This window comes from Amblyomma mixtum, chromosome 1 (assembly GCF_055824585.1).
Source record: "Amblyomma mixtum isolate Tamu chromosome 1, ASM5582458v1, whole genome shotgun sequence".
Taxonomy (NCBI): Eukaryota; Metazoa; Arthropoda; class Arachnida; order Ixodida; family Ixodidae; genus Amblyomma; species Amblyomma mixtum.
In genome coordinates this window covers 256,451,654-256,678,792 of record NC_143012.1, presented here as the reverse complement: position 1 = coordinate 256,678,792, position 227,139 = coordinate 256,451,654, and the positions used below count along the sequence as shown (strand labels likewise).

The window sequence follows — 227,139 nt, the reverse complement described above, 5'->3', positions numbered from 1 at the left end:
AAAAGGTGCCTGTGTGCTGTCGGATGTCAGCACACATTAAAGATCCCCAGGTGGTAGAAATTATAACGATCCCGAAGTGGTAGAAATTATTCTAGAAATTATTCCGCACCTCTTTCTTCCTTTCTTCCCTCACTCCCACCTTTATCCATTCCCTTGTGGCACCGTTCAGATGTCCCTGGAGATATGTGAGACAGATACTGCACCATTTCCTTTCCTCAAAAACCAATTTTGAATTTTTTCTTCAACTCCTTGCCTTTAAAAGCTGTACTGGTCCCGCCAGGCAGCGTCGACTGTCATAAGTGCACAACAGAGTGCGCTGCTAGAGCGCTCTTATAGACACGTGTGTGGACTACTGTGCAACCTTGATTCAAGGGCTGCACAAGTTTACTCATGGTAGACGCACATGTTGCTGAAACATAGGATTATATGAGATCATACACGTACAGTTAATGAACTATAATGTGAAAATCAAACAGTGGAGCTCCTTGCAAAGACATGTACGAGGTCTGTTAGAAAAGTATCCAACCTTTGGCCAAAGAAAAAAAACTGGCATAACTGGAGCGTTCGAAACCTAATAATCTTCAAAGTGGTCTCCTTGGGACTCTACACACTTCTCCCAGTGGTGCTGCCATTGCTGGAAGTATTCTGTAAAGGCCCCTTTCGGAATGGAGTTTAGCTCAGCTGTCATTGCAGCCATAATGTACTCTCTTGTCTGAAATCGCGCTCCTTTCAATGGCCTCTTGATTTTGGGAAACAGCCGTAAGTCGCAGGGGGCCATATCAGGAGAGTAAGGAGTCTGTTGAACTAAAGACGTCTGGTTTTTTGCCAAAAAAGTCTGAATCAAGTGCGAGGAATGTGCAGGAGCATTGTCGTGATGGATGCGCCAATTTCCTGTTGACCTCAACTCCGGTCTCTTGCGCCTCGCAGCACCGCGTAGGCGACGGGGACATCCCTGCAGTACTCTTTTGTCATTGTTTGACCCTGTGGGGTGCGTACTCATGGTATTCCACGCAGAGGGAGTCAACGAAAGCAGTCAGCATCACTTTGACATTGCTGCGCACTTGGCGGACCTTCTTTGGACTTGGTGATGTGGAATGCTTCCACTGTGACGACTGAAATTGGGTTTCCATGTCGTACCCGTACACCCAAGACTAGACACCAGTGATTATGGTGTTGATGAAGTCGGGGTCACTGTTTGTGGAATCCAGCATGTCCTGTGAGACTTCAACACGAAGCTGCTTTTGCTCCACCATGAGCAGCTTCGGCACGAATTTCGCCGCCACTCTCTCCATGGCCAAATCATAGGTGATAATGGAATGTGCAAAAAAATTGCTATGTCCACCTCTTCCGCAATTTCTCGGATAGTCACATGACGGTCCCGCATAAGCACAGCGTTCACTTCGGCAATGACCTGCTCATTTTGGCATGTTGATGGCTGACCGGAGCGTGGCTCTCTCTCCACCGATGTGCGGCCGTCTTTAAACCAGTTGTACCACTGCTTAATCTGTGTGCTGCTCCTAGCATCGTCACCGAAATCCGTCTGAATATTCTGAATGGTTTCCACTTGGATGTCGCCCAGTTTCTGTCAAAATTTGGTGCAGTAGCGCTGCTCCTGTCGCTCCGCCATTTTCCTTGCAATAAAAAACCGACGAGAACACTGCGCAATGCCTCACTCAAACGCTCCGTCCCAGCGACTGACGCTATCAAAAAGCGGGAAAAAATTTGTGCATGCGCACGAAGGTTCAAGGTCGGCTGATGCAAGCGCGCTTGTTTCATATCCATCAGGTGTTCGCAAAAAAAAATTAAAGTCGGATACTTTTCTAACAGACCTCGTATTAGGTATGAGGCTGCTTTTTGAAAAAGGAGTCAATTTCTTAAATTTTGTTTTTTCAAAATATCCATTCATTCCAGAAAAAAAAAAGTTTAGCGTTCCAAGCACGGGAAAACGATGTTTGGAACACAATGCTTTCACTGTAACATTGGTTGGTTATGTCATCCTACTGAAGTTTGGTTTGTGTGATGGCGTGTCATTTCAACAATGGCAACAGAAAGGATGCTAGACATACTGAAGCATTCTGGGATCAAACCTGTTCTACATATGCTGTCAGCTTGCCTAGCAGGTGAGCAACAACGTATCTCAACATCCTTCAGTCAGTCTGCTGATGCCGGATAAGTTGAGAGGAAATAAAAGTGAGCTGCCACATTACCAAAAGCAAGTAAAAGCAAAACTGGGGAGGAGCTGTGCTAAACCCTCCTAGACATTGCTTAATGGCGTTTGTAGTTATTCAGAGTCGTTTTTGTAGTTTTAATCTAAACTTGCTTTTTCGCCATTCCTTCTTATGCTCACGTGCCTAACTTTATTCCAGTAAAAGAATTTGAAATGAAACCTAACAGACTTGTTTATTATGTACCTGGCTGTACAATGAACCACAATAACTGAAATCGTGCTATGCATTGTTTTTGGTCATTCCAGTATTGTATAATAAAATTATTTTGGTTCACTGCACAGCTCAAGTCGATGTATATAACTGCAAAAAAAAAAAAAAAAAGTTGCCTTGATACCAAATTAATGGTGTGCACCAAGATATGCGAGACAGATACTGCGCCATTTCTTTTCCTCAACAACCAACCAACCAAATTAAAGGCAACACTGCTACGTCATATGCATATCTAAAATACACAACTTTTATTTAACAGAAAAGAGGTTGTCTTCTCTGCTATGACTGAAATGGTCCACTAGGTAGTCGGTAGTCGTATTTCTGAGACGATGTCCATGGCCCATTCCACCAGGCCTTGCTGTGCTTTAACTTGGAGTTGGCATTACCAGGAATCCGGGTCCGGGGCTGGTGTGAGCTTTTTTGGGGAAGGCATTGCCCGACATCCCCACATAATGTGATTTTGAGCAGCAACCTCGCTACAATTTGGACATAGAGGACTGCAGTCCCTTCTAGTGATTAGTGAAAGCCTGTGAAGGCTTAAGATTGATCAGGTCTGAAGGCTCTTCAGCATAGTGGCCTGTGTTCTACTTAGCTCCTTAATCGGGAAGTGTAAATTCTGTTTTCCTTGTACAGCTGCGTGATTTCATGGTATAAGCTTGCAGTATCTTCTAATTTCGAGCATCTCTGATTTTGGTGCACCCGGTTGATTAGACCTCGGGCCACCCTAGCCGCTGCTTCATTTCCTTTGTTTCTGGCATGTGCCGGAACCCAAAGGATCCTATCTAATGCTTTCCCTGTAACTAATAATTGTGCTCATCTTTTTAACATTTTGATTGGGTTAAAGCAGTGCATTTTTTTTTTTTACTACTAATTTACTGTTTGTATCCGCTCTTAAACATTTTTTCCCAGACAGTGGCGTGCTCTGAACTGAAAATATTTTCAGAAATGCCTTACAGTCACTCACATGTCTATTGTGGCTTTTGGTCTCTTTCCTCAATAGGTATACTCTTTTGCAGTATCCACTACATCGTCGCGCACAGCAACCCACATTACACTGCCGCTCTTACCCTGCTGGAACATTGCATGTGCAAACCTATTAGGTCACACTTTTGTGCCGCTGAGCAAGTTCACATTAACCAGTGTGCTTATGTTTAAGAAAGAAACCATGTTAACATTTTTTTGCACAGCTGCCTGCAAAAAACTCGACCACATGCAATGATGATGAAAGTATTTATTGAAGTACATTTAGAGGGTGGGGAAGAGGAGGGGGGTGGTGTCCTTAGTCTGGGACTCCACTGGGAAATGCTGCTGCCTCTGGACGTTGACGTCCTTCATCCAAGCTAGACAGTGCTGCCTCCCACCCTTCCCGCATAGGCAGAGTGATAATATCAATGACTGTTTCTTGGCACACCCATACCATATGGTACAGACCTGCTTTCTTCCCGCAAAATGTGTATTTTGATTTATCGAACCCGGGTTTATGGTTGTGGAAGGGCTGTGGAATGTATGTCTGTTTTCTACAGGGGTAATCGTTTTTGCCAAGGTTTTTGGTAGGCGGTGGAAATGTGTGCTGCTCTAATCTGAGGTGATGTAGTATCTCCTTGTATGCTGTGACTGAATCAAACTGATCCCATTCCGAGGTACAGTCTTTGTCAAAAGTAACCAGGCTCCATGGTTTGCTTCTCATTTGTATAGTAGAGCCCTCATGGCTTCCCTAAAGATCAAAAAGTTATTTGAAGGTGAGAATAGGGGTTCTTCTTACCATAAAGCCGCCGCGGTGGCTCAGTGGTTATGGTGCTCGGCTGCTGTTCCGAAAGACGCAGCTTCGATCCCGGCCGCGGCGGTTGAATTTCTTTGGAGGAGAAATTCGAGGCCCGTGTACTGTGCGATGTCAGTGCACATTAAAGAAACCCAGGTGGTCGAAATTTCCGGAGCCCTCCACTACAGCGTCTCTCATAGCCTTAGTCGCTTTGGGACGTTAAACCCCATAAACCAACCAACCAGAGATTTAGAGCTTCAGGGCTACCATAATAGCTTTAATATACGACTGAGAAGAAAAACGTGCAGCCTGGTTACTTTTGACAAAGACTGTACATCTTTAGAGGTCCCAGGGGCAAAAAGCTTGGGCTGAGTTGTGTGCAAACTTGTTCCCCTGAATATATCCTGGTGGCCAGGTATCCACACCAACTGTTCTGTGTCAGAATAGGCTTGTCTGGTTTGGAGGATCAAGGTCACAAGCAGGGTAATACTACCCTTAATGAAGTTTTTGAGTCTGTGAGTATGTATTGTGAGGTGGGGTGTATAGCTACGAAAGCAATAGCCACCTCTTCTGTTGTGTCATGGCTAACTACTGCAAGTCCATCGACCATCTGCCGTTTGTGGACAACCGCTGCTGTGGCTAGTACACCTATGGGAGCCGCAGCATGGACGTAGAATACGCCTTCTCGCATGCCGTATTGTTCCTGGATTGCATTTTCTCTTGAATGTCTTCATGCCTGGTAATGGGTCGAGTGCATGCTTCTTGAAAAGAAAGTAGCCTTGAAGCATCCAGGCGTTTCGGATAGTTTGTTTAGTAAGAAGTTTGAGGGGGCATTCAATACTGAGATTACTGAGGACCCTTCTTCCTGTTTGTGTGGTTGCCAGTCAGACCACTTGAGCCCTGAGGTGTGCCTCGACGAGCTCTTTGATGGTGTTGTGGACCCTCAAGTGGAGAAGTCGCACTGTTGATGCTAATAGCGGGAGTCCCACAGCGCTTTTTTGGGCCATTTTGTTTATGGTGTCGAGATGCTTTATATCAGGTTTCTCGAGGCAAAGGTATGGTACCACATATAGTACAATATGGCTGATGACAGATGCGTGTATAAGGCAAAGGGTGTCATTTTCCTTCATACTTTGTTCTTAGCTGTGATTCAGGCAATCATCCAGGCAACTTGCTCATCTACGTCACGAAGCTTTTGTAGTGCGAGTGAATTATTTCCCCTATTGTTGATGCGAAGCCCCAGAATTTTGAATGTTTCTCCCTCATGTATTGGGGCGTTACTAATCTGGATTTCTATGATGATTTGGTTCTTACATTGTCAAATGGTAAGAAGCTCTGATTTTTCTTGGGAACATGCGAGTCCGCAGTCTTGTGCATAGGTTTGGATAGTCATTGCCGCTTCCTGGAGGGAATCTTCCATTGTACCGATGTTGCCCATCGTGGTCCATATTGTAATGTCACCTGCATACAATCCTCGACTGATGCCAAGGATTTGATTCAGTTGGGAGGGGAGATTAATCATAGCTATGTTAAAAAGAAGGGAGAAAGAGCACCGCTCCTTGCAGGGTCCCTCTTGTTTCCATCTTCACTTGATGAGTGTGCTGTATTCCGATGTTGATTCATACTTCCTATTTAGTGAGAAACTGCAGACGTGAGCATATGTCCAAGACCCACAGTTAATGACTTCGAGATTCTCCAGTATTGTGGAGCGTTTAAGGTTGTGAAGTGCTCCTTTTAGGTCTAATGCCAGAATAGCTGCGTTGCTATTTTTCCGTGGTGGATCGACCACTTGTTCCTTGAGTTGGAGGAGGATGTCCTGCGCTGACAGACGAGCCCGAAAACCAAACATGGTGTGTGGTAGGAGCCCATTGACTCCTAGAGTTTGATAGGCGGTTGTGAATCACCTTTTCCACGAGTTTTCCAGCACACGATCTAAGCAATACTGGGCACAGGTTGGCTATGTTGACCTTTTTGCCTGGTTTTTAAATCAATCGTATCCAAACTGTCAGCTTGTCGATAACCCATGTTAACAGAGCTTGCTTCAAAGGGAGAGCATTGTGTTAAATCTTTTACAGTACCTCGCGCACCCTTTTTACCAGCACACTACATAAGGAATGTGCAAGCACAAAAGGTGAAAAAGGGTAGCTCAGTGAATGGTGCTGATATAGACTGAGCTTTCATACATGATGTACCTTGCGGGAACATAGTTCCTGTGACTGTTGACAAAACAGGGATCCAAATGAGTCCCGTGTTCAAGGTGGGCAGGTGACCTTGTGCAAACTTGTGCGCAGTGCGATAAACGGTGAGCATCATGAATGGAAATTTACAAGGGCTGCCATGACAGTTCTGAGACCATGTTATGATTCACTATTTCAGTTGCAAGAAAGGCAGTTTATTTATACAATTACACAGCTTGCTGGCACACAAATGTGCTGACAGTCTAACACACGGGCATAGAATGTTTTCTATATTTGAAGTCACATACATCTATTCAGATCTTTGAACCTTGGATTGGTCACGTCTTGCTTTCAGCATTTAATTAATTTTTCTAAACAATATGTACAAGTTGGCTCCTCAAGACAACACTCTGAAGCTTGTTCCACTTCCTCCCAATGCGACTTTTACAGTGACAGGAGAGAAGCGTGTCAGCTGGACAAATCCACGGCTACTTCCATTCACTGTGGCCAGTGCTGCACAATTGGTAGAACTGGATTTGGAGTAATTATGGCAGACATTGGCTGTTAAATAATTTTTTTGTGTGAGGCTCACTGGTTTGTTGTGCTACCACACTCTTGTCTTAGCTTGGTCAAAAGCTGTTTTGGCACAGGTCTTGCAAAATTATCCACAGAAATACTTGCTTGGTGCTACCTGTAGCAGTACTCCCCGTTTGGCACAACACTTCCATCACTGAAAATTTGGATAACAAGATGCTAACTACCAACACTATTGTTGTATCCATTGGTTTGTTTCGGTTTTGATTTGATGGATTGGCTATTTGCTTGTTTATGTGTACTTGGGGATTGGCTATTAGTGTCACGTGCTTTTCATCTATAAATACTTGTGCGCGTCGAAAATAAATTTAAGTCTTTGGTCACAGTTCGCGTGAAGCTGTGGTCTCTTCACACGGCCACATCGGCTGCAACTATGTGGAACAATTAGTATTTATAAGTACAGACATACAGGCACCACATTAGCATAAATTTGGCACATGGAAAAATTGAAAAGCAAGCTCCACTACACAGTAATCTATTCCACTCTCTCAAAACAAAATAAAACAGATGGAATGCGTAGTATTCCCTCCTGTCAAAATGGTAACTACTGCTAGAGTTCTGTAAATATGCTACAGTTCCACGATTGAGTGCCTTTGGAAAGGTACGAATACAACCCAGTTTTTTTTCAGACCAGCACCAGTACATAGTTATAATGTGCATGATTATCAATAACTGCACGGATGTGTTGTTAAAAGCTGTGCAGTTGTGTTTACATTGTTGTTAAACCTCAAGTAACTATGTTACGTACTGTAAGCACTTAGGTTCACTGTCGTGATAGTTACCGTCCCGGTAAACCTCTTCCTCTAGCCTTATCGTCACGAAGTGAATGAGGATTTATTGCTGCATGATTATTGTTTTGTCTCTCTGGACTGCACTCTTGCTGCACCAAAATAAAATGTGGCGTGTACTTGTGTGCTTACAAGCCCATATCACAAAGCAGTAAGTGATCCTGAAGGGTACATGACAAGCAATTTAACTATAAACAAAGTTTATTATTTTACACAGAACTCTTGATAGGGAGACAATTAGGTGATGCTCAGTTACCATACGCCATGACTGTCAGTAGCCTTTTCTTCCTCTGAACCTCTGCCTGTTGTCCAGCTGGGAAAGAAGAAAAAAAAAAAGACGTAAATTGTTTATGGGGTTTTAAAGTCCTGGAGCGACACATGAGCTATGAGGGATGCCGTACTGGAGGGCTCCGAATTAATTTAGGACACCCGTCGTTATTTAACCTACACTGAGATCGCACAGCACACGGGCGTCTTTTGCGTTTCGATACAGAAAAAATCGAAGTAAGGCAGCACAGCTTAACGAAGTGCCTACAGTTCAGTAAAAACGGCGAAAAAAAATGGCAATTTCTGCAAAAGCCTACCATAGAACGCTTGCACTCGAAGAAGAGAGTTTTCAGATTGTGACACTCAGGGGGAATAGACGGATGATTTGCACGCAAGCAAGCCCTCGGTGTCAAATTCTCCTGAAATAAAAAGAACAAAACATTAACACGACAGAAGGGAAGCCCAGTAAGTGTAATGAAATCCAGCGCCAAATTGTAACTTGCCTTTTTAACACAATCAGTTGCTAACAAACAGCGCTTCAAGTCATCTTTAACACCTTCGCACGCCCTGTGAGGCGCTAAAGCGCTGTCTTCTTCTGTGTACACCGGCATCACTCCAATTTTTTTTCGCTTCAGCACGCACTACACAGCCCCACTGCTCATTTCGCCACCAAAACTTCCAAAACCGCCACTTCTTGCGACTGCCAAAGCGGCTCTGACTGGCTCTGAACGGACTTCGGCTGGCGGACATAAGCAAATCCGCTAAAACAGGCAACTTGTCATCATCAGCACCTTACTGCTGCATTTTGGTATTTTGGGGTGATCCACAGGTGATCCATGCCATGTGCGAACCCGCTGCCGGCATGACAGGGAACAGTGCTTGCAGCCGTAACGAAACTACCTTTATCTGTTGCTTTGATGGTTGTTCTGCGAGCTTTCCGAATGGGAAGAAATTAAAATGGCACATGCGAGTTCACTGCGGAGATGTGAGTACCTGACAGACAGCGAAGCACGCTCCAACAGTGCATGTAATGTGCTTGGTCGGTGCAGCTTCTGTCGCAATTTCGGCGTCTTTCGCCGTGATTTTTGTGCAGTACCAAGAAAATTGCTTCTAAACTAAGCGATGAAACTACCGTTTGACCCGGTTTATTTCGTCGATTCACGCTTTGCCTGTCACGTGTGTTGAGCGTTCGAAATTTCGTCAGTTCAGGTATCAATCATGATGGAAACAAAGAGTTGCAGTCTGATCGAGTCAAAGATTGCTGGATCCGTGTTCACATACCCCACCGCTTGTCATGCTTGAAACGATCAGTGACTGGATATTTCTGTGAACATTAAGGTGTGCGAAAAATACACGAAGGCTACTGTGCCGGCCGCCGACATTCATTTTACACACCGTCATAGTTCACGTGCCTTTCTTGCTTTTTAATGGGCGTAAGGTGCTCATACTGTTCGCACCAGACTGTCACACTCAAGTTTGAATTGAATGATAGCCTTCTGAAAGTGAGTAGCTTCAGATGTGGCTGGGAAACGTACTGCGTGCCATTTACTTTTGACTCGACTGGTAGGTCAAGCTAGGGGGAGGCCAGGCAAGGAGGCTTTCTTTTTTCTTTTTTTACTTTCCTTTTCCTTGGAAGCCACCGCGGTGGTTCAGTGGCTATGGTTGCTCAGCTGCTGACATGAAAGACGCGGGGAATTCGGTCCCGGCCGCGGCGGCCGTATTTCGATGGCGGCGAAATGCTAGAGGTCCGTGTACGGTGCGATGTTGGTCGAAATTATCCTGCGCCCCCAACTGCGGTGTCGCTCATAGCCTTAGTTGCCATCCATGTTAGTTGCTTTGGGCGCACGCTAAACTTCATAACACCAAACCGTCTTTTCCTCGAATTATTTTTCAGCGACCCTTCAAGTGCGCACACCCAGGCTGCAGCAAAGAGTACACTAGACAGTTTCACCTCACACGACATGTAAAAAAATCGCACGAAGCCAAGAATGACCAAGGCAAATCTTTCAAGTGAGTTTCCAACCCACATCTCTTCACTCAAGGTGTTACAGTGCAAGAATTTCACATCCGTGCGCAGATGTACGCAAGAAAACTGTGGCAAGATTTTGTCTTCGGAAAATGCTTTTTACAAGCACATTAAATATTCCCACGGAAAGCGCAAATTTCAGGCAAGTGACATAATGAAAACTACTGGTCATTATTTGGTTGTGATGCCTGTGTGGTTTTGGCACTGAATAGTCTTTTTTTTTTAACAGTTCTTGTCACTTGTAAACTGCTTCTTTGCATTTGTAAGGATGCATTGTTAATTGCAATTCTTTCCTTCCTTTAGTGTGAGCATTGTCCGAAAGCATTCATAAAGCATCAGCATCTCAAAGTGCACAGTTATGAGCACACCAAGGTGCTGCCTTATCCGTGAGTACCATTTGTGTTTCCGCCTTTGCGACACTTGTGTTCCTGCTTCAGTTCCCCACAGCGCACACAAAAGACATTGATGGAAAGAAACACCACAAAGTGCTGTGGTGCGGACACTGCAGCCTGTGTAGAAATTCAGCTATATTGTTGCTTGTCTGCCAGTGCTACTTGTGCAGTGTGTGGCTGTTTATATTGTCTCTCCCAAATACTGCTATTAATTTGTTGTGCCAAGCTGTCGCGTCAAGTTTGTGCATTTTACCCTGGCCACATATTTCTTGTGGGAGTAGTAGTAGGGGTGTGCGACTGTTAAAAAATTTTTAATAGTGAATCATATCTTTCTAATATTCGATTCGTCGAATGGGGAAAGCTTGAAGGCTGGCCCTCTGACATTATCGGGGTAGGGTACGCGCAGTGAGGTGTGTCCCCCTTATCAGTTGCGAACTACTGCAACAGCAATTTTTAAAAAATTTTAATTATAGGGTCCACGCAGAGCTTTCAAAATTGACTCTAATATTCACATAGACCACCTTCACACATCTTTTGCACTATAATATGCCCATCGAAATCATTTCAGGGTCCCTTTAAAGGGATGCCAGTTCATGGGTATTCTCTAGCACAAATTTTTAAAATTTATTCTGTGGAAACTGCATTATCTGTAGTCAAAATTTAAATTTCAGTGTCTTTGCGTGTTTGCCTCTCCTCTAGTCATAGTTTTTGCTATTCTCGTGCTGATCCCGAGCATTGCATGAAAAAGCCCTGTGAGAACACTTAATCCCCATGAATAAAGTGCTGAAGGGCTTCTCTAAGTTACAGCTCACATTTGAGAGAATGCGTCGAGCATGCTAGCGTTTTCGTCTCACGCGATGTGTGGCGCTTCTTTGTAGTTGTCCAGAGCCAGGATGCAACAGGGCGTTCCTGCTGCCTAGCAAGCTCAAGGCCCACCAGAACACACATAAGGGTAAGAGCAGAGCTCCACGTGCAGCTGCAAGGACCAGCAGTGCAGATTCCATCGACCTTTATGGTGTTCGAACTGTCCTTAACCTTTAATACAGTTTTGTTTCTCATATAAGACGGGTTTCTCAGAACTTATATTATAGTTGTGCAGTCAGTACAGGAAGCTGGACAAGATGGCATGCTAGCATGTGTCCTGTAAGGCGAAAGCCTTTAATGCCTCATCGTTGTAGACAGAAGGCTGTCAGCAGAGGTGTCGTGCTTTTGATGGCCACCCTGATAGAGAATTACTGCCCCATTTCCTTTCCTCAAAAAGCTTTGCATTCAAAGGGTGGTGGTTCCATGGACTCCCTGGCAGTGCTACAACATGCTGTCGCGTTCCGCTCCTAAAGGCAATGTTTAAGCGTCATTAATTAGAATTTAATTAGTATTTATTCATTAATCAGTAATTATCAATTGATTAGTAATTTGTCATTACTTAGTAATTGGTCATTCATTGTGTGTGACGTCATCCAGTGGGGACATCACCAGTGTCCGAAGAGGCAGTCGAAGTGGTGCCTCTATGCACTTTAGACAGTCAAAGTGCCCCCTGAATTTTTTTTTTCTTTTTTTTTTCTTCATCCTTGTGTGAAGCACTAGCATTTTGCAACAGAAAACTTTGTCCTTTTGTATCTTTTCCGGAGCCTCTCCCGCATGCTCAACCTGCAGCCTGTGCTGCATGAACTCCTTATTATCAGTGACATGTGGATTATTGTCCTCTCTTCAACAGCCTGCTCTCTACACCCACAAGATGCTTAAGTCTACTCCATTCCGAATTCATGTGCCGTTGCCCATGTAGCATTCAGTTTGGCTGGTTGGTTTATAGCGTTTCAAAACATACTTTAAATGCACTTAAAGCAGGACAGAGATATAAAGATGGAAGAGGTGCTATGTGTCAGCTGAGTTTTGTTTGCTGGAAGCATACAGTTACAGCAAAAAATTAGGGGGTCACTTAAGCTTTGCCTTTAAGGGTGCGATGTGACAGTGTTAATGGCTCCCTTCAGTGGTTTCTCTTCACACACAGTCACTGTTTTTTGTTCACATTCACACATTTATTCAAATTATCGCAATACAGTTTCCACCTTCTTGTCTTTGAACTCTTCCACACTGCTGTTTATGCACATAATGTTACTCTAATTAGTATCTCACTAATTAGCACATATCTAGTTCACTCCACTCATTATCACATTACTGAGCTTCATATTAAGCCAACACCACACACTATCACACCCTTCCCTTTGTACCTCAGCCAAGTCAATGTGCCTGCGTGGCCTGGTCAGTAGTGTACCTGGCTGGTGACCCAAGGGTCATGGGTTCGAATTCCAACTTAATTAACTGTATGGAAATTTTTCTTTATGTAAACTTTACTTGATGACTCAACTTTATAAAGCTAAGTCGTTTGAGTTGTTTGAGAAATGCACTCACATTACAAGTTCTCTTCTCAAGTATTTTCATTTCAGACATCCATGCGTGACATCATTCGCGACGTGGGTTTCTCAACACAACAATGCCGCCGGAATGACACCGGGTTTTCCGCTGAACAGGGGCCTTAACACTGTCACATTAAGACGCACATAAGCAGGTGCATACACACAAGCCAGTGGCATGCTGTTGCTTGTAAATTGAAATTCTTTATCTCATAGTCCAAGGGAAGAGCTGCTGACATATCTAGTCAGTTTTTCTTTTTGGTCAGGAAGCCCTGAGAAAACTTCCTAGCCTCCTGCAACACAAATCAGAATGATGCTCTATATTACCAGGAAAAATTGGTTTCTTTAGGTAAAGAGAAGCTTTTTGTGGCATAGTGGCGGACGTCAGAAAACAGGCGATTCACGTTAACTAGTAAAGTGATTAACTAAATTTGAATGGTTAATTTTTAACTGTTACTGATAGGGACCAGATAGCAATTAGAGATTTGTAGTCGGCCGTTAGTAATAACCATATTGGTTTTTAGAATTTAAGAAATGTGATTGCATTCGCCGCTGTAGCTCTGCAAATTTGGGTTATTTCTCATGCCATTCAGAAAACTCGCACCTGCAGAGAGCGCACAGTAACATCCATCAGATTGTGTCACTTCATGGCGCCACATGACGGTCTCTGCCCTGACCGCACTGGAGCAACGAAGTGGCGGGGAGCACCGCAGCACGGGCAGGGCAGCGATTGTCACGACGTACTTTTACTGTCTTCAGTGGGAGTCATTCTTGGCATTCTTGGTGCCGTAATGCTGAAGCGACTGTTGGTGATTTAATGGTGCCACAACTAACTCTTCAAGCAGCTCCCATTCAGGTGCAGTCTTGATGTGTCTTTCAGGCAGGAAGGCATGGCTTTTCTGCTTCATTTTTTGCTTAGAAAAAGCGGGAGCCACACAGGAGGTTCCACAGTTGGCTTCACATTGAATTGGCACAATGGACTAGTCTTGCTACAGGTTTCACTGCGCTACCACTGGCATAGGATGCTGTTGTGGTATGAACTATGGTTGAAAAATGCAGAATCCTGAGGTGGAACTGGCTTCATGGCAGGGATAGTTGGTTTATGTGAAACTACAAATACATTCAGACAAATTCAGGATTTCGCCTGAAGGAATTATATGTAAGGCCAGTTTCGCTGATTTCATTGCTACAGAATAATGCATATAAAATTTATGCTGTTTACTTGTTGAGGCGCAGCCTTTTCAGACCAGCCGTCACGGTGGCTCAGTGCTTATGGTGCTTGGCTGCTGATACAAAAGATGCGGGTTCAATCCTGACCGCGGTCGCATTTCAGTGGAGGCAGAATGCTAGAGGCCCTTGTACTGTGCGATGTCGGTGCACGTTGAAGACCCCCAGGTGGTCGAAATTATCTGGAGCCCTCCACTATGGATTCCATCATAGCCTGAGTTGCTTTGGAACATTGAACCCTATAAGCCAAACCTTTTCAGACTATGTGGCACAGACTGTGCCAGGACGATCACTGACTAGTGAAACGCTCGATTGTAAACTACATGCTGTGGCTTGATTCGGTATTTGTCTGAAAGTCACCACATTGCTGGCATACTGGCATAGACTTCCATAAAAGTAATGCGCATCTACCGCCTGTTCCGTATTTATCTGTCCGTGTTAGAAAAAATTCTCCTGCGCAAACTACTGGACTATATGGGCTCAAACGCCGACTACAAGGTAGCTTGTGATGGTCTTCGTCTTTCGATATGAAATTTAACATCTAAACTTGCCTGCATTTTCAGGTATCGGCGAAAAACTGCATTCGGCTGCGGCAGAACTTTTCGTCCAGGCGAGCAAAGAAGCCACTTTGACAGGCTGCGCCATCTGGCGAGCGGTGAGGCAACCGATGCACAGCTTGGGGCGGGAATGCGCACCTCGCGCGGTTTCTTCGGATGTGCGTGTCGTCTGCTCCTTGAAATTAACACCGCTTACCAGATGGCGCAGTCTGTCACCCTGGCTTTTTTGCTCGCCTGGACGATAAGTTCTGCCGCAGCTGAATGCAGTTTTTCGCCGATTCCTGAAAATGCAGGCAATTTTAGATGTTAAATTACTTATCGAAAGACGAAGACCATCATAAAGTACCTTGTAGTCAGCGTTTTGAGCCCATATAGTTCAGTGGATTGCGCAGCGGAATTTTTCATAACAGGGACAGATAAATATGGAACACGCGGTATGGTCGTCGTGTTGAAATTTATCTGTTACTTCTGTAAAAAAGAAAGTAAGTTTCTGGCACTACAAATATAACCACTCCCCTCAAGTAACTAAGTAGACGTTTAGGCCGCTGTTCCGAGATGGTTATATTGAGTGTTGCTGGACTGCATATTTGGACAGTACGAATATTGTTGTGTCTGTTCTGGCAATTCAGAATGGATGCTGCAGTCCTTGCTCTGGCATGTTTTTTCCCCAGGTTACCCCTGTGGTACAGAAGGCTGCGAAGCAGTATTCACGAAATGGACACTTCTGCAGAAGCACAGAAAAGTGGAGCACCAAAGGCGTAAGTATTTTTCTGTTGGATCTTGCGTATCATTGCGCACAACTGTAGGAACCATTCTCTGCAGTTGGTGCAACGAGCCAACCAAAACCACGCTCATCGTCAGTCTGGGAGAATGATGTAGCAGTGTTGTTTGCTTGAGGACTGTTGTTCATGGCTCATTTTTAGACCATGTGGTGAGGAGATAATCGTTTGCTAATTGCGTGCATTATCTGCACCCCTGGGCTCATTTTCTTGTACCGTCCAAACTATGAAACTGTTATTGCGACATAATGTGTTGCAACTTCAGGCATGATGTGGGCCACTTCTTCGTGCTGACCCATCCTAGGTGCCTTCTTCATGCCTGGGGATGACAGCAGAAGTAGTAGGGAATTAAGAGGCTCTGAAGAGTCAGCAATGGATCAATTGGATGCGTTGCACATTGTTGTGAAGTTCAGAGTTCAGAAGTTGCCTCCGGGGCATGGATTGCAGCATAGCCCCATCAATACACTTGTCACTTCCAAACTTGGTGCTTAAATGTTAAAACTAGTTTCAGCTGTTGTTGAATAGTTAAAGGTCTCAGTGGTAGTCTTAAACAGTGAAAGATTGACTTTTCCATTCCTTTCACTCATCTGACATGACACTGCCCATTGCAGCGATGCGCGTTGTGTATGGGCACTACACAGCGTATAATTAGGTAGCTTCCATCACTTCCTGCCATTATGCCTTTGGAGGTATGCGCAAGATTATGCACTCATTTCAATTCCCTCTTGGCCTTTGGTTTGCCTAGAGCACTGTGCAGATGCTCGCAAGCAACTGGTTGCCAGGCACAGGCAGCCCCAGATCTTGAGTGAGTGGTGTGCCAATGACTGTCGTAAACCTTTTGCCTGACAGATTTCTCTGGTGACAATAGTGAAAGGCAAGATGCACATGTGCACAACAATGATTGTGTCTTGGAGCAGCATATATTTGCGCCTTCGCACATTTGAGCCCCATTCTATGGCCTAAGCCCTGTATCTGTGTCTGCTTCTGCAGGTAATAAGTATGTCTTCTTTGCAAAGACTGGTACAGCAGAAACATCACGCACTGGCGCATGTGTGTGTTTTTTTCTCGTGAACATTGTTTCCTGCTGCGCCAATCTTCGCAAGGCATGTCTGACCAACTTGTCCAAACGTTTACATTTCTTAATAGTAGGTGTCACTTCACAGGCAAAGGGGGGACCCTGGTCTTTGAAAAAAAATTTTTATTAATGAAGTCACAGTTATGAAATTTCAAGGCCGCATGTAGTTTTGTGCGCTGATTCTGGATATGTAATTTAATTTCGTGTAAAACAATTCTTTGAGCACTTGTGCAATTTTTATGAAAGTATTTTGGGAAAAGCTTTGCAGAAAATTTGCTGCAGGAAACTCGCTGAAATGCATGCCATTAAGTTCTCTTGACACCAAGGAATGCAATAAGGGCAAAATTATCATCCTGGCTATCATAGAACTTGAGTTATAGGGTTTTGAAGTTGTCGCTTCAGAAATGAGAAGAAAAGTGTGTATTCCTGTTTCTGAAGTGGCTGCTTCAGTACCCTGTAACTCAAGTTCTATGATAGCCAGGATGATAATTTTACCCTTATTGCATTCCTTGGTGTCAAGAGAGCCCAATGGCATGCATTTCAGCGAGTTTCCTGCAGCAAATTTTCTTATATGCTCTCTCCAAAAGACTTGCATAAAAATTGCACAAGTGCTCAAGGAATTGTTTTACACGAAATTAAATGACATATCTAAAATCAGCACACAAAAATACATGTGGCCTGAAAATTTCATTACTATATCTAGATTAATAAAAATTTTTTTCAAGACCAGGGTCACCCCTTAATAGTAGGTGTCACTTCACAGGCACACTGCTTGCTTTTCCTGCTGCTGCATTGCAAGATTTGAGAGTGCAGTCATTTGTGTCGGCTGAGCTTGCAGCCAGTGTAGTGTCAGTTATCTTCAGCGGGAAGTGCTCATGGTTACGACTTGATGCCTGCAGAGTTTCCTTGCATCACATGCGGGCGAGTCTTCTTCTCCAAGTGGAACCTGACCACGCATGCAGAGACACACAGCAGTGAGCGGGAGAGCTTCTGCTGCCCTCACGAAGGCTGCGGCCGCTTCTACTACCAGGAGAAGAACCTCCGGCAGCACATTCTTAGCGCTCACGAGAATAAGCGCTTCTCCTGCAATGCCCAGGGATGCACCAGGACCTTTTTCTCCAAGGTGACCCAGGCTTGCTAGACATACCATAGAAGCAAACACTTTTGGAAACATACGGGAGAGAGAGAGAGAAAATTTTATTGTCGGAAAAGAAGGGTTCCTGGATGCTTAGCAGAAGGGCCAGGTGGCCGTTAGCCGATAGCTGGCGGCGACCTCTTCGGCGCGCTCGATGGCTCCTGCCTAGACGGCAGGGTCTGAGCTGTGCAGCACTTCTTCCCAGGCGTCTGGTGAGGGAGCTTCTATAAGAGCTTCCAGAGGAGGATCCTCTGGGCAGAAAACGTGGGGAAGGGAGGGGGCAATGGGGAAAGACAGCAACCTAATACAACGGTGCCTGGGTGCCTGCAACCTCTGCATGTTGCAAGCTGTGATCTGTCTACTTATGTATGGGAGCAGTTGCCTGCCTTTGCATTTGTGGGTGCACTTGTGTGTGCATTTTTATAATCCAGTCGCGGCTGTGTTCGCTACTAGTGCTGACCACTTGGTGGATGTGAGGCATTCTGTTGTCCCAAAAGTTCACAGCATGGCACACATTCGAAGCTTAGAGCAGGCAGGAGACCTCTTATGCCACCAGTGGCATCGAGACAATGTGTGGCCTGAAGCCCTTGCTTTGCTTTAAGCAAACAAGGGAAGAGGAATGAGGGGCTCGTTATAAATATGACAGAAGCCAACAGCCACAGAAACCAAGGGGCACAGGGGATTCATTTATTTTTTTAAATTAATTTATTTATTTTGTGGTGTTGATCAATTTAGAATATTTAGAATTCTAAATTGATCAACACCACAAAATAAATAAATTAATTTAAAAAAAAATAAATAAATCCCCTGTGCCCCTTGGTTTCTGTGGCTGTTGGCTTCTGTCATTGCTTTGCTTTAGGCAGACAAGAGCAGGTGAGGGTCCTGTAAAATGAGTGTACACTTGGACACCTTGGATAAAGGACAGAAGGGAGAAAAGAAAACATACAAGTTAAGGGGGGATGTGGCTTTCAGCGAAATTTGTAAAAATTTCTTGTTGTATTTACGTGAAATTTTTTGAGCTTACTGGAAATATCTTTATCACTACTCTCACAAAATCTCACCGTTACCTTTCCAGAAAATGGTCAAGACAGTCTTTTTTTTTTTTTTGCAATGCACAAATTTTATACCCCTGTCACACGGGCTTTTCGAAGGCCCTCGAACCGATAGTCTATCGACTCAAAGGCGATCGAGCGCTGCTACACAGCCAGTTTGAATGGCCATCGAGTCAATAGTCTATTGAGTCAACGGAGCAGCCCGGAACTCTATTGAGATTTCGAGGGCCTTCGAGCGTAGCCCAAGGTTGCTAGCATTGCTTCGTACGCCACCAATGCGCACTTTCGTGCTCGATACATAAGCGTGAACAAACATTGTTCTCTCAAACTTTAATGCAAGCAGTAAACTATTAGTCTGCGCAATAATTTAAAAATTGTATCGGTCTGGTTTAAAGCACATTATTTTTATTCTCTCCATCGCAGAAGCCGATCGGTTTAAAACGATTCCCGCGTGCGGCGACAAAACATAGCGGCGCCCTTCAAAGCCGGACCTCTTGCTTCGGATTGGATTCACGTTGTTGCTGCCTTTTTCAGTCCGTTCACTGGTCATAAATGGGGCACCGGTCTTTCGCATCGTCTCACCTTGCCTATAAGAAATCATATAATTGATAAATTTGCTTTATTTTTTATTTAGAATGACGATTCTGCCACTGCTAGGCTTAAGAGGAGAGTCAGTTTGTTGACAGTAATTGTTCCCATCCTGACAACCAGATGGCGCCACTATAGGCTGAGTTTATTTTTGCGTCTGTGCTAGCATACACTGAACTAAAAGTGGGAATGCGCCTGCGTTTAGCGTACATAAGCATGCATACGCTTCTGGTACGTAGACAGCGTAAATTTACGCTCTTTTCTCACTGTTTCTGTGGTTTCTGTGTACGCCGCGAGCAGCGACGTGGTGTGTGATAGCGAGAAACAGCACTGGCACAGCTGTTCCACCTCGCCCGGGCGTCAACAGATGAGAACAGGTCCTAGTTTTTGGGGCGAGCGAATCCGCTTCGCTCGCCGGATTTTTGGACAAGTGTGAACGCACCTTATGATGGCAAGAAAAGTGTATTTCAGCATCTAGTTAGGTTTCATAAAATATTTTTGTTATTTGCGCGAAACCGAATGTAGCGATTGTGGCACCACACTAGCTTGGCGTAAGATGCGAGAACCATTTCAATGGCCATTGAGATTTGCCGTGTAGCAGCACCACGACTCTCTCGAAAATCTTGAAGGCCCTCGACTCAGTGGCCATTGAAACTGGCCGTGTGACAGGGGTATTAGTTTTAAATTCTTGCAATGCAGTATCTGTTGACGTACCTAGAGTAAGAAGAGTTTCATACAAAAAATTTTAAATACACAGATTTGAAAAAGAAAAGATTGTCTTGACCTGCAGTGTGGTTCTAGGAGTGCAACAAAACAAACAGAGTCAAAATAGATAAAACAGTTGTGAACAAATCTGCTCCGCAGAAAACCTTGACGGACTAAAACGCCTGTTATTCGAGCATTTCCCCACAATGCAGAGCTGGCGCGGTTCACTAAATTTTAATTTTAGGGTACTTCCCGGTCGATTTCGGCAATTCAGCTTTGGAATAGCATAAAAAAAACAAGGCAAACAAGGGGATACAGTTTTCAAAAACTTATTTTTTGGCCATTTTTTTTTATTCTACGTCACCCCCCCCTTTTGTTTTTCTAAATTCAGACAGAGTGGCTAGCATTGTTAGGTACGAAGATTGTAGATGGCAGGGCAGCCAAAGACTTCTGCAAAACTTATCCTAAATAAGGACCAAGGGGAGGTACCGGCTTCATGATTGTGAAAGAGTACTAGATGTTTGACATCCGTTAAATGAATGATAAGGTTGCATAATTTGAAAGAGTCATCCCATTTGTTGTAGGTGCTGACATGTTCAGGCAAGAAGAGCTAATCAATCACACTGAGGTTGCCAGTTACACTGAAGATGGAAGAGTCATGCTGTTATAGGCCACTGGAACAAAGGATAGCTTAAGGGAGTCAAGGGAAGGTGCCTAGGTGGGGTGGTATTGTAATGCGTGGCGGACGCTGGGTGCCAGGTTGAGGATGGATGGGCTAGCATGTACACAAATCATAGAATCATTCAGTCGGACTGCTTGTTGACACAGTGCTGCAGCAATGGATCCCAGCTGGTCTCTTTTTAAGCATGGCTTACATAAACACAAACCCATGCCCCCATGTTCTTATCTGCTCCTAAAGACCATAGCTTATGAGGTGCCATGTAGCATGCTGACCAAGGAGTGTAATTATGCATTTTTGTTTTTTCTAGCAATCATTGAAGAAACACAAAATGTGCCATGACCCAAATAAGCCGCTGCCCCAAAAGGTGCGTATGTGTCCTCCATGTGTGTACATGCATGTGATTTGTCTAACGTTTGTGCTACTGCTTCTTACAGGTAGGCCTAGCTTGCACTTGGTTCTGGTTGTCCCTATTAAAATATATGCAAAGTGCAGAATTTCTCTGAGTAGGCAGCTGCTGCATTAGTTTAAGCAAATTCATCGCATTCAAAAGAAAGTAATCAGAATCTAGAGACTAATGGAAGCAGAATTTTTATTTAGGTCTCCGACTAAAAAATCATGCAAAACTGCAAAGCTTGAGAACCTTAAAATCTCCCTGCTACAATATGAAAATTTGATTACACTGGTATGAGTAATTAACAAATGAAACAGATACCCTTAACTACTTTGCAAGTGAATTCATAGGTGTTTGCAGAAGTCTTGAGCACAAAAATAGTGGCACAACATAATATAATTCAAGATGCAGTATTGTTTATGGTAACTGCAGCAACAGGTGCCACTTATAAAATTTTGGTATCTGTTTTTGTATCAAATCTGCACTGTTGGAAGGAGCAAGTTTAGGAATTCCAAGTTTGTAGCTTTCTGAAAACTCTTGTATATGCAGTGGAATCTTATTAATTTGAACTCACTTATTCGAACTTCCTGTTTATTCAAACTGATGCTTTGGCCCCATCATCTTTGTTAAAAAAGCTCTGTTTTATTGTAACTGACTTTAACTGAATTAAACAAACTTTTGATCCCCTTCGAGCTATTGAGAATTGACTGTAACTACTTAAAATAGGAATGAAAAATAACAGTAATAAAATGAAATTCTACTTTTATCAATCTGTAGAGATTATACTATCGACAATCTGTTTAACCCATCTGTGAGGGCACTTGAAAATGGAGATGTTATTTCTTCACCTCATACCAGTATTTCATGCCCAGAACTGCAAGAGTTGCATAAGCAAAGTAAAAATCTTATGCGCACTGGAATATAAGGCCTAGGTAATGCAGTTTATTGCTGTACAGTACACGGTGAAGTTAACTAACAAAAGATGCCCCTACCCACCTTCAGGAGCTGTAAAACAAATGTTTAGTGTTAGGCACAGTTACAAATTGACATACTCAGCATGAAATAGCCAGTGGGTTTCTTTGAAGGTTTGTTGTCCACCATTGTAGAAAAATTTTACCTTGAATAATTAAAAGAAAGAAACAAGATATCAAATACATGGGCTTCTATGGGATCTTCCAAGGGGAATGGCTATTCCTTTGTTATGTCTGTTATCTAGTTATAAACTATTTTGTTATAACGAGGTTCCAATGTATGTACAAGGCTACCCACTCAGAGGCACTGTCTTTCATAAGGCTCACCATATGCCTGATGTCATGAAATGCCTGACGGCACAGTTCGTGTTTCATTACTGCCCCGCCGCTTTAGGGTTAGCACAAATACAGCAGCACATCTGTAATATATGTTCACAGAGGCTTATTTCACATCTAATGCGAGAAAACTTACCAGGCGCTTGCTGTTGCTGCGAGTCAAATGTGAAGGCCCCCTCCCTCCCAGCAGTTCCACTGCAGGTTCGATTCATCTGTGTGCAACTTTTAAAAACCACTAGAGTGTCTGCACATTCCTTTCGTGTAAGTAGAGATAGAGAACAGTCCTGAAACCTTTTAGCAGGAGGCTTCCAAGCAAGGCGACTTATTTTTTTTTTTTGTACTCATGGTTTTATAGTCACAGCAGTGTTTCCAGTAGCCACACTGGTAAAAACACATTTTGTTATAGAAAGTTTAAATGGGTTTTGTCCACTGCAGAGGCCACACAAAGCCTCAACCAAGGGCCGCAGGAAGAACTTCCCCACCAAGAGCGCAGCGGCAGTCCTATCGGGCCATACACCGTCAGCAGAGAGCGAGAGAAGGCTTCTCTCCGGCGACACATGCCCACTGCTAGCCACGTCTGATTTAACGCAGTGCGACGCTGGGGCCCACGAGGCTGTGCGTAGCCCTGGAAGCTGCATAGAGCACAGCTCCAGTGTGCAGTGTCCAGAAGAACATGCTTCGCACATCAGCACATCCAGACAGCAGCCAGCTGCATGCGAGAATTCATCACTGATGGCAGTGCCACACGAAATGCAAGATGATAGATGTCTTGTGAAAGAAACTGTGCAAGTGCCTCCTCACTTAGAAGCAGCACCACTGGTGGCAGCTGGCACAAGTGACAGCAGCTTGGCGCATGAGAACTCGGTTCATGTGTGCAGTGAGGTTGCTAGTGGGTCTGAAATTGTACGCGAGACTTGTTTCGTTCTGCCAGCTGTGGCAGTACAGCATGTAACTGCATAATGGAGATGAAAAACTGTATTTCATAGAATGGGCAGTGCATTATTTGTGCCTTCAGTACCTGACGGTTTGGAACAAAAGAAAGATATAGCCGTCGACAAGGCTCCTAGTTTTCCGCGATTCCACGAAAAATCGAGGATTTTAGGATTTTTCGCAGAATGGTGGGTCAACAGTCACATTATATTTTTTTCTTACGATATTGTGTTTTGTGGATATCAGCAGGAATGATAGAATGATAAAAATTTAATAAATATATTTGGCTGAATTCTCTTGAAAGGGAGACCCTTGTAAGGAGCGAAGTTTGGCTGATGCCTCGACATGCTCACTCCACCATCAGCTCAAGGAAGCTAGCTCGTCCAGTGTTGCTGCTTTGGCAATAACGCACTCACAAGCTTCTGTGGAAAAATTCAGATACTGGCACATGCCAAAAACAGTATTACAATATTGTTGTGAATATAATGCCAGTTTTTTTTTTCCTTAGATCATCTACTTTGTACAGCACGTCACTCTGCATTTGGAACCAAACTACGAATATCACGTTTTTTTTTTCCGCTGTTTGCGATACCCACGTGAGCTCACTCACCAGGCTCGTGACCTGTGAGGGAAAGCCAACTTCTCGAAGACCATTTATTATCGCAGCAAAGCACTTAGCATGCAGTGGCAAGACACATGCTTTAGATGTTAAGAGAGCGATTACAGAGGCTAGTTGGTGGTTCATTGTGTGGGAACCACGCTGGACTTAGGCAAGAGACATTGCAAGTACGAAGTGCGTCGCCTGTTGTCGTCCTTGCAGTGTCTCTTGTCCAAGTCCAGCGTGGTTCCCACACAGTGAACCACGGCTGCAGATGTGGAAAGAATGTGGCACAGGCCATTGCAAAAGAAATATAAATGGTTGTACACGGTACCACAATTGTTTGCTGGCTATGAATATTACGTCCACTTGGCTTTTTTTGAATATTTTACCTCATGGTGGCAACAAGCAGACTCAAGAACAATGTGATGATCCTTAATCCGTGGCAGTGTTATGTGCATTTGTTATTTGCTACGTAGCCTGAATCTGCACATCGTGCATTTACAGGTTTGGTCCCCAGCCATGGCAGTTAGGTTTTGATGAAAGAGAAGCGTAAAAATGCTTGAGTACTGAAATGTTCGATGAACTGAGAGAAGCTCGAGTGCTTGAAATAAATCCAGAGCCTCTTAAGACCGTGGCCCATCTCTTCACTTAGCATGTGACCTGCGGTGACTTGAAAAATCTGCAGGTTATGTGCAAATGCTCCACTTGCACAGTTCAAATTTGACAGCAGCGAACATCACAGACCTGTGCTTTGCTATTTTACTTCATCATGCATATGTCAGGACTGTTGATCTGGCGCATGGTGTACTGTACCAAAAGACATGCAGGGACACTGTCACTCTTCCGAGGCTTCCTGCTTGGAAGGCTGGGACTTCTCAGAGTTCTTCTTCTCTGCAACTGGCATGATCACAAACTTTAGGACTCCGTTTGTGATTCTTTTCTGCAGGAACCTTGCTTCGCCAGCTAAGAAACTCTCAAATTTTTGATAGATGATTTCCTGAAAAGAAAGGCTGCATTGAAGTGGAGTCCATTGACTGACGGAAGGAACGCAAAGGCTGGCAATGGGGGCACGAAGCAAGTACTATTTACAAACACTGCAAGTTTCTGCTACTGTTTGTGGCTGCATAGAAAAATAATGTAGACAACTATCGTGTGCTGTCAACTCTGCCAATTTCAAGTTTGATTTGGTTTCAGGGCCAAAGTGACTCAGGCTATGGAGGGCTCCGAATAATTTCGACCACCTGGGTTTCTTTAACGTGCACTGACATCGCACAGCACACGGGCCTCTAGAATTTCTCCTCCACTGAAATGCGACCGCCGCGGCCAGGATCAAACCTGCATTTTTTGGGTTGGCAGCCAAGCACTGTAACTACTGAGCCAACTCGGCGGCTCATCAAAAGCTTACATTATATAATAAGGTTTTTTACATCAACATTTTTCCTAACATTCCCTAATTCTAGAGGCTCGTGTACTGTGCGATGTCAGTGCATGTTAAAGAACCCCAGGTGGCAAAGAAATTTAAGGCACCTAAAAAGAAACTGAAATTTCTTGGTTCATTTTTTTTTATATATCAAGAAATAACTTAATTCAAGAACATTTATCAGAGGGATAAAGGTGCTTCTGTAGCAAATCTACCTGTATCGTGCATGCCTTGGGAAGTGAGTTCTCTTGCCCTAGGTACAGGTGTAAGCAACATGAAAGGGAAAATAGTTTGCATTTGAGACCCAAATTTGTTCTTATTCCACAAAATTTGCACACCTTCGTGTGTTCGATCCCGGCCACAGAGGTTGAATTTTGATGGAGGCGAAATTCTAGATGCTCATGCACTGTGCGATGTCAGTGCACGTTATCCCAGGTGATCAAAATTTCCGGAGCCTTTCACAACAGCATCCCTCACAGCCCAAGTCGCTTTAGGACGTTAAACCCCCATAAAAAAAAAAAATCACACCATGCTGGTTGGTTGGCTTATGAGGTTTAACGTCCCAAAGCATCTAAGGCTATGAGAGACGCCGTAGTGGAGGGCTCCGGAAATTTCGACCACCTGGGGTTCTTTAACGTGCACTGACATCGCACAGTACACGGGCCTCGAATTTCTCCTCCAAAGAAATTCAACCGCCGCGGCCGGGATCGAACCCGCGTCTTTCGGGTCAGTAGCCGAGCACCATAACCACTGAGCCACCGCGGCGGCAAGCTCCCTTCCGAGTTGTCTCAGCCTCTGCGAACTGAACAAGCCCAAAAATTGCAACGTTTTGATGGCTCACCAACTGCTTTGTTGATTCTGGGGTGCCAGTTACGCCCACACGAATCTCGCACTTCTTATCGAGCCACTTCTTGATGCTCTTGAGTTTGGTGTTCAGGTCATTCTCGGTGATCTTGCTGCTTGCAATCACATTCTTCACAAGGTGCTGTTTTCCAGCGGCTGGAGCACTTTTCGCTTCCGCACCATTTGCTATCCTTCCCTCATGTTCAAGCATCTGCTGGGATGTCATGATCTGGTATACTTTCCTCTTTTTGGCCTCAGCATGCCTGCCATCTTCTAACTGGACCAAGCTATAAATGGACAAAAAAATTGTTTTGCAGTCATCAGGAGCTTTAGCAATGTAATAAATGTAGTGTCTGTGGACTTTTTTTTTTTTTATGGGGCTGTTGGGCACTGGAATGTCATAGCTTTCCTTCAAGGATGTCGGTGGAGGCAAGGAAGGTGTCTACAGGCGCCAGTGGCCTTCGTTTTCATTATGTCCAGATGTGCAATATAAGCTGGTTGCTCTGTGGTTTTGCAAGGCTGCCCCAAACAGCACTTGCTGCATGAAACATAGGGTTGTGTCATCCATGTACTTGGTTGCACGTCTTACAGTAAGTCAAGCTGCTCTCTGAATGCACAACCTGCATCTTCAAGCATTTTTGCACTAGCATACTTGCCTTCCAACAAGCCATTCAGGCGGCAACGGGTGAACCATGCTTGCACAAGAAATGCTCATTACGCAACACAGCGTGAAAAGGCTTTCTTCTGCCACATTGCATGCAGTAGCTGCATTGCTAAGTCTAGCACAGTTTCTATTATACAATCAATTTCTGCACCTCACTGCTGTCAATTGACCGAGGTCGCACAACAATTTCTCGATTATAGTGTTTCAACTCGGGCACGCTAAAAATATTTCAGCAATTGGCGCACTCGTAAGTAGCAACAATTCCTAACGCGGGTTCGATCCCGGCCGCGGCGGCTAGAATTTCTTTGGAGGAGAAATTCTAGAGGCCCGTGTACTGTGCGATGTCAGTGCACGTTAAAGAACCCCAGGTGGTCCAAATTTCCGGAGCCCTCCACTACGGCGTCTCTCATAGCCTTAGTCGCTTTGAGACGTTAAACCCCATGAACCAAACCAAACCAAACCTAAATGGTATTAACTATGTAAACTATGTTACCTGCCGAAAAGATTCATGCCGGTGCGCGCCTCGTTCGGGCGTGTGCGGTAGTAGGCCACAGCCGTGGTCGGCGGACTTTTCGCGGCAGGGATGCGGTGACCGGATAAGTGTGAAGCCGATCAGCAACTAATATCACGCTGCGACACAGCATTGTTTGCAGTGTCTTGAAACGCCGCTTGAACCAACCGCAGTTACTATGTCCTACTGCTGCTTATGAACGTAAAGAAGTTGCTGTTTAAATGCGCGAGCCTAGTCCACATACACGAACTGAGCCATGTCCTCTGTGTTCAGCCCTGCCACTCATACCAGCAATGTAAAATAACACTCACTAGCAGTCGTGCTTCTTCGCAAATGCGAGTGCTTCATCTTTTGTCTTAGTTCCGAGAACTTTACCATCCGTGTTTACCAGCAACACAAACTCAGTTTTTTGTTTTTCTGACTTCGTCGCACCTTGGCAGTATTCACGTATGAACACAAGGCTACCAGCGGGAACTTTCTCGAGGTGTCGGTGTGGGGCATTGCCAGAAGACTTTGGTAAGAAAATTGGCTGCGCAGCACAGGTACTTCGTGCAGTTTGCAGAGCAAAGCATGTGCGCAGCCGCACAAGTAGACACCTTGCCAAGGACATTACCAGTCTGACATCACCAACCAAACACCATCCAACACCATCCAAACTCAACTGAACCAACTTAACGAACTCTGAACAGTCTGAACTCCGAACAAGTTTGCTCTCGTTACGTTGCACTGAACTCACTGCACCGCACATACCGCGTGCGCCAAATTTCGCTCGCTGTTTGGCCGTTTTGGCCGTTGAGGGCGCTCATATCGCATGTAATTTCTGCAACGTTTTTAATATCAAATGCTCAGAAGTGAAAAATATTCTTTTAAGAAATGTAAACGTTTTTAAAGCATAGCCGTCAATTTTTTCTTTCTTTGCATGTGAAGTTGTTGCACGTTGTGTACCTGCAGCGCATTGTCGCTCATGCAGCAGCATTCCTTCCTCCATGTGCAGCAGCCTTTGTTGCCTTGTCCACCATTTTGGAGGAAGGAAAATTTGTCTACCATACTATAGCCATACCTTTTCCGTCATCGGTAGGGATCATGGAGGAAAAAAAACTCCATGGTAGGGATGACGTGCGGTGGTAAGACACCGCCCAGGGAGGTGAGATCATCATCAGCTTCGCAACGTCCGCTGCAGGACAAAGGCCGCTTCCAGGCCAGCTGCTTCCACCTTAGCTCATCCTGCCATCTGACTCTGAATCCCAGCTAGCTGCATGCGCTATCCCTTTTCGTTAGCCCTGTTTTAACTTTCCTCTTACGTAAGAAGTTATATAAGCGCCTCGATATAAGCGAGGTGCTTCGAGGCACCTCTCGGACGCTGCCCGTAGCCGTAGCCGATCGGGCCCGCAAACATGGTAGAGCTCGCGCTTCGGGTCACTGCCCGACAAATTATAAGGCCCCTAGCACGCCTTAGCAGCTGCTTCCACCTTAGCACATCCGACCATCTGACACTCGACGCCCCAGCTCGCTGCATGCGCTATATATCCGTTTTCGATTGCCTTAACCCCAGCAAACCAAAAACCTCTCAGAGACGTCTAGCTAGACGTCTGTGAGAGGTTTTTGGTTTGCTGGGACGTACGAATTTACAGGTACAGATAAAATATGTCTTTGCCGCGGAGCAAGCTGTTGCAGCTTCCCTCAACAATAAAATCAGACGGATTGCAATTTACTGTCCTCTCACGTACATTTCTTTTTTTGGTTTCTGGGGGAAAAATGGCGCTGTACGTATTCGATGGACACCCGAACCGCACCGTAAATGAAGGGAGCAATGGGAGTGAAAGAAGAAAGAGAAAAAGAGGAGGTGCCGTAGTGGAGGGCTCCGGAATAATTTCGACTACCTGAGGATCTTTTCACTGACATCGCACAGCACACGGGCACCATTGCGTTTCGCCTCCACGAAACGCGGCCGCCGCGGCCGAGTTCGAGGAACTCCGGCTCAGTAGCCGAGCGCGACACGAACGCTTCGAGACGCCTCTCAGACGCTGCTTAATTGTAGCACGGCCCGCAAACGTATGGTAGAGCACGCGCGCGCTGTGGACCCTCAGGTCGCTGCCTGGAAGCATCCTCAAGTCTGATCCCCAGACATTTCACAGACCAAAACTAAGACGTCTTTTGCTAGACCATGCTGCGTATTGCAACTCCTTAATTCAAACCCTATTTTCACAACCAGCCGAAAAAAATAGGACAGCCAGTTGGATTCACGAACCCACTTGGTTCCGATTGTGTATTTGATGGGCTCCCGAATGAAGCGGTAGGTCCCCAAGCAAGCCGCGGTGCCATCGGTGATGGCGCTCGGCTGCTGACCCGAAGACGCGCGTTCGATCCCGGCCGCGGCGTTCGAATTTTGATGAAGGCGAAATTGTAGAGGCCCGTGTAATGTGCGATGTCAGTGCACGTTAAAGGTAGGCTTTTTAGCACTGTAGTGAATTAAGACGACGAAGGAGCTATTATAACGCAGTTTTTTCATGTCTTGCGTGACCATACTTTGATGACACAATCATTGTTCGGCTTTGAAACAAAAACCGAAACAGCACGAGAAAGAAATTCTATTACAGATTATTTAGCGGTTTACCACGCGGTAGTGCATGTATAATTCCTTACGCATCATTACAAAGAAGAAAACATGCACCCAAAAGTGTCTGTGTCCTTGAAGAGGTGACACAAAACCAGAGTGTTGCATGTGCACTAAAAATATACCTTTTTAGTGCGAAAGCACTACTTCAAAGCTGAAAAACCCGGCGAATGTGTGAAGCCTCAACCTTTTACTTTTTGGAGACCTCCCCTATGGAAACTTCCCAGCTGGAAGCAACTAGTTGTGGCTACCTTAGTTCGATTCGTGTTTTTTTTTTTTTTTTCTGGGACACGAAGAAGTTCGTGCACAAGTACAGCCGGCCAAATCTTTAGCTGGCGTGCGCGACGGCCGCTTTTTCTGCGCTTTGAGCAAACTTGGGGAAAGCTCAATATTAAGCAGGAGTCTATATTAAGCATGCATCTGCTTAAATCTAGTGTCTTAGCAAGTTTGCGCTGTGCTGCAGGAGCACGGAAAACGCGGCCATCACGCGCACGCCATGCTAAAGATTTGGCCGGCTGTACGTCGTGGTTTCTTCCTCTACAAGTCCCTTCGCGTGTTATTAAACAAAATTCCCCGTCGTGTGTAAAAAAAAAGGAAAAAAACACCAGGAAAACAGGGGTGTGTCCCACGTACCCGAGAATGTGTATCGGGAACCGATCACTGCTGTACGTGATGCAATGGGTAGCCGGCGATGCTTGGCTTGTCGGGGATGCTTGGAAAATTGGTGTTTGCGCATACCAGCGTAGCTTGATGAGTGCGCGCGGCTTAATTCGTAGGTGGAAAGAATGGGCGTGGGGGACCTGTAGGCACCTGTGGCCGTGCCGTGAAGAAAGGCATGAAAGAAGAGCATGGGATGAGATGAAAAAGGGAAAGATTTTTCTTTTTAAACTCACAACGCACGCTATATCGCTGAATTTCGCGATAATCCCGTAAAACGTCAATTTTTCGCATATAACTTCTTGCGAGTTACAGGGCAGGTACATGTGATAAAGGAAGTTGACGTTGCATGCTTTCGAGCTGACATCCTGTGTGCAGCTGCGGTTTGGAAACAGTGGGGTGAACTTTGTTGATGAAAGCGGGTTTAAGTGGCTGAAAGAGTATATTATATGCCGCAGTGGTCCTCTCAATCATACGGGGTAAAAATGATTATAATTATTGTTAGAATTAAATTATATCTGTTAATCATGTCAAACGACCGACAACAGCCTGCAGAGAAGCGAAATCGAAACTGCACGCGCTTGCGCTTGCCCATGATGCATTTCAGCTGCTTTCGACAAAAAGTCAACAAAAGCGCAAAAGCGGCGAGTGGAGCCAAGGCCAAGCCAGCCAAGCTGCCCCGCCGTAACAGTCATGGCGGAACACAAGGCGGCGAAGGCGGCCGACGACGCTTCAGCGGAGGAACTATCTTGGAGCGGGCTTTTGTCGGAGGTCTTCCTTAGTCCACTGAACGTGGTCCTCGCCTCAATATGCATTTATCTCATATACAAGATATTCTTCAGCAGACAGCACAGCCGAAGCACCGACGTAAAGCGTGAGCCCGAGCTTCCTCCTATGAAGAGGCGGGACATGACTCCCGAGGAAATTCGTAAATACGACGGCACGGGTGAAGACGGCAGGGTCCTTGTGGCCGTGAATGGAAAGGTTTTCGACGTCACAAGAGGACGGAACTTTTATGGACCAGGTAAGCGGTGTTTTTGCCTGGGTCAGGACACGTTGGCAGCTGCCCCTCAACTATGTTTTCCGATGCGCATGAGCTTCGCGATGAAGCGGCGTCGTGCTTATTTTTGCTGTGCGCGTGCGATGGGATTTCCGATTATGATTCAGGAACTTGAGGTAAAGGAAACGTGTGTAAAACTGCGTTTTCGTTCGACTGACCGAGCTAGGCACGCCGCCTCACCGTTTTTAAATGGGCATTGTCTCTTCAAGGAAATGAGAAGACCAGTGAAGAGGACGTTGACAATAGGCTCGAGGGGCAAAACTTGGCTCTTGGACTTTTTCCATCACATTTTGTAACTTGACGTCGGCCTTGTTGCACAAAGAACGTGTGGTAAGGGTTGCAAGAAGTAAAAACAAAGCGCCGATACTGTTCAGGTTTTTAACCTTTGATATCAGCGGTTGGGCGTGCCATCGAACTTTGCGTCTGGCACTACGCTGAGCAGCAAATCAGTTTTTGCAGCAGTGTTTGTCGGTCGCGACGTTATCGTAAGAAGGCCTTTGGAACGTCTGTCAAGTAGCGATTGCGCCGTACTATGACGGAATTCTCGAATTTGCAGTGCGCCAAATTGACAGCGTGGTTTTATATCCACAGCTACTCGCAGTTTGTCAGTGGTCTGTTAAAACAAGGTTTACCGGTCTGTTACAAGAAGTTATTCATTCGCATGCGTGGTGCAATTTAGCAGAACATTGCGGTTTTTTTTTTACTTTTGCATAATCCTTGCGCAGACACGCTGCTAGCTTCAAGGCCTTTAGGGACGAATTTGTAGTTCAGGATGGGGTTGCGTGTGCGTACAGATCTGCAGAGAAAGGCAGAAAATGTTCTGTTTTATGCTGTGTCTTGGTTTTCTAAACATTTTGTCTCAATTTGACATGGACTTGCCCACGCAAGCTACTTTGCACAGGAAATCGATGTTTGTGAAATATTAGTGCCAGTTCCTGCCAGTCAGCTTGGAAGAGCCTTGCATACATAGCAGAAATTGTATATGCCAACACTAAACAGCGGGTAAACAGCACACAAAAGTTTTTTCTCAAGACATTCCTTTTTTTTTTGTCTTTGGCCTGTTGAGCGGTTACCTTCATTTGCTTAACGGCGCTGGCTTCATTTTTGTGAAGTGGCCAGAAGAGCAGTTGCTTAAGCTGGGAATTTTGTTGGAACAGAATCACTTTTTACTGTGCCTCGTTGTGGATTTTTCATTGTTAGGAATAAGAGCCACTACTGACTTCATGAATCAAATGCATTTTCCAAGTTTAATTTCTGATGGGGGCATTAATGGCTTGAGAACCTGCAGGATTGTGTTAAAATGGCTACGTGCTGGTGAACACTCTCAATGTTATGTCACACGCAACATAAATATCTCTGAAAGCAGAAGATTGGACAGCCACCACCTAGCTGGTAGAGCAGCGGACGCGAAATTCGGAGTTCGTGGGTTTGGATCCCATTGATGGGATGTGGTTGTTTTTCTTCTGCCTTATAATCAGTTTTCTTTTAGTAGTAAAATAATGACAATGTTATTATCCCATTGATTAAGGCCACAAATTATAAAATCGGATATAACTTTTTCTATGTTACTTGGTTTTGACTGTTTGCTTCCTACAGATGTACGTCATAATGAGCCACTCATTTCCCCTCTGTTGTCCACTCAACAGGTGCATTACAGGTGTCGTGTGTTGAGGTAAAAGGTGGTTTGTATAACAGTTTAAGCGTTAGGCCTCTTGCTGACCACATTAGAACTTACTAGCAGTACTGTGAGGACAGGTACAGTCAGCAAGCATTATCATTGGTCATTTTGTTATGTCGATACAGCCATCATGCGTCAAATACAGGGTTGAAAGTACTTTTCTGTTTTTACATTTAAAACTTTCACATTTCAGAAATTTGCCTAATTAGCACATTCATGTTATTTAAAGGGACCGAACACTGAATTTTAAGGACTTAATTTTTTTCGGCACAATAGAAAAATTGCTGTCTAAGGTACTAGATTCTGCAACGGTTTTGCTGGAAATGGAATTCTTGAAATTTTTACCAAGAATTTTTATATCTGTGCGTGCACCCGTTTTTATGTATCCTGATGCTGGAAACCATGATTAGCAAGTGTGATGGCAATTGCACGTCAGCGAAAATGCTGTACGAAAAACTAATAAACCTCACCCGCCAGACAGTATTAAGATATTTTTATTAAGAGCAGCGTCCATTTTAGTTTCCACACCCAAAGCTGTTGCAGCGCACCTTGCCTCGTCGACGAAAGTTTTTGTAGACCATGGTTGCTGCTCCATCCAAGAAATTCAAAAAACTGCGTCGCCATCTAGTTACAAAAGCTAAAAGCGCATGGTCGATGATGCGAAGGGAACGTTGCTTTTCATTGAAGGGTGCACTGTAGAGAGTGTAAACTAGAACAAAACATGACAAACACTCCTGAGATATAAAAAAAAAAGCTCTGTGCACTTAAAACAGATGAGCAATAGTAGTTTACTGAGATGTGGTCACGTGGTGAGCTACACTGATAATGGCCGGTTTCGCTGCAAGATGGCTTTAGGTGCAATTTTCAGTGCCAAACTAAAATTATAAATCCTCGTTTCTTTGGTATTGCAGTGTTCGATTCTTGCAATATGAGGTGCAATCTTTTCTGCCATAACCTCTTGACACTTTTTGGTCAGTGGGTATTCCCTTTAAGAGCTTAAAAATGAAAGAGTGCCTGACAAGTGCCTGTTTAGTATGTAAGGGGTGGGTTGTGGTGTGAAAAATCTGCAGTCATGTCCTTGAATGCTGGGCAAGACTATTGTAGGAATGCATGTGGCTTTCCTCTTCCTGTAACCTCTTGCTTCCCTCAGTGCTAAGTGAGTGCCAGTGTGCTACTGCACCCTTCCTCACTTCGCAACCTTTGAGATGGCAGACATTATTCTTGCACTTCTGTTTTCCTCAAGTGCTTCAACTCTTTGTATTCCCCGTACCCAGCAGCTGCGAACAGCTTTAATCTTTCGTCAGCGGCCACTGTCTCATTCCCCCAAGGCTACCCTCTCATGCCGATTCTCGCCTCTTTCTGCATCATAGTCTTGACCACTGAGCAGCCACGCACCACTGCGTACATCCTCTCTCCTGGCAGTCATTTAGAATTGCAACACTAAATGCAGCAAAGTGAGGAAAGGTGTGCTTGATGTGATGGTTCTTCTTGTTGGACCACCAACAAAAGGCCATATATTATTTTGTTTAGGATGCCTTCTTTGTTGATTTCTTCCTCTTATTCTGACAATAACACCTCGATACTGTGGATAACTTGTCCTCTTAACTATGTGGCTGTGTGTACAGTGTGCACCATAAGTGGGCATGTACACAGTGTGTGATTATTCATTCTTGATGCTGTTTTCTGTTGATCAACATACGGCTACAAAAATTGTGCTCAGACAGAAAACTGCGCATGACAAATATTGAGAAATTTTAAATTAGATTAAATGGATTCGTGTTTAAAGTGTGTACTTTAAGGGCATACGCACACTGACAGTCTTGTGCCGATGGTGAAAACAAAATGTGTATCTCAGCTGTTACACCAAAAACAAAACCTTCATCTGGGCTAGCTTCTTTCTGTTTGGTCACTTGCCTAACTATAGTTGAGCCTGCCTGTGCCACTTTTCCGCAGTGTCTAAAGAATTGAATAATCAGTATTTGTGCATGAGAGTAGTTGATAATTATTTTTTGTTAGCAAAAGTGATGAGAAGTGCAGTCCTTGGTTAAGTCATGGCCACTTTGGCCTTCTTTGTTTGGCAGTTTCCTTCTAAACTGGCACGAGATTTGGATAATTTTACTATACATTCTTTCGGCGTACTAATTTCAATTGCACGAGTAAAATCAGCCGGAGGTGAGCAAACCCTGAGACTAAGCAAGATAGGAGCTGGGCTCTCAACCATGTATATTCAATAAATGCAAAGTGCTTTCAGTCCTGCGAACAAATTGCGTACAAAGTGCGGCATTTCATATTCTGGGTATTTAATTTTATGTCTACTGCTCAACAGGTACTTTCTTTGTGTGCTGCCTTCTCGTGTGCCTGACGATGTGTGCGTTCATATTCTAGGCGGTCCGTACCATGCCTTCGCGGGCCACGATGCTTCGCGCGGTCTGGCCACATTCTCCGTGGAGCGGCCAAAGGAGGGCTACGACGACCTTTCCGACCTGAACCCCATGGAAATGGAGAGCGTGCGCGAGTGGGAGATGCAGTTCACAGGCAAGCTGCTGTTGTTATATCCTTGTTGTGCTCGGGGGCTTGAGCACAAGGGGGCAGATTGGGCCCACGCATGGTGCGGAAACTGGAGTGCGTAAGCAGTGTAAGCACAGGTGCTGAAGAGCGCAACTGGGGCAGCTGCATTTACAGTGCTGTTTCCATGTGCAAGGAAGTGCTTTATAACCTAAACATTTGTCTGCAATATGGCAATCACAGGTGAAGGTGCCTGTCATTCTTGTTACCCAAGGTCTTTTATTTTACTGGCTTTAGCATACAAACTATGTATTCATTTTCAGCTGCGCTAAATTGTAATTTCTACAGTCTGGCTATCTGGCTCGTATGTGCAGGTTTGTTTTTCTGGTCGATCAGAGTTGGGCTGATTTACCCACTCCAGACCAACCTGTGGAATTTGCCACAAGCTCTTACATTTGGTGCTTATTACTCTGTCATGTGACCGTCATCAGATCTTGATGTGTCATCAACTTGCAGGAAAAGTTGGCCTGCATGCGGGCTGGAACTTGTTGAAAGGGTAGACATACAAGATTTACTGTCACTTCCATAGTGGCACAGCCACTGCAAGTGCAACGTTGTGCAGTCATGCAGTGGTTACAGTGGCCCATGACCATGGGGACAAACAAATGGCGCATGCCAACACCGATGGTGCTCATGTGATGACTGAAAAAAATCACAAGTGCCTCAAGCTAGGCTAAAGAACGGTGCTCAGGGCTAAAGAACGGTGCTCAGAGGATGTGATAAAGTGCTCCTGCAGAATATTCTTTGCAAGCTGGAGTTTTAGAGTCAAACTCTAGAGGTGTGCTTGCGTGTGTCGACTTCTCAGGTCCAGAGGAGGGGCGCACTGTTCCGGGTGCACCCATGTAGATTTGGGTGTGGCCATAGCAGCTGTTTAGATAAGAGCCTTCATTTGAGGCGTGCAGTGCGTGAAAATTGTGCTATTCATGTGTTCTTGCAGAGAAGTACCACTATGTGGGGCGTCTGCTGAAGCCTGGCGAGGAACCAACTGACTACTCGGACGAAGAGGAGCCATCTGCAACAGAACCAGCCACCAAGAAAGATGGCGATCCATCCGCCGCTGCCTCTGGGGGCGATGCCAAGGCACACGCAGACTGAGGGGGTCATGTGCTGCTGCCTCTGTCGCTGCCCAACTGCCATGGGAACATGTTTTCATTTTTCACCTCTTTGTTTGCCTCTTCGACACGTCTGCGTGTGTGTGCTTGTGTGCGTGTGGCCAAAGTATCTTGCAGCGTGCTTAAAATGGAGTCATGCTGCCTGACACTGGGATGGCAGGAAATGCACTTGGTGTTTGCTTTGTTTTAGTATCGCACAGTCATTGGGGGATCGGTGTCACGGCATTACTGCATGGGCCAGGGCATTTGCTCAAGCGTTCAGCATTTGTCAAGCACAAGTTGAGAAAAATGTATCGAGACGTGCAAATCTGTTGCATGCTTGGCTTAAGATGGCATTCCCTAAATTCAGCCAGGCTCATTCAGTTGCCTTGTATTGCTGCTACTGTTTGAATTGCAGAGGATTGTGTGTTGCTTTCTCAGTGGTGACCATTTACAGATGGAATTGGAAGTTTATGGACCATTGTGGAAAAACAATTCCATCGTAGCCCAGGCCTTAAATCGAGCTGCAGCACCCGCACGTTGCAGTGGGGTCAGTGCAGTATGTGCATGCAGGCCACGAGGAACTTCTGGCCCTGTGGGTACCTTGATAGCACTGTGACATCATCGTTCTGTGCTCTCCCCCTCCGCCGCCTCCCACCAGTATTTCATCAGGCCAAAACCTGTCGTAATGGGCTGCCGGATGGATCTCAGCGCACTGAGAGTGTGTAGGTAGAGGCTGTGTCTTTTAGCTGCCATGCATCCCTCTAACTGCACCTCAGGGAACTGTGCCAGTTTTTGTGAGCTCTCATCGGCATTTTTTTGGCGCAGGGGTGTAGTTATTGACAGTGTGTGATGGAGTGGCACACAGTGGCATGCTAAGTGGAGTGCAGGTGTGTGGTGACGGTGTTGGAGATCCCAGCCTTGTATAGCAGGGAAACCTGCAAGGTAGCCACAGCCTGTCACCACTTTGCATTTTTCGTAGTACAGGGCAGTACGTGAAGTGCACCCACATGGCTTGGCTGGTGCGAACAAAGCGCAGCATTTAATGTTGCTGTGCATCTGTGGCCTCTACTTCTGTGCTGTGACACCTGGGGCGTCCACAGTGTCAATACTTGCCAGCTTGTTGGTGTGGCACATTTTCAGACCTCACTGCAATTTTTTTTTTTTAAACGAATACCCTTATTTGTTTCCAAGCTGATCCTATAAAAGCTGCATGCCAGAGGAACTTATGCTGGGATCCTGCTGTAAATGGCAAGTTTGGTTCAGTCGTTCACACAGCATGGCAGCTTTCTTTGTTTTTTGGTCCTTGCACTGTGCTGTACCAGTGCAGCCCTGCTTCAACTTTGCTTGAGTGCCCTGAAATGTCAAGTTTTGCATATGGAGAGTGAGAACTGCTTTGTTTTGTCTTTTCGTCTTCCTCTTTCCACGCACAGACTTGTACATAAATCTGTTTCTTGTGGGCATGTCCTCAGTTTCAGATCTTCTCTCCCTTTAGATGACAGTGGGCACACCTGTGGTCACTGTGTGCAGTCTGTATAGAGAAGTTACTTGTGTGCATGGTGGGTGTCTGTGTGATTAAAGATATGGGATATTCAGCTTTGTGTTTTTCTTTTGTGCTCCGTCTTCAGTATGCAACGGCTCCGAGTGTTTAGCCAACTAGCCTATTGTACCACTTCACTCTCTGGTGACCTTGTGCACATTTGCTCATTTCAAATTCATCTTAGCAAAGCTGTCACGCCCGATAATATGCCTTTCAATGGGACGTCTCCCCGAAGCCAAATGAAACAGTGTGCAGAATGCAACTGGTAAACAGGGCCATTGCATGTTCTGGTGAAGCTGACATATGCTTCTGTTCAGCACTTTTTAGACTCAAGTTAAAACAGTGGTACTAAGCAAGGTGAAATGAGTCTCTGATAGTTTTAAGCATTCGCAAGCTGTTGCACTGAATGAAGGGAAAAGCTGCATTGCTCTGGCAGTATGTATACGTTGGATTAGCACACCCATAGAAAGGTGCAGCACCATTTTGGATCACAGAACTAGTCTGTGCCATAGTAGGCATATGTACCAGCCATCACAGTTACACATAGTTTTGCATGTTGGGCTTGAAAAGAGCATGGAGTCTGGCACATTAGCATATTAGATGCAAATGTAAGAAGGCAAGACTGGAGGTAGTGCAGCAACTGTTAGAATGTTGGGCTTACTCTTGATGACATGGCTCACAGACACTACTTAGCTAGCCACAACATGGGTAGGCCAAAGGTACAGTACTATGTATGCAATTCTAAAAGCACTGATTGGAGGCCTTGCACAGAAGGGAGGATTCTGACCAAAGTTCACTTTGGGTGCACCTTCAGCAGTTACCAGGAACGCCTGTAGGTGAACCTGTGGCAACAAGGCTCTTTTGGCACAGAGTTATTCTTGCTAGCTGACACATCACCTGAACAAGTGTTTCACTTCCTGGCTCATTCAATAAGGCTGTTCAGCAAGTGTTCTTTTTTTTTTCTTTGTTTGGCCATTGCAGGGAGCCTTTCGATACTACCGAGCCATCTGTGAGAAATATGTTGCGACATCTGTAATGGCAGCACATTTCATCAATGTTGCTGAGAATTTTTTCTCCACGTGCGGCTACGAAGCCGCTGTATTTATACCTAACTTTGGATAAAGGGGCAGGCTCAATTTTTACATTGGGGCGAGGTATTGTAAGCCTGTATTTTGTAATCAAGCTCTTACTGATTTCCATCACACACTACAAAGTAAATGCAAGTAACAGTATGGGCATTTTAGCTTGAATTTATTGGCATGCTCACTCGTTTCCCTCCAAACTCCTAAGAAACTACAGCTTTGACTTTTTCTATAATGTGCCTAGAGATGTTTATGAGCAAAGTAGCATTGACCTGCTTTTGTAATAAGTTGTGAGCAATTTGAGAGTGAACAAAGTTTGAGCATTCATTTACTGATTACTTCATGATTATGTGTGGCGGCCATATTTTTTTCTGTTTTCTAACTAGTTTTCCTCTTGGTGTATATTATCCAAAAGTCGTTCTCAAATTTAGTGGAGAAATAACCAGATAATTTGCAATCTGTGCAAAAACTTTGTTCCCTCTCATGTTACTCACGACTGTACTTGAGATTTGAACAACTTGTACAGCACAAAATGCCTGCATGTCTCCAATTACTGCCCAGGCAGTTTCAAGTGCAGTTGTGATGTTTACTGCAACATGTCTCCAATCAGAGCCCTGGCAGTGGCAAGTACAGTTGGGAGGTTTACTGCCCAGAGCAGCTTTTTCATGAAAGCACTGTTCATGAATTCTCTGCAAGTTGCATGTAACTTCAGTGAAAATGAGGCAGCACTGCCCATTTGCATGATTGCTAGAGCACAAGGTGATTAATGCATCAGCGATGGTGAGTGCACTTAAAGTTGTTCTACACTTCTCTGGACATAAATGCCTTTCAGAGTAGAAAATGGGAGGGCTGCCGCCCCAGCTCAGCTTACAGGTAGACCAATACATGTGACATGGAAGTCGTTTCAGCTCCACTCAGCGGCATGTCTTTTCTTCTACTTTGCCTAATTACCTACTGCTTTTAAAAGCACATAAGTTCTGTTCTATGGCTGTAAAGAAGAGCAATGTAGATTTCTCAGAAAAAAAATTCGTCCTGGCCTAGGAATGCACTTAGGTGGATGCTACTGAATTACTCCCTAAAATGGTCTTGTGCACTTAAACAGATTTCCCTAATTTCTTTGGATCAGATTACCTCCTATATGAAATTCTTTCTCATTTACTTTCCCTCCTTCCCAAAAAAATACCCTATGATTTCCCTGTTTTCAGTGGTTGTTAGCTTCTTCCTATACCACCCTAACAGGCACCTTTATCTCCTATACTGCCTGCTTGCAGCATGGAAAGTGTGTCAGTTCTGGTAGTCTTGATGCTACAGCTTTGGCTGCGTTCCACGTTACAGTTGTGGTGCATTGAGGATATGTTATGCCCAGCACTACAGTTGGGTGTGGCAATGATAAGTACTCTTGAGGTTTGGCTACACAACCAAACAAATGTTTCCCCACCGCAGAAGGGATCAAGACAACTGCCAACATAACTCAGTTGGCAGAGCACTGCTTGCCACATGCCTGAGTCTCGGGTACATCTTCCACCTACAACACATTGTCTTATCATCTCATATCTAAAGTGAAGCCAAAAAGAAGCTCTGTACACTTTCCCTGGTTTCAGTGACCGTTAGCACCTTTCCTATACCTTCTTAACAAACCCTTGATCTCTTTAATTTTAATGTCTGCTCATTGCTCAATCGGCAAACTTTAAGACATAGTTCTTGTAGCAGGGCATTCAACACTGTTCAGGAGTTATCTTCAAGCTAATAAATTCATTTGCACTGATCAGTGTTCTTTCACTCAGTAATAGAATTCAGTACAACACTTGCTAGCACATCATCGACTAAATATGCTTAACAACCAGTGTACCACAAGGAGGTTTTCCCCGAGGTTTTCGCCATATGTGCTGTATATTGCGCGCCAGTGTAATCTACCACTAAGCAACTCCAAACGATTTCTGTAGAGCAGAATTATGAAAAAACTCTCTCACTCTAATGTATGCTCATACTAAAGAAAATATTTCCTTGTACACCTACAAGTATCTTCTTTTATATGCAGGATCCAGTTGACTCAAACTCCAGGTGGACAGAAAATTTCAATAGAATGGACTTTGAGCGAAAGGGAGCCACTCACTGTGGTTGGCTTTCTCCACAAGTAGGCACACGTTAAACACACGAAGCACATGAAAGCATAAGCTTGCATTGCTGCTGCACTTACTTTACACTGCGAGCTAAAGTAAATAAATTCACTTTAGAAGAAATTCAGTTGAGCCAAATTCTCTGATAAGTTAACCAGTTGTGGGAATTTTGTTTTTGTGCACTACAGACATGATAAAAAAAATAGCCTTGTTTACACAAACCAACTTGTGAGCACTCGTTACGAGCTCTAGCAGTGCCTCACTGACTAGTGCCTCACAGCAACGTGTGGTCAATAGCTTCTGGTGGCAGTGTTGCGCTGTGCGAGTAAATAAAATGCTGCAAAAAGAGTGATAGCATGGAAGAAAAACTGAGAGCATAATAGATGTATGCATACTAGCCTGCACGCTTGCATGTGGCACGAAATTGAGCTTCAACAGAAAGTCATGCTTCTGAAGAAACACAGCAGTTGTAAATATAGGTGCAAAAATCTTCCAAAAACATTGGAACACATGCTCTGCCACATGACAAATGAGTGGCTGCAATTAAAAACCCACAATAATTCAATGGGTGACAAGAAGTCTTGAGTGCAAGATTGCTGGAAATATTTTTTGAATTGCTTAAATGTTTTCTTGCAAACCCTTCCTCAATACCTATATATTCCCTCATACAAACCAATATTCCTACCATTTCTGCTAAGCTCAACAAATTTAGAAGGCCCAGTTGTGTTCAGCCTAAAGGTAGGCTACTGTAGTGGTTAATGCTAGTTTAACTCTTATAGTCAGCTTCAAAAACATGGAACTGAAAAACATGTCGGAGGCACATGGAGAGGCCAACATCATGAGCTAGGAAAAATGGCATCAACCTTTGATGTGGTGTTTGTACTCTGATGACTAAAAGAATTGCAGCCCTGACTGTTTCGTCACTTATGTGAGCAATAAACGGCACCTCGCCTCTGCTTACACAAATCACAAAGAGCACATGATAGCACAACTGGTTTTGATATGATTCCTCAGCTAAAACACCTTCAAGTCTAAAGACAAAAAAAAAGCTCTGCCAAAAGTTTGATCTCGGCGGGCATGTTGGATGATCTACCTCTTTTCTTTTTTTGTCACACTTGTGCTCCTGCTTCAGGTATATATGAGATGCACTGTGTTTTCCATCACGGTGCATCCACTTTTGCATCAGGACCTTGTCCCCTCAAGTGCATGCCACTGTCAAAAGTACTTGCAGCGAGTCATATACCAGGTGGGCGTCACTGGTATTGCTGGTAGTGTTCCACCGAGTGCATCCGCCAGCTGTACGTATACTGCCGGCAGTTAATTATTTTCAGTGTTTATGTGGCAGCTCACAGGTACACTTTGCAGAGGATAAGCTAGGCGCCCTGGTGGCTAGCAACACATCAAAGCAGCTTTCAATTGTAAACCTTTTTTTTTATAAACAGCAGCTTGCTTGGAGTAGCAACTACCCTGTGGCTGAACGAGTTCAAAATAGTGTGGTTTTTTACCAGTAGAATATGCACGATTTCGATGAAACTTGGGTTATGGTTTGTACTTGTAGTATGCAGGGCATGTAGTCTTTAAACACACAGCCCAAGGGGTTTGCTTCCATGCTGTGTAGTGGGACTCTTTAACACATCTGGCAGTCCTAAGCTTGGGAGGGTTGAGGACATAAGGTCCCCCTGCCTTCATGAGATTAGGGTCCTTGGAGTATGCAAGAGGAGCCGCACTATAGGGCTCAGAAGCAGATCCCTTGGGCTGAATACTTTTGACAAAGACTGTACCTTGACTTGACCCAGACCACTCCAAGCAAATCATTGTATTATGGCATCATCACACTCCAATCGCACCCTCTCTCTCCTTTTACTTTCCCTTTCCCAGGGTGGAGTAGCAGGCTTTCCAGGCATAGGAGGCTACACCTTTCATTAAATTACCTTCTCTCTCTCTGTGCTTTGACTTCTCTCTTGTGTCTTTCACACACTTCACTCCTTTCCTCACAGCTTAGTTCCCATGTTCATTCAGGGCGATAGTTACAGTACTTTTCTTTTCCTTACAACCTCCACCCCCAACCATAAACTGGCATCAAGCAAGCCAGAATTACTGAAATCCCATCGTAACTTTACTTCAAATATGCATATGGAATATGCTGTGTTACCTGCATATGAGGCTATTAACGCTTGACATAACTTTAACTATGTGGAATCCTGTTGACTCTTGGAAAAAAAAGGACTAGCACCAAAGGGCGCTGCCTTCCCATCATTCCAGGCGTCACTAATTTCAAGATCAGCTTTCAAGAAGCCTGGACTTGTAGCAAGGACAAAGGTATGTTCCAAAAGATGTTTTCCTTCTTTACTGGTATTCCACCTACTTTATTACTCTACTACTTCTTGCAATGCCTTTGGGGCCTGAAATTATGCTGCCATGTCAGCGAACCCCAGTCGTGGCACAAGGGTTTCAGCACCTGTCTTGTGTGCGGGAGTTGCTTGGTTCAACACAATGGTTTTCCAATCGCTATAAGCTTTCCCCTGTCCTGGTGCTTGGCTTCTCAGTGGCAAAATGCTTGGAAAAAAATTGGAGGGGACACCTGAGCTCCACCTTAAGGGTATGACGTGACATCGTAATCGCTTATTTCCCTTATATGTTAAATTGGTCATTCGCTACATTCATAGATCTCTGGGAGTCCTCATACTAATCATGGCGTAGAGGTGCAGTGGTTAAGTGATGCACCACTGCCCTACGATGGCAGGTGCTGTCATTGGTGGGCCTTGTGCTATCCAGGTTGCTCTTCCTGAGCGACCAATCATCAAATTTAACTGCCACCTCCCATAGTGGGCAGTTTGTTCTGTATCCATAGGCAGGTTGCGATGACGCCGCAATGTCATGTGACCGTGCTGACCCGCCTGTCTCCGAGGTTGCTTCTCTGAGGATTTTTCATTGATGTTTTGCTCAAGGTCAACGCCAACGCTGAATTTTATGACACAAACTCCGCAACGCTATTATGTTAAAACGAGTTTTTGACCCCAACCCATGCAGACAAAGAAGCATGTTAGTTATGGCGCTCTTTGCTGAAACTGTCCTAGCTCCAAAATCAAAGCTGCAAACAAGCTAGTGTGGAACAGTAGCTCAGTGGCTGTAGCATTCTGATGCTGAGCGTAACTGTGTATGTTAGCCTTCTGGCTACAGTGACTGCATTAGAATGAAGGCGAAGTAGACAACCGAATACTAGAAGTGGCACTATACTTGGTGATAGCTTTCCTTCATAATGGAAAGAAGCCTACAGGTTCAGAGCTGGGCTGCAGGATGGTCATTTGGCACACTGCTCATTGCATGTAGGCTTTACTGCTGGTGTAACTGGCGTCATCTGTGGAACCTTCATGTAACCTGATATGGCAAAAAAAAAATATGTTGTAATAAAAAAAGTTTTTGTTGCGACTCTCTTATGTTGAAGATGTACATTTATGTCATAAATATGCATTTAATGATTATTACTATTATTATGATTATTATTTAATGATTATTAAGTACTATGCTTTAACAGGAAACTAACTGCAGCCAGGGGCTATATTCTGCTGCTTAGCAAAAGGGGGTGTGTCTTGGCTCAGTAGTTTCGCTCTACTGCCAAGAAAAGTTGTTGCATATTATAAGGTGTGTGGACCACACCAGGTGGAGGACTAACGGGGGGGGGGGGGGGGTGCAGTGGACATGCTACGCTTATCACTTGAGCTTTCGTGTGAGAAATGCTGCAGGTGCACATTAAAACATACTTGCCTTTCAACTCATCGCAAACTACACGGAATGCACAGCTCGCATATATGCGACAGACTGCATTAGGAAACAGCATGGGAGGGGCTGTCACCAAGTAGAGCAGAAGTGCAACTCGGCAAGTACTGCACCTTGAAACTTATACCGTAGTGGAAGGCTTCAGGTTTATTTCATCCATTCAGCGAGGCCACTCTTGCATTTTGCACCCATCAGAATAGTGCAGCCACCGCCAAGATTTGATCCTGTAAATTTTGGCTCAGCAGCCAAATGGCAAAGCCTCGTGGGTCTGTGTTGAAAAGGTTTGGTTTGGTTTGGTTTATTAGGGTTTAACGTCCCAAAGCGACTCAGGCCATGGGGGACGCCGTAGTGAAGGGCTCCGGAGATTTCAACCACTGGGGGTTCTTTAACTTGTACTGACATCGCACAGTACACGAGCCTCTAGAACTTCGCCTCCATCGAAATTTGGCCGCCGTGGCCGGGATCAAATCCGCGTCTTTCGGGTCAGCAGCTGAGCGCCGTAACCACTGAGCCACCGCGGCGGGTGTGTTGAAAAAGGTTCAGCACAAGAAGACATGGGAGGTGAGTGCTACCCTGAGCAAGTTCAGGGTTCCTTAGTTAGGAGTTAAAGTTAAGGAAATACTATACCCAAGAAGAAGACTCATGTGCAGTGTGTGCAAGAATATTTGCTTCTCTGCTTCTTGCAGAATTAAGGCTGTAAATATATTCATTTAGCAGGTTTTTCACGTACTGAATTATGTCACACGGCACAGTGTGATCTCTATATTGAAGTAGGGCATAAAGCTGGCAGGTGCTGAATGCAAGGGCCAGGCACTGGGCCACTGCACTGGGTGCCGCTGACCAAAGCTCAGTGATGCCTCATAACACGCCTCAGTGTAATTTCCATAACCGACCACGCATTGCTTCATGCAGAGAAGAGTCATGTGAATGCTGGAACAGTGAGCAAAACAGAAGGAACAGAAGTCATGGTAAACTGAGCATGAGTGTATTTACAAAGCAGGCCAATATTGTGATGGGAGACCAGCGTGGACACCAGTCAGCTTTGGCTTGCTCGGATGAGGACAGTGGGGTTTTTGCCAGACTGCACCTTAGCCTCAAGGGCCCTCTGGCGCTTTTTGGCTTCAAGATTTCTCAGCAACTTCTCCCGCAGCAGCTGCTCCTGGTGCAGCAGGTGCTCGCGCAGGTTGTCTTCCTCCGCCTTGCAGCTCTTCTTCTTCTCCTCTTCTTCCTGCAACTTCTGTGCCTGGAAAACAAGGTCAAAGTATCATGACAGGGACTCTGAGGGCTACCGCTCCGCTGGAGAGGGGGAATCCAACTACACCATTCCAATGCGACACACGATGCACAAAAAAGCTACCTGAATAGATTGATGCTTCTAAAAAAGCCTCTGTCTAGCATGCTCATGACCCACCGTAGTGCCACGTCTCTTGTATTTTCAATTTGTTTCGCTTCCCAGACTATCGACACTTGTTTCCACAGATCACACACCAGCATGCACCCTATGAAGAAATGGCTGGTAGTTTAGCACTGCTAAGCACGAAATGGTGTGCGAAAGCATGGTTTTTTGCAGGCGGACACTGCCGCCACTGACCCAGTGAGCCAGCTACTCAGAGGCTTCACAGACACTGCTGAACCCCAGGGAGTGCAGCTAGAAGTGCTTTCGAACTAAAAACCATTGTTACTGCCATGTAGTATAAAGTGGGATTGAGGTGTCCACTGACTCAGGGAAGCAGTTATGCACCTTTCCATTAAACAAAATCAAGAGAGTCTAAACCTTCCACTTGTTTCCAGAAAAGGAAAGGCACATAACTGCCTCAATTTGTAGGTTGACACCACTACCTCCTCACAGCGCAACTGAGGTATGCATTGACCCACTGAGCCAGCTACTCAGAGGCTTCACACAGACACTGCTGAACCCCAGGGAGTGCAGCTAGAAGTGCTTTCGAACTAAAAACCATTGTTACTGCCATGTAGTATAAAGTGGGATTGAGGTGTCCACTGACTCAGGGAAGCAGTTATGCACCTTTCCATTAAACAAAATCAAGAGAGTCTAAACCTTCCACTTGTTTCCAGAAAAGGAAAGGCACATAACTGCCTCACTTTGTAGGTTGACACCACTACCTCCTCACAGCGCAACTGAGGTATGCACTGACCCACTGAGCCAGCTACTCAGAGGCTTCACACAGACACTGCTGAACCCCAGGAAGTGCAGCTAGAAGTGCTTTCGCACTGAAAACCATTGTTAGTGTCATGTAGTATAAAGTGCGATTGAGGTGTCCACTGACTCAGGGAAGCAGTTATGCACCTTTCCTTTAAACAAAATCAAGAGAGTCTAAACCTTCCACTTGTTTCCAGAAAAGGAAAGGCACATAACTGCCTCAATTTGTAGGTTGACACCACTACCTCCTCACAGCGCAACTGAGGTATGCATTGACCCACTGAGCCAGCTACTCAGAGGCTTCACACAGACACTGCTGAACCCCGGAAAGTGCAGCTAGAGGTGCTTTCGCACTAAAAACCATGGTTACGCCAACTGCGCAGAGTGATACCCGAGAAGATATGATATCCCAGCACAACAGTACCTCATTGTCCATTATCAGCAGCTCATACGCAGTAAAAACAAAACAAATATGAGAGGTATCCTGATAGGTGAGCATGTTATCCATGTTAAAGGGACACTGCAAACAACTCCATCCAACTATTCCTTTCAGTAAAAAGTGATTTCTCAGCTCTTTCTAGATATATCGATATCTGGCAGTAAAACACAAATTTATCGCAGAGAAAATTACACTTAAAAATCTTCCCGCCAAAAATCTTCCCGCCAGCCGATACAAACTCGCGACATCCTTACTGAAAAGGACGGGTTGCCATCATTTTGAAGCAGATGGCAGTGTAGCGCAGCTGCTAGGATCCGCGCCCAAAACTCGGTGTCAATGCAAGCATTTTACTAGCGAAATCGGCTGGTGACAGAGACACCTGTGTTCCATTTTTTTTCTTTTTTCTCTCTTATAATAGCTCTGTTTTCACTGACAGTGGTCTATTTCTGATGAGAATGTAGTACCCTATTGATACAGGTCAACTTAAATCTGTCCTCAGTGTCCCTTTAAGTTGCGTGCAACAAACGTAAGTGCAGTACAGGAGCCACTGATACCCCAGTCTCGACTTATGTCTTCAATGTGTTAGATCTGCAACGCAACATTTGTCAATAAATTAATAAACAAAATACCTAGAAGAAGCGGGCAGCAAGTTGGGGGGAAGGCGAGAGGTGACAGCGGAGGCCCTTCACCTGTGCCAAAAATATAACAAGCAGCCAGTGCATGCAGCTGTTGGGCGAGGCAATGGTGCCCTGTACAGCTCACGAATAGGCTGGACGACTAGGCTTAGCATCAGCAGAATGCGCTGGTGGTGGCGATGTAAAATGCAGGCAAGATTACCCTTGCAGCATTATGCCGAAATTACTCCAGCTATGTCTTACAGTCAAAAAAGCAGTGCACCTCCTACCACTGCACTCCAGAAAGTCATAATCCTCCAAAAGCTTCACAAGCAGCTAGCTGCTGCACAAATTTCAAACTGCGGACCTGAAGGTCCATGAGTTATTGAATTGCTGGCAGTCTAGGCAATAGTTAGCAGTATGGTCATACTGCTATGCACCTAGGACAACAGCTACTCGCTTACCCGAGCAAGATCAAAAAGTTCATGAAGCAAATGAGTTGCCTGCAGCTTGCGTGTGGCCTCTGCGGCATGCTCCTGCTGTCTTGCTTGAGACTCTGCTACCTGCCGCTGATGCTCAGCTATGCGTCGCTGCTCTTCAAGGCGTTCCTGTTCAGCAATACGTTCCTGTTCAGCAATACGTTCCTGTTCAGCAATTCGTTGTAGTTCTTCAAGACGCTGCTGTTCAGCAAGATGTTTCTGCTCAGCAAGTTTCTGTTGTTCAGCAATGTACTTCTGTTCAGCAAGTCGTTGCTGCTCTGCAGCACACTGTTCTTGTGCAAGGCACTTTTGTTCAGCAATATGCTGTTGGTCTGCAAGGCGCTGTTTTGCAGTGACACGTCTTTGTTCCTCTGACCGCTTTGTGGAACCATCTTGAACATCTGAGGAAAGAGCTTCCTCTCTTTTCCTGCGCTTGCGCTTGGCCTTTTTCCTGTCACTGCTCCGCTTGCGGTTACCCTCGCGGTGCCATCTAAGCTGGGCTTTCTCTTTCTTCCGCTTCCTGTCTTCCTCTTCCTCCTTCTTTCGCTTCCTACCTTCCTCTTCTTCTTTCTTCCGCTTCCTGTCTTCCTCTTCCTCCTTCTTTCGCTTCCTACCTTCCTCTTCTTCCTTCTTTCGTTTCCTGTCTTCCTCTTCCTCCTTCTTTCGCTTCTTACCTTCCTCTTCTTCCTTCTTTCGCTTCCTGTCTTCCTCTTCCTCCTTCTTTCGCTTCCTGTCTTCCTCTTCTTCCTTCTTTCGTTTCCTGTCTTCCTCTTCCTCCCGCTTTCGTTTCCTGTCTTCCTCTTCCTCCCAGTTTTGCTTCCTGTCCTCTTCTTCCTCCCTCTTCCGCTTCCTGCCTTCCTCTCCCTCCATCTTTAGCTTGTCTTCCTCTTCCTCATTCTTTCGTAGCTCCTCTTCCCTTTTCCTCCTTGCTGCTTCCTCCTCCCACCGTTTTCTCAGCTCTTCCTGGTACCTGGGCACAAGCGGAAATTGCAAATCAGAGAAAAGTCAAGAGGACTACTATAAAAATAATAACATTACGACTTGTTCTGCCCACAAAGCCTTGAATAGGCTTATCAAAGTAACAAAGCAGCCCAACACCTTAGCATGACTGCATGCTGGTTAGCGTGTACTTGTCCCTCCATTCTGACAGCTCAACAGATTAAGAGCAGGCTGTGAACATTTTGCAAGCAGCAGAGCTGCAAATAAACTTGACGCAAATAAACTTGCTAGTACCCAAACCCACCTCCCTATTTTACATGCACAGTGAAATGAGTGCCAGTGCTAAAGTAGTAGTAGCTAGACCAAGAACAGCAATAAATCAACATAAATCCTTGCTCTTTGTTAGACCTAACATATCTCAAAGTCAAGCTAGACAACAGCCATTGCTTGTTAAGCTGTGTCAGGTTACCAAGCAGCACAATTACTTCAAGATTTACCAAGTTGAAGACACATCAGTGAAGCAATAAGGTGAAACTGCTTTCTCCAGAACAAAATGCCAGCCCATTGCCTGCTAATGTTCTGGCCTATGTCGCGATTGGCAAGATGTTAGGGTTCCTCACAGGCACCTCTTCATGGCTTCGTCCTCCTCCTTTCTTTTTTTAGCCTCCTCCTCTTCCTCGCGCCTTTTGCGCTCTTCGCGCCGACGCTGCCTCTCTTCACGTCTGCGTTCCCTTTGCTCCTCTTCCTCCCGCTGACGCCGCCTGCAACAAACAGCACCACTGGGACTGTGTGCAGACAAAGTAACAGCCCGGCCAGTTCCCTAAATTGCACCCAGTGAGCAGTATGGAGTCAAATGCTTGCCCCAAAGCAGCGGCGGCTGTCTTGCCACACCATATCTTGCCCCCATGTCGTGACACAGACCCAAATGCATGCTGCCAGTTTCAGCCCTTAAGCCGAGCAAGCTGGATTTGGTCGGTACGTCTCTTCTTCCCTACACCCAACTCCTTACTTGAAGGAAAAAAGAAGTGCACACCTATGTTGCACAATAAAATCTGTCCTCATTACACGGCGTGCAGGTTGATTATGGCAAGCAAAACTGACCGATTTGCTCAAGCTTTTAGCCAGAATTCTGATCCATCTGCTCAAAAGAAAGGTGCATGGTTTTGCAGGCCTTCTCCATGTAGCCATGGCACAAGCTGACTCGCAGCGTCAGACTACAGCAGCATGTTTCAGTAGGTCTGTCGTTCACAATGAATGGTGCATATATATTCCTATCCCATTAACCTACCAACTTTTGCAACATTTGTTAGGACTAGTTTTCAACATTTAATATTCAGGCCGATATTGCAGCCGACTTCCTGCATAACATGGTTTTACTTCAAAAAGTAGGCCTCAAGCAGCGAACAGTGACTAAGATGGAAGCACACAATGTGCACAGCTCAGGCAGTGTTAGCATCTACAATAATGGCCACTGTCACTGTCTCCTTGAAGGTGATCACTTTAGGCTTGAAGGGGTGGACACACCAAATTTTTCTTTTCTTTTTTCTTTGGAATGATTCCTGAATTATTAGTGAACATGGAATGCCATGTGGAATTCACCCACACCACAGTAAGTCACTCATAATTAATTCTCATGTAGTTTCAGTTTCAATTTCAGCAGCAAAACGGTGGTTTCGATGTCACAAGTAGGCATGAGATAACATGAGGCATACAAACCAGCAATATATTTGCTGCTTTGTTGTTTGAACCCACTCCATCTTTTATGATAACGCGGCCCAGAAGCCAAAAGGACAGCAAGTGGACAAAGAATTATTACAATGAAGTTTTCGTACGCCTCATGTGATCTCATATACCTACTTGCGACATCACAAGCACCACTTGACTGCAAAGACAAAAACCAAAACGAAATGCAAGAAGAAATTCAATTATGAATTATTTACTGGGTGTAAGCGCATTTCACGTGGTGATCCATGTTTACTAATGTCTTAAGCAAAATCGACAGTAAAAAATTTACCTAGTGTCTCTACCCCTTAAACTGAATGGGATTAACATGGTTTACCTAAGCTTATTTTTGATGAGGAGGTAGAAAAAAAACTGATACTATGGTTACCTAAGTGTAATGAGAGATCCAGTGACAGCTCTTAAGGAATTTATATTATATGATATGTTGAGGAAGAGAATATGAGAGCAACTTCATATCTGTATAGCTCTAGAGTGCTTTATTTAGTTTTTCACACATACTCATTTTCTGACTAGCTCTCCCCTCCAGTCCACCACTCTAGGCATGCGGCGCCACCGATGACGCTCTCCTTGGGCAGTGTATTTCGCAGCAGCTGCCACGGATCGTGCTATGTTCCTCTGTTCTCACCACTCTCTCCCTCCTCCTTCCATGGTAACTAGCCTCTGGTCACGTATTCCTACAGTATCGCCATACCATCTTCCTTCCATGGTACACCATCCTCCTCCTGCTTCCAGGGTAACTACCCTCCACGTAGTTCCCGTGGCAACCACTCTCTGCTTGCGCCTTATGCTCTCGCGATACCTTCCTCCTTCTATGGTAATCGGACCCTGGTTAAGCTCTCTCTGGTAATCGGCCTCTGGTACCCTCCTCCTTCCACGGTACCCAACCTGTGGTGAGTGATTCTTCCTCCTTCCACAGTAACCACCTTGTGGACGAATCCCGCGTTAACCATTCTCCGGTTATGCCTTCACACACTCTCATTATACCCTCCTCCTTTCATGGTAATCCTTCTTTCCAGGGTAACTACCCACCAATTCGTGCCTGTGGCAGCCATCTGCTGGTTGCGCCTTCTTACGCTTTTGCCATATCCTCCTCCTTCCACAGTAACCACCTTCTGGTTGAGGGGCTTCTCCATACTCACCACACCATCCTTTTTCCATGGTAACCATGTTCTTGACGGTTCCCGTGGTAACACACCTCCAGGTACGCCTTCCTATGCTCTAGCCATATCTTCTTCCTTCCAAGGTAACTACCCTCCGGGTGCTTCCTGCAGCAACTATCCACCCATTGCGCCTTCTTGCGCTCTCATCATGTTCTCCTCCTTCCACAGTAACCATCCTACGGTTGGGGATTCCTTTGCTCTAGCCACACCCTCCTCCTTTCACAGTAAACACCCTCTGGTTATGCCTTCCTACGCAATTAGCGTACCATTCTCCTTCCACTATAACCTTCTTCATCCTTCCACGGCAATCACCCTCCTGGTGATTCCTGTTGCAACCACCCACCGGCTCGCCTTTTTACACTCTCACCATACTCTCCTCCTTCCACAGCAACCACCTTCCGGACAGTTCCGTGGTGACTAACCTGTGATTATGCCTTCCAACGCTCTTGCCATACCCTCCTCCTTCAATGGTAACTTTTCTCCTCCTTGCAGGGTAACTACCCTCCCATTGGTTCCTGTGGCAACCACACACAGGATGCACCTTTTTACACTCTTCCTCTCATGGTAACTATCCTCTAGTTGGGGATTTTTCTGCTCTCGCCATACCCTCCTAGTCCATCCAAGGTAACCACCCTCTGGATTGTTCCCAATGGTAACCACTGACCGGTTACGCATTCCCCTGCTCACGTCATATTTTCCTCCTTCTTCAGTAACCCGCTACTCCCGAGTGGTTCCCATGGTGACATACTCACTGGTTACGCCGACAACTACAACATACTAATACTAGTACGACATAAAACCCAGGAAAGGGTGCTTAACAGATGTCCCTATAAAATGCATCAGTGTAGTTTGCCTTTCAGTTCCTCTGTCCTGTGGATCATCAGGAAGGCAACAAGGAGGAACTAGCCTCTTTTTAATCAGCATGATAGTGGATGCATTTGCACTCCTCCCGACTGTGCTTCCCGAGGCTAACATTCGGCTGTAAGGACGTTTCGCTCACATTTGGTCAGCCCATGAAGCCCCGCTGTCTCACACATTAGACTGATTCAGCCAGAAGAGTCACACACTACCAAATAACAGCCATGCTCACCTTTCTGCCTCCCGCATTCGTTCTTCTTCCAGGCGTTCGCGTAGAACACGCTCTTCTCGCTCCTTTTCCAGTGCTTCCAGTTTAAGCCTCTCCTGCTGCCGCCTCTGGATGCTCTCATCACTCAGGTGCCTCGACCTGTCAAAGTCCACCTGCACCAACAGCAGCAATACTAACTCGCTCACCCTACACTCAAATTGTAGCCTAAGTTTTGCCTACTTGGTTGTAAACCTTTCATCAAGCAATGGAAATTGAAACAGGCTACATCCAATACCCACTTACTGATGTACTAATAGTCACCATCAGGGGCGATGCACTTCTGCTTTGGTCTCTCTGCATGCCCTCGCAGAAGAGCAAGGGTGTCTGTAGACATCCACAGTGCACTGCACCAGTGAACTCTTTTTCAAATATGAAGCACTCACAATTCGGGAGTTCCTCTCTCGTGAAAAGCAGGCACCAGTGTGATGGTGCAAAGTCCAAGTTGTAATGTGGCTGATGCATAAAAAATGCCCTCATTCTTCTACATGACAGCATGCAGAGACCAGTGCATCGGCGGTGCAGTGTATCACCGCTGTACTGCACCAAAGGGTATGTACTCTTGGGGAAGAGGGCGCTACGAACTGTAACAACATTCTGTCACTCAACAGAAATGATTGGCCTCCTGCTGGAAATGGTTGGCTTCCTTTGTATGCATCAACAGAAACCTCACAGACCGCAAGACAAAACTTGAACAACCCTCGAATGTACCATCAGCATCAAATGATACACAAATAGGAAAACACCAAACTATTAGATTTTGGAAAGGAAATACACGCAACGTCCATTAACACGTCTAAAGAGCAGACTCTGCTACTTCAGGTTGAAAATCAACTGTATTAGTATTGAGTCTACCTAAATTAAAATGTCCACATTTTTCTGTCCACATTTAAGTTACCTTGCTTACATTTTGCTAGGTGCCAATATTGTCTTCAAGTCATACACCCTTCAGCACAACATCACTAATAAACAGCGGACTGATAGCAACCTCAGTACATTTGTTGTAGTACGTCCTCCCTTACTTAGACAACCACCAGGCAGCAGAGTTCTTATTCAATCTCAGAACCTAACTGGATCCAGATTATGCATCACATGTGCGGCCATTCTCTGCGCCTGTTTGTTCCATCTTTACTTAACCACCCTTTTGCACCCCGCTCAGAGTGAGGCTGCTATTCACACTGCAAGCGCTTTGCAACATAAAATGACTTGAGATGGCATTCCATATGCCTGTCCTGCTCATTTGTTTTTTTACGTCCTTGCCTTGTGTTGCACTCTTGTTTTACCAATTGCAATGAACCAACCATCTTGAAAGTGTGCTTTGCTGGAATCGCTCAGTACCTAGAGAACAATTGCAAAAAGAATTCACTCAAAAGCAGGTTATTTGCTGATTTGTTGTTACTTAAGGGGGGACCCTGGTCTTGGAAAAAAAATTTTTATTAATGAAGTCACAGTTATGAAATTTCCAGTAGTTTTGTGCGCTGATTCTAGGTATGTCATTTAATTTCGTGTAAAACAATTCCTTGAGCACTTGTGCAATTTTTATGCAAGTATATTGGGAAAAGTTTTGCAGAAAATTTGCTGCTAGAAACTTGATGAAATGTATGCCATTGGGTTCTCTTGACACCAAGGAATACAATAAGGGTAAAATTATCATCCTGGCCATCATAGAACTTGAGCTATAGAGTTTTGAAGTTGTCTCTTCAGAAATGAGAAGAAAAGTGTGTATTCCTGTTTCTAAAGTGGCAGCTTCAGTACCCTATAGCTCAAGTTCTATGGTAGCCAGGATGATAATTTTACCCTTATTGCATTCTTTGGTGTCAAGAGAGCCCAATGGCATGCATTTCAGCGAGTTTCCTGCAGCAAATTTTCTTATATGCTCTCTCCAAAAGACTTGCATAAAAATTGCACAAGTGCTCAAGGAATTGTTTTACACGAAATTAAATGACATATCTAAAACCAGGACACAAAAATACATGTGGCCTGAAATTTTCATTACTATATCTAGATTAATAAAATTTTCTTTTCAAGACCAGGGTCCCCCCTTAAAGGGGCACCGCGATGATTTCCTCGGTACCAGTTAATATCATTAAATAGATTCATCGTGCTTTCCAGAGACCAGAGCAAAAAGAATTATTGAAATCGGAGCATGCAAACGAAAGTTATTCCACTCTGAAAATTCGAAATGAAAAGCTCAGACGAAAACGCACTTCACTCGCCCATTTCACTCACCCAGTACCGAGATTGGGCGCTACCAATCAGAACCGCGCCTGGCGCACACGCAGCGGAAGCGTGCATGCAGTTGTTGCTTTGTCCGGGCTGTAGACATCCGCTCATTTTGACGGCGTCTTCCCCGCGCGTACGCGACGCCGTACTCAGGGCAGGGGTGAAAAACAACAAAGGAAGCTCCCGAAGTTTCTTTTTTAGTCGGACTGGAAGGCGGTGGGCAGTAGCCCTCCTCCCCCCCAAACTCGACTCCGGTCTCCTGTCCGGCCTTTCTTGTCGACTGGCTTTTTTTTTCGCTGCCGTCTTGGTATGGTCACGGCCGGTCTCGACGCGCTCGCTTTCTGGTTTGAGCCAAGGTTTTTTGAACAGCGCTGGCCGCCACGAAGGTTTGAAGCGGAATGGAAAGTGTCGCCCCTAGCTGTATTCTTGTTAGTTTTCATTCACTTTCCCTGCTTCTTTCCAGTTTTTGTGGCATGCGAAAAGCTTTCAGTACTCAGAGACATAATATTTTGGATTCATTTCGCAAGTATAAAGGAACAATATGCAAACTGGACGCCCAACCAATGAGAAAGGCAGCGCCCTATCTGGATGCCGCCTCATTTCCGCTGCCGCAAATGGCCGCCGCGTTGCGACACCATAGGCTCGAAAGAAGCATTTCTAGCGAAGATTAAAATATCAAATATTATGATTTCGGTGATCTCATTGCGCGTTCGGGACTCACAATGTCCCTTACTCTGCATACAAAGAATAAAGACCCCATGCTTTATCTACGTCGCAGGGCACCTTTAAAGGGACACAGAGAAGAAATTGAAGTTGGCTTATATCGACAGAATACCAGCTCTTGATTACAAAAACACCACTCATACTGACAACAAAGCTCTTGTAACGTAGAAAAGAGCAAGAACCAAAATACAGGTATCGCCGCCACAGGCCAAACTCGCAAGTACAAACGTTATGACGTCATAGGACAAGACAGTGTTGCTAGAAACAATGCTTCGAGTAACAATGGGACACGAGAAGCTATGAATCACTGAGGCGCAGCCAATGCATGCGCAAATCTCCTTGACGTCGCCAGATGGCGCCACGTAACCGGCAGCTACGCACGCGCCTGAAGCATCGGGACCAATTAGCGCCTGCTCACCGGCGGTAGGCGGGCTCCCGGTATTCCGCTAACGGTAACAAGGTATACGGTATGCGAGAACTTCGTTGAAGACTTTGAGAACGGGATCCATCGTAACGCTGCCAAAACGCCGGTGCAAATGTAAACGAAGCGACGGTAGCGACGGCCGCAATAGCCGATAGATGCCTTCAACGTGCGGCCGGCGGTAGCTTTCTTTTCGGCTGCTGCTAGGCCGCTCTGCTGGCCGTCAGAAATCACGGAGTCAGCGTTACGTTATGTGCACGTCATGTTTCACGTCACTTAGTCCTGTGTCGTCATAAGAGAGACCCAAGTTTGAATCAGAGCGGCGGGAAAAACTTTTCAACTTCGAATCCAAATTTCTTAGAAATAAATGCATCTTTTGCTGCTGGCCAAGTGGCAACAAAGCCATGAAATGCCGAACTATCAAATTTTGCTATAAAAAAATATTAATAGAGCTCTCGTCACTGTCCCTTTAAAGATGCCGTGAAGAGGAATCTGAACTCGTCTTTTTGCCGCGGGAACTCAATCTACACATTCCGAGCATTCTTAGGAACTTCGATTTATTGCCCCGTGTGGCCGATTTCTCTAATTAAATCGAATAAATGTCCGGCTCCCACCTTTTCTTTTTTTTTAATTCTCCCCCGTACGGTGGGCGGAGTCGACCAACGCGTGGAGTGCCTTTCACCCAGTCCCGTGGCGGCTTGCCGCTCTGCCATCGGCGGAGTAATGCGTAGTAGTCCGTAGAAGCAAATAGTCCGCGCATATTTTTATTTCTGCAGGCTTATTTTGCGGCTATATTATCTGCGAATAAAACTATTTATTAACGGAAACCTAAAAAACAAAATAAAGCGAAAGCAAAGCCTACACAAAGCTGGCTGAAAGGCACTCCACGTGTTGGTCGACTACGCCCACTGTACGGGGAGAATTCAAAAAATAAAGGTGGGAGCCGGACATTAATTCGATTTAATTAGAGAAATCGGCCACACAGGGCAATAAGTCGAGGTTTCTAAGAATGCTTCGAACGTGTAGATGGAGTTCCCGCGGCAAAAAGACGAGTTCAGATTCCTCTTCAGTGCACCTATAATATACTCAGTTCAGTTCAGAAAAGTGTGCTTAGTGTAATGAGGTCTTTACTGCATATCTCGCTGTACAGTACCGTAATGAAAGTAATGCAGAAAAAATGGGGAGTGCTGTTGGCTCCCACATATGGTTCTTCAGCCATTTCTAGTAATGGTACGTGTGAAGTTATCTTGAAGTTACATAATATATTTTTATTAAGATGCTTGAAAACGGAGGTGTACCAGAAAGACCGAATGCCTGTCTTCTCCTTGTTCCTTTTATTTCCGCCAACCGCAGCTCAGGTGCTTCATGCTTTGATAGCAGATGCCGTGGCTATAAACATCTTATCCTGCTTTCAATAAAACATTAACAATAATTATTATACCATGGAGGCCTAGTGTAGGCTGTTTGCTATGCCAAAGTGGAGGGCTTTGGATTAAGAAAAAAAGAGAACAAATGCTTACTACCATCTTATCCACAAGAGAACAACGGTGGCAATAAAACTAGAAATCTGCTTTTTTTTTTAGGGGAGGGGGAGCATATCTTGTTCCATTAGGCCTATTTCTATTTCTCAGTGACATGGAGAAAACTAAGTGGAGGTGGTGTGCATGAATGACTGCAGGTTATGCCAGGTGACACATGCACTCATTTATGGCAACAGACGACCACCACCATGCAGTAAGATGAGCCAGCCACAAGAGCACAGCGGTGTATATGCCAGCTATGACCAGTATTGAGAAAAATTGAAGGGCAGTCAACACCCCCGTACCACTAGCCCATGCAGCGCAGTACGCACTTTGATGTTGGCTGTGAAGGCACGTCCCTCAGGTGTCTTGAGCATAAGCTTCATGCCACGTAGTGAGTCCATGGCTTTGACAAAGCCCATGTACTCCATGTACTGGACGTACACATCAAAGGTCAACTCCTGGCTGAATGAGAAGGTCGAGATGCGTCCCACTGCAGCCTCCGCATCCTTCTGATACGGATCGAGCAGAGGAATGTCCAGACGCCGAACTGGCCCGGGTCCACCGAACGCCTGTCGCACCAGCTGCTCACTTGGCCGATCAGCATCGCGTCGCTTGTCAGCAAACCACTTACACGGCAGACCCTGCACAAAGGTATTCAGATTCTGAAAACACCTTCAAGGCACCTGAACATTTGAATACAAACTGAAGAGGAATGCAATGACCACTGCCTGCAGTACAAAAACACACTCCATGATAGCTATAAAGCACCATGAGAAAGCATGACATGAAAGATAGCAAATTAAGGAACGAAACAGCGCAACTAAAACGAAGGACCACAAAAAAAGAGATATATGAACACGCGCTGACTTACAACTGACTGTTTTAATCAGAAAACCACATATAAATAATCTCTAATCGCTACGTCACGGCCTCACGTCATCATCACAAACTACAAACCTAAAGAGCAAGGAATATAACAATTGCTGAAACGCAAGCACCTACAGGCCCCCACGTTGTTCCAACAGACATATTAAGTTAGTAGTTTGTGATGATGACATGAGGCCGTGACGCAGCGATTAGAGACTATTTATATGTGGTTTTCAGATTAAAACAGTCAGTTGTAAGTCAGCCCGTGTTCATGTATCTCTTTTTCTGGTCCTTCGTTCTAGTTGCGCTGTTTTGTTCCTTAAGATGCAATACCAACTTACCCACTATGCTATGTTGCTACAAGATAGCAAATATAGTGAAATGACAAAAGCATGAAAATATGAAACCATTCAAATGTGACACACTACGCAATGCACCTAGACCTTCTGATGAAAGTGCAGCAGAAGACATAACGAAGCTGCGCAATGTCTGGCTGAATTTTCATCACAAAATCGTTTCCATCACTACGATATCTCGATAGCACCTTAATAATGAAAGATGTGCCAACGACTGAGTGAACCATACGGAACCTAACAGTTTCACTCAGGTTGCTGTACATGCAGATCGAGTAGCTGCTATTCACTACATAGCTCAATACGCTTACCACATATGCATGCACACAATCCATCATTCCATAGGTTACATCAATACTCGCCATTGCATCCTTAGTACCCATTTCATGGCCGCATTTTATCTTCATTTTTTTTTGTTTTACCTCTTCCACGCTGCTCTCCTTCTGTCTTTATCTCCCAAATTCCCCTCCCTACGCAGAGTAGCATGCCAGCGATATTGAAACGCCGGCTAAATTCTCTGCATTTAATTAAAGAGTCTCTCTCTCTCTCTCTGCACACAATGTGCATTCTAGAGGCCCGTGTACTGTGCGATGTCAGTGCACGTTAAAGAACCCCAGGTGGTCGAAATTTCCGGAGCCCTCCACTACGGCGTCTCTCTTAGCCTTAGTCGCTTTGGGACGTTAAACCCCATAAACCAAACCAAACAATGTGTATTCATTGAAATTGACGAGCCCAGCGTAACACATGGGTGCATGCAAAACCACCAATAAAATTGTCTGAAGTGAACACCAGTGCGTTCCCCTTTCTGTCACGATTTTGAACACGTCGCATGGGTTCAAGCTGCGTTCAAAGCGCTTCCAAGCGTCGCCGAGAGGACCGTTGTCGTTCGAGCACCGAGGACGCCAGGAAAGCGACAGAGGCAGCATTGAAACGTCTCGAAGCAACCACGAAAGCCTGGTACATACAAGTACAAACAAGAAATAAATGCAATCGTTACAACACCGTGCATAGCCTTACCTGCACGTAGATCGTGTCCGGTCGCTCACCGGGTTTCATCTCGTCCATACCCTTGGCATCGCGAAAATACGAGTCCCAGTCGTGTCGCGTTGGGAACGGAACCTTAGCTTCGGCCGCACGTACGCGCAAGTTCTCGGGAAACCCGCTCAGCTTGACTGTGCTGTTTTCTAGCCGAGCGACGACCGCCTTTAGAGCACTGCGGTTTTCCACTTCGCCTTCGAAGCGGATGAACTCAAGAGTCGTTTTACTGATTTTTAACGTTGTGAACTCGTCGGGCTTTATGGCTTGTCGCAATTTCTCCATCACCTCCCAGCTTGAAATGCTCCGTCCCGGCGTCTTCATTTGTGGCAGCTGTATGCTGACGTTTAAGCGGGCGATTGTTTTGAGGTAAAGTCCAAGAGAAGGGCACATTTCCACGGCGTCCGAAGTGTCCCGGCACGTCTGAATTGAGGACATCCTTGCAGAGATCCCAACTCATCTATAATATTTTCCGAAGCTAAAAGCAAGAAGGAATGGGAACACGTTCACTGGCTGCAAGGCGTTCGCCGTAGCCAGCCAAGAAGTGCTAATAACATCAATTAAAAAAATCGCCTGATGGCACCAAGATACTAAGTGTCTACAGAGGGCTCAATGCTTATCTAAAACTGCTCATGTTTACACACTCTTCAGCCCCGTAGCTTGTACGTTCGTGTTCCTAATATCTCCAGTGAGAAGCAAAACTAGCAGAACGTTCTACAACCAGCCAATGGGAAAGCCGCCATATTAGATGTAAACTACAAACAACGTTGCTTGGTCACTCAACATCAAGCCGCTAAATGTCGACGATGACCTAGCACGTTGTACAACGAATAAAATATCAGGCTCGAGTTTCTGTTTTGCGTGGAAAACACCTTTGAAACAATGTCCGCAGAATAAACCAAACCAGTGAGCCGGTGGTGAGGAGGTCGTACGGGTTGTGCTATGGTGCTAACCAACGGGTTACCAACGTTTGATAAAGTTGGTACTAACAAAGGAGGTCATACTTATAAGTATAAAATAAGTATACTAAAAGTAAAATAAGTACTTATAAGTATAAGTACTTATAAGTATAAGTACTTATAAGTATAAGTGCTTCCGGCTGACGAAGTTCCGGTACTGTCGGCGCCTCATTTGAAGTTGTGCAGCTGCAGAGATCGCGTTTGGGACCTTTCTTTTCCTATCTCTTGAAATGTCGGGCGGATATGTCAGGCAACTTGACTGTGAAGTGCCGAGTTGCTACTGAGACTGCAGACGCGTCCGAAAGCTCCCAGTGCGCCATAGGAGCAAGGTGAACCAGAAACACGAGCAGCGGGGATAAAAAGTGCCTAAGATTGCAGCCAGCACTGATTTCCCTTCACACCTCCTAGGGATGGGGAAGGGGGGAAGGTGTATACACCCTCTTGTTTTTATGAAGGCACCCCCTTCTTCTTCTTCTTCTTCACCATATGAAAATGGCACATACCCACGCGGGGGGATTGGTCAAGGTGCGGTGGTGAATGCCAGGGAGGTATGAGTGCGGGAAAAAAGCTAAGTAAAATAGTAGAATGTTTGAAATCAGAAAATATGTATGAATTGTTAATTCTCAGTGAATTATTTTTTAACTCAAGGCGGCGAATTTTTGTCGTCTTCGTCATGAGTGTTGGAGTCATAAACGTTGCTATAGTCTTACGCGACACATCAACGCACAAATAAAAAAAAACAGAAAATGAGTGCCGTTTCTTCTGTACCCCCCACCATAGCAATTTAGACACCTCTACTAATTTAAATTCCTTGGGAAACCCCTGCCATCCAGTGATGTAGAAAGGGCTGCTGTAGCCTCGTGGGCAAGAGTCGCTTGGCAAGCAGTGGTAGCGCGGTGTCAGGTCAGCTTTTTGATTTTGAATCCGCACTGGATTCGATGATAATAATGTCGTCACCGTAATTAAGCGAAACTGTAGCACTTACACAAACCCTCTCAAGAATGCTCAGGAAAACCAATCACCATCCAGTCTACCTGCATCACTCAGTCCCCAGCACACTGTGGCATTCTGCACAACACAAAGGTATACGAAGCGACCCGCGAAGATCTCGGGCTCCAAAATTTCAGAAAGTTTTTTTTTTACACAAAATCCTACTCATACCTAATGGCGAATAAATACGCTTATGAAAAATGAGATTGGCTCTATAACTATGTCATTACTGTGCCTTTCTCCATTCTTGAAGCACACTGTTGAGAACGGGGCCACAAGCCCACCGCTGGAACCAGTGTTAAAGATGGGGCTTCTATCCCACCGCTGGAACCAGAGTTGAAGACGGAGGGGTCCTGGAGATGACTAACTCGTTTAGCCTCGCAGGTACCGGCTCCGAATGACGATGTCGGACTGCGATATCGAGGAAACTGTACAGAAGGGTTTATTCTACATATTTACAGATGAGAATCGACTCGAATGCAATGCGAATGCAATGCTCCGATCACACAACAACATCCCGTTAAATACGGTTCGCGTTCCCTAGATCCCTGACTGGGGAACTTGGTTCGAATAACGTTGTCCAATCGGATGGGCCATTGATGACGCTGGCGGTACCACCCACGGCACGGGGCGGTGCTGAAGCTCTCGCTCTCTCACAGCTCGGGGGATGAGAAGGGGAAGACAGTCATCAAACACAGATGCGTCACCTTGACCACTGCCGCAAGTATTCTGTGCGTTGCCTCCGTGGGAAAGCAGAATCCCGCAGTCTTCTCGCAGGTGGTTGAACCTTCTCGAACTCCCCCGCCGGATGGCCGAAGCACGAGACTCCTTCGACACAGCGTCTTTCAATTAGCAGCCTCGCTCAGCGTGACCTTGCGTAGCATCATCCAGTCCGGTGACCCGAAGGCCGACTCGGCCAACGTATACCGCTGCTTCCGCCGTGCTTCATGTGCATCTCTGCTTCCAGCGTTGCTGTTGCTGTCGCAAGTTCTCGCCGCATCTTTGCCTAACGACGACACTCGTCTGACAGTAATTTCTCCCAGGCCCGTGGTAGACAGCGTCCTTCGATCGGTTAGGTGATTTGGAGAGCAACAGCCCCGGCCGTCGTCGTCTATGCTTCTGCCGCCGGCGCCAGGCCTCGTCATATCCCTTGCTTTGCGATGAGACACACCCGGCTCTCAGGACCACGTTGTCCACTCTTAACAACACCTAAAAATATAGACTTCCGCATAGAAAATTCTTCCCCATCTGAAATTTGTCAACTATCGTTTCTGACTTTACTCCGCGTTCATAGAAACCTTCCAAGCAATTAGTCTCCACTGCTACAACTGTGGCTCAGTTTAAACAACGCAACAAATTGCACTCAACTCAGTGTTCAGCTCATTCAGACGAGCAATAATTGGCACTCACACAAGTGCCATTATCGATTAACTGTGTTGTCGGTCGCTCAGCTTGGCCGTCTCTCCCCGGTACCATGCACTGAAAATTTTATTCGTCTCTCTTAGTCCCTTAGAGAATCAGCAAACTTTAAAACATTCTTGCATATTTCTCCTTGAACCAGTGGTTTCTCCAGCAGTAGACTTCTTCCTGTTTGCATACAGTCTGACGTCAGCGGGGCACGTGGGGGAGGGTGCGTGCTGAAAGAAAACAGCCTTGGTTGGCAAAAGCGGCCTTTACAGTCCAATATAATCTCCCTCTCTTAGAGTTACTCCGTTACCATTAACAACCATCGGTTATCTCCTTTTTTGATCTGCAATCTCTGGCACTTCGGCGTAAAATTTCACAGCTCCATTACACTGTGGAATGACCTACCCGATTTTATTTTTTTATTTATTTCATACTGCAGATCATCTTACAGATCCGAGCAGAACAAGATAACACAGATACACGGGTAACAAGTAAAATAAAAAGAAAAACTAAAAATAGAAAGGCATGCAGGATGACTATGCGCTTACATTTTATCATGTCAGAGAATTCCACTCACTGATGGTACGCGGAAAAAAGGAAAATTTAAATGTGTCAGTTCTAGCAAAGTACGGGGTAAGTGAACCGGGATGATGGTGACGTGTGATGCGTGTAGCTAAAAACGATAAATAGGGTGCAGGATCAAGAGCTAGTTTGTTATTTATGAGCAAGGAAAGAAATTCTCGTCGAATATTTTTTCTTCTTACCTCAAGAGGTTGGATACGGTTAGATTTCATTAGCTCAGACGGAGAATCAAAAGGTGAAAATTTAGAATAAATAAATCTTATGGCTTTTCTTTGGATACTTTCAATTTTCTTAATATTGGTATTAGTATAAGGATCCCACACCACGCATGCATATTCAAGCTTAGGCCTGATTAGTGAGTTAAACGCGAGAAGTTTAACCTGAGGGGGAGCTTTGGAAAGTTTATTTCTTAAAAAATAGAGTTTGCGAAAGGCGGACGAACAGATATTTTCCACGTGTGAATTCCAGGACAGATTGTTAGTTAATGTCACACCCAGGTATTCAAAACTGGAAACTTCCTGTAGTGGTGTTTGTCCGAGATGATACCTGTGCTCAAAAATAATTTTTTTACGAGTCACGCGAAGGAAGTTTGTTTTTTCTTTGTTTAAAGCCATGTCCCATTTCTGGCACCATGTAAGGATGTTAGTTAGAGAAGTGTTTAGGTCAATCTGGTGATTTGAACATGTAATATCTCTGTACAGCAAGCAGTCATCCGCAAACAATCGAATCTCAACGCCCGGAACAGTTGTCTCGACGATGTCATTAACATATAGTAAGAACAATAAAGGTCCAAGTACACTCCCCTGAGGCACTCCAGAAGTGACTGAAAGAGCGCCTGATTCCTCTCCATCAATCGAGACATACTGCTTACGGTTAGTTAAATAGTTTGAAATCCAGGTAACTAATATCTCAGGAAGGCCAATAGATTTAAGCTTTAGAATTAATTTATCATGAGGAACTTTGTCAAAAGCCTTGCTAAAATCTAAAAATATTAGGTCAACTTGGCCATTACTGTCTAAGGTCAATGCAATCGAGTGAACAATTGTTACTAATTGGGTTACTGTTGAATATCCTTTACGAAAACCATGATGACATTTGGATAAAATGGAGTGCCGATTTAGGAATTCATTTATGCGATCAGCAATGACGTGTTCAATTAATTTACAGCAAGATGAAATAAGGGAGATTGGGCGGTAGTTTGACAGCATTAAACGATCTCCTTTCTTAGGTACAGGGATGATTCGGGCGGTCTTCCAGTCAACAGGCAATTTCGCAGTTCGCAAGGATGCTTGAAACAGTACATACAAAAACTTTGCAACTGATTCGGCCTATCTTCGCAGAAAAATGTTAGGAATTTTATCAGGGCCACATGCTTTTTTAGTTTTCAAGCTCAGTAGCATAGAAAATATCCCAGCATAAGAAACAAAATTGACTTCGGTGTCATGAAACTGTGCGCCTATTGGGGTACATGAACTGGAATTCGAAAACACGCTTTGAAAATATATATTAAAAGGCTGCGCAATGGCTCTCTGGTCTGTGATTATGGAACTGTTGACTGATATCTGTGACACAACAGCCTTTTTTCCGGTTATGTAATTCCAGAACTTTTCTGGTGCGTTCTTTATAAAGTTTGGTAGAGACGTACTGAAATAGTAATTTTTGGAATCGCGGACTGACTGTGAAAGATTCTCCTGCAGTTTCTTGATTATGCCAGGTTGCACTCGCTGCTTTTTTAATCGTTTTATTTTGCGCTTCTGGTGTATGATGTCACGCGTCATCCATGGAGTCTGTTTGTTAACTTTCTTACGTTTGCTCGGCACAAAGTTATAGTTATTGAAATAAAACCCAATAAATTCAGGCAGTTATTAGCAGCACATTTCAAGGGCTGAGTTATTTTGTCGTGTTTTTGAGTGTGTGCATGTGTTTTTTTTTCTTATCTCTCTCCAAGTTGTTCTTGAGCTGCTGTGTCTTTCTTATGTTAATACTTTTGGTAATGTTGATAATGTTAATGTTGACCATGAACCCTGTACTTTGTATTTCTTGTTGATGTTACCGACCACTTACTATGAAACGACTGTCCCCCCCCCCCCCCCCCCCCCCCCCCCCCTTATGCAATGCCCTAAGCCAAGGGCCCTTAAGGGTAAATAAATGATGATGATGATGACCTGCTATGCGGAGCATCGCGGAGTTTTCCGGCGACGTCTGTTTTCTTCCAGGAATTGTACATTAACTATATTAAATAAGGCCCAACTACATGGTATTCCAGTGCCAGGACCTATTAGCGATTCGCAACTGGAAAAAACGGTTTCAAATGACAGGCAAACGTGCACCTCGGATATATTTTCGTGTACCTAGTTGGAATAAACCTGGCACTAAAATTCTATCAACCACTTGAAAAGTATAGGACCTCGCTGTGGAAAGGTATATGTTGGCTCTGCTACCCTTCTACGCTTGCCCTCTCTTTACTCCGTTACCCTTAAAGTGCAGCTGCAGCACTTTTTTGAGAATTTTGCGATATACAAGGATTCAAATCTATGTAGGCTCTAGGTAAAGCATGCCAAGTGTTTTTGCACTAGCATTTAAAATAGTGACGTAATCGACGATTGAATTTTGCGCTTCTCCTCAATGCACCGGAGGAGTGCAGGGAAACTTAGCGTGACGTCACGGAAGGTATGCTTTCAAATTACCGCTGTTGTCCGCCACACCCTGCCCTAACGCTTTAGACGCTGCCAAACAACTCTCGGCAGGGTTCGCCTTCGGTGTCGTTGGTTTTTTTCTTTCATAGCAGGCGTTTGTGCGTTGGAAATGTACCGATACCTTCGATGACGTCATCACGCGCCCCCCACTTGGCGTTGTGCGCTGCGGAGAAGCTTGAAGGGCGTCCAGATTTTAATCAGCAATTACTTCGCTATTTCAAGTGCTAGCCCAAAAAGACTTCGCATGCTTTACCTGCAAGTTTCACACATTCGACCCTCTTAAACTCGTTGATTTCTAAAACCTACGCAGTTTCCCTTCAACGACCATTGGACATCTCCTTTTTTGTCCCCTTGCCTACTCAGATATCTCTCGCTGCGCTGTCCCCAACTTGATTTCAAGCCTTATCATTAGCATTCATATGCCCCTGCCCCATAGGAGAGTACTGGCTGGATAGAACTACGTAATTTGAATGCAAAAATTTTGAATATAGGAAAATTGTAAGGCACTGTTATGGGAGTATTGAAGGTAATGGTCCATTCTTCTGATGTGTGGCAAAATCTTTCTTTTAAAGTTTTCCCATCACTCGCAATGAGTAGTTAAGACTGCCATAAAAAACCAATGGCGAACGGTTTTGACGATAGAAAAAAACGTTCATAGCAAAAAAAAAAAAAATGCGAGCCTACCGACGGGAGATTACGGATATATTGCTTGCTATAGTGAAACCATACAATATATGAAAAAAAATTGCCTTCAAATACCTTTTCCCGTTCAAAATGATTTTGTCGAGAATTGTGCATTTGAGGGTTACTGGCAAGATGCTATTCATGACCTCAGAGAATTTGCAAATGCGCTCCAACCAACCCTGTTAGCTTTATCACTGTCGTGGTCCGGATTTGCGTTCACTACCTGCCATAAGGACACGGCAAGCGCTGTTAGAACCAGTCGTAAAGAAACTGACAACTGTCTTCCATTACTTCAGTCAAAGTTGGCTCCAAAGTTAAAACAGAATGCAGTGCAGAATGGAAAGGGCTTGCTGGCATGCTGCGGATGATAATTCTCAACGTCGTGAATAACAAAAATGGCTGAGGCTTAACTTGGTTAAGCCTGGAGAATGCGAAGCATCATCGTGTCGCGTAATTTGGAGGCGCACAACCACAGCGACGGCGCGAGGTGGGCCCCCGTTTCTCCACTGTCGTGACGTCATCGTGTCACGTGGTGTGACGTCATGTATCACGTGATTTGGAGGCGCACAACCACAGCGACGGCGCGAGGTGGGCCCCCGTTTCTCTACTATCGTGACGTCATCGTGTCACGTGGTGTGACGTCATGTATCACGTGATTTGGAGGCGCATAACCACGGTGAAGGGCTGAAGTGGTAGCTAAAGTAGTATGCTTCGCATAAAAGTTATTTATGTGGTTCGCAAAGCTCGATCGTTCCCGAGACAGAGGACGCGGATGACTTGGTCAGTAAATATTGTCGAGCTAGTTGTTTTATAATTGTGCTTTTGCACATGCAATCCACACAAGCGCTGGTTTTCAGCTCTAGTTCATGAGGGAACACAAGGCAGATTTAAGCGTTACCATCAAAGCAGGGGCAATCTTATTTTGTGTCCCGTTATGTGACAGTTATGTGGCAATCTCATCATGTGACTGGATTTTCGGTGCTCCATTGAGGGTGCTTAAGTTCGCCTTGTCTTCCTTCATGAGATAACGTTGAAGGTCTGCGATTTTGTGTGTGGTACGTGCTACTTCACTTTTTTAACGCCTTTACATGCAGTAGAAACGAAACGCAGCGCTCCTCCAGTATGGCTGTGGTTCAGAAAAGACAGAAGGATAATACTTACTGTAAGAACGGGCACGGGAGCTGATGTCATTCCAGTATGCGCTCAAGGGCGTCCGCAGAATTTTTTGCAGGGGGGGGGCCCGTTGGTGCCCCGGGGGGGGGGGGGGGGGGGTATGTTCGTAGCAAGAAGGCGCTATTTGCGGAGTAAATTTATTTATTTATATATAAATAAAAATTAAACAAAATGCACACATGAAAGAAAAATTACAAACAGCAAATTAAAGCGCGGCTAGGAGATGTACATTGGAGTTTATCAACGAAGAAACAACTAAAATTAATAAAAAATGCAAAAAGATGCTATATCACTTCGTGGAGAAGAGTGCTCAGTCTTCCTGCATACGGGTTCTCGACTCACCCGGATTGATGACCAGCACACAGCACAATATGTTCGCAAACACGCAACTACAGTCACTCAGTCAGTCTTCCTTGAACAGCAACTGTAGGCGCCTCGGATTTTTTCTGGGCGAATTGCGTAATTACACGTGTGATAAATTCACTTCTGTGCTTCATTACACGCTCTCGGTGCACACTCATCATACACATTGATTGGAAAAACTGTTGAACGCGTAGGTTGAAAACAAAAGATGACTATATATACAACGAAAACTTATTTACAAGATAAATGCACGCTCGCAACTTCATACACCTCGCTCCATCTTGCTTGCGCATCCGCACAGTCGAGCAACCCCACACACACTGCTCGCCGCTCGTCGTTTTCTCGTCCGCTGTCTTGGTTGTTCTCAGCTTCGCTGACAACCGGCCACTAAAAACACCCAAGCACAAACACAGAGGCGCGCACACGTGCGAGGGCTTACTTGCCGCAGTATCCCCGAATGCGCACTTTGGGGGTGAAAGGAACGCCGCGCAACTTCCGAGGGGAAGGGACACTCGCCACTCCGGTCGGAAAATTTGTTTTTGTGTTTTTATGGGGTTCAGAGCCCCAAAACGACTCAGGCTATGAGGGATGGAGTAGTACAGAGTTCCGGGTAATGTCGACCACCTGGGTCTCTTTACCATGCACTGACACGCACAGTACATGGGCGCTGTTGTGATTTGAGGCCCAGCCAGAGGTGACAGGCGAGCCAGGCAGGCGCCATCGGGCTGCGTTGACCAAAGGCGCTGGTTTTCACAGAAGACGCAAAGAACGCTGGTGTGGGGGCGCCTCGGGAGACTGCGTCGCCGTGAACAAAAGCAGCTAATCCCCTTTGCCGGAGATTCTGAAAGCGGCGCTTCTACCGAACTGCGCTACACGTGGATCGGAGGAGACAGCGATCGGCGGCGGCGCCAACTCATCGCCCGCTTGCCCCTGAGCAGCCCGACAAAGCGGGGGTGGACACGGCTGATTTGTCCTTCCCTCCTTAAGAATTCATCGGTGACCGGCGTAACGACATAGGCGAAAACAAGATGCCCCGTGCACTGTCTGCCTCCGTGTCGCTATCTCTCTAGAGATCAAAGAAACAGACACCCATCTCAAGGCGGCTCGAAACACATGCTCGCCGGTGCCGCTGTATGTCTGGAACAGGTCGCCCTTCAGTAGAGCTAACGATGGCGTGGTTTGAAAACGGCGGAACGACGCACGCCCGGACGCGGCATTTCGCAGATGTGACCATGCGGGGCTGCTTTTACCCTTTTGACTGAGCGCACCACCGCCCCTGGTGTGCGGCCATCACTCACGGTTCGAGTGAGTGATTTTCCAGGGGGGTGCAACCGCCCCCCCTTGCCCCCCCCTCCGGACGCCCATGTATGCGCTCGTGAACAGTGGATCAAACTCCCGTGGCGCAGAATAGAGAAAACCACTTTATTGTAAGCGCAGTATACGCGCTGAACAAGTCGCTCGCTTGTCGGATCAACGCCGGCTGATCGTCCCGTTGGGCCGACGCCAGCCAGGCACGCCAGGAGGATGGGGAGGGGTGAGGACAAAGGGGGGGGGGGGGGGGGGGGCTGAATAGCGGTAGGGCAGTAGAAAGAGCAGCATTCAAAATTAGCGTATAAGGAAGGAAAGTTGGGATCTGTGGAGTCTAACATTTCGTACGCTGCAACACTGACCGCAAAGCAATGGTTGCGGCATTACAGTGCAGTTAATGGCTGGTTGTCGCAATAATACCTTTTTCCTCACTCTGTGCTTTTTCGTACTTTTGGTCGTTCTTTTATCCAACACGACTCTTTTCGAACGTTCTCAGTAGCAGTTCTTTTTCTTTTTGTGGGGTTTCCTGTCCGACCTATTCGCTCTATGTGTATTGTATTTATTTTGTGCTTTTGGTATACTCGCATGCGTATACTTTAGCATGCATTTTTTGATGTACTTTTATTTTTATTTTACAGTCTCCATTCTCGCTTATTTTCGCCATGTATCACTGTATATACTCCCTTGTATAGTGTCCTCTGGGTTGGGCACGTGAATGAATACATTGTGCCGGAATAGAAGACGACGAAGTGGCCAGTGGCGCGGGAGAGAGAAATCGTGCCAGGCCCGCCGATATTAAATCATGCCTTTGCCGTCTGTTATGCACTGTATTCATCGGCTTGCCATCACGTAACAATGTCAATAAATTAACTAGTCGTTTTAATAGGAGTGATGCCAGTTTTGTGGTTACAGTTCCCTCAACAGGTTCCAGTTGTACTATGGGAAGATGACACAGCGGGTTGAGTTTTGTGGTTACAGTTCCCTCGTCAGGCACATTCGTAACCGTGGCGTCATTTTTTCTTCTCTCTTACTCCTTCCTATATCGTGCTTTCCACGTCTACAGTGAACCACTGTTGAGGGCGGCTGCTGTTCCCGCCTGCATGCTTGTCGCCTTTAAGCCTCTCTTGGGCGCTCTTTCTGCCCCTACCACGCATTGACATCCGCTTTAGAAGAGATGGTGACATTCACGGACACTGCGTGTCGTGGTCTCCGCGCTGTAAGCGACGAATAATAGGTTCCCTGCTTTTGTCCGGCGGAGTTCAATGACTGAATGAACAAAAAGACAAAAAAGCATTCTTAATTCTAACCCGCTACTTTTGGCTATCTCGCCAAACAATGTGAAACGGAATACAAGAGACCTCGCAACACACACACACACAATCCAATCATGAGCTCTAATGTTCACGCTGGCAAAACACGCTAGCAAAGGTTTCAATTTGCCGGAGTTCCGGGCGAAGCCAGAGTTTGTCCTGCGTGCTTCTTCTTCTTCTTGTCCCTGTCTTTTTATTGCGCTTTTCTAAGTTCAACATGTATTACCAACTCGCCCAACTTTCTGCATTGCTTGAAGCCAGAGTATTCCGACACGCGCTGTAAGCTGCCAGCCTTGGCTGCCGCGCGATTCGCCCTCGCTTTTCCTGCACCAACGAGTTCTCCCGTTTGTGCGAGCGACGCCCGAGGGCCAACTGCGCCGCGCGTTCGTCGGCGGCCTCCAAAGGAAACGCTCGCTCGCACGACTGTGAGAAAAGATAGCATTTATTTCCGCAGTTCTCCAGACGGCAGACGCCGCCTGGGTATACACAGCTGCGTGGATATGCCAAAGATACACAGAAATGCAGCTCTTGTTGTTGGTCACGTGGAAATGCAGAAAAAACTGTCCACTCGTTCCAGCGACACGGCGTCACAGCACTGGCGCTGGATGGCTGCGACGTTCCCGTTGCCGAAGAGAGGAAAATACGAGTACAGCTCTCCAATTTTTTAGTAATATCAGGAACGTCGACCAGACAGGACTGCAGTGGAGAAAGAGGCGAGATTGTGCGCATGCGCACAGAGCGCTTGCGAGTTGCCGCTGCTTCCGCGTCGTCTGCTCGGCTGAACACCCTCTTCGCGCATGCGCATACTCTCGTCTGTTTGCAGTCCTGCACAGGACGCCGAACGACCGTCTGGTCGACACTCCCGTGATATTATTAAAAAGTGGAGAGCAGTACCTCGCGTGTTTTCAGAATCTCTCTCCCCCCTCCATCTTTTTATTCCAGCTCACGCGTAATGCCCGAGCTTGGCTTTGTCGGCCGTTCACGACAATCAGCGCCACGGTACGCGCGTGGTCCCTGACCTGACGACACCAGCAGCAGAGTGCTGGAAGACGCTTCGGAATGTCTGTGACATGCCGCATTATAACTGGCTACTCTGCTCATGGGAGGGCTCTGCTACGCTACAGAAGATCGCGCGCTGCTGCCATTAACGCTTGCAGGACAGCATTTTGTGGGGAAGTTCTTTTTTTTTTCCGCCTTTAGCCATCTTCAGCGGCGCCACACGCACGCGAGAACTACCGCACACACGCAAGTTTGAACAAATACTGAAAAGAGAAATGACGTTCATGATGCGCACACTTTAATGTGGCATGAGCACAACGCGAATGCACATATAATCCAGAGGTGGATTCATGGGACACGCTTGGAGGGAGTGAAGGGGGCGGGGGGGTCTTTTTTGAACCACGTATTTCTTGGACTTTCTTCACCAAAAGTGGGATTAAGCGCGGTTTTCGAATAAAAAAATTCTCGATTTGAAAGAAAGAGTGGTCCCCCCCCCCCCCCCCCCCCCCCCCCGCCCTCCCCATTTCCTCCTACTCCTACAACAGTGAGGCCCTTTTAACAGCATCCTGAAGTAATCGGGATTGTTCTTCGAAGGTGAGAACGGCAATATGCGCAAGGCTCGTTGCAAGAAGCAAAACAAAACAAAAACAAAATTAACAAGGGTTAAGTGATGCCGCTGATTAGACTAAGGTTATATGACATTTTGTAGCCACGTGAAGCCACAATGAATGTTGAGCACATCATTAAAACAAGACATCCACGTATATACAGGACTGAAGAGCGAAAACAAAAGACACGCAACGTCCGAACGTATCTACATCGACAACTGTCAAGGAGGTGGTGACAAATTTAGCAAGTTTTCCGCTGTTCGGATGGAAAATCAATTTATAATACCTAGCCGTACTTTTGAAGCAAGTTTGTATCAGCGTAATAAGGTTACTCATCGGCATCCACCCAAGTACAGCCAATGGCTACAAAGGAAAACTATACAGTTTTCTCAGAAACTTTGTAATTAAAGAAAAATTTGTCCTGGTCGGGTGTTCGAACCCGAGACCAACGACATTTGACCAACACTGTTCCCACTTCGAGTTATTGATCAATTCTTTTTTTTTTAACTTATTGTAGAGCTTCGACCTTACAGTTATTGATCAGTTCGCGCTCGCCTTACCACAGGCTTGCCGTCCTGGTTAGCTCAGTTGGTAGGGCGACGACTTCTCCGGTGAAGCTGGGGTTCCGGGTTCGAACCCCGGTCTAGGAGGAATTTTTCTTTAACTACGAATTCTGAGAAAGCTGTATAGCTTTCCTTTGTAGCCGTATGGCTGCGCTTGGGTGGATGCCATTGAGTAATTACTCCCTTACTACAAATCTACTTCACCTGGGGGATGCCGTCTGTATTAGCGCCATGGATTTTAGGAAAAAAAAAAAGAACGAAAGAAACCAGCGGAGGTTATTTGTCGTCTCGTCCGAAAAGCGAGACGCTCGGATCGGAGGCGAGAAGCCTTCCCTCGCGACCGGACAGAGTCGAGACAGCGACGGCCAGATGTGGTCAGAGAAGCGCCGCATGCATCGAGTCGAGGCGACCTCGGGTTGCTGGTCCCATGCGTTTTGCCACGACGACACAATCTGGGCGCGATGGCATCGCCCGAGGTACTCGCTCAGTCGGAGGCGCCCGGTGATTTGAGCGGGTGTCGTCGTTCCAAAAGAGAACTCTCCGGGACAGAGAGAGGTCTGTACAACGCGATCCTCTCCCCAGGGTCTGCGGGGCCGTCCGTCCGCCCACTTCGACGAGACGCCCTCCCTGAAGTGAAACAGGCGTGAATCGTTGGTCCCAAGGCGCCGGGCCCCGCCACGATATGAGTCGCGCCGAGGCGTGGTCGAGCCTCTTCGTTTGGGCAGCAAGTGGGGCCAGTGCACATGGCGGAGTCGCTGGGTGTCTTTCCAGGTATGCGTACGCTCTGTAGCAACCCTGAAGGTTTGCAGCCCGAAGGGCACCGTGCAAAGCCGCTTCCACACGTGCGAACCCAAAAGGAAAATAATCTTTCGGATAGACTCGTCGTGAACGGCGCCATGATCTAAGTATCTCCTCACTGTTAAGCAGCTCAATTGGTCTTCGTAGCTGACAGTAAATGCTGGAATTAAGAGAGCAACTAGCAAAGTAGCACCAGTGTAATCGAAATCTCGCCGTATCCCTGGCACCCCGCGGTCATCAGTCGGGGAGGAGGGAAAGCGTCTTGATTCGCTCCCTTGCATATATACCAGCTGAACGAGACCCAATATCGCGAAGCCTTCGCAAGAAAACGTTCGACACGGGCGTGTTTGCATTTGCGAGCGAAGAAAGAGACCAGGCGTACCCTCGAAATGCGAGCGGGAATTGCGCCGAGAAAAACAAAACGAAAAAAAAAATATCGAGCCTGTCATGTAGTCGTTGCTATCGCAAGTATAGAGCGCGAGGCGCGACCCGCGTTCTTCGGGCACATGAATCGAGGCGAGTGCGGGGACGTGTCTGACCCGTTGGCACGGCGCGGGAACGACCTTGTAAAGGGATCATTTCCACCTTGGCTCCTTAGGTTTGTGCATAGGCGACAGTATATTTGGTCCACGCAGAGCGCAGGCACGCGGCGAGGACAAAGCCCTGTGGAAAATGCGTGCCCACGACGACACAATCTGGATTGAGAGAAAGGGAGATTGAGAGAAAGGGAAACTGTGTAGGGGACGAGAGTACCGCGCGCGTGTAACAGTGAGCGCGAAGCTCGGGTGTTTTGTAACGTACGCTTCCCTGAAAGGAGCTGCGCTCTACCTCTTCTGTCGAAATACCTGTTCAAAAAAAAAAAAAAAAGAACACAAAGAAACGGGCAGCACTGTGAATTTGAGATTCTTCGTGTGCCTAAAAGCAGGTTCACATGCAAACACGTTACGCAGAGCGCGCTCGCCTGGGTGAAATCTTAATAAAGAACCGGGTGACTGCTGCTCGTGCCCCGCTGCTTTAATCTTGTCACAACGCAGGTAGCACCGAACATTAGAATAGTGTTATAAAAATGTTATTCCAGTTGCCGGAAAGTTATGTGTTGCATTGAAACGTTACATTAATGTTAGAAATCAACAAATAATGTTACGTGTTATATCGAGAACATTAATATTTAAAGCAAACATTATTATAATACTGATTTTGAGGTGTCATTACAATTTTAGAAATGAACAAATAAGGTTATATGTTGTATCATAACCATTACTTTAAGTTCGAAATAAGCATTGTGTAATCTTGTGGTCGAAATTTCCGGAGCCCTTCACTACGGCGTCTCTCATAGCCTTAGTCGCTTTGGACGTTAAACCCCATAAACCAAACCAACCAAACCAAACGTTAACATAATGACTGAACAGTGACCAAACAACATTATAAATATATTTCATGCTACCACGGCACCCATGGTTATGGCGCTGGGCTGCTGACCCGAAAGACGCGGGTTCGATGCGAGCGGCGGCGGTCGAATTTCGATGGAGGCACAATTTTAGAGGCCCGTGTACTGTGCGATGTCTGTGCACGTTACAGAACCCCAGGTGGTCGAAATTTCCGGAGCCCTCCACTACCGCGTCACTCATAGCCTGAGTCGCTTTGGGAAGTTAAACCCCATAAACCTAAACAAATTTCAAGCACTGGGTCCCCTAACTTGTCCTAGCTCTTCTTATTGTAAAGATGTTTTTAAACTAGCAGTATTTTGCAACTAAAACTATTAAATTGTGCCTGACATATATAGACTGCATGCATAGCCGCATTATAATGCTAGAAAACTTTGCTTTTTATCCATTCGCCACTATCATCAAAGGGACACCCCTCACTAACGGGTATAGAGTCGAACCCCGTTATAACGAAATGGTTTGTCATGAAATATTGGATATAACGAAGGAATGACGATTCCACTTAGATGCTCGGTCAACACAGGCTGTAACGAAGCCATCGCTATAACGAAGTAATCACCGGGCCCCTTCAACGTCGTTACAAGCATATAACTGAATAAGCTTGACTCCATGGTATCCGTTAGTAAGCGTCGTACCTTCACAACTAGCAGGCTGCGTGCTTGTGCAGGGTTGCGTTACCATTTTAGACAGGGCTACATCTGTACAGTTTAAAATGTTTAATTAATGTTGCAGAAATTTTATTCTACCATTTATTTGTAACATAAAAGAAACGTAAAAAAAAAGAACGTTAAGAATATTGAAATAACGCTTGGCCAAAAAAAACATTGTAAAAAGTAACATTATAGCAATGCTTCATCGCTACCTGGGAAACGGGGAGTGAGGATCGAGGGCTATACGTCAGCACTCACTGCCTTTTCCGGATGCGCTGTTCGTGAGCAGAAAAAATCTTTTCATGACTGCTAAGCCTGCAGCTTCACTTCGATGCCGCATGCTCGACTAATCGGGGAGCAGCAGTTTTCTTGAAACATAACGCATATTTCGCGCGTTTCATGAACCCGAGCATGTCAACGCAGTTCTTGTAACATCACCATTTCCAGCTCTGAAGCAGCAATATACAAGTTTAGCGTTTTATCTTCGTTTTACCGACAGTCAGTGACGCCGTGATTGAGCGACGCGCAGCGCGGCGAAGTAAGTATGAAAGGTGTCCGATCGGTTTTTTTTCGTGCGAGCTTTTTGAAAATGGGCATTACGAAATAACAGGATGAACTTGATCGATCAGATGATAGACTATACTACCGGGACCCATACGACAACACTGAGTGAAGATATACAACTTGACAATGTGCGAGGTTGGAGGGTGTTAGTTTGTTAGACCCAGTTCCTCACCACCGCACGTTTGCTGAGAGTTCGTGCGGCTATTATCAATACAAGAAAATCAAAAAGGGCGTGAGCAAGCTCGTTCTTGGCATTCGCGGCCGCTTGACGATTTTGCGCGGAAGGGTCAAGCTGCCCGGATAAGCAGCAGAGATATATGGTCCTAACAGAAGCACGGGCTGCGAGCGAGCTTCCTTCGAGGTGTCCTCGGCCACGCGGGGAGAAGTGTACTGTCAGCGACCTCTCCGAGGGCGAAAAAACTCTCCGCGCATGCAGTGTGCCCGGCTGAGAGAGTCGAGCCACGCTCGTCATCGTCACGGCAGCGGGATCAGTCGCTCGTGCGCTCCAGCGAGATCCCCTCATTCGAGCGCCTTTGCCGAGAGATTTAGCACAGCGTGTACCACGGCCGCCAGCCGCCAATGCACATGCACAGGTGACGCCGTCTGAGCATGCGCAGTGGCGAGTCGCGGTACGCGGTGGCGGTACATGCTACGATAAAATTCTACCGTCAACGCTATGACAAAAGTCTACCGTCAACGCTTACTGCGGCCACCAATCAGCATGCTCATTGGAGGCCACGCAGGTGCCTGCACCTGCACCGTCGGCGTCCTCTGCGCGTACGAATTGGCGGCCGCGGTAAGCGGTGGCGGTAGACAGTATACCCTATGCTAAATGTCGCTAACAAGGAAATACGCAGCACCCCCCTCCTTGGTGTCACGGCAAAAAGTTGATTGCGTAGTGGTAGTACAGTTGCGAGCTTGGGGTCATATATAGTACGACGATACCAAGCCTTCTCATTATTGCTCAAGTTCTCTCCCCGCGTTGGTGCTATTCGCATCCGTATCTTATGCGCGCTGCGACGAAGCTCTGTTAGAGATTGTTAATGTACGGCTATGAGCGAGAAAAGGGCAATTTAATTTGAGGTTGCAGTCCGCACACTGTGTTGCATTCTATGCCGCAAAGCCTCAAAATTTAACAAACGTGTTTAGCCCGCCCACTGTGTACCGAAATTTACGGCGTTCTACCGGCCGCGACACCGAATATGCGAGGGCGATACCTTTGCGCCAGTGGAAGGATATGGACGCGGTTTGCGTATATGTTTGCGCCGCGAAGCATTCTCCGTTACGCTTTTGCTTCTCTGCGCCCGATTTTTTTTTTTTTTACGCAAACGCGTTCATTGTCGGGCTCCGGCAAGAATCCGCCCCCTGCACGCGCTTTGCGGAAGCGCTTCGGCGACGCGCAAGTAAGCGACTTGACAAGGGTCGAATGGGGGCACCTCCACTGCGAGGACGCCGCCCAAAGCGCCACGTTAGCGAAGAGAATAAATCTGATTGTTTAACAAGACGGAGAAATGCATCCAGTGAGTCAAAGTAATACCAGAGTCCTCAATACTAAATAACTCGAGGCAGGCTGTTAAGCGAACAAAGCAACTCGGACGCCTCGATGGGCTAGAGCAGGCGCGAGTATCAAGACACCCTAGAAGCAACGCTTTCCTCGCGCCATCTGGCGACATGTTTATGGGACCCGTTTCATTCCGAAATCCCTTTGTGTGCTCGCTGTGAGCAAGATGGACGCCCTGTTGCGTGTTTGGCAGGCAGTCGCTTGACAAATGCTCTCTATCGCGGACTTCTTAACTGGTAAAAGATACTTTTATACAGCGTATACTATCCTACCATCGCCGCGGCTCCTAGCCGCCAAAGACCACACAAAGATGGCTCCAGGTGCCTATCCCAGGACCGCAGGCGCCATCTGCGCACGCGTATTGGTTGCTGGAGGCCATGGTGACGGTAAGACTGCACCACTGTGCTAAAACTCTCTAATATGAAAGATGTCTGCGAGGTGTTTTGAGTAGCTACCCATCGCACTCTGACGCTTGGCAAGTTGGGAAGCAAGTTTGCGTCGCGTTTCACAGAGAACCTTTCTATTCATGAAAGAGGGTGATATGACGCAGGAGTTTTCAAATAACGATAACAATAATGGCGGCGATGATGGTGATTGTGGTCAGTGGTTATTTCGTCACCCAGAAACGACATCATGGTCCTTATGCTGCACGCTTATAAAAACACAAGCATGAAGCCGTGAAGGAGAAGACACGACAGAGGCCCCGTAATTGCAGCCGCAATCACTGCGCTCTGCCCGCTTCGGGCCAACTGCCTGTCGGCATGACCCGCGGCATGTCGCAGGCACTCCTATTAAAGCCCCCAAAGCTCTTCTCTGCAATTAATCACTGCTACGATCGCGCGTTTCTTCTCCCCGATTGTCCCTTACTTTAAGAGCGCTGGCACTCTATAGCGCGTTTCGTGCTTTGAGAGAGCGACTTCTCTCCTTCAGGGGCCATCGCGGAAGCTTGCTTGAGCCGCGTGCATGCTTAATATTCAGCGCGGACGGTCTGGCAGCCCCGGAAGCGCTCTCGCAGCACCACGTCGTTTGGCGTCGCAGCCGAGGCTCCACTGCCGTTGCACTTTCCCAGTCCGGCGACAAACGTAGCAGAACACGAACCAAATAAAGAAACTTGCTTCCCGGCAGCGTCAGCTTCCCCAGCAGATGGCGCACTAACCCTCTATGTCGCCCCGCACGCCTCAGCGTCCCGGAGAGTTCCCTGGTCGGCCAACGATGCAACGCACAACCCCGGGGAGGGTTGTCGGTTTTATGGATCCTCGAAGACCTCTTCCCAGGGGCAATTTGCTGCGACTGCAGCCGACGGCCGTTGGCCCAGGGATTCCTCATGTCGCAATTCACCAGCGCGACGGCGAGAACGTATGGCGCTTCGTGGAGGGTGCGTAGCAGTCACGTGGCTGCTCCTTTTTCCGTTCCTCGCCAGTCAAGCGCCGACGAGTCCGAAGAAGTGGCGACAGCGCAGTGCTGCGTGGCTCTAGTGACCCGCAGCGCACGCAACGCGCCACTTTTCTCAGCCGATCACAGCAGTTTGGGCATAGCTTGCTACGCAAGCCCACGTCAGACAGCGTCCAGCGGAAGGCGAACCATTCGGTGTGCCGATGGTCGGCGGGCCCTTGCTCATAGCGCCGTGGACTGGGTGCTGGCCTGGTGCTCGATCTGCAGCACCATGGATTTGATGTCCTCGGCGCTCTTGACGCGCCTGGAGAGGGGCACCAGGATCTGGCTGCCCACGAACACCGAGTTGTGGCGCAGCCGCTGCAGCCGCTGCAGCGCGGCCGCCCCGCCGCCGTTGGCGTTCGACGACAGGCGGCGCAGCTCACGCTCCAGCACCGCGCTCTTCACCTGCGCACAGACGCCGCCACGCCGGTCTCCTGGAGAGTGGCCACCTACGTAAGCTTCGCGCTAGGTTTGCATGCAATTCGCCCGTCTGCTACAGGGGAACCCACCGCGTGCACATGTATCCTCAATACCGTTTCCGTCTGTTCAGTCGGCAGTAAACAACCATTGAAGGAGAGAGAAGCCAACAGCCACAGAAACCAAGGAGCACAGGGGATTTCTTTTTAATTTTTTTTGTGGTGTTGATCAATTAGTAAGAATATTACTGAATATGTTGTCGCTTAAAGCGAATTGATTAGAAAAGCAGAAGAAGAAAAAAAGGTCGTGGGTTCGGATCCCACCGGCATCATGTGGTTGTTTTTTCTTCTGCTTTTCTAATCAATTCGCTTTAAGCGACAACATATTCAGTAATATTCTTACTTGGTCAACACCACAAAAAAAAAAAGAAAAAGAAAAAAAATCCCCTGTGCTCCTTGGTTTCTGTGGCTGTTGGCTTCTCTCATACTTATAACGAGCCCCTAATTCCCCTTCCCTTGTTAACCATTGAAGGAGGTGGTTGAGAACGGTGAAACGACTCACTGACACGCATAAGCGCACTTGCAACACGTTCAGTTTTTGGATATGACGGTCGTTTTCGAGAGCTGATCACATAATTTTTAGGGCTTTCAAGAACGACTTGATGAGCGAACCACGCGCACAAGCGAACATTCTCCAAGACAGTAAGAAGCTACTGGCCGAAACGCCAGATACCAACGGGCGACTGTGCATCTTTGAGCTGTTCTACCGGCCGCTCAGCCTCCGAGGGTGTCCCCCCAGCAGCGGCGCATGCATGTACCTGCAGCACGGGCGGCGAGGGCGGCTCCTGTTCCTGGTACTGTGGCTGGTAGGGCTCCAACATGCGGATCTTGCCCCACTTGTTGAAGAACAGCAGGATGACGGCCAGCCACACGCTGAGCACCAGCACCACGATCACGATCTCTTCGTCGCGCACCACGGGCCGCGTCGCCGTCGCCACCGCCGGCACTCCGCGGCCGCCCGTCGACGCCGCGCCGACGCCGCTGCTGTTGCTGCCATTGACCGCTGCGCCGTCATCAGTCGGCACATGAGCCTCGCCAAGGTCACCTGGGCAGTGCTTGTGCTCACCACAGCCCAATGGGGGCGCAGAGTGTACGCGAATATCGCATCCACAGCTGCGCTGTTTTTGTACCGGCCAAAAGGAGAAGGTGACACGGCAAGAGAAACACGAGGCTGAATTAAATTCTGGCAGTAAACAGCCATTGTGTGAGGTGGTTGAGAACGGCGGGGCGACTAGCTGGGCACTCATAAGTGACTGAAGACATATATTTTGTCGCCGTTCAAAATGCCATTATGGACACGCTCCTGCTGCTCTCTAACGCCGGTATCTAACAGCAAAGGTTGTGCGCTATGAACACGAGCATTTCGGTAAGAGATGCGGAGTAGGCATTGGTTCACGAGCTACACGGTACCTGCGCTACCTATTCCTGGCATCAGGGGCTTACCTGGGAATCAAAATTATGGGGGTGTGTAAGTTCTTAGGAGGGAGGGAGTTAAAGGGTAGAGGAGTCATTTTTTTAAAGAATTATTGTGTCGATGATGTTTTGCGTAGGGCTAGCAACGTTTATGATTGCAACACATATGACAAAGATTGTAAACAATCAGTTCATTTTACACAAACACTAAAGTCGCACCTATGAAGTATATTACATTGTATTTTCTTCCCTCGACTGTCCCTTTAATCCTCCTGCACTCTAAACTGTAGCAGGTTATCTGCTCAGCTCGTCACGTCCCTTTCCGAAGACTATCTCTTCCACTCGAGTTGAATCATAGGCCCTGGGCCTTAGATAAGCAGCTGAGGAGACACACTGACCGGCGGCGCTTCCGGGCGCCACGAAGCGCACCAGGCCGACGGGCGCGTCCGTGTGGTTGGCCCGCGTGGCGGCGCCCGGCGAGGCGAACACGCGCACCAGGTACTCCGCCTCGGGCTCCAGACGCTCCAGCAGCACGCTCCGCTGGTCGCCAGAGGCCAGCGCCACGCGGGCCGCCGCCGCCGACCTGCAGAGGCAGCACTCTTCAAGCACGGCTCCTATGCATAGAAACGCGTGGTGGCGCCGCTGCAGCCGCATAGCTGACTGCCGCAGGCAGGGGACAAAAGACTTCAGGACGCGCGACATGCTGCCATGTTTGTTAGCCATCACCACTAGCACACATCACAGCACCGAGTCCGACTTTCACGTCGACAAGTGTGGTCTGCAACCAGCCGGTAACACATTTTCACACCGCACTCGTGGCTGCGAGAGCCAGCCTACAGTGGAGACGTAGTGGGACACTTTAGCATGCATCTACGTCGGACGACACACAGGAGTGTTTTGCACTTCGCCCCCGTAGAAATGCTTCCGCCAGGGCGGGGATTCAATCTGGCGACCTCATGATCATGAGCAGAACGCCGGAGCATAACTAAGCCATCGCGGCGATTAGTCTTTCCATTTTCAAAGCGCCACATCATAAAAACGACACTATGGACTGCGCTATCGTCACTATAGCTTCGCTTACAAACATGACATCGCCGGCACTGAGCGGACTGAAGGACTTATTTATTTATTTATTTACATTTCTGCAGCGCCATGAAGGCATAATTGCAGGGGGGAATACACACATAAACAATCAATTGTACAGTATGTGCCAACCTTTTGTGCAGGATAGGAAAGAATGAATGGCAGAGAATGAAAAAAAGCGTCAACAGAGCATTCACATCAGTCAATTTGTCGGGAAAGGACAAGAAGAGGAAAAGCAGGAAAACAGCAGGTGAACATGCGTGCACATCACAATTCCGACAACAGTGCTCGGAACTTTGCCTCGGACTGGCATTCAACAATACTATGAGGCAGCTTATTCTATTCACTGATGGCGTGAGGAAAAAAAGAGTGTTTGAACACGTTAGTACGGAATTTTATTTCACGCCTTTTCGAGTCGTGGTCACGCCTTCTGGATGCATGACGCCGGACTATCGCGAAAGCGCCACTTTCAGAGGGACGACATTTCACTGTTAAGCAGCATAAACAATCGATGATGGTAATGGTTTCAGTTTTAAAGCACCAGGGCAGATTGGCCAAAGGTCGCCGTGGCCAACGCATTTGGTCTGTGCGAGGTAAGGTTGAAGACCCAATTTATAAAGCATACTAAAATATGTTGCGCGAGTTGGTTTTAAATTTCCATAATAATACAGTGCATTTGATGGAACAGAGAACACATACAACAGAGCGCTGCGTGCTCTGCATGACCACACAGAAAGGACCAACAACACACGCAGAAGAGCCTTTTGTACTAGAAACAAAGTTCCACAATAGCATATGTTTGGCGAGTTGGTCATGCAGAGCACGCAGCGCTTTGTTGTGTCTGTCTTCTCTGTTCCGTCAAATGCGCTGCAGATATGGAATTTATAAGGCATTTCATCCCATACGCGCCGAGAACCGGTCTAAAAGGAAGCTCGTATCGACTGAAGAAACGATGCATATCCGGCGGCACTGGGAATTGATTTCTGCACCTCTTGCACACATGATACCTGCTCTTTTTTGTTGTGTTCGTTGCATACTGGTGTGGTTTTTGTCACTTGCTCTACTTAATTTGGAAAAAGTTCGCGCTTTTCATTGCTTTTTCTTGTTCTGCATGATATGCAGCGGTGTTTTTTTCTCTATAAATATTAGTTTTCTTTATTCAAGAGGCCTAGATGCGCTTACGCCAATGGTTGCTCCTAACTCTGTACGCCATCAGCCATGCGCAAAAAATCGTGGACACGTCAGGTCCGTTTTAAAAGATTTTTTCCTGAGTCCTCTGCACCTTTACACATAATGCTGGAATAGAAAAGTTAATCAATTAATTAACCAATTAAACAGTTGACTGATTAATTGACTGACTGATCGATCGATCGATCACTCGCTCGATCTCGTACAACGTCAAGTCACAGGTGACACAGCCAAGTTGTTTCACGACTTGGCATAGTTTGAGGCGCAGTCGTATGTCAGGGTCCACGGAACGTAGACACGAGATGGTGATCTCTCGCGCACTAAGCATTCGAAGCTTCCCCATTACGTCCACTCTCGATATTGCGGTCAGTACACCAACGTTATCTTTGTGGGCAGATCAGACGGGCTCTGCCGTGAGACACTTTCCTGCGGTGACACAGTGTCCTGCATGGTGGCCATTGGTAGATTATATCGTGTACTTTAATGACGGCACATGGAGATAGGGCGCCTTGGGGTACCCGTGACCCGTTGTTCTTAGGGTTGGCGGCGAAGAACCGCTTGTAGGTCTTGGAGGGACGCTTTGTAGCCTGAGAAAGACCACAGCTTAAGGCTTTTTTGGCCAATACACTCAATGGGGGCACGAAGGGAAGCAAGTTACTTACCCATCTAAGAAATCTAGTAAGATGTTTCGGTGCAGGATTACATTCAACGCCTACATTTTCGCCTCACTGCGTCTGCAAATTTTATTGCCACAGCGTTAAGGCTCCCGTCTAGCTCAAAACCCGGCTTTGTTCCTGTGGAGTTGTTGCGTCGAGAAGCCTCCGTCATGTGTGACGTCACGCAAAAATGTCTGGAATGAAAATACCTGAAAAGAGGACTTCCAATGTGAATTAAAGGTCGGCGCATGTCTAAAATTACTTAGCTTTATTAAGTAATTAATTTTACGTAAACAAAATTTTCATAGTTCTTAACAGGGATTCCAACCCACGACCTTTGGGTCGCCAGCCAGCCAGGCACGTTACCGACTAGGCCACGTAGGCCCGTTCACTTGGCTGAGGTACAAGGGGGGTGATGTGTGCGTGTGTTGGCTTGATTTGAAGCTTAGTAATGTGGTAATTAGTGGAGTGGACTAGAGACGCGATAATTATGATATACTAATTAAAAAATATTATGTACGTAAACTGCAATGTGCAATAGTTGAAAGACAAGAATGTTTGGTTTGGTTTTATGGGGTTTAACGTCCCAAAGCGACTAAGGCTATGAGAGACACCGTAGTGGAGGGCTCCGGAAATTTAGACCACCTGGGGTTCTTTAACGTGCACTGACATCGCACAGTACACGGGCCGCTAGAATTTCTCCTCCAAAGAAATTCAACCGTCGCGGCCGGGATCGAACCCGCGTCTTTCGGGTCAGCAGCCGAGCACCATAACCACTGAGCCACCGCGGCGGGGCGGAAGACAAGAATGTGTAAACTGTGTTGTGATAACTGTGATAAATACGTGAATTTGAGCAAAGAGAACTGTGACGGTTTTGAGCTGAAGTGCTCCCGTAATTTTCGTCCGTCCGTCCGCAACGCTACAGAAAACTCCCGAAAAAAAAAATATGCATCTAAAATAATTTATTCATCAATGAGTTTCGCACCCTCGCACTTGAGGTAAGTAACCGGAAACTTAATGTGGAGCTGTAATCATCTTAAGTTCATAGTAAACAGCGCAGTTACAGAATACCAACTAGCCCAGCAACTAACTCTACTAATCAACTTATCTATCGCCGCAATGCATCTGCGCACGTTACCTGCGGAATCCTTTTAAATAGACTGCAGGAATGCGAGACAGCCGCCGTAGTAGCTCAGTTGGTACAGCGCTGAACGCCCCACGCCGAAGGCCGCGGGTTCGGATCCCGAACGTGGTTGATGTTTTTGCAAAATTCAATTCCATCAAAATTATTAGAATTTATTTTTTCACTCTAATCAGCATCACCACAAAAACTGCAGTCTATCTCGTTGTCGAGAGCGGCGCGAGCGTGAAATGCACCGCAGAAAAAGCTTAATACCCCTGGCGGCTCCCTCAAGAAAACGCTAGCTTTCGGAATGGAGCGCGCTCTTTCGTTTGTTCGACGCGCTCAGCAGCAGGGATGTTGGTATGGGAATCGTGCGTAGCACTCGTTCGAGCCCTCGCAACGATCGATTTACGGTACCTGACTGTTAAGCGGCACTAATTACTCTTCTCTCACTAATGCGCCGTGCCTGCTGGCTGTTTACCCCCAATCTGGGGCGCGCACAAACACAACTCTCGCGTCGCAAACCCCATCTCTCTCACCCTTCCATCGCTGCGCGCGTCGTCCCGGCACCGAAGCTTCCGAACCATGTGGAGAAGGAATCGCAGCTGCTGTTAACCCGGCTACGATTTGGACGGAAAGTTTAGCAATGTTTGGTCTCAGGCTCGGCGTCATGTCCGATTTTGTGTTCGCAGCGGTTCTAGGACGATGTGCTCCTGAATCTGCCGAGAACAGAAGTTAAAAACAAGTCATGCTTTCCTTACTTTCCTTCGTTTCTATAGCGTTGAAGCAGCGGCTAAGCTTCGAACACTTGAGCGGGATATCACGCTTACCCCATAGAGTTCGGTCCTATTTGCGTACTTACATCTATAGACCCTAGACCCTGACCTGTAGCTTCTTAACACGACATGGAGCAAATTTGCTGTGCCGACTGTGGCTTGGCGTTGCGTCGAACAAATACGGTAAAACCAAGCTGCAACGAAAGGGTCTATAAAGAAACACTGGACATAACAAAGGGATTGCTATTCCATTTGGAAGCTCCATTAGAAGACCATTTATCTGATAGCTCGATCTCAAGGAGTAAAATTTTCCTTCGACGGGGCTAACGACCCCAAGTGACCTTCAATGACCATTTCGCGCTGTGTGTATCACTTTGTAACAGTGAATGGCTATGCATGACAGTTCCCTAGCCATTCGCCGCCGCGGTGGCTCAGTGGTTATGGTGCTCGGCTGCTGACCCGGAAGACGCGGGTTCGATCCCGGCCGCGGCGGTTGAATTTCTTTGGAGGAGAAATTCTAGATGCCCGTGTACTGTGCGATGTCAGTGCACGTTAAAGAACCCCAGGTGGTCGAAATTTCCGCAGCCCTCCACTACGGCGTCTCTCATAGCCTTAGTCGCTTTGGGACGTTAAAACCCATAAACCAAACCAAACCATTCGATGCGGCAAACTTAAATTACAGCGCACAGCTGACTTTATCGAGCACCGCTCAAAACACGTGGGAATCTCTTCCGGCAACAAGGAGGCCCGTACGGAGCGTGACTTCTACGTGACAAAATTCTGACACCGGCACGCCCATCTTCGGCGAAAATAGAGCGCGCGGACCGCATAACAATGTAACACAGCACAGTGCGCACGGCCTGTTGCGCCTAGACAGAGTTGCGAAAGTCACTGGAGTACCCCGTTCTCCAACTTCCTCGCCGTGCATGGCTTACTGCGAGCGCGCTGTTGTACTTAGGTGTCGTGTGCAGCTTTGCTTCGGTTTTCGCAGTATGGTCACGTGGTTTGACTGTTCGGCAGTGCGTCTCGTAGGCTTGATGGTATCGACGCGCCGCCGGTTTTGCAAGGTCAAGATTAGTGACAGGGGTGAAAAAAAAAAAGTTCAAGGCGATTTTCGTGGATCAGAATGCGGGCATGATCAAAGCGATGACATCGGATACAAAGTCAGGTATAGCGAAGGTCTCTGACGTAGCTCCAAGGACACTGTTTACAATCTCCGACAACAAAGATTCAGTTACCGACGCCGTAGCCCCGCACTGTGAAAGGAACGAGAAAAAACGCTGAGATCGTTTGCCTGCGAGGCAGTTGAGGGAGCCTTGTTGAAATTATGAAAGTTGCTTTTTCGGTAGCCTTAGGTGGTTCGTACCCATTCTCCACTAGACACTGCTGTCATGAGGTGAAGTTTTATAGGCAGCGCGCTCATGATGAGTCATGCGGGGAAGCAAGAAAAAGAGGCACTCGCGACGGAACTGCCGCCGCGCGGGACTGGCACCGTGGCCCGTATCGTCTTCAGCGCCGAGAAAACGGGGCTAACTATTCTAATTAAGTCTCCACCCTGTCCTCTACGACGTTATTTGTCCAAAGCTCGTTTCTAGGCGTCCTGTAAAAAAAAAAAAAAAAAAAAAAAACTTGCGCGTGTTCTTGAGGCTTACATGTTCGGTTGGTGCACTTTAATTCGACCACGTCGGGGACGCTCGGTGGGAGTGTTGAAGCCTCCTTCAACGAAGATCGGCGGAAAACAAACGCTGGCTATCTTGTCTTACCTCTGCACGGTGCCGGGAGCCCAGTGACATGCCAAAGGTTAGGCCAAGGTTCCCTACGGCTGTAACGAGTCTCCGGCTATAACGAATAAATGGCGGGCCCCCTTCGATTTTGTTATAAGGAGGTTCGACAGTACCCTTTCCTTATCTGTATGGTTGATAGCCCTGCTTTCTCTACCTGCAGGTTTGACGCGACAGTTGAACACTTCCTCTTTGTAGTGCTGAAAGTCAGTCGCTTTGCTATGTGATGGACTATGTTGATCTCTGCCCGTTTACGGAGATGACTCTAGAATGGCGGCCGCAGCGATCGCCGGCTGTGACCCCATCTTCCAGGCACACTTCTGCTTCTTCAGGGCATCTTGCCTGCTAAGATTTTGCCGTACGCAAAGCCTTTACCTCTTTTCTACGCTTAGCTCTGTTCTCTCATTTTCTCTTTATATTTCCCTTACCCTTCTCGTCAGTGCAGCGGTACACTTTTTCCTCCAGTACCTCCTCGCGGAACCTCCTTCTTTCCTTCTCTCTCAATGACTGCTGGCTTCTTTCGTATACCTATCCTAAAGAGCCCCTCACATCCCTACCCTTGTCTGCTTAAAGCCTGCGATAGTGTTTGCGCTGTCTTTGAGTAGATTGGCGCGATCGCAAGGCTACAGTAGGGAACACTGTGCTCCAACAAACCCTACTTATAAAGATGACTGAAGAGATCTTAGAATTGGCGAGTGTTGTATTGTGGTTCATGTGTTTTCTGTATTTGTTTCAGTTCTTGTTTCGGTTTTGTGGGTTGTCTTGGACTCTGTCTTGTGACGTCACTTTATGTATATATAGGCTGTCTCCGTTCAATAAAGCGTTTTGGTCTTTCTTGGTCATGGGACAGCAGCACGGACTCGGCTCTCGTTACTAAGACGGCCAACACCACAGCGCGAGCTTAAAGGGATCGAATGTGTGAAATTTTCAAGAATGCGAAGTCTTTTTTTGCTATAGCATTGCAAAAGGCGACGTGGTCGCCGAATAATCCGGCGTAGGCGTTCAGGCTTCTTCGCAGCGCACAGCTCTGGGCAGGAGCAGCAACGATGACGTCATTTACGGCAGCGATATGTTTACTGCGAAGAAACGGTCGCTTCAAGGAAGAAAACCAACGACACCGAAGGTACAGCCCACGAAGCGTTCTTTCGCGGCATCGGACGACGCACGGCAGCACGAGGGTGAAGACAGCGGAAACCTGAAATTTCGGCAACAGTGACGTCATCACGAGTTTCTCCGCACTTCTGCGACGCAAGAGGAGAAGCCTGAACACCGTCACTGTTTTAATCAGCATTTACGTCACCGTTTTAAATGCCAGCTCAAAACTACTTGGCATGCTTCACCTAGAAGCTTCATACATTCGAATCCTTGAATCGTCTTGAAGATGAATTCGCAAAAGCACATTTCAGCTTCCTTAAAGACAGAAGCACAGTGCGATAGCAGAAGGTAAACAAGCCGCTGCTTTCCACAACACCAGCAGCCACTCGGTGGCAGTATTCAGTGACATACCGGTGGATGAAATTTAAAAAAGAAAACGTATGAAGCGTAACCGTATGATACAGCATGGTATATGGGATTTACTGTCCAGGGGGAGGAGGAAGAGGAGGAGGAAAGGCGGGGAGGTTAACCAGTAGATGAAACCGGTTTGCTACCCTGCACTGGGAAAAGCGATACACTGGCTATTAGGAAGGCAGTAGGGAAGGGCCCCGGATTAATTCCAACTATCTGGGGTTCTTTAACGGCGCACTGAAATCTCACAACACAAGGGCGCCTTTTACGTTCCACCTCCATCTTACACTAAGCCAACGGGGCGAGATGCATAGCCATATTCTTCAAAGGAGGAGACCTAGTCTTCTCCATGAAATTGCCTCTAAAAAATTGCGAGGACACTTTTGCAACTAAAGTGTTGAGAGACGAAAGCCGAGGACACTATGCCGTGACGACTTCCGGTGGATGTGACGCCCCACCGTTCCCATGGCTATATTGATACCCAAATTATACATATTTCGGGGATCGTAAGTGTTCATAACGCTTAATTACACATTTTCAAATCTAATTTGACACAAATCCGACGTTTTTCCGACCATTCTGTGACAATTTTCACTATGCCGTGACGACTTTCGGTGGATGTGACGTCACACCGTTCCCGTGGCTATATCGACGTCCGCGCTATTTCGACGCAATTTCGAGATTTTTGCCTATAATTAACTAATATATCTACAGCCATCAAACTTGGCTTCTAGGTTAATTTTTTCATCGTCTATCTGAAGCAACTATTGCTTTTCTTTTATCTTTTTTAGTTCTCGAGTTAAACGCATATGACACGCTTTGTTAACGGACGACAGTATGAGCCATTAAAGGCTTTCGCCTTAAAAAAAGTTTTTCGATCCCGGCCGCGGTGGCTAGAATTTCTTTGGAGGAGAAATTCTAGAGGCCCGTGTACTGTGCGATGTCAGTGCACGTTAAAGAACCCCAGGTGGTCAAAATTTCCGGAGCCCCTCACTACGGCGTCTCTCATAGCCTTAGTCGCTTTGGGACGTTAAACCCACAAAATCACAATCACAAAAAAAGTTTTTGTCAAGTGCCCGCGGCACTATACGGCGAGCGGGAAGCAGGCGAATTAAGCGCAACGACGAAGATGCAGTTGTACGTGCGCGTTGTCTACAAAGTGCCCGTCTCTGACAAATGCGCCGGAGGCTGCGGCGTGGGCTCCGGATCCGCTCGGTTGTTCTCACCTATATAGGCTCGCTGGATGCGAGCTGCCTAATTGGCTCGGGCCTAAAGCGGGCCGCCCTGAATATTTTATATACGGGGGGGAGGAGTCTCCAGGCAGTACTCCGGCTGAGCGCGAGAGAAAAAACGGGCGCTGCGGTCGTTAGAGCTGCGCGCCTCCTGGCGCCGAGCCTGCAAACTTCGGCGAACCTTGAAAACAGAGCCGTGACAGTGGGATCCCGTTTACAGCTCTCCCTTCGCGTCTTGGTTCCGCGTTGCTTAATGTTCCGCGATGGTAGTACGTGCAGTTTATCTGGATTTGAAAACTGGGCGGAGAGCCATCCGCAGTAAGCTCCACCTAATGGCCCGCCCGCCATCACGGCTAAACTGCCGGCGACTTCAAGAAACGTGCGCAGCAAGAACTCGCCGCGTTCTTTCCTTTTTGCTGCTCGGTTATTGGTTAGCGAGCCGTTTTCCGGGCTTTATTTGAGTCTGATAGCGCGCTCGCTGTGAATTGAGCGCCTGAAGGATATTGTTTCCCACATAGGTACGCGAAAAAGACGCTTTTGCTTAGCCCAAAAGAAAAAAAAGAGACCGAGATGGCGCCCAAAGAATGAAGGGTATTTTAACAGCATAGAAGGGATCACTTGATTTCTCATTCAAGAGCAAAATTTTTTAGTTTTGCATTAACCTTGAAAGGGCAAAGACAAATGATGTGTCTGGTTGCGGTGCATGTATGTGAAGCACTGCAATGAACGAAACTGCTCCGGACATGTTCTAAAGGCAACGCTCTGCCAGGCGGTCGTTTTATGCATTACAAACACAAACACGCCTATTCGGGAGTAAGAAAATTGCGAGGACACTTTGGTAACTAAAGTGTTGAGAGGCGAAAGCCGAGGACACTATGCCGTGACGACTTCCGGTAGATATGACGTCACACCGTTCCCGTGGCTATATCGACGTCCGCGCTACTTCGACGCAATTTCGACATTTTTGCTTGTAACTAATTAACCTACAGTCATCAAACTTGGCTTCTAGGTTCATTTTTTCGTCCTCTATTTGAAGCAACCATTGGCTTTCTTCTGTCTTTTTTTAGTGCCCGAGTTAAACCCGTGTGACACGCTTTGTTAACGGACGAGAGTAAGAGCCATTAAGGGCTTTTTCCTTAAAAACACCTGGCGAGGGCTTGTCGTCCTGGACGAAGACGTTCAAATGCAAGCACCAACGTTTCTGTAATTCAGCAAAAACATAACCTCTCCGGTCGGTAAACAAAAGAACATGGAAGACAACTCAAAACTGACATACATATAAATGAAGCAAAAAGGGAAGACCACGACTGTAAGAAGGCGAGCGCTGCGTGAACATAATTTTAAAACTTATTTCGGGTGTTATTTTCAAGTGCTAAATCTGGAACCCCGCGGAAGGTGTTTAATTAATTCGACATCTGATAAGTGAGCTTTAGAGAACCGTATTTTTGTGCGGGCTTAAGAACTTCCTAACTGTGGCTCCAGAAATTGTAAGCTTAGCGCGAAAGAGGTATTGCCCCTCAAAATCATGCGTATTTGTTGCAACCAGATTTTTAATATACGTAGCTATAGTTCTTCTTCAAAGGCCATACCGGAAACCAGGGTTTGACGTGGACTTACTAAAAGGAAGGTTAGCTGTCATTAATTAGACTGCGACCCAACTCTGCGCGGCTTGAGAGCTCTTCTCTTCGCGCCCTCGTTCGAGCCTAAAACTCCTCGCAAAAAAAAGAAAAGAAAAGAAAACAACCTCACGCTTGAGGTTGCCGACCACGCACAAGACGTTCTCGTGAAGAGTTCTTCTGGGCCGTTACATCGGAAAAAACCCTTTCCTATGCCGTCGGACATTGTGGACAGCCTGTTGCCCGCCTACGACAAGAGTAATTTAATTAAGCTGCTCCACTCCCCAATAGGTTTTCAGTCGGGAGACTCCGAGAGAGAATCTCAGAAATGGCAGTGAGCATCCCCAACGGCCACCATCCCCTGCTGCATGTTGGTCAGGGTGATGTCTGGAGCGCGGGAAGCAGACGCTTTCGACTATGCACCACTGTGCTGACGCGGTCCACGTCGGCCCTTGGGCGGGTACAGTCATTACTTTCAGAAAATAAACAAGACGAGGTTGCAACGACGAAAATGCGCGTTTCGAGCGGTTTTACGCAACGTACTCAACAATCATCGCGGTTGACGGGGGCTCGTTCAGAACTGTGCAGGGAAGCAGTCCTTAAAATGCACTGGCTTTGGATTGGCTTTGGCTCTGAGGAAGGGAAAGAGCTCAGTAGCTGTCTCACTTCTCGATGGTCATCTCAACCGCGCCGTGAAGGAAGGGAGGAAGGAGGTAGAGAGATAGAAATGCCGTTGTGGAGAGCACCGGAGTAATGTTGCGACCACCTGTTCTTTAACATGCACCTTGGCGAAACGTGGCCGCCGTGGCAGGTATTGAACCTGCGTCTGCGGGCTCAGCAGTCGAGGGCATTGACAACTGAGCCATCGCGGTGGTCTGTCACGCTCCTGAGGCCCCTTCAGAGTATGCGCTTGGCAAGCCGGGCTGAGCACCTTGTCCAAGTTGAAGAGCCCAGTGAGACAACTTGCTGACGTACCGCGGCTGTACCTTGGCCTGGCAGTTCAATCTGCAAACTCCTGAGCTGGAATTAACGCGGCGAGGAGGGTGCCGTGCACATATCCTCTCCTTCCCACGCGTCGCCTATCGTCTCGGGCTGCAGGCAACTCGGGGAGGGGAAGCACTGCTGCCGACTGGACGCTCCTCTGCACATAACGACTGAGAATGGCCCGCCCGGAAGGCCAGGTGAGCGAGACTGCCCATCCTATTCCAGGATGTGTTTAATCTCACGTGCGTTCTGCACGAACGGCTTGAGAGTGACAGTGACCCCAGACAGTCGTATCCAGACACTGAAGCCACTCAGTTCGATTGGCGTCCGCAAACAGTCCAGTGCGCTTCGAAGCCGGGGCTTAAATGTTCAAGGAAGCCGGCCTGGCCGTCCCATTACGCTCATCATATCCGTCTCAAACATGCACGCACCGAACCTGGCACATGAGCGCGGAGATTGGGTGGAGTCTGCGGAATACAATGCGCGCGACGTATCGATCCGATCCGTGGCACTGTTTGCCCGCAGAGTTGCCGGTCACGTTTGCATTCAACCCGCGGCCTGTGCGTGGCGTCTGGAAATACAGCGCGCGCTCAGTAATGATTTGCTCGGCCAGTCTATCCGGGGCAAGCTAGACTCCTCCCACGGTCGCCATTGCTCACAAGTCCATCAAGCTGGATTCGACGGCTCCCTTCTCCTAACAGACGCCCTTACGTGGGGGCAGAATTCCAACGAGTGAAAAAGAGTCCATACTTCCTACTTATCTATCACGTGTTATCTGAGCCCAGCGAGGCTAGCATTGAACTGGTGATCTGCAACGCTGCTACTCCGGACAGTGTCACTAGGGCATCTGACTACCCCAAGGAAACGGAATGTCAGATTTGCAATGAGCCGCTTTATTGTTCGCTGTGTTGGTTCCTCGATTTGACGACATATGGCGCCAGCAGCGGTGGTTGGGCGGCTATGTAGCTCCACTGTGCTGTCTGAAGTTTTCCTCTGACATGGTAAGCGCTTATAGGAGTCACTGGAAGAGTGACTCTAATGCCCATTGGTGGCAGCCGAGACCTATACGGAGAGCAAGCGCCCATTTTCCACACAGAACGTGTCGCGCGCAGCTCACACACTAGGCGGGAGGCGTGGAAAGTGAGTGCCTGGAGGAGAGTGTCGGTCGGTTATGTCGGTAAAAATGGGGTGGAGCGCATATGGCAGGTTCTCTCAAATCATGAATGGCAGTTTACCAATGTCCCTCAAGAGAAAAGTATAAAACAGCTGTATCGTACCGGCACTCACCTACGGGGCAGAAACGTAGCGATAAGGGTTCAGCTTATCTCAAGGACAACGAAGCGAGCTATGGAAAGAAAAATGATGGGTGTAATGTTAAGAGATCGGAGGAGGGCGGAGTGGGTGAGGGAACAAACGCGGGTTAATGACATCCTAGTCGAAATCAAGGGGAAGAAATGGGCTTGGGCAGGGCATGTAATGCGAAGGCAAGACAACCGCTGGTCCTTAAGGTATCCAGAAAAGGGTTGCAGCGCCGAAACAGACAACACACAGAGAGCTAGACGGGAAAGGCGCAACTTCCAACTGTTTTATTCACCTCGAATGCGAATGAATATAAGGCAAACAATCAAGAGGGATAGCAAGAACCACACATGCGCGGGAGGGTTGTACAAAAAATGAAAAAAGATAAGATTGCGTTAGTACCCCATCAGTTACCATATATAAAAATGAAACTGCTTTTTTAGATACACGGGGGTGAGATACCTGTGTGACTCACTTACCTTTTTTCGTTTTTTGTACAACCCTCGCGCGCATTTGTGGTTCTTGCTATCCTTCTTGATTGTTTGCCTTATATTCATTCGTACTCGCGGTGAATAAAACGGTTGGAAGTTGCGCCTGTCCCGTCTAGCTTTCTGTGTGTTGTCTGTTTCGTTGCTACAACTCTTTTCTGGAAACGTGCACCAACTAGCCCCCCAACAAGTATCACTCAGTCCTTAAGGTAACGGAGAGGATTCCAGAAGAAGGCAAACGTAGCAGGGTGCGTTAGAAAGTTAGGTGGGCGGATGAGATTAAGAAGTTTGCGGGTATAGGGGGGCCGCAACTGGCGAAGGACAAGGTTAATTGGAAAGACGTGGGAGAGGCCTTTGCCTTGCAGTGGGCGTAGTCAGGCTGATGAAGGTGATTGTGATGATTGGGCACGATTAAAGCTCTCCCCGTTGCGGAGAATTCGGTCTGTTAAAATACTCTCTGCTGGCCAAAACCAGTCTGCTCTTTCGTAAGGCATGCAGAAAGGAAAGAATTCAGGAGAGGCTTTTACGTCACTTTTTTTTTTTATGAAACAGGCGGCCGAGAGCGACTAGCGCCTCCGTTGCATAGCAACGCACAAGCATAATTCGGGCACGCTTTTTGCAATGCACCTCGTTTCCTTCCGCCGTGCCTTAACGGCAAATAGAGTAGCGGTGGGCCGTAACGTACACTCATTTCTAAATATTAGCAGGCGTCTTCAGCGAACAAGCCTAAACATTAAGGTAATGGCTGCACCCTGTCTGCCCCTCAGGGTATACGCATGTCTGAATGCAACTGCAGCGACAACACGAGCTGCGAGTATACGCGTAATTATCTGTTCTGTCAGCGAGAGATCTCGCGTGTCTTCGACAGCGGTCTTGTTTTGGTGGTTTTTTCATTTTTTCACTGCGCCCTTGTTTGCGCGCCGAGTGCATCCGCCCCCATTGCCTACTGATGGCCTTGTCCCCGCGTTCGGGCCGTGGAGGCTTAAGCAGGCGAGCTGCGCTGCTCTGGGATAAGCGTGATATGTGGGCTCACGTCTTCTGTCGGACGATATCGATGTCGTTGGGAGCGAGCGAAGGCGTTGTTTTCTGTACTTTTGTACGCTTCGACGCAGCTCCGTTTCATTTAGTCCTGCTCTTAGCCTTCAGTGCTCTGAGCCCAGTACTCGTATTTCACGATCGGACCTGATCCGTTCTTAAAGCACGACATTCCGGCTACATTCTACGCCGGAGAACGGCGATTTGTAGTCGTGTTTTCACTGATGTTTCGCGACGTCTTTGGCAGGCAAAGAAGCGGTCTGGTGGGGGAAAGGGCCTTATCTCTAAACAGGGTTGGTGAGAGGCATTCGAAACCTGGACTTAAGCCTCAGACCATTGGTGATATGTTCCTGTACTGGTCTTTCTCTCCTTTCTTTCGCTCCCTATTTCAGTTTCCTAATTGCGAGGTTAACGGGTTCTTTCAAGAAACCCGTGTGCTGTGCAATGTCAGTGCCCGTTAAAGATCCCCATCTGGTGGAAATCATTCCGGAGACCTCCACTACGGCACCTCTTTCTTCTTTCACTACCACCTTCCTCCCTTCCCTCACGGCGTGGTTGAGGTGTCTACCGAGTAGAGAGACAGTTACTGCGCCACTTTCTTTCCTCAAAAGCGATTTTAGTTTCTCATCCAGAGCCTTTTCACCTTTCTCTTCCTTTCTTCGTACCGTCCTAAGCCTCGCTGCTTAGGCAAGAAAGCTAGATTATTAACAGACGACTATTGAAGATGCTACGAGACGTTTTGGATGACCCGTCGTCTCTAGAAGAGCGTAATGAGCGACTGTGTGACGGCACACTAGCGTGCGATCAACTGATGAGCCGCGGGGGTATTTAAGCGGGTGCTATCGTGGCGCCGAATTAAGGGATCGCGTGAGCTGTGTGTTGAGGGGCTCAAAGGCCAGTCTACCGTTTTTGTGCACCTGTGCTTATCCTGTTCATGTTCGGCACTGCAGTGACTGGGTTAGCGACATCGGCGCCTCCGGCGTGGTGTTGGGTCCGAGTGAACGGAGATGCGAAGTTGCAGTAAGACCGAGAGTTTTAGATACAATAGGCTTACATCTTGCGGGTTGTCGACAAGAGAGAGCTGATAGATGGTGGTGCTATGTATAAGTGAAGTAAAAGTGCCCTAGGTTTCCCCACAGTGTCCCTATGCTAACTCGTCACATTATGTAGCCGTGGAAGAGGATCAGGAGGACCGCACACGATCAAAGGGCAGCTTGGCGCGGGACTGTGTACGAGCCGCGCAAGAGGCGCTGCTCTCCGGAGGTTGGATCCGAGCTACTGGAAACAGACCGTGGTTGCGGTCGCGTTCTTTCCGCCGCTGGGAAGATGGCCCGGGAGTCACGTCTTGGCCGTGGCGCGAACAAAACGGAGCAGAGCAGCCGGAACGCACGGTGCAAACAAAGCTTTTGTGCGGCCGTCGCTCACTGCTCAGTATCTCTTGCTGGTCGAGATCGCGAAGAAGCCATTAAGCCACGAAACGTAGACTGGAGTGGATTCGTCAATGCATGAAGTCGGGCTAGTTGGTTTTGCATTCGCTGTGCAAAAGCTGCGTACTGAGGCCTTGTGCGAAACACACTGGGCCATAAGTCTAGTCGAATTGGCTGCCCGCACACAGCAGCACCCGAGCGGATGCCGAAGATGGTAAAACCAGACAATTAACGTCCCTTATACAGCTGGCGCTGGCGTTGGTGCGCTCCTCGAAAAGAGCGCCCTCCGTATCCAACGGCCCGGCCTGCACCGGACGTGACTGGGGAATACCGGTTAAGGCGAGCGCAAAGGGTCGGCTGGCAGGCTATTCGTTATCATTACCGCGAGTCTGCAGGGCTTGTCTGCTATCGGACAAAGCAGTCACCCACATACTGTAAAAACAAAGATCGCAGACGATCGCCTAAAATGCGCTGCGACTGATAGCGCAGTTGTGCCCGGACATGCAGCCTTGATGAACGCTTTTAATGCGAGACCATTAGGAGGATGGCATGATGGCGGAAACTGTTCGGCGTCGGCGTCTTCGTGAAGCTTTCACCTAACAACCGTGGAAGGTAGCGTTTAGGTGGAGCTTTCGCACTACACTCGTACCCTCCTATAATACGGGCTATAATAGAACACCGGCTATAATAAAACACCTGTAATGAAATCGTGGCTGTAATGAAAGACGTCTAAAATACAACACCAGCGACAGCAACTTATTAAGGACACTGCAGTGACAGGTGGTATTGATCGAGTTTAGTAATGACCTCAGCACAGTGAAGTCACAAGTGGCGGTATAGTGGTCGTAGTAGTACCATTCGTTCTCCGGCCTGCAAAACGATAGCACAAAAGAAGAGAAGGCAGAGAAGAGGGCTCGTGCATTTTCTCCGCATCTATCCAATTGATAGTCCCTCAATTTTTTCGAGACGCTTTTGACACCGTTCTCGTGCCGCCGCCTCACTGAGCCTCTTCTGCTCGGCGCGCCGCCCTCTTGCGCGGCGTTTGGACATCTAGCGAGTATACTGAGAGTTGACTGAGATCCCGTCGCGGGGGCCGCGCATACATCGTGCCTAGACGCACGCGCGCAACCTTATAGCTGCACCGACTGAAAGAAGGTCGTAGCGTTCCTGCAGTGTATACGGGAACACTACAAAATCGACCATGCCGCTACCGCCAGCCGCCGTCAGCGCGTGCGCAGGTGGACAAGAGGACCAGGTGAACCTGCACCTGATTCGCACCTATATCCCGTCAAGGCCGCCTGCCCATGCGTTCGTAGCGACTGGTGACAGCGGCATACGGTAACAACGTCCTGCACTTTTACAAATATTTCTTTAGACAGTCTACAGACTGTCCATAGAGTTTTCTCTATAAAGTCTATAGACATTCTATGCACAAATCGTATAAACTAATCTAAGGCAGTACAAATCCTGTGGGCAGTCTATAGAAAATCTATAGATTTATGGCCATACACTTTTAGCAGGCTTTTTTCGCATAGGCTGTCTGTGGACTATGAATTGACAAAGGTAAATATGTATAGGAAGGCAATGTAGTCTATAGACAGTCTATCGACAGTCTATAGACCATTGTTATAAGGGCAACTATCTATTTGCTGGGTAGGGGCAGGTGCTGCTGGTGTCAGGTGGGGGTAATATTGGAGACCGAACCGGGAGTGTTTCTCCCTACCGTGATGATGATAGCAGGTTGTATTGTATGTAACCCGGGAGACAGCCCGAGAGTGGCCATCGGGGGCACCCACCTGTCGTGGACGCCCTGGTAGAAGACGCGGAAGTGCAGCCCCTCCTCCTCCTTCTCCTCCTGGTGCTGTCGGTAGCGCCAGCGGACGAGCACGGCGGGCGGGCTCCAGCGCACCAGCACGGCGCTCACGGGGGGCTCCTCCGCCGCCGCCGCCGCGCCGCTCGTCGTCAGGGCGGCTGCGTACACGGAAACACGGAACACGCTCAGGCACGTCCGCACAGGTAACAACGCCAGTTAGGTCCCAGACACGTTCTCGCTTTCATTACGACTCATAATAATCATCATCATCATCAGCCTGACTACGCCCACTGCAGGACAAAGGCCTCTCCCATGTCCCTCCAACTAACCCTGTCCATCGCCAGTTGCGGCCACCATATCCCCGCAAACTTCTTAATCTCATCCGCCCACCTAACTTCCTGTCTTCTCTTGGAATCCACTCCGTTACCCTTAAGGACCAGCGGTTGTCTTGCCTTCGCATTACATGTCGTGCCCAAGCCCACTTCTTCTTCTTCTTGATTTCAACTAGGATGTCGTCAACCCGCGTTTGTTCTCTCACCCACTCCGCCTGCTTCCGATCTCTTAACGTTACACCTATCATTTTTCTTTCCATAGCTCGCTGCGTTGTCCTTAACTTAAGCTGAACCGTTTTTGCTAGCCTCCACGTTTCTGCCCCATAGGTGAGTACCAGTAAGATACATCTGTTGTATACTTTTCCCTTGGCAAACTGCCATTCATGATCTTAGAGAACCTGCCATAGGCGCTCCACCCCATTGTTAGAAAAAAGAGCCTTCCCTCTCCACCGTAGGAGCAGTGCATTAACCCTTGGTCAGGGCTGGGAAAATCAAGAAGAAGCAGCGTTTCTGCTCGGTCGATCACCACGTGTCGGTGAGTCTGTTCCGAAACAGCCCAGCAACAGGGAGAACAGTCGTAGTTAACATGAAGACAAACTGTTGGCGGTCAAGAAGCTATGTGCAACGTGTCTAGAACCTTGCGTTCGGAACCTCCAACGGTGCCGTACTCGGAACGAGCGAGTCGACGTAGCTTTGTCACTCTGTCCATTAACGGCGGAATGTCAACATCTGTTTCGCGAACGCGACAGAGCGTAGCGCTGGGTGGACGCGTAAGGAGGGCGGTGCCAGACTGCTCTCCGCGCCGAGGATCCGAAGGGTGCCCGCTGCACAAAGCTTCTTAGAGTTACCTAAAAAAGAGAGAGAGAGAGAGAGAGGCACCACTATCTACGCGAGTTTCTTAAAGAGCACTTCAATCACCGCGGGATTGCCGGTAAGTGTGAACTGGGAGCATTTTGATTGGCTAGTGTTTGGCCGAAAGCGCGGTTTCGGAGTCTCTAAAACATCGCTGCCTCGCGATGCTCCCAACTGTGCGCAGAATATTTTACCTTAGTGGCTGTTTTCCCGTTATTAAACAAATTTATTTCGAATGAAATTAGGAGCGTGCGAAAATTAGCGGAGCATTTTTAGGAGCTTGACCTCGAGAAAGATCAGCGCTTCCATCCAGTACGTAGCGAAGTGAGATTCCACGTTCGCACTTATTTCCTGCGGTGGAGGAACGTCCGCTGCATCCCGTTTTCACCCGGGAAATTTTCCAGAAACTCTCTCTACAGGTCACAGAGGCGCCACTGCAGAAGCCAGGCCCGTGAACACGGGAACACCGTCGGCGTGTAGCGGAGGGATTGCCGTCGCAGGAATGCAGTCGTGGGCGCCCGACGTTCCTCGACGGTAGCGGTCGCATTTGGCGCCCTCGGCTTCGCCCGGCGTTTTACGTGCTTCATCTTTTCGAGCCGCGTGGAGCTGTTGACGGCGTGCTTTCTGCAGTTGCCCCCTGTCTTTCTCTCTAGCTGCCTAGTCTGCGGTCGCTGCCATGGTCTGAAACCGCTACATGGTCTGCGGACGCCGCGCTAGTCCTAGCTCGTGGCACGGGGCGAATAACGGCAGTGAGGTGCGGAGAGCAGCTTGTATACTGACCATACGCGGCGCATTCTTGGACCGTCGAGAATGCTTGTACAAAAGAGAGAAGCATAACTGGCGGCTCACTGCGTCAGCGGGCGTTGAAATCAGTTTGGGTAGAATATTGCCGCGAAGCTGTGCATGTTTTTGAGAGCGATGAGCGTTCTCGCCCTGACGACCGCGAGCCGGGTGCACTTACTGGTATCGCCGCCGTCGAGCTTTCTTTTATCTCTGTGCGATCACAAACTCGTCCAATAAACGGTACGAGTTCAGCGCCAGTCTTCTTGTCTGTGGCCTGCTATATTGTCCGTGGGAGGAGGCGCCAGCAAGTGATAATATTTTCGAACTTTAAGCATTGATTGCCCTCAACAAACACTGCACAAATTTATATATATATATTTTTAGGTACAGCTGGGAAGGGGGAGGGGAGCAGATAACAAAATTGCAAATGCTGCCTATAAGCTTCAGTTTCATGGTAATACAGCAGCCATCTTGGTGCCGGTTAGAATCCCGTCATCTTAAAAGGCTGATGCTGCCAGATTAGTACGCCACCCATTTGGTGCGCGTCACAGCGGCAGGCTATCGAGAGGCGTTACCGTAATGGCTGCTTGGATTAGCGTGGACGAGGAGAGGGTGCGCATGGCAGTGCAGCCGCCGGTTTCGCTCAAGAGTCAGTATCTATCATAGAGTTTCTTACTATTACCTAGAGGGAAAGCTGGCGGCGCTGCACTTCAGCCACCATGGACGCCCAAAGCATCATGGGGCGGTGAGCTACTTGTTGCGAGACAGTCGTAGTTTTTCGGGAACATGGAGTGGCACTACTAAAATTTTTCATTCCGAAAACGCTGTTCGTGTGTGCGCAGACGACTTTCGCGCGAACGCAGTGGGCAAAACCCATAGTAGTGAAAACGCGACGACACACGACGCCAATAAAAGGTTTCACTTTTCCGAAATGCCATTAAAAAACCTCTTATAGTATTTAAGCGACAACATCTTTTTTGAAAACATATTTACTTTTAAAAGTGCGCCTGTTAAGTACGAAATATTAGTTTCTATAGTGTTCATTACTAGGCCAATAGGAGAGCGAGTCGTCTCTAATTTTGGGCAAACTTTGCACTTAAATGCTTTTCTGCTCGTTTGTTGCAATCATTAGACAAGATATTGAATATTAGGACGTTTGTAGTTATCAAACAGCTTTATTTTTCTATTATATTTTGGCCAAAAGCTGCAGTTCCGCAACAAGTAGCTCACCGCCCCATGATGCTTTGAGCGCCCATGGTGGCTGAAGTGGTCTCGAGGGGTCTCCATGCAAACTCCCATAGACGGGCTGCCAGCTTTCCCTCTAGGTAATAGTAAGAAACTCTATGAGTATCTATGGTCAGTATGCACCGGAACGGCCATTGACGCAAGGGTGCGCGCACGCGTTTTCTGTGCCGGTATTTATGACTTTGCTCTGCATGCTGCAGCGCAGGCATCGCCGCCACACGCAGTTCGCTATAGAGATAAAAGAGTGCATTGATAAGAGGAGGTAGCGCGGAAGTGTAGATGAACGTTTCCGTTTTTATGGGGGGGTCGATATTAGAGAGGGTTATTATGGCTACAAAATCAGCTAGAGCACTGCTCGCGAGAGGCCGGAGGTCGTGGGTTCGGATCCCGCTGTTGAAATATGGTTGTATTTTCGTGTCCTTTCTGTAAAGTTAGTCCCTATCACTCACTGCGGAAGCTTTTCCCGAACTAATCAACACCACCATGAAAAGGCGGTTGCCGCTTGTGCTCTGTGTTTACATAAAGAATATCTGCTGGGTGTGTTTTTGTAGTCTATAGAGATTTTTCATTGAAAAGTTGTCAAGATACGGCAGTGCGGTCTGTGCAGGTGGATTGCATGGCAAGGCGAACAGAATGTCCGTTGTGAAGTGCAGTTAAAATGCGAATAGATAACTTTTTTAACTAATTAACTTTATGAAATGTTTGTTCTTTGGCACCAAATTGCGTAGTTGGAGGCCGTCAACATGAAAGGCGAAGCCAATTTATAAAATTTCTTAATCGACATGCAAGTTAGAGATATGGAACGCGGAATTACGCGCTCAAAACGAGTCGATACCGAAACCCACGCACGACGGGTGCCCGGAATTGTGTTGCTCACTTTGAGCGGTAGGGACGCGTTTAAAGGCGCGAAAACGAAGCAGAGTCCCTTCCCTTCGTGGAGCCGGAGCCTCAGGGCCTCGGGGAGACAAAGCCGTTAGAAAAGTGCCCCGACATTCTTGAGTATGAGCGCCGCGTGCCTGACTTATAGCTTTCTTTGTATGGTGCTTCCAATACGGCCACTTGACACAGCTTGGTATGCAGACGCACGCTAGGTGTGAATTCTGCGGCATTGCCGCCAGTCACGGCTGCGACTCGCTTGCCGCTTCACGGAGTCAGCGGCACCGTGCCGATGCATCTTTCTCGCTACGCTGCCACGCTGAGCACTGCGTCAGTTTCGTAATTTGTTGCCGAAAAGCCGAAACACGCGGAGCGGAGATTTTTTTGGTGTCCAGTTTGAGTGTATAACCACTGTATATCGCCGCGCTCGGAGCGTCACCTCGCTTTCTCCCTCCAGCGGTGCACAAAGCAAAGACGTTTAGTGTGAGGCGCCCTATAGGATGACCAAGTACGCCTGCGTTGTTTGTCCACATGGTTTTTCCGCCTTTAACTTAACACCGCCCCTCCGGTGTGAAGTGGGGCTATACTACTTCCGGCGCATGCCTAGCGTCGGTCTTGGTACCGGAAGATGTTGGAGAGGTTTTTATCATATATTTTCTAAATATCACCTGGATCGAAAGCTGGCGCCACCATCTATGCGAGTTTCTCAAAGAGCTCACTTCATCCACCGTGGTGATGCCGGGAAGGCGAAGTTTCATGTTTGGCTTGGATAGTGTTGGGCCGAAAGCGTGGATTGTACCTCGAAATTCCGCCGCGGTGGCTCAGTGGTTACGGCGCTCGGCTGCTGACCCGAAAGACGCGGGTTCGATCCCGGACGCGGCGGCCGAATTTCGATGAAGGCGAAATTCTAGAGGCCCGTGTACTGTGCGATGTCAGAGCACGTTAAAGAACCCCAGGTGGTCGAAATTTCCGGAGCCCTTCACTACGGCGTCCGTCATAGCGTGAGTTGCTTCGGGACGTTAAACCCAAATAAACCATAAACCAGTACCTCGAAATTGGTAGCTGCGCCGCGATGCTCTCATCGGTGTGCAGATTAAGTGATTTCGATACTGCATTTTTCACTTCTTTAACAGGCTTAACGCAAGTGAAAGTTCGGTGTGAGGCTGGTATGAAAACTTTCACAGCATTTCTTCGAGGTCTGCCTCGAGAAGAGTCGCATTTTTAAGGCTGAATCCAAGCTTTATGCCCAGCAATAGCCAAGTCAAGCAAGAAACCTCATCTTCTCGGCATCCCTGCCCCTCTCCATGGTGGATGAAGTGAAGTGTAGTGCCGCCAGCTTTCCTTCTAGTTACGTAAGAAACTGTTTGGTTTTTATCACTTGATCTCACCCTCACTTATTGCTGCTCATGCACAGTGTTGCTATAGCGACGGGGACGCGGCTAGGCGTGTCGTCTGCTTCCCACGGCGCAGCGTCTACACAACCATGCGCGGTGCTAGAGTGCGCTGCAGGTTCAAATCGCGTGCTTGAGCACGCTACTTGAGCAGCGCTGGGAGAGAAGGCCGAGAGAGTGGGGTCATCGGCTTCCACGGCGGCGCTAAAATGCACTTAGGTGGTAAGCGTTGCCGGATCGCTTGGATGGCTTTGCAAACATAACAGCAGCGACGAAAGTCTACACAGAGTCCTCCCCGCTTCTTGTCGCCTCGGCGCGAGCATTGTTCTGCTTTCATTTGCATTTCTTTGCGAATGGCAAGCACTCCGCCACCCCCTTCCAGCACTATGCGCTAGTAGTGGGGGTTTATCGAAAGTAACATACAAAAATTAAAAGGACGCGTATTCTTCACCTTAAGAGCATACGTGATAGAGCCTTCTCCCACTTTGTCTCTTTTTTTTTTAATTCATTTTCTTTCTCACTTCTCACCCATTACAAATCCACAATCACATTATCAATTACGGTAAACGATTACAATCACAATTACTGATCACATTACCGATTACAAATCGCCAATCACAATTATCTATTACCAATCCTCAATCATTACCTAGGTTACACTCGACGAGAAACTACACTGCTACGTACACATATGCACCGTTTGTTTCAGTACAGTGAAGCACCACAAGACCTCCTTTTCGTTGTGCGCAATTTCTGACGTCTGATTAGCATATTTATATTTGGTTTTATTTTTTTTTAATTGCTAGAGCATCAGTACAGCCGCGGCCGAATTTCGATGGAGGCGAACTTCCAGAGACCTGTGCACTGTGCGATGTCAGTGAACGTTAAAGAACCCCAGGTGGCAGAAATTTCCGGAACTCCGCACTACGGCGCCCCTTTACTCACAATAATGGCACCCAGTTCCGTCATGCTGAAGGGGGGAGGGAGGGGGGGGGGGCGTAGATTTTCTTTATAGTTCTTTTCTCCTTCGAACGACAAAGAAAATTTGCCAGCACAGACAAGTCGACATAACATTGTGACAACCCTAATAAAACATGCTGCTTGTAAAGTTTGTGCGCTGCTTCGCGAAGACCGGAGCTCAATAAGAGGTGTCCACGAAGGGAGACGACGTGACGTGCACTTGTTACCGCGAGTCGTGGTAATGCGAAAAGGAACGCTTTACTAGCAGGCACTCGGTGTTTACATCCTTACTCTCAGCAAGAAGAAACCTGTTGATTCTGTATTCATCTTTCTGTGCACGCACAGTTTCGTTAACGTCCCCGAAAGTTCGACGCAGACACAGAGGTATGCACTTGAATACTAAAGGTGTACAAGCCTTCCCTTAAGGTATTCTTCTTCTTGCTGCACTGTTTGTTACCAAATGTATGTCCTCCCACTCCCCTCTGCAATCTTGAATAAACAGTGCGAACGACGACAAGCACACGAGACAATGAAACGGATGACACAGCGCTGTGTCGTCCGTTTCCTTGTCTCTTGTGCTTGTCGTTGTTCGCGCTGTTTATTCAAGATGCTTATCCAACTAGCCCGCCAAAACGTGTTAACACCCTCTGCAATGACTTCGGGCCTTGATCGTATAAATGAATGAATGAATGAATGAATGAATGAATGAATGAATGAATGAATGAATGAATGAATGAATTGCTGGTTTGCGAACGCTCGTTTCCTGGCAGTATTCCTCTAGCTGCTGACCAATTTACGATTTGGTCACGGCGACACGAGGTACTGCACGTGCTTCCCGCAACGGCTTGTTTTTACGGCGACGGCGTGCTACGAGTGCAGATGCCAGGACAATAAGCATGCTTGCGCATGTTCGTTTCGGCTTTACTGACTCAGTCGCAGCGTTTGATGGCTTCTCACAGAGGGAGCCACCGCGACGGGCAGTGTTCATTGCTTCTTTCGATTCGAGAGGGTGATCATAGCGTCCTGTTTGTATTGATTTGATGATTCAGTTCCGACGCAGTATCAGGCATGGCCATCGACGATGCAGCAGGACTCGCAGGACTTGCAGGACTTGCCGCGTCACATATATGCGGGAGCTAGATGGACTTAGTTATTGAAAAACTACCGTTCTCGTAACGTACGCGTAGTATTAGTGCACGGTTTAATACCTGAAGTGATTGCTGTTCCTTTATTGACAACCTCAGTATTAGCCGTGACAGCATGACCACTTCTGCGATGGAAATTGAACTCGCATATACTACGAACGCGTGAAGCAAAGGATAATGAGTGTAATTTCGCTGGATCGAAAAGTTTTATAAGCTGCCACCGTCCATCAGACATGACAGTAATTAAATTGGTGTAATATAATTATAGCAAATTACTTCGCATTGACTTGCAACATAATGAATTACTCTTAGAAAGTAATTTCGCAGCAAAAACAATTATTGACTTTCGAAACTACTTTAATAAAAAAGAGGATAATTACTCTTTGCGTCAGCAAGGCTTTAGCCTCATATGCCAAATAGAGCGCTTCGAAATCGGGAACTGCACCCTGAAAGCCTGGGCTAGTGTAAAGGACCGACATGGAGACTGCTAGTGTCCTCTGTTGTCTGACCACTGCCCTGCTGGAAAGCATGGGCTAGGCCGGAGTCCATCTGTCGCGAGTATTTCACAAGTAGCAAGATCCAAGAATCTGTTGGGACTGCCGAAGGGTCAGAACGCGCACTTCGGAATTCAGGACAAGTGAGGAGCCTACGCAGCGTAGGCTAAGAGCAAATCGGTGCACGCTTACACGTCTGGTCACGAGACGGGGAAAAGAGGACAGGCAGAAGCGCGAATGGAGCGAACGTTCCACACAGAGCGGAACCTGCCAAAATGAACTCGTATAGTACCACCGAATCAATAAACAACGTGCTTCAGAGGCTTCAAACGCTGCAGACAGCTTCAGGCTGGAAGGCGTTGGGTTCGCCGCTCTCGTGTTTGTCTTGAGCGCAGTGAAGGCGACGAGTGTTTGACCTAGTTTGACGTGCTTCTCCTTTCCTTGTTTTGTTTGCATTGCCTTATAGTTTTAAAGGCCGGAGCTATAGAAACAAAAGAGGGGGCTGGGATGGAGTTCGGCGGGAAGACCAAAGAACGGGCGTGTCGCGTTCTTGAGAGAGAATTTGGTGCTTCACACTTTTTTTTTTGGGGAGAGAGTTACATAAACAGACTGAGTTGAACACGTCGTGGCGGAAAATTCTTCGGACCAACCAATTTTGGAATTTTCTGTAATCATCAACGTACCAGGCCACCACATCGCTTGCCGCTGACTCTAGATACGCCAAAATTTTTGACGCCCATTTTGACTCTGCGTTCCTCCTGTGGAGCAATAAATTAAGAATTATGAAATGCTGGTAAAGGCTCAGACCAATGCGCTTCTTTGTATGCACGAAAATCTGGAAATAATTTAAAAGTAATTGCATTACTTTTCGAAAGAAATTGCAAATACATTACTTTTTGTTGCCAGTAATTCGTAAAGTAATGCAATTGTATTGTGCATTTATTACGAAGGCAATAATTTATGCTATTTAATTACTTTCCAAAAGTTATTTTGCAATGTGTGCTGTGAACTGAGGGCGAGCGCCTCAACACAGCGCATAACGACCTCACAGCATTATCTTTAGGCAGTATCATTGGAAAGTCTACAGATATTCTATCCGCTGTCTATTGAAATTTATGCAAAAGCGTGCAGCAGACGACTTCTCACGGCAGATATCGCTTTATGATGACATTGATGATCTAGGCAGTCGGACCAGCAAGCCCTTTGTAGAGGAAAAAAGAATAATTTTAATATTACTTGCCACAAAGAAGGACCTCAAATTATGAGGAATACACGCGGAGAATGCACTGCAAATGGAATTTTGCGTTTCGGGTGTCATGCATCACTCTAACCAGAAGGGAGTAAAAAGGGAGTAAGCTCCTTTTTCTCCCACATAGGTGTATTCATGTTCAGAGTGTGGCTCCCACACTCATAATACGAATATGCCTACATGGGAGTAAAAAGGGAATAAGCTCCCTTTTTTTTCTCCCACATAGGTGTATTCATGTTCAGAGTGTGGCTCCCACACTCATAATACGAATATGCCTACATGGGAGTAAAAAGGGAATAAGCTCCCTTTTTTTTCTCCCACATAGGTGTATTCATGTTCAGAGTGTGGCTCCCACACTCATAATACGAATATGCCTACATGGGAGTAAAAAGGGAATAAGCTCCCTTTTTTTTCTCCCACATAGGTGTATTCATGTTCAGAGTGTGGCTCCCACACTCATAATACGAATATGCCTACATGGGAGTAAAAAGGGAATAAGCTCCCTTTTTTTTCTCCCACATAGGTGTATTCATGTTCAGAGTGTGGCTCCCACACTCATAATACGAATATGCCTACATGGGAGTAAAAAGGGAATAAGCTCCCTTTTTTTTCTCCCACATAGGTGTATTCATGTTCAGAGTGTGGCTCCCACACTCATAATACGAATACGCCTACATGGGAGTAAAAAGGGAATAACCTCCCTTTTTTCTCCCACATAGGTGTATTCATGTTCAGAGTGTGGCTCCCACACTCATAATACGAATACGCCTACATGGGAGTAAAAAGGGAATAAGCTCCCTTTTTTTTCTCCCACATAGGTGTATTCATGTTCAGAGTGTGGCTCCCACACTCATAATACGAATATGCCTACATGGGAGTAAAAAGGGAATAAGCTCCCTTTTTTTTCTCCCACATAGGTGTATTCATGTTCAGAGTGTGGCTCCCACACTCATAATACGAATACGCCTACATGGGAGTAAAAAGGGAATAAGCTCCCTTTTTTCTCCCACATAGGTGTATTCATGTTCAGAGTGTGGCTCCCACACTCATAATACGAATATGCCTACATGGGAGTAAAAAGGGAATAACCTCCCTTTTTTCTCCCACATAGGTGTATTCATGTTCAGAGTGTGGCTCCCACACTCATAATACGAATATGCCTACATGGGAGTAAAAAGGGAATAAGCTCCCTTTTTTTTCTCCCACATAGGTGTATTCATGTTCAGAGTGTGGCTCCCACACTCATAATACGAATATGCCTACATGGGAGTAAAAAGGGAATAAGCTCCCTTTTTTTTCTCCCACATAGGTGTATTCATGTTCAGAGTGTGGCTCCCACACTCATAATACGAATATGCCTACATGGGAGTAAAAAGGGAATAAGCTCCCTTTTTTTCTCCCACATAGGTGTATTCATGTTCAGAGTGTGGCTCCCACACTCATAATACGAATACGCCTACATGGGAGTAAAAAGGGAATAACCTCCCTTTTTTCTCCCACATAGGTGCATTCATGTTCAGAGTGTGGCTCCCACACTCATAATACGAATACGCCTACATGGGAATAAAAAGGGAATAAGCTCCCTTTTTTTCTCCCACATAGGTGTATTGATGTTCGGAGTGTGGCACCCACACTCATAATACGAATACGCCTACATGGGAGTAAAAAAGGAATAAGCTCCCTTTTTTCTCCCACATAGGTGTATTCATGTTCAGAGTGTGGCACCCACACTCATAATACGAATACGCCTACATGGGAGTAAAAAAGGAATAAGCTCCCTTTTTTCTCCCACATAGGTGTATTGATGTTCGGAGTGTGGCTCCCACACTCATAATACGAATACGCCTACATGGGAGTAAAAAAGGAATAAGCTCCCTTTTTTCTCCCACATAGGTGTATTGATGTTCGGAGTGTGGCACCCACACTCATAATACGAATACGCCTACATGGGAGTAAAAAGGGAATAACCTCCCTTTTTTCTCCCACATAGGTGTATTGATGTTCGGAGTGTGGCACCCACACTCATAATACGAATACGCCTACATGGGAGTAAAAAGGGAATAACCTCCCTTTTTTCTCCCACATAGGTGTATTCATGTTCAGAGTGTGGCTCCCACACTCATAATACGAATACGAGTACATGGGAGTAAAAAGGGAATAAGCTCCCTTTTTTTCTCCCACATAGGTGTATTCATGTTCAGAGTGTGGCTCCCACACTCATAATACGAATACGCCTACATGGGAGTAAAACGGGAGTAAAATGTCCTCTAGCGCACTTCCTTTTATAAAAGGAAGTGCGCTACACTCTGAACATGAATACACCTATGTGGGAGAAAAAAGGGAGCTTACTCTCTTTTTACTCCCTTCTGGTTAGAGTGCAGGATAGACTCTGCGGTACCGAGTCCTCGGAGCTCCCCGTCACGTGGCCTTCGCCGGAAGTCAGCGGACAGGGCCGCAGGCCAGTTCGCCGAAGGGTCTTCGGCTCTCCCTCTGTCCCTGGAGAGCTTCATTTTTCTGTCCCGCGCAATTTTTCCTTCTGCGTTTCTCAACCTGTGTCGGGCTGTGCGCCATGAAAAGACGCGGCCCTCGAGTGGAATTTCGAGATCGCCTCGTTGAGCACGGCAGGTAAAGAGATCGGCCGGAGCTGTGGCGTGCCTAAGTCGGAGAAAGAGCTCGGCTCTCGTGAGCCGCGGCCGTCCTTCATTCCGTTGCGCTCTGACAAGCCGAAGAAAGGCCGCACTATTCGGGCTGCCCTTCAACAAATATGAAAAGCGCCAGCCGTCTGCTGCCTCCTCGACGCAGAAAAGATGGGAATGCTGAGAAGCCATGAAACCGAGACGCAATCGCTCTTCTCTTCTTCTTTCTCGCCCTCGCCGACACGGGCACCAGACGGGCTCGATGTGGTTCTCTTCGCTTTCTTTGCACGATGTTGAAACTCGGTACCGAGCGAAAAAGAAAAGGTTAAAGGGAAGTCTTCGAGATTGTATCACATGCAGCGTCGAAATTGGCCCATAACACGAGCCATGCTCGAATTTGCCCGTTTTTTTTGTGTGTGTAAGTTTGCATGTAGCGCCGCCAGAGTACGCGGATCACTGGCTATGACGTTCAGATGCTGAACACGAAGACGCGGAATCAGATCCCAGCCGCGGCGACCGCATTTCCAGGCAGACGATATCCGAAAACGCCTGTCTACTGGTATTTTAGTGCTCGGTAAATTTAGAACACGAGGTGGTCGAATGAATGCGCATCTCTTACCCGCTGTCGTGGCAGTGACGTTAGGCAGCTGAGCCCAAAGTAGCGGGATAAAATCCTGGCCGCGGGGGCCGCATACGCGAAATGCAAAAAACTCGCAGGGACATCTAATTCCGTTATGTGTAGGCAATGTGATAGCATTAGCAGCTGTTGATGCCTTTACCAGAAGCGACGTCACTGCTGGTCTGGTGACGTCACTTCCTCCTCCAACCAATGGGCGAATCTCAACATCATAGCGTTAACGCTCCTGCTTTCCACCTGCCATCTAGGTCACGTGACGGTTCGACGTCATCGAAACATGCCCAGCGTGGCAGGTGGCAGCTTTCTAACCGGACTATGCGTGAACTGCCCACCGTAGGAGGCGGAGTTAAACTACGACGTACCTCATCTGTTACTGAATTGCCCAGAGCATGAAAGTTTCAGGACCCGACTGAAGAGATCCTTGCCAGCCTTGATAAAAGGCCTTTGAGTCTTCAAAAGGTATTAATTAGGTCCATGGCTGACGCATGCGCTACAGAAACGGGCGACCATAGAGCCGAAATCTTTCCTTCGAGGACAGTGGAATCCTCGGGAGGTACTGGATATTGCTTGAGTAATTCTCTGATTGTTCGTCTCGGCACCTGCTCTGCGGTGTCCTGGCGATCATTTTATATGTCCTTCTATCATGCATCTGATGCATCTGATATTGTTATTGTTGCTGCTCATTGTTCCTCTATCATTTCTTGGATGTGTCGTTTTTATACCATTTACGATGACTGGGAGGCATCATTGCTTATAGTATGTCTTCATTTTATGTCATCAGGTAATATCATTGTTTATAGTATATTTTTATATTTTATGCTAGAATTTCTGATGTATCCACTGTATTATTTGTATTGGGAATTGTGTGTGTCGTGGTCGTGTTTTGTACAGAGTCATGTCGCTAGTTCCAGTATTTTTCTTGCATTATGTGAAAAGGAGTATCCTGCGCCACAATCAGGCATCAGTATCTCCTTTTATTTATCTTATTCATACTGTTAACCCTGTGTATGAGGGTCATTACAGAGAGGGAAACATATACAGATACAAGTGCAATTCTCTTCGCTAAGAAACACTCAAATACACAGAATTACAGATTTGCACAGCAATCTTCCAGGAAAGTGTTCACACCTATCACAAATTTGTCTACATCTGTTTGGTCCACAACGTCACTTGGTAGTTGATTCCAAATTTCTACAGCATCGGGAAAAAAGGAGTAGCGTTAGACATCAGTTCGTGTAATAATAGGTTGTAATACCTTACTGTGATTTTTCCGTGGGCAACGCTTCAGGGGAGGTGTAACATAGTGTTGTTTATTAACTTTGACTTTATCATTCATTATCAGAAAAATTGTCTACTATTGTATATTTTTATATTGTATATTTCATTATTTCATTATTGTATATTTCAATAAAGTAAAAGAGCATTGGTCACGAGAGGTTGCTCGGGAAGAGCAACTTGGGTCTTACAAGCCGCCACTGCTGGCAGCACCTGCCATCGCAGGTGCAGTGGCGCATCGCTTAACCGCTCCACCACCGCGCCAGGAGTGGTATGATGACTCCCTGCGATCTATGAATGTAAAGAATGACCAATCCCACCAATATGGGCATTAATTCCTTCGCGGTATCACGCCATACCCTTAAGGCCGAGCTTAAGTGTCCAGTCCAGTTTTTTTTCTTTGTGACCGATTACGCATTTTGGCCTCATGGAGCTTCGAAACGTATCTCATTGAAACGCCGATGCCGCGCGGGAGAACCCCAGGTGGTCTAGATTACTATTGTGAGACATTCCAGCGGCTAAAAAGACAGGGACAAAGATAGACGCATTGATCACATTCGCCGTTGCTCTCACAAACCAGCATGCAAGGCGTTTTTAGAAAGAACAAGTGTGATGCGTAAGTTTAAGACTCAAAAGAGCCGAGAAATTTTTGAAGCGTTCAGCATTACCAATGATAAAGAAAACTGCGTCAGCAGCCCTTCTGTTGCGCTACGCAAAAAAGAAATAGATTACCTGAAGGAAAACGGGTTGATTCAGCCAGGTAGGCGATAAATAGAAGGTGCGCCGATGTGGCAAACATGAGGGGCATGGCACAGGTGCCTTCTGCGTTTTTTTTGGATTATGGGTTTATCTTGTCACGGATTACTTTTCTTTGTGCCCCGTTTTGTATATTATAGCTGTTTGTGAAATAAACCTCAGCTGAAGTCCGGCGTTCGTCCTGTCTCGTCTACCTTTGTCCCTGTCTTTCTAGCCGTTGGAATGTCTCACAATAGTACTAGAAACCAACTAGCCCAACTTTCTACGCTTAATGACATACGGTCTAGATTAATCCGGAGCTTCCTACTACGGCGTCTCTCGTAGCCTCATGTGTCGCTTCGGGATGTTAAACCACACATGCCACCATGCAGTGTCATGGTCTACTGCAGAAACGATAACTATGCGAAAACAAATAGCCCATGAGAATACGATTGGGTACGTAATGGCCTCCAGTTTCATCACCTTCTCAAACTCTTCGCCTCGACCCCGGAGCAGAAACTGGGCCTGTCTACTGATCGTGCATAGCTACTCATTACGACCTTGCATTTTCCCCAACTGTCGTTTCTGTAGCGCTGCCGAGGTTCTTCGTAGTATTAGGCCGCATTGTCTTCTTACGAACTCATTATTTGCAGAGCGCATCTTCCTATTCATAAATGATGATGCAAGGAAAGAAAAAAGCATTTGTGGGGCGCTAAAAGTTCGCTGAAAGCGCGGACGGAAGTTGAGAGTATTTTAATAATACTAGTACTGCGAGACTCCTTCGTAACGATCGTGAAAACAATACAGACTGCGGGAAAAAGAACAAAAGAGATTGCGAAGGTGGTAATGCGCCACTGAAGAGTTTTGACCTGCGCGCCATAACAAGAATAAAACAAACACGCCGACCCTCCGAGGTCCTAAAAGGCTGAGGCCAGAAATAGAGTTCCTTTGTCGTTCAGGGGCGCAATCTCGGGAAACTGCACTGGAACTCCGGGAAGTTTTTTTTTCTTTTTGTCTAAACTTACTTCCAGCCGTTCGCACCTGGAGCAGCCATGCACTTGTCTTTCTTTAAAGTGTTCTGCACCATTAAAGGCTGGGTGCGAAGCGGGGGCCCGTGAACGGTCGCCTTGAAGGCAATCCGGTGAAAGCGGAACAGTGGCAGCTGCTGGAACTGCCACTTCGCGTTTACGATCTTTCCTAAGCAGCTTAGCGGATACGAGAATAGCGAGAAAGCGCTTCGATAAAGAAATGGGCAGAGTGTCACGGCAAAAGCTGCGTCATGGTCATAGGAACAGTATAACAAAACCTCTTATGCAAGCTGGTAGCTGAGTTCGACCTTAGCGCCGGTCCTCAAGTAATGTTAAATGGCGTGTGTCCAGCGACCCTCGCAGTAGGGCTCGTCGGGCAGTGGTTCTGGAAACATTTTACGGGTCTATATTTCCCCGGAGAATAGCGATTTTGTTTCCTCTCTCCCTCTTTCACTCCAACTCTCTACTTGTTGACGTAGCTTTTCCCGCATTCTTTCTCACTGCATATTTTCCCCAGCAAGCGCTTTAGAGCGTTACACCTAAAGTGTTAAAACGGGTAAGGAATGTGCATAAGCGAATCACTTCCGCTTCATCTGCCGCCGTTGTGGAATTATCCCTGTAGGGACGGAAGGAGTGGTATGAGGATTGCCAAGGATCTATGAATGTAACGTAGAGAATGGCCATTTTATCATACAAGTATATGGGCATTCACTCATTAACGGTTTGGTTTGGTTTATGGGGTTTAACGTCCCAAAGCGGCTGAGGCTATGAGAGACGCCGTAGTGGAGGGCTCCGGAAATTTCGACCACCTGGGGTTCTTTAACGTGCACTGACATCGCACAGTACACGGGACTCTAGAATTTCTCCTCCAAAGAAATTCAACCGCCGCGGCCGGGATCGAACCCGCGTCTTTCGGGTCAGCAGCCGAGCACCGTAACCACTGAGCCACCGCGGCGGCCCACTCATTAACGCTATCGCTTCATGCCCTTACGCTTAAGTGTCTCCTCAAGTTTTTTTTTTCTTCTACCCATTTCTTGCTAGGATACGAGGAACTACGAGCGTAAATACGTTCGGTCCGTCTCTGTTTTGTTCCTGATGTACCCGTTCCGAGCCTTTCGCGAGCAAACGCCGACGAATATATGCCCGGAGTAGTCAACAGCCACATTTAGCGGACCAGCCCAGAGTCAGCACAGCCGCACGCTCGCGTGTCTGGTGGCTCGAGTGTGGCCCTCGTGTTCCAGACTCGCAGCCCCATCCATCTTCCGCCGGTCTTCCTGACAACTCAACAGGGCCTTGAGCTGTCCCTCTGTGTGCGCTCACGTCAGTGCGGGCGCTCTCCAGTCCTGATCTGCTTGCTTCGCTGTGGTTTTGACAGTCGGCCGCTTCCCCGAGCGCTTTCCTTGTCCGCTTTCAGAGAACTGAAAACGTGGAAGCAATTTGCCGCTCCATCGCATTACGGCCGCCTCGCCCGGGCCTTAAAGTAATTCGAAGGAGGGACGTCTTCGCTTGAGCTTCGTTGTTCTTGGCTGTTTGAATGCGCAGAATTTTTATTTTTCCTGCAGTTGTTTCGGTTTCAATCCTTCCTCTTCAGTGAGCGTATGTGCGAGAGCTTTTAGCAGCGCGTTTATCTCCGATATTCCTTGGCTGACACCGTTGGGCGTCGACCAGGGGGAGCTTATTTACTTTTCTTCCGATAAGTGGAGCCGTGGGTGGCGTGTCCTTCTTATAATGCGGTGTTTCCTTTCTATACTTATGTTCGCACGGCTGCTCCCGATAAGCGATAAGGCGGGATTTAATCTTGAAGCTCTCTAAGGATGACAGGGATTACTTTCGATCAAGAATTGGTTCTATTTCTCTTATTGTAAGAATCTATACGGTCCCGATATATTTGCTCGTTTTCCCAGCTGGAGGCTCTACTTTGCAAAAAAAGAAAAAAAAAATGAAGGGCAGGGATTTGCATGATTGGCCTTATTTTCGCGCCTCGTTATCTCCAAAAGTTTTCTCGTAAAAAAAAAGAAAAAGAATCAGCGGACTTTCGACGACAGAAAATCACCTCCAGACTTCGCCGTTTTCTCGTCGCGCATTGATTTACTACTTAGCGCTTCTTTTACTTATTTTCTGCATACTTATCTTGCATACTTATTTTGCGCTCAGACTGCGTGGGAATTACAGAGGGAAGAAGGTCAGTACAGAAATACAATAAAAGCGGAGGGATAAATAGAGCATCAGTAATCAGCCCTAATACCGTTTGCGCGGCTGTTTTAAAATACATGAGCAAGGATTGTAAAAATAATCAAGTTTTAAAAGCGCTTAGATCACTAGCAGGCTGACTAAAACGACGCGAGGAAAAAGCATTAGATACACACACATTCATGAATAATGAGGGAATGCATGCGCAAGACAAGGGAATAGACGGCTTTGCGCAAGACATATAATATGTACACTGCACATAATGAATACATGACAATACTTAACTACGTACAAACTAAACAGTGGCGGCTGCAGCTCTGCAGAAATTAGATTTAGTTTCAAAGCCAGCGACAAGCCCGGGTATATGTGCGTCCACTCTCGTGAAGTCCGCGACGGAAGATTGAAAACAAGCTTCACCTTCGCACTGTTTTCAGACTTTGTGTTGATGGTCGATGCGCGACAAAACATACGAAGGCTCATGTATTACACTATTGAGCAGGTTAGAACTGAAACACAGTTTGTGGAATAAGGACAGACTAGAAAGTTCACGCCTGAATGAAAGAGGAGACTTTTTCACTGAACCTACCCTGGTATGCGGAAGTAATTATGAATAATGAAGCGCGTGAGTTACTGTAAAGAAGTGCGATGGTTTTTAGGAAACCAGAACATGATTCTCACGTTAAATCGAAATATTCTAATTTATTACTAACAAGTGTTTTTTTCGTAGTAATTTTACTGGCACCGGAGCTGAATAAAAACTACTAGAAAGGCAGGTTATCGCATGGTTGGAATTGTTAACTACATCAGTGATATGCGGTGTCTATCTAAGAGAACTGTCTATGTATTTCGAAAGCATCGGTAGGATATTACTAATTCACGAGGTCTTCCATAAACACAGTAGAGGGATCAGCTTAAGTAGTTCCAGTTAGAAGCAAAGCTTTGCATTTGGTCGTATATTTGTTCAGTTCTATTGTTAATATGCGACATCACTTTGAAGTAGCAGGCAAATCCTTTTGCAGCCCTTTGATGAAATTATCACTGTTCAGTTTCTTAAAACCAAAGCAATCATCAAAGAAATCAATTTTACTAGATGCACGATTCAGCAAATAACTAATGTTAATAAAATATGGAGCGTGTACGCTCGAACGAAGAGGACTGAAGTCAAGAGTCGTGGTCGTTGACTGTAACAAACTGAGGACGCCTAAAGAGAAAATGCTCGATTCAAGTTTAGAGATGATGGGTCAGATCTAGAGGTCTCAGTTTATTAAGCAAATCATAGATATCTGATTGGACTCATGGGGAAAATCTCAGAACATTCAGCCTTCGCGTGATCGGCGATATAAAATGAGGCGTAGCTTGTGACTAAAGGAGTAGTGGTTCTCAGGAATATATTTTTCGTAACCGTGCTAGGAAAATTAATTAAATGGACGTGTTAGTTTCGAAATAGGTGACTAGAAATTAAAAAAAAATGACCAGTAACTATGCAAGCAACGTGGCTCCGAGATAGTGGCGAGTTTCGCATTACCCGGATTGGGCACTTTAATAAACCAAGGTGGCTTTTATTGCGAAAGCAATACTACTTCCACTTTCACGCCTTTGCCGTGCCGCGGCGGTGACCACCATTGACCTTCATTTGACCTTGATTGCATTAGATTGGATTACATTAGATTGCGTTGCACTGGACTGGACTGGATTGGATTGGAATAGATTAGATTAGATTAGATTACATTGGATTGGATTGGATAAAAGTGGATTGGATGGGAGTGGACTGAATTGGATTGGATTAGTTGAATTCGATTGGTTGAATAGGATTGGATTGTATAACCGATGCATCACCACAAGTCTAACCACAAGCACCACCACCAGCTACACTACCAGCTGTACCATGGCGTAGGTATGGATATTGCTTTCGCAATTACCGGGCTTAACCAAGCTAAGCCACAGCGAATTTTTTAAAGGAGGACTACGTATGTGATCAGCCTAGGCACGCGCGCTTTTATTTTCAATCTTGGAGTGCCTCTGGCTCGTACTTTATGCCATCTTAGTCGAGCATAATCCCGAAACCGAGCTGAAGTTGAAGACGAAACTGGAGACGAAGCTAACACGAATTTTCGTTCGAAGTATTGCCATACACCAGAAAAAAAGAAAACCGGTTTTCGAGTTAGAATAACACCTGCTTAGACGCGGCACTAGTAGCGCGGAGTACTGCTTAAAGGTGCACTGAAGAGGATTCTGAACTTGTGTTTTTGCCGCGGGAACTCGATCTACACGTTCCTAGCATTCTTAGAAACGGCGACTTATTGCCCTGTGTGGCCGATTTCCCTAATTAAATCGAATTAACGTCCGGCTCCCGCCTTTATTCTTTTAATTCTCCCTCGTACGGTGGGTGGAGTCGACCAACGCATGGAATGCCTTTCAGCCAGCTCCGTGGAGGCTTTGCTTTCGTTTTATTTTGTTTTTTAGGTTTCCATGAATAAATAGTTTCATTCGCAGATAATATAGCCGCCAAATAAGCCCGCAGAAATAAAAATACGCGCGGACTATTTGCTACTACGGACTACTACGTATTACTCCGCCGATGGCAGAGCGGCAAGCCGCCACGGGACTGGCTGAAAGGCACTCCACGCGTTCGTCCACTCCGCCCACCGTACGAGGGAGAATTCAAAAAAAAAAAAAAAAAGGTGGGAGCCAGGCGTTAATTCAATTTAATTAAGGAAATCGGCCACACAGGGCAATAAATCGAAGTTCCTAAGAATGCTCGGAACGTGTAGATTGGGTTCCCGCGGCAAAATGACAAGTTCAGATTCCTCTTCAGTGCACCTTTAAAGGCTGGGCTCCAGATCCTTTACATCAATACGCCTATATGGGAGTAAAAAGAGAGCAAGGTGTAATTTAGCGCACCCACTTTTATAAAAGGATGTGTGCTAGAGGAGAGCTTACTCCCATTTTACTCCTCACTATTTAGAGTTCATGTACGCGAAATCTCGCGTGAAGGCCCAGCGACCGCGGCAAGCGTTGAGCATCACCATTTCGCGAAGCGTATTAAGGCGAAAGCCTTCAATGCCTCTTCATTGTCGACAGAAGGTTGTCAGCAGGGGTGTCACGCTTTTCGATTGGTCGAAATGGTTATGACGTCAGAGTGCGTGGATTCGAAGTAATGAGGTCACCCACGAATGCCTGACGCCCCCTTTCGGAGCACACGACAACTAATAAAATAGTTGTCGTCCGCTCCAACAGGGGGCAGAAGGCGTCCGTGGGTGACCATATTACATACCCTATTACTGCGAACAGAGCCACGGATACAACCGAACTCGTCGAAGCAGAGAGAGAGAGTCGTGCTAAAGAAGCAGTCAAAGTCGGCAGTCAAAGTGTGTAGTCGAAGTGTGTAGCCAAATAAAGCACTAGTACTGCAAAAACAGTCTCGCAGTCAATGCAATTTTTTTGTTGCCCATATTGTTGCTTCGTCTTTCTACCCGCAGAAAATTTCGTTCGTCTCCCAGAAGTCCCCCGCGATTAGCCATTCAGACTTGCTGTGGCAGTTTCTAGTTTCTCACATTGCGCCTCCCCCGAGATCAGTCTACGCCGCACCAAGCGCGTCCGGTTCGTTGTCGCCGCTTCCGCTGCACTGCCACCGCAATGAAAATATTTACCCTGCCGAAGCTATGAGGAAGACCCGCAAAATTTAAATAATGAGAACAATATTCTTGGCGATGACGGAGGGCTAACAATATTTGGGGCGGGCTACGAACGTGCGCACTGCGGGATGAGATGCGTGCCAGGTGGAGCAAGGGTGCTATAGATCCCCACTCCAGCGGCGCTTCAGCGGTAGGGACACAATCACTCGCGGCGCATACTCTCACTTACATCGTTTGCTCACTTACGCGGAGGTCGTGGTGACAGGTTATGGGAGTGTTTACCAATGCAGAGTGTGTAGGCATCGAACGAAACACTTCTCCGCAGGTGCACGTCGTGTAGTATGTTTCCATAAATTTCTCTAGGTTCCCTCTCGTTTCCCTACTGAACTACTGACCGAACGGCGATTGTTTTCGCCGCGCAGCCTTGTCGCATCGCTGTTATTTTTTACGCGTAATCCAGACTCCATCACAGTCTTGTACACGTTACAGAAAACAAGTAATCAATTACAACCGCGATTACGTACTCTGAGATGTAACTGATTTCAGTGCTAAACGGCCCATGAAAAGTAAATGAATAATTACAGAAGAGAAATTGGTTAATATCACGTTACTTTCTATCTATCTTTTATTAGCACTGCGCTAATACACATGGATGAGATTGATTTAGTGCAGCTTGTTCGATATGTATTCTGCCGCAGTGCATACGCTGGTAATGTCACCTGCAGTTGTTTTTCCAAGTTTTCCTCGGCATTTTCTTCCACGTATCCTCGTGAACACATCAGTAGCGACACAGAAGAGTATCTCGATGTGTACGCGTCAGAGGGAAGTTCAGTGCTTTTAACATACGAAGACCGTGCGCACCATCTCGAACTTAAGGAAAGCGTAGCACTTCGCTGTTGTTCGTGCTGCGAGGGGTCAAAGCCCAAGCTCACTTCACTAACCATGACATTCCGTTGCGTTGTCGTGGGGAAATGCGAAATATGGAGCGAGAAACGCAGGGATAGTCAAATTCAGGCTGACTGGGCTTGCATGTACGCCGGGCATTCTCTCGCGCGCCACTTCTGCGCAGCTCGATAGTTGTCTCTCTAACGGATGGGGAATCCATGCCACACCAGTGTTTGCCACCGAGTTCAGGTTTTCCAAGTTATACCACTGTTGAAATTAGTTTTTTTTGGGGGGAAAAATTGTAACAGAATACAAATCGATTCCTGGAAGAAAAAATAACTTCATTACCAGAGCGTTACAGCTTACAAAAAGTACACAACGCATTTAAAAATATGAAGAAAGTGTTAATTTGATTCAAATAATCAATTCCTTGTAACGCGTAACGCGCAAGTCAGCTCCACAAACACTTCGGAGGCGTACGCGCCACGCGTCTATGCGCGATACAGTCTGCGCATACGCGCCGCTTGAGACGTGAGCGGGCGCGAGTGCGGTGCCCAGATACGTATCTGCTAGAAGGAAGTTCGGCTTCCGTAAGTTCCTGAACAAGTTATCAAGCTCCCTGCCTACTCTTTCCTTCACGGCGTGAAATTTTCTAAGCAAACGTGTTAGCACAAGAGGGGTAGAGAGACGGCACCAGGCACACAGAGGTGCGTGCACCTTTTGCCCGGCACAGGTTGGCGCTAGGCACTGGGCGCGGCGCGTACACGTCGCACGCGCACACACACACACACACACACACACACACACACACACACACACACACACACACACACACACACACACACACACACACACACACACACACACACACACACACACACACACACACACACGCACACACGCACACACGCACACACATACATACGCACACACACACGCACACATACACACACACACGCGCGCACGCACGCACACACGCGCGTGGGCCAAGTGCGGGGAGGTCATTTTTAACGTGCAATGTCCTCTACTTGCACATTAATTTTGTTCTAGGTCCGTCATGGTGGTGCTACGAACGCTGTCATGCCTCCCCCCAACCCTTCCTTTAATATTTCGAAGTCTCCGTTCATGTGGCCGCCGCGGTGGCTCAGTGGCTATGGTGCTCGGCTGCTGGCCCGAAAGACGTGGGTTCGATCCCGGCCGCGGCGGCTGAATTTCTTTGGAGGAGAAATTCGAGGCCCGTGTACTGTGCGATGTTAGTGCACGTTAAAGAACCCCAGGTAGTCGAAATTTCCGGAGCCCTCCACTACGGCGTCTCTCATAGCCTTAGTCGCTTTGGGACGTTAAACCCCCATACCTCGGCACCAATAAAGGTGGCTCAATCACACTCACACTGACGGCCACTCGCACTCACATCCACTCATTCATACTCACACTCATGTCCACTCACACTCACAACCACTCACATTCCCACTCATGGCCACTCACACTCACCACCACTCACTCTCGCACTCACACTCATGAACACTCACACACACAACCACTCACTCACACTAGCACTCATGTCCACTCACACTCACAACCACTCACTCGCACTCACACTCATGACCACTCACACTCACAACCACTCACTCGCACTCACACTCATGTCCACTCCCACTCACGACCACTCACTCACAGTCACACCCGCACTCATAACCACTCCCACTCACAACCACTCACTCACACTCATGACCACTCGCACTGACAACCACTCACTCACACTCATTTCCACTCACACTCATGACCGCTCACTCTCATTCAAGTTCATTCAATCTTTCCTTCATTGCTAACAACGGAGGGGATGAGAGATTTATTGCCGCGGCCGATTGCCCTCGTTGCTCCCCTAGCATAGCCTGAGTCGCAAAGATGGGGCGGCGAGCAGCCCAGGCTTTGTCGGGCTATTGGCCAACAGTATCGATGCTCTAAGGAAGTGGTCACTCATCACGCATATTCCATGCACCGAATGCTACGCACGTGTGCTCGTGGGCTTGCTGCTGAGGCGGTGAGTGCCTGTTCAGCGTCAGCTAAGACGCTTAGACAATAAATCTACTCCACCTTGGGGGATTCCCCTGAACATCTGACCAATTTCAAAATATACAAGATATTATTCAGCAGTAGTTTTTATTTTAATGTGTAACATCGGCAGAGCAATATACGGAATAGAGAGGATAAGGCGCTGGTTTCTTCACACTCAAAATATGAACAAAGGGAGGGGAAAGCGTCAGGGTGCTTGCCAGCATTTCCACAAAAGGTCTCGTCTTCACCCAGACGAAGACAGCCCTCTTGTTGAAACGTTTGCAAGCACATTGAGGCTTTCCCCTCCCTTGTTCACCTCGTGAGTACCTGCAGAGGAAGGCAGTCACTGCGTCGCGAAAGCATCAATGTAACATCGCGCTTCCAGAGTAATTTCCATTCTCTCTAGACCCCAGAAAATGTGACAGATTTGTTTTTTGTTACTCTCACTGCAAAAAAGAACCTGAAAGCTTGCCTCAAAATGACCCGGCAAAGTAAACAGTTCTTTGAACGCAACATGATGGGTCTTCGGCCACTAAAAAACCTGATTGGTCATAGCACTGCACTGTAAACAATGACGGAACAGGTCCGACGGAGTAAATGTATGGCGCAGACTTGGCGATTAGGGTGCTTAGATGATTGGGGGGGGGGGGGGGGGGGGGCGCTCCCCCCTTTCTTGTGCGCGCGGCGATGACGGTATCTAAGTAACAATAATGAGTTTGCCTTGACAATAGTCTCGGATGATGTCTAATTACCACTATTTTGACTTCCTTGACAATGACGTTCCGTGACTCTGCATGAACACATTGGAGTCAAGTGGCGACTGTGAATACTTTTTGCTTCATGGAAAATGGAGCGTGTTTTTAAAATGATCGAGTATTTTCCTCAGGGAAAGGAAAATGGCTGGAATGGGCCGCAAGTAGAGGATTTCTTCGCGTAATAAACAATGCACAAGTAATACTTTTGTTTGGGCGAGTTGGTTCATCTTTGAAAGGGTACTTACTTGGGCGACGACGGGACACAACAAAGGTGTATGTTCCTTTGTTGGGTCCCGTATTCTTCACGCAAGTACGTATTCGTTCAAACAATGCTCAGCACCGTGAACTTCACTATCAACATGGGGACGAAACAATCATTTCTCGCGCAAATTAAAAATAAAATATTACCATTTTGTATATCTCCTTGGGCGTCAAAGGCATCACCATGTCTGATGCCATGCATAAAAAAATAAAAACCACATGCTTGATCTGCGATGCTGGGCGCCTTCAGGTGCATGATAGAAACATACCGAAAAGCGCACTTGGTTTTCGCGTCGTTTTCGGGCGTGAGCTGAGCTTGTGCAGTTCAATAGCGGCGCCAAGTAGGTCAGATTTTCGCGTGGGTCCGGCCCAATCAACAAATTACGGGCAGAGCAGAGTTGAAGGGAGCGTGGCAATATTTTCCTGTCTACCTGTCTATATTTTCAGGACTGGGAATGAGAAATTCGATAAAGAATCTCAAAAAAAATCGTAGCAGCTCATTACATCCGCGAAGGGTCTGCGCCCGTGCCAATGGTGAACTAAAAATGCAACGAAATATTGCCGTTTCCGTGCCAGCGGAATCCTCTGCTTCAGTTGTCGAATGACACCGGCATGATGCCTTATACTGCCTCGGGCGTCCTCAGTAGTGAAAATTGACTTCCCTCAGCTATCAACAATATGAAGATAGCTAAGCGGTCGTCGCGAAACATACGTGGCCGCCTTCGCTGTCGCGTCCACTCACCACTCACATCCACTCACGTCCACTCACTGCCACTCACGTCCACTCACAGCCACTCATTGCCACTCATGTCTACTCACGTCCACTCACTGCCACTCACGTCCACTCACAGCCACTCATTGCCACTCATGTCCACTCACATTACTCATCAACCATGTCCACTCGCCACTCACCTCTACTCATGCTCGCATCCACTCACTCACACTCACACTCATCTCACTTACACTCACATCCACTCACTCACACTCACACTCATAGCAACCTATGCTAACATCCACTCCCTCGCACTCACACTCATGACCACCGTCACTCATATCCACTCACTCGCACTCACACTCACGTGCACTCACAACCACTCACTCGCATTCACACTCACGTGCACTCACAACCACACTCACATCCACTCACTCACACTCACGTCCACTCACACTCACGACCACTCACTCACACTCACACTCACAGACGTGAGTGTGAGTGAGGCGATATGAGTGCACTCATGAGTGAGTGTGCCGACCTATGTAAACCCCATAAACCAACCAACCAATCCGTTCATGTGCCTTTTCCTCATAACTGCCGTATTTGCAGTGCGGCATGCTTTACAGAGCGATGAAGTGAGGGAATGAAAAGAGGAAATGCAGAGGGGGAAAAGAGGGTGTGTAAAGGGAACAACATACATCTTAGTGGTACACGTGACAGCGTACGCTAACTGTAGCGAGTTTACCAGCCTGTGAAACTGGGCTCTCATCTGGTTTCAGCATTACACTGATGGACGCGAAACGCAAAATGCATTCGTCTGCTGTGCGATGTCAGTGCACACTGAGATCTCCATGTGGCCGAAGTTATTCCGAAGCCATCCACAACGGCACCACTTTTTCGTTTTCTTCTTTCGCTGCCACCTTCCTCTCTTCTCTTACGGCGCGGTTGAGGTGTCCGCTGAGAAGTGAGGCAGTTACTGCGCTATTTAGTTTCCTAAAAAAACAGTATTAGACATCTTTAGTGTACCGTGTTAACAGACACCCTTAGCATACTGTGTACCGTGATAACGTTACCGTTACCGGAGTACCGGGAGCCCGCACACCGGCGGTGAGCGCGCGCTGATTGGTCCCGATGCTGCGGGCGAGCGGCTAGTGCCGGGTGCCTGGCGCCATCTGGCGCCGTCGAGATGATTTGCGCATGAGCATTGGCTGCAGGCGGGTAACACGCTACACGGTATGCTAAAGGTGTTTAACATTATCTTTACCGGAGTGGTGGGAGCCCGCGAGCCGTCATTGCTCATGCGCAGGCCGCCTTGAGGGTGCCAGATGGCGCCAGGTGCCCGGCAGCTGCGTGGATGCCGGCCGCGATCAGGTGGGCGGGATCCCGGTACTCCAGTAACAGTAGCACGGCACTCGATATGCTAAAGGGGTCTATTAGTTTATAAATTTATGGCTTCGTAAAAAAGCTATTCTCTAGCAGTATGTACGAAGAGAGACTGCTAAAAACAAGAGATGTTCGCTCGCAGAAATGTCGTTTTGCAAACCCAAAGTAGAAAAAGGGCGGCCATTACCAAGCGCCACAAATGACGTGCTAACGGGAGCACTGGGGACCAGGCAACCTCATAGTTCCGGCGTTTAGGCAGCTCCGCGAAAAGTGGCCCGCGAACTAGCACCATTCTTTGCTTCGCGAAATCTGCTGTCGTCCTTCTGTCATAGGCGAGAGACGGCGCTGAAAGTGCTGCTTTTGTTAAAACTTTTGCGGCTGGAATCGTCACAAGTGATGCGCACTTTCGAATAAATGTGACCAAACAAGGAAAGGCCTTCACCAGAACGTCACGTGAAAGAAAATAGATCATAAAAGCTCGCTGTTTGCGTAGTTCGGAAAAAAATGGGATGTGCGCGTTATACAGCAGCGTTTAAGCGTGGTAATATATTCTGAAATTTCAAAAAATTTCACCGCAGTGCCAAACCTAGGACTGTCAAACCACATTTTAGCCTCCGCCCTTTTACTTCACGCTGTCCGTCGCGCGTTCACTTCATATGGGGCCTCCTTGAGGAAGGCTGTCAGTTTCCGGATCTACGTCATGCCGATGAAAATGATGGCGGCAGCACAAGAAACGAGGAACTCTAGCACGAAAAGTAACAAAGGGAAAGAGTATTACTATGAAATCAGACAAGAACAAAAACCCTGTGTACTAATACCTGAAGCGGTCATGCTTCTTCCTATTCCCCGTTCTTTAATCTCATAAAGCACAACTGCCCCGTGTACAATGCTCTGGCACTCATTATAGGCTGCGTCAATGTGCGGAATTTTCATTGCTCGGCTGCCTATCCGTAATAGAATTTCCCCTATTTACGCAATCTCATTACATTAATCTGTGAATCTAGATCGATTTGATATTAACTTAGTGTTTCCAGAGCGAGCTTTTGCTTGCGATGAGAGGTGCACACAGTTAAAAAAAAGGATCTTGTGACGTCTGGTACCCAAAGCCAACTCGCGTTTAATTAATCCGGCAACTGGAAGAAGGTACTGCAAGAAAATGGATGGTTGCAAGTGCTGCGTAAAGAGAAAAAAGATATACTTCCGGCCCCATGTCTTCGGGGAAAACTTCAGAACAATGAGAGACTGTAGTTGTCCTGGATTTTTAGTATCAGGCTCATTTTATCCCGAGTCGTCTGCATTTTGGTACCCTCCTACGCTATTATGCTTAGATCGCTTGCAGAGACTTTTCCAACCCTCAGCTCCCATAGTTTCAAGCTATCTTTTACACTCTTCGTTGACGTTTACTGAAGCGCGAGTCACAAAAGCATATACCAAGCGCTTTCCGGACGGGCGCAGCTTAATATCAAGTGACACCCCTTCCTTCGTTCCACTTGGTTTTCGCGCGCATATTCGCAGCTTTTCCCTCTGTTTTTCGGCTCTTTCCCGCGCATTCCTCTCGAGCGAGGCGCGCCAGCCGTGGCCTGCTCGCAAATATTTGCGGCTCCGGGGCGACCGAGGGGGGCGCCTCCGTGACGGGATGCAATCTGCGCTTCTCTCGCATCTGCATAATCGGCGCAGGCGGAGGAGTTGGCGCTTCTTTCCCCGGGACACGTCCGTCGCCAGGCGCCATTTTACAACCCACCCGGTCGCTCCGGGCGCCATTAGAAGCGCTGCGAATGGCCAGGTAATTAGACGCGCCCAACCGAGGGCCTCGCTCCAGAAGATCTTGCCTTGCAGCTATACGTCTAGCGATGACAAGGTTGGGGGACGGTGTGCTTTTGCGTTTCGAGAAGCAAAAAGCGGACGGGGTGCTCCGGTCTCTCACGGAACGCGCCTAGTTACGATAAGGAATTTTACTTCGGGAACGCGAGTCACTCAGGATTGGGTTGCTTTCATAGCGAGCCCAAACTTGATGAAGCGGCACTTACGGCCCTGCTCGCATGTGAAGGCTGACCCGTCGAAAAGCGGGAAACTGCTATGAGAGCTTTTCTCAAAGCTGACAGTAAGGGAGCGTGGCGAAAAAGGCTATCACAGCCTTCAATTAGTGACTGCAGATAGTATGTGGAGGCTCGTTAGAGAGCCTCCGACTTGTCTATGCGGGAAGCCGAAAAAAAAAATGGCAGTGGTTTAGCTCTCGTTAAACCTGGAGGATTGCGAAAACAACGATGAGAGATAGAGAGAGGCGATGGAGAGCGTGCGGCAGCGGCGGCGGCCCCGGCACGCTAGCTATGCGCCGTGTGACGTCACTGCTCCTCGCGCATGCGCAGTATGACCTTTCGTCAGCTCCGCGAAATGGCTCGGCGACTCGCGTAGTGTTGCTTTCGCAACAAAAGGCGACGGAGATAAAAAGGCAACTATGTCAGATGTGGCCGACCAACTTGAACTCAGCGAAGGAAAGGCGACAGGGAAAGAGGGGCGCCAGTTTGTCACCGTTGCAGTTTCCGCGAAAAAAAAAAAACCTGTTGACGGAGCGCGAACACTACAATGCATTACCCTATTCACGGAGCTTCCAGAAGTTAATTTTTCTGCATTTTCAGGCTATGACTAGGCAAGTTCCCCGCTTCGTAAAAAACGCGCCTCTGAATGCTAAAAGCGTGATTTCCAAAAGTGCATTTCATCTCAGACGTTTGAATCGAAGGTTTCTGTTCTCATTATGTTATAGATCGGTATGTCATGATGTCGCTGAAGAATGCATGCAGGCTGACCATAGGACAATCAGTGAACTCCGCAAGCACAGTGGTGTTGTTTATAGGTATCGTTATTTCTACCTGCACCACTGGTCGCCTTACGAAGTGAAAACAACGAAAATTGGTTTTGAGGGAAGCAAAGGGCTCAGTAAATGTGCCATTTCTTGCTGGACACCTCACCGCAGCTTGAGGGAAAGAAGAAATAGCTTTTGTAGTGGAGGGCTCCGGAATAATTTTTACCACACCAGGATCTCTAACGTTCGCTCACATCGCACAATAGACGGGAACCTGTTGAGGTTCGCCTCCATCGAAACGCGGCTGCCGCGAACGGTATTGTATCCTGGCTCCCCGGCTCAGTGGCCGAGCACCGTAAAATATTCGCTTTGAGGAAATAAAATGCACATTTAACTGTCTCACTTCTGGATGGATCCTCAACCGTGCCATGAGAGAAAGGAGGCAGATGGGGGAGGAAGAAGAAAGAGAGAAAGAGGCACTGTGGCCGAGAGCTTCGTAATAATTTCTACCTCCAGGGGATCGTTAACGTGCAGATGCCTCGATGTATCACACCCTGCACTGATATCGCCAGCTCGCAGGCGCCTTTAGGTTTCACCTCCAACTAAACGTGGCCACCAGCGTCATAATCACTGAGCCACCACGCCGCGTTCACACATACACGCACACACGCTGTCATCTCTCAACAAGGGGAGACAACCGCGTTTTACGTGCAACTATATAAACTTATATAGTTGGTGCTTCTCGATGTCTGCCATTTCGTGTTCATGCACACGTGCAAAGGACACATGACGATATCAGAGAGCGCACCCATGCCGCTGCCATCAGTCCACTCATTCATTCATTCTAGCTCAAAAGCCACCATGAAGAGTGTTGCAATGACGAGGGGAGAATAACCCGTTCTGCGGCTATTCCTCGCTGTAAACAGCAACCACTTTAGCAGGTGGCGCTCGAGAACAATTTAGTTGACATCCTGAATAAGGGGAGACGAATACATACAAAGCAAATGAACTCAGTTTTTAATGCGAGAACATTACTAGTCCTATTGCCAGAGTCCTATTGTGTGTGTATACACTCGCAGATAGTGCAGAAAATCCCAGCGATGCAACAGAAATATGGCAACGTCATCAAGCGGCTGTATGACGTACACATCTAGTCGAGTGCCGCCACTTCAGACAATCTGTTGCATGTCTTTCGTCTATATAGACTCGCCACTGGTTGACCTCAATGCGGCGCCAGTTATCCCGATATTCGTACCTAACCTGTGACGGAACCCTTTGTCGTACAGCGTTCCGAGTGGTGTCATACAATTTCTCGTTGCATATATCTTACAAGTGCTACTTAAGTTGGAGGCTAGCTTGCGAAAGGGATTAGAATTGACGGCATATGCATATTCAATTGTATGCCTTCCCAGACTTTCGAATGAAAATTGTAATGCAACCGTTCGTCGGACGGTGTTCCGGGTGGTATCATATGCTCGTGTGTGCGTGTGGTGTCATACATCGCGCCACCGGAAACGGCGCAGACGCTGGAGCGCACTGTAAGCGGCGCGCCATCTCGTCCCTGGATTTCACTGCGGGTGGTTGTGTGTCTGCTCGTGCAATCAACAGTGAACTACTAACGTTTTCGCATTCCCACACCTAAGCAGTATTAAGTGTCTCTACCGAATTATTTACTCGACGATTACAAAAACAGGCATCGCCAGTTCACTCCACCGGCAAAGGGGCTGTCGAAGGCAGACGAACGCGTTCTGCGACACCTACTGGTGTCCCGCAGTCGTTCTTCGCTATGACCCAAAAATGAATCCTTTCTGCCCCAACTTCGACGAGCTCTCCCCTCTATTCCACGTGGTGTGGGCCTGTCAACACAGTCCCTACTCTCTTCCCCACCCCACGACCTCTACAGAGGCTTGGGAGACCTTCATCCTCGAGTGCTGGAGTGCGACGGCGCAAGCTGCCCTCGCACGACGGGCTCGCGAGGCGGCGGGATCATGCGGCATCCCGGAATAGGGACGCGGACCAAGAAGGTGCCGGCAAGTATCTGCTCCGGCTAATCCTCTATATTTGTGTATTAAAGGTTTGCTCTCTCACTCTCGCGCGCGTTGTCAGTGGCCAAAATGTTGACCAAACGAGAAGGCCCTTAAAAGGTGATGTCCTTTATTGGCGAGGAATACCAGAGGACGCGTGTATAATTGGTTATAAGAAACTTGAAGGAAATGAAACTCGCTCACTTCTTGGTGGACACCTCAACCGTGTCGTGACGGGAAGAAGGAGGAAGGGAATGAAAGAAGAAAAAAAGAAAGTGGTGCCGTAGTGGAGGGCTCCGGAATAATTTCGACCCCCCTGGGAGTCTTTAACGGGCATTCGCATAGCACAAAACATGGGCGCATAGCCCTAAACGCGGCCGCCACGACCGGGCTGTAAGCGTGTACGTTCGAGCGACAACATCCTAGACTCGAAGACAGGAGAAGCCAGTACGGGGAAGGCTAAAGGAAAGGCGCCGTGACTGTCACAGTTCTCGGTGAACACCCGGACTGCACCGCGAGCGAAGTGATGAAGGATGGACTGAAAGATAGAACTTAGAAAGAGGCGAAGAAGTCGATGGATGCGGAATTATTAATGCGTGAACATTAGAAGGGTCATGCGAACGAAAACCCGGCGTCTGTCGCTCCTTGTACAGTGGAGTGGGGAAGAGGAGGTCCCGTGATGTCACGAACGAGGAAGCGCAGAGCGCGCAGGTGCGCAGCGGCTGAGGGGAGGCGGAATCAAAGAACTGCCAAAGGATAGAAAACTTTGGAACTGGAAATAGGATTGCTAGAATTAAAACTGCCGACAAAGAATTAGAAAACATCCAAATAATTTGCCAGCAAGCTAATTTTTCCCCTGTTGTGAATGAATTCAGTTCAGGACAAATTAAATTTAGCATCGCGATAAACGAAGACGAAAGGGGAGAAAAACACATAGTTCTCTGCCTCTTTCCATAGCCAGTTGCTTCGCACATAGGTGTCTTGGGCGACGAGGTGGGGCACAACTTCGCCCATGAAGCCCTGCTTGCGAATCTATCAAGAAATGTCCTTCTAGATGAAACGAGAGTCTTCAAAGAAACGTTGCTCAACCGTTTCCGATCCCTCTGGTGCCCACCCAATCAACCGCGTGTGACCAAGGGACTAAAAAGACCTCAATGCACTCTGCCGCACGGGCACGGGCTTGGCGCGGGCAGCTTGCATGGCTAAGATTGGTCTGGCAACGTCACCTCTGTGCTCATAACCTATACACCTTATGTGCTGCCCAGATTACAACGCGGGCAGGCGTGTCCTACTCGCGTCTCTCAAGAAGGCAGGAATGCCACATGGCTCCCTTCAAGGCATTACTGACTTGCGCGGAAATCTGACATACAGGAAGGAAGCACTCGCCTCCTTCTGAAATTCCTTCAGGACACTGATTTGAGCTCAAAATGGTGACAGCAGCGATTTATGACTATCGTGGCTGTTTGTGTGCTTGGCGGTGTAGTTTTGCTAGGTCACCGGTGTGTACCAAAACTAACAAGTATGGTTGCAATTGCCGGCAGAGTAATTGCAAGGCAAAGCCGACCAGCAGTTAACAAGAACTCAGCTCAACTTTGAATACTGTCTGTGCCGCAGAGTGTGCACTGTCTGGGCGGTGGCCGTTATTCCTTTTGATATGGCAAGGGACCAGGCATTTATATTTCGCCTAGGCATGAGACGCACCGCGAAGGTGATTTGGCACTTCAGGAAAGGCGAGAAAGAAAGTTTGCTGAATTGAGCCAACTTCACTGCCGAAAATGGACAATTCCGGTGCTGGAGTCGAACCTCGTTATAACGAAACGGGTCACAACGAAGTAATGGATATAACAAAGGAGTGACGATTCCCAATGTAAGTTCGGTCAACGCAGGTTACAACGAAGCTATGGCTGTAACGAAGTATTCGCGGGGCCCCTTCAACTTCGTTATAACGACGTTCAACTGTATTTAGAGCTCGCCACTTTCTCCGCGCCTGGCGTGACACCACACTTGGCTCCGGTATGAGGAAGGCAGGATATACATGGTGCTTCAACGACCGCCTCCGCATTAAAGGTGGTGACAACCTTTGAACCACAACGCGCCACCTTTTCCCCTTTGTTGGGTCGACCGTCGCAGCTGCGTCCAGTGTGGTCTCTGTGCGGTGGCGTGACATGTAACGAATATGTGAAGAGGCAGCAGATATTTTGTTTTGCTCATAACAGCAACGTTTGGGCTGCCCGCAGTGTCTGTTTCACGTGTGATGCAGTCGCTGTGTTGCTTCCCGGTAATATCGACAAGCTAAGACGGCCTGTAGTGTTCGCCAGTGCAGATATTGTTGCGTTTTTCCCCCTGACAACGGGTGGAATTAGATTGAAATGCGAGGTTAAGCGAGACTGATGAAATTAAACAAACGAAAGTGTACGAGGTAAGACGCGGGAATTCGCTGCAGATTTCTCTATGCCAAGCCACCCGCCGCCGCACCGCACTCAGTGCAGCCACACGGGGAAGCCGACCCAAGATGGCGCTGGCGAGAGTGGTGTTCACCCTGAAAGCGGAGCAAGCCCATTGAACTCGGGACATTAACTTCATACTCTAGTAAAAAAAGAAAAAGAAAGAAAGAGAGCGCGCTCTGAACGTGCCATTGGGGTTATTAGGCACGCCTGACGGCCGACTCACCGCAGTGAGGGAATTGCCGGAGGCCTGTGTGAACTGCAGGCTGTCGCACAGGAGCGCGCCTTTGTCTCCTGCCTCTGCCTGCTGTCTCACTCCGATGGCTGGGTCAGGAACGGTCACTGAGTACACGTCGGCGTTTAACCGCCCTGCGCAGTATAGTAACCTTCTGACGAATGAGAATGTGTTTCTCTCCAGTTAATTAGCTTTGGTCGGTGCACATACAAAGGCAAAACTTTCATTATGAGAACAAATTGCAGTCATCGCACAGTGCAGCGCAAACCGGCGGTGTAGCTGTAAAACGTGACCACAATCAGTAAACAACCGGCGCGCCAGAATGTGGTAGAGGAAGCGAAAGTGGTCGTGTGAGCCGCGCGGAACACATTTTCGCCACTTTTATCGGGCACCAAACGGCAAAAGTTTCCGACACGAAGAACTCATTTCGCTGGTCCGTCGCATGTGCGTTGCTAGCGGTGCGGTCGCTCAGAGGCTTGCTGAGCACTGCCGACGACCTCCCCCTCCAGCGAATAAATACCAGCGACGCCATCCGGCTAGGCAGCGTCGCGGCAGAAAGAAAGAAAACTCTTTTCAGCAGAAAGCGGAAACGGGGCATGAGCAGGCCGTTTTGGAAGTAGCATCAGCAGAGCACTGCTGCCGTTTCACGCAAAGCGCAGATCATTTGTATTACACGATGTTCGTGAAGAACAAACACATTTTAACTTCTTTATACCGTTTCGTTCGCGTGCTCCTTGTTCAGCAACTTTATGTCGCAGCCTTAATGGGGGCAACAAAGCTTTGTCTCTCAAGAAGGAACATTTGTTGCTTCTTTTTCGTTATGATACGACGGTGAGGCTCTCCGTGCTCGTATTTTTTTCTTAAGCGCTTCATAATGCTGGAATCGCGAAAGAGCAAAGGGGACAGAGTACACGTTTTGCGCCGTTGACTTCTTCGCGACACATCAGAGGCATCAGAGCCAGTTGCCTCGGGCGCAAAAGGGCCAGACTAGAGCGCCGCCTACAGCCACATTTCCTTCTACTTTCAACGGCATGCAGCCACGTTCAGTTCAACGCGCGGTTCTCAGAAACTCGGGACCTATAGAACAGCTGCATTTGTGAAGGAAAGCGAAAAAAGGGGACCGTTGTAGTTACGTCTCCCCGAGCACGACAATGTTGGCATTAGCTGGAGCTTGTACCGAGCGCCATCCAAAAGTAAAACGAGCTCAAAACGGAAGCCGAGAGAGAGTCGACGGATAACTCTCGCCAGTCGGGTCAGGATCAATATTTCTCGGCGATAAGCCCATGGATGGGGGCTGCCAGATGGTTGCACGGACATTTCGGCAGGCGCACATCTCTCACGCTTCGTTTGTACCGCAAAGCACGCGTCCGCCCTAGCGAGGGGGAAGTCGATAAACGACACGTATAACGGTGTACAAGCCCGCCGCGACTTCTTCGGTGCCGCGCCGGCGCCTGAGATGACGCTGCCGCATCTCACTTTCCGGCTCGCTGGTCAGATTCTCGGGACGTCAGCAGAGATCGTGATAGCCGCTCCGAGACTCGCCTCCGCCGATAGAAGCGCGAACGCCTGCGTGGCATTCGTCATTTCGGCTGTTACTGGTGCCCATTCCGACGTCGCCCCCCCCCCCCCCCCCCCTCCCATTTTCTTGCCGATTCCGGCGCCTCTTCGAGCGACAAAATCGTGCGAGATATGTTGCGCCTACAGGGAGCGCTGATTAATAGCTGCATGGTGGCTGCGTGAACATAGTTCCTGCAGTCGATGTTATGTTCCCTTGAGTTCTCCCTTGGTGTGTGCGCGTGTGTGTGTGTGTTTGAGCGCGTATGTGCGTGTGTGTTTCAGTCGAAGAAAGGAAGATTATTAATGCACAGCCTTCATTTTCGTTGTTTCTTACAGCAAAAGCAGGTCGCACCACAAGAAACTGCAATTTTGAGCGCGCACGTGACAAGAACAACTGGCTAGCCTGCAAAATCGTCATCGAACGTAACGTAAAAACAGCGCATAATTATCCAGCGACCATCAAAGATGCTGGGAATCATTACTATTATTTATATATACCGCCGCATCTTTTGTTAGATACATAGCAAGCGTGGGTACAAGGCGTATGAACACAACAACAGCATTAAGTAACATTGTTGGGCAGTTCTTTCTGAAACCGATTAGTCGCCGTTGAACGCACAGAACTATCTCAGTTATTCAATAATACAGTAATCTGCGGAGGAAAAAAAGCAGCCTTCGCGCTGCTTTGTAGCTTAACCCGTCGTTCCCACACATATTACTGATGAATGATGCGGTTAAGCGGCGCCACTGGCACAAGTGGGCCGCGGCAGGGCAGACTAGGATTATTTATTTTTTACTTTTATTTACTCATGCTGTCAGCGTATTATAGCAGGCGCTGTCCGCGCGCTACATCTGGGAATAGTGGGATCAGTGGAACAAGCTCAAAGACCAATCTATACCGCTGCTTTACACCTGCTCGGTGCAGAACATGTGTAAATGTTGGACCTCTGCGTACAAGGCGGTCCGCGTCCATAATACAGTTGGCATTGCAGAACCTGTCTCCCCCGTAGCCTATGCATACGTCCATGAATACATCGTTTTTTCTTCTTTTTTTTTTTCTGCTCGCACCTTCCGTAAACTTCTGCTGTTGATCACTTGACGTCGCGTCGTCATACTCTAAAGTCGAAGGGAGTAAAAAAGGGCGTAAGCTGTCCTCTAGCACACCCCCTTTAAGGGCCCGGGTAGGCTGCCCAAGCCCTGGGGTAGATAAGCATCACTAAAATTAAGAAATACTGACGGATGGCCACGCAAACAAATTCCCTCTTCAAAACAAGAGAAGTTCTGGCAGTAACGAAGATTTTAGCCGAGGTTTTATTCTCTTCTTTCTGCTAGCCTCCGGACCTCCGGTTCCGCGTTTCAAAATCCTCCTACCATTGCTAACTGCACGAAGTTACTATGTTTGGCAGGGGCAATATACGCTACGTTATTGCCGAGAGTAAGCATTTCATATATTTAGTGATCTAAATCTACTGCGGGACTTGGACAGCCTACCCTGACTCTAAAAGAGAGTGCACTAGAGGTCAACCTTACTCCAGTTTTACTCCCGTATAGGCTTATCCGTGTTTAGGGTGCATTAACGGCAGTGGTGAGAGCGTCGAGCCTGAGCAGCGGCTTCGATTAAGGCCCGATTGTTCTATTTCCAGCGTTCTGGAAAACAGCGGTCAGAATGTCGGTGACGCCGTTTACGTCACATTATAAAAGCGAGTGCTTCAAAACGCGCCAGCTTCGGTCATCCCTGGCAGCCGAAGGAGAGCGTGCTGATTCTAAACCTCAATTCTTTTTCAATTGCGCATTGAAGTTCCATTCATTCTATAAAGTGCAACCGTTCTCTTTTTATTATTTTGTTCTTTATCTGGATCGGAACGGCGGCTACGAAACGAAAATGCCTCTGCGGAGTTGCATACGCGCGCGAGAGAGAGTCCGCAAGGGCCTATTTGGCCGGTCTGTCTCGGTCCTCGCCGCGAGGAACACGGTATGGGCGGTCACGGCTCGCCCGAACGTATTTCAGCGGCCCGGACGGACACCGAGGTTTCAACATTGATAGATGCGGAGCGAGGGCGGCATCGGGCTCTGCTCCTTCGGCCGGTTTTCCCATCTGCGTCTGTCTTGTCTGTTTCAGAGCGCGCTTCAACGGCGAATAATGCATGCAGCGGACAGCTGCATAACGGTTGATACTTGTTTCAACTAGATTTTTACTATTTTCAGAACTGGAAACCTTTCTATGAGAAGGCGAAAGGAAGGGAGAGGTCTGTACTTTACGCCCCTGAAGACGCATTCGCGTATTCGCACTAAATGTTTCCCGAATTTGCGCGCGTGTGACGCTGCGAAAAAAATTACGAGGCGATCGTCCAAGACTATGCGCATTCGAGCGTTTGCAGTTGCTACACTGAGCTCTAGTTTAATTGATTATGGTGATATTCTGAGAGCTATTTTCGCAACTGCGAAACACAGATTCACAGACTGCTACACAATAAGTCTCTGTTTATTCCAGGGCCCGCAGCAAGAAAGCTACAAAGTGGAATATGGCTTTATGATCACTAGATCTATACAGGTGTTGCAGGAAGTGGTCGGCCTGATCCGGTTCGCTTACAGTTCGTACTCTTGATCCTGCATGTCACCGAGGAACTGGTCGTGCATGGCAGCGTCTGTCGTGAAAGAGTCGATCAGTACGGTCGGTTTTCCATTTCCAATCGGACGATGCGGAACGTATGAACTGCCGTTTTCGAGGTGTGTTGGATGATGTGTGGAGAGCGGTGATGGTGAGCCTACACTGGCGCAAGTGTATTGGGGTGGCGAATACATTACATTGGACCCCTGGAGCATATGGCGTATTTTCTAATAGTGAGATTTAGAAATATTTATGATGTATGCTTTCCGTTCGAAACGAGAGCGGAATCACCAGAAGCATAAAAGGCATACGGCTGACCAAAGGCGAGTAAAAAATATTAGCACATTCTGGTAAGTTTTGAAATTTGGTGTTAGAAACGAGTGCATTATCGGCGATTTGTTCAGTAATTTATGTTTGAGATTGGCAGAAGCGATGTCAGACCTGACGGCGGCGACATCGTGCTGTGTCCGAACTGTCGCTCTGTTGGAAGTGCATCCACTCGGCTGTAGTAGCGCGTTCACAGCCCCCGTCACAAGCGAGGAAGTAATTAAACCGGCTCAGGCAATAAAAAAAAAAGCACTGAACACTAAGATGTAGATCGTCTAGACCGTACGTGTAGCCGTTCTAGGGTTACATAGGAATTATATCCAGGATGCGCTTTCTTTTGGCAGAAAAACTCCAGGTATTAATGCGTAATTCGTTATTTTATTCCAATACGACGTAACCTCGTAAGAGGAACGACAACATTTGCAAACATATTAAAGCCGAAAAATTTACAAAGGTTTTAAAGTTTCGGTCATTGCCGTGACCTCTTTAACACTTTACTAATTCGTCTTCAAGAAACCAACCAAAAAAAAAAAAAGAGCCCCATTTTGAAATTCTGGCCAGCTCACTACTTATGCTGACCAAATGCTTCGATTTCTGGTTCTCCAAATATTAAAAGCGCTAATTAAACCCTGTGTTCTCTACTGAACATCCAGACGAATATCAACGGATGGCTTTACTTTTTTGCATGTTTTAATTTTTTGAGACCATCGATGTACTATCGTGGGCAAAAGTAAGAGACCCGCCCCCCCCCCCCCCCCCCCCCCCCCCTCCAAGTTCCGACCCGTGCCGCTCTGCGTAGGGGCGCCACTTGACGAAGTACTTCAGGTGTCAAGACCTGTGCAGTGGGCTCATCTCGACACCAGAAGTGTTTTGTCAGGTGGCGCTCCCACGCAGGGGTGCCACGGGCCGGAACTTGGAGGAGGAGGGGTCTCACTTTTGCCCTCGACAGTACCTGCATAGTAGATATAGATGTTAAAAATTTGTTTGGGAAAAACTGCATGGTGACATTATTGAGCCACATTTTTGTAGTGCAGACCTTGCGTCTGTTGTACCGTCGCAGCAGCCACATACGGGAGCCTTGTACAAGGGGCGCATTCCCCGTCAAAACTGTTTTAATGCGAAAGCACTACTTCACGAGGTCTAACCGGCTCACTGAGTTTGTGCGAAGCTTGACCTTGAGGGTGCCCTTGGCCCATGCAGAAATAAAATAAATATTGCCACGACTGGACGTCGAACCCTGTGACGGCGCAAACAGATCAGCTTCGCTGACTACTGCACGAGAGCACTATGCTATATCGCCACAGCCGAACACGCCTCGTGTTAAACTGCAACACACTCTCGCGCTGTTTTCACTGCACATCGTAGTCTTTATCAATGTCCATCTGCGGCGCAAACAGATCAGATCAGCTTAACCTCAACCAGAGCTTAACTTGAGTCTAATATCGTCGCCATACGTGCCGACGACCCGGCAGAACAAAATCATCAGCCGACCAGGCTAAACACACTCTTTCGCACGTCTACTCAGTTTAACTATGTTAAAACCTTAGAACTTTTTTGGTTTCCTCTGTGTGCCCTGCATAGCATCCGATCAACTTCAGAGCTTTCTAGCAAAGCAGATACACGACCAAAGCAATAGGCCGTAGTTTTTCCTTTCTAGAGATTCTTAGATTAAATGTGAATTTTCTGCTTCGGACAGGCATGGAACATATAGTACAGCAAAAAAAAAAACCCTCTAATTCTTCTCCTTGACATTTTTAGGCCCTTAACGCTCGTCGGTGGCGCTGCACAAAACCGCGAGGAGCGCCTTGGGTGTGCGCCTCCAGTTATTTAGACTCCTTGTCTCGTTTTTTTTATTTTTTTTTTACCGCGACAGCGGGAGAGTTTCAAACGTTTTCGTGAAAAGTGCGCACGGCTTCTCAGCGCTTCAATGCCTCGGTTTCAAAACGACGCCGCCGCAAGCCAACCTCCGTCGGGGCGGAAAGACGCCAGCGAGCAGCCGTCGTGTTGACACGAGAAAATATGAAAGCGCTTCGCGCCTCGGGGCCTCGCTTCCGATATTTTATACAGAAGCAGCAGCGCCGGAAAGAGGCGCAACGGCGCGGCTATAAAGCGAAGAGCGCACAGCCGCAGCGACCTAAGAGCGGCGGCTGTTGGCAGGTTTATTTTTTTAGTTCTCCTGCCAATTGTTTTACCAGCCATCTGAATCCTACCCCGGCGCCATAAAAGAAACGAGTGATGGCTGAAGCGCCCGGGGAACATTTGGAACGCAGGAGAGGACGCCTCGCGATCAGGACGAAAGCTCAACTGCGCACGCCGTGTCGGCATCGCCTGGGCGAAGTGGAAGCCAGGCCGTCGGAGCGCAACCGAGAATGGCGGCTGAGAATCAGGCTGGCGCTGGCAGGGCCGGTTTAGAGGCGGCGGCAGGGCGGGCCACGCTTAGTCCGGCCGTGGCGCTGGACTCCGCATTAGCAGGAAGTGCTGCTGCTGTCGGTCTCTGGCCCGACTTGCAGATATTCATCGCACGACCCTCTGGCTGTCCTCTGTGTGCACGACTTGAACGAAACTGCTGATGCGTGCCGAAGGTCCCCGCTTCCAGCACGACGCGGAGCCAGTGTGTGTCAGATGCAACAACATAGTTATTATACATGGCAGCAGATTTGTCGGCCGCGAATACTTCGCGACGCAAACCACGTCAAGAGTTCTTGTCGACAAACACGCTCCAAGAGCCTGCTTGAGTGCAGAGCGTCTTCTCACGTGGTCTCCTCTTCTGCAAACACCACAGTTTCGAGCAATGTAACAAACAATTGACGTCGGCTCGTTAAAACGAGCTCGAAAATGTTCCAGGATAGAATGGCATTTGCACGCCCGCAAGCGAAGGGGGGGCTCAGAGGCCCGCCTCAGACATGGGCTTCTGGCAGCGCATCTCCAGCGGCCGATCGTACAGTCCGGCAGTGATGGGCCGTGGAGAGTACGTCTCCACCGTGTCTACACTCTGCTCGACGCTGGGGGGCTTTCCCAGCAGCCACCTGGCGACCCTCGACGTCATCCTGGCGAGGCAGGCCAGTGCCAGCAGTGCGGCGCACACGGCGTAGAAGGAGTATTGCGAGAGCCTCCGCCAGTCGGCGCCTAGTAGCTGCTTGGGTCCTGCGGTCGGGGCTGCCGGCAACGGTACGCAGCCTTTGCGGAGCCGCTCGTAGCCGCGGGCGCAGAAGCAGCGGCCTTCGCGGCCGCACGCGGTGCCGGCTGCCACGCACGCGGCCTTGCCACCGGCGCAGCGCTCCCCGTAGCCGGCCGCGGGCACGCAGGGGCCGTTCTCGTCGCGCACCATCCGATGTCCGCAGTCGCAGCGGCCCCTCACACACTCGAGGCCACTGTGGTTCCACTTGCACTGGTGGTGGTAGCGGCAGATGCCGTCTCGCGGGACGCTGTTGCCGCACACGTCGTGCACGGGGTCGTAGTGGGGTCGGTCCGTGGGGCAGCTGCAGGCGCCCGATGCGTTGCACCGCATGTATTGGCGCTTGCAGCGGCAGCCAGCGTCATCTGACACCGCGAACTTCATGGTGGCGTTGCCGTAGACGTGGCCATCGACGCCCACGACCAGCGCCCGGACGTAGCCCTCGACATTCGAGGTGGCTTTAAGCCTGAGCTGCACGTCGGCATTCTCTCGCCTGGGGTCCACTGGAGTGACCCGGTAGACCTCGGTGAGCGAGCAACAACGCGCGGGCGTTACGTGCCAGAAGACACCAGACAGAAGTCCCCCTATGAGGCCGCAGCTGAAGAGCAGCTCCGCTCCCACTGGTGCACGGTCACGGATCGCTTCGCACACGGCCACGATGCCGGAATTCTGTCGCCCGTAGAAGGCCTCGAAGTCTGTCACTTCTTCACCGGCCGACTGCCGGAACAGTGCCACTGCTGCCACTGTCACCACCGTGAGGGCCCAGCGATGGGCTTGCATAGCACTGCCAGGGCCTCGTCACAAAGGAGGGCGGCTATGAGCAGGCTAAGTGATTGGGAGCAAGCAGAGGACCTGGCAGAGTACAGGTCCACGCTGGTAGAGTTTTACACACTGGGAAGGGCATGAACCGGCCACCCACTTCTTCGTTCTTCTTGACTGTGCACTTGTATCATAATCGCGGACTGGCACTGCTAGCGCCCTTTACGCAGATGAACGGCTTTGAAATAGACACCGAACAAGACGAAAGAGAAAAGAAGCATTCGGCAAGTGCAGCAGGAGTACGGAAGATATGGATTTCTCCTTGCACCAAAACGTTTTTCTATAAACTATACGCATTGTAGCTCTACCTCCTAAAACGTGCCCTCATAGGAAAAATATTTTTGTCGCTTCAGCTAACTGTCGTGTGTTGTCTTAGATTGCCGCCCTTTTAGTTGAGTCGGTTGTGTGTAGTTCTGTCTTCGGTCAAGCTAGTGCAGTGCAGCCACTGGCTGACTGCTTTGTAGATGGTCTTTGTGTATAGGCACTGTGCGCCCGCAAGGCACCTCCATCATCGGCGTTACTAACTTTACATCGGCGCGACGTTTAGCGCCACCAGTGGCCACTTCTGCGTTCTGGGTGGGACGGCTTCCCGCAGCAGAAGACGATTCAATTTCGGATATGGTACCTGGGACCTGCGCATCGCTGCATGTAGCAGCGACGTATCAGGGAGCCGATGGCCTGTTAAGTTTCTTTCGAGGAGGAAACTTAACTAAAGGCGTTAAGCTTCTTGAATCCGGCCACGTGCAAGACGTGAGGGAACTTGTGACTGAAGATCAGGGTGAAGTAGCGACGTAGTCTGCCTGTGGCAGACGACAACCGAGCCACGACGAAGAAAACAACGAGGCTATTACTGTGACTTAATATATTATTTCCTCTTTCAGTCACCGCCTGTGTCTTGGCCAATACCCCGCAGTAAGTACGCGCCATTATCTTCTTGAGGACAACAAAAACACTGCAAAGAGCATATGTGAAAGAAAGCATCCTTTTACGGTTCATTTAAGATAGCAACAAACGCATGTGGGATGAAAATTATTGCGCAGCAAGATTATAACAAGAGCATACTTATGACGACGTACGAATTCAATACAACGGTTTCGCTGTTTCTGCCACCCCTGACGCATCGAAAAGCGGTAAAACTTGGTCCCCAGTGAATTCCGTTTAGTGCCAACACTGCTGTAGTTAGCGTTACTTTTTTCAGGGTGCATGGGTGACTGAAAGAAACTCCGCTATGAACCGAAAGATGCTGCTCAACCAACTACCGCACACACACACAGAGTTCGCGTCGCCTTCAAACTCCGAACGCGCGCGCCGCAGGTAGAGGAGCGCGCGTCACTCCGGAGATAGATGCGCATTTATTTATTCACTTATTGAACCTTACAGGCCCCGAAGCGCATTGTGTAAGGGGGTTCCAATATCAAAGTGGATCACAATAAACAACGGCTAGAACACTGTTTACCGCGTTATTACAAAACAACATAGCAGAATTCCTAACCACTGTTAAGATAGGCCAATATGGAGCAGACATGAGTCATCATGCAGCAAAGACTCGGCGAGGACTGGCGACGACGGCGGCAAGTGGTCGAGCCTGCCCTCGGGTCTCCGGACGGAGTGGTGCTGTGAAAGGTCAAGGTGTTGCTGTTAATTGAAAGACGGCTGCGACCACGACAGAGGTCCCGCGTTTCGGACATCAGGCGGGGGAGTTCGAGGACGTTCATTCGCCTGCTGGGAAACGACGTGCAGTTGCTTCGCCACGGAGTCATCGAACTTGCCACAGTGCGGGAGTCGACCCGACAGTGTTCGAGGACTGCTGGCTTTTCCCCTCTCCATCGACCGTGTGGCGAGAAAGCATCAGTACCGCCGCCTGCCGTGGGGTGGTACCACCGGTGCCCACAACTGCTCTCTTCATTGGACGTCGTTTTCCGAACTTTATTTCCCCGGTCAGGAATCTGGGGAATACTAAGGGTATTTAACGGGATGTTGGTTTGTTACCGAGACACTCCCTTCTCGACAGTAAATATGTACAAAGAAACCTACTGTACAGTTTTCTCCATGACGGAATTCTACAGCGTCCTTCGGAGCCAGGACCTGCGGGGCTCAACGAGTCAGACAACCTAAGGGCCCCTCCGTCTCCAACACTGGTGGCAGCGGTCAGATAGATGCACAACCCCCACCAACATTAATACGATATACCTGGTCACTACTGAGCAACTTGAACTGAAATATACAAGAGGATGTAATACAAAATGAATACAAGCTTGGTAACAAATAAAGATAGATTATTCTAGCAGTACAAGCTACAAACTTGCTCATGGAATGAAACGGGATTATTTAACGACGCGAACAATGGTGGTGCGTATAGCCTTTTTCTTGTACGCACTATCGGGGACAAAAGTGGCATACTCCACTCGGCGGGAGCCGGAGCAACGAAAAACTGCGGTATTTTGGCGAGCTAAAGCCCGAAACATTGAAACGAGCCAAGCGACATGCCTGCTGATTATTAATAAAGGTCACGCACTGGCTGTCTCGATCCCAGATGCCGCCTGTAGATGGCGTTGCAACGCAGTTTTCCGCTGCCCCGGCTCCCGCCGCGTGCAGTATACCACTTTTGACCCCGATAGTACATAAACGCGTCTACTAAATAAGATGCGAGAAAAAAAAAAGCAATGGATCATCAGCACTGTGTTTTTAAAAGCATGGTGCAGACAGCAGTTCGAATCCATTTTCAAAACATGAGGTTTTTCACTTTTTTTTTAGTAACCAAGGATGAACAACGCAAAAAATTTATCGTTTTATACTGGTTATGTGTTCCACTTCGGCTTGCATTCTGAGACGTTTTCCCGCCAAAATTAAGTCACATTATCACGCTCTTAGGCATCGTACACTCCCGTCTGAACGGCGTATGGTATGCAAATACGATCTCGGGAGATTAAGCATAAACGGCTATAACGTTCGCTTTAAAAAAAAGAAAAATGCACGCCCCAGCACGCTTTTAAAACTAAAATTGAAGTGCTGGTTACGGCAGACGCCGAACCCAGGCTGTAAGGTCACTGACTGAAAAAACTAATCCTACCACGAAACAGCCTGAAATATCAGCCGGGCGTGGAGCTTCATCAGCAAACAATAAAATAATATACAACCTTTGCCAACCTTGCTGTTCATTTATTTATTCGCTTACCTATTTATTTGTTGCCCGATTATGAGTGCACAGCTCTATGGTTCCTGGACGCTCATAATTAAGCCACTTTGACATCCTTATGCACTCTTGAGAACTTTGACCCCGCGTTTTCGCTGAATGGGCTTTAAAAAGTTAATTGATGCTGCACAGCATATTTTTATCCTAGACTTGCGTACGCAGTATAAGGTGTGTATACTACTATTTAAGTGGTATATTTTCAAAACACTGCGCGGTTTGCGGGAAATTAGTGGTGTAAATTAGATATCTGAGACGCTTGAAAGTTATCTTTAAAAACAGCTTTAACGAATAAAACATGTATGGTGCTGCGACATCTTCATAGTAATAATTGCTTTTTCTGTCTGACATCTGCTTACTCTAGCTGCTCCTCTTGCTCAGATGGAAATAGCAGTATTAAATAGCATAAAGTATGTGTGTAAGATATTTGTAAAGGTTGTTTGTTCGAAGATATTTGGCAGCGTACACTTTCTATTATATTGTTACAGGTTCTATTTACAAATACTATTTACAAGACAGGTCGAGCAGAGCTTGGTGCGCCGGCGGCAGGACACTGGACTTCCTCGTTTTCTTCCAGCGTGCGCACGTCTTCTTCGTTCCTCAGGGCCCATGCGCAGCACGTGACAATATTTGAAAAGCTGCACTGTTGTGGTGATATTCGTGTTTGTTTTTTGTAGGTCTGTCACGTTGAGATCATATATATATTGTGAGGAAGAGTAACTGATGCATAACCACGTCTCATCTAAAACCAGTTCACGTATATAGCAGTCCTTCGGGGCAGTATTTTGAATCCAATATCTGTAACGACGTATATTCATACAACTTGCAGCGCTCTATACCAGTGACCTAACTGGAGGGCGTGTTGTGCACAAACTTTCTTACTAAAATTTTATCAGAACAAAGGCTCTTATTTTAAGCGAGAAATCTTGTTTGTGTACGCCTGAAACTAACTCTTTAAACTGACTATAAGTGAGCTTGTTGCATCTCTTGTCGTTTCTTCCACCGAACATGTGCAGAAAAGCATATCTGCAGCCAGTAACACGCTAATCTCTTTCGGATCAGCAAAATGTTTTGCAGATAGCAGTTTTACCGCCGCAAAACGTTATAATTATGTCGTTGTTATCATACGCAGGCTATTTTTATTTTGTGCTGGATAATGAGTACTTTCCTGGTATATAATTCCACAGAACACAAGCGAAGAGGCTACCGTACACTGCCGTTTCTCCCCAATTACAAAGGGCCCTTAAAAATTACGAGATATGCTTGGAAAGAAATAGCGAGGCTCTAGGCTGCACTTCTAACGAGCCTTAGCAGCATTATACGTCTAATAGCAGCTAGTTCGCATTGTTGGAATACACCTAAATCGAAGACAAGTCACGCATATTGTATAGCCTGGTTTTATCCACCTTGCAAACTTACAGAACGCGCACACACCAATTAAAGTATTTTCTGCGTCTTCTTCACCTCACGTTTCCGTACTAATCTGCTATGCTATGCTACTAAGCTGCACTCATTGATATTTCCCGCTTACACTGTACGCCCTCAAGTTTTTCTCCGTTTGCTTTGAAGTACGGACTTGGTGCCAAGGGCTCGGTTTGACCACCCTGTCAAGCAACCGTGTCTAGAAGCGACCTCTTACTGGCGATCAGGAAACACAACATGCAAATGCAACGACTGCTACGCAAGCCGGGTACTAAATCGCGGACGAGTTGGGAGCACTAAATGTTGAGGCGCGGGCTTATCAGCGGCGTAGCACACATGCTGCCCACAGAACGAGTGGTGCGTGCCGAAGGAAATGTCCGGACTTGGTCGCGGGAGAAACGGCGGGCTATGAGCATGCGATGGACGGGCACTCCAGAACCCGATGCGCGGGCTGTTTTATTATACCCCCCCTGCTGCTCTAGGATGGGCTGGGGTTTTCGTCCAGTGCTGCGGTGATGTGGACTGCGCTGGGCTTATCTCTGCCTAATGTCGGTTCAGACGTTCACTCGTGTTCGTCTAAGTCGCGCGATTCAAGTTTCCACGGCGCGTGTAATCCCACGAGTCCGGCCGTTCAGTTCGATGTCGGCCGGCCGCCGATCTCTCCCCCCCCCCCCCCCCCCGGCCGCTTATCGTTCGCGCAGCGAGCCGCAGCTGGCGTCGCTGGGGCACTCGATGCTTAGCGCGCCTCAAACTTGAATTATGCAGAGTGCACTTCGTTCCAGGTCTTTTTTTCCCCTTTTTGTTCTGTGTAACAAATTATGCCAGAGCAAATTCTCAAAAACTGACTTTTTTTGGTGGTTACGAAAGTGGAATTTAGTCGGCAGTCTTTCAATTGAAAGTAGGGCATGGTAAGAGGCTCAGATGTTATTAGTAGGCGTAGTAGTAGTCGGCACCGCGTGTCGGAACTAATCGGGGACTGCGTGAAAAAAATCGTATCATGGTAATTTTTGGTTCCAGTAATTTATGATTGATTGGTGTGTGATAGGCAATGACGAGTTAATGAAGTCACTGTAATTAATTGCTTAATTAAATAAATAAAAATAGGAAAAATGGAGGTTCAGAGGTATCAAAATGGTGAGAATGAAAAGCCAATGCTTGATGATGGTAATTCAGAAAATTTAGAGTATGTAAATGAGCAATTAATTTATCGAAACAACTGAAATAAAAATGAAAAATGCGTTCATTTACACCACCACCAGCTGCAACACACTTTTGCGTTCCACACTTAAAGGCGAAGCTTAAGCGTCCTCTAATTTCATTTATTAATACTGTCAGCCCATTGTGGAACCTTTAAAGGAGCAGTCAAAATAAGAAAAGTGTGAGAACAAGTAATACATCTGAATGGAGGCATTCAAAAATAAAAATAAAAGCAATACATGCTCTTATTAATGCTTTGAGTGAAGTACAAAATTATTTGCAGTCAGCATACAAAGAGTCATAAGAATATGTCACAGGTGTACACGTACAAGGACTCACAAATTGATTGTAAAACATTTTATTCGCCGGAAAGAGCTTGGTAAGAGGTCGCGTTAAGTGGTTTAAGTGATCGAGAGTACGCAGCCCTCGACGACTTTGTCAGCCCACTCCACCGCCAAAACTTGCGTTCTGGGGTCAGAGCTAGCCAGCACGGTCTCCCACCGCTCGAGCGAAGGAGCAGTAACTAGATCACCCGGAGGTGGCTCTATTTTGCAGTCCCACAGGATGTGATCGTAGGTGGCTCGTTGGCCACAGTGTTTACAGTTTGGGTTGTACAGATCTGGATAAATGTACGCGAGGAGTGATGGGGTGCGTATCGATCTCGTCTGTAGACGACGCCACGTAACCTCTTGTACTTTAGTCAGGCTTTTGTCCGGAGGGGGGAAAATTCTCCTCTCTAGTTTAAAATGATTGGTGAGATCATGATATGTGATCATGGAGTCCTTCGTGAAATTCAGGGAGCCAGACTCATCCACTGCCCGGTCGACGAAACCTCGGGCTTTATTGTGGGCTGCCTTGTTCCCCGGATTCCCCGAATGGGCTGGGACCCATATCAGTTCGGAATAATTTGGTGAGAATTTGGTTGCGTTAAGGATTCTAAGGGAGGTGTTTGTAATTCGCCCTTTTGCGAAATTATTGATACCCGTTTTGGAATCGCTGAGGATGATGCTCTCTTGAGTATGCGCTAGGGCGAGGGCTATAGCCACCTCTTCTGCCGTTTCAGAGGATTTCGTTTTGATTGTTGCCAAGACGATGTGGTCACCATTCTCGTTCACAGCCACAATTGCAAATGCATTGGTATGTTTGTATTTTGCCGCATCTGCATAAAGTGTTCCAGCGCACTGTCCGTATTTATTAAGGCGGAAGCCTTTAATGTCTCATCGTTGTAAGCAGCAGTTGTCGACAGAAAATGTCACGCTTTTCAATTGGTGGAAACGGTCGTGACGTCACAGTGCGCGAATTTCAAACGGGGCCAATTGCACTTTGGCTAGTAACCATGCAACCAATTGAAGGGATCGTACAGTGATGCTCCAAGTAAGTGGCACTGAGCTTAGTTAATTGCTTAATTACCCAATTAGCCTAATTAGCTTTACTAGTCAGGCCATATAAATAAATAAAACCGATTAAGAAATTGGTCGAGCTCAGGAATCGAACCCCGGTCTTCGGCGTGAGAGACGAGCATGCTATCCACTCAGCCATGCCAGCTCGATGGTTTGGAATGAACAAAGGCGCGTCTAGTGAATACGGTGTCTTCACTCACTCTCATCCTCCTCCATTCCCTTCCGGCGAGGTTTAGGTGTCCACCGACAAATGAGAGACAGATACATTTCCTTTCCTCAAAAACCAATTTACCGACGAGCGAGGCGTAGAACCGAATGGGCGATGGCGTTCTATGGACTCCTTGGCAGCGTTGCAAGACGCTGTCGCGTTCCACTCTTAGGGGCGAAGCTTAACATCTTAACCACACATCAGTGACCACACTTTAGGTCAAAAAAGTGCCCCCCTGAATTTTGACGGGTGTCCACCGAGATATGTGAGACAGTTACTGCGTAATTTCCTTTCCTCAAATACAATTTTCATTTTCTTCACTACGGCTCCTCTTTATCTATCTTCTTTCACTCCCACTTCCTCCCTTCCTCTACGGTGCGGTTCAGGTGTCCACCGAGATGACAGAGAATTACTGCGCCATTTCCTTTCCTCAAAAAGCGTTGCGTTCAAAGGGCAAGGCATCGCGCCGAACGGGTGGTGGCGTTAGGTGGACTCCCTGGCAGCGCTACAACGCGCTGTCGCGTTCCACTCCTAAAGGCGGAGCTTAAGCGTCATTAATTAGCAGATAATTAGTATTCAGACATTAATCAGTAATTAGCAATTAATTACTGATTTGCCATCACTTAGTAATTAGTACTCAACTATATGTGACGCCACCAGTGCCACAGAAACAGCGAAGGTGGTGCGGAAAACGCTTCCGCCTCTACCCACTTTAGACAGTCAAAGTGCCCCCTGAATTTTTTTACGTAAGGCTTTGGCTCGTGCTTGTCTTCTACCCTCATGGTGTAAGGGGTGCATGTTTTTGGGGAGTGGTTTGATTAGTAGGGCCGTCCTATAGTCGCGGGGTAAGTCTACTTTAGCATCGTTATTCGTAGATTGAAAGTTAATTCCGAGCCTGGTAAGAATACTCCTGCCAGTTCTGGAATTGGCTAATTGCGCTGTTTGAGCCATTAAATGGGCTTATTTCAGTTCATTGTAGGTGTTATGTATTCCTAACCTCATAAACCTTTCGGTTGAGGCATTTAGTGGGAGTCCTAACGCAGCCTTAAAGGCCTGCCGTATCATGCTATCCAATTTGTCTTTTTCTGCTTTCGAAAATTTGAGATAAGGGGTGGCATAGAGTATCCTGCTTAGCGCAAAGGCCTGCACTAGTCGGCATAAATCTCTTGCCCTCACCCCTTGTCTGCGGTTAGCTATGCGGCGGATTGAAAGTTATGCGGTTAGCTATGCGGCGGATTAATCGCGCCATCGCTTCTACCGTGCGTTTTAGCTTAGTGAGTGTGTCAGTATTCTTTCCATTTGTTTGTAAATGCAACCCCAGTATTGTCATGGTTTGTATGGACGATCTGTCAAAAAGGACTCACAAAGACGTGCACCACTGCGTTAGTGTGAATTCAGCGCCTCTGGCGTGTGTCTTTATGCTTGCTCGTTATTTGCAAAGTTAGCGCTCTGCAACGCTGCACCCAACTAGAAAGCCGTATAGCAGATTCTTAGTACTCAGTAACCCGCGATTCTGGTCGACCGCGCTCACTCCTGACAACCACGTAACTTCCAGCATCTCTCTCACTTCCGTGGCAATAGCATAACTTCCGGCGAGGTGGCTCGCTATGTCATCGGGCCATTGCTCCTCTAGAGAAAAAGAATATTGAACAGCGTGTCGTCAACCCGCAGGTCGTAAAAGGAACAGTACTCATTTTCTCTCAGTGCCGCGTTCCCAGATTTCGTGAACCGACAGCCGTTAAGGCGCTTTGAAAAACCGTGCTAGACATGGTGTTCCTTCCAGAGCGTGGCCAAATACCATGCGGTGGAACACGAGTAACGATGCACTGCGCCGTTCGCTACTTTACGATGGTGGAGGCGTAAGGCAACGAGCAAAGTAATAAAGGTGACGACGAGGGAAATCCAAAATTTATGCGCGGCTCTCTGCGGCAGTTTTTCATCCGACAAAGTGCTCAGCGCCGCTGTTTCGGCCACCGAGTGCGGCGGACGGGGTCTGAGAACGGATCGGAAATGTCGCCACCACTCGCGCTGGGGCCAACATCGCGAAACAAGACCGCAACACGGTAATGAACGCGGCCCGCCCTGGAGACGACGCGACTTCGTCGAACAGAGCTGTCCTCGCGGCGGCGGTGAACGCGCGAGGAGGCTCCCCCCACGGCGGTCATCAGGCTGTCCGCGCGCGGGATCCGGCTCGTTTAAATTTCAAATCGCGCTCGTCCTGAATCGGTAATGAGGAATCCGGGCCGCGGTTCCCCTCCGCTCCCCGCGGTGCGTCGCTGGCACGCTGCTCCCGAGTGCATCGACGCCCGGCTCGCCAAATCTCCCGCCCCGATTCCCGAGAGCCCTGTTTGCATGGAGCTCTATTCATCGCGGGAGCCCCCTTTTTCGACATTATTGGGTTTCGCTCAAGTATCTGCTCCTCCGCGCTCTCTGCGGTGGAAACTCGTGGCGAAATTTGCGCGCCGCTTTCTTGCTGGTGGCTGAGCACGTCTCCCACTGAGAAGCGCGCAATGTTGACGAAGTTTTCGGTCGTAGCTGCCAGCTTTTCGCTTAATTGTTCGGAGTGCACGAAAGGACATGCAAGTGAAAAGGCAGCTACAGACGAGAAGATGATGCTTCGAGTAATAGTGATAAAAAATGCAAAAGAAACGAACAGCACACCTAAGAAGTTACAAGTCGCCTTCTCTGGCGCAAAATGCTGGTAGGCAGCTATGACTTGACAAACGACAGTGATTACGCCATTCAATATGCTCAATACACACGTGGGACGTATCATTTTCTGTGCCTAGAGCCTAGGACGTTCATCAGAATGAATTTTGCGTCACGGCTTAGTCTCTTCTCTCCTTTTATGTAAAAGCATACAAGACGGTTTCAGCGGGATGGGTTCATTTATTCCTTTTATTTATATCCTGCTTTTCCTCAAATCAATTAACTGCTGCATTACACACCCACATTGTTACAGCGCTACAGAAATGGAATGGGGAAAGAAGGAAAGAGAGGCCACAGGCGTTTGCCTAAACCGCTCTGTCCTATCATTTTTTCGGTTTGGTTTTGTTTATGCGGGTTTAACGTCCCAAAGTCACTAAGGCTATGAGGGACGCCGTAGTGAAGGGCTCCGGAAATTTCGACCACCTGGGGTTCTTTAATGCGCACTGACATCGCACAGTACACGAGCCTCTAGCATCCAGCCTCCACCAAAATGCGACTGCAGCAGCTGGGAACAAGCCCACGTTCACTCTCTTCTGCACTGCACACTCGTTTAAAGTTTCGTGCCGCGGGCTGAAACCTAGCTCGCAACAGGAATTCACCCCCTTTTCCTTAAGGCTATCTCACTTCACGACTTTAAACCTTGTGACCATTTCAAATTTGTGGTTACCATATTTATTATTGTGTCTGTTTTTTGTACCCCTGTTCGTTTTTTTTTTATCTGTTAGATCTTGCCATAAATCTGCTCCCTTGAGCAATGTTCTGCGGTTGGGGGGGGGGGTGGGGGGGGGGGGTGAGGGGGAGGACGGAGGTATATAAAGAGCGAAGAAATAAATCCTAGTGCTTGTAAGCCACGTTTTCTCCGACTCGGCTGTGCGTCCGCATCCCGAGTCAACACTTTCACAGCCGATTGCGGAGCAGATCTCCATGATTGCACTGGTAACCAACCACCCGTGCCGTTATAAACGCGCGCTCTGTATACGGCCACAGAGGAGACAACAGGAAACGCTATTGTTTTTCCCGGGGAGCTTGAAAGAAGTAGTAGGTGAAGTAAATAGTGACAGACGATCAATGCGATTGACACAGCAGAGCATGCGTTAGCATTAATGTTCCACCCCTGAGGATGTCGGGTGGTGTGATCCATTTCATGATCGAATCAGCGCGCGAGTTATGCGCCAGTAGCGCTGCCGCCACGGCCGTGCGATGGAGTCTGATGAGCCGTAACATAGAAAGAAGGCTCGTTTTTGTCGCCAGCGGCATCTTCATGTCATCGCGAAAAAAGGTGAGAAGGCGACCAAGGTGACCGAACCTTCGCTAAGGCAGGTAAGTGAGGGTAAGTGCTATGGTGGGTCAAACAGCGAAAGCAGCACAGGGATGCCTGGCGCACTGCCCTTCTGAGAACAGCGGTGGTTGTTGTTGTTGCCCTAGTGACATGGCACATACCAACGACGGGAAATACGCCAGGGTTCAGCGAAGAGAGCCAAAAGAAGAGGGTAAACTGGGGCCAAGCTAATGATGGTGTTAATGGCGGCGGCTCCTTTCTTCTTCACTATCTTCGTTTCACTCCCTTCACCTGCAGGCGCCGACACGACGGCGCGATCACGCGGTATTAGGCATTAAAATATGTCGCTGTAAAAATCGTTTGTTAGCGTTTGATAGCTCTTCACTGCCTGGTTGTATTGTAGTTATTGTTTTATTTTCGTTACTCTGGAATCTCGTGTGGCCGTAAGGGCGACTCCGACATAAATGCAATCGTCATACGCTGCAGCCAGACATTCAAATGATATCTGACTAATGCCACAGCACTGTAAGCGAATTGGTTGCCGGAATCGGAGGATAATTTTAAGCAGCAAATGCCGTCATTGTGATTTACGTCTTTCAACTACGCAGCAATTTTCTTTTCTTCTGCAGGGTGGCCAACCGGCATACAGAGTGTTATTAAAAGGAAGCACGCTTTACAGGTGCTGAGTGCAGCGTAGCAACGACGAGATGTGGATTCCTGGCTCCTCTCGAGAATGAATGTACTGGCGAAGCCAGGCCTATTACGTCCGGTTCAATAATCAATTCACATTTTGTACTGCTGGACGAAAATATTACAGCAATCTATGCATCAATGATTTCCGTACACCACCCTTCTCTTTTGCAATGCTGAGCGTCAGGGAGATCTTGGTCCGGCGTCATCGTACTGTGCGCCCCAGTGGGGCCCCAATGGAGATAAAAGGACGCGGCATCACGAGCCCGTTCGCGGTGGCCGCGTTTCAGTTGAGGCGAAATGCAAACGATGCCCATGTGGAGTGCGATGTCAGAGAACGTTAAAGAAACCCCAAGTAGCTGAAATTAATCCGAAGGAGTACTTTACATCACAGTTTTATCTCTTCATTCCTTTACTGCCTCCTTCACCCCTTCCCTCACGGCGTCGCTTTCCTGAAAACCATTTTTTATTCACAGAATGTCACGTGACTTCAGACAAAAGGCCGAGGACAACAACAGCCGCCAACTTTTTCGTTCAGACTTAAGTTCCGTAACTGGCTGCCGCCAGTAAAAAGCAGGCAGATTTGCATTCAGAGATATTTGACCCGACCTCCTGTGGGCGTCATCCCGTGATAGAGGTACGTAACCTTTATGAAATAGCACGGTGATTTCAACTTCAGAGTTAACCAACAACGATCCCTTCTCACACACAAAAAAAAAATCAGAAGAAGAAGAAGACAGACCAGAGGAATCGGAACTCTGCGGGACTAGCCCGTATGAAGGCGAAATGCCGACACTTGACGGGGTAGACAGCATTTGCTGTTGCTTTTCGCAAAAACAATTCTGGACTTTTAGCATTGCTAAGGACGAAATATTGTGCAAAAACACGGTTTTTTGCAGGTGCACACCATCGCCACGCACATGAAAGCGCTATTGAGGTGTCCCCTGTCCACATGCGGAATTTGGGGGGGGGGGAGGCAAACAGTGCTCTCGCACTAAAAAAAAAAGAACATATTACCGTGAAGTGTCACACCCACATTCCCTAGAAAACGAGACCACAGCAGAGCTCCGACATACTTTGGTATTAAGAGGGACGAAGTCAAGGCGCAGTCAGTTTTCCTAAAATGGGAATAAGTGAAGGAAGATTAGAGGATTGGCTGGAGAAGGTTAGAGAATTGTTCAGCCATGAAGAGAACACTGCCGAACAGCTTTCCGAGATACTCTGGAGATTTAATTTGCGCAAAATTCGAAGGTTTAGTGAAGAAAAAAAAAGTAATTCTCGCACTCTTGCCGGACACCCGGATTATACCATGAGGGCACGAAAGGAGGGGAGAACGAAATGTGGCAAAAAGAAAGATGCCCCGTAGAGTTAGCCGCGGAATTAATTTCGAACACCTGGGGTTCTTCACGTGCGCTCTAATCGCACAGCACATGGGCAATCGTGTACTTAGCTGCCATGGAAACGCAGTTATTCGATCCCGCGTCTCAGCATCCCCAAACCCGATTACTGAGCCACCGGGACGGGTAGCTATTGCCTTACAGGATTGGCAACAAGTGTAACCGACCGATCGAAAGGGGAAGTCGTACACAATCATCCCTTCTTTCTCTCAAATCCTGTTCATTGAGGAGCTGATTTCAAGATGCTCCGTAATGCTTTTAGCGTGACTTACCGAAAACGACCGCTTATCTTGTAAAGCGACGCAACAATTCAGCTTCACAATGATGACGCGGTCGTGACGAGTTGGGAAAACGCTGGCTTCGCTGTCACAGCTTCGAACCCGACTGCCGACGAAACACGTGTGCTTTCTTTTGTGTTGCCAAACGGTTTCCGTGAAGCACGTACGATGGACAGACTTTCGCTTGTGCTAGGACTCGTTAGTGTGAAGGTTAGGGAATTAGGAAACAAATACAGGACCTGATTTTTCTCGGTGACTTCGGCGTCCGCCTTGGCTATGAGAGGTGGTTTGCTCGAAACCCACCTTGTTGGCGCCCATCGGTAAGAATATGGGTACTAGCCTCCTCGGGCCTGGCGCCCGGCTTCTTCAGGGATGTATGATTGGATGAGGCTACGCAATGCCCGCTACATCCTCACGGTGGCAAAACCCGTTTCGAACACCATCAGCCTGCACAGGTAGTTTGTGATTAAGCTTTAGAGGTGTCATGAGTTGAGGAGCTGCACGAGTTCTTTCTACGAACGTTCAGCAAATGCGAGTCTCAACTGTCGAAGGGAGTTTCCGGAGTTGGTCACTGCGTCAACCGAATAAACGGCCACAATGGGCTTTACCACACAAGGCGAATTTCGGTCCTCCGAGGATAAATTTTCTATGGAAGGCGGGTAGGCTTTTTTTTTTCTCAAGAATTTCACGCCAGGAGAGCCGAGCACCAGGCCGGGGGCCAAAGGAAGTGTAAATAGAACATCTTCGCAATCATATGCTTAAAATGCCAACGTAAGAAAAGAGAAATTTCGCTTCTGCAATATTTCCTTTCACTCTGTGAATGCCCGGTATCCCGAGCTTGCAGCCTTGTGACCTGGAATTAATTATTACGTCATTTAATAGTTGCTTTTCTTCCATATCCTCCAACAATCGCCACACACCTTTTTCTACCTCAATAAAAGTTTATCTATTCATTTAACGCTGTCTTCTGCAATAGGCCTGAAAAATAGCACTGGTCACCACGGAATCTTGACAAACCCATTGTCCAGGACCGCAAAATTTTCCGGCTTTTGTAAAATATTACTTTCCACTGTGATGTTTGCTCATTTCGTCAGCATAAGAAGGGTAGGACCAGACATAGAATATTCACGAAAGAGCTGTTGACCTGCTTCAACAATGTCACCATTGTCAAGCTATCGAGCTTCTTCCTTCTATGTTGACCGGAGCGCAATCGAACGGGCGCCTATCTAATAGATCTCGAAGCTGCGAAAGCGGTTTCAGAGCTCGCTGTTGCCACAGTGGAGCGAATTATGTTTTTACTTCTAGTGTTCGGAGCCCCATCTGGCGGAGGACACTGGCGTTGGTCGACGCAAACCGTAGCAGCGTCGATAGAACTTAGCCTTGTGGTTTCTGGTCTGCTTTCCTGACGCAGAGAGTCCAGTGTTCAACTCTCCAGGGAAATGGAGATGCACTAGCAAGCCGTGACTGAAACATTCATTTTAATTTTTTTGAACAGATTTACTTGAATGGGCTGTCAGAGCCGGTGAGAGATGCGGTGTCTGAGTGTAACTAATAATTTCTGTGCCCTAGAATGACAAGCACAGATTTTTTTTCTCGCATAGAGAGACGTACAACATTCACTTGCATAGAAAGATTCCTCTTGCTGTATATAAATGAAAAGCCCACGTAATTGCGTGATGAAAAAGCATTCAACGTAGCAGGCAGGTTTCGTTTATCACCTGCATATGTTATCTTCTGTGACACCTGTTCAGCAAGTTGGGCTTTCGTTCTAGCGCGTAGCCTTATCACAGTACTCCAATCTTATCGTTTGACGTTCGCCCCACAGCGCCTGAACACATGCGTTATTCACCAGCGTCATAGCGTAGGGATGCAAAGAATATAATCAGCGACTAGAATAGAGGACGTGGTGGGTAACGGTTAACATTAGAACCTCTCAGAGCCTACTGATCCCTACCCTGGCAGCACCTTCTTCAAGCAGGCAAAACAATAACACCTGCCACACGAAGCTTCCTGCATTTCTGTCGCGCTAGCCGGATGCGTTTGACGTATTCCATTTTACTGTGGGCGGTAAAGTTAAAGCAGCGTTGCCTGCAACCGATGCCGAAATGCTGATGGACAAAAGCCGAAGCTCTTCAGTCGAGTTAAATATTTACTTCAGAAATCTTTTGTATGCGAAAGAAATTTCTCTCTGCAACTTGATTACTTCAAGTTAGTTCACTCGCTATCACAGAGGACAAGTCACGGAGAACGCTTTCTAGTACTGTCGTTTCTCCTTCTCGGCTGTGTACATGATAAGCGCTTGCAAAAAACAAAAGATAAAGGAAATAGTAAAAGTGCGCAGTGTGATTACAAATCGGCGGTCCTTTTGTTTTCCGAAGTACCGCAAGTGCGAAGTTGACCGCGCCAGTTCGCACGTGGAAGAAAGAGTGCGACAAAGAAAAATCGACCAATCCAAAGCTTGTGATCTCCCTTTGCTGTTTTGGTCGCGAGAGCAGCACGCGCCTTCGAGAAGTTGGTTGGACGCTCACCTTAGCGGGTCGCATGCAAGTCAGGCTCGCAGTCGCGCAGCTGCTGCCGACGGACGAGTCGTTCGTCTTCTCCGCGGCGTTGTTCGGGGCGCAATCGCGTCCGCTTCGGAGAAGCCCGAGCTCCGCGGTGCGAGCGGCAAGGAGGCGGGATGCGTCCGTGCGGAGCGAAGATACCTCGCGTCCGGTTTCCACGGCTGCTGTGCTCCCTCCTCCCGAGTTCCCCATCATCCCCCGAGGGAGGGAGAGAGGGCGCGCTTCCGGAAGGCATGCCGGGAAGCTCTCCCCCTCCGCCACTTCCGCCGCGTGCGTGGCGCTGGCGGCAGCGAGGTGAGGCTGGCAGCGCGCATTGATTGAAGCCGCATTTCGTGTCGGACAAGGTCGATGCGAAGAAATATTGAGCTCGTAATAAGCCGAAGGCCACGCGTGGAGCACACCTGCCCGCTGCGCGCACCCGTCTACGGCCCGGTTTGCCGGCAGCCCGATACTGGCGCGAAACGCGCTCCGTGACGGCGCCCCCCGCTGCACGGAAAATGGGGTCGCGACCGGCGCGCCGCCGCTGGGAGCTAATGCACTCAGCCATGTGCGCATGGACGGCAAGCGGTTGCACTTCAGAACGCCCATTTTTGCAAGCGACCCGGGAGGAAACGCACTTTGTCTCAAGGATACACCAGAAGAAAATTTACCGAACATTACTCTCGTGGAAATGCGAATTTCCTTGACGGCTAAGGTGGTACAAAATGGCGCTGCCAGTAGGAGTGTTTAGTGGATCTGGATTGGAGTTTTTTTTTGCTGAGAGTGTTGGAGTAACCAGCTGCAGTATTCAGTTATGGAGTGTCACACATGGTCTCTTATCAGTCCGCCCATAATCATATAAGTATCGCATGTGGGAGGTGTGTGGGGTTCGATCCGCGGTGTCGAAGGGTACCTACCGGCGATACAATAGGTACGAGCTTTCATCTGCTTGATTCTCGGCTTATTCAGGGTGAAATGCTTGGGAAATGGTTACTTGACCCCACCTTGAGCAGAAGAAGAAAGCGTGCGCCATGGCGCTCTTTGGCCCCAGATGCCCTTGCGCCATAAGAATTCATCATTCATTCATATTCATTCAAACAAGTCGGGCGTCCGGCGTGACTACGCAGCAAGTGATAAGCAGTGGAAGGAGGGAAAAGGAGAACTAGTGACGATACTAGTGTCGTCATTGTGTTGGGGCCAATTGGTGATTGGCATTCGGACCAATGAGCATTGAAAGTGTTCATGACGTCATGACGTCCAAGAATACAGGACGGCAATGCACGGGAAACTGATGTGTGTTTTTTTTTTCTGACCATAGAGCACACGTACTACCTTTATAAGCGTGCACTTCATACAGGATTATATATGTTATACGTGTTATTAAGGTGTGCTATGAAAGAGAGAAAGAAAAACGACAAATAGCGAAGTAAGAAGGCAGTCTCGGTAGTGGCGTCTGCCTTTCTTTCTCTTTCAACTACCTATGTGATTCGCCTTGGCATTCACCACCACACCTTGGCCAATCCCCCCGCATGCGTATGAGCCATGATTACTGAGGTCAACAACAACCAAAGAGACAAATAACAACTACAGGGGCTTATGTCGCCTGTCGAATGCCTGTATACAGCAGTTTCACGCAGCGGGTCCCGCGTGTCTCTTCACATCTGCCAAGGTTCTCTCACAGCGTCCTTTCTATGCCTTGGACCTAGTTTCACATGACACTCGCGGCATATTAGAGCTTGTAACGCCTGCCGCTATGTATTAATTAATTAGGCGCTGGCGAGCACTGTTGAGGTGAGGTTGTATTTAACGAAAGGAGACGAATACCTCAGAGAGTGGAGGATCATATACCTTATTTATCAGAGCGTCGCACGGACAGACTGAGGTTGTTCTTTGTCAGTACTTTGTCAGGATATGGTTATAAAATATGATAGTTATTTCTAAGCAACAACAGCCACGAGATTATAAATAAATAATAGCAGCAGTATTCTCTTATGATTTACTCGGTTTCGAAGATTGCATGGTTGCTTCTTTCATCATCATCATCATCATCATCATCAACCTGACTACGCCCACTGCAGGGCAAAGGCCTCTCCCATGTCTCTCCAATTAACCCTGTCCTTCGCCAGCCGCGGCCACCATATTCCCGCAAATTTCTTAGTTTCATCCGCCCACCTAATTTTCTGCCGCCCCCTGCTACGTTTGCCTTCACTTGGAGGCAAACGTAGCAGGGGGCGGCAGAAAACGTAGCAGCAAATACTGACCGGGTATGAAGCGAACAGTGAGTCCGCATTCACCCTCGCGATTCCAGCGCCACCCAGTGACTTAGCAATCGGAGATTTCTAAGCCATGACCTCGCGGCATTTGAGAAAACCTCGAGGCCTCGAGGGTCCTCAAGAGGGCGCTTAAACCGCATATAGGTTCGCGTATGTCGTCTTTTTGTGCGCAAGACCGTAACACCGCAGCTTTTTTTAATCTTCGAGCGCAAAGTTTGCGTGATTTTCTGACCGCAGGCACCAATAGCTACAAAAGGGTGTTTTTCTCGATTAATGATTTTGTGCTTCAATCGCACTGAAGTAATATGCTTGGGGTTCTTTTCTTGGTACCACGCTTTCAGCCTTCAAACAGGTCCCACCTGATATTCTAGGTCAGCGGTGCAGCACGACGCGTTATGTTGTTTTTCTGTGCCATCGCATGCTCTCATCATTCTCACCAAGGAAACAAAGCCATGACACCTATATGCACACTGACGCCAGCGTCAGGCCGGCCGGTCGCTAGAATCGCAGGGAAAGCTATTCTCGATACCAACCATTGCTTTCCTCTGTTTGTCTGCCTGAACCACAACGTTCGGCTACTAATCGATTATCCAGGAAGAACGGTACGATGAGCGTGCATGTCGTTAATTATTATGCAGCGCACCGCGAACGCTATGCAGGCAATGATGAGAAAAATTTCCTCGGCGGACAGGATAAGTATGCTAATTAACCGCACATACAGCCGCAAGAGAGCAGGAAGATTGTGCAGACAACATCATTTTCGAAAACATATACACGCCTCAAAACAGCGCATGTAGTAACATAGCGTTCTTTCGCTGATTAAACACACTTTGCTAATACGGTAGCACTGCGTCTAACACGGCAGCAACTTTTCCGCAATTATAAATGATTCTCCCAGAGTGACCAGGACATACTCCTTTCTTTCTTCTGCCTTTGTTGTGAGCGGTACGAGTGAGAGCCCCGGCGGTCATTTCTCTCCCCAAAGAAACCCAGAGATAAGCACACAGCACAGCAACTACATACCATTCGGAAAAGGAGAAAGTGGGGTTGGTGGACTAGCATAATGTGCGCGAATGTTTACGAGGCAGGCGGTGTCTCTACAATGCCTTACAGGGTCTGTGTGCCCTGACGCTGCAAGCACGGGCGAAAAAATAAAAAAAGTTATATCCGACAACATGGTGTCTAGAGACCTTCAGCCAATGACACGAGTTACAGAATCGATGTGCACATTTGTCTCCAAAGAGTGCATATCATACCCGCGAAAAAAACGATTCGTTTCAGGCTGATTATTTGTCATTTCGCGATAAATCTTTCGGTTTGGTTTGATTTATGGGGTTTACTGTCCTAAAGCGACTCAAGCTATGAGGGACGCCGTAGCGAAGGGCTCCGGAGATTTAGATCACCTGGGTTTTTTTAACGTGTAGCGACATCGCACAGCACACGGGCCTCCAGGATATCACCTCCATCGAAATTCGACCATCACGGCCGGGATCGAAGCCGCGTCTTTCGGGTCAGCGGCCGAGCGCCGTAACCACTGAGCCACCGCGGCGGCTGATAAATCTTTTGGTTTCAGAAAAAGCAAGGCTGCCTCAAGAAAATTGGTGCGGACACTTAAGCTCCGCTCTAAGGATATGACGCGATAGAGTTTGTTGCCGTATGTCATTCTCTACTTTATATTCATAGATACCTGGGAGTCCTCATGCCACTCATGGCGCACTGGTGCAGCTGTTAATCGATGCGCCACTTCCCTGCAATTGCACGTGCTCCCAGAGATGGGACTTGTGCGGCCCAGGTTGATCTTCCTGAGCGACCGATCATTCATTAGAAATTCGGCCGAAATGCTTATAGGTGTGAACTTCTGCCCCCAAGTAGAAAAATTTGGAGGACGCTTAAGCTTCGCCTTACGGGTAGATGCGATAGCACCTTCTCCTCCTTTTTCTCCGTTTTCTTCCTCATTTCTCACCGATCACTAATCCACATTCCCATTACCGATCACGGTCATCGATTACAATCACAATTACCGATCACATTACCGATTACCAATCACTAGTCACTGTTATCGATTACCAATCACCAATCACTCTAATGGTTAAGATGAACGACATACTACGTCACTAAATATTCACTCATACACGTACACACCATTTGTTTTAATACAATGAAACACCATAACGCCGCCTTTTCATTCCATGCTATTCTGACGCTTGATTAGCATATTAATAATTTTTAAAATTATTATAACATCAGAACACATCCCAAAACACACGTCAATAAATCATACACACCACAACGCATTTACTAGGTGCCCTCTAACGCATTGGAGCCAACTGCGTTGCATCACTGTAATAAATACCACGTTTAATTAAGAAAAAGAAAAAAAAAACTTCCCGTGGCCTATGCCTTGCGTGCTTGCCAGGCACGCAGAGTCCTGGCTGGGTTCGAACCACCAATTCCAGTTTTTTTTTTCTATATTCTGATTTCAGAAATCTTGAGATTTTTCCCGTCTGACGCAGGACAATGGGCGACGCTGGCATTTCAGTAGAACGAGATCCTTGAAATATCGCGTTAAACTTCTCGACGGCAACGACAGTCCACTCGTCATTCGTCGGGTTCAGAACGACCATCGACTGCGAACATGCCAGGTGACGCACCTTCATTGCGCAGAGCTGGACGTATGGAAACAAATCAACGCGCCCAACAAACAGCAAGTACTGTCCAGAGCTGAATCGGACGTCAGAGAAGCGGTTGCGCGTGATTAATGGCGGTCGTTCGAGAACGACCTGGTCGCGTCTAGCATGCGAACGAACGGCATGCTGAATGAAATATGGCAAACGAAGAACGATAAGACAGCGCGCTGGCATCGGTAAACAAAGCGTGCGGTTCCAAAATGAACAAAAAGGGAGAGGCAGTATACGCGAGGAGACGGAAATCTCGAAGTGCTGGATGAGAGCGGGAGTGGCAGAGCCTCTCTCTCCTTTTATTCAGCTTCCATCCCTAGCAATGTGAGGGCGCGCATTGTAGATCTTTTTTTTCTGCTGTCAGTTTTTTTATTTATTCTTGACGATAGCGATAGTGCTCTGCAATTTATTATGAGGGGAGGGGCGAGGGTGAGGGGTGTTACCAGGAGTGGTACTGCAAGGAAGAAATTCTGTTGGAAGAAAGAATTAACCCTTAATTGTTCTTCAGAAAAGAGTGTAAGAAATTCTGTCGTATATCTGCCTCGGGCGACAATCCGTTACATTCATTGGCCATCATTTATATTTTCCCCGCTAGCGACATCAGATACTTACTATTCTTCATAATATGATTTAGTTTTGCCTCTGCCTCCAGTAAGCACAGTGGGAAAGTTTTGCTGCTCTTCAAGGGCTAAAACACTTTCCCCCTGCACGAGGTTTCCCGTTTATTTTGAAATTCTTTCAGTCTTAGCTCACTTACTGGCTGTTTTATTTTTTGTTCTCGCGACTGCCCGTCGAACATTTCAAAGTTCAGAACGGTCGCGCTTGTTTTGGTTTTTCAATTTCGCAATAGCGAGAGGGCGAGATTGATTCTTTTCCTTTTCCTCAATCACTCACTGCGCTTGGGGACTTCCCTGCATAGCCCTCGTAATAGAACGCTCGGGACCGGAGCTGCCGCGCTTTCTGCTGTTTCTAGCATCTTCTTTTTTTTTTTCCTTTAGAAGATCTTCCGAATACTTTTTTTTTTAAGGCATCGAAAGCGCTCCATGCTCTATTTGCATTCGATGGAAGAAAAAGTTTGCTGCGCCCTAACGCAGGACACGCCGGTTATGGGCGCTTTCTTCTTTTATGCTTTTTTTTGTTTTGTCCCTTTGAAAGTAAACGTCGTTTCCCAGAGGCATCATTCAATCTCCGTTTTATGCGTCGCCCGGCTTTCTCCATTTTCGCCGGCGCAGCTAAGATGACGGCAGAGCGCATCATCGGGAGTGAACATATCAGCGCGCTCAAAAGCTCTCTCGAGAAAAATACCACTCTAAAGCCAGGGAGCGAATTGCGACTTTTGATATTCGCTTTCGCGTTTACCCGCGGTTTTTCTTTAGGGGATAACTTTGTTCTCAATCAGAGACAGAATACAGACGTAACTTTCACAGCTCAGTTGAAAGAAACCGGGGAGAGCTGTGGAACAGCTCGCAGTCGTTTCGTCGTCAGTGATTCTCCTTCTTCGAGTCTGCATTTAATTAAACTCTTTGCGCAACTCGTTGGCCTTGAGCTGTCCATTTGGAGCCGGTGAACCGCTCTCTTCTCTTTACGGAGCAACAGACGCTGCGGATTTCACGAGCTCGATTTACCCAGCTTCGCCTTTTGTCATGGAGAGAGAGAGAGAAAGAGAGAGAGTGAAACTCTTTAATGAAATACAGAGCATTTAGCCGGCGTTAAAAAATCGCTGGCATGCTACTCTGCGTAGGGAGGGGAATTTGGGAGATATAGACGGAAGGAGAGCAGTATGGAAAAGGTTAAAAAAAAACAACAACCAGAATTTCTAGCCATCTGAAAACACTTTATCACCGACTTCGTCTGAATGCTGCATATACAAACGGCTTGCGATACCGTTTTGCACAAATGGACAGTCCGCATTGTGACAACTGTGCCTCGATAGAAACTGTGGAACATATCCTGCTTGAGTGCCCTGCGTATGCTAACGAGCGTGCGTACTATGAACATTGCATGCAGAAGCTCTGCCCAGTGCCCCTAACAATGGACTAAGTTTTAGGTCCCTTAGCCTGCCTTAGGCAACAGAGACTTGCAATGAACTTTCTATTCACATATTTAAAAGACATTGGACACCTCAATACGCTCTAAATTCACTTGCACGTTACCTTCATGCATTCTTCATGCAGTGAACTTCGTCAAACCATTCGTCGGACTATGCACTCCATCATTCTATAGGTTACATCAATACTCGCCGTAACATTCTTAGTACCCATTTCATGGCTGCATTTTGTCATGGACCCATACAAACGCTCCTGCAGATGCCCTTAAGTTTGAGCCAAGTGCGTTGCTTCCTTTTATTTAATCGAAGGGGAAACCACCAGCGCTTCCTTGCGCTTACGAAGCGGTCGGTCACATTCGGCTTTGCCGTTACTATGCGGAAGGTGACTTTCTGCTGATTACTGACCGGCTGTGAATGCACGTTGTGTATGCTGACATTCTACGACATTAGTGAAAGAGAAAGAGAAAAAGGAAGCTTTTATCAACATGAATCGCTTACATTGAGGCGACCCATAAAGCTTTCTTTCATAAAGCCCCGGCGTGGAACACAAAGCAATCACTTCCTTCTAAAAGGCAAATGCCCACGGTTTTCAGCAAAATAAAATAAATTGTTATTTTGAAAGGAAGAAAAAGATTTTTGTAACCAACACGTAAGTTAAAAAATCTTCCAAGTAAACAGCACTCATACACATTTTAGGCTACCGCGCTCCCGCGTAGCTGCATGCTCTCTGTCGTCTGCATAAACGCGGTTTGCCATCTGTTAATGGCAGCCGCGCACCGTTATGCGTCTCACTCTTGACGAGTTAAACTCGTCAAAAGGCGCATGAGCGGCAGTTTTCTCGCCAGCTTTCATAATATATATTTTTCCTTGGCTTCTTCTCGTGAAAGGATGCCAAACCAGCAAAAGGAACACCTTCGGGCAATTTATAACACTGCATATTCTGTAATCTTAAAAAAAAAAATGCTGACGGCTTAGCATTGCTACAGAAGAAAAGAAAACTGAGCGAAAACTGAGCATTGCTAAGCAAGAAATATTTTGCGAAAGCACAGTTTTGGCAGGTGGTCATCACCGCCATGTACTTGAAAGCGCGATTGAGATGTTCACTGACTCACGGAGCTTTTTCATCGCCAATACCAATTTACCCTATGTATACGCCGGTGGCCTATATATGCTCCGGTGCCGCGTTTGTACAGCAGTGTTGTCAGTGCCAACGTGTATTGCTCTCGTGCCTTGTTTCTGCCACAGCGCTGTCCACGCCAACGCATGCAGCGCACATCTCTCTGTCATTACCACCACATAGCTCAAAGCGCGCATATTAGTTTGATAGTGGCATTCGTTAATGAAGAAGATGTGCAATGCGCAGCGGTAGAGAGTGTTGCAGTTTAACACGAGGCGTGTTCGGTTACGACGATATCCTATAGTGCTGTCGCGCAGTGGACAGTCAAGCTGAACTGTTAGTGGTGGTGTGGGTTCGAATCACACTCGCTGACATTTATACGATTTATTAAACTTAGTACAAACTCACAAACATCGCAATACCTTGCTCGGGGTTTACCCATCGGAATAGGGCTTTCACACTAATATACGAGGGGGTACCCAAAAGAAACCGGACTTATTTTTGTTTGAACTTATTTGTTGACATTTTAAGCACATACCTTCAATCTCCTTCAAAGTATTCCCCACTTGCAATGATACGCTTGTCGAATATTTCATTCCATTTTTCAAAACATTGTTTAAATTCATCTTTGGTGATGCTTGACAGTGCCTCGGTCGTTTTTTTCTTCACCTCTGCAACATCAGCGAAACGCTTTCCATTCACCTATTTTTTTCATTCTAGGAAACAAAGAAAGTAGCACGGGGCAAGGTCGGGAGAGTATGAGGGTTGAAGAATAGGGGTCATGCCATTTTTGGTGCAAAATTGTCGTAGAGACAGGGCTGTGTGAGCAGGGGCATTGCCATGATGGAAAAACCAGTCACCTGACCGCCACAAATCTGGCCGCTTCCACCGCACACTGCTGCCCAATCTTTTCAAAACATCCAAGTAGAAAGCCTGGCTAACTGTCTGACCCTGCGGAACAAATTCTCAATGAACGACTCCTCTCACGTCGAAAAAACAAATCAGCATTGTTTTGAGGTTTGGTTTCACCTGACGAGCTTTCTTGAGGCGAGGTGAATTTGAAGTTTTCCATTGGCATGATTGTTGCTTTGATTCAGGATTCGATTCAGGAACACTTGAGTTGTCTCCATAGCATCGTCCTTGTACGTCTTTCTTAATATTTCAAGAGTTTCCATTCAACTTTTTCCGAGCAAAAATCAGAATTTCACCGGCGCACGCTGTTCACGAAAATCAGCCATTGCAAAAACGACATTCACACAAAACAGTCGTCACTCTAAAACTCTGCCTAAACTAGTCTGACCTCCTTCAACGACGGCACTCGGCTTACTGACTCTGGAACGTTCGTTCTATGCGTTCCTAGTGGCAAAACGCGATACCACAGAAGCATTGCCGACCAAAAAGTTTAGTACGGTTTCTTTTGGGCACCCCCTCGTACGCACCGCAACTCTTCCTGTGTGTAATGTAAATATTGCAATTAAAAAAATGAAAGAGAATGCTTACAACAGTCGTGTACAGTGCGAAAGCACGGCGTATCCATATATGCATAAATGGTTTTTATCTACTCAACATTCATAGATCCCTGGGAGTGCTCATACCACTCCTGGCGCAGCGGTGAAGAGATGCGCCACTGCCTTGGGATGGCAGGTGCTGAGACAGGTGGAATTTGAGCGAGCTATAGGTTCCTCTCGGACAGACAAGCGCTAGACGATTTTGCTAGTTTCTGAACCTCCGTATTTGTGCTTCCGCACTAAAAATACAAGTCTAAATGTACCTGTATGTATTTCCGTTACCTGGCTGCTTGAGTTCAACTAAGACTGCTGGGCAATAAATGTCATCTTCTGTAGTTTAAATATATTGTAAATTTTAATGTTTAACGTCCCGAAGCGGCACACGGGCTCTGAGGGACTAGACAACACTCCCCGTGGCAGACTAAAACTCCAAGAACAAACTACGGATTACAAATGATTGCCTTCCAGCTGCCTAAACACCTCACCTAAACACGTTACATCATAAAAATATTGACATAATTAGTACGCCGATCCGTGACCTTTGTAAACATTTCCTGTGTTTCAAAAATTAGTCTGGTTTTATAATATTTTCATTTTTCCTTTTTATTCAATGCTTGCATCAAAAGTTTGTAGTACTGTTTTTGTTATTGTGATACTGTTGCACAATATGTATTCTTTGTTCCCGTGATGCCTTTGTATATGTAGGGGCCGAGGGCTCGTCAAGCCTTGCTGGCTTTCTTCCTCAGCCCTTTTCATCGTTGTGATGAATAAATCTCTATTATTATTATTATTATTATTATTATTATTATTATTATTATTATTATTATTATTATTATTATTATTATTATTATTATTATTATTATTATTATTATTATTATTACTTTAACATGAACTGAAATCGCACGGTGCACGGGCGACCTTTCATTTATCCGCCATCGAAATACGACCGCCGCGGACGGGATTGAACTCGCAACCTTGCAAGAAGCAGCCGGATGCCAAAGCCACAAAATCCCCAGCTGCGGGTGTAGTCTAAGTAAATAAAAGATGCGGACATTTCTGCAGTCCTTAAATGTAATGAGCGGCTGCCATTATTGTTTCTTTTTGTGTGTACTTCGTCATATGCAGATTGAACAAAAGTTTCGTCCTGTCACACCTTTTACACTAAAAAACGGCATTACAGTCACGAAGTGCTAGCCCGGGATACTGCTTAAAAGATTACACAGCTGTCTGTTTGTAAACCACGTCTCACAGCTGGCAATTCTGCGAGAAACTGGCAACACATATGGCGGGTCGAGTTCGTTTGGTCTATGAATTTGAACGAGGTTCTCAGAAGCAGGATACCTTATTTAGTAAAAGGTTTCATTGCCCAGCGTCGTTGTTTAGCAAGCATGCAGAACTCTGCGAGTGGTTCAGAGTCACGCGGCGTTATTGTGGTGTTCCGGGCGTTGATGCTGCGGCACTTTTAACTTAAACATACGCACAACACACGGCAACGACACGCCACTGCACTCCATGTTTTTATGGCTGATAGTGCCTAAGCACATGCGAGAGAAGCGAGGAAATAACTGGGCTGAAAATTTAAAGAGTTGAGATGTTTAAACTTTAAAACCACTTCTACGTCTTCACGGTAGGGCTTTAAGTCCATGGGGCGAAATTACCTTAGGCAGAGGCTTCTTTTTTGTTTCGTTCAGAGGCTAAAGGTCGCTATTTTTAACATTTATGATGATCCCAGCGACCTGCCTGCGTTTAGTAACACCTGAATCTTTGAAGGCTTCTAAACCCTCTTTACGAAGTTAATTGAGGTGTCAGCTTAATGTCAGTGAAGCGTCTCTGGTGGTGCCGCTTTTCTAATTACGCTAAATAAACTTTTTTGATTTTTTAGGGGATGGTTATATCGCGAAAATGATGGCTGTCAGCGTCGAAGCTGAGCTCGGCTTGTGAATTTTCATAATCAGTTACGTGGTTGCAATTATCTCACATCAAAAAGCCGCTTTTGAAAGCTCGTTCTGTTGGCTTTCCTGTATCGAATATTTATAAAGTGGCGCTAAATAGAGGCGCAGTTGGTCTGTTTGATGGTGTAAAAAAAGTGAAACTGATTTCGGCGAAGATACCATGAGCAGCGACGCTATTATACAATTAGGTAACGCGGGATACCTAACTCAGCAAGCTTTCAGATGTGTATTTTTGACGTTCGATATTTTGAACCCCACTGCCGATTAAGAAAATTTAAAAACAGGGCTCAGGTTCGATGCTGACGGCCATCATTTGCGCAATATAACCTTGCTCTAGCCGCCTAATTATTGATCCATATGAGGTGCATAATGTTCGCTTGGCTGTGCAGTCCAAAACAACAGACCACACCGATGTATCTCTCTTGTAGTTTTAAAAATAAAAATCTATAAAGGTTAATAAAATCGCGCTGCAGTGAGTTTACCGAATAGAATGGCGACCAAATACTGTATATTGTCATGCGGGCTCTGCTATTCCATGTCAGAAGATGCAATGGTAGGGAACAGTGGGTTTGCCAATACTAATTTCACTGAGGTTTTATCAACCATAGGAAAGTGTCGCTTCATGGGCGTAGTTGTTGTGAGTTGAGCCCTGCTCAATAGTGCTGCCTTATAAATGCCGAAAACGTCGCAAACACGACGTGATGACGTTAAGCTGCAAGAGTAGCTGCGCGTGTCGGCAGAACAGCGGCCTCAGTCTATTTTTTTCAGGGACTACTTGCAGGCTTAGGCCCGGCAAGCAGGACCTACCTGGAACCTGGTTCCACGCATTAATCTTCAATATATAACCTCAACGGTACTCTTCTACACGTATGTAGAACACTATTCTGCATCAAACTTTCCGAGTTAACTGGAATGTTTTTCCACATATTTTACTGCTTTCTTTATCTGGAACGCAGTTATACTTGTTTAAGTGGAATTTAAAAAAATTCCACTGAAGCCGTAGTTAGTAGCTGCAGCCTATGTAGAACCAGATTAAGAAGGTGGAAAAACAACTGATGGCACTCACCTGGGCCACTATGTCGTGAATTGCGTTATTCTAAATCGACAGTGTGCCAACAAAGATTAGCTGCTTCATCGCAGATTTCATTTTCCAAAATTATCTTTTCGGATTGTAGGCCCAAAATGCGTGTGATGTAGCTGCCATATTTTTCTAATTATGCGATGACAGACCTGCGCCGGCTGTTTTTATGTTCGTTGCGGTGCTTTTGACAGAGGCTGAATCTGAAGACAGACCTCGCCGGCTGTTTTTAAGTTCGGTACGGTGCTTTTGACAGAGGCTAAACTGAATGCGATCGCCTTCAGGCGCTTTTTCTGTAGGCACTAATTATTATACAGTCGGCGAAGACTTTCAACCAGTCAGATTGTGCTGAGCAGCCTATGAAGGTTGCGCGAAATTTCTACCTCCCCCGATGATTAATCATGTAACTTGTGTCCACTTCTCATGTGTCTCCTCTGCACGTCGTGGAGAGATACAAGACAAAACCTCTCCCTTTGTATACATTTCGTACAGCTTTGTTATGCTTCCTTCCTCTGTCCTGTGTGTGTACGCTTGTCTCGTTAACGAAACCTGGTGCGCTCCAGGCAACGAAATCCCAGAGCAGCATGCACAAGACGCCGTTGACCATCGCCACTACCGAATGGATCCTTCTACGCCTCAAATGGCGATCGCCCACCCGGTCTACAACTTCAGCCGACGGCTCACGTATGGGAACGGCGGGACTAGAATACCATAACAGTCTCTGCTCCGTATCCAATAGGAATCTTAATGAGAGAGCCTAGCCCTGGTTATTTGGGTTTAGTTAGGTTCGTATCTCGCACATGAGGTGGACGTGCGCGCTGGTGAGGGCCGGGCGAAGAGTGGATAAAGTGCAGAGGTGCTGCCTGAGATGATCGAAAACTGTGCCTCAAAGTGTTCCGTCGCAGTTCAATCTTCTTCCATCAGTGGCGTTGCCTGAAAATTTATTCGGGTGGGGCTCGGCACAGATGACAAAGGGTAGGGGGGGGGGGGGATATTACTGCAAGAAAATAAGAAACTCAGGAAGAAAAAAAACACAGGGAAAATTATGAAAGGCTCTCTGCTTTAAGGCATAGTGCAAAGGAACTCGGAGCACTTGTGTCTTTCTCAAAAAACGACGGGGTCAGGCTTACCGGCTGCGCGATCGCGTCTGTTTGGTCCGCTGGCTCGGCTGCGCAACTGCGACGCTACTTTTATACACACGGTCTTTGTCAAAAGTAACCAGGCTGCATGGTTTGCTTCTAGCTCATACAGTGGAGCCCTTATAGCTTCTCTGAAACTTAAATGGTCGTTAAAGGTAAGGACTGGGGGTCTTCTTACCTTCCAATAACTCTTGATCTTTAGGAAAGTCACAAGGGCTCCACTATACAAGCTAGAAGCAAACCATGCAGCCTGGTTACTTTTGACAGACTGTTCGATCCGCGCATTTCACCGCGAAACAACTCAGTATAGCACCGAGAAAAGTTCAGCTAACTGTCGCTAAAAAGGGGTCCACTGCATCACGCGGCCAGCAGCCGAATTCTTCGCCCAGCAAGGCAGGCTACGCCAGTGGCACGTGCACCGATCCGTCTTCCGGGACGCAGCCGGGAGAGACGTCCAGGTCTCGAGGCCACTCGATTTCTTACGCAGCATCATGGCTCTCCGCTGGTGCAGTCGGTCACGTAGCATAGGCCGCGAGGAGGGGGGGGGGGGGGGGAGGGGGGGGAGGGCGGTACGCATTCGGCCGGGTCCCCAAACAGAGGCATCACAAGGGTTTTTTGAAGTATAGAATATCACAAGGGGCCGTACGAACCGCGCCGGCAGCGCAGCTGAGAGGAAAGGGGGGGGGGGGGGGGGGTTCTTTCCGAGCAAAATTTTTCAGCGACCACCTCCCGTAGAGTAAGGGACAGCAGAAGATAGTGTCCGTAATAAACAGCAGTCAAAACAACAAAAATTCGCAGTGTTCTGCCATCAATCGTCTTCGCATTTTCGGGCGCCATTTTTGTGTTGGCAGAGTCCTTCCTGGAAGCTGGTCGTCTCGCCGGCCTAAAGGCGCTCGAAGCACGACCCTTGCGAAACCGATTCCTCAGCCTTTTTTTTTTTTTTTTAGGAAAAGGTTGATTTTTGGGACGTGTTAATTCGTGTTCGAGCGCTGAAAATGGCTTGCGGACTCGTTGAATAGCCTGCTTACCAAGCACGCTCGAGCGCTGCTCGTTAATCACACTAAGCTGTCTGCCAGGCGCTGCCACTCAAGCCCTTTGAGGCTTTGGTAGGCCTGATTTATGTTGTCTGGCAATTGACGTGAATAAAAGTTCTATCTATCTATCTATCTAAGCTTGGAAGCAGGCGGATTTGGTATCCATGCGAAAAATGATGGGGGAGGGGTCAGTGGCAGGAGTGAGACTATTCTTGTATATCATTGCTACATACAGCGAGCATGTCGGCGCGCCACGCGGCAAATAAAGCTGGCTTTTTAGTCATTCCATTCGAGGTTGTAATAATGTATTTCCCTTCTGCTTTTTTTTTCATCGACCTCTGCAATGCCTGTGGTGTATTTCCTAAGGGCAAACATACAGAAACACTCTGTTCTTGTTTGCAAACAAGGCGACACCAAGAGGCATAGCATGGTGGGCAAAAAGGCCCGTTTTGGACATCGCACGTCTCCCATTAGACATCGCACGTCTCCCATTAGTCGGCGAATTAACGCGTTCCGGTTACTTTTGAAATTTGACTCAGAATTGCTTCTGCTTTCCCTCCACGCCATGTTTTAAAAATTATGAGCCATGCCTTTTTTTGTTACTTCGTTTCTTCCCTTTCTGCCCCAGCACATACACAGCTACGTTAGCCAACAAACGAATATAACTAACACTATTTCGAGCGTCCTTTAAATGGTTCGCAATATTGTCGTTTGGCTTGGACACATGGAGAGATTGACTTGGGTCGGACCCTCGCCGAGAAGACCGGCTCTCGTTGATCCATCAGGAAATCGACATCGTCATCGGAGACATTTAATTTATGCTCAGAGAAAGTGAATTCCTCAAACAGCACTCGGGGCTTCGTTCGGCAAAGTCGATGGTCGATTTGGTCTCATTAAATGCGCAGCCAGCTGCAGAGTGCCGCATCTCTCCCGTTCGAGGACGGCACCATCGACATTAGGCCGTTAACTGCGTGAGAAAAGGCTATTTTTACCTCCACGCGTGCCTCAGCGGCGGTCATTGTGGACAGGCGCCAGCAGGCACGTCCGCAAGGGCTTCGCCGAGATCGGCCGTGCCGCGATGAAAGAGGGGGTTCGATTCCTGCCGCTAGATTTGCGTGTTGGAAGGATAACGAAGCGTCGTGTAGCCTTTGGACACGAAGACTGTAGGCGGCCGATATTCTTCTTTCGCAGATTAGAAGTTGTTGTGAAGAGCCGACCAGCACATCCATGCTATGGGCTGTGCGTGCATCGGATTAACAGGGTCGTCTGCTTCTATAGGGTGAATATGTATTTGGATAACATGCCTACTAAGGAGCAGGGTCAAGCAGTGCTGGGAGCCATGTCCAACATTCTTGGAGGAAAAAATTGAAATATCCAAATATTGTAAGGTATTGTCACGGAAATACTGAAGGTAATGGTTCCGTTTTCCGATGCGCAGCAAAATCTTTCTTTTAAAGTGTTTCCATCGATCGCATCGAGCAGTTCAGACTGTGATAGAAAACCAATAGTGAACACTTTTGCCGGAAGCAAAAACGTTAATAACAAAAAAAAAACAAGCCTGCCGAGGGGAGATCTGCGGAGATATTGATTGCTTTAGTGAAATCTTACAATATATGAAGAAAAAATTGCGCTCATAAGCTGGTTCCCGTTCGAAAATGCTTTTGTCCAGAATGTTTGTATGTGTCACGGTTCTCGGGCATCTTGCACTTGCGCAGTAATGTGGACATTACTCTTGCGTGGCACTCCGTGAATATTTTATTTAACTTGACCGTGCGCTGCTGTGTTCACTTTAAAAGTGGACGACCATGTACATGTCCAGAGCTAGGCGTCGTCGCGAACTTAGTTCGTCAGGCCACGGCGCGGAAGTGCGGCATTTGCCGGAGCACGAATCACCACGCAATGAGCGCATTGCTACCAGCCCCAGTCGGGGTGGAAATTGGTTTTTGAGGGAAGTAAAAAAGCTCAGTAACTGCCTCGCTTCTCGGTGGACACCCGAACCACGTGACCGCTGGCGGTTAGTGTAGCAAGGCGAGTACCGTCGGAGAGTAGTGGAGGCTTTATTTCGCTACAGTGTTCTCAGTAGCACTTCCCGTGCATGCCAGCAATACTGAACGCACTCTGGAAGGTAAGTCTAGCCGTTTGGAAAGCCTCTTGTCGAAGCTAGTTTGCTTACTGTGAGTTGCACTGAGCTTTGCCTCCTACAGCTAGGCGCCTTTGTAGTTATTCATACTTAAAATAATGCAGCAGCATGGACAACTGGGCTAGTTGGTAAAAAATCATTTTCTGTCTGTCGTCCTTTTGCGCTCCAAAAATTAATGCCCTTGAAATGAACATAGGTGGGCATTTTGCGAGGACCAATTTTACGCAATACGTGAAAGAAACAGGTTAAAGGGACCATGAAAAGAATTAAAAGCCGCTTGCAAATGTTAGAAGTGATGCTCAGAAGCATTGACACCAAGTATGAGTCTTCGGAACTGAGCCGGCAATTTATTATGAATTTTTGAAAATCGTGTTTTTTAAAATTCGCGGGCCGTTTGGTGTCTTCGTAGGGAGCAATTCTGAAACCAAAATCGGGAAAACAGACGTCACTAGTCCCATGACGTCGGCAGGCCACCACACGCTGTCATTCGCTAGAGCCGCGGCAGCTTCGACGTCACGGGCACACTTCCGGGAGCGGTGAAAATCGTCTGCTCGAGCTGCCGCGCGACCCCCTTGGGCAAGCGCGAGCGAGGGCATTGCCTTCGCGCATATGGTTTTAATTTATCTCTGCCGCCTCTTTCTGTCGCGAGTTCGGGAGCCACTCGCAGTGCCTTTTTCGACCGCCCAAGATGAATACGCCTTGCTGTGTCGTCGGCTGCAAACCCAGTGACTGGCGAGGTGTTGAACTCAGGCATGTTATTCCTAGAGACGTGCGTGAGCGAGCAGCCTAGATGGAGCGCATCGGACTGCCAGCGTCGCAATCCAAGAAAGCGCCGAGACAAGAGAGACGCTGCCGACGCACGCTGCTCCTCGGGAGTGCGACAACCGGAAGTTGTAAACCGAACGTCAGCGAATGACGTTTTCATGGGCGGAGCCCAGTCCCGGAGCTGTTTTCTTTATTTTTTTATGGTGCCCCGCGCGTACGAGTTGAGGGGGAGAGGAGGAGGGTGATTTTTAATCGCCTATAACTTCGTTGTTATTGATGCTAGCTCAAAAATTCTTGCGCTGGAGTGACGAGTGATGGATTGCCTATCTTTACATAATCTCAATTAATTTGTTTCATGGTCCCTTTAAGAGTTGCAGCAAATATCGGTTCAATAGAACTACATTTAAGCGATTGTTCAGCAACTAGAACATTCAGCAACTAGCGCCATCGAACAAACAAACAAACAAACAAACAAACAAATAAACAAACAAACAAACAAACAAACAAACAAACAAACAAACAAACTAACTAACTAACAAACAAACTAACTAACAAACAAACTAACAATAATAAACTGGATTTGCTCTGGTACTTGAACAAGGACTTAAGCCAAAGCATAAAACTGACAAACAAACAAAAATAAACAAACAAACAATAAACTGGAGTTGCGCTGTTACTTGAACAAGGACTTAAGCCAAAGCATAAAACTGTCAAACAAACAAAAATAAACAAACAAACAATAAACTGGAGTTGCGCTGTTACTTGAACAAGGATTTACGCCAAAGCATAAAACTTGCGTTTCGCCGTTTTACATCCCTTTCCCGAACAGCATCGCAAGCGCAGCTTAAGCATGTTCGGTCGTTTGATTCCTTCTGCACGAGAGAACCTTTGCGAGGACATTATGCGCGATTAACTTCAAGTGTGTCTCCTCCGGCGAATCTTAGTCGCCACGCGTGTGCAATTCTACTGTGCCTGATAAACAGGAGCTGGCGGCATGTTCTGCATACTTCGAACGCACATTTCGAAAACTCAACGCACGGACTCACCAGGCCCCAAACAGCGCATGTTTGTTTTCACGCCGAAATATCATTTCAAAGGTTACCTTTTTCTTTCTGCTGAGAACAGAGAAAAAATTTATGGGAATTACGTAATTCTTGTATGAGGATGATGAGGGTTAGTTCATTTCCCCTTGTACTTGCACGATTGGCATGCATCCTGGCATAGGATCCTGGCGTCTTGGTGCTCACGCCCCCTAACCTTACGTCTGGCTTCGGCCCATCCGATCTCGCGAGAGCTTTATTGGATGCAATGGACCTTGCTTCGCTGGCGCCTCTTTCTTCTTGGGAGCCCTTGCCAATCGTTTTCGCATTCCGTCCTTCACCCGAGCCTCTGAACGACGTTGTGCCTCCATGCGACTGACGTGAGCTTCACTCGCACATGGCAATTACGGGACTGGCGGAGAAACGTCAGCGCTACCCGCTTGACAGCCACGGACGGAGCACTCCTTGGCGATACGTCGTACGCTCCAATACTCTCACTTATACGCTCCGTCTGCGTAAGTGCAGACGCGTGATGCTGACAGCCAGTACTACTACGCATAGGCAGGCAACCTTCGTCTTAAGAACTAGCTCGCTAAAGTGTACTTGTCGCCGCGAGCGAAGACATGTGAAAGATCAGCAGGGGGCGTCTCTGAACGACCAAAGCAGGGAAGAGGGAACGGCAACCTTCGCTCTTCATTGTTTCCACTTTGACAACCTCGACGGGAGATCTCTGCCTTCTTTTCCCCCTGGATTGTAAAAGAGAGGGGACTGCAACATGTGTGAGTCGCGGCGCCAGCCCCAGAGAAGACGTGCGGCCGGTTCCAGCGCTAGGGTGCGCTATGGCGGCGGAACCCAACAAGCCGGAGCTCTGTGCCCTCCAAGGCAGAGGCCAATGCGCCCCAAAATGCCGTCTTGAGAGCCGATTCACTTGCTTTTGTGGATGGCCTGTCCCAGCGTTTTTCTAAACACAGTGCTTACACATGAATACGACGAGGGAGCTTATTATACTCGGCTGCATGGGAGAGCAGGAACTTTGGGAGGAGGAACTTGTCTCATCCGAAAACTAAAAGAGTGGGATTCCAAAAGTGGTGAGAAGGAATAGCAGCGCCTCATTGTTTGGGAGAGAGAGTGTTTCTCTCTCCTTAGTCACTGATGAGCTGAGTTGGGAACCGCGTGAGCTTGAAGTGAGTTTATTGGCGGTTGTCTGTGTATCATAGGGCGGGGATATTGGGATTAAAAGAAGCGAAATCGGTGCGGATTTCGTCACTATATTCTACGGTTCAGTCATTTGTGGAAAGACTCCTCCTCGCTTGCCTCCTTTAGTCCTACGTCAAGCTACAAGAAACTAAGGAATGTACTGGATGGAAACTGATATGCATTTGCTGTCATACAAGTAGAAATGCAAGAAAGACATTAAGAAGCGAAATATTAAGTTATATTATTAAAAAATGTTGAACTGTATATGCACTACGAACGGTTTAAGCAGCAACAAATGAGTGGGAAAGGGTACCTCCACCAGCGGTTTGAAAAGAAAATAAAGTCTAGGACAGGCTATGTCCCACGGCATGCCAAACCTACAGCATGAACGCCTGTGTTTTTAAGTTTTTTACTGAAATAATTAATACTTGTGAGGAATTTTTATGACTGAACTTGCCACGAAGAGATGAGAACAGGCCTTCCAGCCTCAAACAGTTTCTTCAAGTTTGGGGATGAGTTGCCGCCAGGTCGTAAGCACGCGACGCAGGTCGGAGTGCGTCAGATATGCCTCGGCCATAAACTTCGTTCCTCATGCTTCGTCACTTGTAGAGAACTATACTCCGTTTCATACATCAGGTGCAACGCTGTCAAAGCTTGCGCTCTTTTTTGCGCAGCCTGCATCCGTGACAGAAAATAGTGCGTTGCTTGTGGTGAGCGAAAAATAACAAATGCATTGCCGGTAGGCTTCGTGGGTAATACATTTGTCATCAGCGTGACAAAAAACGATGATATTGCGAATGAATCGGTCGAGATCTGTGATTTTGTATTTTGCGTGTGTCGTCTTTTTCCGTTTCACGTTTTCGCTGTCCCCGCTGGCCGCCGTGTTTACTCTTTCTGTCCGCCTCCCTTTTACTTTTGAGAAAATGGCGTCCAGCTCAGCGGCGTGACGACAATTTGGACCAATCTGAAACGCGGACAAATACGCCTTGCTCGTCGCTAAATTGGTTTTTGAGGAGAGGAAATGTATCTGTCATATCTCGGTGGACACCTAAACCTCGCCGTAACGGGAAGGGAGGAAGATGGAGCGACGCGTTAGACCGCACGGCCACAAAACAGCGCGGAGGGATACTGTTGTATATGTGGTTTCGGTTCCGTTTTGGGAATCACCTGCCGCTAGAGGCACCAGTGTCGCTATGTGTATATATATGACTGTATGTGGCAATAAAGCGGGATTTGTTTGGTTGCTAGCAGTTCGTGTACTTGGGCGGCACCCGCCGCTACAACATTGGCGACGAGGACGGGATCATTTCGGGGGGCGTGACTTTCGCCGCTTGCTTTCCGGCGCCATGAGCATTTCTGGAATCGCGCCGCCGCCCCCGTTCCTGCCTGTGCCTGGTCGACCTGCTGTTGCGTGGCCGCAATGGTTCCGCATCTTCGAGAACTACCTGCTTGCTTCGGGGGCCTCTGACTGCACGCCGGATCGTCGCAAAGCACTACTTCTTCACAGCCTCGGCGTAGAAGGTCAGCGCATATTTTACACATTACCACTTCCATCGTTGGACAACGCCAAGCTCGGTGAGCAAACTGCTACTGATAAAGCGTCGGAAGATAGCAAGGGCACAGGCGACACAAGGCCTGAAGTATCGTCGTACGATATCGCAGTTACCGCTCTGCACGCTCATTTTTCGGCAACAAGCAATGTTGTTGCCGAACGGCATCGTTTCAGTAGGCGAGTTCAGCAAGCTGGTGAATCAGTGAATGAGTACATCACAGCATTGCGGGAGCTTTCTGCTACATGCTCTTTTCCTGTCGAAGAAGATTCGCTGCGTGACCAGTTCGTTGCGGGTATTTCGTCTCGAAGCTTACGCGAGCGTCTTCTGCTTGAAGGATCGTCTCTCTCGTTCGCTAGAGCAGTACTACTGGCAAGGCAGTTTGAGCAGGCGTACAATGATCTGCAAGAATTTCCTTCTGTAGATGTTGGACGCATAAATACTCGTGGAAATACGCCTACGCGTACACCAGAATCCGACGAGAGCTCGAAGCGGGCGCACAACCGCCAGTCTCATTGTTACCGCTGCGGTTCATCCCAGCACAATGCAGCATCAGTTCGCTGTCCAGCCAAAAGCAAGCGTTGTCACCATTGCGGTGTCATGGGTCACTTCCGCTATGTTTGCCAGAAACGAGGCTCCGCTCCGGTGCGTGAGGTAGACAGCCAAGATTCTCCGAGCGAGGAAGTTTTGAGCATTCTGGCTGTGACGTCGGCCGCTCGCTCCGCTGTTCACGTCACAGTTTCGATTAGCCGTGCGGACATAACTTTCCTTGTAGATTCTGGGTCGTCAGTTTCCATTGTTGCACACGATCTTTTTAAGCAGTATTTTGAAGGCCAAGTACTTTTGACCCCGACTGTTCGGTTACTGGACTATTCAAAACAGCCAATTCCGGTTCGTGGCTGTTTCTTCGCTGACGTTACGTACAAAGCTAGCACAACAAGCCTTCTTTTCTATGTCGTTGAAAAAGGCACCTCACTCTTGGGTATCGATGCCATCAAGGCCCTCGGTCTACAGATTGATGGGTCATCTCTTCAATGCCTTGAAACGACGCTAACTTCTAATTCTCGAAGGGAACAGCGCCCTGACCCGACGAAAGCCGTGCAGGATATTAACCTCCCAAAGGAATTAGTTGGCGAGTTTGGATCTCTTTTCGATCCAGGCCTTGGCCTCGCGAAAGGTTTTGTGCATCACGTCAAAACGCGATCCACGGTGCAGCCAGTGCAATCCAAACTTCGGCGCCTTCCGCTCTCGCTACGACCATTGGTCTCGGAAGAGACTTTACCAGATGAAACTGTATCAGTTGCCCTTATTTCTTCTTGCATTACCAGGGAAGAGTTTGAACAGGCCCAGTCGGAAGACAGCACACTGCAACGAATCAAGGCCTACATTGAATCGTCCTGGCCTGCGCAAAAATCTCTGCCGGGTGAGCTTCAACCTTTCTTCAAGCTTCGCGATGAACTGTCAGTGGTGGACAATTTGATTTTGCGTGGCGAACGCCTTGTGGTTCCCGCATCACTTACAGCGCGGATAATTACCGCTGCTCATGAGGCTCACCCTGGAATTGTACGAACGAAAGCACGTCTGCGAGAAAAATTTTGGTGGCCAGCCATGGACAGGCAAGTCGAGCTAGCTATTCAAACGTGTAGTATATGCCAGGCAGCGGACAAGAGCACGAAGGTTATGGCTGCACCATTGAACCCGGTCCCCTTACCAAAGGAACCGTGGCTAAAGCTCGGCATGGACATTGTTGGCCCATTTGAGAGAGCACCACACGATTGTCGATATGCGATCACGCTGGTCGACTACTTTTCTAAGTGGCCCGAAGTATACTTCTGCAACCAAGCCACAACACGCACAGTAACAGGCTTCTTGCTGTCAGTGTTCGCACGTGAAGGTTACCCTGAGGAAATTGTTTGCGATAACGGGCCACAGTTTTCATCTCGAGAGTTCCAAGCTTTTCTGCAGGATCGCGGCATCCGCTTGCGGCATTCATCCGTATACTACCCGCAAGCAAACGGACAGGTAGAACGGTTCAACAGAGTTTTTAAAAGCTTTGTTCAAGTGGCTACACTCGAGCAGCGTCCCTTACGCCAAACGGTAACAGAATACTTGGGCATTTACCGTTGTACGCCGCATGCCACAACTGCAGTTGCCCCAGCACTTCTCCTGCATGGACGTCTGCCAAGGACTCGGCTCGATGTCGTTGGGTATCCGTCAGCAATATTTGCAACCGACCCTAGTTCAGAGCTCCACCGCCTACGCGAACGGGTGAAGCAAAAGCAGCTATCCAGTAAACTATACACAGACGCTCGCAGGGCCGCAAGGGAAACCAAAGTGGATGTTGGTGACCTTGTACGAGTACGCAAACCGACAATTGCTTTTAAAGGTGACCTGGCCTTTAGCCGCCCAAGAAAAGTGATAAGAAAGCAGGGGCAATCGTCTTTCCAACTTGATGGAAAAACATGGAACGGTTCAAAGTTGTCAAGGATGCCACGAGCTTCTGCATCTCTCTGTGGGTGGGGGGAAAGGAATGATAGAAATGACACCGCTAGGGAAAGCAGCTCACCGCCTACCTTGGAGAGACCCGTTTCAGAAGCGCCAACCGGAACTTCAGCTGTGGCTGCTGCGAAGCAGCCGCCTATGCCACCAGTGACCGGCTGTGAGCCGGAAGAGACTTCGCCTGCCGCCAGTGGTTTCTCAGAAGCATCGGGACCTCAGCGTAGGGTACAGCCATCAAGGAATAGACGACCTCCAGACCGCTATGGACACTAAGTACAGCAAGACACGTTTTGCAGTGAACATGAACCTGTCACAATCTGCACGAGTGTTGAGTTTGCTGACGTTGTGAAATATGGGCATAAATGGAGTTGTATCTTGTTTTCCTCTTTTTGTTTTATATTTTTGTATGAAGTGCATAAGACAAGCACATTGTTGTTACTGTAAATATACTTCTGTAAAAGAGCACTAACGTACTAACAGTACTAGATCACTAACCCATGTAGCTGTTCTTTTTATAAGGAAGGGAATATGTTGTATATGTGGTTTCGGTTCCGTTTTGGGAATCACCTGCCGCTAGAGGCACCAGTGTCGCTATGTGTATATATATGACTGTATGTGGCAATAAAGCGGGATTTGTTTGGTTGCTAGCAGTTCGTGTACTTGGGCGGCACCCGCCGCTACAACAGATACACCTCTCTTTATTTTTTTCTGCGGACTACTTCCGTAGCCTTCACCGCGTTGCACATGATGTATGAAACGGAGTATAGCGATGGCTTATTTCTGTCTGAGGGCGGAGCGAATGGTGCCATTTCCCGTCCGTCCTTGCTTACTCTCTTCTTCACGAAATACACTCTAAACACGAATACGCCTATATGCGAGTAAAAAGGGGGTAAGGCTGTCCTCTAGCGAATTAATTTTTATAAAAGGAAATGCGCTATAGGATTGCTTACTCATTTATGCTTAGAGGGTACAGTACACTCCTGCTCTTGCGGAAGTTCTGGAGATGAGTGGCTGCCCGAAAGCAAGACGAAACTTCAAGCGCGCGATAATTTACTGGGATCTATACTGGAGAAATACGTTCACCATTTCGCGTCTAGAATGAAATATAATGGACTCGCGTGACTCGTTCTGGTGGCGTGGCTTCTGACCGAGGAATATCAGTGCGTCGGCGTTTTTTGTGTGTGCCGACGTATGCTTAGCGTGGGTTCCTTTTTTGTTACATTGGAAACATTTTATCCGGCAGTCTGTTATTCACCGCCGGATTCGAAACCAGCGTCTATCGGGAGCTCCGGCGATTCGTCATCAGATTCTCCCTGTCTCTATTTCGACGTCAGGTAGGCTAATGTAAAGCGTAAGCGCTTATTGAGGAGTGTGGATATTTCGTCTTGTTGCAAATAAAACGCAGGAGAACATTTATTCCGTTTTATTAGGAGCAGACTGTCCCTGTAAATGCTGGCAATGTCAGAGCCTATCTAATTCGGTCTCACCTAATTCTCTAAGTTATAAAGATTAGTGAGCAAACTAACTCGTCAAGGTCATTCGCAAAGTATTCAATCTGTAGAAGGAGGTGACTTTTTACTTACGAGGCATGGCACTTGCAGCGGCGTTGTGGTTATAGATCGAAAAGATGTATCAGAGCAAATGGTAACCCAAAATAAACCAATATTAAGGAAACACACACCACATGGCCGTTGCTGAAACTTCGACATAGAGTTCGTACACTGTCCTATTAATGCCGCCAGATAAAACAAAAACTGGGTCCAGTGCGTTCTAGTACCCGCTTAGGCCGTCGTATAGATAAAAAGTGACATGCATGTCCTGCTGTCCTTCAAAAAGTTTGATCAGCGATTCTTTCTTTGAAAGTTGCCGTCGGCAAGTATGGACAGGCAAGAGGTAGGAGAGAGTGGCTCAAAACGCAACACAGATTTGCAAATCACCCCTTTAAATTTACTCTTGACGCGTATCAGCAAGAAAATTTAAGCGAGTTGTTTCCTACCGTCCTGGCATCAAGCTTGGTAAATATAAGAAGACTAGCTGAAGCTCGAATTTGATAAAATTAAAAATTCAAAACCTTTCATTTTATCCCCGCCCCCTCCGCGGGGAGGGGGGGGGGGGGGTGCAAAATAAGACAATGAATAGGGCAATGTCATATGACCTCCCGAAATTACAAACTTATCCTCGCAATAAATTAACACGGAGCTTCCTCATTGAGCTGCAACGGAACCTTTGTGAGCCTACTCACATGACGGGTGCTGTGCGCGGACAGAACCCGGCACTGTTTGTTTCATAACTCGCTGGCAAAATAACCCACTTGCAAAATAGTTCTGTCTTAAAAATGCGCCGTCTTTTCGAAAGATAAGACTAAAAATCAAATGTGTTAACTGAATATGGAATAGTAGAACGTTAAGTTGGGCGAGTTGGTATAGGTTCATGGTTGAAAAACAGCGCACAAAAGACTAGACACCAGAGTAAAGGCGACGACAGGACAAGCGCTTGTCCTGTCGTCGCCTTTACTCTTGTGTCTAGTCTTTTGTGCGCTGTTTTTCAACCATGAATATGGAAGTTAGCCCAAGATGCTTCTTCGGCTTGCCTGGACAGTGCTGAAATATACAGGGCGCAGAAAATCATGCCTTTTTTACCGCTTTCCCGTTCACCACGGCTCACTTTGCAATTTTCTGCCTGTCAGAAAAATTAAATCCTGTCTTCCTTACGAGTATTGGTAGCAGACACGTGACGTGTCCCGCCAGGTAAATATCCAGTTAATTTCATTGCCCGTCTAAAAGTAAGCTGGAGCTATGCACAAAAATATTACATTTTGCCCCACTTTCCCTTTATCGCATCATACGAGCAGTTTCCCTCAACGCCATCGTCGATGAACTGCACTCCACGGCCATTTGCACTTGTGCTGCGGGTGCTCGACCCATCAGCCCCGTTCACGAAGTGCCGGGATGGGGGGGTCGCGAAGGTATACGCAATTCTCCGACGAGGCGCGTGCATGTTCGCCGGTGGTAACGACCATGCGGCAGCAGCCCCCGGTAAGTGCGCGTCATCGCTCACGCACTTGATCCAGCAGTGTAACGAAGGATACGCCGCTGGCGAGGCTGCCTCGTCGTTTCGCGACGATGTCGGAGCCTCCATTAACGGTCCCGCGCGGATCGCTACAGATGCGCCTCGCGTTATATACTTCTCCGCGTGTTTTCTGAGCCGAAGCGAGCCTTGCGAAACGCTTGACGCAATGCCGGCTGGGTAGATGAAGTCTTCGTGTTTCCCTTAGCTTTCCCTCTCTCTAGCTCTTTTTTTTTTTAACGAAGGTTTCTAAATCGTGTTACGCTAATTTCGTTCCTTAGACATGAAGTTCAACTTATTTTTATGAAAGTACGAAGGTCAACCACTAACCAGTGAGTACAGCAGTTCAGACGGCTGCTGAGAACTATTATTCTGCTCTATTCGAGGACGACAACCTCAGCGTAGAAGGAACAAGCGGAGAGCTGATCATATATAATCGCTGTCTGAGCATAAGGGAGTGCGAAGTTGGATAGTTAGGCAGGACACTGGCAAACTCTTTGAGGTCAGGAAGGGAATTCGCGATCAAGGGCCTCTCGAGAAGGAGATATAAAAAATGAAAGACGGAGATCTTCCAAAATGATCGATGAGCGAAGTTATGCGGTATCAGGATGCGCTACGCAGGCCGAAACCCTACTAGCCACAGCAAGAAAATATAGTGCCACAGGGGCACGCAGCAGTAATATTTCGTCCTGGCTTAGCATAGGAAGCCCAGACATAGTTCCAGTTCCGCCGTCAGCTGGTGTGCGGCCGTAAACGAAATTGCACTAAAAGTGAACCATCTGTCACGCCTAAGCAAACTTTTCTCTTTATTATGCAAAAAATACGAACCGGATCGTTTAGGCGAATAGCAACTCTGAATCTTCAAACGTGCAAAAAAATTAACTGTATATTCTTCAGGCATGACCCACCACCTGCCACTTCAGTTTAACTTAAGGACGACAGGGTTCCATTTTCGTGATGCACATTTGTCGTAGCAGTGGGAGACACGTTTTTGTTTTTGTTTTTTCCAGCGAGAATGTGTTATAACATGCCGTTTAATTCTGCGTTCGAAAACCGAACATTGCTCCAATGTTTCGTTCGTCAATCGAATGTCTGTTTTTCAGTTTCGCGCCTCTGGGACAGCCTTCGGATGTCTCGTCAGTGCCCTCAATGAGCGCACACACACACCGGTCTGCGAACACGCGACACTGACGGAGGGCGGCTGCCTTAGTTACACACCGGCCGGAGAGGGGCCCTTCGATCGCGCCGCAGGCGGCCAAATATTTACTCATTAATGGCAGGCCGAGCGAGGCACTGGTCAGCCGTCATGAATAAAGAGGCGCGCGCGCAGGGCTGCCTCTGCCCCGCTCTTGTTGTCCGCCGGTCGGCCGCGGCCTCACCCGCTCAATAATTCACCCACTAGTTGATTCATACAGTGGGACCGGGCCAAAGGTGCGCGACCCACGGAGCAAGCGTCCGCGGAAAAGATGCCAGCCGTGTGGTCCAGTCTGACCACGTTGTTTTGCTCGGGTACAGCCTTGTGTGGCAGCACGGAACGTAAGAGAGTAGCCAGCCCGTTGTTGCATTCCCTTCTAGCCGGGGACTCCGCTCTGGTGCTTGGCACGACGCGATGGGGGTATCACATCGAGAGCCTGAGAGCGGCACAACCAAGGAGGGACACAACACGCATCGCTGAATCCCTGTGTTTTTAGCGGCAGGCTTTCCTCGTTTGGCAAAGCCAGACTCTCATTGCCTTGTCTGCTGGATTTCCACCACGCGGCTTGTGTGGTTGAACTCGTGGAAAGACACGCTGTGTAACTTTCCCTTAGCTTTTTACTCTAGCTCTATCTTCATTGACGGTTGAGAAAAGGGACTCCGCTAACGACGAGAGGACAACAAAAATGATAAGGAAGGAATAAAACTGTAACAAAGTGTTTCTCGTTATCCACGCTCACGACTGCAGTGCGCAGTGATTGCTGAAGGTGTATACTCTGGAAGTAAGTTGTTGTCATCAAGTCCAGGGCCTCTATATTGTCGGAAGTGTCTGCAATCGGCCGGCGCCCTGGCTGTCGCATGCCAATCACAAATGCATTTAGCATTCGCCCTATATTTGCTGGTTTCACCTCTTTGCGAACAAACTGCGAGACAACATGAGTAGCGAACCGAGGTTTATGCTTCTCGCGAAAGAAAAACTTTGGTCTCATAAGACTTAAATTTCTCCCTTGAAGTATCGAACCATCTGAACGCAACCGCAGAAAAAATTATTCGGGCGGTATTTCGAGAACACGTCCCAGGCGAAACTCTTCACGCGTGCGTGTTCGATGCAAAGCCCTGCCAGCTCGCCACGGCGACCGCGCAGGAGCTCCCGGTTAACGTCGTAAGGCGCGCCAGGCCGCTTCGGGATGAACGATCCCTGTGAACGCCCTTTTCTCGACATTGGGACAGAACAGCGCTTCCTTTTACTCTTTGCCAAAGATTTTTTTTTCTCCGTAAAAGCGTGTGCACAATTCGCCGTGACTCTGAGGCGGAACGAAGCGCAACGACACAGTGCGGCGATGTGACGTCGGCGTAAAATCGCGACGCTGCGCCCCTTGAGGCACTGGCAAGAAGAAGAGCAGCAGGAATGCCTGCGACTAACGATGCGCACAGCCTCGGAAGGCAGCAATGCAGCAGGCACTGCAGTGGAACAGCCGAGGGAGCAGCGGAATGTACAAAACCCGCAGAGGCGCAGCCGCGAATACAGCTTTGTTCTGCCCCCCACCCTCTCATATTTTTCTGGAATGTCGCCAAACCACCATGTTTTAGCGCAGACTTTGTTACGAAGCCTTGATGCAACCAAAATGTGCCCGTACGCCCCGAACATTGCATAGCTCTATAGTGGAAGAATTCGCGTCATGTCTGCCTCTGAGAATGGAATTCCCGCATTCAAACTAATGGTGCTATAGCACGCCAACCGCAATGTTAGCGAGGCGTTTCTCTTGAACTGTCGCATGGAAGAGCACAAGTTCAAGGACGGAGAAGAACAAGGAGGGTAACGAAGCGTGAATTGCGCAAACAAACCTGCACAATACCCAACTAAAGGCATCCAGTTGCTCGTAAGCTGCATTCTCACCGTGTGTATGCGCGAACCGCAGTTTGGTGCGAAATGAAAACACAAAATTCGCAGTCGATTTCGTCGTCGAGAGTTCGTTTATGGTTTACAGGAGTTTAACGTCCCAAAGCGACTCAGGCTATGAGGGACGCCGTAGTGAAGGGCTCCGGAAATGTCGACCACCTGGGGTTCTTTAACGTGCACTGACATCGCAAAGTATACACGGGCGTCTAGAATTTCGCCTCCATCGAAATTCGACCTCCGTGGCCGGGATCGAATTCCCGGCGTCTTTCGGGTCAGCATCCGAGCCTCCATAACCACTGAGCCACCGCGGCGGCCGTCTAGAGTTGGTGCAAGCATGAAAGGTATTGAAGAAAGGGCGCAGTGAATTAGGCATAGTGGCAGCCGCACTGGAGTTTTGAAGCTTCCGCAGTCAGGCGTTGTTCTTTTCTGTGCTTTCCATTAGGAGCGATAGAGCACTCGGCCACCTTCGCCGTTCTGGTTGTGTAGCGACCCACGTGACCAGCGCCGGCAACCGAAGAAGTAGACGGGGAGTCAACACGAGCTTCAGATCGAGGTCTCGGTTGGCTGCGCCTTGCTTTTCTGAAAACAAATTTTTCTCAGGGGAGAGCGAGAGGCTAGCAGTAATGCATGTGACGGGGTAGGCTGTAGCTGCAAAATAGCTTTCTTTTGTGTGTCCCATTAGTTTGGGCTGTTTTTTCATCATGAATATTCAACAACTTGCCCAAATTCCTGCTTTGAAACTGGCAAGTCGTCTGGCTCGGACCGACATGTGGCAGCCTTTAACAAGATTTACGTTGGGATGATGGTGGGTTTTTTGCATGAGCTGTTAACCAAGGCATATGGAAAAAAAAGAAAGAAAGTACCTTCGCCCATCCAAGCGTAGCACATTGTCTGAATTACCAAAACAGACGGCAGAGAAAAGCTTCGCCCAGTGGGTTCCTGGAGACCGATAAGCGTTCCAAACACATCTTGTATGATATTCATGAAAGTCCTGGCCTGAACGTTACAGACCGTAATTAAGAAACTAGTTAGACCGCATTAGACGTGAGGCGTTAAGAGGGGACGCTGTGATCAAATGGCGAAATTCTCGAAGAAAAAAATCGAATTTTAGAAAACACCAGATTTGGTGTCTATATGCTCTTTTTAATTGTATCTCTGAAAATTTCCCCCAAAACAGCGCAGATGTGACTTCAAAAATGTTTTTTTTTTTGTGACCGTAGCTAGCAAAAAAAAAATGCCTGAAATCTTCGTGAAAACGCGGGTTTTCTAGAAAGCGTTTTTTGCCCTGATTGCCATTCGTGTACAAAGGACTCCATGACAGTGGCTTTACAGATTTTCCTGCCATTTGCTGCATTGTGTTCTTCAATAAATTTTTCGTGCATTGACGTTTCTATATTTCTTAATTACTTCGTTATTTTTTTATTGTATCACTGATTTCACATGACAACAAGGAATAAGGAGTGGACTATGCAAGCGTGGATATAGCATGCTGTGTACACACACACACACACACACACACACACACACACACACACACACACACACACACACACACACACACACACACACACACACACACACACACACACACACACACACACACACACACACACACACACACACACACACACACACACACACACACACACACACACACACACACACACACACACACACACACACACACACACACACACACACACACACACACACACACACACACACACACACACACACACACACACACACACACACACACACACACACACACACACACACACACACACACACACACACACACACACACACACACACACACACACACACACACACACACACACACACACACACACACACACACACACACACACACACACACACACACACACACACACACACACACACACACACACACACACACACACACACACACACACACACACACACACACACACACACACACACACACACACACACACACACACACACACACACACACACACGCACACACAAACAGGCTGAAAAAACTTTTCGGAAAATTTTACCGTATTAACAATTCATTTGGGTAAATCTTCAAAAGAAACTGCACGCTCCTAACAAGTTTTGTTCTCACTCCAGGCATTTGCAAATTTAGTATAGCAATAAAACATACAAAAATTTATAATGTCCAAAACTTGAGATTTAAGTGAGATTTTGTATTATGTAGCGTTTAGCGCACCTAAAAGAATCTTGTGAAATTTCATTGCTCAACACCAAAAAAATAAAATTTCACCTCCGATCCCCTTGAGGGCCGCTTGAAGGCCGCATTATTTTCACAAATGCCCATAAGCGAGACGCGACACGGTGGCTCAGTGGTAGGAGCGCTCGGTTACTGAGTCGGAGTACCCGGGATCGAATCCGACCACGGCAGCCGCGTTTCAATGGAGGTGAAACGTAAAAGGCGCCCGTGTGCTGGGAGATTAATGATCCGTTAAAGATTTATTTATTTATTTATTTATTTATTTATTTATTTATTTATTTATTTATTTCAGATACTGTCAATCCCAATGGGATTTTTGCAGGATGGGCACATACTAAGGTACAAATCGAATACAAATGGAATGGCATACATTAAAACCACTGTTATTTGCAAATAATTACATGAGTATGGGGAAAAAACACAGATAACAGAAAATAAAACACATAACGAAAGAGCATTTTTCTCCAGAAAAGGGTGTAATTTCATGCATTGTAAGTAATGTGTTCATACAGATGCTGTTATATTGTTACGTAGCCGTTGGGGCTCGTAACCGAAAGGCTTTAATGGTTGACGTGGACGGCACCGGAGAACAAGCCAAGAGCACCCAGAGGAAGCCGGAACCGATCTTCTTCTTCTTTCACTCGGCGGTGCACGCGACTTGCGAAGAGCAGCCGCCTAGTGGCTGCTTGTGGAAACGTGGCATTACCCCCCTCCCTAAAAAAAAAACATCGGCCCGATGCATGCGCAAGAAAAGAAGGTAATACGCAGTGATACGAGTGGTCTGTTGTACTTGTATAATTATCATTTAATTATCGCGCAACTGTTCTTCTACCAGAGTTACAAATTTCTGCAAATATGTATTAGTAGTGATAGAGGGATTCAAACTATTCCATTCTTTTATGATCCACGGGTGGCCGGAATTATTCCGAAGCCCTCCACTAGAGCACACCTTTCTTTCTTTCATCTTTCACTCCTACCTTCTTCCCTTCCCTTACGGCGCGGTTCGGGTTTCTACCGAGATTTGTGAGGCAAATACTGCGCCGTTTTCGTTCCGCAGAAACCAATTTCCATTTTTTATAAGTGAGAAATGTACAAGAGTGTGGCGTTTCCACAGGGAGCCGAGTTGCCATGTTAGAACTTGACCTAACGAATTCCTTTGACCGTGTGTCGCACGACATGTTGTTACTTATCTTGAAGCACTCCACCGTTGGTAGTATTGGTCAAATGTTTTAGAGGAATCCCCCAAGGTGGAGTAAATTTGTAATAAGGGAGTAATTACTCATTGGCATCCACCCAAGCGCAGCCGTACGACAACAAAGGAAAGCTATACAGCTTTCTCAGGAACTTCGTAGTTAAAGAAAAATTCGTCCTGGTCCGGGGTTCGAACCCGGGACCACCGCTTCACCGGAGCAGTCGCTCTACCAATTGATCAATAACTCGAAGTGGGAGCAGTGTTATAATGAATTATAATATTATTATTATAATGTATTATTATATATTATTATAATATTATTAATAGTATTATTATAATTTTATTATTGTAATGTATAATGCATTATTATAGTTACTATTATAATTAATAGGGTTACGATGGCTTGTCAGTTGTCGTTTGCATACGCGCTATAAAAACTGCTGGCCTATGCTGACTACATTGCCGTTTTCTGTGAGGACACAGAAAGGATGATGGTTTTAATGGCTTGCTAAAACCTGAGGCCTTTAACGGTCTCGAAATAAACTGGGAAAAGAGTTTGGGCACATGGCATGGAAACTGGGACAGGACGCCTGAATGCTTCGCCTATGCACAGTGGACTGACCACTTGCAGCGAATTTGGGGCTGCCCCTTCAATAATATCGAGAACGAATGCTATCCTAAGCGCAACAGACTACTTGAATTGAAACACTAAACAATGAGGTGTCAAGGTGGAAGTTTGTCTCTGTGTGTGGCAGTGCACGCTATATTTTTTTTTTAATGAATAAAGTCTGTCCTTCAAGCATTGATTACCTCTCGTGTAAGTGTGCAAAACATACAGAGTTGTCGCTGTTTTCTTGTGGTATTCAAGTTCGGAGCACATGAGTCACAGCAATTTGGTTCGCTCAGTACTCGGTGGAAGAGTAGGCGTTTCACGCTTGTTTATCAGGTAAACTGTGCCATGGCCCTTTTTTTTTTTTTACGCGATGAGAGGAACTACTTTTCGCGTACGGCCATTCAGGCAAGATTGCCTCGAAGGTTGCCAAAATTTATTTTCCCAACTCGCGATATTGTCAGTCGGAGTGTGACTGCTACTTTCGCGAAGCGGTTGTTTCCTTCAGGCCCATCTAGATAATGGGCGAAACCGCGGATTCCGGGAGCGGACGCAAAGCCACGAGATCCGACGTCTCAGGCTCCGACTCATCCGCGGACGGCGCAGGATTCGCAAGTCGAAATTAGGCGCGCAGTTTTTAGTGTGAAAGCACCACTTCACTAGCAATCCTGAAAAAGCCTATTGGTCTCTGAAGCATCTACCTTCAATTCTTTACCTTTGACCTTTGACCCATTATTTTTTACCCTTGAGATGAAATAGCTTGGTTACGGCGTGAATAGGGGAAGGTCACGTGGTAGGAAAGTTTATAAGAAATTGCTTTAGAGGGCTATGTAAGGCAGTGTCTAGGCAAAAACCAAGCGAATTCTAAGGCCAAGAAGGAATTCGAGCGCGAGCTGACCTTGTCTTCTTGCACTTGTCCGTGCCGTCACTGTCAATTTCGACTCCCGTCTGCATCTGATCACTCTTCTCGTTGCCGCTACACCGACTAGAGCACACTGGTCTTCCAATTGTTCAGTTTCGTTCAGCAAGCATTCTATTTTCCATGGGTTGCAGAACTTATGCTATGACATCCATTCTTAAAACTCTCACATCTTTCAACATCCCTGTCGTTGCTTTGCAAAGAGCTGGAAAATGCACTAACTCCTTTCCACAAAGCTGTCACATTCATTACACCAGCAAGTGTGTACTTGTATCACCTCCACTCTGACCGTTCCTGGCCAGCTGCCCTGAAATCAATGCCGATGTTCTCTTCTGCTGCCTTGCAGCTTTTCAGTCCAGTTATTCAACTCTTCAGTCCAAGGTGGCGCTGGCGCCGATAGCAGCGCCGCTACGAACAAAACGCCGATACCCCCAAGCTCTTACCCAATACGCAGTGTAGACTCAGAAAGAAGGACATTCGCACTCCTGTTGGGGTGTTTACGGATTCTGTGCTTATTTCTTTGTTTTGCATCTGAGATAAAAACCCTGCAGGTGTATGTCGCAAAAAAAAACGACTAAAATTTCAAAAAGAAAAGTATTTCCGCATCCGTACTCCTCCATTGAGCCAGAACAATAACAAGGAACCATCGCTTCGACTTAATGGACTTACTGGTCGATCTGTTGCCAGCGACAATGAAGATCGACAGAGGGGCGAAAGCAAATGTGACACGTTGGTAGTGCTCTTTGCGTGTAAAGGTACAGCCCTCTATAGCGTTACCGTGCCAATTGTCGATGAAGTCAAGAAGCTCGGTGCGCTGTTTAGCAGAGTTTTCAGCTTCTCCTGCCGCACCAGACGTTTTGAATAGCGGGAACTGCGTACGTTTGGTTCTATCCGCAGACTCTGCGCTTGAATACCTTCTATAATTTGTATAAGCCATATGAAAGAGTCAAGAATAAATGCGCTCACATTTCAACAACGTTTATATTTCATGACCACTACTTTTTTTCTGCCTTTCTGCTGGAAAGAGAGCTGCATTTGCCTTCGCTCAAACGCTCTTGTGTTTGAGTAATTTCTTCCACAAACTTCTTAACAGCAAGATTTCGTGCCCTTAGTTCCTCGAGTGTACCGAGTCTCGCATACGGCGAAAAGGAAAAACGGAGAGTAGATGTATCGCATTCCGCTATTGTTAGATCTGAGTCGCCTCTGCACGGGGTGCTAAATTTGTACGATACTCATTTCTTCATCTGGACGACTTCCAAAACTCGCGGTCCATTTTTTTTCTATGCTTTGCAGCATATCATTGAGCGGATTGATTTCGCAGTTTAGCTTTTATTCCCAGTAGAGCCCGGAAATATCGATTCCGAATAGTTTGAATTATTGTATAAATCAAACGCACAGATTATACCCTTGAAAATGTTGTGTAAAAGTGTAGCAAAGCCGCGCTGTTTATCGAACTGCAATTTCGGCGGTCGTTCGATATATCTAACTGCGCGTGGCGCCCTTATTTGTGGCGCTTCTCCTAATAACGCTCTTAGATGACATTCCGCGCGCGGCGACGGGTCGGCTGCCCGCCGGAGTCTTTAGCACCTGCTGGCACCTGCTGGCACCTGCTGGCACCTGCTGGCACCTGCTGGCACCTGGCACCTGCTGGCATTGGCATCCACCCGGGTGGATGCCAATGAGTAATTACTCCCTTATTACAAATCTACTCCACCTTGGGGGATTCCCCTAAACATCTGACCAACACAGTTCCCACTTCGAGTTATTGATCAATTCGCTCTCGTCCTACCATAAGCTTGCCGTCCTGGTTAGCTCAATTGGTAGAGCGACTGCTCCGGTGTAGCGGTGGTCCTAGGTTCGAACCCCAGACCAGGACGAATTTTTCTTTAACTACGAAGTTTCTGAGAAAGCTGTATAGCTTTCCTTTGCAGCCGTATGGCTGCGCTCGGGTGGATGCCAATGAGTAATTACTCCCTTATTACAAATCTACTCCACCTTGGGGGATTCCCCTAAACATCTGACCAAACTGTAGCAATTTTTGAGTTTTATTCTATTTATAGTCTACTGGTAACAGGATTGGACACCTTATGACACGCAGTGGCTAGTACCAAGGTGCCACAGTACCAGCTATGCTTAGCAAGCCATGCACTGCCGGAAAGCCTTCGGGTGGCACGCCGCTGCAGGAGCGCGTCACTAGCTTGGGTGCAATGCATTCTTGTATTTACGTCACAGGTGAGGTTCTCTATTGCGATTTTTATATATTGAATTATTGATGTATCAAATCATTTCGCTATCCCTTTTGAGTTCGATATATGCGGGTTGGACTGTATTGCTTTTAGTTTACTTTGACAATTTTTCGACTGTCTATTTTGTTTTTATGTTACAACACTACTTATGCTGCGGCCGGCTCTCCGCACTTGTCCGGTGTTGTGAGGGAAAGTTTGAGATGTAATCGGCGAGTACGTTCCCATTTGGAATGCCAGCGCAACAAAAACTTGGCACGCTTTACGTAGTAGAGTACAGGCTTTATACATGGGAACCCCTGAATCTCGTGCACATACCAAGAAACGGTCCAGCTTCCCTTTAAGTAAATAAAAAAAAGAAAGGTTTTAACGTATAAGCTAAACAATATCGTCTGTATCCTCATCTAGAGTAAGTGCAAAGTTTAAATGAATTGCTGGGAAGGCGTAGGCATCGTACGACGGTTCACACATGCTGCATCTGTCAGCGCTCGGGTATCGACCAGTTCCTTTAGCTACTACACCTGCCTTCGATCGCTTCTGTCACTGAAGCTGTGAAGCGTGCATGGCTTCTCTGGCTGGTTTCGCGGCTTGAGGAGCTGCCTTTGCTGCTTGAGGTGCCACAGCATTTGCCCTATCTTCAATTGACCTTACATAGCGACACATCTCGCTGCCCTGGCAGCCTTCTCACTGTTATGTGCGGTTGCATAAAGCTGGAGTTGGTAACTAAGGCGAGCTTTTCTGTCTTTTGACTCCACCGGCTCTATTTCTCGGCCACAGCGGCCGCACTACCTTTATAAAAATGGTATATAGACAGTATATGGACTTCTTACAGACTCCATTGCCTTCCTATATATATTTCTTTTCGTCTATTTATAGTCTATAGACAAAAGTATACTAAAAATCTATGGCCCTAAGTCTAGAGATTGCCTAGACTGTCTATGGCATTTGTATTGTCTATAGACTGTTCCCCAGGATTTTTCTGTAGAGAGTCTATAGACTTTATAGGCAGAAGTCTATGCACAGTCTGTCTGTCTAAAAATTTTTTTGTAAGGGTAAACTGCCCCCTATATTTGAAATCGCAAGGGGATGAAATATGCGGAAGACGACGGTTTATTTGTGAGCAAAAGCTGTACAACAGTTACAGCACAAAAATCCCGACGCTGCGCTATATATACACTGCGTGTTCTGTTTAAGTGTAAACACAGAAGCTGGTCTTTTCGCCATGCCTTTGGTTTCATTGCTTCTCGGGGCTACGGTAAGGCCAAGTTTTTTTTTTTTTAATTTTTGCTGGATACCACCGGGATGAAAATTTTCGGAAATGTTTCGCGTCAAGTTCGGCCTGATGTAGGGCGTTAGGAGCACGGCGGTTTCCTGACGATGCTCTCTGGTGTCTGCCGAGAGACGTACCTCGTGCATAATACCTGTAATCAACAGTGGCGAAGCGAATTTATTAAGGAAAGTAAGGCCAATCAGAGTTCACGGTTTGGGTGTGGGAACGGTTTCATAATTAAATGAGCAGAAAGAAAAACGAGTTATAAGGCTAGGTTACACCCAAGAGACGTGCGCTCTGCCGAAAAAGGTTGATATTTCAAGCAGCACTGCTAAAAAAAAATACATCCGGATTTTAAAGCGAATAGAGTCAGGGCGAGGGCCTAGGCACTCATCGATGTTTAGAGAGGATTCAGCAGTGCTGTGTACAGACGCGGCGGATAACGCTAATACCAGTGCCATGACTGCAGTCACTACTAATCACGCAGGGAGCCAGCTATAGTCTGTGTGTCCGTACGAAAAATGCATTCCGAAATTGCAGAAAAATCTGCCATTATATTAGGTCTGGAGAATGGTCACGCAGACGAAGCGAATAACTTAGACTTCATCTCTGATTCTGAAAGTGCGTATAGAAACTTCACCGAGGGAAGTATTTCGAATATAGCTCTTAAGATCCTATTCGCGAGAAATAATCGGATAAGAGAAAAAAATTAATTTGTCAGGCGGCCATTCATCTCTACCCGTTGACAGCTTTGCGCATAGCTTTTCTCGAGGCTTAGTTGACCGAGAACCGCAATGGACTGAGATACAGTTCAGTCACTACCCACACGCATTCATTAAAAATACCGCCTATTATGGAAATAATAGAGAAATATGCTCTAAGCCGAATAAGCTCCTAACCAGAAAAGAAGGAAGTATCCTTTAGAGACTTCACATTGGCTTCTCCTCAAACTAATTCTCCTCAGTAATGACCACCTTGTGCTAAGCAGCAATAAGTGCACATCTCAGATGAAATCTCCAACGCAAACAACCATATGGTATGGGAATGCCCACGAACTGACGCAATTCTTTGAATTAACCAACCCACTAAGGAGCAATGGGGGAAGGTGCTGGTCAGCTTTCTCCTTGAGACGCAGCGGTACCTGACTGCAAGGACCGAGGTCGATGTAGCCTCCAATAGGATCCTAGACAAAAGTTTGTGACCTGCTTCATTCTAATCCTATGCTTAAAATAAAACTTCTGACCTGCTCCTGCTTGTGTGCCGGCAAAATAAATATTAAAGAAGATAAAGGAGAAACGATATAGTAAGCTTAGATGGTGGCATTGCTCTCTCATTCGAATTTACGTGCGTGATCTCAGACGTGGCTCCCGGTTGTAAATTCAGTCTGCATTTCAGTACCGTCTGCTCATCACCCGCTCTCAAAGAAAAATGGAACCGAACGCTGGCTGGCAGAACCGGGCGAGTTTAATAAAACCCGTCCCGCGCGCATCGATAGGCGAGGCTAACGACTTTTCCGTGCGCCGTTTCGCAAGCTCATAAAGTTGTCGCAGCGCTTTCCTCGCCACCCCGTTCCATTGTGCGCCGGCAGAAATAGTGCCATTGATTCGTTCCGACTGTGAAGTTTTGAAACTTTTACTTGCGTCCGTGACCGCCCCCGCTTCGGGTCCACCGTTCGGTCTATTGATTTAACGATTCGCGGGGGAAGTTGCGCGTTCTAATCGCGCCCCCCGAGAAAGTGGAGAAACTCGCGCTGAAAACGCGCGACTGTTTGTCTTCCGGCCTCCTGCGTCGTGGCCACCGAAAATGCATTGGGAAGACAGAGCGAAGCGGGGGTGGCGGCGCGTCTTGCGGGCCTCCATTGTTCCCGCCATCGCTGTGGCTGCGTTGTTGTTGACCGACGCGTCCCTTTCGGCCCGTACACTTTCCCTCTGCGCGAGTGATTTGCGCTCACAATGGTCGGGCGAACCCACTTTTTTCGCTTCGGGAGCTTCGGGCGGCCGCCCCGAGATAGCGCGGCTTGCACAAAGCCGCTGGCGGGGGGAGGGGGGAACTTCCGCTCCGGTGCCCGCGAACACAAAGGGGTCCTCGCGACCTTGACTGAGCCCCCGGCCTTGCCTCGACTGGATGCGCTATACGGCTGGACAATCGTGCCCTTTCCGCAAGAATCAAAAGCCAGCACGAAACTAAACCACGAGGAAGTCAGTTCCTTTATTTATTTTTATTTTATATTTTGCGCCGAAGAGTAAGAATGTGTCGCATGACGGATGGAGAGGATGGAAGGAGTGTCTACTTACGTTGTAACCAGTGCTACAGAAGACGCGAAAGAAAGTTTTCTTTTCGGGAGGCAGCTTCGGTAGACGGTTTAGACGCTCTTTGAAGTGGATACAAGGCTCTTGACATTGCGAAAGAAGATTATGTTTAAAAAATTGCTTGTGATTATGTGTAAAAAGTGCGTGTAGAGTCGCAGGTGACGTTAAATTTTTATTATTTTTTGCCAAAGTTGCACAGTTGGCCTTACACTACTGAAAGTTCTTAATAAAATATTTCAAGCCTATCCCATAGTCGGAAGCAGGCGTAAATATCACATTAATGGCAGTAAAAGCGTAGCCCTGTCTGTGAGGCTCATAGGTGGTGGTATAGAAAGGCTCAATCCTTTTGCTACTACCCTGACGACTTCGTGCGCTTCAGTTCTACGAACTGGACGGTGCGCTTGGTCACCCTGCCTGCTCTCGCGACTTGATGAGTGATCACCATCAGCAGCCCATCCTCCAGGGTGATAGGGAGCATGGCGTCCCTCGCCGTTTTAAGAGCTTGAAGTGTAGCCGCGTTCAGCCGACTCTCTTTATCGTGTTGTGCGCATTAATCTGCGTTCATTGCTTGACTCGCCATGGTATTCGCCTGTTCTTCTAAGGCTAAAGCGACGCGTTCGGCGGTCTCGGCCGCCTTCATCCGCATTCTCATTGTCGCGTGCAGGGCGGCGACATAAATCAGCGGTCGGCGGCACAGGCGAGTCTTTATTCCTCCTTCCGGCTCCACTGCACGACCACGATGATTATGGTGCAAATACTTTATTGAGGTCAAAAGTAATAATGGGGGGAGGGGGGGCTCCTTACATCATGAGCCCCCATTGGATTGAGCTGCAGCCTTGGCCCTGTCGGTGAGCATCATCTGCACCTGAAGGCCCTGGCTGGACGGCATCTGCCCCTCATCGCACAGTCGTCGGATTATCTGTATTCAATAGCCCTGAGTTCTTTATGGCAGGATTCAGATGCACAGAACGAACGCAACGATGACGAAGACGACAACGACTTGTCGAGCAAGTTCCGTGTTCCAGTTAAAGCACACAATGCGAGACGTCGGAGGCGTCGGGAAGCAAACTAACTTTCTTTCAGCCACCGTTGGATCAAATGCCGCTTGCGGCGCTGGGGTGTTATATATATATATATATATATATATATATATATATATATATATATATATATATATATATATATATATATATATATATATATATATATATATATATATATATATATATATTAATGCGACTGCATTAGGAGGGTCATGAAGGCGAAAACTGTCAGGCGGCGACGGCGTCTGTGTGAAGCCTCCCCCTCCAAGGTGGTGTTTAATGCCTCTCTCCACCTGCCAGCTGTTAGCCATCCCCCACTCTCTCTCAACTTGTACGGGAGAGGAGGAAAACGCCGGACGCAGAATGATTCAGCAGACACGAATATGAATAAGAAAATTACTTAGACAACAAGAGGCTTATATGCAAGGTACACAGCGTCCCGATTAGTTCCCTGTGCAAAAACGAGGACCGAAGGGGAGCTACTCGTTCTCCTCATTACTCGGGAAGAGCAACCTGGGTCTTACAAGCCCCACCGGCGTCTGTGTTTGAAACAGCCACCTGGCAGTGATCGCTCAACCGCAGTGCCACTTTACCGGTAGTGGTATGAGGATTCTCGGCGATCTAACAATGGGACGCATTTTCCGTGATTGCGTAGTTGGAATTGGACAATAATCCTATTTACACTAAAGTGAGGAGTGAAAGGCCATGGACACAGAATTAGAATGCAATCAGAAGTCTCCCTTTGCCCCCTGCAAGACAGGGCGCATTCGGTGAAGCCCCAAAGAAAGCTCAAAACACTCGAAAAAGCGGAGAGCTACAGTTGAGAAGAAAAATAAGTTCGCTAGAGGCTGCTCATAAATCCGGCCCTGTAACCGGGTCTGCACTGCAGCAGTCCAAAAGTGTGGCCCCGTAATTAAGGCCATTTTTCAGTAAACGTCAGGGCATCTGAGGCAGTTTAAAAGAGAACAAAGAAACACCAAAAAAATAGCAGGCAAAATTGCCCGAGCATAAATGGGCCGCCGAAGCGGTGTGCGAGAGTCGTCGCTTTCGCTTCCCAAATGACGATTCCCAAGTTTTTCTTCGCGAGCTTCAACTGCGACGTCTTTTTTTTTTCTTTTTTTTCACCGCGGCTTCTCTTTCGCTGGGGCCTATTCACCGGACATTCCTGCCGCTCCGGCGGAGAAGAGTGCGGGGCCCCCTGACCGCCCCTTTTCTCTCCGGTCGAGCGCCCTTTGTTTGCAGCTCATTAGCATGCCGACATGCTCGCGCCATTTGGCTGCCCAAGCAAACCCACGCATCGCGGGAGCGTGCAAAGCGGGGGGAAAGGGGTTGCGCGATTTTCCATCCAGCGAGCACGGGAGCGAGACTGGCTCCTCCCCATCTCCCTCGGCGGCGTAGGGAACGACGGGAGCACGGGTTTTCAATCAAGCTGCGCTCGGTCGGCACAGCGTTTGCCTCTTTGCGAGCAGCACAAAGGGAGCGCGAGAAGATAGCGCGCGCGATTGATCCTGCGACCGAGGCAGCGACGCCGTGGCGCGGTATACAGCGCGCGGGTTTTTTCTTTTTTTTTTTTTGGGGGGGGGGGGGGATATTTTTGGACTGTCTTTTGTCCTTTAGGTGCACAGCGAGGTTCTTTTTTTATACTCCACCCACAGCTTATTGAGTTTTCTGCGAAAGACTAGAAGGTCAGGCCTGGAGGTCTGACCTGGGTCGAACCTGCGTCCTCGAGTTGTAGCAGCACACCGCCCGTGATTAGCTTCAAAAAGGGAGGAGAGCTAAAAGAAGGCTACCGTTAAGTACCCGTTTCTGCGTTTCTTCTCTGTCGAAATGCATCCGCCGTGGCCGGGAATCGATTCCGCGACCTTGAGATCACCATGCGACCACCCTCACCCCTGCCAACACCATTGGTGTTTCTGGCACATGCCGAAGTCACTGTCATCTATTAGTTCGTCTAGATTTGCACTAGTTTCCTTCACATCCCATCTGTTCGGTGGCTGCTGGTCTCCGGGTTATTTGACGTTTGGCTTTGCTCCAGTTCATCCTTTCGAGTCACAAGCCTAGGAAACCTGGGCAAGTGCTTCTAGTTTGTGCGGCTGCCACCCCGCGTGCTGGATGACGCTGAGCGTTAAAACTTACGGCGGGGATAAATGTTTGGTACACCCTCCAAACCATTCAGTGCGAGCGCAGGAATGATATGTCAGATTCTGCAGCGCGTAGGAATAGTAAGTAACCAGTATCAATCATCGCGCACCATTTCATGGGAGAATTCAGTTTTCATCCACTTATAAGTGATCATACCCCCAGTCAGTTAGGCGATGCTCGCTGGTGGCAGCCGACAGATGGCGTCAGTGTGCAATGTCAAAAACTTCTTCAGTATGGTCCCAGGACTCTAACGTCCAGGAAAGCTGGACATGTAGAAATAGTGGTTTATTAAAACAATACAAAGAGGAAAGAGAAGATGCTGCAGGCTACTGAAATTTCTATCTATTAACTTAAGCAACCAAGCTGCGGCCAGCGGAAATGAAAGCGACAGGGAGAAGATTGCCGGCAGATTGTACAGAGGGCAAAACGCTTGCGTAGAACACGTTCTCGGCTTGTTTCGGGCTGAGCACGCAATACCAAAAGATAACATTTAGTTAAAAATTGTCTGGATCTAAGCATGTGCAGTTAAACTCATAGTATTTCATTGTAATTATTTGCCTTCCTATTCGCAGTGGCTTTGGGAGCTGTGGAACATACAGTTTGGCCGTTCTAGATATGTGTTTTGTCCTCTGTACACCCCTGCGGAAAAGTGGAGAGACCACGCGAACTGACACAACTGCGCGCCCGCGTTTTCTCACGGTGCAGCGCCTGTTTTCAAGAGATACATACGCACTGTAAACATAAAGGAATAAAAAGGGAGTAATGCGACCTCTAGCGCATACCCATGAATAAAAGTGGGTGCGCTAGAAGACAGCTTACTTCCTCTTTACCCCCACGCTACCCCATTCGTGTTCAGAGTGTAAGGTGCCTGTTCGAATACGTTAGCCTGTCTGCCCACATACTTCTCCCAGGCACGCCTTCTTACACAGAAAAATCGCAGCCACTGTCATTCGCGCGGTCTCTCCACTTCTGCATACGGGTGTAGAGAGAGGAGCGATAGATATAAAGGAGAAGAGCGAGCTAAGTACAATAGTCTACAAAAAACAAAAAAGTAAGCAAGTTTGCGCCGCTCGTGTGTGATTGTCAGGCACTGTCCGAAGTTACTGCGCGCGAGCTACCCCTCGCCATATTTACGAAACATAAAAAAAGCATTTGTATATACAAAGCCGCGCGCACGTAGCGTCCTGTTGCTTATTTATCGCGCACGCGGTACGCAGCACAAGCGGCTAGAGTCGGGTGCCCGGCCTCACACTGTCTGAAGTAACACACGCGGAGAGTTCATGTCACTGCGCGGCACTACCTGGCGATGAGCAAGCCGGACGTCAAGCCTGCCTGGTCGATTTATGCACAGAGGCTCACCATCGTTCTGCCACGGCTGCGCGCACTGCCGCGCGGCCACAACAGCGTAGCGAGATTGTGCGGGATTACTGCAAGCGCCCTCTAGGCTACGAGCAGCTCGTTTTGCTGTTCCGGTTTGTGCGTTCGGGCCTCGTCTTTTTATTTAGAGGTTTCTCCTTCGCGCCTTGATCTGCGTCACGCTGTCACTCGAGTGGAAGCATCATCTTTTAATGTCTTTATCCTCAATTAAATTTGCGAGCACTGCTTTTTGACTATGCTGCTATTCAGTTCTTGAACTTTCAAGCTAGCTAGGCCTGCTCGAGTGAATGTTAAACGGGCTGCGGCAAAGTGCGACGGGTTTCGAGAAGGTAGGGGGGAGGGGGGGGTGCACGGCGCATCTATGGATGCGCCGTGAGCACCGCCCGGGCGGGCCATCGCCTAGCGTGTAATTCGGAGCGCGGGCCCAGCCGATGCGTAATTGGGCTTCTACCGCTCAAGAAGTGTTTCGGCAGCATCTGCTTAGCTCAGGAAGGGGGTGCATTTTCGCTACGCTTGGAAGAATCCGTGCATGGCGCTAATACAGCGAGATGCAAGCGACCTGGCCCGAGACTTGTACCTTATAAATATCGTGCGCACTATGCACTAAACACGAAGGGTGCGGACAGAGAAGCAACATAAGCACTTCAGCGGAATTAGCAGTTTCAGTGACTAAACTGTATGGTATGGTATGGTATGGTATGGTATGGTATGGTATGGTATGGTATGGTATGGTATGGTATGGTATGGTATGGTATGGTATGGTATGGTATGGTATGGTATGGTATGGTATGGTATGGTATGGTACACTCTTAAAAAAAGATAGTCGAGGTTACTACATTTTGGGGTAGCAACAACCGTCACATAATGACTACCTAGGTAGTGACCGTAAGTAGTAACTGCAAGGTAGTAACATTTACTACCTGTTGTTTAGTTGAAAATGTCTAGTCTTTCATTCCTTTGAGCCCCTGGAATAAAGAGTAATTTTGTTTGCATGTTGCATTTTATTAACATTTATTTATTTTATTTAGGCAAACTGGTCTAGCCTATTGAGAGGCTGTGGTGAAGGCTGGAACACGACACACATGTCGCTGACAATAACCGCTCTCTTTACTTATTAAGAAAAAATTAGAACGTATGTCCCGAAAAAACACTCCAAAAGAGAAAACATTGAACATGGATGCATCTTAGCAGTAAAACCAGAAGGAAAAATGAGCACAAGTCAGACAGAGTAGCTTGAGGTTGGTGGAAAAGTGCAATTAAGAAATCAAACTAAAGAATGGAACACATAGGTGCCGCGTATATATTGTACTGAAAACAAAAAAAACAGCACTGGCAATTCGATTAGATTTGTTGCCATTTAGGAAACCCTTTTCGTCATATGAAAACATAGGGCATTGAGTAGCAATGTCACCAGGAATGTTAGTATACATATATGTGCATATTCCGATCATCCATTTCCAAATCAAGGTAATAATGGATACTACCAGGGTTATAATGAGGTAGTACAAGTGTAGTAACTGCCAAAAAACGTAGTAACAGCAGAAGTCACAACCTTGTTACTACTTAATTTTCTTTCGGGGTAGTAACAGGGTCGTAGGAACATAGTACATAGGTAGTAAGGGTTAAAAAAAGCTTCTAACAGCAGCCGTTACTACGTTTTCACTACCTTTTTTTTCTAAGAGTGTATGGTATGGTATGGTATGGTATGGTATGGTATGGTATGGTATGGTATGGTATGGCATGCTATGGTGTGGTAGGGTATGGTATGGTATGGTATGGCATGGCATGGTATGGTATGGTATGGTATGGTATGGTATGGTATGGTATGGTATGGTATGGTATGGTATGGTATGGTATGGTATGGTAGACGGGGTTTAACGTCCCGAAACGACACGGTCTATGAAAGTGGACGGTTATGTGTTTATTTCGACCACCAGTGCTTCTTTAACGTGCACTGCCATTGCACAGTACACGGCTGCCTTGCGTTCCACCTCCATCGAAGCCGCGCCCAAAATGAGTTATTTTCTCTTCTTGGATGCGTTCTTTCCTCATCTGCTGACTGCACTCAAGCGCTAGTGTTGTTGCTTCTATGTACACTCCCTCTGTGTTTAGCGTCGGGCACAATCTTTGGGCTTCAAAACTAAGCGACTTGCAGTCAGTGTTAGTTATCCAGCGTAAACCCGCGAGGAGAGGCAGACCGCAGCCTGGAGTCACCAACATTTCAAAAGCTTGCCCGGGTTTCTGCAGCTTTCCGTCACGTGGGGCGTGCCGCGCACAACACTTTGGTGTTGCATGTCGGGAGCCGCAAGCGAGCGTTCGCCTGAAGGGGTCGCCGCCGGCACTGCATGCCGGTGCGCATTCATTTCACGGCTCGGCTGCAGGCGAACGCCGGAGGTGCCCTGGTCGACGCTTATCAACGGCGTTCAGCGGCTGCTGTTCGCCCGGCCGGGCGCGGCGTTTAATGCGACCGACGTCAACGTGTTGTCGGGGGCCAGTGCGGCGGAAAAGTTCCGCGGCCGCGACACGCACGCGAAGCTGCGATGGCGCAGCCTACAAATTATCGCGCTCGAAAGATCGCAATGTTTTTAATTAGACGGGTGTCCTAGGACATGGAGGTGAAAGATGGTATCTAAATCCGAGTCGAAAATTGATGTCCCTCGGCCCTTATCGCAGTCCAATGAAAGTTTTGCGTCGCCCGAAGCCAACGCGTTTTCTTTGCGTCTGCGGAACATAGTGTGGCAGCTAACCGGGAATTGAACGCGGTATGTGCGAAGGCCTACAATCCGGGATCAGAAGGGTCTCGAGGTATTGCAGCCTGACTGTTCGTGTTGATGAGAAATCGTGCTCGTTACCATGGTGATCTAGACCGCAAAATCTCGCATGTGCGCTCTGTTCGATTTTTTTTTTTTCAAGTGTATCCAGACTACCGATCGTTCACTACTTTGTTTTTAGCAAGTATTTCCGAAACTTTTTGCCATAGGAAATAAGGCACGAGTACAACATTGATGACGGAAACCATTCTGGCCAGCACGTGTTTGAACTGGCGGAGAAGCTGTTTGATTTATTAATGTGAAAGCATTAAGCCATCGACACGAAAACGCGGTGTCGCACAAAAAGTGGCAGCATTACAAAACTCGCGATGGTTGGAATGGTGTAACGTCATCAAAAGCGTGAAAATATGAAACGTTAACAAGTAATAGTCAGTACTTGTACTTACAACTGCACCACAAAGGGATAGAATCGGAATATAGCTGGAATAGAATTAGAATGAAATTGAAATATAATTGCAATGCTTTCGCTTCACTCTCAAGTAAATTTTTCAAGTGTTCCCGGTAATTTTTTGTGCTGTCTTGTGCGGTTTGTTGTTTCAAGTCTCTAAGGCTTTTAACTTTTACCGAATGCCACGATGCCCTGATCGTCGCTGAGATCCATAGCTGCCAGAAAGCAGGGAAATTGGTCTTTCTATACTTTCCTTGTTTAGGCAGTGTATAACTAGGCCTCCGTGGGTCGCGCTTTCGTAGTGACGGTTAACTTTGAACAAAGAAATCAAATGAACTACTCAGTGACGCTGAAAGAAATTTTGCCCACATAACAAAATATGCACCACCCACAAATGTGCTGAACATGCTTGCATTTTGTCAGTTATATAGGAAGCTATTCAGCCTCTAAATGTATCATTTTTGTTGATTTCGTTTCTTTTTAGAGCGGCGATTCTAAATGACTCTCTATAGAGCCAAAAAGCGCTCGGAAATTACAGAGATAAACGTTTCAGGTAACCACTGCAGGAACAGCGTTTTATTGCTTAGCAGTTTTTTTTTTCAGAAACTTGACGCGATCATGCAAGTCCAACAGAAATGCCTTTTTGGTCCCTTTGCATTTTGCTCACTTCGTATGTACGAACCAAAATTGGTATGAACATCTTATATCGCTGAAAAGTAAATAAATCTTTCATTGCAATAGCTAAGTTAACATTGCTTTTTTAGCTCAAGCGAAAAGTCCCCAACTATCGGGCAGACATACTAAAACACGGTGGGTGACCGCCGCTGGTGCAGCCGCCCCCCCCCCCCCCCCCCCCCCCCTCTTAATGTCTACTCGACTTTCGAGTTCCGTCACGAGCAGAGTGAAGCCTTCAAACTAAGGCGTGTAAGGTAAACTTATCTACAACATGTACTAAGTTTGCTTGGCTGTGCCTGCTTGAAAACCCTCCCCGACAACTGTGGGTGCCATGTGCTTCGGTATATCGCTACTACATGCGGAACAGACGCGCTCAACAAGAATTCTGTAAACACTTCCCTCCCACTTCGTTTTCACACCTGTAAAAGGTGCCAACAGAATGACAAAGAGATAGTGACAACGGCATAGTTACAGATCAAATTAAGGCTTCTCAAACAAGAAAGTGTAGTCTTTTTCACAGAAGCGCTGCCGCCGGGAATCGAACCCATGAGCATTCTCGTTCCGCAGGAGAACCTCCGGCGAGCCACCGCGGTGTTGTCAGGCGCTTCCACTGTTGCAGCGCTGCTTAACATCCCATAAGACCTCCGTGTTCTCTCTCGTGCATTTTGAGTATCTTTTTGAGTTCGTTCCCACGCGGGAGCCCAGCGACTCCGGTAGCGTTGCCGGCCGTTCTCCGAGGCTATGTAGACAGAGTGCTGCGGAAAGACAGCGCTGAGCTGAGGCGGGCGCGCGTCCAGGCACGCACGCGAACCTTTTGGGACGGCATAATTGGCTCAGAGCTGGCACTGCAGGCGACCGATGACGGGATCACGGCCGAGGCCTTGGTTGTCTTTTCCCATCACTCCTCCTGCCCCAGCTCTCGTCTTTTTTAGTTACACTGAAAAGCTCATGGCTTTAAAGCTCACCCGGCCAGTAGTGCGTCGCGCGAGTCGCATCAGCTGAACGAGAAGCATGCAAACACAAGCACGACATAGGCCACGGTCATGCAGTGGGCCTGCCTGAATAAAGGAAGCAAAAACAAAAGGGGTAACTCACGACTGACTATTTGGAGTGTTTTCGCATTCTAACTCTCACTGCATGCAGTTTCAGCCACTGGCCTCTGAATCCCCGGCTGCACGGTCCGCTTGCAAACGTTAACATCCTCGCTTTATTTTATGTATTGAGTGGCAACACACTGCAGTCGCGGTTAACACCGGACGGAGTGCATGTGGAATGTACGCGCACTGAGGTGGTTGCTGCAGTACTAGGGGCAGCGTTGCAATCCTAAAAATAAAGTAAGTCCTACTTATGAATAGGAACCGTCGTGGCATCGTGTCTAACATTCTTAGACAAAAATTTTGATTATTAGAAAATTGTAAAGTACCTATATAGAAATATTAAAGTTAATAATACATTCTTCCGATATGTCGCATAACCTTCCTTTTGTAGCGTTTCCATCACTCGCATAAAGGAAAAGGAAAATAAAGATTTGATTACGCCGAGTCGCTCGCGGCCTAATGCCACTTCGTGGAACTGACGAAATGGGAATTAGTCGCGCCGCTCCTCACTTATGTAGCGCAGGAAGGCTAGCATGCGACAGCGCTCGCTTCAGCTCAAAACAAGGGCGTGTTGTCCTCTGAAGCACACAGCTCAGAGAGGACGCACAAAGTTGCTCTTCGCCCGGTCCTTTTGTTTACTTGAACGGCCGCCTTTTCTTTATTACGGTAGTTCATGGATGTCACCTGCGCCCCTGTCCGGGGCGGCAACTTGAACCCAACAAGCGGAGGACGCTCCACCGGCTTAATTTGTTCAGAGCCGTCCACTGCAGCGCCTATTTCTCTCTTCCGCCTTTCAATCTCTCCCTAATCCTTTCTTTCACGGAGCGGTAGAGGTGTCCGGCGAGAAGTGAGACAGTAACACCCTGTCAAGCGCGCAGGTTAAGTCCACTTACGGGGAGTGCGCTCCGGAACTTCGCGTAACACTTTAGGCTACGTGGTGCTAAATGGAGAAGCAGTGACATTCGTAGTAACAAAGGATGGCAAATTTGGAGAACGCGAGGAATTTTCGAAGCTGATGAAAAAGCAAACACTTCTGAAAACTGACTGTTTGACGCGGTATAGCGCAAATAAAACGAACTTAAATAACTTTTCAACGTAAAAGAAATAGAAGAAAATCCAAGACCAGCCAAGACGAGTTTCTAGCCTATCCAGAATTTAGACAACAAGCGAGGTGGCGGCGTGCAGAGGAGTTGCCTCTGACCTCGTTCTTTTGATATGGTGTAGCGCTTTTTTTGCTATCAAAGAAACCTATTTTTAGAAATGGCGTTGCAAGTAAAATAAGCTTGAGAGCTTTATTACACATTACATTTTGTTCCTTTCAAGTAGTCGTCGCTACCGAGGCTACACACTCGGCCAGCGAAGTACGTTTCTTGAGCGTTCTGCAACTGGGGTACAACCTTCAGCGAGTGACAGTGGACATGCGCGTAGTTTATCTTCGCCAGAGTGCACTTATGGCGAGTGACACTTCCCGTAAGCTAACTTAACTTGCGGGCTTTTACAGCTGTATTACGGCACCTTTCCTTTTCTCAAAGCCAATTTTTCTTCCATCTGCGCCCTGCAGCTAGACTTAGTATCCGTTTTCCGGCGGTATACATGGCACGTCGCGAGCCGAGGGTAGAGTGGAGTAGTTGCTGAACAGCTGGACATGAGAACTAATTTGTGCTGAAAAAAAAAAAAAAACGGCCGCTAACCCTTATATTACCAGCACTGTGTTTCATTTTAAAGCTACGCTCGAACCATCAGAATTTCAGATTTAACTTATTTTGGATATGCAAACTATGTGAAAAGTAGCAAACGCCTTCAATGCATACTTGTTCATGATAGTAATACGAATACGGTATGTGAGAGGATGGAATATTTGGTTCGAAACGAGATTTTGTTTTTAGTGCCTTGGCAGCAGCAAAACTCGGTAAGGAAGCCTTCTCTTCGCTTTGAAAATTAATGAAGCATTCGAGGAACGAAGACCCAGTCTCTCGTGCTGTTTAAAAATGCACGAATACGAGGGGGTACCCAAAAGAAACCGGACTTATTTTTGTTTGAAGTTATTTGTTCACATTTTAAGCACGGACCTTCAAACTCCTTCAAAGTAATCCCCACTTGCAATGATACGCTTGTCGAATCTTTCATTCCATTTTTCAAAACATTGTTTAAATTCATCTTTTGTGATGCTTGACAGTGCCTCCGTCGTTTTTTTCTTCACCTCAGCACCACCAGGGAAACGCTTTCCATTCACCTATTTTTTTCATTCTAGGAAACAAGGAAAGTAGCACGGGGCAAGGTCGGGAGGGTATGAGGGTTGAGGAATAGGGGTCATGCCATTTTTGGTACAATATTGTCGTAGAGATAGGGCTGTGTGAGCAGGGGCATTGCCATGATGGAAAAACCAGTCACCCGACCGCCACAAATCTGGCCGCTTCCACCGCACACTCTTGCCCAATCTTTTCGAAATATCCAAGTAGAAAGCCTGGCTAACTGTCTGACCCTGCGGAACAAATTCTCAATGGACGACTCCTCTCACGTCGAAAAAACAAATCAGCATTGTTTTGAGGTATGGTTTCACCTGACAAGCTTTCTTGAGGCGAGGTGACTTTGAAGTTTTCCATTGGCATGATTGTTGCTTTGATTCAGGGTTCGATTCAGGAACACTTGAGTTGTCCCAAAGCATCGTCCTTGTACGTCTTTCTTAATATTTCAAGAGTTTTCATTCAACTTTTTCCGAGCAAAAATCAGAATTTCGCCAGAGCTCGCTGTTCACGAAAATCAGCCACTGCAAAAACGACATTCACACAAAACAGTCGTCACTCTAAAACTCTGCCTAAACTAGTCTGACCTCCTTCAGCGACGGCACTCGGCTTACTGACTCTGGAATGTTCGTTCTATGCGCTCCTAGTGGCAAAACGCGGTACCACAGAAGCTTTGCTGACCAAAAAATTTAGTCCGGTTTCTTTTGGGTACCCCCTCTAGATCAAAAAGAAAAATGATGGCGCATGCTTTCCCGCTCGATACGAAGCTGCTTCCAGCGCGCGAGGCGCAGTTCTTAGAAAAACAAGGTGTCGTGTCGTCATTGTTAAAACCCTGATACGGCTGAGACCACGCAGCCTGTTAGAAAATAATCCGTGCAGCAGAAGCATCGCCACTTCTCGCGGAAACGGCGTGGCGGCCGTGGTTGTTCATCTATTCACTTTGCACCGTTACACAAACTTTAAGCACAAGCTTCACGTGTCATATGCTCCACAATTTTCGAAATATTTCCTTACCTTCTGCCCCATGAACCTTTTGTCTCTGCCAGGGCTCTAATATTTCAACGTAGGTGTGAACTGTTATTTTGGAGTCCATACTCGCGTTCTAAATACCGACATCTTTCCGCATCTAACGTGTCTGGATTCAAATAATACTGTACATTTGGCCTCTTCTTGTGCCTGGGACACGTACCATGAAATGAAGGTTCAATTAGCAGTTTTCAACCTTTTTATTTTTGGAACAAGAACAAGAAATAAAAGAAATGACACACTAAGAGATTTTTTTATGGAAGTTAAAGATGGTTTTTAACAATTAAAACATTATTTTTTTCGTACCTTCTGTCTTACGGCTTGCTTTCCTTTCTAACTTATCAACACAGGCAATGCTTATGGTTACAAAACCTTGAGACCTCCTCCTTTTACAACTATTCCATAAATTGTACTACCATGTTAAAAAATAGAAAGCCAGTAAATTTGACTTGCAAAGCAGCCGGGCCGATACTAACCTAACCACTTTCAATCGGGATTGCAACAATGTCGCCTTTCTCCAAACTAGCAAAGACCGGAATAACTTGCCGGCATCAGTAACAAGAGCGTATTGGCGGGCTAGTCGGTTCTTTTGCATGGTTAGGCAACAGCGCAGGGACGAGACAAAGAACATTCCTGCGCTATTTTCTAAGCAATGAGTAAGAAGCATTACTCGCGCTGATAACTTTAGCAACCAACGTACTATGAGTTCAAACAATAAATTATAAAATAAATGTTGTGTACAGCACTTTTAAAGTTATTTTCTTTGCGCATTGTATTTTAAATGTTTTGAGGTATCTATCTGACACTTCCTGAAAAATTATTTTTATTCGCCATAACTTATATGCGTTTCCTTTTCATCTTGCTATAATGCTTGCGGTGCATTTTCCGTTCTACATCCTGGGTTCTTGCTTCCCTTTGTATATATTTGCTTCTGATTTCCCAATCCCTATTTAACGTATGATCGCGCCCTTAAGGCTTCATACATAAATCATCCATCTGAAAAAAAAAAAGAACGAGAGAATCATGCCCAAAATATGACAAAATGTTTTGCTCTCCTGTCGTAACAACATACTTTTCTGTAGTACTGTAGTGCTTTTCTGTTGTGCAGTAGTATCTTTTTTGTATTCTGCCACTAAGACGAACAGGGCAATGCGACAAGAACTTCAGCTCTTTCTGCAAAACTTTCTGTAGTTACTACAAGTTCATGTTAAGAAATATTTAAAAAATGCGTTGTGACGATAAAAAATTTTCTGCTGCATTTTTCGGTAGAGAAACCTCGTGCATCGCATTAGAGCGCCAACATGACGCAGAAGAAAACGCACCCAGCCACACCATCGGTGCATGCAACGGCTGATTAAGTATGCGTGCTTACAAGAAAATCCCGGACTAAGGACACCACCCGAAGGGGTTAGTGACAAACTGCCATTGGTTAAATAAGAGTTTTAAGGCGAGAGCCTTTAATGCCTCACACTGTCGTCCGTTAACAAAGTGTGTCACATGGGTTTAACTCGGGAACTAAAAAAGAAGAAAACCAATGGTTGCTTCAGATAGAGGAGGAAAAAATGTACCTAGAAGCCAAGTTTGATGACTGCAGATTAATTAGTTAATTAATTATAGGAAAAAATGTCGAAATTGCGTCGAAATAGCGCGGACGTCGATATAGCCACGGGAATGGTGTGACGTCACATCCACCGGAAGTCGTCACGGCATAGTGAAAATTATCACATAATGGTCGAAAAAACGTCGGATTTTTGTCAAATTAGATGAAAAAATGTGTAATTAAGCGTAATTAACATTTAAGATCCCCGAAAGCTGTATAATTTGGGCACCGATATAGCCACGGGAATGGTGTGACGTCACATCCACCGGAAGTCGTCACGGCATAGTGTCCTCGGCTTTCGCCTCTCAACACTTTAGTTGCCAAACTGTCCTCGCAATTTTTCGTCTTCCTCCTCCTCCTCTCAACGATGCGCCGCATTTAATATACTCCTATAGAGCACCACGAGCGTGCTATGCACAATGGCCCGCATGTCAGCTGCTCCGAGGAAGAGTTTGCTCTGTTGTGTTGGGTTTAATGGTACATAAGCATCTGAAGCTATCATGCGCCAACCTTAAGCTTCGAGGAAGAGCGATGTTGATATCTAGGCTTCTAATTAGAGATGACACCTTCTTTGCAAAAGAGCACAGAACAACGGATGGATAGGGAAAGAAAGACGCGATAGATGTGGTGAGTCTCAACTGAAGATTTATTGCGGGTAAAATGTCTACTGAACATTATAAGCAAGCACGGGGTCCAGAAATGCCCCATGGAACAGAGGGAAATAAACAGGCCAAGGGAGAGAAAAAGAAGGCAGTTATTAGCGTCCGCAAGCGTTTCGCAGCCTGCAGGTAATGTGCTGCAGAAGTCGGTGCCATCTACGCAGAAAGCTGAGCAGAAATACGTCCAAAAACATGTCCAGCATTCTTGGACCAAAATTTTGAAAACTGAAAAACTGCTTAAATACTGGTGGAAAAAATTGAGGGTAATCGTCTATACTTCCGATATGTAGCGAAGTCTTTATTTTATAGCGTTTTCATCGCTCGCATCGAGCAGTCAAGACTGCCGCAGAAAATCAATGGGGAACGCTTTCGACCATAGCAAAAACGTTAATAGTAAAAAATGCAAGGCTTCCGACGGGAGATTTGCGGATATATTGATTGCTATTGTAAAATCTTACAATTTATGACAAAACTGCGCTCATTAACTCCTCACCAATCAAAAATGTTTCGTCTTTTATTGTTGGGTACGCACAGAAAAGAGGTATCCGCACAACTTTGCACATGTCAAGGGTTACGGCGCTAACCAAGCAAGCTTGTAATATGTGATCAGTAGAAGGTCAGCAACTGTGTTGCGTGCTTACGTCTCTGGTCTGTCGCAGTTCTGCGCTGTTTGACAAGCGTGTATTTGTGGACTTCTTGCCGATGACAATCGAATGCTCGACACTGTTCTGCCGACAGCTGCTGCACCACAACAATCGATGCGCTCAAATTAATGATATGTTAATTCTTATACATATTACACCGTCATGACACCTAAGTTGAGGATAGCCGTTGGGAAGATATGTTCAAAGCCAGTGAGCTCTGTTGGGGCATCAGCTTTAGAGAATTTTAACCTGATATCTTGGATGGTGGCAACGGATGCAGCGCTGCTATGTACAGATTCCTTTTCGGTTTAGTTGGTACGTCCTTCACTTATATCTTCAAGAAACGACCAAAAAAGGCAGCATAAATGACAAGGTACCTTTACAACAAGAAAGGAACTCCAGCGACGTTTGAGTGCGCCTACCTTAACTCTTGCAGCCAAATAAAGCGTGAAATTTAGATGCTACACGGCAATAAAAAAAAGCTGCGGACCTTTGGAAAGCACAGTAATGAGACACGTACACTCGGTTCTACCGCGTCCTACTGCCTCAACTTCCTCGCTTAGCCAAACGACGGTAACATTTTACTTGGGGGTCCACATGTTCTTGCTTCGAGGCTTATGAAAACTGCAGAGCCACTGCTAGTCCGCAATGTGCAGTCATGCAGGCTTTTTTTTTTTTTTGCTAGAAAATACAGTGTTGCGCCTAATGGGCTCCTCACACCTTAAATGTGCTCGGTGATGTTCTTCGTGCAGACGAGAAGCACACAGCAAACGAAGAAGTAAACCCTTCGCGGCAAAGTTGGCTATCTGGCAAGCATGTCTTTTTGCTTTGCACATTTTGTCACTCACGCTTGCTTCAGCGTCGCCACAGTTGTTTACTGACGTGCAGCTGCATTTTCGGTTCAAGTAGAGAAACGACCTGCTGAAGGCACTCAGAGACAGGCCGGCAGGTAGGAGCATCAGGTGTCCACTTACGGCAAACGCACGCCCACATCACGCACGAACAGTTCAAAAATACATTCGTGTATTCTGTGCGCACGTAAGGTCTCTATTCACATGTACTTGATCCTGCAGGTCGGAGCAGCGTTGGAAGGACTAGACAGTACCGTCAATGGCTCTAGTGAAGGCCACAGGACGCAAGCGGCTGCTTTTTGCCGGGACCAGAAACCTATGAGAGATCGCGAACAGCAACTGCTGCTTCGCTTAAGACACCAACTGTAGCGTTTCAAAGAGGCCTTCATGCGCGGTAGACCGTCTTGTAGTGCCATTCTATAGTTTCCCTCAACCGGCTCAGCCGTTGTCAACACTGTTCACTTCTTCGTACATCGGAAGTGCTCTGCACAACACCTACCCCGCGATGACAACAGCACGCGACGTTTATTGCCGATTTCTTGCACCGAAGAGAAACCAAGCGTTGCTAACGCTCGCCCCACGAAACACCGGTGATCCTCTAATTCCTCTCGGAAGCCCCTCAAGAGGGCGGCAACCGGACAGCACGCGTTCGATTGGAGAGTGCGCGCGCCTGAGCGGGCACTGCGTGTGTGCGCGAAGCAGGGGTTCGAACCCGTCGCTCGCGGTGTGCACGCGAGTAAGCGGAGCCAGGAAGCGCCACTCACCCAGCGTGGCGAGCAGGAGCCAGCCGCACATACTCCCGGGAGCGCCACATGCGCACGCCGGCCGCCGCTCACATGCTGCGCTTCCTCACGTGTCTCGAGGCGGAGGCCGAGGCAGATCCGCCGAAGCCCACGCGGGCGCCCGGCTTCTGTGCCGAATCGATTGGGTGTGCGGCGCAGTCTACCCGGCCACGAGCGCCCTCTATCGACTCGAAGGGCGGCCGAGACAGGCACAAGACGCCCGTCTGCTGTGCGATGTCAGTGCACGTTAAGGAACCTCCAGGTGGTCGAGATTAATCTGGAGCCTTCCACTGCGGCGTCTCCTTCGCCCCTCCCTCTGGCACTAGGTCCTCCGTCCCTGTTGTTTATTAAAAAGTTTTCACCACCACCACCGTCCCTTCCCTCACGGTGCGTTGGGGCTGTCCACCGAGAGTGAGACAGTTACTGCGCCTATTCTTTCCTGATAACTAACTAATTATTATTGTTGGAAACAACGCATCGTTCAGCGCACGCAGAGCAGGCTGACATTGCTTTCATCCCCACGGAGTCACTAGCGAATAGTCAGCCATATGCGCGTTGCTCCCACCGGCGCTCACATGCTGAGAAGGCTGAAAATCTGCTGTCTTTCTAAGTGGGAAGCAGACGCTTCCGTTAAGGCAGGACATGCGTACACTTGTTTTTTTATGCGATGCTCCGAAGTGTTCAGCGCACGAAGCCATTTCCGAAGAGTTTATTTTGTTCCATGTGCTTTTTTTTTGTAGTTTTTACCTTTTTAATGCAATTTAATCCTGTTATCGTCTCTTCAGATCCCATTCAGTCATGTTGCTTTAGCTGTTTACATCGCGTTCCATTTTCCCTTTGTTTTAATGAATCATCGGTTGTCCTTACCACTTTTAACCCACCTCGCGTTAAACCTATTACTCTTCATCGTTTTTATGAACCTATGCAACCTTTTGACATAAGCTGCAGCTGATATGTGGAGTGACGGTGTACCTATATATTACGTGCGTCCTTCAATAAAAGGATCAGAAAATAAAACTTGTTACCGAAGAAAATGCACTGACTAGTTCAGTAACAAGTTTTCCTTGATAACCTATCGTGAATATTACAAAGGGCCAGCTACAAATATCTAATTAAGCGAGGAGGCTAACTCTAATAGTAAAAAGTGAGCAATTAGATTTTTGTTTACTAGCTTCTACTCAGCATGTTTTGAATGTTTTCTGATTGCCACCACCGGCGACAATACTGTACCGAAGAAATTCTCTTTAATCCCAATTAAAAAAAATTACTAGCAATCGTTACGCAACTGGCGGAAATCTACGACGTTCGCATTTTGCGTGCTGGTCTATGGCATTGGGTACTACTGTATATATTTTCGTTAAGTGTCCGCCAGCGTCACACTCGACGACAGGTGATCACTGCCTCATGTGCTATCAGCAAGAAATGAAACGCGAACAAGACAATTCAGCCACGAACAGCAAAATCGGAAGCCCTCAACCAGCGGGAGCTCAATACTATAGCAGAGGGCAACTTCACTTCGAAAGCGCGAGGACTCTTCTTCAGAAGTGTTTATCACACTCGCTTGTATTTGCTCTGCAGGAGCTAATATGCTGGTGTTTTTGTGTTGGCAGCTCAGTTTTCTTCACGTTTCATTCGTCGCTGATGGTACGCATGCTTCACACTCGTGTCACCACCAGCTCCTTTGAAAGAATTGTTATCCTATATGCGCCAGGAATGAGATGATATTAACGACAGGCTTTTGGGATACGTCTGACGTTACCGAGAATGAGTGGTGCGGGGTTGAAAGTTTAAAGTTGAAAGTATTGACAGTTACGACAAGCACAGATTACACAAAAGACATGCAGGAAGAAGTCCCATGGTACAAAACAGCAGGTGGGACCTCTCATTCTAATATCAACGATATCTGATAGGCAACTAATCAGTGGAGGCAATGCAGGGAAGAAAGACTAACAAGATTAAACAATTTGCAGAGAAAAGAGCAACAACAGTACAGAATATAATACAAAACAATAAGAAGATAATAAATAAAACGAATGATTCAAGTGTAGAGTGAAATACCGCAAGCAATACACAGGTCGAAATACGTGAAATGCAGGACAGAAGAAAATAAGCAACCTACACATAATAGTATAGTGTAGAATGCCACGGTAGATAACACAATAGTTAATTAGGCACTGAGGACTATATATTAAGCAGGAAAAACTTGAACAGGTTTTTAAGCAAAGAAAAGGCATTGGTTTGCTTGATGTCTAAAAGAGACCAGTCATGGTCCGAATTTAAGTAATTCCGAAGCGATATAGTGGCAAATTGAAGGCATTGTTTACGGTAGTTTGCATTTTTTCTTGTGAGAAGCTATTGCTTCGTACAAAACGTCTGACTTTACTCTTTGCCGTCATGCCAGGAGGAATTATGCTCAGCAGGAATTGACGATGAAGAACCTTGAAAACAGGATACCAATATTATAAAAATAAATGACGTAGAGGGTAGAACGCTTAGTTCAGTGGAAAGAATGCGCGAAGGCGGCAGCACAGGGGAAGAGGTTACGATACGAACAGCTTGCTTTACAAGTTTTATTATGGCGCAGAGGTAAATATTGTAAGATGGTTTGGTTTGCTTTATGGGGGTTTAACGTCCCAAAGTGACCCAGGCTATGAGGGACGCCGTAGTGATACCCTCCGGAAATTTCGACCACCTGGGGTTCTTTAACTTGCACTGACATCGCATAGCACCCGGGCCTCTAGAATTTCGCCTCCATCGAAATTCGACCGCCGCGACCGGGTTCGAACCCGCGTCTTTCGGATCAACAGCCGAGCGCCATAACCACTGAGGCGCTGCGGCGGTTCTCCCACGATGAGATATGCCATAGTTTAAGAAGCTATGCACGAATTCATGGTACAACGTCAATGGAATTTAAGGGGCAAAATTATAAATGGATAATTTCTAGCTTTAATTAGTGCGCGTAACCCAAATTAACTTTTCATGCAAGCTGCAGCAGCAGGAGGGTGAAATTTTAGGAGAGCGTCGCTGTCAGTGACAACACACAAGAGCGAAACCAGAAACAAGATGGGACTGGAATTAAAGAAAAAAGGTGGAGGGGCCGGCAGCTTTTTTTAGGGGAGTAAGAAATCTGTAAACGAGGTTTGGTAACACTTAGAGCCAAATCATTAGTGCGGCATTAATGCTGAAGAAAAATAAGTTGGGCTTTTAGGTTAGATATAAGCGAATAAAATGCCGTGATGAGGTTACACAATTGTGTTACCATCGGCGTATAATATGCTTCTGCAATGCGTTAGGACAGCAAGTCGTTACTATAGAGCAGAAATTAAATAAGGACCAGGATATAACTTTGAGAAATGCCTTTTTAAATTACTGCTATCTTAGAAGTGTGGTTATCAATAGAAACCATCTGCTCTCGGTCATGAAGAAAGCCTTTTAGGAGCACCGGTGCAGGACCGGTGGTACAGTATGATTCTGATTTTTGAGACAAGATTTAATGTTAAGTTAAATCAAATGGTTTACTGAAATTGATGAACATAAAGCTCCAGAGAGCATTCCCTTGTATACCGTTAATATAATTTTATCATTGAGACAAGCTGTAGCAATATCTGTAGATAGCCCAGGCCGAAACCCGTGCTTACTAGCTGTTAGTGCGTTAAAGCTTTCAATACACTTCGATAATCTAAATTCGATTAAAATTTTCAGGACTTCAACAGAAAAAGAAGGAAGAATAGCAATTGATTTTTAATTATTAAGGAAAATTCGGCCGCCATTTTTGAAAACCGGTGTTATTCTCTTATATATAAGTGCAGCAGAAAAATGCCAGATTTAAAAACAAGACTACATATGTGGCTGAGAGCAAGAGCTAGTAATGTGCGGAGGACGTTAATATGTTTTCCGTGATTGGTATCTATGCCAAGATGGTGAATATTTAAATGCGCAATTACGGACTCGGTTTTTTTGTGGACATGCAGTGCTAATAAAGATGGGCAGGGGAAGCAGGAAGGTAATTAGAAGAGTTCAGAAAATAATGCTAAATATGCTCGCTATGTCCTGAGTGTCGGTTATAAGAACGTCTTTGAAGGAGCGTCTTCAACCTCCCGTTGACTTGACAATATTTAGAAATTCATTTAGGAGCTGCCATTTGCGTTTAGTGCAGTTTGCATCGCTTGGTAACTTGTTTTCGTAATAGGCTTGCTTAAGTTTCTTCAGGATGAATGTTAGCATGCTTCAGTGCCTAATGTACCGTACTTTGAAAAGCAAGTTAAATGGCTGGCGTTTGGTTTTCTTGCACAGATTTTCTTTTTTTTTTTGCGCATTGATTGCAATTTAGAGAGTTAGTGAGCCGTGGTGAGGGGAGGGGGGGTGTATTATAACGTCGACTGAAAAATCGAAGCGATGTGAATTTATTAACAGCCGTTTGGATTGGGGATGTGAGTTTATTCAGAACAACTTGAGCATTCGAAAGACTTAAAATATACGAAAAATCTCTGTCAGACACAGCCTGAACGTATTTTGGTATAGCGAAGAGCGATGTGTTAACAACCCTGTAATTATTGCATAGAGATGACCGTGTGTAGAAAAATACTGGAAAATGAGCCATGACATTACATTCCTTACGCAAACCTGGAGACTGATAGCAAAATTAGACAACATGTGGCCACGCATTGAATGCAAGTCCTGCTCGATACAACACGTAGGAATATTCAGAAAATTTGCATAGTCATAGTTATAAAAACAGATCACCTAGTCGATGCAGGTAGGATTAGATTTTTGCGTGACAGTTTGAGGGTCAGCTCAAAGTCCAGGAGAAACCAGACGCATCACGCGAAGGGGACTGGTCAACAGTGCCACATATAACTTTTTTTTTTTGGAATCACCAGTCAAGTTAGATTCAGAGTGATTCTCATTTAGGTACAGTAAAACACAAATTGAGGCGCCTTTTGTAGGCGGTGTGTTTGAAACATAATTATCAGAAAAGAAGCATCGACATGGTGAGCGTATTTTTATGACTAGTCCATAAAATTATGCAAGATTTCATTATGATGATATATCAAAATTTCACCAAAAGAGACGTTGGAAAACTGGCGACGAACGAACATCAGCAAAACAATAATGTGATCGTACTAGTTCCGAAAGCAGCACGCCTTTCTGCAGATGCCAGAGTGACCATTTGATTCAGATATAGCCCAACAAGCTTCTTCAGGTGATAAGTATTGCATGTCTGAAGTGAGGTTAATGCAGTGACGTCAGAAGGGGTTAGAACGCCTATTCATAAAATATGCCCAAGTCAGCTTCAGAACTTAGACCATACTGTTCAGTACGGCCTTGATAACGCGTTTTCCTTCCACAGGAAGACCACCTTTGTTTGCTTCTTAAGTGTAAATGCCTTCGAAAAAAGACCCTTGTTCTCGGGAGACCGATGTTCATTTACATAAATGACAGTTCCCGTATGTCAAGAAATCTAAAGCGTGTCGTTGTGGGGCGAGCCTTCCAAGACTTTGCAAGAAATTTCGATCTCTTCCCGCATGACGAGAACCGAACCATCAAGTACATATTTTTCTTGTTTCGGTTTGGAGCCTTGTGTACGGTACCCATATCTTCAAGCTTCAAGGGACACTCAGTCTCGCTGCCGACAGCTTCAACAATATTGCCGCAGTTCTGTCGGCTCTCTCTCTTCGTTTATTTTTTTCTCTGTGACGATAGTTCCCTCGCAGTCATCCTTTCTCATTTCCGCATCGCCTTCAGCATGTTTCTCTTCTGGGGTTTAAGCTGGTGCGACTGCTTCGGGGCCTTACTCGCCTACTACATGCGCTGCTAGTCCCTTGACGGGTCCAGTCCGCCCTTTCGGTGTAGGTGCCTCGGTACAGCACAGGCAAGCAGGCAGCCGTCTAGAACAGGACTAGCGTCCACTGCTTTCGGCAAGAAATAAAAGTAAAAGCGGATTTGCGCCAGAGCTGCACGGCGTCCACCACGACACTTTCCTGCTGCCTTGTGCAAGTGGAGAAGTACATGATTCTGGTCCGACGCAGGAAAGTGCGCACTGGGCAGGGCCGAAGGTATGTAAATGAGAAACAGGGAACATATAAATGTTAATAAATTGGAGGAATCTTCACCGATCAATGAAAGAAGTCCAACATTTGAAGAACTGTCATTGCATAACAATAAAAACGCTCCTAGTATTCCACTCGCAAAAAGGGCAACAACATGGTCATGTGTTAGCGTCTTTCCCCTCAGGCTCTTACACTAAGAATCAGGAGGAAAACGGCGCAAAAAAACGTGGACAAAAGAGAGACAAACACGACAGGCCAGCGCCAACTTGCAACTGGATTGTATTCCGTGCCAAACCCGCCTTTATGTAAGCCAACACGCCGTAACATCCGTGTAATCACGCACACGCAGTAGAATCAATCACTGAAAGATATCTAACAAATGAAGCACGATATCAACCACGTAACATACTATCAGGGCTATCAGAAAAAAAAAACCAACAAATGTATAGCAAACTGCTCTACAACACTAAACAGTCATGACCAAGCAACTCTTAAACACCGAAAACGATACAAACGCATGAGTTATACGAGATGGCTAACAAGAAACGTGGAAAAAATGAAGAACGAAGCGTTAAGACCAAAGTAGTGTCAAAGGTAAAAAAAAAGGAGTGAAATGGATGATGAGTGCAAAGCCTTAAAAATTGGAAACGAACATCCAGCAGCCATATGAATGATAACCGATGACCAACCAGAAACATGAAAAAGGATGAACGCGGAGCTCAGACCAAAGTCAGCGTCAAAGGTATAAAAACTAGAACATAAATCCGCGCAAACAACCGCACATCGTCAAAAAAAGAATTGCACCCAATGCCAAAGAGAAGAGCGTGCACAACAAAACAAAACGAAAAACCTACAAAAACTTTCTAGAAAAGTGTACTCCTCATTGCTAAGTGTAATGGATGGCTTGCTGACGCATCTGCTCCCTTCTTTCCTGATGTAAAAGGATTCGACCTCCTCTCTCTCAAATCTGTCCTTTCCACTCCTAAAAAAAATAGTTTTCTCGAACTCCGGACGGCAACCCCTGCAGGCTTTGCAGTGGTCCACTAGGAAGCTTCCTTCGTTATTCCGCAGATTCCGGCAGTGCTCGCTGAACCGCTCATCGAAACATCGACCAGTTTGGCCAATGTAGCTGAGCCCGCAACTTAAGGGAATCTGGTGAACAACCCGCGTCCTGCACCGTGTGAACTTGTTTTGATGTTTCACAGTACAAGCCGGTTGTTTTTTTCCGTTAGTCATGGTGCAAAGCTTAGAAAGTTTGCAGGGGGCTGAGAATGCGACCTGAACATTATGTCTGCCTGCTACTTTTTTAAGGTTGTGTGAAACCTTATGGATGTACGTACGGTATTACCGCCACACGGTTGCGTGAAACTGGATCTCTGCTTTTAGGACCTTGCTTCAGCTTCTGCAGTATGGCTTCACACACGGCATTGGGTGCAATTCTTTTTTTGATGATGTGCGGTTGTTTAGTCGGATTTATGTTCTCGTTTTTATACCTTTGACGCTGACTTTGGTCTGAGCTCCGCGTTCATCCTTTTTCATGTTTCTGCTTGGTCATCGGTTATCATTGATATGGCTGCTGGTTGTTCGTTTCCAATTTTTAAGGCTTTGCACTCATCATCCATTTCACCCCTTTTTTTTACCTTTGACACTACTTTGGTCTTAACGC

General features: G+C 47.2%; 6 protein-coding genes and 1 pseudogene across 11 annotated transcripts; 3 read left to right on the top strand and 4 right to left on the bottom strand.

Moving 5' to 3' along the window:
• Positions 1 to 7,939: 7,939 nt before the first annotated feature.
• Positions 7,940 to 8,754, bottom strand: LOC149371542 (cytochrome c oxidase assembly factor 5). Its single transcript, XM_089565808.1, has 3 exons — positions 8,527 to 8,754; positions 8,341 to 8,442; positions 7,940 to 8,069 (listed from the first exon to the last, which is right to left on the bottom strand). The coding sequence occupies exons 1-3, from the start codon at positions 8,632 to 8,634 to the stop codon at positions 8,028 to 8,030; spliced, it is 252 nt and encodes an 83-aa protein (XP_089421934.1). The 5' UTR covers positions 8,635 to 8,754; the 3' UTR covers positions 7,940 to 8,027.
• Positions 8,755 to 8,819: 65 nt separating this feature from the next.
• On the top strand, positions 8,820 to 24,508 carry LOC149371541 (uncharacterized). The gene is made up of 9 exons (XM_089565802.1): positions 8,820 to 9,008; positions 9,918 to 10,033; positions 10,101 to 10,191; positions 10,353 to 10,435; positions 11,320 to 11,393; positions 15,308 to 15,394; positions 17,390 to 17,613; positions 20,960 to 21,016; positions 22,786 to 24,508. Exons 1-9 carry the CDS (start codon positions 8,865 to 8,867, stop codon positions 23,308 to 23,310), a joined length of 1,401 nt encoding a protein of 466 aa, XP_089421928.1. The 5' UTR covers positions 8,820 to 8,864; the 3' UTR covers positions 23,311 to 24,508.
• Positions 24,509 to 24,617: 109 nt separating this feature from the next.
• On the bottom strand, positions 24,618 to 28,063 carry mIF3 (mitochondrial translation initiation factor 3). 4 transcript variants are annotated; one of them, XM_089565804.1, is made up of 4 exons: positions 27,631 to 28,063; positions 26,143 to 26,431; positions 25,517 to 25,554; positions 24,618 to 24,878 (listed from the first exon to the last, which is right to left on the bottom strand). In XM_089565804.1, exons 1-4 carry the CDS (start codon positions 27,927 to 27,929, stop codon positions 24,845 to 24,847), a joined length of 660 nt encoding a protein of 219 aa, XP_089421930.1. In that variant the 5' UTR covers positions 27,930 to 28,063; the 3' UTR covers positions 24,618 to 24,844. The 4 variants fall into 4 exon arrangements, with proteins under 4 accessions (XP_089421930.1, XP_089421931.1, XP_089421929.1 ...); XM_089565805.1 differs by lacking the exon at positions 25,517 to 25,554 and having other exon boundaries at positions 24,618 to 24,891; XM_089565803.1 differs by lacking the exon at positions 25,517 to 25,554.
• A 3,177-nt stretch (positions 28,064 to 31,240) lies between these two features.
• On the top strand, positions 31,241 to 38,579 carry LOC149371539 (membrane-associated progesterone receptor component 1-like). The gene is made up of 3 exons (XM_089565801.1): positions 31,241 to 31,614; positions 35,714 to 35,863; positions 36,831 to 38,579. Exons 1-3 carry the CDS (start codon positions 31,284 to 31,286, stop codon positions 36,986 to 36,988), a joined length of 639 nt encoding a protein of 212 aa, XP_089421927.1. The 5' UTR covers positions 31,241 to 31,283; the 3' UTR covers positions 36,989 to 38,579.
• Positions 38,580 to 46,463: 7,884 nt separating this feature from the next.
• On the bottom strand, positions 46,464 to 62,246 carry LOC149371538 (uncharacterized). Of its 2 annotated transcripts, none has more exons than XM_089565799.1 (6): positions 61,283 to 62,246; positions 59,375 to 59,686; positions 54,123 to 54,271; positions 50,750 to 50,890; positions 49,176 to 50,160; positions 46,464 to 46,743 (listed from the first exon to the last, which is right to left on the bottom strand). In XM_089565799.1, the coding sequence occupies exons 1-6, from the start codon at positions 61,736 to 61,738 to the stop codon at positions 46,537 to 46,539; spliced, it is 2,250 nt and encodes a 749-aa protein (XP_089421925.1). In that variant the 5' UTR covers positions 61,739 to 62,246; the 3' UTR covers positions 46,464 to 46,536. The 2 variants fall into 2 exon arrangements, with proteins under 2 accessions (XP_089421925.1, XP_089421926.1); XM_089565800.1 differs by having other exon boundaries at positions 50,756 to 50,890.
• A 16,546-nt stretch (positions 62,247 to 78,792) lies between these two features.
• LOC149371536 (uncharacterized) lies at positions 78,793 to 219,544 on the bottom strand. Of its 2 annotated transcripts, none has more exons than XM_089565797.1 (5): positions 219,406 to 219,544; positions 101,274 to 101,448; positions 83,682 to 83,866; positions 82,629 to 82,915; positions 78,793 to 81,799 (listed from the first exon to the last, which is right to left on the bottom strand). In XM_089565797.1, the coding sequence occupies exons 1-5, from the start codon at positions 219,434 to 219,436 to the stop codon at positions 81,575 to 81,577; spliced, it is 903 nt and encodes a 300-aa protein (XP_089421923.1). In that variant the 5' UTR covers positions 219,437 to 219,544; the 3' UTR covers positions 78,793 to 81,574. The 2 variants fall into 2 exon arrangements, with proteins under 2 accessions (XP_089421923.1, XP_089421924.1); XM_089565798.1 differs by having other exon boundaries at positions 82,629 to 82,873.
• Positions 182,202 to 183,804, top strand: LOC149371537 (uncharacterized; annotated as a pseudogene).
• Positions 219,545 to 227,139: the final 7,595 nt, after the last annotated feature.

Excerpts from the sequence above, each read along its gene's own strand:
- LOC149371542 (XM_089565808.1), bottom strand. The coding sequence starts at position 8,634 with ATGCCGGTGTACACAGAAGAAGACAGCGCTTTAGCGCCTCACAGGGCG. Across the intron at positions 8,443-8,526 it reads CAACTGATTGTGTTAAAAAG|GAGAATTTGACACCGAGGGC; the intron begins GCAAGTTACAAT and ends TTTTTATTTCAG. Across the intron at positions 8,070-8,340 it reads TCGAGTGCAAGCGTTCTATG|CTGGACAACAGGCAGAGGTT; the intron begins GTAGGCTTTTGC and ends CTTCTTTCCCAG.
- LOC149371538 (XM_089565799.1), bottom strand. The coding sequence starts at position 61,738 with ATGTCCTCAATTCAGACGTGCCGGGACACTTCGGACGCCGTGGAAATG. Across the intron at positions 54,272-59,374 it reads CCTTCACAGCCAACATCAAA|GTGGACTTTGACAGGTCGAG; the intron begins GTGCGTACTGCG and ends CTGTTGGTGCAG. Across the intron at positions 50,891-54,122 it reads CGAATGCGGGAGGCAGAAAG|GCGGCGTCAGCGGGAGGAAG; the intron begins GTGAGCATGGCT and ends TGTTTGTTGCAG.
- LOC149371541 (XM_089565802.1), top strand. The coding sequence starts at position 8,865 with ATGTGCGAACCCGCTGCCGGCATGACAGGGAACAGTGCTTGCAGCCGT. Across the intron at positions 10,192-10,352 it reads ACGGAAAGCGCAAATTTCAG|TGTGAGCATTGTCCGAAAGC; the intron begins GCAAGTGACATA and ends TCCTTCCTTTAG. Across the intron at positions 17,614-20,959 it reads CCAGGACCTTTTTCTCCAAG|CAATCATTGAAGAAACACAA; the intron begins GTGACCCAGGCT and ends TGTTTTTTCTAG.
- LOC149371536 (XM_089565797.1), bottom strand. The coding sequence starts at position 219,436 with ATGTGCGGCTGGCTCCTGCTCGCCACGCTGG. Across the intron at positions 101,449-219,405 it reads GCTCCTGCTCGCCACGCTGG|CCGCCCTGACGACGAGCGGC; the intron begins GTGAGTGGCGCT and ends CCGTGTACGCAG. Across the intron at positions 82,916-83,681 it reads GGCGCCCGGAAGCGCCGCCG|GTGACCTTGGCGAGGCTCAT; the intron begins GTCAGTGTGTCT and ends AGCACTGCCCAG.
- mIF3 (XM_089565803.1), bottom strand. The coding sequence starts at position 27,929 with ATGTCCTTGGCAAGGTGTCTACTTGTGCGGCTGCGCACATGCTTTGCT. Across the intron at positions 26,432-27,630 it reads GCGAAGAAGCACGACTGCTA|CTTGGTCCAGTTAGAAGATG; the intron begins GTGAGTGTTATT and ends GTCCATTTATAG. Across the intron at positions 24,879-26,142 it reads CAGAATCAACAAAGCAGTTG|GAAATCATCTATCAAAAATT; the intron begins GTGAGCCATCAA and ends CTTTCTTTTCAG.
- LOC149371539 (XM_089565801.1), top strand. The coding sequence starts at position 31,284 with ATGGCGGAACACAAGGCGGCGAAGGCGGCCGACGACGCTTCAGCGGAG. Across the intron at positions 31,615-35,713 it reads ACGGAACTTTTATGGACCAG|GCGGTCCGTACCATGCCTTC; the intron begins GTAAGCGGTGTT and ends TTCATATTCTAG. Across the intron at positions 35,864-36,830 it reads GTGGGAGATGCAGTTCACAG|AGAAGTACCACTATGTGGGG; the intron begins GCAAGCTGCTGT and ends GTGTTCTTGCAG.